The sequence below is a fragment of the Pseudorasbora parva genome, chromosome 15 (assembly GCF_024679245.1).
Source record: "Pseudorasbora parva isolate DD20220531a chromosome 15, ASM2467924v1, whole genome shotgun sequence".
Lineage (NCBI taxonomy): Eukaryota > Metazoa > Chordata > Actinopteri > Cypriniformes > Gobionidae > Pseudorasbora > Pseudorasbora parva.
The window spans coordinates 33539882-33774058 of record NC_090186.1 but is presented as its reverse complement, the minus strand read 5'-3'; the positions used below and the strand labels follow the sequence as shown (position 1 = coordinate 33774058).

Below are 234177 nucleotides of genomic sequence, written 5' to 3'. Positions count from 1 at the left end.
ACAATCCGAGACCCACGGGTTCATAAAATATGAGTTATTTCAAAGTGCTAAATATATTTAATGTGTCCACTTGTGACCTTTTGTGGTACGTATTGCCAGCAGTAAATCTTTATAAGCAGCTTATACAACATAAAAGGTAATGTCAGTGTTTCGTCTAATTAAATTAGTACATACCTAAACAGTAAATTACAATAACCAGACTACCTAATATTTCGTAACTAATGATTTAAGGTCAGTTTTTAAGTAATCTAGGAGGCTTAGTTCATTGTTGTCTGTTTAGTATCTCTGTTCAATGTGAGCTCTTGAAGAAATGAAAAAAGAAAAACGATGTCATCCGCAACTCAAAGCAGTAAATCCTATCTATGGACAAAATTAGCTCAGAGTTAATGCATTTAGTCAGATACATTTATGAGCCCAAATATGTGCCATTACAAAACAAAATAGGGACGTGCAATGGTATTAAAGTAGTAGTAAACGTAGTCTACTGCATTTGATTCCTTAGGATTGTCTCAGAGACACAAACTAAGTGAGATATTTATTCTAAATAGGCTAGCTGTGTAAAGTATACATTTTCAAAAGGGCACTAAGATGAGCAACATCTGCTTTACCACATGGGAAATTACGGTTAAGATACTAGGGGCCAGATTTACTAAACGGTGGGAAAAAAGCGCAGATGGGAGTGGAAATTTCTTTGCGTGATCTACTGATGACAAGGAAATTAAAAAACAGACGCAGTCGACTAACTCAATCTACCAACCGCAGTGCAAATTAGGGTCTGCTTTTTTATGGACGTTAAAGGTGCAGTGTGTAATATTTAGGATAATCTATTAACAGAAATCCAATCTAATAAACATAACTATGTTTTCAGTGGTGTATAAAGATTTTACATAATGAAACGTTTTAAAAAAAAAAATATTTTAGAATGAGCCATTTCTAGCTGCATAGTCGCCATTTTGCACCACCACTAAACAGACAAACTGCTCTACAGAGCTCTAACTCTGCTGTCTCAGACGATTACATCTCTGTAGCTTCTCTATGCATTTTGGAAGTAAGGGGTGAGGGGTAAAATATATATACAGAACTGTTAAATAATGGTAGCCTAGAAATCTAGACGCACCCTAGCGGCAGCAAATTTAATCTGCCCGCGAGTGTCGTCTAGCAACTCTTAATACCCTTCTAAGCTGTATTCGCCTAACTCTTGCCGGGCCAATCACATCGTGTACAGAGTCGGTTGGCGGGGCCATAATGACGACGGCCGAGTTGCGTTTGCGTGAGAGTCTTTCGAATCAGCTTTGACCGCGACTCTGGAAGACTTGGAATTAAGCTTTTCTCTGAGAAAGTCATTCTTAAAAAGGGAAGATGTGTTTGGAGTTTTGCTGACCGGATACGGCGAATGTTTAATCTATCAATAAGCTCTGTTTCACCTTTGTTGCTCTGGTTGGTGGTAGCGCTATCCTATCGCGTGCAGAGGGAGTTTGAAAGACAACCGTTTATCCCGCCCCTCGGATTGAGCCCTGTCTATGGTGAGTTTCCAGACCAAATATCTTGATGTGGGTCTGGCTTGTCAGGCTAAAATAATGGCGCAAATACCAGTAAATTGCAAAAAGTCCACTAGAGGGCGTCTATTCAAAACAAAGGCATAGTTTGATGACGCCAAGGTTGAGCGTAGAATCTTGGGACATGTGGTCTTCACCTGACAGCCGGTGGGAAAGAATCGGGATTGGACTCGGGCAGAAATCATGTTCATGGATGCGATTATTAACGTTACTGTAGTATGAAGCAGAGCAGGAGCGATTGCTAATGAGATGAATGCAACACGCACCTCGTGAGCAGTGGAACTTTTATTATGCCACAGTCGCCGTTTCCACCTTTCCGTTCGTGAATATGAATTTTGACAGTTCTCTGTATATAACGCAATTGACAGGCGAATCACTCACATGTCCCGGTTCATTGGTTAAAATCAAGCGGCAACCTCCCGCGGTCTCTCTTGAAGCCAATACGAAAGTAATTAAAACTGCAATTCCTCGACTGGCCATTAGGGACAGGCTCCAGAAGGGAGCAGAATCTCATTTAGCCCCATGTTAAAATTCCCAACTTTACAGCAGAAAAAAAACAAACATGTTTACAGCCTGGTACAAATTGTGGTTTTGGTCTATACGGCTAATTTTGCCCTTCATAACAACTGTGAGGGTGGTGAATTTATTTATAACTCATTCGTTTACGTTATATAAAGCCTTAAAGTTTCACATAATTAAGGGAGTGGTTACTTTGAGTGGCAGGTGGATAGCCATTTATCCGCCGTCTATAGTCATTGCGTCACCTAAGCTCCGCCCACATCCCGCCTCTTTGCCCATTTTCTGTTATCCAGGCGTGATGCACGATTACGCACTGCCAAGATGGCAACAGTCAGCTCGACCCTACTTTACGCTTCAGAACGGCTTATCGGAATCCTAGTGGGGACGTCACGGACACTACGTCCATATTTTTTTACAGTCTATGGTTAAAACTGCAAATTTCTCATGATTTACAAATAGTTGGAAACATCTGGGATATTGTAAGTACTCAACTGTACACAATATATAATAACACTGGCCTAGTGGTTTTTGGATATTTTACTGAAAAAATGTTACATAGTGCACCTTTAAATACTCTCCTCCCATAAATTTCGCATCTAAAAGAAAAACTCCAACAAATGCAATAAGGTCAGCAGTGAAAATAACTACCCATGCCTTGTCAGCGCTAATGTTTTACTGCTTGTCTTTAGTAAATCCTGACAGTAGTTTTAAAGCCAAAAGAGGGTTTGCGGAGGCACAAGCTGTTAGTAAATCTGGCCCTGTGCAAAGATGCTTTCTATGTCTTTTTTATTAACACATTAGTTCTAAAGCATGAAGGTTTAGTTCCTATGCTTGTGTATAACACTGTGATGCTCATATAAAGTTTACTTTTGTGAATATGCTTGCATTGCAACTGGAGTGAAGCCATTGGTGTAATGTAAACGGGACGGTTTGATTCTGAACCCGATGATAGTGACAACCCCATTTCTTGAGAACAACACATCAGTAATGAAACTGTGATGCTTACAATGGCTTAAGGCAAGACAATGTCATGGTTGTGTGGCCTAAAACCCCTGTTATGTAATTTCTAGTCTGTGTTTACTTGTGTGAATCTAAATTTGCGTTCATTTTGCCCCATTTTCTCCTTTCTTATTTCTCGCTGCTTTGCTCTCAGCAGCTCCAGTGCTTAATTCAATGAACTGCCGCACACACACACAACCTATCTGCAGTGATTCTGTATTCTTTCTTACTTGATTACTTCTGTGCTTTGTTCAAAGAGTGTGAAAAGCCCTGAAAACAGGCCCAAAGCATAAGTCTCTAATGTAAGAGTGCAGATCAAATGTTTAATCTTTTCAAACGGGCGAAAGAAAGAAAGAACAATGAGCGAAACGCAAGATTGATGTCACATACAAGTCTGTTCGTGCTGTTGTACACTTGTTGGGTGTCTTGAAATGTTTTGAGTTCACTGTGAAGTGGATATGTCAGACTTAAAAACATGACGTTTTAGATTTCTGATGCAATGACTTTGTTTTATTGCGTTTCAGAGCACACAATGATAGTGGAAGTGAGCATAGCATTAAATGAATAAGTCTTCCATTAACACGGTGTTCAGTTTGTGACATGCACCAAAACACTTTCATTTGAGTTTCGTCACAATTTAAAGTAGCGAGTAACATGAAGTGAACCGATCAGCCAAAAACAGAAACCATAGTAAAGCGATCATTTAAAGGAATGTCTTTAAGTCTGAATTTATAAGAGGTATGCATTTGAATGCTCTGAATATTTTCATTGTAAATTATTTTTTACTGCCTGCTATGTTGAAGCTATAAATATTATGCTGATGTACATTTTTATATGGAAACTGATAATGGAAATATGGATTTTTTCATTAAAGCCTTTGTCTATGAAACTCCATGGCATTATGACTGGGAACCTAATGTTTATTGGGTGGGTGGATCGGATGTCTTTCTCTCTAGCACAATATTAGCATCTTTCTTCTCTGGTGACACAGAATGATGAATGAGAATCCTAGCATTTACCATTAGTGTGAATCAAACTAATTTCGTTAGTGTCATCCATAATGTAACAGTTTCTGTCTTTATAGATTCTAATAATTATTAAGACATGTCCTCTAATAAGATTAATATTAATAGAGATAGATGCTACCCTGTCCATTTGCATGCATCTCACCTACGGTATTTTACAAAAGGAGGTTAGCAGTCCGATTCATCTCATTTGCTCAGCTTTAAAGGTGGGCTAGGTAGGACTGATCTAAAACACTTTTGTCCAAATTTGTTTAAACTTTCTTTACATCTCAATACATAATTAAAATGTAAGTACTCTGAAAAGGAGAGTATACAAATCGAGTGACTCTAGACTTTTTAATCTGCAATAAACACCGCTCATTATTTTCGTTCGGGACGAAACAAATGATTGGCTTGGGCGGCTGTCACTCTCTCTCGCTACCATGGCGACCAGCTTTCGCTACAGGATCTGCCCACATGCGCGCGCTCGTTTGATTTGAGCAGTTCAAGGGGCAAGAAACCTAGGCAAAATAATGGCAGAGAAAGAGCATTCAAAATTCACAGTGCAGGGTTTTGCAGTCAGCGAAGGCAAACAATGCAAAAAAGGAAGACAGTACGAGAAAAGGCAATGCACAGAAAGTCTTTGGATAAACAAAGAAATCAAACGTGAGTAAATATCTGCGTGGCTGAGAACTGAGGGACCTGAAAAACGACTCATTGCTGGCTGAATTTCTGCTGGACAGGTAATCTTTCATTTTGATTATACATTTTTTTGGTTTATGTTTTCATGAAGCATGTATCACTAGCACATGAAGCTGCCTAATATAGCTAACATAACATTACTTAGCATAACGTTACAATGTTATACACTAAGCCATTAGTAGAGATGATAAATACTCAATATGCTTAGTTCAAATTGATCGCTGTCGTGTTGAATTTCGCAAACTTTAGATAACAAAATGCATGTGTAAAAGCTAGTACACCAAATCCAGGAACTTTTTATAGGACTAAGTTAGCTTTAGCTATACTACTAATCAACAGTGCTTTCATCATGGAAACTCTTACATGCAAAACACAGCATATGTTATGAATCTTACACGAAATTCATCTTCATTACAGTATATCTGATGTTATTGGAAAAACATGATGCTACCCGTTTTCTTTGCCTTATAATTATAACTAGCTCGGTACCAAATCAAACAAAAATATATTATAAACTTTACCAGTATCGGTATTCTAGCTTGATAGTGAGTACTAAAAGACATCTTATTTATTTATATTCATACTGATAAAGTTTGATGTTTTATTACATGTGATTCTGACATGATGTCACTGCATGCACACCGCTCCTCTCGGGTAAATAATGCGTCTTCCAGCAGAGGGGTCGGTGTAGCGCGTTCATGTATTTTGGGGGCGTGTGGCTTTGGAAATAGCCCAGAAGGGAGAAGGAGTGAATGGAAATAATGAGCTGTCTTTAAAACAGTCGTGAGAGGTCTACAGACACTCAATTTTTATACTTTCTTTTTCAGAGTACTTACATTTTAATTATGTATTGATATATAAAGAAAGTTTAAACAAATCTGGAAAAAAAAAAGTTTTTTAACCAATTCCTACCTACATTACCTTTAAGGACATGATGTAAAATTCATTTTAAAACTTTTTGAGCCTATCATTTTCTGGAGGATTTTTAAAGGATCATGTGACACTGGAGACTAGGGTAATTTACATCACAGACACACACAACATTTTAAAATATATTTAAAAAGAAAAACATTTATTTTATATGGTAATATTTCACATTATTACTGTTTATGTATAGCCTAATTTTTATGTATTTTTGACTAAACAAATGTGAGCATAAGCTTTACAAAAAAATCGTACTGTCCACAAACTTTTCAAAAGGCCTACAATACATATACAGAAATAATTAAATAAAACAGTCAGGCACAGGTAAAATAATAATAATGCTGCTTGCACATATAGTTCATCATTAAACATGGGTTTTGACCAGCTGTAAGAAAGATTTTTGGGCACTTATACAGGCCTCTACCAGCAGGTAGGCGGCTACTACCTGGTACATGCTAACTAACCAAACTTTAAACCCTTGATTTTAACACTAAATACCAAAAACGCCCACAAACGTGGACACATTACACTTCATCTTTAAGTATTCAATGTTGATTTACATTTTGACTATCTGCATTGCATTTGACATATGCTGATAAGGATATGATTACTAGAAGTCAGGTCTGTAGAAAACATCATTATCCTGGGTCCCATCAGAGCTTCTTTTTTCTTCCGCTTCCCTGTATGATGTGGGTAAATCCAGGGATAAAGTATAACACCTGCTAAGAGACATGAAAGTGCAGACAGACAGGTTGATCTTTTCTCGCCATCCCTGAGGGACTTGTCCACAGAAACGTCTCCAAACCTATGTTCATACAAGCCTCGCCTAAGGAAGGTGTATTTAGCGTTTATGTCTAAACTGGGATTTGGAAAGTTAAAAATACACCAATCAATTTTGTTTTGGGCAAGCTACTCAAAACAAGCTAGCGAAGCTACAAGCTAATATATATTTTTTAGAATGGTAAAATGTATTTGATCAAATGCATTTTTTTAAAATCCAACAGAACAGAATTACACACACACACGTCTCCATTTGCAGTGCAAGTGTCTTTGTTGAGGTACTAAATAATGTCACATTACCTCAAATAAAAATAAGTCTTTGGAGGAACCTTCCAAACGATTCATTTGAGTGAGTCATTTACGTTGGAACCGCTCCGATCGATTCAGATGTACACTGGTGATTCCGTTTGAAAATAACTGATTCAAATGAGTCATATTCAGCTACAGCCGGGTAAGTTAAACACTTATCTTTAATGCTGAAAAATTGTCTACCCCGCTAATAACCTAGGCTATACCATTTTGTTTCACAGCAACATTATTTATAAAACGGCAAAGAAGCTACCGTTGAGATTCAGCCTATGTTTCACTATACCTTTTTGGAATCCATTATTGCATTGCACAAAAGCTGTTATGCAGAAAGTTGAATATCTTTATTATGTATTAGGCTAAAATGCCGTTATGCTAAACTTGAATAACTGCAACTGTAAAAAGGAGTGTTATGCTAATTATGATTCCCATCAGGTCGTGAGAACGGTCCATTTGATTGTCGCAGGGAGGTGGGAGTGTGCTGGCGCGTGGGTACGCCGCTGTGATCTCATCAGCTCAGCACGTCTGTTGTGTTGAGCTCAATCTCCCGGTTCTCAGCCCATTTTCTGACCGCTCTGGAAACAAAAAATCACCGTGTGTGTGGAGTTTATCTCACGCACATCATATTGCGGTCACCCGCTGAGATCATACTGTTTATTTCAAGAGCAGGGTCCTACCAAGGGCAGACTTCACAGTCAAAGAATTGTATGACGAATGTATTGTACACTCAGCTGAAAACATCAGTGCCCTAAAATGTAGCCTATGTAGGCTGTAACATTAAGCCTATAAAGCTACAAGCTTCTTGAGTTGCCTTTACCTACAAAGTGAATTTCTATTTCGATTTAAAATTTAAATGAACCAATTAGTTTATTTAAAAAAAATGTCTATTTTATATTAGGCTATCTAAGACTTTCTGAGTTCTTCTTAACGTTGCTCGATAAACTGACATGATGTCAGTAATTTCTGCACTGTTCTTAAATGTGTTGTTTGTCCCAGAAGGACTTGTTGTTCTCCATTCATGGCTTAGAGGGAATTTAAAAAAATACCTTCCCATAACTTAATTGAATTGTTTTGACACAGTTGGTTTGCTGATTTTTGGCATTTTACATTTGTCAACACAACTGTCAACCAGCCTAACTTCTGAGCAGCGTAACTTGGGAAGGTTACTATTTAAAAAGTAATAAGTAGTGTTACTATTTAAATTATTTTATTAATGTAACTGATTACATTGGATTACGCTTTGATTAGATTTCTCATTTCCAGAAGTGCATTATTATCACTCGCCATGGTGGCAACTCTTTTAGACAGATGTGGATCAGCAAACAAATTAATATTATTCAACATTCTAACAGAAATGATTCAGATGTAACTCCCTTTGCAATCGTTAAAAGTAACTCATTTAATTACAAATTTTTTTCGCAGTAACTGTAACTGATTATATCATGTATATTAAAATTAAATTATGTAATTCCAGTACATGTAGGCTACTTACTGCCCAGGACTGCTTCTGAGCAATTGACTGGAAATACTGACAATTCAGTTTTCAGTCACATGACTGGCGTGGAGACCAGAGGGCAAAACATTCAAACAACTGCAGCAGACCTGTCAATTTGCCATGCGTTTCAAGCCCTGAATATTTAGACACCTCTTAGAAGAAAAACAAAAATATTTGAACAAAATGCAAGTTGAGCACTTGTAAACCATATACAGCACCTGTTGCAGTATTTTAGAATCCAGGCTCAGTCGGGAGTTGGGACAGTTCTCTCATGGCCAATAAACAAAACCGGTATGATTATGATACACTTTTAGATTTAGATTAAGAAGCACTCACTCTGCCCCACTCTGCCCACTCACTCAGCATGTATCTGTTTCCTCTGCAGGACAGTGTAGGTCTTTGTCAAGCACCACCACAAAAAACTGTGTGTGGAAATTGACGACCATCTCAAAATGAGGAGCTACAACCATCAAGCTCCTCAGAAAACCACATCTGAAGCAGATAACTCAAGGTAGCCTTCAGCCCAGGACCCAACTCACCTGGAAGAGCATTGGTGAGACTCTCCTATCTCTCAGTTTTACTTAGATTTAGAAAGTAAACATTTAAATATTTTAATCTGGGACAATAATCAAATCCTTTTCCTTTTTTACAGACCCCTCATACTTAAATGGTAGAAGCAATTTGTCTTTAGATTCACTTTAAGAATCACTCATTATCAGGTCAACGTTACATGATTGTGTGTGTTCCTTAAAGAGGACAAATGCAGATGTGGACCAGTCACCCCCACAATTATAGCTGCATAATTTACCCAACTGGCATAATATGTAGAAGCAGAAAACTGGAATAAATTGAGTATTTGCTTTATAGGCCAAACCTGGGAAATAGGCACCATCTGGTAAAAAATAGTACAATTTTACGTTTTGAAACCTTGCCAACATAATTAAAGCCTATTAACAAAAATCACATAATTTTTATAGTTAAATGGCCCTGAGATTAAAAATGAGTTTCAATGGTGACTTAAGGTCTTGAGTGAACTATGTTGTATACCTAGTGCAAAATAGATTTATTGAAGGAAATGGGGATGAAATAGTAAAATTACAATCAAAATACACACAAGTGTCCAAATGTATGCAGTTCACATTACCTCAGGCAAAATGATCAAAAGACAAAAATGCCCATAAGGTCATGCAAGGGTTAAAGGGTTAGTTCACCCAAAAATGAAATTTCTTTCATTAATGACTCACCCCAATGTCATTCCACACCCGTAAGACCTCAGTTCATCCTCGGAACACAGTTTAAGAGATTTAGTCCTTAGTCTTTCTGTCCTTTGAATGTAAGTGTATGCCCACTTGCTGTCCACGTCCAGAAGGCAATGAAAACATCATCAAAAATGTACATATGTGACATCAGTTGGTTAGTTAGACTCTTTTGAAGCGTCGACAATACAAATACGACTTTATTCAGCATTGTCTTTTCTTCCATGTTCCCGAAATAAAGAATCAAACGGTCATGAATCATGATTCGGATCACGTGTCAAACTGGCAAACTGCTGAAATCACGTGACATTGGCGATATGAATCACGAATCAATCTGCTGATTCACGACCGTTTGATTCTTTATTTGAGGTTTGAAAACAAACGCGAGGTCAGAGTGTTACAATTGGTGGGGTGTTTGGGGGCAATTGTAAAAACTGAAAAATAAGTAATATATTCTCAAATAAACTGTATATAAAATAAAAGCCTACCTCAAAGTAATCACTTTACTGCTGTAGATTGTTTTGTATATGATTGAAATTTTGAAAATCTTTTGATGTCAGGCATCACATGCATCCAAAAAGCAATAATTCTCTTTTTGCAGAAGACTAGGCAACTATTTTAGTGACTAGATTTTAATTATTTAAATATATATAATCACTCAAATCCATTAGTCAGCTGATGAGTCAAGAAAAGTCTTTAAACAAACTTTAATAAAATGGTACTTGATAGACATGCTAACAGAAAAACTTAAAATAATAAGATATTCGTTGTATTTTTTTAAAAGCGACACATTCTTTAATGTGTAACACTAATAATTCACAAGTTCATGTGTCCAAATAATCTTACCGTAAGTGGTAAATGGCTTTTTGCTGTCTGCTATAGAGAGGATATTCTACTTGAGCTCCAATTGACCCCTATAACAAAGGCAAAATTGTACAAAAGGGAGGAAAGGGGAGGAGAAGGGGATGCCGTAAAACAGGAAGTGGTAAGAGGCTGGTTATTTATTGAAAGATTAGATGGCCGTACTTAATATTAATGATTCATTTTTCCATTTAAATTTAGTGAAATATGTTTATTTTCTAACAGAAAGTATTTCAACACAGACAAACAAGGTGCTTTATTGAGCCATGTGTGGCTCAGGGGCAATTGTAACACAATGTTGGATGATCTGCTGCATCTGAAAGATCTTCGCCCTCACAAGCTTTCGATTTTGGCCACTTCATTAGCTGGTCAGGCTGGGAGACAGCTGAACACCATATTAAACCTGTCAGGGTTCTGTCTCTTCGGGCTAGCTTACTCTTGGTTTTGTGACAGCCCTGACACTCCTGTATTGTTTGTCTTGTGTGAGCGCGCAGCTTTGGGCATGCTCGAGCTGCATGCTCTTGTGAGTTTATGTGCGGAGCCTGGTGTTCAGATCCCTACACTTCGGTCTAGTTCTTGTGCACCTCTGTCTTGTCGTGTGAGAATACGCTCTTCTATCCATGTGTGTTGTGTTCTGTGTAGCACGTGGTTCGTGTTTACATCGTGTTCATGTTATGTTATTGTTTGTGTAGCGCGCAGCTGGTGTTTTTCACCGGCTGAGTGCATTCATGTTGTCATGTTTTGTGTGAACACGCGGCTTATTAGTGTTCCCATTGGCTGCGTGTTCATGTCATGTTTTGTTTGGGCACATGGCTTGTGATTTATGTTTGCTGGCCATGTGATTATGTGTTTGTCACATTTGGTGTGAGCACATGGCTTGGGATGTGTTTCCTTGTGCCATGTGCTCTCTATTGTCTTGACCCCGCCATCTTGTTATCTGATTATTGGTTGATATGCCTCACTTGTCCTTCCAAAGCCTGTTACACGTGTTAAAAACTGAAGCCAAAGCGTCTTGGTCACCCCCAGGGGGTTGGTCACAACCACTTATTTAAGTGTTCGGTTTTTATATTAGTTAAGTTTTTAGTTAGTTATATTATGCTATAAAAACAGGGGGTGTGAAGTCATGACAGCTGAGATTGACGGCTTCTTTTTAATTCACACCGACATAATGAATTGTTCTGCATCTGCTAGTGTGGGCGGGCTTTTGATATCGCAGCTCTACTTCCTGCACTCTACTGTGTAGACTCCAATCCTGAGGTCACTACTGTGCAGACTCTGTCTCAAATTTGCGCAAGATGTCAGCGCCATATTTGGACCTCCAACGGCTTCACCTTTCTTCAGCGGAAGAGAATGAAGTCGCGTCGTCCATCATTTTTTGCGGTCTATGGTTACCCTCTTTTGTTTGGCCAATATTTGTTCTGCTTTTGTTTGCAGTCCTGTGCTGGATCATTGTGTTACCTCATGGTGTTTTCCTGTCTAGTACAAGTCAAGTCTGTGATGCTTTCTCCCTAGGGGTCGTTTTGTTTGCCCATTTAAAGCCCATTTATCTGCATCAATGAGTCATCCCTTAACTCAACCCAGACAAAACTGGAAGGCAATAAAAGGAAAGACTCCATTGCTTTTGTCCTGCAGGTGGGTGTTTCTATAAGGGTGTGACATCACTTTAAAACTGAATAACTAACATCTGAGTTCACCAGAATTAGTATGTAGAAGACCGTCTTTTTCACTGTTTGCATGTAACAACTTTATTCAGTATTTTTTCATCATGGCATATTGACATTCAATTGTTTTTTTTACACGGATACAGAGAATACACAAATGAATTAATACAGTAAATGCAGCCAAAAACAGTTTTTTATGGCAATTTTGAACTTAAAGGATGGCAAGAAAATTGAAATTCTGTCAACATTTAACCACCCTCATACCGTTCCAAATATATATGATTTTCTGTCTTGAGGTTTAAAATGGCATGGAGGTACATCAGAGAATATCTGGTGAGCACGAGATGGAAATATGTAACTAATATAATTTGGTAACATGTAATGATCAATTAGGTTTACAGTAAAATATGACATCAACGTAGTAACAGAGAAAAATTCCAACCTGTGGAAATGAAATGTTAAAACCCTGTTTACCATATTGCTAATGATCTTAAGAGTAAAAATTATATTCTGATGAGGTTAAAATAATATAGAAGAGAACAAAATGAATGCAAATAATTAATCAGCATGTATTCTGTACTAGTATAAAAGTTATTAATTGTATTGTAAATAGTTGTATTTTCTTACTTTCTTATATATATTTGGTTGTTTTACATAATAAAGATGCAGTATGTAACTTAAGTCGTGTATACATGTATTGTATCAGCTAACTAATGCAATGGAATTTTGAAGCTGAATGCATTAGAAAAATGATAATGAAGCCCTAAAAATAATATATGCATATTGTGTCCCACATTTGTTACATTTGTTTGTCTTTGGTAAGTATTCCTCAGTCTGCCAGCTTTATTTGCCTCTCAGATCACCATTTGGACTTAGAACACTTTAGCCACCCTAATTTACATCAGTTCACATGGCAAGGCATTTCCTGGTTGCTTCTAAGTGCTTTCTGGGACCATTAGTGTAAACCATTTTCTTAGGCTTGATAAGTAAAGCAAAATGTTATTTATAGTAGAATAGTATATCCCTTGGCTTAATGGCGATTTCAAGAATTCCTGTTTCTTTAAAAGCTTTTTTGTTGGGTTTCATCAATCCTATTTATTGATGAGCATGTCAGATCTGATGAAGAACGATCGCGTACCCATTCTGGCTAAACAAAACATGATTGGTTTACCTTTGGCTTCATTACTTTTCACTTCAGGTTCAATGTGCTAATCGTTCATACCATATTCTGTACAGTACATTATTGCATCATTCATCAAGCATGTGAAGCATATATGAAAAGGCATTCAGTTCAAGTCTAAAATTAGTTCGAAAAACAAATGATTTAATCAGTTCGTGAGAGGTGTGCTTTTAAAACGGTCGTTGGAAAATGAAGGGTCTTTTAGCGTATTGTCTGGCGAGAGACAAGGCTGTTATTCTGACTCCTGCGTGCTGTAAACTGCAGTATGACAAGGACAACGCAAGGCAAGCAGTGAGGCATTCAGTGCATTCTCCACTTCCTGCAACTGTGGCATTGATTTGCAGGGGACGTCACCTCTCTGTCACGACGGCATGAAAGCATCAGATAAAAGACGTGGGCATTATATCAAACTGCTGAAAAGCGGGATAAACTGCTGAGGGAAGTCCAACGCCATGAGGATTAGCTACCAACAGACCGCAAGGATTTTAAGTGCCTTTGGACCAGTTGTCAGAGGCTCAGATCATGAAAATGGGGAATCTCTAGCCATTCATCCGAAACCTAACCCTGAACACAAGGAGATGCATTTGCAACTGTATTAGCTTTTGTTGATGGGATCTAGCACAACACAATACCATCCATTCACTCTACAGCATGATATGGCTGAGCTATATAGTGCAATAAAGGGAATATCATTCGAAATATCTTTGTTAGGCTACTCACCCAATTATGGTTGTTTTTTTCTTTGAATATGGCAATGTCTTTGTTCTTGCCACACCGAGTACCCAGAGCCCGAGGCAGGGGTGGAGGCCCTTAGAAGTCAGTTTTCTATACATACATATACATGCACTAACATTGGTATAGAATTTATGTACAAATGGCTTATTTTGTTTACATTTTAAGTGTTTTTATGATAAAAATGCAATACCCCACCCATTGGTATAACTATGGTATTTGGTACGTGGGCCCAGCAAGATGGTTTGTACCCAAGGCCCAAAATGTTGTGCTACACCGCTGCCTACACCTTAGATGTTGATTTCCGATGCTTTCTGAAAGCACTGAAGACAGCTACAGCAAACACTCGTATTTGAATGTTGAGGTGCAGCTCATTGGCCGCTGATGCAACAGCAATCAATCAGCTGCGCTATGTAGATGACAATGCAACCACTACCATATTCAGTTAAGAGTCCTATTATGCTTTCTCTTCTTGTCTTCTCTGCCAATCTGACTCTACAAGACGATTTCACCTTTTCACCTCCAATCTTGGGAGTATCCTTTGATGACCAGCTGTCCTCCAAAGACCACATTTCAAAGACAGCTCAGTCATGCAGGTTTGCGCTTTACAACGTCAGGAAGATCAGACCATTCCCAAAAGAGCATGTAACAGCTTCTCGCCCAGGCCCTGGTCATCTCTAGGCTTGACTACTGCAATGTGCTTGTGGCTGTACTTCCATCGTGTGCAATCAAAACACTTCAGAACGCAGCGGCACAGCACGAACCCAAAAGGGCCATGTCACATCTCTTCATCTCTCTGCACTGGCGACCACTCGCTGCTCGCATCAAGTTCAAGGTGCTGGCGCTTGCCTACAGATCCACTACAGGCTCAGCACCTGCATACTTCCACTCGCGAGTCTACATCCCCACCAGAAGCCTTCCCTCGGCAAAAGAATGACGTCTTGTGGTACCACTAGAGAGGAATGAAATCCCTTTCCAGAACATTTTCGTTCACTGTTCCTTGCTGGTAGAACGATCTCCCCATCTCCATCTGGAAAGTAGAAACGCTGACAACGTTCAAAAAACTCATCTCTTTGGCGAGCCCTTAACCTCATCTTAATTTTAAAAAAATAAAACACCCCTCCATTCCTCTCTATTCCCTTTCTATTCTAGTTTATGCCACTCTAGGCAATGTCCAAAACGTTGTGATTTTTAGCCTTTTCATGATGGAATGCTTCCTGTATTCCTCTCGCTTTGGATAAGTGTCTGCTAAATTAATAAATGCAAGCCGTTTTCACTTTTTTAACTTTAGTTAGTGTGTAATGTTGCCGTTTGAACATAAAAAGTCCTGCAAGGTTATAAAGCTCAAAGACCACTCCAAAGGAAGTTATTTTATTTAACAGAATCTACGTTTCAAGAACTACAAGAAATGGCTTGTTTGAACAGCTCCCTAAGCCTGACGAACTTAGAGGGGTTAAATTTATTCTAAACAATGTTCCTGAACATTATAACCCCAATGTTTATGTGTGTGCTGCACATTTGACTGAAAACAGCTTCCAGAACCTATAGAGTACAATGCAGGCTATGCACAAACGCATCTCCTGAAATGGAGCAGTTCCTACTTTTTTGTGGATCACAACTTGTAAGTATGTCTTATTATTTCAGGATGCATTTTCTATTAGCAGTTCAAATTTCTACATTTTATGTTGTTGCTATGATGTAAACAAAGGGTAAAGCTGTTTGGCTCACCTGCTAGCCAACTTTAATGTTGATGTAGTGTTTACTGTAGCGTTTGTAAGCTCTTGCTTTTGTGAACAATTGGGGTTTGTATTACCATATATTTCTGCCAAGTATCATGATTAAATGATGTATAACCTTTTATCTAAAATGTATCAGAAAAAAACAAAACACACATACCACTCAGAAAACGTCATTTAAAATCCATGCTTACAAGGTCCATGCATGAAATCCATTCTGCATGATCCTCTCTTTTGTTAACATTCCTAAGTCTTAATCTAAATCCAATTGGTTTAAAAATTGATGCCATCCTTAATATTTACACCTAAGCAGTAGAGCTCACGTTTGTGGTAGGTGTGACATTTCCTGAACACAGTACCAATCACAACGCATTGGACCAGCTAACCAATCACAGCACATTTCGTATTTTGGCTCATCGAAACAGGAAATAAATGGCATGTTTGGGCTATAATGGGGAGAGAGGTGCCGTAATAATGTTAAATATATATAAATAAATGGAAATATTTATTTATATCTAGTACACCCTAAAAAACAAAAGGGCATAACAGGACCCCTTTAAGGACCTTAGTCTGCACCATGCCAGAACTAGGTATTTTTTATTACTGTAGTGATAATATGTCTATTGTATAGTATAACCAAACATCCACAACAATCTTACTGGTTGCCATTCAGGTAAAACTGAAATCATCAAAATAAGTGTAAAATATTTAATATACTTAATAAGGTTAGCTTTTATTGTGCTAGCATTATGTTTTGAGTAACAAGCTTTTTATGGAAAATCTTTCTAGTATTGTACAGTGTATTTTCATTCTCGGTCATCGGAGAGCTCATCTTTTGACATACTGTAAGCTAGTAGTCTCAGTTATTTCAAATGAAACGTCTAACATTTCATAAACCCAGCTTGCTTTAGCACCATCCGTTAGAACTTCCAATACTGTCCAATTTCCACAAAACATCTGTAATATTTTTGGAAAGCTTTTGTGCACACTATAATTATCGTTACCAACTGTGTGTACTTTCTTTTTTAACCTTTAAGAGTACATCTGTCTGCAGACTGATAACATGCAATACCATTTTAAATACATAGTTTAAATTACATTAGATGTCAAAGTTGTACAAATAATAATAATTCTCAAGATTCTGAAACTTTGGGAGAAACCTTCAATGTTATGTCTATAATCATTGCGCATGGCCCAAAACAGTCATGCTATGTAGTAATGCAAAAGAAATTACTGCATCAGTGTCCACGTTGTGTGTGCATCAATGTTTATCTGTGACTGTGATGATGCTGCTGTATATATGTGTGTGTGTGACTAGTTTCAATTAGATATGTTTACTTGCTGTACAAGAACTAAATTATTAGATTGAACACAGATTACTATGAAAAGTGATGTCATATTATACTTAAAAACAAGCAGGTTGTTTTAAACTGGTTGGTACTGTGAATGCTGGAATATAAAACAAACAAATAACCAAAATATATATATATATATAAAAATACGTCATATTTACCACTTAATTATTTTATACACAGAAAGATCAAATTAAAAGGTGCTTTGTTTGTAGGGTTTGTGAAGTTGACGGCAGTAGTATACAACAGTAAAGTTAGGTTGGTGTGAATTGTTGATATCTAAATTGCACAATAACAAATTGCCCAGTGTCCTATACGTGGGCCCATTGTGAGTTCCTGTCATTTGCTCATATCTCAATTGGAACTTCTTTGGCTGGTCTCTTTTTCAGGGAGGCAGAGATGGAGTAGAACCTGGAAAAAAACAAGAAAGCTGCATTTAATAGTCTTCATTCAATCAGTTGTTTTTTGTTACGTTCAACTTAATCAAGTCATGCCTGGGTTTTGTTTCAACCATTTTTCCAATAAATGTTTTTTTTTTAAAAGAGAGAGAGAAAAATTGGCATGAATGATGCGGAATCACATTCTTGCAGCACACTGACAACTCTATAAGGACAAATGTTTGGTAACTCTTTAGAATACTTTTCCTTCATTAATGAATAACTACACAGGAACAAAGGAGTAACGCAATATTAACATTCAAGTAACTACTATTAACTAAAAAGAAACTCTGAATAACAAATTTGTAAGTACCGGTTACAGTGCTCAGTTGAATGTGGTAGTTCACTATTAGCTAATCAATAACGTATAATAATTTTTTTCATACCTCCCAGAGGACTACAAAGAACTATTATATACAGGTTCATAATTAACATGAATAATGCATAATATATAATGAATTCTAAAGTGCAGTAATGATAATTCATAAATGACTCGTGTTACTACATCCTTCTAAAGGAATTACTAATTATTTGGATCAGTATTCTAGAATTAAAAACAATAACTCTGTAGTAATTACTGTAAGCATTGTAGGCTTCTTGTAAGGTTTTGGATAGTAACACTTAAGTAATTATTTGCGGGTTATGATGATCTATCCAGTCACTACACTACTACAGTACACTACTATTTTAAGGTATCCAAAACTTTAAAGTTTTAAACGTCAAAAGTTTACAATGACTTCATTCGTTACTAGAGAGTTAATACTGTGTTACTCATTTGTTCCCGTGTAGTTATTTGTTAATGATGGATCAATATTCTAAAGTGTTAGCAAATATTTTTATGTGCAGCAAATTGTCATGCTTTTAAGAGCTCTGGGAAACCACATTTGTTGAACTACTATTATACTATAATAAAATGTAAGCATTGTGCTAACAGGAAAAGAAAAAAAACTAAGAATTTTGAACGGTGTAGATGGAAAATAATGGCATTTTCCTGCAGAGAAGGCAAACCAAATAAACCTCGACCCCTTTGAACAGAGCAAAACGCATGCGTTTCGACAGGCTTTTAAAACTTTAAAATCTTAAAGAGTGTAAATTCTAATGGAACAGGAGAGGCAGTGAGATGCGGCACAGCAGCAGCAGCAGAAAAAAAAAAAAAAAAACATCCACCCACAGTGGGACATGCATTTGCATACTGCATTTGATTCATAATATGACGATATACAGAGGAAGAATTTATGAGCATTTATAGACAATGTACCCAAGTATATCATAAACTGAACACAATGAAAAAAGGTTTAAGCCAGTTATTTATATATTTTGCTATAGCACGTTGGCAGAAAATAAAAGAAATTTTGCATTTCCAAAAAATCTACTTTGCCATTAATTGTAATAATCCAGTGAGATTTTTGCACGCACAAGGAGTCTGACAACAGCTGGTATGATCTAGCCTGATGTGGTCATACTCAATTCTAGTCAGAATATGAGTCTGAAACTGCTCCATTGGGCTGTGATTATGGGGCGTGTTTCAACCGAACCAGGAAAGACCTCAATTGGATAGACCTACAACCAATCAGAGCAACGAAGGGACGCATTGTCAAATGTCAACAGAGCTCAACTGCACTGTGTTGCCAAGTCTGCGTTTTTTTTCCCGCGGGTTGTTTTCTTTGTCCGCGGGTTGAAGCGACTATTATGTGATATATAGACCCATCAGTGCGAATTTTAGCAGGCAACCTTGCCTAAATAACACACATTTTACCCCCCAAACGCTATTGTTCCCTCGGAGAACCCCCCGAGAAGCTATTGTTTAGGGCTAGTAGTTGGCGGTTTTGTTGTAAAAACTTGGCAACCCTGTCTGCACACGCACTGGAATCAGGCTGGAAAACACGATCTTTGCCGGTGTTGTAAAAAAAAAATCATGATCATCATTTCTGAGAGAAATTGTGAAGGTGAATGCATAACAAACAAGCTCTGCGTTTAGGATTCGAAAAAATATAATCCAAGCCCCTTTGATGACGTGCATGATTACGTTACTGTTGATCATCTGTCCATCATGGTCTAAAGCCTGCCCTGATGATTTCATTGGTGTGAACTGTTTCTGTTCTGGGATAATTACTCCTCTATGGAGCAAGGCCGACCTAAAAATTGTGTGGGCGGGGCTAAGTTCGGCTGGCATCCAGGCTAGGTATGATCCACACGTAGATCTGATCTCAGCATCATCGAGTGTATCCGGGATTACATGAAACAGAGAAAATAGAGGACGCCTGAAGAAACCGACCTGCGAAGCTCCAGTACTTCGAAAAATTTTAAGCACTTGCTGTAACGTAATGCTTTCAGAAATAATGTCATAAATTGATTTTATTTATCAATTAACTACATCAAATAAATATTTGGTGTGACCACCCTTTGCCATTAAAACTGCTTTTGTCCAGGGACACTTGCGCATAGTTCTTTGCAGGTACTGTAGGTTTCTTCAAATGCCTTTGACACTGCCGCAGTTCTTCTGGATTTAGTCTTTTTCTTCATGTTATCCCAGATGGACTCGATGATGGTGAGATTAGATCTCCATGTGGGTATTACCAGCTGTTGTCAGACAAAAATTTCACTGGAATATTACAATTAATGGCAAAAGGAATGTATGGAAATGTAAACTAATATGTCCTACTGACACTGCAGCGAAAGATATAAATAACTATCTTAACCCCATTTTTGTGTGAAAATACTAAGGTGCCTAAGACTTTTGCACATTATTGTGTGTATATATATTTATTTACATACCTTGAAGTCTTGTAATGTTTCTTTTTACTCAGAGCTTGAAAGCAGGACAGTTTGGCACAGTTCTTCTTACAGTCAATGACTTGATATATGATTGGATTGTACATGGCAGAGGACTTGGCCAGCAAAGTTGGCACAACAGAGACTGGGATAGGCACTGAATCAGGCTCTCCAAAAGCAGACACCACTGATACCACAGCATAAGGGATCCAAGCTATTAAAAACCCTGCACAGATCAACATCGCCACCTGGAGAATGCAAGCAGAACCACATGAAATATGACAAGGCATTTTCACATAGCATTCTTAAATAATAAAACACACAAACCTTAGTCAACTTCATCTCCACGTTGTGCTTGTTCTTATTCTGAGTGTCGAAATTAGAGACTTCTTTGGCTGAGGATTTCACCTTGAAGATGATCATGACATAGGAGAAGACGATGATGCCAGTGGGGAGGATGAGGCAGAAGATGAGCATGCACATGACAAAGCTCTGTCCAGACACAGAGGCCTGGGCCAGCCACCAGTCCAGTGTGCAGGAGGTGCCAAATGGCTCAGGGGCGTAGTTTCCCCAGCCCACCACTGGCATAGTGGCCCAGAAGGCGGCGTAGAACCACGTGAAAACCACAGAGAGAAAAGCGTGATGCCGTTTGAACCATGTACCTGATGGCCAAGTAAATACCTGTTAGTCTGACAGAACAATAGTTAGAACGACAGACAGACAGACAGACAGACAGACAGACAGATAGATAGATAGATAGATAGATAGATAGATAGATAGATAGATAGATAGATAGATAGATAGATAGATAGATAGATAGATAGATAGATAGATAGATAGATAGATAGATAGATAGATAGATAGATAGATAGATAGATAGATAGATAGATAGATAGATAGATAGATTTTTAATTACCATAACTTAAATGACAGATTTTCAAGTAGCGGTCTAAGCTGACAATCGTCATGGTAATGAGACTTCCGCATCCGAAGAAAAAGCCGGCCCAACCGTAGTAGCGGCAGCCCTGCCAGCCAAACAGCCAGCGATGGGAGAAACTAGACACTATGAAGAATGGCTTTCCAGTGACTGACGAAATAAATAAAAAGTATCGTGTGTCAAACAAGAGAACAGAAATGTTCTTACCCAGTTAATGGGCAACATGATTTATTTTTTTATAGTATGAAACAAATAACACTATGGAAGTCATTGGGGTCCATAATCTGTTTGATTACCCATATTTTTCAAAATATCTTTTATGTTCAGAAAGGGAAAAAAAAGATATATAATTAGGTTAGGAAAAACTTGAGGGTGAATAAATGATGCCAATTTAAGTGGAATACGGAAGGCGGTCTGGTGGAAGCTAGATATTTTACATTAAATACAAATATTTATGTTAAATGTCAATATGTTTCTTACAAAAATGCATTGATTTTCTTCAGAAGGCCTTCATTAACCCCTTGGAGCCATTTGGATTACTTTTTTTAATGGATGGAGGCAATTTTTTGGTCCTCAAATTTTGTCTGGCAATTCATTGCCATTATAAAGCTAGCTCTTATTAAGAACCAGACACTTAAATATAGCTCGATTGTATTTGTCTGAAAGAAGAAAGTCATATACACCTAGGATGGCTTGAGGGTGAATAAATCATGGGATCATTTTCATTTTTGGGTGAAATATCACTTTAACTCGTGTTCCTGCTCAAAAAAAGAGAAATAAGAGGATGAGGATGGCAGACACTCAAAAATCCCCACATTCCCAGAAAAAAACCACATCCTAGATTTAGACAGAGCTGAACACGCAGTACTAATTAGCCATGTATATTCATTCATGTTCATATGTAATTAGCATGATCCAAATAAAATACAACCTCATTAATGGCCTTAACATTATCAGCATGACAAACTGCATGCAAGTCATGTTCTTTTCACTGTAAAAAAAAAAAAAAAAACACCTAAAAAAACATGCTACCATAAAATCAACCTTAAATTACATTAAACTAACTTAAAATTCAGTCGAATCTTGTAAAACGTAAAACAAAAATTACGTTTATTTCTTTCTTTTGAAGAGTTAAAGTAAAGTAAAAACATGATGTCATGACTTATTGATAATTTTACAGTGTTCAAATCTCGATAATACTTTACAATAAGCTTTCATTTTTTAACATTAGTTACTAACATTAACAAAAATGAGAAAAATTCAGTAACAAATGTGTTGCTCATTATTAGTTTAAGTTAGGATAAAAATACAGCTGTTCATTTTTTGTTTGTTACCTCAGTGCATTAACTAATGTTAACAAATACAACTTCTATTTTTTATAAATTATTAGTAAATTATAAAATTAACATTAACAAAGATTAATAAATTCTGTAGAAGTGCAATTTATCATTATTTTATGTTAACTAATGTAATTAGCTAATGTTAACTAATGAAACCTTATTGTAAGGTGTTACCGAAAACTTTTAATAACTCCAAAAAAGGCTTTATTTCCTTAGCATTACTTTTATTATTATTATTTTTATTAATGAATTAATTAATAGACAACTTGATAACTAAAATAAACATGCAGATTCTTATTAAGACTCTCAGTAGGCCTATATGTGATCGTGTTGGAGCAACACAGAGGAAGAGAAGCCAGAGGTGGAAAGCATACCCTGACCCTCAGATTTGTGTAAATGTGACGCACTAAAGCAATCTGCCATGGGCATGACTCCTGCGAAACAAAAGCCTCATTATTCTCAAATACAGCGACGCCATCCTGGCTGATAGGCAACAAGACAGGCATTTTGGAAGGAATTAAATCAATTTGAATTACTGATGGTACACTGAAAACAAAATATAATTGGTATCCAAAAAGCTATGGATACCAATGCTGAACTGATAAGGGTGATTCTCCAGCATTTCAAATGATAAATCATATTTGAGTGTTCCAATGCTGTGATTTTGGGGCAGGACCAATCCTAGACAGAGAGAAACTTGTTTGAAAACAGTCGTTGTTTCTAGCCGTAGCTCAGAAATCACACACTCCTCCTTTAAATAACTGGGATGAACTTTGTGAGCTACATAAGAGGACATTTGTTCTGTAAATCTTAGAAAGTGAACTCTTTATTTAAGGGTGATTCTATAACTGATGGTACATTTAATGTCCAGAGTACCTTTTCTTCAAATGGTTATATTTTTAATTATTTTAAGAATGAAATATTTATTGTCATGGGTCACAAGATGTTGCAGGCCATAACAATGTGTCTTATATAGCTGAAAATCATGATTTATTATTGTCTGAATTAGTCAGTGCATTTCCTCCATCATGTTGTTGTGTAATCTAAAAATCTTATTTTACTTTTGGTAATATTTCATTTATTTTATTCATAAAAGCCCTAAATAGTAATTTTCCTAATTCTTGTTTAAAAATAACTTTATCTTGTGATAAACTTGTATAATGTGTGTCCATAGATTGTGCATCAATTCTGTTACTGTACCATCATTTGCCTTTAAATTGGTGGAATTACCTCCCACAACTACCTACGATACAGGAAATGATGTCACTTTACATCGCTGATAAGATCTGAAGCACTGAAAGATATGTGCTCACTCTGAGAAAATATTTTAATCTAAAAAATTCTTATTTTGTAAAACGCAAAATTTGTTACCACAATGTCCAAAGGAAAACAGAATTGATCACTGATCACACAGTGGATTGTTCAAAAGTCTTTTAATCCTGATTTCATAAGTGCCATGTGCTCTTAGCATTTACGCTAGCAAGTTGAGTTTTTGGCTTAAAAGTTTAAAATGGCCAATCCTGTTGCCAATGTTATTTCTACACAATGTCTAGATTGTCTGTAGTAGAGCTGAAAAAAAAAGCTTTTTTTTATAGTAATTTTTTTCGTTAAAAGTAAAAAAACAAAAACAAAAAGCAAGCATTGACTTATTACATTTTATAGGTTTTCAATATGATACAGGACAGAATTATAAACAGTAAACTGTTTTCTCCCTTAAATTTTTGAAACGCAAAATGTATCTCCAATTATAGAATCACTCGTATAATTATAAGGATGATGACTACACAGATTAAATAAAATCTAATGCTTATCACTGCTCCTCTGAGATAGCCATACTACACATCCACTAGGTGGGACTAGAGTACAAGTGTAATAATACTGATTTGTTGAAGGAGAGAACATCTTTGGTGGAAATCTCAGGGATGTCCCTATTTATTTATTTTTAGAGCCCCAGTGAAATACCGCTATGCTATGGTAAAATATTCCATATCTTTCTGATAAATCTTTGTCTAGGGATGGGAACTGGCATATACAGACATGAGAATATTTTCCCTGACAATATTTCAGCAGTCATGTCGTGTTTTCTATTAGCTGTAAAATCAAAACTAGCGATACAAAATTAGCGAATGAATCATTCCTAGGGTTTTCTTTTAATCAAAATTAGCATACAACTTTTTCTTATTATATAATGGTCATATCAAACTGTGAAATGCAATTATCATTTTGTTCTTTTAAAAAAATGTCTTTTATGTTTAAATATTTGTTTTAATTATATTGTTTAAAACTATGATCTAACCAGACAATCAACAAACAAAATCATAATTGATTTACTGTAGATATTTATTGTGTGAAAACGATGATATTTTACACTGATTGTAATCCATGTACTTAATGGAACATGCACAGTTGAACTTAATGGAAAAACAAATAAAGTGTGAAACATGCTTTTTGTCTACTAGTACTTGAACATAAAAGGGCGTATAGTTCTAATATAGAATAAAGATCTATATAGTATATAGCAGGCTACTTTACTTTAGTGACTTAACTTCAAAGGAAGTTGATGGAAAATAGTGTTTACAGGAGTTGATCATGTTAATGATCTGATCGATTTTTCCCTTTTTTATCATCCCGGCTTAAAATCCTGTGTATGGTTTATACAAGTGCATTTCAATAAAGGCATATCGACTCCAAACACAATGCCATACAAACATGAAATCTGCATATTTTCAAAACATAACCAAAAGAAATTGTTTAAACAATAGAAAGATCCTTTCTGATATTATACATCATTTAATTTATAACTATGGATTTTTGAAAAAAAGCACATCTGACAAAGGAAGACAACATTAGCAGCTTGATATCATTTAAACTCACCTGATATGCCAAAGTCGAATACAGCTAGATTCAGTGTCATGAATTCTGGCGGCTTTAACTTGGTCTTGCGTTTGATGGTCATGTATATGACATAACCATTTCCGGTGGCTGACAAGATACCTGTAAAAACATGAGGCAAACTGTTTGATCAGACACGGTTTTTAAAATTTCTTACACTTTACATTGAGTCCTTTGCATCTCTTTGTTAGCCTAGAAATCTAGATTCTAGACACACCCTAGCGGCAGCAAATCTAATCTGCCGCGAGTATCGTCAAGCAACTCTAAATACAGTTCTGAGCTGTAAAAACCAAACTCTGGTCAGGCCAATCACATAGTGTATAAAGTTGTTGGGCGGGGCTTAACAAAATGACGGCCGACAATCAGCTTTGACCGGGACTCTGGAAGACTTGAGGCCTGTTGCATGAACCTAGCTGAACAAACTCTGAGTTTTAGAGTAGGTTAAGGGTTGACAAATCCAGATAAATCCAACCTGGTTCAGATCAAGTTCAACCATTTCTGAAAGCTCGGTATAAACTTTCTCTGTCAGATCAGGTTTAATCCAGAGTTAGCGATTAACTCTGAAGCGCGTGCACCTGAAGGTGTGACACGTGCCGCAAACAGCCAATCACAGCTTCCGTTTGATTCACTTCTCTTCTGAAGATTGAGAGATCGTTTTGAGAATTATCATGAAATTAAATGCGTTTACAAAGCAAGAATAAAAGAAAGATGAGAAGGCAGCTTAAAGAATATCTGACTATATCAACGCATGATGTAAATCAAAGAATATGCCTAATGATTATAGGTTCGCAAAGAGCTCAAATGAATACACGTTGTTTAAAATAATTATGAATGCTTGTTTAATGCATCCATGATAATTATATGAATATATTATATTAATTAAAAGTAATTCATATAATAAAAATATAATAAATAATTTGCACCAAAGGATGAGCAATTTTGATGAGGTTTTTTTCACTATAAACTACAAATTTGGAATGAGAGATACAGGGGGTGTGGCTTTATTGCGTCTTCACTTGCAGCTGATTGGTCCAGTTTGGTAGCCTAGAAATCTAGACGCACCCTAGCGGCAGCAAATTTAATTTGCCCGCAAGTGTGGTCTAGCAACTCTCAATTCCTATCTGAGCTGCATTCCTCAGAATCTGGACGGCCAAATCACATCGTGTATAGAGTCGGCGGGCGGGGCCATAATGACGACGGCCGAGTTGCGTTTGCGTGCTTCTAGTAACACAGTCTTCTAGTAAACACAGAAACTGGCAAACGGCAGCGGTCTTTCGAATCAGCTCTGCCCGCGCCTCCGGAAGACTTGGAGTTAAGCTTTCCTCTGAGAAAAGAAAAAAGAGTGACTTCAGTGCCGTTCTTAAAAAGGGAAGATGTGTTCGGAGTTTAGCCGACCGGATACGGTGAATGTTTAATCAGTCAGCGAGCTCCCCTTCACCGTCGTTGCTCCGGTTGGTGTAGCGCTATCCTATCGCGTGCAGCGGGAGTTTGAAAGACAACCGTTTATCCCGCCCCTCGGATTGAGCCCTGTCTATGGTGAGTTTCCAGACCAAACATCTTGATGTGGGTCTGGCTTGTCAGGCTACCAGTTTGGGTTTGCGATCTCTAACCCAGAATAAAACCTGCCCCAGAGCAGGTTAGCAGTGTAGTGTAAGTTACTATGGTGATGAACACTCATAAAAAACAATCCACCTTCTTCAGCCCGAAAAACCAGAGTTTGCTCAAACTAATCTTGAACTTGCCTGGGTAGCAACTGAAACCAGCTTTGTGCAACAGGCCATTGGAGTTAAGCTTTTCTCTGAGAAAAGAACGGCACTGAAGTCATTCTTAAAAAGGGAAGATGTGTTCTGAGTTTTGCTGACCGGATTCGGCGAATGTTTAATCTATCAACGAGCTCCGTTTCACCTTCGTTGCTCTGGTTGGTTGTAGCGCTATCCTATCGCGTGCAGAGGGAGCTTGAAAGACAACCGTTTATCCCGCCCCTCAGATTGAACCCTGTCAATTGTGAGTTTCCAGACCAAACATCTTGATGTGGGTCTGGCTTGTCAGGCTACCAGTTTGGGTTTGCGATCTCTAACCCAGAATAAAACCTGCCCCAGAGCAGGTTAGCAGTGTAGTGTAAGTTACTATGGTGATGAACACTCATAAAAAACAATCCACCTTCTTCAGCCCGAAAAACCAGAGTTTGCTCAAACTAATCTTGAACTTGCCTGGGTAGCAACTGAAACCAGCTTTGTGCAACAGGCCATTGGAGTTAAGCTTTTCTCTGAGAAAAGAACGGCACTGAAGTCATTCTTAAAAAGGGAAGATGTGTTCTGAGTTTTGCTGACCGGATTCGGCGAATGTTTAATCTATCAACGAGCTCCGTTTCACCTTCGTTGCTCTGGTTGGTTGTAGCGCTATCCTATCGCGTGCAGAGGGAGCTTGAAAGACAACCGTTTATCCCGCCCCTCAGATTGAACCCTGTCAATTGTGAGTTTCCAGACCAAACATCTTGATGTGGGTCTGGCTTGTCAGGCTATCTCTTTGTATCCACCCTGGTGTTTGAGGGTTGTGTATTTGTTGAAATACAATGACGGCACCTGTTGTAACATTTCTGTTTTTTTAAAGAACTAATAGGAGTCACAGGTTACTGGTTATCCCATTTCTCAGTGAAAGAGTAAAAAAATAAGGTCACCATAATGAAAGAGCAGTATGACAATTAATCTTTCCTGGCAGCAGCCACATGCATGCAAATGACACAATGACTCATGTTATTAATTTTCCCTTTCATTATGACCAAGATTATATACTGCAAATATTAGCCTTTATATTTATTAAGCCTAAAAAGGCTTTGAAAGTGTCATACAATTGTGTCCAATTCATCATGTCCACAAACACCAGATTTCTAATGCAGAGATCGTCGTGTGCTCCACATAATTTCACATCTTGGCCTGTGGTGTCAGTTGACTGACGCACCATTTTAGAGAAGACACTATTTCATGTGACTCTTCAATGAAGTCTTTCACTTTCCTCATATGATCATGAATCAATGTGAATGGATCACGCACATTAATATTACGGACACACTGTTTCTACAGTTTTTTGTTCTTAAAGAGGCAGTCCATCCATAAAGGAAAGCACTGTTGTCAACCAAAAGTTACCTACCAAGTGTGAACTAAAAACCGAACATACAGTGTTGATTTGTATGTGTTTGAAACAAAATGTCTATGAAACACCTTCTGACAGTTCTCTTAACATGTGTGCAGACTTGTGAAATATGGTGAGGAAGAACTATTGATTTAGCCTTTTTGATTAGAAACACGCAGCTTTCTGAAAGAGGGAGCATCCTTTTGAGCATCTCCGTGATACTATGGTTACTGAAGGACAACGGTGGAATAATGTGCTGAACAAAAAATGTTCTCTTTATATTTTTCCAAAGCGCATTGCACAAAAGACAGACATGCACATAGCAAAACATCTGGGGCCATATTCACAAAACATCTTAAAGTATGTTATGAGTATGAGGTATGAGGCAGCTTAAAGTCTAAAAGGCTAAAAGTAGCTCCTAAAATTGCCAATTGAGAAACTCTTAAAAATAATGGGCATGTCAGTCCTAATTTTAGCACTCTTTTATTTTTACTCTTAGTAAGAGTATTTCATAAAGCATTTTAGCACTAAAACTATAGCTCTTAAATCCACAAAATGCTAGGAGTAGTCTAGAGGACTCCTAAGTCACTAAGAGCAAATCACAAACAATCCTAATGGATGTTGCTGAAATCCGCCCAAAGACACTATACAACATTGAGGCAATAGTGATAAATTATCTTTAATAAAATAATAATAATGTCAGATTACCTGTGGTAGTTGTTTTTACGAGTTCACACTTACAAATGATTGAATAAAGTAAAACAATATAAGCGTATTTGACGTGCTGTCCGAAGTGATCAAGGGCTCCAAGCTCTGAATTTAGCCCAAACCCAGAGTTCTGCCCCGTATCGCAGACCGAGAGTGAAGAACGGGGTGGCGGAGGGATGCAGAAAACTGTGGAGGTAACTAAAGTTAGGCGAATCGGCTCTCGGCTGTGTATATACCACCTCTCGCTCTGATTAGATAAAGAGTTGTAAAACGTGCTCCTCACAAACTTTTTTATAAAACAATTTCCACCTGAATTCTGCAATCTCTCAAGATGCAGACATATTAGAGTCTGATAATTAGCTGAACATATAACAGTTCAGTTAGTGACACTTACCCTAATGAAAATCTTCATTTGAATATGGCAACATAAAACCTCGTTCAACTAAATATTTCTATATTTCATAGAAATTTCTATATTCAACTCCCTATAAGCCAATCACTGTGGTCATAGTTAGTAAGCGTGATGACATCATCCATAGCAACAAGGTCGACCCCGCTTTTACCCTCAGCTTAAAGGGTTAGTTCACCCAAAAATGAAATTGATGTCATTAATGACTCACCCTAATGTCGTTCCACACCCGTAAGACCTCTGTTCATCTTCAGAACACAGGTTAAAATATTTTATATTTAGTCTTCTCGTCCAGGTTTGTTTTCAATCCTCAAATAAAGATTCAAATGGCTATTAATCAGCGGAATCATGAATCAATACGCTGATTCATGACCATTCGAATCTTTGTTTGAGGATTGAAAACAAATCCGGCAGAGAAGACAATGCTGAATAAATGCTGAATTTTGTGATTTTTTTTTGGACCAAAATGTATTTTCGATGCTTCAAGAGATTCTAACTAACACACAGATATCACATATGGACTACTTTGATGATTTTTTTTATTACCTTTCTGATCCTTTTGAAAAGGGTCAGTATACTGTGCATACGTTTTCTATGGAGAAACAGAATCTATCAGACGAAATCTAAAATATCTTAAACTCTGTTCCGAAGATGAACGGAGGTCTTACAGGTGTGGAACGACATTAATTACATACATTTCATTTTTGGGTGAACTAGCCCTTTAAGCCTTTTCTCTACTGCTTTGTAAAAGTTGCTCTCAGCAGCTTTGTGACTAGATTTTGAGCAAAAACTTGTAACTAAGAACTTTAGGAGATCTCTTAGAGTAAAGAGAAAATGTTTTGTGAATACGGCCCCTGGAGTATTTCTAGAAATGCTATATTCTAGCATTCACGGAGGGGTCATGTCGGTATTATAAACACTTAAAAACCTGCCTTTTTAATTTTTTATGTTCATCCTGGTTTAGAGAGAAATTTGTGAAAAGAGTTCAATATTATAAAGTCCTATGCATTTGCAATTCATAAGGAGCCTATAACAATGAGCCTGCTTAGATGTCAAAATGCGCTGAATAAACTAAAACTATTTTTCTGCTGCAATAGTAGTGTAAATATTCAATAGCTTCTAGTGGTAACCAATACTTATAGATGTGCCTAAAGGGAAACTAGCCTGACAAATGTTCAGAGGGGCCACAGTATTCCCAATATGTAGTATATTAGCTCTAAAATGCACTAGATGACAGCGCTCAACACATACTCCTCTATATGACAGAGGATGACATCTCAGTGACAGCATGAGTGGATTGAACATGTCATCCTCAGTGACAACAGCATGGCAATACCGTATCTGTCAGGTTTTAGCACATCAAGAGGAAAGCAGGTTTTTGATTCTTGCTTATAAATTCAACATGTTGTTTGGCCTTCTGCATCATTAATATTTCATTTAGAAGGAATCAAATGCATGAAGGCAAATGCTCAAAAACTAGGACTGTCGCTAGAAAGGAGATCAGGGGTGACCCTGCTCCTGGAGGGCTACCATCCTGCAGATTTCAGTTCCAACCCTGCTCCAACACACCTGTCTGTAATTATCAAGCAGCCCTGAACACCGGGGTGCTGTCCCAAATGGCACACTTCATGTGCACTTTCGGTCTTGTGGACTCACAATGGCCATTGTGTGTGTGTGTCCGTTAAGTCCACAAGACCGTAGGGTGTCCCATTCATCATTTAAGCTTAAAGAAGGGTGCTCATGAGCACCCCCTTTGTGGCTGCTTTGGGCCCTCGATGCGCACTTCAGCTGAGAACGCAAGTTTGCAAGCTATGCAGAACCCGGCAGTCAAAGTGGCATTACGTCGTGAAAGTGCGGACTCGGAGGAAGCCTGTCAGGGTTTAGGGTGCCATTTGGGACAGGGCCCATGATTAGCTGGTTTAGGTGTGTTTGATTCAGGTTTAAGCTAAAATATGCCGGGTGGTAGCCAGGACCAGGGTTCGGACACCCCTGCTCAAAACACTTTCCAAATCCGATTACTTGTTTACACGATTGGAATCTGATCTAAATTATTGACTGTCCACATTGGCTACGTTCTGACTTTCAGCCCAAATCAGATTTGTTTGTGTGCATAAATATCACATTGAAATCTGATCAGATTTAGCAAGTGTGAACTGCAAAAAATAAATAAATAAATAAAATCACACGAAATGCAATTATTTTATTAATCCGTTTCGAGCTACATTCATATGTGGTTTAAAATCCTATAAAATCTTGGCTTTCTTACACCATGTAAAACGTAAACTTCAGACATTGTTACAGGAAAATGAAACACTGCAGAAAGGTTGTGTTGCGAAGTGCTGGATGAGCTAAAAATTACAAAAATGACAAAAAGAGACAACAGCCCGGAATAAATCCGCTCATAGAAGACGCAGTAGTCCAGCTTGACGGCTACACATTGTCATGTTGTAAATAAGACAACATGTACTGTACTGTACATGTATTGCACTGTAAATCCCTCCATGTTGAGGTTGTTGTTGTTTTGGCATATGCCTACCAATGCAAAGTCATTAATAGAAACCAATGCAGATATTCTGGGAAACGAAAGAGCGGCATGAACACACAAATCATATCTGAACAGTTGCGAAATACAACATGAACAGTCAATAATTTAGATCAGATTCCAATCGGATACACAAATGATCCGATTTGGACTGACAGTGTGAATGTTATTCATAACCTCAGAGCACATTAACACACCACAAACAAGACAAATGGGCTAGAAATAGTACTATATTGAGCTTTAAATAAAGAAATGTTTTTAAAATGCATCATATCATTAGTGAAAGAAATATGCAAGTGAGGCACGCATTCTTACGATACACTGGACTTGCCAGGCAATAATAAATATTTGAGAAGGTACTAAACTTACAAGGTCCTCATTAAAATACACACTAATGAGAAAAAAAAGGGTTTCTCTGTGAATGGTCCAATAAACGTGGCAATGTTGCACACATATTTATTAAAACAGGCTCATTAAAGGGTTAGTTCACCCAAAAATGAAAATTCTCTCATTAATTACTTGTCCTAATGTCGTTCGACACCCGTAAGACCTCCATTCATCTTCGGGACGCAAATGAAGATATATTTGTTGAAATCCGATGGCTCAGAAAGGCCTTCATTGACACCAATGTCATTTCCTCTCTCAAGACCCATAAAGGCACTAAAGACGTCGTTACAAAGCCCATCTCACTACAATCAGGTTTGGACCCATTGCTTTAAAGATAAATAAGTCAGTGTGTCTACTACCAAGACTGTTCATTAGCAATTTGTAGGCCTTGCTGACCAATGCAACGTTAAAATTGGTTCTTATTATGTTATATGTTTAGGCAAGATTACCTGATCACAAAACCTCATTCTCAGACATCACTGAGAGTCAGTACTCTACATATTTGTCATTGTTTGGTAACTAAAATATCATTATATCACCATATCATGTTGTTTGAAGAGATTTTACAAGAGAAAAAGAGAAATTTCTTCATATCAACAAGAAATAAGTAGTCATATCCTTTAAAAGGTCCAGTCATTCTGCAGTAACCTAATCCAAACATTTGAATTCAAATTCCTCACCGATCTTATCAATGACGATTCACATCAGGGACGTGCACAGGGGGGTTGCTCAGCTTGCCCGGGCAACTGTCCGTATGCCCTTCTCGACTTACGTTGCCCCTCCGAGGTAGAAAAAAAATAAAATAAAAAAAATTGTACAATGGATGCAGAATTTCACATAGGCCTAGATTAAAAAAAAAAAAAAAAATTGCGAAGCCTCATTCACTTCCATATTCGGGTACCCGTCCAAAAGTGAAAGTCAAGCATTTGCTTGGGGCCCCGATCTGGCCTGGGGCCTCAAGACAACGACAGGTTAAGAATAAAATGCAACGACAAACTGCTTGAGCGCCCCTTTGATAGTCATTGCAGTAAAGTGCAATGACACTGTTATCGGAATCCCCCTCAAGGGGGCCCTCTCAGTCGTCGCTGACAGCAGCCTGACCAACCACGCGATCTCTGCTGCCGGCAAAATACAAAACCTCCTCGGCAATCATAAAGCGGAATTATGCTTTAGAAAGCCAGAAAAGAAAAAAGAGAAAAAACAAGATAGTGATAAGGGATAAATTACACTATATAAAATAGCTCTATTGTACAAAAATGGTGTAATTTTGCAGCAGGTAGGCTAGCAAAAATATGTTTATGTTAGCTAGCGTTACCTGCCTGACGGCAAATGCTGCTTGTAACAAACAGTTAGTGCAACTTTTTTCCGAACGGACGGAATATGGTTACATACTGTACTATGTTTTTTTTAACGGGATAAGGAAGACGCAGATCTGTTCCAGAATAACTGTTTGTCGTATTTAATGACTTAAAATTGCTATAGCTTTGTAATAGGTTTTGATGAAAGTGGCATAGCATGCTATACTAACTATTTTTATGCTATGTAAGGGATAATGTACATTATCCCGCTTATTACACGGCTACAAGTCTCAAATAAATAATTATTAGACACAAAATATTGTCTTGAGATTAAATATTTTATTAGCTCTTACGCAAAGCTTCCGCGAAGAAAAACAGTGCTTTAAGCCTTTATCTATTGCTGAAGATTTGCCATATGCCCTTGCTAAATGTTGAAAATGAATGCTGAAAGGGTTAGTTCACCCAAAAATGAAACCAAGCCTATGATTTACTCACCCTCAAGTTTATAGGTGTATATCATATGACATTCTTCTTTCAGACAAATACAATCGGAGTTATATTTAAAAAGTCCAGGCTAACGTTAATCCAAGCAGTAGGCTAGTTGTAGTTGTGTTTGAAGTCCAAAAAAAAATGCAGCTGTCCGTCAAATAACATACTCCACACAACTCCGATGGGTTAATAGAGCCTTCTGATTCGAATCGATGCGTTTGTGTAAAAAAAATATACATATTAAAAACATTATAAAGGAAACCTGCCTTGAAGTCTTCCATTGTAACCCACGGCTGTTTAAGCCACAAGATGGCGCCAGCGTTAAGCATAGAAGTAGTACCGGTCAAGATAACTCAGTACCCGTATGAGCGGGTGTTATCTGGAAATAACATACCGCTGGAATGCGCGATTGACCATTCAGAATCAAGTATTTCACAGAGCCGTGTAATAAGCATAGATAACCTGGAATAGTTAATATAGCATGCTATATTAACTATTATTATAAACATTATTTAACCAGAACGAGGCAGAGGTACATGATTTTTTTTTTTCATAGCTTATCTTAATGTGCTAGTGTCGGGATATATTGTAGTAACAGTTTATGCAAATATGACATTATTTTTATAAGTTAAGTTACCATCTTGAACAGTTACTTTATTCTGTCTGGCAATTTTTACACTGTTGCATTTTGAAGGACAGTATCAGGACAACCCACGTTTTACTGTTTATTAACTATTTAACAAGATTTTATAGTCATCTGTTGCAACTTTATAATAACCATCCAGATAATGTTTATAGACAGTTTACAAACCAACTAGTAACCCTTAACAAAGTGTTAGGAATATTTGGTCTCTCTATCTATGTAATGTTTATAGATGTTTTAAAAATGGTTTCTTAAAGTTTTACAAACATTTTTTAATCATTACCCGTTTATCTGTAGAAGGTTAGCCATGTCTATTTTGCTTGGGGCCCCCAAATTCCTTCTAACCGCCCTGGCTGAGCCTGCATGAGCGGCACTAGAAGGAGATTGTCGCAGTTGTCGGGTGAGACTTAACGTTGTCGGAAAGGTATAACAAAAGGACGATCATCATCATCAAGTTTTATGAAATGAATTAAAATCTTCATGAATCCACTTTTTTTATCTGGACACAGAGCATAATAAACATGCAACTTGTTCATTATCATTACCTGTGAAACTGTTGATGGCAGTTAAATTAATATTGTCTGTTTTTATAAGACTATTGATATTGACTGGTTTGAGTTCTTTTATTGGTATAGGCAAGGGAAATGGCCTCAAACGCACCATAATGCAGGAAATCGCATCTACGAAATAAAACAAATTCTTGGGGGAGAAATCCCCAGACCCCCCCACAACAAAATAGCCCCACCTATAATATTTTTCCTGAGCAGAACATAAATACCACTAGGGGGCATTAAAATAATAATGATAATGGCAATAACAATAATATGTAATTGGACAGATGACAAGGTTTTTTTTGTCGGAGCAACTGCCCCTCAAAAATCCTGTGCACGTCCCTGATTCACATGATGCTTGCAAATGAACGTCCACACTGTACACTTACCGATGATAAGGATGTAGAAAGCCGCCACTATGTCTGCCTCCTTGGACAGCTTGGAGGCGAAGGGATCCCCTCGAAGAAGGTAATGTGGGACGTAGCCCGAGTGGATGGAGGTGTCATTTTCCATTAGGGCCTTACTGAGGAGTGTGATTACTTTCCTGCATAAAAAATAAAAATAAAAAATAATAATAATAATTGTCAAAGCTTAAACAGAAAGGTCTTTGAAAGGTTTGAAACACAGGCTTGAGGGCAACCATATCCCATATCCGACAGCTTTATGGGTTCAAAAACCTCCTGCCAATACTCTGATGCTCCAGATTAAGTTCTACAAACCCGGTCATCTCTTATTGGCTTTTGAATATGAAGACACTCCCTTTATATCAGTAATCAAAACATGTTTTGTGCAACCCCTAGCTAAATATTCTTGTGCAAGGAAAAGAATGAAAGAAACAGCAGTTTTGAAACATGGCAGCTGGTTTGAGCTGGTCTTTAGCTGGTCATGAGCTGGTTTAAGATGGTTCTTAGCTGGTCATGAGCTGGTTTAAGATGGTCTTTAACTGGTCATGAGCTGGTTTAAGACAGTCTTTAGCTGGTCATGAGCTGGTTTAAGACAGTCTTTAGCTGGTCATGAGCTGGTTTAAGATGGTCTTTAGCTGGTCATGAGCTGGTTTAAGACAGTCTTTAGCTGGTCATGAGCTGGTTTAAGACAGTCTTTAGCTGGTCATGAGCTGGTTTAAGATGGTCTTTAGCTGGTCATGAGCTGGTTTAAGACAGTCTTTAGCTGGTCATGAGCTGGTTTAAGATAGTCTTTAGCTGGTCATGAGCTGGTTTAAGACAGTCTTTAGCTGGTCATGAGCTGGTTTAAGACAGTCTTTAGCTGGTCATGAGCTGGTTTAAGATGGTCTTTAGCTGGTCATGAGCTGGTTTAAGACGGTCTTTAGCTGGTCATGAGCTGGTTTAAGACAGTCTTTAGCTGGTCATGAGCTGGTTTAAGATAGTCTTTAGCTGGTCATGAGCTGGTTTAAGACAGTCTTTAGCTGGTCATGAGCTGGTTTAAGATGGTCTTTAGCTGGTCATGAGCTGGTTTAAGATGGTCTTTAGCTGGTCATGAGCTGGTTTAAGACAGTCTTTAGCTGGTCATGAGCTGGTTTAAGACAGTCTTTAGCTGGTCATGAGCTGGTTTAAGATGGTCTTTAGCTGGTCATGAGCTGGTTTAAGACAGTCTTTAGCTGGTCATGAGCTGGTTTAAGATAGTCTTTAGCTGGTCATGAGCTGGTTTAAGACAGTCTTTAGCTGGTCATGAGCTGGTTTAAGACAGTCTTTAGCTGGTCATGAGCTGGTTTAAGATAGTCTTTAGCTGGTCATGAGCTGGTTTAAGACAGTCTTTAGCTGGTCATGAGCTGGTTTAAAATAGTCTTTAGCTGGTCATGAGCTGGTTTAAGACAGTCTTTAGCTGGTCATGAACTGGTTTAAAATAGTCTTTAGCTGGTCATGAGCTGGTTTAAGACAGTCTTTAGCTGGTCATGAACTGGTTTAAGATGGTCTTTAGCTGGTCATGAGCTGGTTTAAGATAGTCTTTAGCTGGTCATGAGCTGGTTTAAAATAGTCTTTAGCTGGTCATGAGCTGGTTTAAGGTGGTCAAGACCTTTGGACCAGCACTTGACCAACTCATGACCAGCTAAGGACCAGCTGAAACCAGCTGCCATGCTTCAAAACATACCTACCCAGCAAATACTTCACAAACCAGATGCCTTAGCTTAGAGACAGCTAAGAAATAATGGCATAGATACGAGTCAGACCTGCTAGCATGTCATTTTCAGCAGGAACTAGACCAATTTCCAAGGGTTAACAACATGTGCTCTATCGTTATGTTCAATTTAGCGCCACATCTCATACCATAGAGGAGTCTACATACATTTACAGAGATATTATTTGGCTTTAATTGATGCTTGCCAAAATGATCACCTTTGATGACCTATGATTAACGCTTTAGCAAAAGCTTCTCTTTCAGTTTGATTAGTCTTTTAAAGTCATTTCAATATCGTTCTGGAATAAATAAGTGATTTTGTGTTTGTGAATGTGATATTTGCACCTACATTTATCTGTCCTGATGCTTACACATTTTCAATAAGTTTGTTGTCACAGTAAATCACACCAGAATGCTAATTACTGTAATAGCAGGGGTTTTCTTTACAGACATATATTTGTCAGTTCTAATGATAATTGTAAAACATCATGTTGATGGATTAAATTAAATTATAAGAATGAATCAAATCACAGAACAGAAAAGTAATATTGCAGAAAATCAGATAAAACCACTGATCAAAAGTTGCTATTTTACAGATTAATATTTGGTTTGGTATTTTAAAGTTATATTATATTTATTCACGCTACTAAATTGCCTATAAACTGCTTAAGGGCTGTCCGTGACTTTAACATGTTACAGTCGTACTTAAATCTTTAAACACCCCTTGTAGAATCTGCAAAATGTTATTATTATTATTGTTTATTTTTATTTTATTTTATAAAAGGGATCATACAAATCACATGTTTTTATTTTTATTTAGTATTGTCCCGAATGAGATATTTCTCCTAAAAGATTTTTACATATATCCACAAGACAAAAACAAAATGCTGAATTTATAAAAATCACCCCGTTTAAAACTTTACGTGCCCTTGATTCTTAATGCTGTTTGTGATTCACAATTTTCTTCAGAAAATTCAAACTTTTGCATATTTGCACCCTTTCCAGCAGTGACTATATGATTTTGAGATCCATCTTTTTAAACTGAGGATGATTGAGGGACTCATGCACAAGTATTAAAAAAAGGTTCAAACATTCACTGATACTCCAGAAGGAAACACAATGCATTAAGGCCTATAAATGTTAAAGAACATTTCTGGACAGGATGAAGATTTCTCTCATTTTGTTTAAATATCTTCTTTTTTTCCCATTTAATACTGCCCTTCAGAAGCAACAGAAGATAAATAAATGTGTCCTGGAAGACAAATTAAGTACAATTTGCATTGATCTTCAAATTCCACAAGTTTTCACCCCCTAGCTCCTAATGCATCATTTTTCCTTCTGGAAAGGGTGAAATATGCACAAGATGCTAGAAAATGGAAGATTTTGCAGAAAATGGAAGATTTTGCAGGACCTGAAGGATTTTTCTGAAGAATTTTGTGAATCATAAACAGCTGTGGATCATCCAGGTAATGACACAGCATTAAGATTCAAAGGCAGGCTATGCAAACTTTTGAATGGGTCATTTTGATAATGTTTTTGTCTTATGGACTATGTGCAAACATCTTTTATGTAAAATATCTTATTCAGGACAGTAGTAAATAAAAAAATAAAAATAAAAACATGTATTTTGTTAAAATTAACATTTGTATGGTCTTTTGGAGTCGTGCTCCAACAATATAAAAATATTTATTTTGGGAATAAACAGATTCAAGACAATTGACAATACATTTTCATTTTTTTTAGAAGGGAGTTCTGATGAAGTAAAGTAATTACATTTGGGAACACAGAAAAACATCTCTGCTTGCTGGCGTAACCTCAGTTCCCTTTTAGAAAAGAAAAACTGATTTCAAGATTTATGCAATCACTTTTGTAAATAATAAATATATTTCCCACCAGCCATTTTAAGAGAAACTAGATTACTATTACAAGAGACATACTTCACAATAACAGCTTGCCATGCAGTGCAGTAAAGGTAAACTTGATTTTGTAGCCATGTCACATTTTTTTTTTGAGTCTGTACTTGCCACCAATATAGGCCATCGATTGTTTTTCCAAAAGGGTAGTCACATCAAAAGAATGCTATTACTTGGCAGAGTGGCAAAGCATACATGTGAAAGCCTTCGAAACAAACCTTTATACAGCTGAAGACAATGAACCATTCATTTAAAACACATTGAGAATGAGCTTTCCTATAAACACACTGTTAGTCACTTTAACACTTCTAGTAGATTTATGGATTACAAACAGTATAGGCATAACTTAATGAGCATTGAACACACTCTCTGGTGACCCACAGCTTTTGAAATCATCTCCCAGGAGAACAGAGATGATGCTGCATCCTGCTACTTCATAATCGAATTGTGAAAATGTGCGAGGTTACTAAACCATGAATCTCCTCCCCAGTTTTCTAAATAATGCCATTTCTTAAAAGACTTCTTAAAGTTCTAAGAGATGAACACTTGATGCATGCATTGATCTTTTCAAAACTGTCTTTGAGATCCACTCATAAAAATAATAATAAATGTTAAATGCCCTAACAAGAGAAGTGTGATTTAATAGCTAGTCTGTCAGAATGCCAAATGTTTGACAAAGCTGAAATAGAGAATATTTCAAGGGGATTGATTAATACACTGTTATCAGATGACGTTCATTCATTTAATGCCAATGTCTTTCTCCTAAATCTTTTACAAACTAACTGTAATGCAACGCATTGTGCTGAGCATCTTACAACACGGTGTCTGAGGATCCATCCGTTACCAAACCAAAGCTGTCAGTCATCCAATCAGTTTTGTGTAAGTCTCCTTCATTGATAAACATGCACTATTCATTGGCCAATTCAGATGGAATAACAACGAAGAGCTTAATATTTAACATGTATAGCTAATTGATGGGGGTGACACTTAATTCTCACAACAGACACACCCCTTAAAACAGAGCGTTTCATAATTATTTATTAAAATATATATTTTTAATATTCAAATTTAAACAACAACGCTAAGGATTCATTTGCAACTTTTTTAGCCATTTTGTGTCATAATATTATTTAATCCTCACACATACACGATTGTAGCTAATAAAATAACTGAAACATGTGCATGCACGCGACACAATAAACGCACGCAAGCATGTTTACAGAAAAACAAACGCTTACCTTGCTATGACTATTCATCCATCCCACGGAATTTGACCACTTTTCTCCCGTTTCTTAAAATTGAGTTGGTAACTTCACCATAATCCACCTCCGTCGGTTATTAAACGCTTCAGATGGGGAACTGTCGGTCTGGCTTCTCTCTCTCTCTCTCTCTCTCTCTCTCTCTCTCTCTCTCTCTCTCTCTCTCTCTCTCTCTCTCTCTCTCTCCGATGATGATGTTTGTTTGTTTTTCAACACTGTCCTCCAGCTAAACTTAACTGGGAAAAGCTTTATAAGTATACCGCTCAGTTTATTATGATGGAGAGTGGTCGCTTTAGCCTACGTGTCGGCTCATAAATCCATACGACACTGACGGTTCTATTAGTTAAAGCTCCGCCCCTTTATGTGACAGATCTGTCAATCAAGCAAACACGTGGAAACAACACACGTAGATAAATCATGCTATGAATGGGCAGAAATATATAATACTAGTTTCATATACTTAATTACAATAACAACGTATAAACAATTAGCTGATAACCATAAAATAATTGCATATTAAGTAGTTGTTTTTTGAGACTATTTTGATCTTATATCGCTTAGTAAAAATGTAAAAAAAAAAGTGTACTAATAACTAGCATAATAAAAGTATTTGTGTAGTTTTTTTAATCAAATAAGTTAAAATAAATAAATAAATACACGTTTATTAAATACAATTTTCACATATCATTGTAAATAAATTGTACTTGCAACAGTTTTTTTATTGAAATTATTATTTTATTTTAAGCAAAACAAAACTGTGATTTTGTCAAATATGTGAGTACACACAAAAAAAACTGAATTTCTTGCAGTTAGCTGCTAGAAACCACCCAAACCAGCTTGCTAAATACACTTTTCACACATATGTTTAAACAAAAAAAACAACTTTTTGTAGTGTATAATATAAACATTGTTCATTGACAGCAATATACAGGCCTTTACCATAATGGTAACCTGCAAACTCCAATAAAGAAACTAAACACAAAAGACTAATAAACCCTAACAGGTCTCCTAACCTTTCCACTTTTCTCAGATAAAAAAATTCTGACATTTACTCTCCCGGTTCAGTCTCATGCAAATCATGTAGGAAATCCCCAGCCCATGTTTACTGTAAGTCTAAACAGAAATGAAATAGATTTTTTTTTTATGTAAATGTAATTTTAATGTAAATTTAAAAAAATATATAGAATTTGGAAGTCATGATAAACTCATATCACCCTTTTTGGGTGAACTAAAAAAAAAGAAAACAAATCTGTAGACTATTCTGGTCACAGTTACAGTAACTCAAAACACTAAAGAGACCTTTCTACTCACTCTGAGAAAACCCTAACCCTAACCCGAAATAAAGTCAAAATTGCGAGATTTAAAGTCAGAATTGCGAGATATAAAGTCAGAATTGCGAGATATAAAGTGAAAATTGCTAGATATAAAGTCAGAATTGCGAGATATAAAGTCAGAATTGTGAGATATAAAGTCAGAATTGCGAGATTTAAAGTCAGAATTGTGAGATATAAAGTCAGAATTGCGAGATTTAAAGTCAGAATTGTGAGATATAAAGTCAGAATTGTGAGATATAAAGTCAGAATGTGAGATATAAAGTCAGAATGTGAGATATAAAGTCAGAATTGAGATATAAAGTCAGAATTGTGAGATATAAAGTGAAAATTGCAAGATATAAAGTCAGAATTGAGATATAAAGTCAGAATTGCGAGATATAAAGTGAAAATTGCTAGATAAAGTCAGAATTGCGAGATATAAAGTCAGATTTGCAAGATTTAAAGTCAGAATTGCAAGATTTAAAGTCAGAATTGTGAGATATAAAGTCAGAATTGCGAGATATAAAGTCAGAATTGAGATATAAAGTCAGAATTGAGAAATAAAGTCAGAATTGCGAGATATAAAGTCAGAATTGAGATATAAAGTCAGAATTGAGATATAAAGTCAGAATTGTGAGATATAAAGTGAAAATTGCAAGATATAAAGTCAGAATTGAGATATAAAGTCAGAATTGCGAGACATAAAGTCAGAATTGTGAGATATAAAGTGAAAATTGCTAGATATAAAGTCAGAATTGCGAGATATAAAGTGAAAATTGCAAGATATAAAATCAGAATTGCAAGATATAAAGTCAGAATTGTGAGATATAAAGTCAGAATTGTGAGATATAAAGTCAGAATTGTGAGATATAAAGACAGAATTGAGATATAGTCAGAATTGTGAGATATAAAGTCAGAATTGTGAGATATAAAGTGAGAATTGTGAGATATAAAGTGAAAATTGCTAGATATAAAGTCAGAATTGCGAGATTTAAAGTCAGAATTGCAAGATTTAAAGTGAGAATTGTGAGATATAAAGTGAAAATTGCAAGATATAAAGTCAGAATTGAGATATTAAGTCAGAGTTGCGCGATATAAAGTGAAAATTGCTAGATATTAAGTCAGAATTGCGAGATTTAAAGTCAGAATTGTGAGATATAACGTGAAAATTGCTAGATATAAAGTCAGAATTGCAAGATTTAAAGTGAGAATTGTGAGATATAAAGTGAGAATTGTGAGATATAAAGTCAGAATTGCAAGATATAAAGTCAGAATTGAGATATAAAGTCAGAATTGCGAGATATAAAGTGAGAATTGTGAGATATAAAGTCAGAATTGCAAGATATAAAGTCAGAATTGAGATATAAAGTCAGAATTGAGATATAAAGTCAGAATTGTGAGATATAAAGTCAGAATTGCAAGATATAAAGTCAGAATTGAGATATAAAGTCAGAATTGCGAGATATAAAGTCAGAATTGTGAGATATAAAGTCAGAATTGTGAGATATAAAGTCAGAATTGTGAGATATAAAGTGAAAATTGCTAGATATAAAGTTAGAATTGCGAGATATAAAGTCAGAATTGAGATATAAAGTCAGAATTGTGAGATATAAAGTCAGAATTGAGATATAAAGTCAGAATTGAGATATAAAGTCAGAATTGAGATATAAAGTCAGAATTGTGAGATATAAAGTGAAAATTGCAAGATATAAAGTCAGAATTGAGATATAAAGTCAGAATTGTGAGATATAAAGTGAAAATTGCTAGATATAAAGTCAGAATTGTGAGATATAAAGTCAGAATTGTGAGATATAAAGTGAAAATTGCAAGATATAAAGTCAGAATTGAGATATAAAGTCAGAATTGTGATATAAAGTCAGAATTGTGAGATATAAAGTCAGAATTGAGATATAAAGTCAGAATTGCTAGATATAAAGTCAGAATTGAGATATAAAGTCAGAATTGTGATATAAAGTCAGAATTGTGAGATATAAAGTCAGAATTGCAAGATATAAAGTCAGAATTGCGAGATATAAAGTCAGAATTGAGATATAAAGTCAGAATTGAGATATAAAGTCAGAATTGCGAGATATAAAGTCAGAATTGAGATATAAAGTCAGAATTGAGATATAAAGTCAGAATTGTGATATAAAGTCAGAATTGTGAGATATAAAGTCAGAATTGCAAGATATAAAGTCAGAATTGCGAGATATAAAGTCAGAATTGCAAGATATAAAGTCAGAATTGCGAGATATAAAGTCAGAATTGCGAGATATAAAGTCAGAATTGCGAGATATAAAGTGAGAATTGTGAGATATAAAGTGAGAATTGTGAGATATAAAGTCAGAATTGCAAGATATAAAGTCAGAATTGTGAGATATAAAGTCAGAATTGCAAGATATAAAGTCAGAATTGAGATATAAAGTCAGAATTGCAAGATATAAAGTCAGAATTGCGAGATATAAAGTCAGAATTGCGAGATATAAAGTGAGAATTGTGAGATATAAAGTCAGAATTGCAAGATTTAAAGTCAGAATTGAGATATAAAGTCAGAATTGCTAGATATAAAGTCAGAATTGAGATATAAAGTCAGAATTGTGATATAAAGTCAGAATTGTGAGATATAAAGTCAGAATTGCAAGATATAAAGTCAGAATTGCGAGATATAAAGTCAGAATTGCAAGATATAAAGTCAGAATTGCAAGATATAAAGTCAGAATTGAGATATAAAGTCAGAATTGAGATATAAAGTCAGAATTGCGAGATATAAAGTCAGAATTGAGATATTAAGTCAGAATTGCTAGATATAAAGTCAGAATTGAGATATAAAGTCAGAATTGTGAGATATAAAGTCAGAATTGCAAGATATAAAGTCAGAATTGCGAGATATACAGTCAGAATTGTGAGATATTAAGTCAGAATTGCAAGATATAAAGTCAGAATTGCGAGATATAAAGTCAGAATTGTGAGATATAAAGTGAGAATTGTGAGATATAAAGTGAGAATTGTGAGATATAAAGTCAGAATTGCAAGATTTAAAGTCAGAATTGCAAGATATAAAGTCAGAATTGCAAGATATAAAGTCAGAATTGAGATATAAAGTCAGAATTGCAAGATATAAAGTCAGAATTGCGAGATATAAAGTCAGAATTGCGAGATATAAAGTGAGAATTGTGAGATATAAAGTCAGAATTGCAAGATTTAAAGTCAGAATTGTTAGATATAAAGTCAGAATTGCGAGATATTAAGTCAGAATTGCGAGATATAAAGTCAGAATTGCGAGATATAAAGTCAGAATTGCAAGATTTAAAGTCAGAATTGTTAGATATAAAGTCAGAATTGCGAGATATAAAGTCAGAATTGTTAGATATAAAGTCAGAATTGCGAGATATTAAGTCAGAATTGCGAGATATAAAGTCAGAATTGTGAGATATTAAGTCAGAATTGCGAGATTTAAAGTCAGAATTGTGAGATATAAAGTCAGAATTGCAAGATTTAAAGTCAGAATTGTGAGATAAAAAGTGGAAATTGCAAGATATAAAGTCAGAATTGTGAGATATAAAGTCAGAATTGTGAGATATAAAGTGGAAATTGCAAGATATAAAGTCAGAATTGCGAGATTTAAAGTCAGAATTGTGAGATATAAAGTCAGAATTGCAAGATTTAAAGTCAGAATTGTGAGATAAAAAGTGGAAATTGCAAGATATAAAGTCAGAATTGCAAGATTTAAAGTCAGAATTGTGAGATAAAAAGTGGAAATTGCAAGATATAAAGTCAGAATTGCGAGATATTAAGTCAGAATTGCGAGATATAAAGTCAGAATTGCGAGATATAAAGTCAGAATTGCAAGATATAAAGTCAGAATTGCAAGATATAAAGTCAGAATTGCGAGATATTAAGTCAGAATTGTGAGATATAAAGTCAGAATTGCAAGATATAAAGTCAGAATTGAGATATAAAGTCAGAATTGTGAGATATAAAGTCAGAATTGTGAGATATAAAGTCAGAATTGCGAGATATTAAGTCAGAATTGTGAGATATAAAGTCAGAATTGCGAGATATTAAGTCAGAATTGCGAGATATAAAGTCAGAATTGCGAGATATAAAGTCAGAATTGCAAGATATAAAGTCAGAATTGCAAGATATAAAGTCAGAATTGCGAGATATAAAGTCAGAATTGCAAGATATAAAGTCAGAATTGCAAGATATAAAGTCAGAATTGCGAGATATAAAGTCAGAATTGTGAGATATAAAGTCAGAATTGCAAGATTTAAAGTCAGAATTGTGAGATAAAAAGTGGAAATTGCAAGATATAAAGTCAGAATTGCAAGATTTAAAGTCAGAATTGTGAGATAAAAAGTGGAAATTGCAAGATATAAAGTCAGAATTGCGAGATATTAAGTCAGAATTGCGAGATATAAAGTCAGAATTGCGAGATATAAAGTCAGAATTGCAAGATATAAAGTCAGAATTGCAAGATATAAAGTCAGAATTGCGAGATATTAAGTCAGAATTGTGAGATATAAAGTCAGAATTGCAAGATATAAAGTCAGAATTGAGATATAAAGTCAGAATTGTGAGATATAAAGTCAGAATTGTGAGATATAAAGTCAGAATTGCGAGATATTAAGTCAGAATTGCGAGATATAAAGTCAGAATTGCGAGATATAAAGTCAGAATTGCAAGATATAAAGTCAGAATTGCAAGATATAAAGTCAGAATTGCGAGATATAAAGTCAGAATTGCAAGATATAAAGTCAGAATTGCAAGATATAAAGTCAGAATTGCGAGATATTAAGTCAGAATTGCAAGATATAAAGTCAGAATTGCGAGATATTAAGTCAGAATTGTGAGATATAAAGTCAGAATTGTGAGATATAAAGTCAGAATTGCAAGATATAAAGTCAGAATTGTGAGATATAAAGTCAGAATTGCGAGATATACAGTCAGAATTGTGAGATATAAAGTCAGAATTGCAAGATATAAAGTCAGAATTGTGAGATATAAAGTCAGAATTGCGAGATATACAGTCAGAATTGTGAGATATAAAGTCAGAATTGCAAGATATAAAGTCAGAATTGCAAGATATAAAGTCAGAATTGTGAGATATAAAGTCAGAATTGTGAGATATAAAGTCAGAATTGTGAGATATAAAGTCAGAATTGTGAGATATAATCAAAGTAACAGTACACAGAAAAGATGAATAAACAATAAGCAGAAAAGAAAAAAAATATAAAAGAGTAAAATAATGTGAAATCAAAACAAATGATCAATTAAAAGCTACCCTAATAAATAGTTTTACGGCAAAATTTAAAAATGTAAAGAGACTGATCTTGTCTTATCTCAGTCGATAAAGAATTCCATAATTTTGGAGCTAATGAGGAAAAAGCCCTATCACCCATCAATCTTAAACGATTTCGGATACACTATAAGACAGTTGCAGATGAACAAAGATTAGCTGTCTGAGCAGAGGGAATTACAAGCTCAGACGAATATTGCTGTGCCAACCCATGTAAAGCCTTGTATCAAGATTTAAAAAAAATCAACCCTAAACTTAACCGGGAGCCAATGCAAAGACTCCAAAATAGGAGTGATATGATCTCTCATCCTAGTTCTTGTAAGGATTCTAGTAGCCGAATTTTGAACTATAGCTGCAGTTTATTTAGGGTAGCTTTTGACACCCCAGCCAACAAGGCATTACAATAATCGATACGGGTAAAGATCAAAAGTGTTAATCAACCTCTCAGAAACAGAAAAGAAAGCATTGGATGTAATCTGGAAATATTTCTAAAAATATATCTATATTTTTAGCTCAAGTGTTAGATTTGAATCAAAGATCACCTCCAAATTCTTAAATTTAAAGTGTGTCTTTTTAAAATTGAAGGCAGAATAACACTGTAAAATGACCTGGTTGCCTTAAAATGTTGAGTTTTCATGTAAACTAAAAATTTGAGTAGGTGCAAAGAAAGTGATTAGTTTATTCAATAGAAATTCAAAATATTATGTCCATCCAGCTGCTGAAGAAACGGAAACAACACTTGGCTGCACACTGTGAAATGATGCATATTTCTGCACATGCTCATGGGATGCAGGTCACAGATGCGGTATCCTGTCACTTACACAAGCACTGGTCAGTTGCCGTCTTTCCTATTTTAGATAGACTTACAAATTCACACAACCTTTGCTCCTTTTCCTTGTTCAGCCAGAAATGATCTTTGAGACAATGTTTTTCTCTCTGTGGCCTCCAATGACATTTAAAGTTTCTGGTCCACGCACAATACTTCATTTTCAATTGTTATCAAAAGACTGAAATGTTTTATTTAAGGAGTGCTTGTGCTAAAATGCACATTTTATAATAAAAAATTATATACACATTTAGATAAAAGCCTCGTATATCTTGTTATATCTCAGAGGGGAATTAACTCGAATATCCAACCTATTCACCCCTCTCATTCACTTCTATAATCTTTAAAGCACACATCGTGGCATGAGCCCAAAAAGGAAGGTTTATCGAATTTAAATTTATATTTTATAAATGTGTAAAATATAAATAAGCTATAAAATGTATATTATTTATAGTAGCGTTTTTTATTTGCTTCCTGGCAGCCATAAACCCTTGAAATAAATGTAAGATTAGAGGAAAGCATATATATATATATATATATATATATATATATATATATATATATATATATATATATATATATATATATATATATATATATATATATATATATTTTAAATATGCAATGTGTTTTCAAATAGGATTACAGTAAGGTAATAATGGCCTCAAATCCAGTTATGTAAGTGCAGTCAGCTAAACAGGCTGAGGATTTGGTAAACATCTCTAGCACTTTGTGTCAGTGTCTCACTTATAGATAAATAAAAGCAATGTATGGCAGTATATATATATATGTTCATTTGCATTATAATTGACTGACGGTTTTGTAAGGAAGGCAGCATTACATGAGCAGCAACGAAAAAGGATAAAAACAGGCAGAAGATAATAAAGACAGGATTCATGCATGCATGATCTGAGATAGGTGTTGATATTCCCCACTTCAGAGGTCTGATGATTGGATGACCGGCTGTTTTGATGATCTGGATGAAAATTCCATGTCGCAGCTGGAATTCAAAAATACATTTAACACTCTTTTCCCTTGTTGGTGGGGCCAAAATTCAACTTCAGAGAAACAACCTTCAGCTGTCTGCATGCACAACCATGTAAAGCCACAATGCTATAGTTTAAAGGAAGAGGATGAGTAGATTAACTAGATCTAACTAGAGGCAAATTTTAAACTAGAGGTAACTGAGGAGTAACACACTGTACTGCACTCCGATCAGGCATAACATTATGTCCACTAAAAGGTGAAGTGAATAACATCTCTTCATCCTGGCACCTGTTAGTGGGTGGGATATATTAGCCATCAAGTGAACATTTTGTCCTCAAAGTTGATGTGTTTGAAGCAGGAAAAATGGAGAAGCGTAAGGATTTAAGCGAATTTGACAAGGGCCAAATTGTGATGTTAGATGACTGGGTCAGAGCATCTCCAGAACTGCAGCTCTTGTGGGGTTATCTCGGTCTGCAGAAGTCCGTGGTGAGCCGTGGTGAAACAGTGGTGAGCCGGTGGCAGGGTCATGGACTCATTTATGCATGTGGGGAGCGAAGGCTGGCCCATTTGGTCCAATCAAACAGACTGCTTTAACTCAAATTGCTCAAGAAGTTAAAGCTGTTTCTGATAGAAAGGTGTCAGAATACACAGTGCATCGCAGTTTGTTGTGTATATGGCTGAATTGCAGCAGACCAGTCAGGGTGCCCATGCTGACCCCTGTCTCTCGCCAAAAGCGACAAAAGTGTGCACGTGAGCATCAGATCATTGAGCAAAAAAAGAAGGTGGCCTGGTCTGATGAATCACGTTAACTTTTACATCACGTGGACAGCCGGGTATATATGCGTCTTTCCTGGGGAACACATGGCATCAGGATGCACAATTTGAAGTATAGCAAGCCAGCAGAGGCAGTGTGATGCTTTGGGCAATGTTCTGATGGGAAACCTTGGGTCCTGCCATCCATGTAGATGTTACTTTTACATGTAACACCTACCTAAGGATTATTACAGACCATGTCCACCGTTTCATGGAAACAATATTCCCTGGTGGCTGTGGCCTCTTTCAGCAGGATAATGCGCCCTCCCACAAAGCAAAAATGGTTCAGGAATGTTTGAGGAGCCCAACAACGAGTTTGATGTATTGACATGTCCTCCGATTTCACAGATCTCAATCCATTTGACCATCTGTGGGATGTGAAGAACAAACAAGTCCATGGAGGCCCCACCTCGTAACTTACAGGACTTAAATGATCTGCTGCGAACATCTTGGTGCCAGATACCACAGCACACAGGGCCTGAGTTACACACTTTCAATAATGAATTTATATATGAAAAAAAGGGAAAAAAAGTGCCTACTTTTTTGGGGGTTATTAGACAACATACTTAAATGTTTATAACTTTTAACAGTGTTTAGTGTAACTTCAAAGTTATTTGTGAAGGTGGGAAGTGGACGTTTAACTGGTCCACGGACGGGGGTTGGTCATCAAGTTAGCCCTTGGTTGCCCACTGTGTGTGTCCGTACGGGCACTATTCGGGGGAATCAAAGCAGCGGTCAGCGGAAGAGAGGTAATTACGAAAGGTCAGATGGCAAATTATATAACTGAGAAAAGTGATCCGCTTCTGCCCTACGGTCCTTTCGGGTAATTAGTCGCCCTTTGGACAATTAAGCGCATGTTTTTTTTCCCCCCTCAAACCCACTATATTTGCTTTCTCCGGGTTTCCTCTAAAATGACACCAACATTTTGAACTTAGACCACTGTAGCTGTGTATGGAAAGCTTTTCAATTTTGGTAGGCCAAATCCAGGTGGAAATCCCAAAAATGGTCCTGGTGTTTAAGAGGTTAATTTAACTTCTTGGGTTTGTTTGATTTTTAGTTAGGAGTCATGTTTAGAATACTATATGAAATAAAATTATTGACTTGAAAAGTTTTTCATGCTCAGATTTAATCCTGTATATTTATTGAAGAGAATTTATAGATATGATCAACTGATTTTTTTCTGTTTCTCTTCCTTTTACCCTGTCCTTCATACAAATACATCAACTCAGACCTAGTCATCAAGTCAATCTTAGACGCTTGATATCTCACCTTTAAAATGTGTGAATTTACACAAACTCTACTTCCTGCTAGCCACATCTGACGCATTAAATTGAAAAGCTGAGATGATGAAACACAAACACATCTACATCTGATACCTGAACATCTGATATCAGCATTTATCTATATCAATAAATTCAAATGTATTTTTTGTAGTATCAAACATCAACGCATTAAAGGGATACCTTACCGCTTTTTCAAATTAAACTGTTATTCCCTTAACTAAAGCAAGTTGACTCATCTGAGTGCGTGCACTTAATCTCTCTGACGCGGTGATGATCTGATACAGTGGCGTAACTTACTAATGATGGGCCCCAGTGCAGGCTATGCAGTAGGCCCCCCCTAACCTAGCATGTAACACTTTAGGTTTAGGTTTCATTTCTATATCAGGATATCGGTTGTTTATTATTATTTACAAATCAAATATTAATGGCTTATTCTGTGTCACCGTGATGTAGGGTCTACATCCCTTAATCGTAAAAAAGACACTGTTTTATAATCACGAAGGTTCCAAATGTGAGTTATTTAGGGGGGTTGGGGGGCATGCTCCCCCGAGAAAATTTAGCTTTCTAGGATCTACATATGTGCATTTTAAGATGTTCTGAAGGCCAAAAAAGTAGATAACAATATTACTAGAGACTCATCAAGATGGACATGTTGACATAGGCTACTTTTTTGTGAGTTTGTCCGTTCAAACGCAAGACTTGTAAGAGAAATCTATATGCGCGCGATGTGAGACTGCGCGCTTTCAGATGAGTGCACAGAGACAGATGTTCCCGTTCCCGTCTTCTGGCACTACACGCGGGTGATGATGGTGGAAATGACTGTCCATATTCCAACCTAAGGCAGCACTCGCATGCATTGAACAAAGTTTATAAAGAGAGACCGTTTTGCCCACATTTTTCTTTTATAATCGCTGGTGTTAGTGTACCACTGAGGAGCCCTTGCGTGTATCAATCAAGAGAAACATAAACAAAGTATTATTTTCAAGTTACAACCCATAGATGTGTCATCAGATGTGAGATGAACCACATCTTTAGACCAGCACGCAGGTCGCAGTTTCTGTTTCCGTCATCACATTTCGGACTGAGAATATTTGATGCATCCCTAAAATAATTAATAATAATAATAATAATAATAATAAATTATATTATGGGGTATTATTTAAACATAAATATGAAACTAAATATGCTACGGTTTCTTTAACCCTCTGGCTGAAGAACGCACCGGCTGTTTTTTCCCCCTCACGAGTCATGACGGGGGATAGCCTATAACTCGAAATACTCCGTAATTTTTGGCCATACAGATAAATGTGAGACATAATTATAAACTATAAATTGTCTACTTTTATTTGTGTACACTCACATAACAACAAAACTTTGTGCTTTAGTAAAATAAATAAAAAAGGTACACTTTCTATCTGCTAGAATCTGAAACTCAGTGAATACATGACATAAACATGAACGTCTAATGAAAGCTTGAAATCGCTAGATTTAAATCAAATAATTCACATTTTATAGTGAATTGTGGAGCTCGCTGGCATAGAGCAGAATATCTAGCGGAGCGTCACGCAACTGTGCTCCGCTCACATGCTGAAAAAGGTGGTCAGTAGCCTATCCTAAGCGTGACGGTAGAGCGCGACAGCCGTGTGAAATCTGAAACAAGTGCTTTTCATTTGAAATGTGAGTGTCACAATATTCTGTGGAGTCACTTGGTCGCCAGGGGCACGTTTGCAATGTGGGCATGGGTCCGTGTGCGCTGCGGGCCCCCCTGCCGCACGGGCCCCAGTGCGACTGCACTGCCTGCACTGTCTATAGTTACGCCCCTGATCTGATAGCATTTAGCTTAGCCCACTAAACCCAGTTTATTCACTATGGCACCAAACTGTATTTAAATACAGTTAAACGAATAGCTGAACAATCAAGTATGGGGACATAAAATAAAACATGGTGCTTTTCTAAGCGGATTAAAAAGGAGAACTATAATGTATGGCGGAATAGCACTTCTGAGAGTGCTTTGACTCGGCGGAGTAGAAAGTCACGCCTGAAAAATCCTCCCTCACTCACATCTCCCCCTCCCTCTCTCATTTCTGTCAATAGGGGGGATTTTTCAGTTGGGAATTTTTACTGTGATAAAGTATTTTCAATAATGTAATGATAAAAATCAAACTTTCATATATTTTAGATTCATTGCACACCAACTGAAATATTTCAGTAGCCTAGAAATCTAGACGCACCCTAGCGGCAGCAAATTTAATCTGCCCGCGAGTGTCGTCTAGCAACTCTCAATACAGTTCTGAGCTGTATTCCCCTCACTCTGGACGGGCCAACCACATCGTGTATAGAGTCGGCGGGCGGGGCCATAATGACGACGGCCGAGTTGCGTTTGCGTGCTTCTAGTAAACACAGAAACTGGCGAACGGCGGCGGTCGAATCAGCTTTGACTGCAATTCTGGGAGACTTGGAGTTAAGCTTTTCTCTGAGAAAAGAACAGCACTGAGGTCATTCTTAAAAAGGGAAGATGTGTTCTGAGTTTAGCCGACCGGATACGGCGAATGTTTAATCTATCAACAAGCTCTGTTTCACCTTCGTTGCTCTGGTTGGTGTAGCGCTATCCTATCGCGTGTAGAGGGAGTTTGAAAGACAACCTTTTATCCCGCCCCTCGGATTGAGCCCTGTCAATGGTGAATTTCCAGACCAAACATCTTGATGTGGGTCTGGCTTGTCAGGCTAATATTTCAGGTCTTTTATTGTTTTAATACTGATGATTTTGGGAAAACGAGGAGGTGTTTGGTCTCTTCTAACTTGATCTCTGTTTGGTACCATAGTGAATGAACTGGGCTCAGTGGGCTAAGCTAAATGCTATCAGATCGTCACCGCGTGTCAGAGAGATTAAGTGCACACACTCAGACGAGAGAGGTATGCATCAACTCGTTTTAGTTAAGGGAATAACAGAGTTTAATATGAAAAAGCGGTGAAGTATCCCTTTAAATCTACACTGGGAACTGGAGTAAAACATGTGACAACTAGCAATTCATGTTCATTTATCCAACCACATTGTGTAAGTGAAATGCAATTTAAAGTTTACTGCAACTGATTTAAAAATGTCAGAGCCGGAGGACAGAGTGCTTTATGTGGAACAAGGTCATTGCACCTTTAACAGTAGCTTGTGTAGAAAAAACTGTTGGCAGCACATCAGAGAAATGCATTAGCAGATTCACACATATTACAGAATTTGGAAGCATTTGGCTGTCATATCATGACACATGAAAAGGAGGAATAAAAACAATTGTGCGTGCAGGCTAAATTTATAGGAACGGTAGCATTTCTCCAAAAAATGAGGAATAATTATCTAAATGGGGATAATGGAGATTACTCTGCTTTGTTGAACCTGACTTTCTTCAAACCACCGTTGTTTAGAATGATCTGCAATGACATCCAAAAGTCTGAGATTAGCCTGAAATCTGGGATCTTTTCCCTCCCATTTAAACCTGGAAATGAATAGAAATCAAAAAACATTTTTTTTTCAAAGTAAAGTTATGATGTAGCATGGAGGGGAAAGAAATGTGACAAAATGTGAATTATTTTCTTCTTCCATTAAAAAACTAATTATGTTATGCTGATAAATATAATATGTATTTTAGAAAATGCATTAATTTATAAAAGTCTAGTAGTCTCAGACTTTTGACTGTGTTAAATAATCGTTTATCTACCAATTTAAAATGTATTTAATAAGGAATCCTCACCAAAATAATTAACTGATAAGGATGAAAAAGCCCATGAAACCCAAGTTGCATAAATGAAACGCAAGACATAAGAAACCAGCCAAAGAATGGGGGGAAATACGGCATTTAACATATTGTACTTACCTGGCATTTTGTTATAAAATTTAAAATGCAATCAGTTGCCTCAAATTTTTAAGTTAAGAAATTTTTAATTCAATTAGGGAAAATTTGCAGGTTTTAATTGATCTGAACTTTAAATATTTGAGTAAGCTAATTCATACATTTCATTTAAAAAATATCATGCTATCTCAAATTTTTAGTAGTGAAAACTAGACTAACTTCAACTAGCTAATTCAATAAATGCATCCCTGCTAATTGTTGGTTACACAATGCTTTGGTAGCATTAGCCAAGCATTTGCTGTATGAGGACAGCAATATATAATACATTTAACATATATCTCATGCTCCACTTGTACATGATGGTAAACAAAAAAAATCAACAACAATAGAAACCCTTCTAAAGTAGCATAACAAAAAGCATACTGTACCTTTTGAAAGTCATGGCAAAGAATGCTGGGGAAAAGAAATACCAGTTTTAGTTCAATTTAAGTAAGTCTAAAGTAAAAAAAAAAAAAAAAAACTCAAACCAATGAAACAAATCAAAGAAAATTTCATTTATCAGAACTCAAAAGAAAAATAAAGTTCTAAATACACATAAAAGTTCATTTGTTTGCACTAATTTGTTTAATTGAGTTGCCTCTTCTGAAACCAATTTATTATTTTGAGCATTATGGGTTTACAGTACAGCATTAAATCATCTTGGAAATCAGCAATAGTTCAGTATAAGTTGATGCTTTGATTATATTGCATCTGCACTTGCTTTAAAGGTATAGTGTTTTCAACTATCTACAAACAGTGAATAGAATTGAAGAAAATGCAGGACAATAATTTTCAAGGTCAGTGCTGTCCATCTGGCTAAACATTTGAGAGTCTGTGGATAAAAAACTTTTACTTGATATTAATGTTTAACCCCAGTGTGAGAAATTAAAAGCATGACCTAGAGCAGTGGTTTTCAAACCTGTCCTGGAGGCACCCCAGCCCTGCACATTTTGTATGTCTCCCTTGTCAGACACACCAATTTAATTCTTGCAGTCTCTACTAACGAGCTGAAGAGTTGAATCAGGTGTGATAAATGAGGGAGACACACAAAATGTACAGGGCTGGGGTGCCTCCAGGACAGGTTTGAAAACCACTGACCTAGAGTATATATAAGCTACCTCAAGGTTCCTCAAACTCTGTCCTGGAGGGCCACTGTCCTGCAGAGTACAGCTCCAACCCTAATCAAACACACCTTCCTGTGATTTTCTAGTGATCCCGAATACCTTGCTCAGGTGTGTTTGATCAGGGTTGGAGCTAAAACTCTGCAGGACAGTGATACTCCAGGACCGAGTTTGAGGAACCCTGGGCTACCTCATGAAAAGAAACAGGTGTGAGGCTCTGTTGTTTTAAACAGAGACGCAGTCACCTTTCAGGTAGAGATGAAGAATTTCTTTCAAGCGTTCAGTTTTCAGCAGACAATTAAACCGCAAGTGTGCACATTGGATTTCATGATGAGATTACCTATAAAACTTATTCAGAGCAGCAGCGTATTTTCAATAACATCCACTGTTAAAAGCTTCTAGATCACTTATATTTTTTACAGCTCATTTTTTAATTCTTGGAAAAATGTTTCATCAACAAAACAATCCAAATCCAACCTCTTAATGCTCCATCGTATTGCCAGATAGAGAAGCGTGTTGTGTTTCATTACTCCAGAGAACACGTCTTCCAGTGTCGTGTGCTTTTATACCACTGTATCCAACCATTGCATTGTACTTAGTTATGTAAGGCTTGGATGCAGCTGCTCCACCATGGAAACCCATTCCATGAAGCTCTCTATGCACTGTTGTTGAGCTAATCTGAAGGCCACATGAAGTCTGGAGGTCTGTAGTTATTGACTCCGCAGAAAGTTGGTGACTCCTGCCCAGTGTGCGCCTTAGCATGCGCTGACCCAACACATTCTCACACCCAACTCGTCACATATGGACGCTTGACCAGGACCCCTTGTCGTCACTTTTCAACGAAATGGGCGTACCTTTATCGTCAATTTTCGACGCGCTGGGTGCTCCATTCATTTCAATGAGAAACCTTTGGCGTCATACACTCACGCACTGGGAATGGGAATATTATCGTCATGGTGAAATTTATTAATCAGCAAGCATAATTTCATTTACATTTATTTTATTTATGCTATTTAGACACATTTTAACATGATTTAATTTACATTTATTTTATTTACGCTATTTAGACACACTTTAACATGATTTCATTAACATTTATTTTATTTACGCTATTTAGACACATTTTAACATGTAACCTAACACCAACCTAACCCTTAATCTACCCATTTGTGTGAACATGATATAAAACACAGGATATAACATACGACTGCATCCACGAGTTATTCAAAAAAGTTAAATAATCCAAGTTTTCCGAGGCCAAACGATTGATTTGCATGAAGAAAATCCCCAAAAGCGATCAGCATCTCCATCCGCCGAAGATCATCAACAAACACATCAAATTTCAAATATTGCCCCCCGTACTTCAGATTTCATAGTGAAATTGCATTGGCTCTCATATGTCTTGTGACCAATTGCGTCATTACGTCAGCATTGATTGTAAAATGTCATTGGCTCTCCTGTGTCTTGTGACCGATCACGTCATGTTTAAGAGTCTTTTGAATTATTTGAATGAGAAAAGTGAAAAGATGAAAAGTGACGACAAGGGGTCCGGGTCAAGCGTCCATATGTGACGAGTTGGGTGTGAGAATGTGTTGCTGACCCCGCTCTGTGATTTTACGTGGCCTACCACTTCGTGGCTGAGTTGCTGTTTTCCCAATTGCTTTCACTTTGTTATAATATACCATTAACAGTTGAGCTTGGAATCTTTAGTATTGAGGAAATTTCATAGTTGACTTGTTGCACAAGTGGCAACCTATCACGGTACCACGCTTCAGTTCTCTGAGCTCCTGAGAGCAACACATTCTTTCACAAATGTTTGTTGAAGTCTGTATGCCTAGGTGCTTGATTTTATACATCCGTGGCCATGGAAGTGATTGGAACACCTGAATTCAATTATTTAGTGAGTCCCCCTATACTATTTGGCAATTTATTGTATTTCAAACATCCTTGGTATATACAGACCCGAAGGTTGCCGGGTAAATTCTCAATACCAACAGGAAAAATGTAGGTGGGGTAGTAAATGAGCAGCACTGTTTTTGCTGCCCACTGCTCTGGGTGTACTAACTTGGATGAGTTAAATGCAGAGGACAAATTATGAGTACAGGTTACCAATGTAGCAAGATACACTCCTGAACAAAATCTTAAGACCAGGGGATGCATTGCAATTTATTGAAAACTGCATTTAAACTCAAACAGGCCGTTCATCAGCTGATCAAAAGACCATATAGCCATAAAAAGGTCAAATCTGCACAAAAATATGGCTTTCATGTCATTGTCCCTCAAGCAGTCATACTGTCAAGATCTCCTGATGGCAAAGGCAAAAAGGCTTTCTCTCTTTGAACGTGGCAGGATTGTTGAGCTGCACAAGCAAGGCCTTTCGCAATGCACCATCGCTACTGCTGAAGTTGGACGCAGTAAGACAGTCATTTTACATTTCTTAAAAAATCCTGAGAGTTATGGGACAAAAAAGTCAAGTGGTAGACCCAAAAAGATTTCACCTGCACTGAGCCGCAGGATCCGACGGGTTGTCCGTGAAGACACAGGTCGATCCTCAACCCAAATTAAGGCCCTTACTGATGCTGACTGCAGCCCAATAACCATAAGACGTCATCTGCTAGAGAAGGGCTTCAAGAACAAAAAACGTCTTCAAAGGCCACGTCTCCTCCCACGACACAAACTTGCCCGTTTAGAATTTGCAAGGGAGCACCAAATATGGAACATTGAAAAGTGGAAGAAAGTTTTATTCTCTGACAATTTTTTTTTTAACCTGGACGGTCCTGATGGCTTCCAACGTTACTGGCATGACAAGGAGATCCCACCTGAGATGTTTTCTGCGCGGCACAGTGGAGGAGGCTCCATCATGATCTGGGGGTGCTTTTTCCTTCAATGGGAAAATGGAGCTTCAGGTTGTGCAGGGGCGTCAAACGGCGACTGTGGATGTGTTGCAGCGGGCATCCCTCTTGACCGAGGGCCCCCGTCTGTGCGGTAATGACTGGGTCTTTCAACAGGACAACGCTGCAATTCATAAAGCCCGCCTGACGAAGGACTTCTTCCAGGAGAATAACGTTGCTCTTTTGGACCATCCTGCATGTTCCCCTGATCTAAATCCCATTGAGAACTTTTGGGGATGGATGGCAAGGGAAGTTTACAAAAATGGACGTCAGTTCCAGACCGTGGATGCCCTTCGTGAAGCCATCTTCACCACATGGAGCAACGTTCCCCCCAGCCTCCTGGAAACAGTCACATCAAGCATGCCGAAACGAGTTTTTGAAGTGATCCACAAGAACGTTGGGGCTACTCACTTCTGAGTCCTTTTTTGACACTTTTAGTACTGTTGTGCGTTTATTTTTGGGCTATGGTCTTAAACTTTTGATCAGCTGATGAACGGCCTGTTTGAGTTTAAATGCAGTTTTCAATAAATTGCCTACACTCTATTTTTTGTCTCTTGCTCCTGTTTCTTCTTTTAGCATTTTGAAGCAGCACTTACAACCCGGTTATGATCCACTAGAGCGAAATGTGTAAAACTTGCAATGGATCCCCTGGTCTTAAGATTTTGTTCAGGAGTGTATTTAGGTAATTAAATTGGCTATTATTAAATTGTGATTATCAGGCCATTAAAAAATCTTAAAAAATCATATTTAAAAACTATTATGTAACTATTCTAATAAAATATGGAATAGTTTAGTTCAGTTCTGCTCAGCTCTAAAATATTTTATCAGCATATTGCACTCTTTGTTGTATAGTAGTCTCATGTTTGTCCTGAGCAGTCATGCCCACTTCAGAAAAATGCTCCAGGTCCAGCACATTCTTTGGGTTTCCAACCGTCTTCTGTATATTTTTACCCTTTTCAGCATTGTATGATTTTTGAGATCCATATTTTCACACTGATGATAACTGAGGGACTCATACACAACAATTACAGTTGAAATTATTCACTGATGCTCCAGAAGGAAACGCAATGCATTCAAATTCTTGGGGGAATAAACATTTGCAATGGATGATATGGGGGAAATTGTTCTTATTTTGTCTTCTGGAAAATATGTATTTTATGCAGCTTCTGCAGGGCAATTTCAAGTTAACCCGTTCAATGTTTTACACTTACTCTTAATGTGTTGTGTTGCCTTGATCATCAGTGAATGTTTGCAGCTTTTGATCATCTAAGTAACAACACACACTATTAAGAATTAAGAATCAAGTGTAAACTTTTGAAACGGGATCTTTTTGTGTAAATTCAGTTAGTATTATGTCTTGTGGTCTATAAACAAACATCATGCGACTTGAACTATAGTTAAAGTTCCTCTAAATATACTTTTGGTGCAGTGAACAATCCTAAGTAAGTACATTTTTCTTGCAGGACAAAAAAAAAAATGTTAAAGCATTTAGGCCCAATACAAGAGCTTTTTTTGTAGCAAAAACCCATGAATCATAAATCGAATCACGTGTGATCAACCAACACTACAAAATAATGTTACCCTGTCAAGTTTTGGAAATCCCTTAGTCATGCAATCCTATAGAACCTGAATCATATGCTCCTGTTTCTGAGAAATTTTAATTCTGTCTGGTTTATGTTACAAGCACGCCAGGATCCACCCTTTCCCAGACACAACGATAACAATCCCCAGAATACTGATTTCACACACCTGCACTTCATCTCACTGCAGTCACCTCCTTCACTTAAACCCAACGCATTCACTCAGTCACTGTCCGGTCGCGTTTGCACACGCTCACGCTACTGCTTGCTTCTACGGACTCACCTGCATACTTACCTGTTCTCCTTGTCTCCCGAGCTCCTTCTTGTCTTGTCTCCTGGCTCCCTGTCTCCATCGCTTCAGTGTCCCAATCTCCTGAACTCCTGCAAACAAAGACATACAGTTTTACCATTGTGTCCTTCCCCTTGGATTCAACCTGCCATCTCTCAACTCTTCTGCTCATATCCTGGTTCTGTTTAATAAACTCTGTTTACCACTGTCTCCAGTTCTCCGTGTCACCTCTGTTTGTAACAGTTCAAGGGTGCCAAAAACAAAACAAAAAAACACATGAATCCATCACTACGGATGTGGCCACGACCATAGAATTAAAAAACATTTCACATTACAAGACAAGTTGCACATTACCAGACAAATTAATGGACACCATTGATTGTCACGAGTTTGAAGAAGGCTTTCTAGGAAAGAGCACAAAACAACTCTCTGAGAATGCCTCAAGTTCATGAGCTGTCAGCTGACTGACTAAATAAAGCTACCCTTTTTTTGAATGTTGTGAGCGCATCATTGTGGCGAATTCATTCCTTTACATCATTCTCAAAAAAAAAAAAAAAAAAAAAAAAAAAAAAACGATTAACAATAAACGGCTTATAGCATGCAGAAACGCCTTCTAATGATGGTCACTATGCCCATGAAGACACATCTTTATTCTATGACATGCAGTGACATTTCTGAACACTGAGAACATGAAAGAAGATATTTACATACACTACCATTCAAAAGATTGGCATTGGTTCGATTTTTAAAAATGTTTTAAAAACATTACAATTTTAAATTTTGTTACAATAACTTAAAAAACTATTTTATTTTATTTTTTGTATTTATAATAATAAAATGTTATTTATTAATGTGAGTAAAGTGACCCGATTTTGGGAGAGTCTATATTAATTAATTTATATTAATATTAATTAATATGTTCCTTCGTTAATATAAATTAATACATTCATTTTAATTATTCATTAAAATTATTAATCTTAATTAATTGCCATTAAAAACACTTTTTTATTTTTAAATATTACCTCCAAATTAATGTAGAAACAACATAAATATTTGTTTAATGGAACCTTTTTATCTTTTTAGGCCAGTATCACTGATAATACAGCTTCTGATGGCTCTATGAAATAGTATTTAATTCACACTTAAATAAAATAACACATTGACATTTATTAAGCTTTAAAAAAAAAACGTTTTACTTAAGTGAATTTAAAACAATCCTTACATACACCCATGATAAGTTACATTTCTGTGCTCAAGAACTTAACAAGTAGGAAATATACATAAATTGTTACTGACACTTTAAAAGATCTTCCGCTGTCGGCTGTCGCAAATGATGCGTACACGTCTCATTTTCTCACACCTCTTTAAACTAATTTAAGACGTTATTTAACTTTTTTAAGGCTGTTTTTATGAAGGGCGTTGTGTGAGTTTTTCATACAGCACGTTCTCTTTGTCTTGTCGCTCTTAAGTGGTTTAAAAGCATTTGCACGAATAAACTCGTAATCATATAATGTAACACTAGTCAGGGCAGGGGATTAGAGAAAATAAATATTTACCAGCTGAGTCTTCTCCCGTTTCTACCATGGTTTCTACTAATGAGGTTGACACAACTTCCCGCGCCCTGCGCAGATATCAACCAAGCGGCAACCTCCCGCGATCTCTCTTGAAGCCAATACGGAAGTAATGTAAACTGCAATTCCTCAACTGGCCACTAGGGACAGGCTCCAGCAGGGAGCAGAATCTCATTGAGCCCCATGTTAAAATTCTCAACTTTAAAGCAGAAAAAAACATGTTTACAGCCTGGTACAAATTGTGGTTTTGGCTTATAAATAAATATAAATATTGGCTTATAATTGGCTTATATAAAGCCTTAAAGTTCTGCATAATTAAGGGCGTGGTTACAGGTGGATAGCCATTTATCTGCCGTCTAAAGTTATTGCGTCACCTCCGCTCCGCGCACATCCCGCCTTTTTGCCCATTTTCTGTTATCCGGGAGTGACATGCGATGACTCGCTCACAAGATGGCAACGCCCAGCTCGCCCCTACTTTAAGCTTCAGAACGGCTTATCGGAATCCTATGGGTGACGTCACGGACACTACGTCCATATTTTTTACAGTCTATGATATCAACAGCGAAACCAGGTTGCCAGGTCGAGGCAAGCCTGCAGTCTCCCTCTCATTTACTGAAGCTTTCGCGCCTCGATCGCCCCCGGTGACCGGCCCCAGTATAGCCGCCCCTCTGTGTTTTCTAATGGACGCGAGGCAAACTAAACAATAAAATTACACTTCGACTTAGAGAAGCAATGAAGAATTCCAGATGTGTTTACATTATTTATGGCCTACGCATATGCGGTTCAGAAATCATACATCTGTAATATATCTGTTATGAATAACAAATAAAACCAAATTATAAAGACACATTTTGGGTAATATGTTTATTTTCATTAAGGTTTACTATCACCTTCACCTGTTGTTTCCAAGCTGGTAAACTGAAAAATTGCGCGTCATTTGAGGGGTTTTTCCCCCACGCAGTTCGCGAGAGCGGTTATAGCTGTCCATAACACAGCAAGCGTACACCATTAGAATGTGTTTTTAACTATCTAACACAAGTTTTTACGTCTACCTACACTACTACACATTCGCTGATCCACTAAGTCCACGAATGAGATCCAATGTGCTGTTTCCAGGAGGGAAAGCTAAACAATCACACTCAATTTATGATTAGGTTTCCACTCCGGTCGTGAGTGCGATTATGGCAGTTAATGACACAACACACGTTCACCATTGTAACTTTTTTAACTAGATCTACTTTTAGAACTAAAAGCGTCAATTTCCTATACAACACCGACAGCGGCCTCCGTGACCTAAAGTCCCAAAATGCATTTCGTTGTTTACGTCACGATCCCAGACTCTTTATGGTTTGAAATTTGTGTGATGTGTCGATTGTAATGATTCGGCGTTTCATACAAGATCTGACAACTGAACAACCTTGGAATAACATATTTGTGATTATTCAAAGAACGAATTACGGGAGATTTCCGGGAGAAATTACAAAACGGGAGGGGGCGGGGGATGGGTGTGAAATACGGGAGACTCCCGGCAAAAACGGGTATTGACAGGTATGCTGACAAGCCAGACCCACATCAAGAAGTTTGGTCTGGAAACTCACCATTGACAGGGCTCAATCCGAGGGGCGGGATAAACGGTTGTCTTTCAAACTCCTCTGCACGCGATAGGATAGAGCTACCAGTGCTACAACCATTCAGAGCAACGAAGGTGAAGCAGAGCTTGTTGATAGATTAAACATTTGCAACAGGGTGCTAACTATGGGGGAGCTAGGGGGAGCTCGGATCCCCTAAATAAGACATGGGGCTCCCCTGAAAACGTGATTTGTGAAATTTTCATAGACAGTAAAAGAAATGGACAGAGCTATCCCATTGACATCAACGGCGGAATGTGATGTCAGTATAGGAGCACTCACTTCCTGATGGCTGAGCGAACTGTGCAGGCTCAGACTGAGCTTGACGACGTAGATGTGACGTGAGCCTCCTGTCTGACAGCTGTAGGTCTTCTAGTAGTTGTGGAAAGTGAAAGCTGAATCACGTTGTTTAAATATTTTCTCCCGTTGCTTTTGGCTCACTATGGGCTTCTCCCCATTCTTCTCCCTTGACTTTATCAGACTTTATGTCTCCACGTCTCCCCGACTGTCTCATAGACAGTAAAAGATTGCCTGCGAGCATCTCCTCAGGTCTATACGGTAATTTCTCAACTGTGCCACAGAGTCGCGTTGGTTATGACGCAATAGTTAGCCTATTTTTACAAAAACAGCTTCTGCGGGGCGATAGTGTAAGATACAAGGTAACAGAGCCTTTTATGCATTGTTGTGTTTCTTTAGAAATAAACAATAGACAAATCGAGTCTTTAAACGCCTCTGATGTAAAGTTATTCACTGTCAAAGTGACTCAAAAATGAATGGGAGTCAATGGGATGCTAACAGCAGGTGATGGCTTGGTTAGCAATGGCAGCCCCTATGGGTGGAACGCTTTCCGAGTGCTAGATTACCCCCTTGGAAATTTTAGGGGTCTCAAAAAATATTGACTCTGTGTTATTTTGAGGTGCAATTTCAGTTTTGTGTAATGTAATCATCGTGGATTATTATATGTCAAATTGCTAAAAATATATAAATTAATTCATGCATGACGACGATTTAAATCTAATTCACTTCAATAAAGATAACTATGCTGTTCTTGTCATGATCATCAAGGTGTGGTGGCGCTGCGGTTCAAATTCCACTCATGTTTGTTTTTTTCTACGAATCTTTGCGTTGACATGTACCGAACAGTACATGTCAACGCAAAGATTTGTAGAAAAAAAACATAAACGAATATCCATAAACTTCTTGATCTTGGATTTCTGGATGAACAGCAAAGGAAGCTGACCCCAGGCCTCTGTGGTCAATTCTGTGTTAAGGCATGTTATTGTGGCTGGGTTGATATGGGAATGTGTGACTATCGATGTTCTAAGCCTAGGAATTATGGTATTCTTCTGTAGCCTGACGAGTAACTTTAACTGTTGTTCATGTGAACTCAAAGACAGCCGGATGCTTTGTGTATAGACTATTTGTGGGTGGCTTTTTTACCTATCAATTCGTGTTTTCCCCTTTATTAAAATCAAAGATGTTCTTCAATGATTGTATATTAAAAGCAGGGACACGTTTGTGTGCATTTTGTTTTGTGATTTCACCGGAAAGAATAGTCTCTCTCCGCAATGGCATTAAGCGATATATTGACACGCTCGTATGTGTGTGAAGGAATATACAAGTCCTCTTTTGAGGCACACAGAACCTTTTATACGCCCTTTTTAAGAATAACTTCAGTGCCGTTCTTTGTTCTTTTCTCAGAGAAAAGCTTAACTCCAAGTCTTCAAGAGTCGTGGTCAAAGCTGATACGAAAGACCACCGTTCGCTTGTTTCTGTTTACTAGAAGCACGCAAACGCAACTCGGCCGTCGTCATTATGGCCCCGCCCACCGACTCTATACATGATGTGATTGGCCCAGCAAGAGTTTGGCGATTACAGCTCAGAAGAAAGTTGCTAGCTAGACGACACTCGCGGTGCGTCTAGATTTCTAGGCTAGCAGACTTCAGTATCACAGGATCATTCTGATCAGGTCTTCTTATTGTTGTCAATTTTGTATCCTTATGACTTTTTTCTTCTTCTGGAAACTGTAATACATTATAAAAGAACAGCATGTATTTGCTGGTATATATATAAAAGTTTCTTTATTTTCCATAATGTAATGATACAAATTAAACTTTCATATATTTTAGATTCATTGCACACCAACTGAAATATTTCAGGTCTTTTATTGTTTTAATACTGATGATTTTGGCATACAGCTCATGAAAACCCAAAATTCCTATCTCAAAAAATTAGCATATTTCATTCGCCCAATAAAAGAAAAGTGTTTTTAATACAAAAAAAGTCAACCTTCAAATAATTATGTTCAGTTATGCACTCAATACTTGGTCGGGAATCCTTTTGCAGAAATGACTGCTTCAATGCGGCGTGGCATGGAGGCGATCAGCCTGTGGCACTGCTGAGGTGTTATGGAGGCCCAGGATGCTTCGATAACGGCCATAAGCTCATCCAGAGTGTTGGGTCTTGCGTCTCTCAACTTTCTCTTCACAATATCCCACAGATTCTCTATGGGGTTCAGGTCAGGAGAGTTGGCAGGCCAAATGAGCACAGTAATACCATGGTCAGTAAACCATTTACCAGTGGTTTTGGCACTGTGAGCAGGTGCCAGGTCGTGCTGAAAAATCGAATCTTCATCTCCATAAAGCTTTTCAGCAGATGGAAGCATGAAGTGCCCCAAAATCTCCTGATAGCTAACTGCATTGACCCTGCCCTTGATAAAACACAGTGGACCAACACCAGCAGCTGACATGGCACCCCAGACCATCACTGACTGTGGGTACTTGACACTGGACTTCAGGCATTTTGGCATTTCCTTCTCCCCAGTCTTCCTCCAGACTCTGGCACCTTGATCTCCGAATGATATGCAAAATTTGTTTTCATCCGAAAAAAGTACTTTGGACCACTGAGCAACAATCCAGTGCTGCTTCTCTGTAGCCCAAAAGTGGCTTGACCAGGTGAATGCGGCACCTGTAGCCCATTTCCTGCACACGCCTGTGCACGGTGGCTCTGGATGTTTCTACTCCAGACTCAGTCCACTGCTTCCGCAGGTCCCTCAAGGTCTGGAATCGGTCCTTCTCCACAATCTTCCTCAGGGTCCGGTCACCTCTTCTCGTTGTGCTGCGTTTTTGCCACACTTTTTCCTTCCCACAGACTTCCCAATGAGGTGCCTTGATACAGCACTCTGGGAACAACCTAATCGTTCAGAAATTTCTTTCTGTGTCTTCTGCCCTCTCGCTTGAGGGTGTCAATGATGGCCTTCTGGACAGGGTCGGGTCGGCAGTCTTACCCATGATTGCGGTTTTGAGTAATGAACCAGGCTGGGAGTTTTTAAAAGCCTCAGGAATCTTTTGCAGGTGTTTAGTGTTAATTAGTTGATTCAGATGATTAGGTTAATAGCTCGTTTAGAGAACCTTTGCATGATATGCTAATTTTTTGAGATTGAGGAATTTGGGGTTTTCATGAGCTGTATGCCAAAATCATCAGTATTAAAACAATAAAAGACCTGAAATATTTCAGTTGGTGTGCAATGAATCTAAAATATATGAAAGTTTAATTTTTATCATTACATTATGGAAAATAATGAACTTTATCACATTTTTTGAGACGGACCTGTATACCAGCAAATACTTTGTTGCAGGGCGCATTATCCTGCTGAAAGAGGCCACAGCCACCAGGGAATATCGTTTCCATGAAATGGTGTAAATGGTCTGCAACAATGCTTAGGTAGGTGTAACGTACCTTGAATGGAATGGAACTTGAACTGGTGTCAGAATTTAAATATCTTGGGGTAGTCCTTGATCGAACATTTTGCTTCAAAAGTCATGTAAAAAAAGTAGCACAAGTTGTCAAATTCAATCTTCAAAATTTTAGACATATTCACAATAATTTAACCGTGGGTGTGGCTAAAACATATTTTTTTTACAATGATTATTTCTCATTTTGACTATTGCTTGACTACCTGGTCTCTTGCATGCCCAGCAACACTCCAAACCGTAGCAAGTCTCTACAAAAAGGCATTAAAATATTTGATAAAAAATCAGTATCACATCACTACTGTCATGTTTTGAAAAAACATATTGGGTTTTCAGAATATGATCAATTTGAAAATGGCCTGTCAGATTTACAAGGTTTTACATTCCCTCGCTCCTTCACCTCTGAAGGATTTTATCAAAACTAAAGATTCTTCACAAAGGACCACGCGAGCCTCCACCAGAGGAGACTTGATAATACCCCACAGGTATACCACCTTTGGACAGACAGTCCTGTCTGTCCGAGGTGGGAACATGTGGAATAGTCTTCCTCTAACACTGAGAGAATGCTCTACATATAGTTTGTTCAAAGTCCAATTAAAGAAATAGTTATGGCCAAACCAAAGTTGCACACATTAGTGAGTATGTTGCGTCTTATTTTAACTTTTGTATTTTGTCACGTGCATATGGATGTATTTCTGATGACAAATTAATCTTTGATCCTTATGTAAATATAGTTTATAGGACATTTTGTGAGCTATGTGACCTTAGCTCGTGGGACTACGAATGGAAAATAGCCCTAGGCTACAATCCGGCATGTTTACATGCATGCATTCCATGTTGTGTTCATTAACATGCACTGTCCCAATTAAATAAATAAATAAATAAAATAAAAAACGTGTCAAAGTAACATTCACATGGATGGAAGGACCCAAGGTTTAACAGCAGAACATTGCCCAAAGGATCACTGGTGTTGCTTTCGGCGGTGGACAGGGGTCAACATGGGCACCCTGACTGGTCTGCAGTAATTCAGCCCCATACGCAACAGACTGCAATGCACTGTGTATTCTGAGACCTTTCTATCAGAACCAGCAATGACTTCTTCAGCAACCTAAAGTCAAAATTAAATTTAAATTTAACCTAAAGTTGCTCCACTGTTTGATCGGACCACACAGGCCAGCCTCCACTCCCCACGTGCATCAATGAGCCTTGGCCATCCATGGCCCTGTTCACCACTGTTTCTTTCTTAGACCACTGGATACTGACCACTGCATGCAGACCGTGAGCACCCCACAAGAGCTGCAGTTTTGGAGATGCTCTGACCTCATCTAGCATCACAATTTGACCCTGTCAAACTCGCTCAAATCCTTATACTTACCCATTTTTCCTGCTTCAGACTCATCAACTTTGAGGATCCCATCCAATAGGTGCCATAATGAACAGATAATCAGTATCTGTGTGTAATGTTAATTTATACATAGACTAATATATTTTAATACGCAAGTTGTATAAATTAAGTTCATTTCCCTATCAAATTGCAGCAACTTCACTGATCCAATGTCAGGAGCCGACCCTGCATTATTCAAAAAGTTTCTTCTTTATGGCAATACGATTATAGTTGTTAAAGGCACAGCGTATGAGGTACTCACAGGCACATTTCAATTATGTGCATTATTGAGGTGACAGTGTCATCAATTTTTTGAAAGAGTAAGTGCAGCTTAAAGTGTCATATTAGTGCTATTGCAGGGGTCTGAATGGCTGCAGCTGACTTTTGAAGGGGGTATATTGTACAAAGACGTGATCTTGACAACTGACTGGCTTTGTTACATACGATTAGTGATGGATTAGATGGATCTGTGGTGAAACAGACATAGCATCTCATGTATACAGGCATTGCTCTGTCAAGCTGCTGCAGAGATGTAAGCCGGCTCTGACCAGCTCAACGGATGCTCTGATGATTGGAGAGTTTCCAGGAATTTCATGCCTTGGAATAATTATTAAAACCTCACAAAATACCCATGCTCCCTTATCGAATTAACATGTGTCAACAATAGAGCTAAAAGGCTGAATAAATATGACCTCCAGACATTAAGAATTGATTTGGAACATCTTTCTTTTAGTCACATTTAAAAGTAAAACATTTACATTCCTCAAGTGAAATCTCATCTAATTTGCATGTCCTCATTTACCACCATTACAGTCAATGAGGGCTATATAGAACTAATTCAAACAAAATTGGACTTTTATTGATGGAAATTAAAATATACTTTCATTTCTGTGTTGTGAAAACTACACTGAAAACATTTCTACTATTTTATGCATTTTTAACAAGATTAGACAAAGGAGACTTTTTAATATTTAATGCTCTGTATTGTTGGCATTTAAAAAGTTTGTGTTATGTTATTGTTTTTGGGGTGTGCTTGGCATAAGGACCTGCTAATAACAATTAAAGCTGATTTAATAATAATAAACAACTACTTTGGGTATGCAATGGATATAACCATCAAATAAAATATATAAAAATGGATATAAAACCATCTTTTGGCTAGCCAATACGATTTTGTAAAAGGTTTTCTTGTGAGATAACGTTTGTAAATTAAATTGTAATTAAACTGGATTACTTGTGATGGTTTTTGTTTAATATTCATTTTTAGAATAACTGAATTTAGTTCTGGACAAAATTAAGAATGATAACCTGATTCAACTAAATGGCATTGAATTAACCTTATATAAAAACCGTAAGTTTACTGAAATAAACAATGTTAATTAAATTCAACATAAACCAGTCACGTGGAACCTGTTGAAACAACAACAAAAAAAAGTAAATCCTACATATCATTTGTTTTTTTTTGAGTGCATATGAGACTCAAAATCATTAAAAAAAAAGTCTTACTAAACCTTAAAAGAAATCCATTTCAGGTTATTCAGGGGAAAAAAAGCCAAACATAAAATATACAAATCTTGAACACCTTAATAACCACAACAATCTCTGTAAATAAACATGATATTTATTTAGTTTGAAAAAAAAAAAAAAAAAATCTCAGCTCATGCAATTCAGGATTTAAATCATGTAAACAAGATCTTTTTGATAGATGTTGTGAGTGCACAACAGATCTTAAGAAATATAATAATAAAATGGAATGTGTTCTACCCAATTTCAGACAACATAGATGACTCCTTTCCCATGTACTTTCATAAGAGATCCTGTGAAGTCGCTGCATCAGAACAGGAATATATGAATTTGACATGAAGAAATGGAAACCAAAAAGATTGGTCAGTTTATTGCTTTAGGGATCAACCTGTCATCCTACTGCATCAACTCCCACACACTCACACACAGAGACAAACAAAGAATCCCTGCACAGGAATGCTTTTAAAAATGGATTTCCAGCTTAAGGGTTAAAAGGGCCTGAGGAATGGGCACACTTCAGTGTTCATGAGAGTGTATCATTTACTCCTAGTTTCTATGGTCAGAACCAATTGACTAAAAGATCCATTTTGTTCAACAGTGCTTCTAAAGCGCAGCTGTTAATAACAATGCGGTGAGAAGAATAGTAAAAATAATCTTCATAGAGCAATTACTTCCCCCTGTACAAACCACCATTATATAACCGGAGGCGTTCATTGCTCAACAGCTACATTTCATCATGCCAGATGCTTTAACTAGTTAACAAATGTAGAAGCCGCAGGAGAGGTTAATGCCAAAAAAGCCAAATGGACCTTTTTTAATTTCAGGGGGCGTACCTGCAGAACAAAAGCACCGGTACTCCCCGCCATTAAACCTGAGCCAAATTTGCCAAATGGATTTCTTACATTTGTATGATGAAACGGCGCTGCTTGTTGAAGCCAATTTCTCTTTTCTAGGGGGTCGTAAAAGTTTTAAACCAAAACATAGGTACACAATCCCAATACATTTTCTTAATGATGTCACAATCAGTAGACCATAAAAATATATCATGCTGTAGATCTAAGTATACACATATATATTTATATATATATATTTATATAGTATGAGAGCTCCCGTATTAACACTTGTAAAAATCTTAACAGGCACAATAGTGTTACCCTGGATAGGAATGTTAGAGAAAAAGAAATGTTCTCCCTTTTAAAACAACAGAAATACATCATTACTAAGGAAACATAAGTATGCCATACATTTGATAATCACCTAATGAGGCTAGTATAGACAGAATATTGCTGAGATCATAATAGTTTTCTTTAAAAACTAACCCATGTCATAAAAAAACAAGGAAACGACATAATCCCCCAACATTTATACACTCAGTAGTATTCAATGCATAATCTGCTGCACTTCTTAAGTTCACAGAATGCATATCCAGCACAGTAGTAAAGTAAGGCCTCAATCATTTTTTGTTGGCAAAAAAAAAAAAAAGAGAAGAGAACAAACATATACATCTGTCATAATTACACTTTTCTAAACCTAGAAAACAAATCCTCATGTGCAAATATGTGAATCTTACAATTTGTGGAGTAAGTCAGTGAGTGTAATGATGACGCGAATGATATCCGTCCCTCCATCTGGAGGTCGCTTTCCACTCCAGGCGCGACAGCTGAGCCACCAGTCCAGATCACGGTGCCAGATTTCATGTTGATTGTACAATCTTCTTCAGTTTATCTATCTCCATCTGGAAATGAGCACACAGACACTCTAAACATACTTTTAACATGATAGTTAGCACTATAAAACTGCCAGCATGTTTTAAGTTTGCCAGCCAGCAGCACTTTTGATCATTTTCACAAAACTTTGATGTACCCAGAATATATTGTTGTATTCAATATCTGAACATACAGTAGATCAAAAGAAAAACAAAGCATCTCTGTTTATTATTCTACCTTGAATCTAAGATAGCATTTTTTTTTTGCCATCATACATTTTTAAAGGGGGGGTGAAATGCTGTTTCATGCATACTGAGCTTTTTACACTGTTAAAGACTTGGATTCCCATCCTAAACATAGACAAAGTTTCAAAAACTAATGTTGGACGTTTGATGGAGTATTTCTTTGTCAAGAATACTCCTTCCGGTTTCTCACAAGTTTCGGAGAGTTTTTTTCGAGTATGGGTGCGGCTTGACGTTAATAGAGCGGAAGGTCCTTGTATGGGCCGTACGGGCTCTTCTCCCGGTAGGGTGCGCGCGCGTGACTAGAGCGAGAGAGGAAATGCACGCCCATAAACACTCTCAACTGCAGATCCAGTCGTCCGTGAACACTAATGTCGCACACCGCGCTCCACTTTATTCCTATGGGTGACGTCGAGCGACTTCAACGTTTCAGCACAGCATTCCAGGAAGGCAGCGTTGCATTTGAACCGATTTGAACGCAGAAATGACGGGAAGCTTCACAACATCGCTTCAGTCGCGTCGCAAAGTGGATTTCCACAGTCACTGCTGTCACAGGACTTTACCAAATCATACCAAAGAAGTGTGTTTTTGACGGAGCGGTCCCAGCGATAAAGGTTCGGTCCTGCTTTGGAAGCAGTCAGTGGGTAAAACTGCTTCAAATGTCTGTGCTGTTGGCTATCGTCGCGTGAGTAAACATCAGTAAACGACACGATCGCGTGCTTCGTCATTCAAATGCGCTAAAGGTTACTCCATTGTTGTTCTCTGTATAACGTTACACTAGTCTGACGTGCAAAACCGTTTTGCTTGCTACTGCTAAGGTTTAACACAAAAAAGAGTGATTATCAGCCGTATACACTGAGGTATAGAAATTCTATATTGAATTTAAAAACTGCATTGGTATCGGCATCACTGCATGTCTAGTTTAAAATTGCTTCTTGAAAAAACTTATTTTGATGAGTTAAAGCGATGTAAAAACATGTTGTCATAACTTATTATTCATAACTCTAAACGAGCTATTAACCTAATCATCTGAATCAACTAATTAACTGTAAACACCTGCAAAAGATTCATGAGGCTTTTAAAAACTCCCAGCCTGGTTCATTACTCAAAACCGCAATCATGGGTAAGACTGCCGACCCGACCCTGTCCAGAAGGCCATCATTGACACCCTCAAGCGAGAGGGTAAGACACAGAAAGAAATTTCTGAACGAATAGGCTGTTCCCAGAGTGCTGTATCAAGGCACCTCAGTGGGAAGTCTGTGGGAAGGAAAAAGTGTGGCAAAAAACGCTGCACAACGAGAAGAGGTGACCGGACCCTGAGGAAGATTGTGGAGAAGGACAGATTCCAGACCTTGGGGGACCTGCGGAAGCAGTGGACTGAGTCTGGAGTAGAAACATCCAGAGTCATCCAAACATCCAATGGGCTACAGGTGCCGCATTCCCCAGGTCAAGCCACTTTTGAACCAGAAACAGCGGCAGAAGCGCCTGACCTGGGCTACAGAGAAGCAGCACTGGACTGTTGCTCAAATTGTGCATGTCATTCGGAGATCAAGGTGCCAGAGTCTGGAGGAAGACTGTGGAGAAGGAAATTCCAAAATGCCTGAAGTCCAGCATCAAGTACCCACAGTCAGTGATGGTCTGGGGTGCCATGTCAGCTGCTGGTGTTGGTCCACTGTGTTTTATCAAGGGCAGGGTCAATGCAGTTAGCTATCAGGAGATTTTGGAGCACTTCATGCTTCCATCTGCTGAAAAGCTTTATGGAGATGAAGATTTCGTTTTTCAGCATGACCTGGCACCGGCTCACAGTGCCAAAACCACTGGTAAATGGTTTACTGACCATGGTATTACTGTGCTCAATTGGCCTGCCAACTCTCCTGACCTGAACCCCATAGAGAATCTGTGGGATATTGTGAAGAGAAAGTTGAGAGACATAAGGCCCAACACTCTGGATGAGCTTATGGCCGTTATCGAAGCATCCTGGGCCTCCATAACACCTCAGCAGTGCCACAGGCTGATCGCCTCCATACCACGCCGCATTGAAGCAGTCATTTCTGCAAAAGGATTCCCGACCAAGTATTGCGTGCATAACTGAACATAATTATTTGAAGGTTGACTTTTTTTGTATTAAAAACACTTTTCTTTTATTGGTCGGATGAAATATGCTAATTTTTTGACATTTTGGGTTTTCATGAGCTGTATGCCAAAATCATCAGTATTAAAACAATAAAAGACCTGAAATATTTCAGTTGGTGTGCAACGAATCTAAAATATATGAAAGTTTAATTTTTATAATTACATTATGGAAAATGATGAACTTTATCACAATATGCACATTTTTTGAGAAGGACCTGTATATCCAAAATTCTCTGACATTTCCTGCTCAAAAACCTTGCAAATTCATTTGGAGCTTGATTTTAGTAATATGTTTATAACGAACGACATAGGTAAGTGTCTAACTATATATATAAAGCCACAATATCAACCTTGACAACTTTCCATTTTTTGAAAAGTAGCATTTTTGGAGATACAAGGTTTCCGCCTGACAACGGCGAAGAGGTATAAAACATTTTAAATCAACTCAATCACCATTGTGACAGTTTATGCCTTGTCCTAATCTGATGCTGTACCACTGTGTGGCTTGTAGAGGTGGAATTTTGATACAGTTTTGTCAGTTTTGTGGTCAGTAAGTGGGAGAAACACTCAGCATGAGATTCAGAGCTGAGTCAGACCGTTTGCAGTCACCCTGCTGAGTGTAGAAGCAAACTCGAGGTATCCCGCCTGCATTTCCCTGCCCTCAGAAACAGCACTCTGACATCCGCTCACGTAAAACTAACAGATTCTGACAAGCCGCAAAGAGAAATTCTGATTTAAAAATCGATTTACCTGCAGCGCCACCCGCTTGAGTCGCTCATCGTCCAGATCTTTTCGGAGATCGTTGAGCTCTCTCCTGCAAAGTTATGAAAAAGGTTACAGGGTTAGAAAAGACAACAGAGGTTCTAAACATTAAGGTCACGGGACTTCTTTGTACTTTTCTTGTACACAGATGAAATGATTTTCCTAATCTCTGACAATATTCAGATGAAAACTCTCATCTCTTCTATGAGCACTTATCTTTTTCTCAGTTTTCACCATTTCTTATATCCCTCCCGGTTCCAACTTGTACTGTTTTGGACAATGTTTAATACTTTTATACCTAGCATTTCTAGAGTTATTGCCTCCTTAAGATGAATCACTTTTTGTATTCCTCTTTTGAATGTTGCTTTGGATAAAAGCATCTGCTAAATAAATACATGTAAACACAGATTAAATTTTAAATGTGAATGAACAGTTTTTGTGCATTATAGACATACACTATTACTGCCAAACGTTTTGGGGGACCTGCCTTTACATGCACATAAACTTTATTCCCCAAACTGTTCCCACAAAGTTGGGAGCATGAAATTGTCCAAAATGTCTTGGCAAGCTGAAGCATTAAGAGTTCCTTTCACTGGAACTAAGGGGCCAACCCCAACCCCTGAAGAACAACCCCACACCATTACCCCCCCCCCCCCCCCCCCCTCCACCAAACTTTACACTTGGCACAATGCAGTCAAGCAACTGTACTGTTTTCCTGGAACCCACAAAACTCAGACTCGTCGATCGGATTACCAGCCAGATAATAGGGATTCGTCACTCCAGAGAACACGTCTCCAGTGCACTAGAGTCCAGTGGTGATGTGCTTTACACCACTGCATCTGACGCTTTGCATTGCACTTGGCTTGGATGCAGCTGCTCGGTCATAGAAAACCATTCCATGAAGCTCTCTATGCACTGTTTTTGAGCTAATCTGAGGACCACACAAAGTTTGGAGGTCTGTTGACTGCAGAAAGTTGGTAACTTCTGTGCACAGCATGGGCTGACCCTGCGCTCTGATTTTACGTGGCTGAGTTGCTGTTGTTCCCAATTGCTTCCATTAACAGTTGACCCTGGAATATTTAGTAGTGAGGAAATTTCACAAGTGGACTTATTGGACAGGTAGCAATCCATCACAATACCATGCCTTAATTCACTGAGCTCCTAAGAGGAACATATTATTTCATAAATGTTTGTAGATGCAGTCTGCATGCCAATGTGCTTGATTTTAAACACATTTGGCCAGTGGCGTAACTTACTAATGATGCCCCGAGAAAATTTAGATTTCTAGGATCTACATATGTGCATTTTAAGATGTTCTGAAGGCCAAAAAAGTAGATAACAATATTACTAAAGACTCATCAAGATGGACATGTTGACATAGGCTACTTTTTGTGTGAGTTTGTCCGTTCAAACGCAAGACTTGAAAGAGAACTCAATATTTGTGCACTGTGAGACTGCGCGCTTTCGGATGAGTGCACAGAAACAGATGTTCTCATTCGCGTCTTCTGGCACTACACGCGGGTGATGATCGTGAAAATGACTGTCTATATTCGAACCTAAGGCAGCGCTCGCATGCATTGAACAAAGTTTATAAAGAGAGACCGTTTTGCCCACGTTTTTATTTTATAATCGCTGATGTTAGTGTATCACTGAGGAGCCAGTGCGTGTATCCATCAAGAGAAACATAAACAAAGTATTATTTTCAAGTTACAACCCATAGATGCGTCATCAGATGTGAGATGAACCACATCTTTAGACCAGCACGCAGGTCACGGTTTCTGTTTGCGTCATCACATTTTGGACGTATTGTTTCGGTGATGAAAGTCTTTCGGCCAAGAATGCACTGAGAATGCACATGGTCCATTTTCGGCCGAATATTTGATGCATCCCTAATTAAAATAATGAATAATAATAATAATAATAAAAAATTATAGTATGGGCTATTATTTAAACATAAATATGAAACTAAATAGTCTACGGTTTCTTTAACCCTCTGGCTGAAGAACGCGCCACCGGCTGTTTTTTTCCCATCACGAGTCATGACGGGGGATAGCCTATAACTCGCAATACTCTGTAATTTTTGGCCATACAGATAAATGTGAGACATAATTATAAACTATAAATTGTACACAAATAAAAGTAGACACTCACATAACAACACAACTTTGTGCTTTATTAAAATAAATAAAAAAGGTGCGCTTTCTATCAGCGAGAATCTGAAACTCAGTGAACACATGACATGAAACATACGTCTAAAGAAAGCTTGAAATCGCTAGATTTAAATCAAATAATTCACATTTTATAGTGAATTGTGGAGCTCACTGGCATAGAGCGGAATATCTAGCGGACCGTCACACAACTGTGCTCCGCTCACATGCTCTGATGAAAAAGGTGGTCAGTAGCCTATTCTAAGCGTGACGGTAGAGCGCAACAGCCGTGTGAAATCTGAAACCAGTGCTTTTCATTTGAAATGTGAGTGTCAGAATATTCTGCGGAGTCACTTTGTCGCCAGGGGCCCGTTTGCAATGTGGGCATGGGCCCGTGTGCGCTGCGGGCCCCCCTGCCGCACGGGCCCCCGTGCGGCTGCACTGCCTGCACTGTCTGTAGTTACGCCCCTGCATTTGGCCATTAAAGCGACTGGAAAAGTGAATTCAAAGATTTGGAGGGGTGTCCCAATACTTTTGAGAATATAGTGTAACTCGACCAGTAGAGAATGAGACTACAAGCAGAATGAAACAAAACTAATATGCAGCATTGCTACTTACGTCTGTTGCGTCTTTAGTAACTCTACAGATAGCACTAGCTCCTTCATCTGAGCCTTAAGGTCCTCCAGTTCAGATCCTTTCTCCTCTTCCTTGTCAGGTTTTGGTTTAGGCTCAGGCGTGATATGGGTGGCTGGAATTGCTTTAGGTGCTGTAGATGGTAAGGGTGATGAGACGGACGCCTGCAACAAAAAGAGTATCAATAATAGTATGTAGTAGCAAAACAATATTTTTTTTAATGAATGCTTATGTATGTTTAGTGCTGTTCACATTTCCTTTTCAAACTATAAAACTATACTACATCTTTATATTGAAACCCTTATCTTTTAATTGTTAACATTCCTGAACTAGTTCCCTGATGAACAATGATGAGAACTTTACACAACGGTAGGTGACCTTGAACCAACAAGCTGAGGTGTTTCCAGCTGAGAGGCTGAAGTCATATCCGTAAATGCTAGAAACCCCTGCTTAGGAGGAACATTAATTACTACTACACTTTAAACGTAATTAAATACATTGTTAAAAAAATGATATTAAACCACAAAAAAAGGTCACAAACTTAGAAGGTGGTCCAAGTTCATTTGTCCAAAGTTTGATTCGCTAATAATGTGCATCCTGAATATGTTCACATTCCCATTAACCAAAACATTTACATTTTGTGAATATATTTATAGTGTTGTCAATTAATTAATAAATAATAATAATAATAAAACCTTTTCTGTAATTAATCTAAAGTAGGGCTGTCAAAATTTAAGCGTTAAAAACACACTAAAGCAAATGTAGTTAAACATCACTAATTTTAGCGCACATTTTTTGTTTGATCCGTAGCCTAGCCTGTAGTTGAAGAAATTGAGATAAGCCATAGCTGTAAAGGATGTAGCAGCAAACAGGGAAAGAAAGGGGTTAACAATAACATTACTATTCTGAAACAAGTGCATTTATAGCCTACATAAGCTTATTTTCTGTTTAACTTTTACTCCAGGTCGAAAGAAAAGTGCGTTTTTACACTGAGCACATTCTCTGCAGTCTGAGTGCGATGCGCAAATACAAGGCGAACTCACTCTCGCTCATGTCCGAGGTAAATCATTAACATCATAACCACTTACAGTACATGGGCTTTATTGGACTATACATTACAATCAGCTAAAACGAATGCGCAGGTTACTTTTCTGAACAAGAGCGCTCCCGAGACTCCAGAGTATTTCTTACACTGTTCATGTGAATCGCAGCACAGTTGGCGCGCACGCGCAGACACGCGCGCACACGCGCGCACACACACACACACACACACACACACACACACACACACACACACACACACACACACACACAAGATAGGGGCCACACTCTATTCCTATTCGTTACAACCTCCTCCAGGTATGGTGTGGTATTGGTGCACTCTCAGGCCCGCATTACAGCTTTCACATTACCAATTTTTCATACGAACTGTGCCCAGTTCTGAACTAAACTGCAAGTAAAAACTCCCTTTATTTATATTCTTAAAATGAGAGAAATCACTTATTATGAATTGTTAAGTTTAGGCTTAAGAGACATGAACAAGTTGTGAACAAATCTATGACCTTTGATACATGTCTAGTCTTCATGCTTTGTTGAGTATGGTTTCAATAATAATAAATGTACATTTGCATAAAGCATGCATATTTGCAGTGGTGGAAAGAGAACTGAAAAAGTATACTCAAGTTGGAGTCCTGTTACTTGTCAAAAAATGTAGTTCAAGTAGAGTAAAAGTACCTGTCCTAAATACTACTCGAAGTAGGAGTAAAAAGTAGCCCTTTTAAAAGTACTTAAGAGTTGTGAGTTTTATGCTATGAATGTTTTTCCCCTTATACCCTGAAAATTAAAAATGTAGCTTACTCTTTTATGGATGATTCTAAGTAAGAAAAAAAACAAAACATGAGATCAACAGTATTTCAATATTTCTTTGACTATTTATTTTTATTTTTGACTGCTAGCACTAAAAACACAGTCATGTAATATTTGAGAAAGCGAACAATAATCTGGTAACATTTATGACAACAATTACAAAGATGTTTTCCTGCGGTTAGTTAAAAAACGTTGCAAAACGTTGTACATAAACAATTTTACATAAAAAAAGCAGACTTCTTTCTTTTCAAGGCACATTCATTTTACTGCTTTAATTTGAATGGATGTTTTCTCTGTAAAAAGAATACACTTAAGAAATCAAAATTAAGTAACTTACAAGTTTCACCACTATTATTATTTTTGCTTGCAATTAAAAAAATTAACCTGATATTTATAAATACAAATATAAATCTGATGTTTTATGAAAGTTATTTGCTATATACATGGACTACAATTTTAAATCGCCATGTAAGAGCACATTACAATAAAATATGCCCTTCAATAAGCTGACAGAAAGCAGGTTTAATGCATTTACATGTTAAATGAAATCGATGTAAGGAACACAAATCTAGCCATGCCGATCGGTTAATGCCTGATGCCCTTTGATGCCTGGTAAACAATCAAACTAAATGAAGGGTTTCCAGCAGAGGGCACCACATGCTTGTGCTGCGCTAACAGAATACGTACCATTTGTGAAAATGTAATATTCTGTGGTCAATTTTTAGTAATTGTTTAAGGCAATTTCATGATTTCATTCATCATACAGTCACCAACACTAACCCTCTTTCATAAAGCACGCGTGCCTCACTCTGGACTGGTCGCTATGGTTGATTTGACGGGAGTCACACACGTGACACATGACTGATGATTCGTCTTAGCCAATCACGTTGATAGGAAAAATAAACATAATGTAGCGACGGTAGATTTAGGGAAAATAGTGTAGTAAAAGTACCGATACAGCACTTAAAATGTACAAGTAAAAAAGTACAAAAAAACAACAACAACAATAACAAGAACCGTACAGAACCGAAAACAGTGACCCTTAAAACCGCGATATAAACCGTACCATGGGATTTGTGAACCGTGCCACCCGTAAAACACAATCATCCGTTGCAGTTTTTATCCATTTTATTAATTGTTTTTGGTATTTATTCAAGTGCATTTTTTGTAAACAGACTTTGCTCTTATTGTTTTTATTGCTTTTATTGAGTCCATTTCTTTTATTGTTTTTGGTTGTTTTGTTCATTCATTGTGGACATTTAAAATGTTTCCTGTTTTCAGTGTTAAATAGTCTTTAGAAATAAAAGTTTATTGATATTTGTAAAGGTGTACCTGCATTATTATGCCATTATCATTATTTTAGATTAAAATGGTCTCAGAATGACAATGTTGTTTATCGCAATAATTTCTTGGCCAATTTATCGTCCAGCAAAATGTGTTACCGTGACAGGCCTAATAACAACAAAACATATCTCTAATCAAAGTACAACCACATTATTTGTCCAAATTAATTTCAATATAATGTTTCACTCCAAAAACTACCAGACACCCAATCAGTGATGCTATACAATAAATAGTTCTCTTTTTTGTTGTAAAAAGAGAGATTTTGACCGAGTCCAAATATGAGAACCACCTGTGTGAAACCGGACAGAGTGTTTCAGTCCACTTTACATAAGCTTAATGTAAAGAACCCCTCATACTAAAGGACTAAATCCAGAGGGCTGAGACCTCATTGAAAAAGAACAGCCAGACATTCAGTCGAGATCGTATCAGAGCTGTTGTTTGCTCACAAACCCTTGAGATTTCATGGGATGTTTTATTCTCAAGGAGACAGAGATAATCAGGCCAGATCTTTTGGAATTATTCGATTCAGATATTACAGAAAAGCACATAAGATTCTTGCATTAAAAGGATAGTTCACTCAAAAATCATTATTTATTTGCCCTCATGTATATAATTTAGAGGATCTTCTTTTTGCGTGCACTATATATTCAAGGTAAAAACCTCATTTACCTTGAACGAATTCTGTGCGGAAGGCACAGGGTCAACTTCATCCACTTCCTCGATATTCTCAGCTTTCTCGCAGATCTCCTTGCTTGGCTGTAAGAGGTTAAAGATTATGTTAGAAAAACATGTGAAGAGAAAAGTGCAAACGGCGTTATACTTGACACCTATCCCATCTGGGGTTTCCTTGGTAAAGCCCTTTTTGATCGAGACTGGAGAACTGCATAATCCCTCCACTATGCCGCCCTTCACATCACAAAAACTGTGGTTTGAGTCTCACTCAAAATAGATGTATAAATCTAAAAACAAATGTTAGTGCTTATGGTAGTATAAAGCGATTTAGCAGATACTGGTTTGCTCAATCGGTCTACAGTCTGCGATTTTACCCATGACACAAACTAGCACAACAATTCTTTGAACTAAGAACTGAAACTTAAAAAAACTGTTATGGTTTATGATTGGTTGATATGTGATATATGATTGTGTTTTTCTTCCATTAACAACGGCAATTCATTAACTATCTTAATGAAATAAAACACATCACACCATAACATTTCCATTAAACTGTTATCTCCAAGTGGGAGCATGGCCCTTAATGAATGTGCCAAATAAAATATTATCTTAATGAAATTATGTAATTAAAAAGTTTAGCAAAAACAAAACAAATGATGTCCTTTTCTATGACATCTGCATTAGTATATTTGCATTATTTTGAGAGACAAAAGCGCATGTTCTACTCACTGACTGGCCTCTGTGACCAGGCGGTCTTTTCCCAGGCATCTTTGGTCGCTGTGCGGTAGGGTGGGTTAACTTCTCCGAGGTAGAGGAGACATCGTCAAAACTCATGAGATTAACTGTAACAGAATAAAAGATTTAGTTTGAACGTGAGAACAGTCTTCATTCCCAAAGCCAAACACGATCCATCATAAATAAATTATAATTTAGAAGTTTAAATAATTTTAGAGCTAATATGAAAGTCATATGAAGTAATAAAGTAAGTTACACCCTGACTAGATCAAAACTCAACAGCGAAGGACATTACAATCATGACTCAGTGATGGGTATAGAAAGACTGTCAATGCTTGAAAAATGTCCAATCAATCATCTTGGTACAGCTGTCAGTTTGACATCTTAAAATCTGGCACTTAAAAATCATCTGATGGATTTTAACATGCCCACTATTACCTACCTAACAATTTTGTCCCATTAGCCAGTCTCTGAATGGACACATTGCACACACAACGATTTTCTCTTGCTGAAAGTGGCTGAAAAAACCCCCAGACCCCTTCTGCATGACCTTGCTCATGACCTTTCGTGATGATGCGATTATACCACCTTTGGTACAACTTTGGTCAACTTCTCAGAATGAAGCAGCTTTTGTCCAAAACCTTTTTTTTTTGTCAATCTGCCCAAACGCCATTTCTTTTCACAGGAATCATCATGGTGTCTTTTTTTTATCAATCGCCCACTTTGAAGTAGTTTTTACACATTTCCAAGCAAAATATGGTGCCTTAAAGTTAAGTTCAATAAATCAATAAAGTTAAAGTTTTTTTTTTGTCACAGTATTAAAAAGCAATGCAAAATAACTAATTTAATACAGACAGCTGGACTTAATTGAAACTTATTATCAGAATAAACTTGGTTCGAGAGGTTAGCTACACTAATCAGCAATTTAATGATATCAATAGGGCTGTGCAATATATCGAAATATCGCAAATGTACATATCGCAACGGCACGCAATATCTGAATGATTTTAATAGGCTACTACAACATTGTGTACATTTTAGGTTGATGCATGCACGATAGAATAGACTGGGCACGCAACTACACACACACACACACACTCTCACACTCTCACACACTCACACACTCACACACTCACACACACACACACACACACACACACACATACACACACACACACACACACACACACACTCTCACACACTCTCACACACTCTCACACACTCTCACACACTCTCACACACACAGAGTTCACTATCTTTGTGGGGACTCTCCATAGACGTAATGGTTTTTATACCATACAAACCGTATTTTCTATCCCCCTATACTGCCCCTGCCCCTAAACCTACCTATCACAGGAAACAATTTTCACTTTCTCAAACTCATCCTGTATGATATATTAGCCTTTTGAAAAGTGGGGACCTTCAATATTGCACAGCCCTAGATATCAAATGGACTGAAGTTGGGCATGGAATCATGGAGCTGACTGAGGCTTTAGAACCTGACAGAAAGGCTCTTCCCGTGCTCCTCTGAGGCTGAGCCACCTGCTCTACAGATCTGGAACATCACTGAGGAGGAGGAACAATCCTGTTCCCAGCACGGGACCCGTGGTGCTTAACCACAAATAGAGCTCTGATTCACCCACACCGCAGCAACAACACACTGAGCTGTGAAAAATTGGGTCTAAAAATTGTGTCTAAAAATCAAAAGCACCAAAATGGTTCCAAACACTAACATCTTCAAAGTTACATAAGCAGAATAAACGACAATCTCATCTGATACGTTGTTGCATGTGTAAGTGTGATGCGAGCCTATTTTTGCTGCTAAACCTACTTTGTTATAGTTTTTTGCCATGTTATCATCGATAAAAACCAAAACTAGCAAAGAACAACTTACCCGTTTCTGAATTCTTTTCGCCGCTGTCCAGAACAGTTTGTGGAGTTTTTGGCTTGATGGAAACCGGTTCGGTCTCTGGCTTTGTTCGTAATATGGGAACTTCTCCATTGTGCCTGTGGGATTTATGAGACATCACAGTCACACTCTAAATGCAAAAACTGTTCTAGACAATAGACAGAAAAATGATGTTGCCTTATAGACCTTATGCGCCAGAAAAACAAACGTGCAGCCATCTGGAGAATTTTGTGTTTGCACTTCTGTATTTGCAGTAGCTCTGTATATTTCTATGGCATATTGATATATTTCTAGAGCCCCGGCTGATGTGTTGCATGTTCTCCCAGTGTCGGCATGGGTTTCCTCCAGGTGCTTCGGTTTCCCCCCAAAAAGACATGCAGATTAGGTGGATTGGACACGCCAAATTGTCTGATAAAGTGTGTGTGTGTGTGTGTCCCAGCAGTCCCTGCAAATAAGTGTGACTAATTCTAGGAAACTAAATATACATGTAATGTTTGAAGCGGATGTCATAACAAATTTCAGTAGACCAGGAAGGTTTTTAAAACGAGCGGTTCATTTATAAATCCGAAAGATCTTACCTTCATACTGTGGGAATACAAAACGGAAAGCAGTAAACAATGAGTGCAGTGCTGAAAAGGGGCGGGGCTACATAAGGTCTATAAGAAACATGTCCTTTCAATCAGGACAAATACTGTATCTTTGGCAGAACCTCGCATTGCAACAAGCTCAGAGTAACATATTTCCTCTAATAATGCAAAGAGAGCAACATATACTGAAAAATAAAAATTCTTAAATCTTTATATATATATATAACCCTAACCCACACACAGACACGGTCAAAAGTTTTACAACTGTAAGATTTTTTTAAAAAGTTTTTTTAAAAGTCTCTTCTTCTAATTTATCAAGCCTCAAGGCTATATTTATGTTATTAGAAATACAAAACAAAAAGCTGTAATATTGTGAAATTTTTAATTATAAATGTCTATACTGCTAAATGAGGATAAATGCTACATAAATGTATTAATTTCTTTAAGTTCTTTCCCAAAAAATGTTTAATACAATTATTACCGACCCAAAACATTTAAATGTTAGTAAAATGTTACAACTTTTGAATTTAATTTTTTTTAAATTTAAGATAGATACTGTTTTTTTAACTTTCTATTCATCAAATAATCCTACAAAACATTTTTTACACAACTGTTTCAATATTGATAATAATCATAAATGTTTCTTGAGCAGTAAATCATCATATTAGAATGATTTCTGAAGGGCCATGTGACACTGAAGACTGTAGTAATGATGCTCAAAATTCAGCTTTGCATCACAGGGATATATTACATTTTAAAATATATTCAAATAAAAAACAGTTATTTTATATTGTAATAATATTTCACAATATTAAAGCTTTTTTGTTTTTCTAATAACATAAATCCAGCCTTGGTGAGCAGAAGACACTTCTTTAAAAACATTTTAAAAATCTTAACATCTTACCAGTGTTTATATTAATTTCAACCTTTACTAATACAGTATGTCAAATGTTTTATTTCTTAACATTAGCTAATGCACTGTAAACATGAACAAACAATGAGCTGGATTTGTATTAACTAACATTAACAAAGATTAATAAAGACAGTAACAAATGTATTGCTACTTGTTAGTTCATGTTAGTTAATACATAAACTAATGTTAAAAAAATGAAAAAGTAAATGGTAAAGTGTTACCAAAACGTTTTATACGTAATACTGAATAAAAAAAAAAATCAAACATTTGAATGTTACCACAAATTGATTGTGTTTCAGAAATCTAAAAATGCATCAAGATAAAGCTTGAGACACCAACACTTGCTTGGCAGCTGGTGATGGAGTGAGAGGCAAGTCGGGTCGCTTTGTGTGGATGGAAGGACGCAGCAGTCCCTTGCTTGGAGGCACAGGTTTTTTCGGGGGCACGGTGGGGCCAACAGGTTTGGCGGGTTTCTCTGGCAAGGGCTTGACAACTTTAAAGAGACAAAAATATATATGTTTTCAGACAATTATTGTATGTCTCTTATAAGGTTCTGATAGCTAGAGTTAATTAGGTTAATACAGCAATATTATTAGTCCCCCAGCTGGTTTTAGAGTTTCATAAAACTCTCAATTGTTTGAAACATGGCAGTTGTATCTCTACTGAAAGAACAGAAGGCAATTATTGAAGTAGTAGTAATGCATGTAATGTAACGAACTTGTCCTAATGACACGAGGAACTTTCACGAGCGCTTACATATTTCTCAAAGTAGGTCAGGGGAGATTTTGGCAGGATGTTTTCACCGCATCGATCAGCTTCTGTCTTCTCAAAAAGATGCAGTTTTACCATGTAAATTACACTTTCTGACATTCACACTACAAGTCAGGTACATTATCATTCAATTTGAGTGTTATCGGATATACGTTCCATTCATCTATGGTCAGAGTGGATCAGTTTTCCTACAAAGTCAACACAACCCAAATGAAGATTTTTAACTTCAACCATTGCTCGTTTAATGCATGTCAATGGGGTCTATTAGACAATATTGACATGCATTATATGAGTTGGAGTTAAAAATGTTCATTTGGGTTCTACTGAAGAAACAAACAAACCTACATCTTGGATGCCCCGGGGGTAAGCAGATAAACATCACATTTTTTATTTTTGGGTGAGCTATCACTTTAACTGTATTCAGAGTGCACAACCTAGATGACTTTGATGATGGTGACCTATTTTAAGCTATATTATCAAGTTCGTAAATAGGAGTGCTACCGATATAGATTTCCTGCTTCAAATTTATCACACTTCAAAAGCTCTCCATTTAATTTCTATTATTCATTTTTAATATCTCTTTGTGAGTATATATCATTTTAGTGATATTATTATTTGTAACTGTACTGTTTTAAGCGTTATTAGTCATTAAATTGTTTGTTAGTGTATTGTGGAAACAATGCCATTTTCATCTTGGCTCAAACAACGACGACAAAAATGAAGCATCTCTTTTATGACAAGAAATCTTGACAATTTGTGAATAGATCATCTTACAATTCAATTTTGATTTGTGATGTAGTTTTGTAGTCTGTTTTAAAAACCCTTTCTTTGAGGATCGTGCTCAATCCTCATACGCGTGCGTCTGTGATGTGGTGATGTAGTTATGATATTAGGGAAGGCAAATTATTTGTAGGCCCTATTGTTAATTTAATAATAAAACTAGCCTTATAATAATAATAATTTAATACATTAATGAAAAAACAAGCCAATTATCATCCTGATAATATCTGGACTGTCGTCAACGATATTAATGCATGTAGGCACAACCCTAATGATGTCTACTTAGTAGGGCTGTCGATTTAACGTGTTAATAAGATTAAATAGTTACAGCAAAACACACACACACACACACACACACACACACACACACACACACACACACACACACACACACACACACACACAAAAACACATTTAATGCACTTACCCTGCCCCAGACCTATTTCATACAGTGTTATGAAGAATATGATGCAGGGCAACATCTCACTGACTTGGGACTATATTATGGGGAAGCACAGGCGAAGCACTGCTACATGGGCGCAGAGATATCACGGCTCTCATCCTCACGTCCTCTGGCTGTTGAGCGATCGCAATGTGTTGTGTGATATCTCTGCGCCCAAGTAGCAGTGCTTCGCCTGTGCTTCCCCATAATATAGTCCCAAGTCAATATCTGCCTAGAAAATCACCTAGTCTTAATTTGCAACGCTATTTGTACTAGTTATAAATATGCAGGCCACAAGAAGTAATGAGATGGGTGTTTTTTTTTGTTGATCACTTTTACTCTGGACATGCTAGCTGGCAACATAGGATTCCATTCATTATGCTAAGCTAAGCTAGCGGAGCCCCTGCCAAAGTAAAACAACGCATGCACTGAGACAAAAATACATTTGCCCATATATCTAAATGTAGGAAAGAAGTTGAATAAGCCCTATTTCTAAAAACAATGGAGTGTTCCTTTAAATATAAAAGAGGAGCAAAAACACATCTTTAACAATAACCGCACAAATAAATGATATCATTGGAATCACTTTTAGAATGATTTTGTGCTGCTGATAAAGTCTCATACGATAAATACTCTTAACAGTTAGTTTTCGTTATTATGGATGCTAATAAATATATCGTTATAGTTATTGTTCTAGGTGTGAAAAGGCCTTTATGCTCACCCAGACTGATAAATAGAAAGTTTGAAAAGGTGTCATTTTTGGGAGAAGTAACCGTTTAAGATTATAGGGTTAGGATTAGGGTTTGGTTGAGGGTTAGATGCATGAAATCATGCATAATTTATAATTATTATTACTATAGCTTGTAATAGCGTATAGCTTATTATAACTGCATGTAACATATGTAACAATGACACTGTAAAATAAAGTGTTACTGAAATGTCTTTACTGGCAATGGTAATGTTTAAAATAATAAACCAATTAATTAATTTATTAAAAAATAATTATCAAAATCAACAAAGATGTCTACATTGTAAGTGGTAAGTGTCGTGATATTAGGTTCATGCAATGCACATAGACAGCAAAAAAACAAGAAAGACTAAGTACACAGACTCTTAAAAGGTGCTCAGTAAATAAATAAATGATTAAAAATACAATGAAGAAATCAGGGCCTTTTGATTTTGGGGAACATTTCAAAGAAAAAGAATGGTTTGTTAATAGCTATTCCTTCTTTTATAATAACCAATACAAATGCTCTTACATAGCAGGTTCATTCTTCAAGGCGCGTGTCAAGGTCAATTTCAATTTGTGGTATAAAAGTAACTGTGCGGGCAGCGAACCTTCTCTTACCTTTATCTTCAGGCCGTGTCTGCGGTTGCTTCCTGTCCACACTGGGGGCCTCGGGTTTCAGGGCTGAGAAACGAAACATAATGTCCGAGTTAATTTGTTTTAGGTACAAAACTGCAAATAGAGTGGCTCTAGATACGCCAGATAAAAGAACAAAAAACGACTTCTGTGACAGATGCTTGAACAGAATAGGAAACGTACAGTCGATGACTTGCATTTCCTGTGTGGGTTGGAAAGACAGACCAAATCTTTGCAACCCTTTGCAAGCTTTCTAAAAAAGCTATTGGGATGATGCGGTCTCCTTTGATGCGCAACAACATCCGCTTTTTTTGTTTGCATGTGTTTTGCAGACAAAAGCTGTAAGAGACTGACTGATTGTTACAACTGTAGTAATCAGACTTTACATCTGCATTGCCAGATCATATGATTTTGTCCCCATCAGTCTAATACAATAGCCCAAACAACATCGTTTCAACAAAAAAACTGAAAACTTAAGCAGTTCGAGTTATAAATTATAAAGAAATGAAACGCTTTTTTCTAGAAAATGCCATGAAGTTAAATTAAAGCTGCATTATACATTTTATTGTTTTAATTAATTAAATTACATCATATTGAATGTAATAAATAAAAAAATTGTGAATTATATATATATATATATATATATATATATATATATATATATATATATATATATATATATATATATATATATATATATATATATCAAAAAAGTAATGCAGCCGCTTTAGGAAATGGTCACAAAGGAATCCTCCATAAAACACAAGCAATATAAAATAATGAAAATCTATCCTTACCGCAAATTAAAGGGATAGTTCACCCCAAAAATGACAATTCTGTCATTTATTACTCACCCTCATGTCATTCCAAACCTGTAAGACTTTCATCAACTTGACACAAATGAAGACACACTTTAATAATGTCTTTACTACCTTTCTGGGTTTGAAAGTGGTAGTTGCGTAGGCATCAGGTGAAGGGACAAAAAGCTCTCAGATTTCATTAAAGGGGGGGTGAAACACTCAGTTTCAGTTAATCTCATGTCAATCTTGAGTACCTATAGAGTAGTTTTGCATCCTTCATATCTCCGAAAAGTCTTTAGTTTTATTATATTTATAAAAGAAATATAGGCTGTACCGAGTCTTTCCGGAAAAAAAACGAGCGCCTGGAGGCGTATCGTGTGGGCGGAGCTAAAGAATGACGAGCGCAAAGCGGTGACGTCCTCAAGCGTGGAGAAACTCATGGCTATCGATCTCAGCTAATAGATATATGATCCAGAATCACATTCAGAGGCTGAAATAAATTGAACAGGAGAAACGGCAACAGCAGGACGTCCGTCTCTGTGGTATGTACCTGTCAATATGTGTGTGTGTTTACTCACAGTTTATGAGGACATGATTCGGTTAATGGACTATTGTATGCAACTAAACCTTAGTAGTAGCAAGCAAAACTGTTTTGCACGTCAGTCTAGTGTAACTTTATACATAGAACAACAATGGAGTAACCGTTAGCGCCTTTGAATGACGAAGCACGCGATCGTGTCGTTAACTGATGTTTAGTCACGCGACGATAGCCAAGAGCACAGACATTTGAAGCAGTTTTACCCACCGACTGCTTCCAAAGCAGGACCGAACCTTTATCGCTGGGACCGCTCCGTCAAAAACACACTTCTTTGATATGATTTGGTGAAGTCCTGACAGCAGTGACTGTGGAAATCCACTTTTGCGACGCGACTGAAGCGATGTTGTGAAGCTTCCCGTCATTTCTGCGTTCAAATCGGTTCAAATGCAGCGCTGCCTTCCCGGAATGCTGTGCTGAAGCGTTGAAGTCGCTCGACGTCGCCCATAGGAATAAAGTGGAGCGCGACATAAGTGTTCAGGGACGACTGGATCTGCAGTTGAGAGTGTTTACGGGCGTGCATTTCCTCTCTCCCTCTTGTCACGCGTGCGCACCCTACCGGGAGAACAGCCCGTACGGCCCATACAAGGACCTTCCACTCTATTAACGTCAAATCGAGCCATACTCGAAAAAAACTCTCCGAAACTTGTGAGAAACCGGAAGGATTATTTTTAACACAGAAATACTCCATCCAACGTCCAACATTAGTTTTTGAAACTTTGTCTATGTTTAGGATGGGAATCCAAGTCTTTAACAGTGGAAAAAACTCAGTATGCATGAAACAGCATTTCACCCACCCTTTAAAAGATCTTCATTTGTGTTCTGAAGATGAACGAATCTTACAGGTCTGGAATGACATAAGGGTGATTAATTAATGACAGAATTTTCATTATTAGATTAAATAACCCTTTAAGGTAAAAAATTATGATTTTCACTAAGTGGCCGTGAGTTTGTGGGCACCACTGATCTATATAAATGAATTGCTCATCCAGTCTAAACTGCCATCAGGCAATGAAGCCACTGTTTTCCACCGTTTTGTACTGTGTTCAAGCGGCCATCTTACCATCCTACCGACAGAGAGCATCATTGACGTACAGCCAAAAGATTGACCAAAAACAAAACATTTCAGCGATTTGCAGCATGTCAGTCTAACAGGATTCGTTTTACAATATATGCATGCAAATGAATAGTTACTTCAGATGTTATCTGTAATGTTTATGGTCTTTTCAAAGAGGATTATGAAATTGAAATTGTTGATGTGGGTGTGTCTACTGCACACTGCCGACACAGGTAATGTAACTGAACTAACACAAAAATATTTTTCATTTATTTATGTAATTATGGAGAAAATATATAAAAATGAACATATATCTGTGTTTAGCGGCAGAAATTGATCCGCATAGCTTATACAATGAATACAAAACTTACGTTAGCGTTATCTGCCTGAAAAAGATTGAGCTTGAGCACATGTATGGCGTTTACAGCTTTCATATGAGTAAAGTGTTATGTATGCCATGTTGTTGAATTATTTATTAAAGCTACACTATGTAGTTTTTCCATCCGCTAGAGGGCGCCTATTCAAAACAAAGTTGTAGTTTAATGACGCCAAGTTTGAGCGCAGAATCTTGGGACGTGGTTTTCACCTCACAGCTGGTGGAAAAGAATCGGGACAGGAAAATAGGAAAAGCTCTGGCAGAAATCATGTTCATGGATGTGATTATTAACGTTACTGTAGTATGAAGCAGGGCAGATTGCTGTGGAGCTGAGCAAGGCCTCTGGAGCGATTGTTGCGCAACACACAACTCGCAAGCAATGGGACTTAATATGACGGGACCCAGTTATCGGTGCCATTTCTGCTTTTCCATTCATGAGTATGAGGTAACGCTGCTCTTTTTATCATATTACATACATTTAAGTGTGTTTAAAATTATGTTATGATGGTACTTTGCGCCTTCACTCGGCGGCTGCTGTGACACTTGTTGCACACTGCTGAAGTAAAGTAGCCTAGAAATCTGGACGCACCCTAGCGGCAGCAAATCTATTTTTCCGCAAGTGTAGTCTTGCAACTCTCAACAGACTTCTGAGCTGGAAAAAAAACAAACTCTGGTCAGGTCAATCAAATAGTGGTCAGAGTCGTAGGCTTAACATAATGACGGTAGAGTTGCTTGCTACTTGTAAACATAGAAGCTGGCGAACGGCGCTCTTTCGAAAGGGCTTTTCTTTGAGAAAAAAAACGAAGAACGCCACTGAAATCATTCTTAAGAAGTGATCGGAGTTTTGCCGCCTGGATATAGCGAAAGTTTAAACTTTAAACTCAACTTGCTCAGCTTCACATTGCTCTGGTTGGTTGTAGCGCTATCCAATTGCATGCAGAGAAAATTTGAAAGACAACCGGTTATCCCGCCTCTCGGACTGAGCCCTGTCAATGGTGAGTTTCCAGACCCAACATCTTAATGTGAGTCTCGCTTGTCAGGCTAAAAGTAAAGCGTTTCTGCCAAATAAAACCGGAAACCGAGGGTAACGCAGATATGACAATTGACAGTCAACTCCCTCAGACGTCCCGGGTCCTTGGTTAAAATAGCAATTTTCTCACAATGTACAAATAGTTGGAAACAATTGGAATATTGTAAGAACTCAACTGAACAAAATATATAACATTTTACCGCAAAAATACTACATAGTGCACCTTTAATTTAACTTTTTTTTAAATAATTAACTGCTTCAAAATGCATGCTGTTAAAAAAATCATTGTTGAAACATTTCAGTTAGTCTATTGTATAAATAAAAACAACACTACAACGCAACATAATACATAAACACAACAGTACAAGGCAATTGCAGGTTACAAGGCATTCATCTTTATTCCGATTTCAGAATGCGTGCTTTGACATTTGTAAAACACAAGCTGAAGTGTCTCGTCCGCACGTCGGGCTCATGTTCATCACTACAATGAATACGAACAACATTTTAATAAGCAGGGGGAATTCCTGACTTTAAACAAATAAACATTTATACATGCTTTGGAGGTTTGTGTTGTAAGATTGTACAGGGAGACTTCAGATATAAAAACAGTGTCTCCTTAGGCAATGTTTTCTCAGTAAAACCATTTAATAACCTATTCATTCAATAGAGCGCACAAGCTTACTAGGGAATACCAATATGGCGGCGCGGCGGCTTCACGTTTTGTGACGTCATGAGCAATCCAGTTCTCTATATAGATCAGTGGTGGGCACGCATGGTCTCTGTGTTCAATGCCATAATTAAATATGCCAAATTATCTTGAATCACCTCTAATCTTCTCAGTATACACCAGCATACCTCTCTGAAAGCCACAGAGGAAGCAGCTCAAATCAATATGCCATCTTGTAGCACTCATTCACATACAAATCAGACATATTGGCATGTTCCCATCAAGACCCAACTGTCAAAGCCCATTAAATCATGTCAGCTGCCTGCAGCTAATAATTGAATATCAGCTAGCATCTTTTAAATCTTAAAGGTCACTGACAGGCAAAAACAAGAAAAAGATGTTTGATGACAATGAGCTTTAAACTGATCGCAGGGCTTCTTATCATATATGATTGCAGGAGAGTCATTGAGCATTATCTCAACAACCAGATTGCGCATGATGACACTTTAAGCTCATTTTATACCTCAACGGTCTCACAGCAGCTTGAAATGAAAAGAGAAGAGTGAAGTGATGTAATAAAATTCATGAAATCAGTGAGATGTGAAGTGGTATGCTGTAGATGTGATATACCTGTGGTTTTGGATGGTGGTGGAGGCTTCTTTGGCTTCTGTGGAGAAACAACAAAATACGAGAATGCGTTGAAAATCTGGGATTGAAAATCTAATTTCAGCCTGGAAGTAAACTTTTAGGACTGCGAAAAAGGAAAACGTGTGACTTTGATAATGAGAACTGACAGACCGTCAGAAGATTTTGCTTCCATTGAAGCATGAGATGCTTGTTGGATCATTCTCAGATTATGCTGGAGAATGTGGTTTTACACGGAGTGCTGCAGTCATAAAGTCAGCATGAAATTAAAATACTAAAACTTTTTCTAAATGGATGTAACAGACCTTCTTGTGACCTTATCCATGCATGCATATTGGCATGTTCCCTTCAAGTACCACTGTTAAAGCCCGTCACATCATGTCAGCTGCATGCAGCTAATAATCGAACACCTAGCAACAACATATTTTGAAGGTCACTGACAAAAAAAATGAATAAAACTGAAAGTAGTTACAAAAGAGAACTCAAGCACAGAAAACTGTGTCCAGCACAGAAAACTGCATGCGAGTGCGAAAAAAAGTTTTATTTCTGCATCTTCTTGCACTTGAAAACCACATTAAAAACACAAACACAGGAGTCAAACGGAATTTAAATAAGTATCCGATTCCGGGCCATAATCCAATTCCAGAAATGTATTAATTTTCAATTCCCAACCCGTCCCCACAGGTCAGGCTAACATTAGATTAGATTCTGCATAACTAAAACAAGATCCTGAAAAGCTTAACAAAAATCAGCAGGAACCGAAACATATGAAATGGCTGAGGCTGGAAATCCCTAACCTCCTCTTTGATGGAGGATTTGATGACTCTTGCAACATATCAGCGCCAATGAATGGGCTTCACTGATTACCTAAATCGTCTCTCTTAGCATTTGTATCTCAGCATGAGTGAGAGTTCAATCAACAACAGAGGCATAGATCAACATTTGCAACTGACAGATATGTATCATTTATGAGTAGGTCAGCATGCATGTGCATGACCTCTTTTATGTACATGATTCTGGCATGCATCACTAATCATTGCTGATTAAGATGATCATATAAGGGTTCTCTGCCACACTCTAAAGAATCATACAAGCAAGTTCATAATTTAAACCCTTAATCAACATACCATCTTAAAGATATTTCAATAATAAAATCAAATTTAAATAATGACTGGCAATTTTCCATTAATATATATATATAAAAAAAACAGGACTACAACAGCACCAGGGTTGTATTTGAATCCAAGACCGTCCATGTGTGCTTCTTAAGTCAGCAGTAGATCACTGCATTAACTGCTGGTAATGATTTTAGAAAGTCTTTATGAAGTTAACATTTTGATGAAAGATTATGAATACATTTTTTTTTGCATTGGAATAATGTGCAGTTGTTCACAATAAGCCAGGACCATGTAATCACTAAGTAAACTTTTTATTTCATTTTGACAATATGTTAACATTTTGGTTCATAAGTTCAGTTTTTCATATGGCATGTGTCACAAAAGTCTACAAACAAAGAAACACAGCTGCACATATAGGGTCAATTCAGGGTGATTGGAACACTTTTTGCCATTGAGATGAATTGGATGTCCCAATTACCCTAAATTCACCCTAAATTTTTAGCACTCTGGCAAACAGATGCTTAAGCCACTATGTTTTGGATAATCATCCTGAGAGAAATATGAATTCACGAGTTTGTGTGCCCATTTAATCTTAGTGAAAGTGGTAAACAGATTTGGCTTGCTGTCTGCTATAGAGGGGCTCGGAGAGGATATTCTACCCGAGCTCCGATTGCCCCCTATAACAGGCAAATTGAATGAATAAAATAATGAATGAATGAGTCATTTATATAGCGCTTTTATATGTACTACTGTACACCCAAAGCGCTTTACACTCGTGTCAGGGATCTCTCCTCAACCAACACCAGTGTGGTGTACAAAATTGTACAAAAGGAGGAGCAGGGGAGGAGGAGGGATGCTTCAGGAACTAAAAAGGGGAAGAGGTAAGCTGCTGGTTTTATACCTTGGTATTAATTGAAAGATTAGATGGGCGTACTCCTCCCAAAATTACGTTTATTAACTTCACTAGATATCTGGTTTAATAAGCATAAAGGGGGATTAAAAAACAACAACTAATTCCAATCATTTTACATTCAGAGAGAACATTAACAAGAGCGCTCCACTTACTGTTGTTAAAGTGCTCCTATTATTCAATTTTAAAGGTTACTTAGAAAGTGTCCATTCATCCAAGGTTAAAAAAATAAATAATACAATAAAAAAATAAATCACTGTAATTTTTGCAAAACTTACAAATTTCACATCAAAATTTCTAAAAAATAAAATAAAATCCCCTCTCCGAGAGCCTACTCTGCTCTGATTGGTCAGACAGCACATTCTGTTGTGATTGGTCTACTACTTACAGCATGTCAAAAACAAAACGTTCCATACCACATCTGAATTTCAGGTCTAAATGATTCCTCCTGTTATGAACAGTAATGATTCCGTTATTTTGTTCCCATACCATTTGCAATGCCAGCCCTCGTGCTTCAGAAGTTCATGCAAAATGAATTTGTAAAGTGTCAACAACACAAACTCTTTCAGGCCTTTACAACTCGACAATTACGGTGGGTTAAAGTAGATGTTGTTCGTGGGCAGAAAATGAAGACCATAAGCTGGCATTATGCAAATGTGTTACATTGTTATGTAACAGGGTATGTTCGTGGTGTCACCGTCGACCTGAGTGACTACGGTTTACGCTCATTGAGTGGCTAAAACACTGAGGGGAGCAGCATTGATTTTCAGCATGAATGCCGCAAAAAACACACAAAACCAGGCCTGGCGCCGGGGTGTCTCCCGGAGAGAGACAGACTTGATAATAGCGTGTCATTTTTTCACTCAAACCACAGCTACTTGCTGCTTCTGCTACTGATTGCTTTTAGAGGGAAAAGTTGCCATAACAGCTGATCTAGGATCTGTTTTCTCCATAATAATATATTATTAGAAAAAAAGAAAACAGTTGGCCAAAGACCCAGTGTGTATCTATACTTGCGATGGTTAGAGTTATAGCTCTGGTGAGTAATGTAGCCAACCACAGACATGTTTGTTGATTTCTTGAACGCAATGGCCAATCACAGGTGTTGAAGTTACAGTCCACGCACTGCTTGAGTTATTGTCCAATGCCGAGATCTGCATGCGCGCAAATCCTCTCTAACAAAGCGTAAACATTATGTAAATAATAGATTCATTGTGTCGTCAGCTTCACTGATTAATATAACGGAACTCTGTTAGATTGCATTCATTGAATGAGTGACAGCTTTTAGTGGTTATAGGGGTGTGCTCTTTGCACGCTGTCTAGGCATATACCCAAAGTATTAAAAGGCCTATAATACATTCAGAATGCTTTCTAATCTTGACAAGCAGCCACATACACTTCAATACACATAGGCCCATCCATAATAATAACATATAAATGCTGGATTCACTCTCAAAATTGTGCATTTCAAGGAATGAAAAAAAAGTAGTAAAAAGAATTCTACCTGTGCTAGAAATAGCAAAGCAGGAATGATTACTATAATGGCAACTCTCTGTGAATCAGATACAGCTTAAATCTCTACTACAGGAATAACACTGAAATGAGATCTTACAGTAAATACGTTTGGTTCAATTACTGTCACAGGCAGTTCAAGCAATCTCAACAGCTCACAATTTAGATGACATTAGACCATCTCTAACCAACCATATCTATGAAGAAATCTGTTTGGGGCCAAAGAGAGGCAAAACAATTTCCTCTTCCTCAACATCAGAGACATACCTGGAAATCAAGGGCCAAGGGGTTAAATGTTAAAATGCTCATGATGTCAAAAATGTCAAAAAAGCAGTAATATCCTGCAGATTGAAATTCAAATGTAAAATTGAGAACTTAAAATGCGAAGTTGGAATTCAAAAGTAACAACCCAAAAAAAAACTATATATTTCCAATGTGTGTAAACCAGTCAATTTACTGAAACTCTAGGGCTGTGTTCGAAATCGTCCCCTATACCCTTAAATAGGGCACTATTTGAGGGGACAGTCATTTGTAGGGGTGTCAGAAACCACTTGGACGTTTTTGAGTGCGCTAATTCAATCCCACAATGCACCGCAATAATGAGTGTACAGCCGATGTAGTACGAGCAATGGAGGAAGAGGCTTGTTCGATGTACCAGCGCTGCGCAGACTGATCGGCTCATAAATACCGCGAGAGCGTTTCAAGAGCAAACGACTCCTTACGCCGCATTCACACGGGGCGTAAGCGTTAACACTTGACGGAGGGCGTGGCTGAAGCTGGGTGCTGACGCGATCGTCAAAGTGACAACAGCCAATCACATTAACTTGCCGCTTAGACCAAAACACAAAACAAAAAAGCGCCTTTTTTGGTTGTATGTGCGAGTGCGATTGCCCGTGTAGTTGTTGTCAGCGCACTGCACAGGTGCACGAAGCTGTTAAGTACATTAAATCCTGAAAAAGCGCAGACAGCGGGAAGAATATCACGTAGTGGTCCAGGAGCTGCGTCTGGATTTTTAACGGTCTGTGGTCTGGATGGTTCACGGAGCAGTAATGAACGCAATTGGCTTGCGTCTGCTGTAGGATATTTGCATACGGCGATCTGATTGGATGACGCCTGCGCTGGCGCTTGAAAAGTTGAGAATTCTTCAACTTCTGCCGGTTGCAACGCGAGTGAAGCGCCGCGACGGAACCCACAATTCAGTTCGGCAACGGATGATGTCACCCATTCAAAGTAAATGGGAAGCGTTAACGCCTACGCCCCGTGTGAATGCGGCGTTATGCTTTTGAATCATTCTCACTCTCAACGCACTGTGAGAGTCGCGCGCTGAATGAATTACCGCTGTCCGATTCGCCCTGTATACCCTCATTCATTCCCCATTACTCCACTAGTTCACTTAAAGGAGTGAATGAAAACAAGTGAGCGAATTCTGACACTGAAGGCGCTGGAGATAATGATCTCTGTTTAGTTTAAAATTTGCTTGTTTGTTTGTTAAAATAAAATGTATGCTTACAGTGTGGTGATTGCTTTGTGTCACACGTAGACATGCTTATACCTGCAGAAGTATTTCCGCAAGATTTTTCCTCCGAGAACAGCTGCTGCGTCATGTCGTGCTTTTACGAAATATTATTTTAAATTGTTTTTCAAATTATAGAATTGAGAGAACAGCAAAATTAAGAGCTTTTCATACAACAACTGAAACGTCCTATTCTCTTATGCAATGGTCATGCAGCTTGTAATTCATAAGCTCCTATTGTTAACCCTATATAGTGCTCTTGTGTGGCACTAACTTACTGGGAAAGGGTTATGTAAGGAATAATAATAGAAAAATGTTATAAAATATAAAAAATTATATATATATAGTAGTATAGCCTATATTGAATCTATATTACAGAATCTTCGCGGGTGTTATGAAACGAGGATCATACCATTTTGGCAATATGGGGGTGTTTAATATTAGTGTTATAAAGACGTGTCGCGGCGCTGAGCGATCGCCCCTTTAAGGCCACTGAGCTTCGCACCGGACACGCAGCACCTTTAAAATTCGAACACATACACCGACGGCGGCATTCGATGCCTGTCCGTTGCGATTAAATGCATATTTCCCTCAAATCGTGAATGTATATACGGATTTCACCCTGTGCTACAAGATACACTCATCGTGCAGCTCTTCTGTACGAAATCGATTCCAAATTGAGCAAAATCAGCGCACTATCATGCATACAGGTTTAATTCATTTTTTATTGATTATTAAATTGTTTGATTATAGTTTATACATGCTAGTTTCCACGGCAGAGTTCAAGATAAATCTTTTCATCATTACTGGAGCTGCCAGTTTGTTTCAAATAAACAGCAAGCAGAAACTGCAAAAGCGGCAGCCCTTCCGGCTCAGTCAGTGTCCGAATTCACTCACTTGTTTTCCTTCACTCCCTCAAGTGGACTATATTAGTGGACTAATGTAGGGAATAGTGAATGAGGGTTTAGGGGGCGATTTCGAACACAGCCTAGATGGTGCAGGCTGATGGGTCCTTAACACAACCTGGTGACAATTACATTGTTAACTACACCGTTTGGTTGAACTGATTGGACAAACCGTCAAAATAAAAGGCCCTAAATTAAAAGGTCTCTGTGAAGTTTAATTGTAAAACAAAATAAAATTGCACTATGTACTTTTTCCGGCTGCTAGAGGGCGCCTATTCAAATCAAAGGTTACGGTTATTAATGTTACTGTAGTATGAAGCAGAGCAGGACGGAGTGTTGTGGAGCTGAGCAAGGTCGCTAGAGTGATTGAGCAAGGCTCACGGACCTTTTCCTGGACCATTCCCACCTGGTGGAATGACCTGCCAATCTCAATTTGTGCAGCCGAGTCTATAGCCATTTTCAAAAAACATCTTAAGACACATCTTTTCCAATTGCACCTGACCAATAAAGACTAGCACTTAACTATCCAATTTAATTTTCATTTTTTTTGTCTTAAAAATAAATAAATAAAAAAGTTTGTGTAATGTGCTCGATTAACTGAGAATTCTTACAGCTCTTGGAGGTTGTAGCCCTTGTTTGTTTCATTGCTTCTATTGCTCTCCCCTTTTTGTAAATCGCTTTGGATAAAAGCGCCTGCTAAATGATTAAATGTAAATGTGGTGTTATGCAAACACGCTCCACGAGCATCGGGACTTTTATTATGAAGAGACACAGTCGCAGGCGCCATTTCAGTTTTTCCGGTCATGAGTATGAGGTAACGCAGCTCTGTTTATCATAGCAGATACATTTAAGTGTGTTTAAAATGATGTTATGACATTACTCTGTGCGTTCGCTCTGCGGCTGCTGTGACACTTGTTCACACTGCTAAGAGTAAAGCGTTTCTGCCAAACAAAACCGGAAACCGAGGGTAACGCAGATATGATGCAATTGACAGGCGAATAGTTGGAAACATTTGGGGTATTGTAAGAACTCATCTGAACAAAATATATAACACTAGCCTGGTGGTTTTTGGATATTTTACTGCAAAAATACTACATAGTGCACCTTTAACATGTTTACATTAATTCTCAAGGTCTAACAGATGTGGAAAACGTTTCCTTCCATATTAAGGTTAAATAAATAATTAACAATATCATATGGAAAAAAATATTGTGATATATATTATGTTAAATATTGTATATATTATATTATATTAAAATATTGTGGGTCAAGGTTTTCGGTTCTGTACGGTTCTTGTTGTTTTTTTCTTTTAACACTCCAGAAATGTACTTCAGCATATATGGTTTAATTGTCCACAATTTAGGATAAAGTATTTAAAAACATTTATATTATGTAGAAGTTGTTTCCTAACTGTCTCCTGCTTAAGCTGTCCAACACATTGGCGTAACACTTTTAATGTATTCAATTTTTATCAGAACAATGCACTGTGCACTTCAAAAAATGCTTTTCTTACTTAGTATTTTTGTCTTATTTCTAGTCAAAATTTCAAAAAATTCTTACATTAAGAAACCTTTACTAGACAAGCAAAAATTATTGTCTTGTTTTGGTAAAAAAATAACTCAAAATTAAGAGAGTTTTTGCTTAAAATAAGGAAAATAATCTGACATTGGGGTAATGAAAAATAATATTGTTTTAAGATTATTTTGCTTACCCCACTGGCAGATTATTTTGCTTATTTTAAAGCTGCTGTCCGTACTTTTTTTGTGTTCAAGATTTACAAATATTATACAAAGACAATGTACAACATGAATCAATTTTCTAAACCATGTTTTTGTCTTACCCTGAATCATATAATAAGTGTTTATATTGGGACTATTTCAGACCAGACTGGTAGGTACCGCTGCGGAGGAGCACAGTCCCTGTGTGACTCGCCATAGACATAAACAGAGAGAGGTAGGTGGGTAATGTCCTCATATTTCACCCTCTCTTTAATAGCTATGTCATAATAGTTTAATAGCTGTGTCCTGATATTTCACAAAAACATGCCCCACCCCCACACATACACACGCACACGCACACGCACGCGCACGCGCACGCGCACGCACACGCACACGCACACGCACACACACGCAGACCTTATTTTGCGCGAAAAGGATACCCACTGTCTGAGGTAGCATACGCGCACGAGGCTACATTTTGAACAGTTCAAGTAACCTGCCACCCCTAATTTTTAACCATATTATCACCAGTAATATACAACTTCAGGAGCGTAGCAACTCTTCCGACAACACCAAATACAATTTCATATCCATTACCATGCTAAACTAATTGTTGTCAAGACAAAAATGTAGCCTACATATAAGGGAATGCAGACAACTGCTACTTAATCATAAAGTATATAAATAATTAAAACAAATTATAAATGCATTATTAACAGATAATAATAATAATTATTATTATAATTATAATAATAATAATCATAATCATAATAATACTTAAAAATGGCCAATATTGTGGTCTTACCACATCTTGTGTACTGTTTATTTGAATGCACTAATATCAACAACAATTTCAAGAAATTGCCTTCGAGGAAATGCCATCTGTCCCTTTATTTCCTGATGCAGAGATCACAGTCTTATCATCTGACAGGATGCTTAAAGGATAAAGGATTGATCATGGGGACCCTAGAGTCCGTTGGAGAAATGAACTCTTTTACATCTTCATGAACTGCTCGCTGACCCTCCACAACCCATCACATGAGCTTCAGCTCATCACATTCTTACTGCAGCAGCACAAAGACAATCATTCAGGCCAATCAGGTTGAAAAGGAAAATGTTTTTTTTTTTTTTAAGAAAGAAAACACGTATGCCGGGAGCAGATCAACCCATGACCCCAGTCAGTGGAGGGACATGAGGCTTCACAGAATTTCTCCAGAAAATGGATGTGGCAGAGCATAACTTTTGCAGTTTTGCGCTCACAAACCCTATGTTTGTTCGCTAGTGATGGTAGCTGGTGCTTTGAACAAATAATGTTCTTTTCACCATAAAAAGGGGTCTGTTGTTCCACAGTTTGCCAAAATGTGGTTAAACACGCACCCTCAGGGCAAGATCTCAAAAGATAGAATGAAGCTGTGTTTTTGAAACACATGGTGGAGATAAGTGGCTGCAATTGATTTAAATGCTTATTTCAAGCTCAAATGCCCAACAGTGAATCACCGAAAGTCAAGTGTAAATTTAAAGTCCCCTGATATCATTTGAACTGCTGTTTGGTTTTTAAAGTCTTTGATTAAAATGTTTAATACAGGCAATTCATCGAAGAGCAGGGCTAGATTTAGCAATTTAAAAATAAATAAAACCTCACTATTTTTGATGACACCAAATATACACTACAAGTTAAAGGTTAGTTCACCCAAAAAGGAAAATTCTGTCATTAATTACTTACCCTCATGCCGTTCGACACCCGCAAGACCTTTGTTCATCTTCGGAACACAAACTAAGATATTTGTGTTAAAAACCGATGGCTCAGACAGGCCTTTATTGACACCAATGTCATTTCCTCTCTCAAGACCCATAAAAAGAAACTAAAGACATTTTTACAAAGTCCACCTCACGAGAATAGTTTGTGCGCGCCCCCCAAAAAAACTAAATAAAAGACTTGTATATTAATGGGCCGATTTCAAAACAAAGCTTAGAACCGTCATGAATCAGTATATCGATTCATGTTTTGGATTACATGTCAAACCGCCAAACTGCTGAAATCACATGATATTCACGTGACATTTTCCGAATCATGAATCGATACGCTGATTCATAATGGTTCGAAGCTTTGTTTTGAAATCGCCCCATCACTATACAAGTCGTTATTTAGATTTTTTGTGCACAAAAACTATTCTTGTCGCTTCATAAAATGATTGTAGAGCCACTGTAGTGAGATGGGCCTTGTCACGACGTCTTTAGTGCCTTTATGGGTCTTGAGAGAGGTCATTGGTGTCAATGAAGGCCTTTCTGAGCCATCGGATTTCAACACAAATATCTTCATTTGTGTTCGGAAGATGAACGTCTTATGGGTGTCTTTACGGGTGTAGCGACATGAGGGTACATAAGTAATTAATGACAGAATTTTTATTTTTGGGTGAACTAATCCTTTAAGACACAATTGACCTCATTCATGTAGCTCATCATCTAACAACATTTTAATCTATCCTAAAATACTTGGAATAAGTTTTGTAAAATATTGCGCCATATAAATTTCTTAACAAAAATATAGCTGGCTCCTTTGGAATAAGTAAATAATTGGTTGCTAAATGATTCCCATACTGCCAGTTCTGTTATAGATTTTAATGACTTTATTATTAGAAATATAAAGAATGAGAATGTGCGTCCAAAAATGGTAATGTATATCTTGAAATGTATGCATTTATCTACAACAAAACAACATAATTTGTCTTAATGCTCTTGAACAAATTGATGCATGAAAGGATTGCAAAACTGATGCATTGAAGTGTATTCCAATTAGGCATGTGCTGATATCAATTTTTCATGTTGCAATTAATTGCTGAAGTTTTATCACGATATGCGATATTATCACGATATTGAAAAAAAGTGTTGCCATAGCATAACAGCTTTAAGAACATTTTTTTAAAATAACAAAAATAACTGAATGTTAAAATACAATAATGCACCAAAAATATATACAGCTCTGGAAAAAAAATTGAGAGACCACTTAACATTGAGAAATCAATGAGAAATCAATGTTAAGTGCTCTCTTGATTTTTTTCAGAGCTGTAAAAGTACAATTTTTAAACAGATTAAACTGCAAAAGAATTAGGCTACAAAGAACAACAGGTAGGCTAACAAATTACAATAAGGTCTCATTATTTGCATTAACTAAGATTGAGCAATAGCTAGATTTGGTACAGAAAGTATAATGTTTTTGGTAATGTTAGTTAAGAAATACTGATCATTGTTAGTTTTATCTTAGGTCCATTAACAAAGTTATTTTGATTTTAAAGCTACACTGTGTAACTTTTTTAGTTTATTCTTAGCTAAAATCACTTAGTTCTTTCAAAAATATATGTGCTCATTAATGTATATTTACTTCTTTCAAGTAATAATGCACTCTCATAATTTTATAATATACCATTGAAAATACATAAGTGTTGAGGGTTCGGATGGCGGTCGCCATGTTGCTCCTCCATCTTGAAAGTACATTTGCCAAAGAGGGACATACCCGTAAATTCAAGCTTCGCTTTTCGCGTTTTAACACTCGATGGCACTGTGTCGAATGTGAAGAGGGGGATTGCTTGAGGCTGCTTTATGATGATGGAGGATCATCACTCTTAAGCCCCTTTCACACTGCACGTCGGACCCGCAATATTCCCGGAACATTGCCGGGTCGCCTTCTGTGTAAAAGCAACCACGTCCCGGAATTGATTACCGAATTCGACCCCGGTCGGGGACCTAGTAGCATTGCGGGATATGTATCAGAGTCGCCAAGGAAGCGGAAAAGAGAATTAAGACGGCAACGCGACAGGCAAATCAACAAGACAAAAAAGTAAATACTGGAGTGGCCTTTCCAAGATGGAAAGAGCTCATGAGGAGCAACGATTTTAAAAAGAACGCCGACCTTGCCTGCTTTCTTCTCGACAGGTAACATTAATTCAGCCTATTTGTGTATATTGGAAGTTTTATTGTTGCTTGGCTAATAATATCATGGTATGCTGTGCATAACACTAGAACGACGTCTAGGATAGTTTTCCTCGCGGCAATGATGAAAAAGTATTGTTTACCTTGTAACATAAATCCGTGTTCTATGACGGATAACATGAGATTAATATTTTAATTGCATTATAATTTGTTTGCCTTACGCTAGTGGTGTTGTACAATATACAGAATAATGATAGCACTGATAAAAGTTACTTTACTAAGAGCTTGCATTCGTCTGGGAACCTGATAGCTGATGTTAGCAATGAACTGGTTATTATTCAGCTCTATTATTCATTTTACATAGATTAACTTGATCATAGATCATTTGGTAAATTAAATAACTGCAAATTATAATAGTTTTCAAAAATTACCTCATCACTTGAGTTGACGCAACATTCACCGAAGAGGTCGAATTGAAAGCCATGACTAAATCGGCCACCGTAGGAGTTGAAACGAAATCGAAATTGAGAGGAGCAGAAACAATTATTCACTGGATGGTAATATACCTTTACACCGCTAGATGGGAGAAAATATCACACAGTGTAGCTTTAATGTTATAAAATAGTAGCTAAGAAATTAACATAGAATGATTAATTCTTTATAGGTATATTTCATTGTCAGTTTGGTAATAATGAATGAACATGTTAACTAATGAAGTCGTATGTCTCAAAGTTTTAATGAACAATAACAAATAATTAGAACAGTTCTAATCATTAGAGCATGTTGTAGTCCATATTAAAACATAAAAATGTTTAAGTTTGAAAATAAATTGCCTGTTAAGTCTGTAAGTATTAAGTATTTGTTGCTCTGATGAACAACATTGAGATTACAAAAAACGAATGGCTGTTTTAAAAACTACACGCGTTTTGTTTGTTTGCGGGGTTTCCGGAGAAAGCGCTGCATTCTGCAGTTCATCAGCGCCCTCTGCTGTCACTGAGCGGCACTTCAGCAGCGCGTCTCCTTCACTCGTTCATGCGCTTCTCATATTACACCTGAACGCGCGTCCCTTTGACGCAGAATACAGCTGTTGAGCATTTATACGGTTGATGGGCAAAGTATTCTTAGGTGCATTATAAAAAAATTATTAATTGTTAATAAATTATTATTTACAATATTTTAAAGTTCCCACGATAACAATATCGTGCATATTCATTATCGTGATAAATCGCATTATCGAAAATCGGCACATGCCTAATTCCAATGAGCAATTTTCCGACAAAATATATACAATTCTTACCTCCTCTGGTTCCTGTTTAGAAGATACTTTAATGGAGCCTTTGGATGTTAGTGTCTGTATAGAAAAGATAAGAAAAACTTTTGATTACAGATAATTTTAAAAGATTTTACTTGTCGTAACTGTAAACTGGTAGTTTTGAGGTAAAAACTTTCCTTTCTGCATTCTCTAAATTGCACGTCTGCATTGGGTTGTTCAATTTCCTTTCCAGAAAATGAAGACTCCTAAGGTAGACATAAATAACAGCATTAATGACTGTAAATTTACCTCTTTGTCTGTCTCAGGAAGCAGAGCTACAAAGTTGTCTGGGAAAACTCCCTCTTTGCCGTTGATCTCTCCTCTCCACCAGCCCGGCTCTCCTGTGTCCTAAAACATCCAAAACCGTTCAACCACTCTAAATATAAATGGCTTATTAAATGAAATACTACACAATAGTTTCTGAATAATATGTCTTAAAAGCTTAAATACAAAGCATTATGAATGGGAAATGTAGATATATCCCTTGCCACTAGATGGTGGTCATGTATTAAACAAGCTTTGATCAGCTTCCTGCTCAAGGCCTTTGACAGACAATAGGTGACTGTGTGAAACGATCCCAGTGTGTCTTAACTTAAATAAAGCAAACAAATCCTCAGGTTTATAACAAAACAGAAGTCATTAGTATGATATACAACAGCTAAAGTCTCAAAATGTTCAGAATGTCTGCAGATAGCATCAAACACGTGCACTAGGCTATGCACTAACAAGACACTTTGTCTCCGATCAGTGTAGAATTAATGGTTTCACATCAGAATCCCCATCTGAGAGCTCTGTCTGTAATAGCAAAGAATTGCGTTACAGTACATACCGGTTTACACTATTTTCATCTTTGTTTGAAGAGCGATTTCCATGCATAAGATATTAATATTCTTCATTTCAATGTATAATATGCAATTCTAGCATTGAATCTACCTCTCTGACATGCACTATATTGCCAGAAGTATTAGGAAACCCCTCAAAATCATTGAATTGAGGTGTTCCAATCACTTCCATGGCCACAGGAGTCATGCAGACTGCTTCTGCAAACATTTGTGAAAGAATGGGTAACTCTCAGGAGCTCAGTGAATTCAAGCGTGGTACCATGATAGGTTCCACTTGTGAAATGTTCTCACTACTAAACATTCCACATTCAACTGTTAGTGGTATCATAACAAATTGGAAGCAATTGGAAACAACAGCAACTCAGCCACAAAGTGGTAGGCCATATTAAATCACAGATTGGGGTCAGCCCATGCTGAGGTGCATAGTGCGCAGAAGTCACCAACTTTCTGCAGTCAATAGCTACAGACCTCCAAACTTCGTGTGGCCTTCAGATTAGCTTAAGAACAGTGTAGAGAGCTTCATGGAATGGGTTTCTGTGGCTGAGCAGCTGCATCCAAGCCTTATATCAAGCGCAATGCAGAGCATTGGAATCAATGGTGTAAAGCACGCCACCACTGGACTCAAGAGCCGTGGATATGTGTTCTCTTGATGAATCCTGTTTCTCTGTTTGGATAACCAATGGAAGAGTCTGAGTTTGGCGGTTCCCAGGGGAACTTTACTTGCCTGACTGCATTGTGCCAATTGTAAAGTTGGGTTGAGGGGGGATTATGGTGTATGATTGTTTTTCAGGGGTTGTGCTTGGCCCCTTAATCCAGTGTAATTCCAGTGTAAGGAACTCTTAATGCTTCAGCATTGACAATTTCATGCTCCCAACTTTGTGGGAACAATTTGGGGATGGCCCCTTCCTGTTCCAACATGACATAAAGACATGGTTCAATGAGTCTGGTGTAGAGGAACTTGACCGGCCTGCAGAGTCCTGACCTCATCCCGATAGAACACCTTTGGGACCTCACAAATGCACTTCTAGAAGAATTATCAAAAATTCCCCAAATTCCTAAACCTTGTGGAAAGCCTACGCAGAAGAGTTGAAGCTGTTATAGCTGCAAAGGGTGGGTCAACTACATATTAAACCCTACAGATTAAAAATGGGATGCCATTAAATTTCATGTGCATGTAAAGGCAGACGTCCCAACATTTTTGTCAATATATTATAGATGGAAAAATTGAATAATAATTATAATAATAATGTTTTATTTATATAGGTGCCTTTCCAGTGCTCAAGGATGCTTTACAATGTACATGCAACAACTAAAGGACAACACCAATAGAGTAGACAATGATGAAAAACAATGATAAGTAGGTTAGAGTAACACAGCTAACATCACTCCCTTTCGTCTTCACACACCAGACAAAAATGCAGTACATGATATAGTATAACTGGTCTAAATAAAGCAATCAGAATTAACTGGTTTGAACATTTTTGCAAAAGGTGGAGCCCGTGTGACCAAACTGGTTTACACTGCATGACTAAACACTAAAGCTAGTCTTATTCCTTTTTTATTGACCAATGTTCCTAATGTGGACACTTTGCCTTAAAATACTCTTTGAATAGTGTTGCTTATTTGTGGTTGAGAAGACATTTCTCCGCCCATTACATACCTTACTAAGTACATGGATGACGTCACCCTCCTTTAAATCCAGCTCATCTTGGTTAGTTGCTTCATAGGCGAATGTAGCCTTGCAGTATTCCTTTACTGCAGAGAGAAAAGAAAAAAATAATATACCCATGACATGGGTTACGAAGATTTGTCTTATGTACCTACAGCAGACTCTTTACCAAAAACGTGTGCTGTAAAAAGCTGTAGGGTGCCTGAAGTGCCACATTGCCAAGTTATTTGTTCCATAAGGGTTGTGCAGACATAATTTCACGTTTAAAGTCATGGCAGCGCATATAGAAACTTCACCCAAAGGTGTCTATAATAGCTGGTGAAAGCTATCTTCAAGCCTTCCTACTTTCTCTTGAGATTTGATGTTGTTTGCATAAGAAAATGCACTTCACAATTCATCATATATTTGTAAACAGGGTTTCTGCAGGCTTTATGAAGGTAAATTTAAGCCCTTTTCAAGGTGAATAAAAAAAAAATTAAGGAATAAATTGATGGAAACAATACGTCAATGTGTTCTTTAACTGTAGATGTCTAGGAAGAACTCAATGAGTTGTATTAGAAGCACTTCAAAGTTTGAAAATACAATTTACAACAGATCTCCATTACTTTTTAATTCAATTTACAAAAAAACAAACAAAAAAAACAACAACGTATAAATGTATATAGCTCTGTTCTCAAATATCGCAAATATTCCTAAATCAACATACATTTAATTGAGAAGCAAAATTACATAAGATCTTGTGAAAGTGATTTTATGATTAAAACAAGAACAAATATCTGCCAATGAGTTAGAAAAAAATTCAGTGGGTATACAGAAAAAAATCAGCCTAAATGAAATGGAAAAAGTAATTTTCATACCATTGACATACTTGTTCTTGTTTTAAGCATCCCCCCCCCCATTTTTTCTCCAATTTCTCATAAAACAAAACTAATTACATTTCTTAACTTTTCATCCCAAGTAAATATATCTTGATTTAAGGATGTTTAGACTTTTTTTTTCTTTCTTTCCTTCTTTTTAAAATTTAATTAAAAAATAATAATTTTTGCAGTACATTCAATTTAATTTTGGAATTTAATTTAGAACCCTATTTATTCATTTTTTGCTTTCCATTTTAAATTGTATTAGTCAAAAAGGATGTCAACAAAAAAAAACTTTTTTAGGGCCCTATGCAATTAGTTATTTTTTTTTCTTCTCAAATTCCTTTTTTTTTATTAACCATATTCTGGTTTTCCATTTTTGGGCGAATATTTCTTTAAGTGTACTGACCTGTCCTACTTTTAATTTATTCATCTAAAAGTTGAGAAATTCCATGACATTTCATTATTATACAGTCAATTCCATTTTTATGAAAGGATTCTGTGATTCCGTACTCGCTTTCTGGATTGTGGAAATCATAGGGCGCTAATCTAATGCCATGATATTAAATTGAAGACTTTCTGCTCCCATTTAAGACATTTATAAGGTAAAATTAAGAGAGTTTAAGACCAGCAGAAACCCTGGTAAAGCACACGCACTTTCAAAAACAGATAGGTATGCTAATCTATAATTTGGGCTTCTGATTCCCAAAAGGAGGAAAACTCATGTCAAGTCAGTCATATAATCACTGCAGTCAGATTCAGACAATCATGTCTGCTCCATTTCCATATATCTCCTATCATTATTTTGGTTAAAACATACAGCTTTATGTCACTCTTCCCATGAACTCACCTTTTCCTTTGCTTTCTGCTTCTTTTTCTCCTTTAGGGGGTTCAGGAGTGCTCAAAGGGGTGGGTTTTGTGGCAGATGGTAATGATGGAATTGGCTAAAATGAAGCAGAACCACAAATGGATTTACTGACACGGCAGCCACACAAACACATGCGGTTGCACACTGGAAGGTACAGACTGAGACAGATCAGCCATGCCTGGATGAAAGGAATGCTGGGTAAACAACAACCACTGCTGCCTGTTAGATATGTACAAATTAAATGGGAAAGCGTGCCAAATTTAGTCTCGAATTTTGCAGTGCACCTGCGCAAGGACACAAAATCCAATGTTTGTTTTTAGTGAGTAAGCAAATATTGAGTAAGAACCCTACATCTTATATATGACCTCTGAGCTCTTGATAAGAGACGTAGTAGACGATTCAATTCATCTGAATGACATAATGGGATGCAAAATGTGATAAAAAGGGAGAGAGGAAGCATTGGTTAAAAGCATTAATACTGTAAACAGACCTAATTGACTTAAAAATAATGTGGAGGGTAATTTGTGGTGCATTTAACAACTTTAATATGATGTGCACTACCGTTTAATCAGTACAATACACAAAAAAGAAATTGTATTCAACAATGGTGCAATAAATTGACCAAAAGAGACAGGAATCTTTTGTAACACTATAAATGTCTTACTATTTCAAATAATATGCATTACAACTGTTTTCAACATTGATGATAAAAATAAATGTTTTTTAAGTACCAAATCATCAAATTAGAATGATTTCTGAAGGAACACATGACATCGAGGACTGGAGTAATGATGCTGAAAATTCAACTTTGCCAAAACAGGAATAAATTACATTTTAAAATAATTTTACATTGCAATATTTCACAATATTGCAATTCTATAATTGTATAATAACATTGCATGTTTACTAACAAGCCTTAAAAACAGACAGTGTCAAGAATGAGGGTAGAAAAGCATTTATCCACATATGTAGATGTTTTGTTTTTTTTGTGCCTCAAGAAACATATTAAAATAAAACTAATTTATATCATGACCCCTTTAAGCATGAAACAGAAGTTGCTTCTATAAATGTAGGGCTAGTTGTACCAAAAAAAAGAATGAAATCATAATTAAATTTTTGAATGCACTATGCTGTTCCTTTTTTTATTAATGAAAATCTTGACTCTGGCCATCGGTCTTCTGTGCATGGTTTTGCAACATACGCATTTGTGAGACTTGCCCAGAAAAAGCACATAAGTTGTGAGCAATCAAGACTAAGAAGAACACTACATGGAATACATGGACTTTACATGTGCTCGTCATAACAAGAAGTTATCGCATTTACATCGTCAACTGTCATCCCCACTGTCATTCATTCAACATGTCAGCACGGATGTTTTTTGGGGATTTTTAGGCACATGTTGCGCTTTTATTAATCTGGATTTTTCAAAACTTGTGTGCTTTTTCTGGGCGAGCCAGAGTGAGCTGTGGCGCTAATAGTCTCACGAACGCACGCGCTCCATAGCTGTGCACTAAAGACTAAAGGCCAAGGATTTTGGTTAAATAATACATTCAATTGAGTTTTTTTCTTTTATTTAAGCAACCCCTATTGTATACCCCCTGAATATACAACATGTCCCATGGGACCATTCTGTGATACTTTTGCATCTTAAAAAAAAAAAAAAAAAACGTATGTTGGTCGGTGTTCACTGCTATTATATGGACCAGTGCGTCTTTTCTCCTCTTCTGGTCAGAAAAAGAAAGGACATACACTATTACAACACCACCATGGTGAGTAAATTCTGACTATATTTTAATTTTAGGGTGAACCATTGCTTAGACAAAATGTACTTTTCACTTCTAGAAATTAAAATGTGTGTTGCAGCTGTCTGCGGATGTAACAAAAGGCCAGACAGGGATATTCTGCTCTCAGTTTGAGCTGTGCAAAGCACAAACGATAATAAGAGAACTAGTGCATGCCAGAATGCTTCACAAATCAGCCACCCTAAATAATGAAGTCCAAAAATAGTGGCATACTGCCTAAAAAGGAAGGCCTCACCATGAGACTGTCTGTCTATATGTAAGGTCTTAAGCAATCATTGGCAAAACTTGTAGAGCCGTTAGACATGCAATTACTCTTCAACGCTCCATTGCTTATGGTTATGGGAATGGACAGAACAGATTTTCATACATGCCAAGACAATGATATAATTTTATATGGCAATATTTGGTGGAAATTAAGCAGTCAGTAACATTATTTAGTATATTGATTTCCACTCTAATCAAAAACTATATAACAAACAAGATAAAATATAACCATTGAAAAAAATATATACACTTTTTATTATAGTTTCAGTAGAAAAGACGCCACCATCTTGCAGTACTACAACCTGTGACTTCACAGGGTTGGTTGTCTTGCCTGAGTTAACAAATACAACAGTGGAGAGACAGTTAAAGACATACAGTGAGGGAAAGATAGTGAAAGATAAAGTCACAATCAGTGAAAGACAAGAAATTGGAAAACCGCAGGGTATCAGAAGGAAAAAGGGAGGCCACGATTGCATTGCGATTGCATAAAAATTTGTTTTACAATATACCCCAAAACATTTTTTGAGACATGCACAGAAATTTAGAGGCTGCACATCGCTGAAAATACTAAAAGCGCTCGTACATTTGACCAATAAGTGGAAATTGGTTATTTGTGCATTTTCCAGAGCAATTTTGTTCTTCCGGGTTGAAAAGCAAAGTCGAAGCAACGTAACGGAATGTGAGGTCATTAATTACTTACCCTAATGTCGGTCGACACCCGTAAGACCTCCGTTCATCTTTGGAACACAAATGAAAATATTTGTGTTGAAATCCGATGGCTCAGAAAGGCCTTCATTGACACCAATGTCATTTCCTCTCTCAAGACCCATAAAGGCACTAAAGACGTCGTTACAAAGCCCATCTCAAACAGTGGCTCTACAATCATTTTATGAAGCGTCGAGAATTGTTTTTGTACGCAAAAAAAACCTAAATAACGACTTGTATAGTGATGGGCCGAATTCAAAACAATGTTTCGAACGGTTATGAATCATCATATTGATTCATGATTCGGATCGCCAATGTCATGTGATTTCAGCAGTTTGACACAAAAACCGAATCATGAATCGATACACTGATTCATAACATTTCGAATCTGTGTTTTGAGATCGGCCCATCACTATATAAGTCATTATTTATTTATTTTTTTGCGTTTTTGTGTCGAACGACATTAGGGTAACATAAGTAATTAATGACACAATTTTCATTTTTGGGTGAACTAACCCTTTAATTTATAGAGTGAAATATAAGCAGTTTTTTTTTAAATATATATTTTCACTATTTAATTTCTTTCTTGACTTGCTAAAAACCTCTAAAAAAATCTATACTGTAATTATAAAGGTACATTTAAAAAATATTAAATCACTCGTATCATGTAATAAGATTTTGATCATCCCAACCTGTCCACTGAATCTAAACATTTTGTATTTAAAGGAACACTCCACTGTTTTTAGAAACAGGGCTTATTTAACTTCTTTCCTACATTTAGATATGTGGGCAAATGTATTTTTGACTCAGTGCATGCGTTGTTTTAGTTTGGCAGGGTCGCCGCTAGCTTAGCTTAGCATAATGAATGGAATCATAGGTTGCCAGCTAGCATGTCCCGAGTAAAAGTGATCAACAAAAAAAAAACACCTCATTACTTCTTGTGGCCTGTGTATTCACAATGAGTACAAATAGCGATGCACATTAAGACTAGGTGATTTCCTAGGCAGATATTGACTATATTATGGGGAAGCACAGGCGAAGCACTGCTACTTGGGCGCAGATATCACACAACACATTGTGATCGCTCAACAGCCAGAGGACGTGAGGATGAGAGCCGTGATATATCTGCGCTCAAGTAACAGTGCTTAGCCTGTGCTTCCCCATAATATAGTCCCAAGTCAATATCTGCCAATATCCGCATTCCCCCCTGGTTTTAGCAGTTTGCAGTTATATAGGGTTAGATTTGTATACATCATGGTGCCCTTAACTCAACTTTTTTTTCTCTCTCTGTGGTCATATTTTAATATTCATGTCTGTATAATGAGTGTGTTGAGGTCTGTGTTTTATTGGTTGTTGTCTCTCCTCACTATTCCACAGCTTTACACACCCATTTTCAGAGACTTTTTGCAACTCTGAGGTGTGAACGTCATATCATATCATATGTCTGAGGTCATATCACTTTAAAGCAAAGAATAAGTTTAACTGGTGCCGTAAAAGAGAACAGTACTGCTTCGCTTCCTGATACACATTCAGACACAGAGTCCTACAGCCAAGCTTTCCATAGTTCTGCTTGGATATACAATATGTTGCCAGAAATTAAAACAAACCACAACCATTATAAACACCCGTTTGTCATTCTACAACATACAGAGATCAAAACTAATGCAAAATCTATTCTTTAAATCTGTCGTCATCATTGCCTTCATTTTTTTTTTATCCATTTGCATTCCGTGCAATAAAGATTTGAACCAACTTTTCCTTCACAACAGGAGTCCTGACTTGTTTTTGTTTGTCTATTTTTATCAGAATTTTCTTGCAAATAGTACTGGAGCCCTCTATTGGTCTACTTAGTGACCGATATGATGAGATTTTCAATTACTAGCAACAAATGCAGCAGACAAGCAGAAAAATCAAAGACCAGAATCAAATCTATAATCATTTTCATAAATCCAAGGGAGCCAACCAATCACATGATGACACAGGCTATAGTACTGCAAGATGGAAGCGCCCTTGCTACAAAAGCAATGGCAAAACATTCGTTACATTCATCATCTTTGCTATATACGTTTTGATTATAGTGGAAATCCATGAACTAAATCATGTCAACTTGACTGCTTTATTTGTGACATCGCAATAGTAAAAGTTTTCTTTGCTGCAATTACTGGGATCGGGCCTGGTCCTGCAGTTTACAGGAAGGAAACACATTGTCAGGCGCAGAACAACACTTACTTTTTCTTTCTTTTCCTCGTTTCCAGTCGGTCCTCTTGGGGAGACTCTCAGTTTTACAGAGCCCTCTTTGAATATGTCGCCAAAGCCGATTCCAATAATCTTCTTCGGCTGGGCCATGACCCCATTGCCTGGGTGAGGGGATGTGGGGCTAGACACTCCATCTGGGGTTTCTGTGAACACACACCTCTGTATGAGTACTGCCACAACATGTTTGACAAAGTTCTGAAGAAAAAAAAGCCATTAAAAAGTAAACTGTCATTTCTGCCCTAGCTACATATTCTGTGATCATGAGAATTCATGCTAGAAGTAGTGATGCCCCATTTATGAATGAATCCTTCTTATGAGTCTGTTTTTTTTTTTTTATTAAACTAAACTATCTGATTGAAGATTGTAAAATTAACCCAAATCATTTGTTCAGTCGGACTGTTTGGACTGTTACTCGTACAAAGCTTTTGTATTAAATCAGAAAACTTGTAATACAATCAGCAAGTCATAGGGACTATGATTTTTATGATGTTTCTGAAAACTTTAAAAACCTCATCCATTCTTTGTAATTGTGCAGTAAAGAACAACCCATAGAGGTAGAATTTCTTGGGTTGCACAGAAGAAAGAAAATCATACAGATTTTTGGACGAGCTGTTTCTTCAAAGATGCACTAAGATATGGCATATGTTGAGATCAAAAGGACCAGTCAAATAACCAGTTTATATCTGTAATTATGTTCTGTAATTTAAAAAAATAAAACTAATAATTTTTGTTTGTTTGTTGAAGTGTTATGCTGTTCAAGGGTGAAGTTGTTTGATTAAACATGCAGTAAAAATGTATATGGTAAAATATTATACCAATTCAAAAATAATACAATTTTAATATATTGATAAATATATAAAGCTCAAAAGAACAACATTTGTTTGAAATGTATATATTTTTTTACCATTATTAATATCTAAATTAAGTATAAACTGTCACTTTTGATCTATTTATTGCATCCTTGCTGAAAAGTATTACTTTCTTTCAAAAAATAAATAAATAAATCTCACTAACCCCAAACTTTTGAACAGTTTCATTATAACTTTCAGATGGCTTTAGTTGGCCTACTGCCACACAAAAGAATAAAAAAACATGAACAAAAAGTTCTGCCGACTGCAGATACCTTGAATAGGTCTAACACCTCCAAAGCACAGCACACACACCCTTAAATGTACAAAAAAAAACAACAACAAAGGTTTCCGTTGTGTGTTTTCTTGTAAGGACATGCCCACATCACAGGATTAGCTGAGCGGTACCTGGCTCTTCTGTAACGTCGCTGGTCTCCGTTTCTTCAGTTGATTCAATTTCTTTGACAAAATTGGAAGGAAAAAGTCCAGACTTCCCATTCATGCTTCCGCTCCACCAGCCCTCCTCAACCTAAAAATCACTCACAGTCAGCACTAATGCAGGAACTTTCAAATGCTCAATTTCAAAGTGAATTTTCAACATTGAAAATCAAGTGACATACCAACACAGCGACAAAAGAGTTTAATGCATAAATTCATTATCATCACCCTGTAAAGTCCCCAAAATTTAAAAGATGATTCCAAAATCTCGAGCTATGATGGTTTCATACTCAGCAGCCAATAATAGCCACACACAAAAAAAACAATCCTTGCTGTAAATAGGCCCACATTAAATGCAGTCAAGTTTAAAGGAAACTGTAAAACATGTTTCTGAAAGTTGGAAATAAATATATAATATAAACCTGTTGTCCATCAAAAGACAATATTTAATAATAACTTGTTTTCACTTCCTAAAAAGCTTGAACTCAAATACACCATATACCGCGGCAGTCGTTTTTTTCCGCGTTTCAAATGATTGCTCGATTTTTAATCATAATAATATAATATTTTATAACTAATAGAGCTTTAATGATTTATATTCATAGTCTACCCTGTAGTTTTTCATAAAATACATTTTCTGTAAATTAAAAATATATTTTTTTAGTTACAGAAACAACCTCTGATGCAAGACCTTGGACACATCATCAGGGTACTCTATTTTTTTTTTTCATTTTTGATAATGATAATTACTATTACAATAGTAATATTTCTTATTTAGTTTAATCATTTTATTTAGCAATAATAACCATAATATTAATCATTAGTCATAATAATATACAAGCTCAAAACTGTGGGCCAAATTGTCCAACCCTACAATCAAGCACATTTTTCTTTTCTTTTAAAACATAAAAAAAACAAATATTATATATATATATATATATATATATATATATATATATATATATATATATATATATATATATATATATATATATATATATATATATATATATATATAAAGTACTCAGATGTCCCCCCCCAAAGTGAAGCGTTTTGCTTATGTAAGCATATTTATTTGATTAATTTACTAACTATGCACAATGATATGGTTACTTACATTGTTTTGTTTGCATTTGATATTTACCCTAGCCATCTGCAAGCCTATTAGAATAGATCTTTGACTTTTTCACAACCCACTGCTTGAGATTCACTGATATGAATGAATAAAAGAATGATTGGGAAGAAACTTTTATTAAAACTATATAAATATGATACATTTGTCATTAGCCCATGATAAATAGCTGACCAAATGGGAGGTTACAGGCAAATGATGCCCATTTTGCGAGAAACTAAAATGAAGGAACATTTTCACTATCATCACATCTCACACCGCATGTGCTGTGAGAGAAAATTTCGGTAAATTGAGAATATATTCAACACAATTGTCAAAACACTGTCATGAGATTAAATACAAAAGACAGAAGCTGCTGACCTCCTCAGTGATTTCAATGATATCTCCAAGCTTCAGTTCCAGCTCGTCTTCATTCTGAGGCACATATTCAAACAGGACTTTGCACTGACGCTTCTTGGGCTCTGTAATGAAAACACAAGTCACTCTGGAGAGCCAATAACAGCAGCATGCAAGCGATACATTTCTCCTAGCTACCTGAAGAGGGCTCAATAAGTGACGACGTACTCAATCAGGAAGAGTCTTTTTTTCTTTTCTTTTTTTTTTTTACGTGAATGCAGTACACACATACACTCTCACACACAAACACCACACCCTCTCCTTGAGATGATTCATGTGCCCTTTAAAGAGAAAAGCTATAAGGGGGAGAAGTAGTGTTCTCAGTGTACTGTACTGTTGTTTAACAACATACCGATTGTTCAGCTGAGGAAACCTTTCAAAAAACAATATTCAACAGACCAAAACAGTTTTAAGTTGTGAAAATTACAAGATCTAAGAACTTTAGTGCTTGCCACTGTAAAGACTGTAATTCTATCCCTCGCAGCTCTGTTTTCATCCACGTTAAATTCAATATGGTGTCTAACCTGAATAAGGTCTATTGGTGTTCCATATTACATGCCAATTTAAGAAACATTAACTGTCACTAGCTGTGAGAAAGGTGCAATTATTCAACAATTACACTACCATTTAAAACGTTTTGAAGATTTTCTTTTAAAGGAAATTAATACATTTATTTAGAAAGGATATAAAGACAGTAAAAACATTTGTAATATATATTTTTTAAACGTTTTTTTTATTTTTTTATTTTTTTTACTTCTATTCATTTCAAAGAAGCTTGAAAAAAATGATCAGTTTCCAGAAAATGATTAGGCACTACAATTGTTTTCAACATTGATGATAATAAGAAATGTTTTTTAAACAGCAAATCATCATATTAGAATGATTTCTGAAGGATCATGTTATACTGAAGACTGGAGTAATGATGCTGAAATTCAGCTTTTTGCCAAAACAGGAATAAATAACATTTAAGAATATATTAAAAAACATTTGCAATATTACTGTTTTTACTGTATTTTTGATAAAAGAAAAGCAACCTTGCTGAGCATAAAATACTTATTTTAAAAACATTTGAAAAATCGTCTTGACCCCAAACGTTTGAACAGTGGTGTAATGTTGCTAGCTATTAAGACTTACAGATTTTTTTTATGCTTGTTCAAATTGCTTAATTAAATTGAGCTAAATCAACACAATTGCTATAGATTTTGTTTAATAACTTAATTTTATTGTGTTCAATCAACTTAAATATAAGTCAAATTGAAGTTTACTTAATCTGTTTTTGTTGATATTACATGATTTGGTGTTGCTTTAACTGAAACCGGCTGGGGCTTGTTAGTTCCCAGCATGCTTTGCATATGGCTAAATCAAAAGAGTAAAATGTTGTTATTTTATATGTAAAAGTGTTATCTTATGTATTGTGGAGCAAGATGAGAATGGGGGAGACTTGACTGTGTTTAATATTTAATTATGTTGGAATTATTAGAACAATTTAAATTACCATTGTGAAGAAGTGTGGAGCATGTGCTTAGGCTAAAATAACTAATGTCATAATGGCTTTGCTGAAGGAGCTATTAATGAATAGCATTTAAGATGCTAATGCTAGCTAAAAGTTTGTCAGCTAGCTCGTGCAGTATGATAATTCAGTTGTGTAACATTAAAATATATGAAATTGTGGATGAATATGTGAAAATGAATGCCTGAATCATGTCAGGGAGCCAGATAAAATTCACTTTGAGACTACTTAATCAGGCCCCTTAAAATGTATTAATTCCATGATGCTGAAGTTACATGAACAAATTATGTTTGTTTAACTTAACTGATTCATGTGGGACCGATGTACACAAATAAATTATGTAAATCCAACACACTTTTTTCAGTGTCGTAAAACTACATTATTTTTTTTTAAACTGACCTTTTAAAAGTTCATGGAATGCCTGAATGACAATGTGCCAAATTAGTCTTAAGTGATATATTTGATGAATAGAAAGTTATTGGAAATACATATTTAAAAATCTTTTTTTTTTTTTTTTTTTTTTGTGACTTTATGTTCACTTTTGATAAATGCTTGCAGAATAAAAGTATTCATTTCTTTAAAAATGTCTTACTGACAAACTTTTGAACAGTAGAGTACTTAGGAATATTATAGCATGTGAACTGAACATAGTCCTCTTTTAGTATCATGTCAAATACTATCTATTTATCACGCTTGCACCACAATACAGTTTCATCTCTATGGTTAGCTTCAAATGAAAGTTGCATTGGGCAGAAACTAAACTGAAATATCCTATAAATCGTCAAAGGTACAATCCGATATGACTGCACAGAGGAAGGGAGTAAACGCAACCACATTCCACTGTTATCATGGGTTTAGATTATTTGTTCAGCAGAAACCTTGAATGTAGGATGGCATCACAATCGCTATGTTTTCTGATAATATTCCTACGCAGCTGGAGAGGATCAAGTGGACTTCCTCTAAAAATCTGAGACAGCCGTACACTCAAGACTCAGACAGAGGAAATGAAAACAGGTTTATGAGCCAAAAGCAAAGCTATTGCTGCCCACTACAGGCCAAAGCTGTCATCTGCTAAAATCTGTTTCCAGCTAAACAAACCAAAAACATATTATAATGAAAGAAATTACCATACGCTATATAAATACGCTTACCATACACTAGATGAAAAACAGGTCCATTGAGAAATAATAAATAAAAAAGCTATAAAACAATGACACAACAATAACTAAGTTGTAAGCCATGACCCATGAGACAAAATTCAGCTAGACTGAATTAGACCACCCCAATACATTAACCCTTCAATTAAGTCCTTCCTCCATAGACATGTCAGTCAACCCAACATCAGCAAACTCAAATATGTGCAAAATGATTTACAGTTAGTTTCTAGCTACTTCCTACAAAGCATAGGCCATTGCTCTTTACATAGTCTAGAGCAGTAACAGAGGCCGACAGTATGAACAGTTTATGAGTAGTACTCAGGACAAAATAGCTTGAAATTTGAAATAAAAAGAGAAACACACTCTTTTTTGAGGCACGGGGTTGAGAATGGGGTTGTAAGCCGAGTCCTCCGGTCGGAAGGCCGTAGGTACTGATCCTCTGCACCAGACTTGCTACATTCTTTGATGTTCGCCGCTGTAACGGAGTCTCATCCTTTACCTCCTTCACTTCTTTAGCCTCCTTTGGCTCCTCTTTTGCCTTTGGCTCATCTTTTTTCACCTCCTTGATTTAAAAAAAAGAAAAAAAATATATAATATTTTTGTATATATAAATGGGTTGTTAACGTGACATGACATTTTCACTGTCACACAAGATAAACATGTATATAATTAGTATCGTCATCATTTAATATGCAAATGTTTAGACATTTCTTTGTCTCACATGGACCTGTTGATATAAAAACTGCTTTGTCTTTAGATATTTTTTTTTTCTGAGCCAAATTTCAAAATTGTCTTGTGCTGCCTGAATTGTACTGCCTCAAGCATAGTTCAATAAATTACAACTTTTAAATTAAAAATAAAAGCATACAAAATGGTAATAAATACCTCAGGCATAATTTTAGAAGTGTCTATTTTTGTAACTGACAATCATTTTTTTCATCCATATATTTCTAAAAACGTTGGGACATGATTGTGTCACTGAAAAACATGTCCTCCAGTGTGACCATCCTGATTTTACAATCATTTTTTTCTTCAAAAGTGGTGTTTTTTTTTACTGCTTATTTGTCAACTACCCGAAAATACACTGTAAAAAATAAAAACGGAAAATGTTCCAGTAATTTTCTGCCAGTACATTATCTAGTAATTTTGCGGAAATTTCTGTTAAGCCTTAAAACAAAAACTAAAGCAATGTGTAATTCAAAATACAGGTAAAAAATCTGCAAAAAACAATACGAAAAATCCCTTCATATTTATACAGTACATTGTGCCCTATTTTTAAGGACTACAATGTAGGTATGACCAAAATCTTGTATCATGATAGGAGTGATTATATTCTACAATCACAATATATCATGCCAGTTATTTTTCCTGGAAATTCAATGAAAATGCTTTATATATTAAATAATCATATGAAGGCCTTTTTTATAATCAGTGAATGAAACGCTGCATAAAGGAAAAGGTAATACATAATCTCTGATTATTTTCTGTTTATTTGGAGCCCAATGAACATTGTACCCTTAACAAGTCATTTCTCATATTGGGCTGGTGTACACCACTTCATGCGTTTCTACTGATCAGATAGCTATCTGATTTGTTAAAACAATTCTAGCTGAACATGGCTACATAAGAGTCTCCGCAAAATGAACATAAATCTGATCTTCAATTCACATGCCATAAGCAAATTTCACGTCAATGAATGCAACAGATATGAGCAGCATTTTATATATCATCAGCTAATTTCAAAATCAAATACCGCAATAAAGAGAGAGAGAGAGGCATCAGCAGTGGTAAGATCATTTAGTCTCGCTTCTTTTAATGAAGGTGATTGTGTTGAACGTCTACAACATTTTCATTTGTGCCAGTTTGTGCATCGGCTTCCTGAAGAGATACTTCTATCATAGATAAAAAGTCAAGTATGTCATATCTGGCTAGAACCTGTTATATAGCCAATAACATGCTCACACATTTAGTTTTTTACATTTTGGGATGAGTAAAATTTACAAATGTGGTTTCAACAGCCAGATGCTACACTTGCCTGGTTTCATGTGGAATGCGTCTCAAGCCACCTCCTGAAGTGGTTCAAGTTATCGGGTTACACCACAAAAGCGTTTCAGAGGGTATTTACACCTGTGGCCTGTTGCACAAAGCTCGTTTTTAGTTGCTAGCTATCCAGGTAAGAGATTAGTTTAAGCAAACTCTGGTATTTCAGGCTAAAGAAGGTGGGTAGGTTTTTAGAGTAGCGTTCCTTGCCATGTTAACTTACACTACACGGCTAACCTGCTCCGGAGCAGGTTTTATTCTGGGTTAGAGATCGCAAACCCAAACTGAACCAATCAGCTATGAGTAAAGTGGCATATCTGATGCAATAAAGCCATCATTCATGAATGAATGAACGAATGAATGAAAGAAAGCAGCACCTATAGGTGCCTTCACTTAATTTGACTATGAATCCATGGATTCTTTGTTAACAAAAGTCACACCCGCTTCATTTAAAACTTAACAGAAACCACTAACTAGAACACACTTTTTCAAACACATGTTAATTCAGCAACAGCACAGCCTCCCTCACACAATCAGAAAAAAGGTGGGGAGAGAGAAACAAAAGAGCGATAAGATCTCCAGCAATCACAGACAGACATGTTCTCATCCTAAGTTTTCAGCTCATCTAGTTGAAACTTGCTCTAGGATTTTCCCCTCTCAAAGAATCGTATTTCTGCAAGATTGTTCTAAAAACATTCATGGATATAACGGGATCTAAAGTATAACACTTAAAACTATAGAACAAAAATTCCTGACCTGGTAGAACCAGTGTCTTATGCCTATTTATGATTCAGTTCAGCACTGAATTAAGAAAGTTCTGAATTGAGAAAGACATTTTTTATTAAGGCAGCTAGCAACCTAAATGTAAAATGTAATTAAATAGAATTCAAATTCTAGATGTACCGATCAAGTTGGTTTATGCCTGTTATGATCTGATACGAGTCACTGAATGTTGAATATTTACATACTCGGGCCTGGTACTGATCCTTGAAAATTATTATATTATTATTATATATATAATTTTTTTAGGGCTGTCAATCGATTAAAATATTTAATCGCGATTAATCGAACAACTGTCACGAGTTAACTTGCGATTAATCACAATTTAATCACACACTTTAATCAGTTGTAAATGTATCTTAAATTACGTTTTTAATACTCTAATCAACATGGGTATGGACAAATATGCATGCTTTATGCAAATGTATGTTTATTATTATTATTGAAACTTATACTTATTCAATAATAATCAATAATACAGCATAACGACTAGACATGTATCAAAGGTCACAGATGTTTTTCAAAGAACTTGTTCATGTCTCTTAAGACATAAGATTCAGAATAAGCAGTGATTTCTCTCATTTTAAGAATATAAATTTTTACACTGGCAGTTTATTTCAGAACTGGGCACAGTTTGTATGAAAAATTGGTGAAAGCGGCCATGCGGCCCTGGGAGCACACCAGTACCACACCATACCTGGAGGAGGTCCATATTCCACGAGTAGAAATATAGTGTGGCCCCTTTAAGAGATGCGCATTTTCTATTTGAAATGCCGGTATTTTGTGTGTGTGCCTAACTGTGCCGCGATTCATACGAACTTGGGAGCGAGTTTGTTCAGAAAATTAAAGGGTTACTTCAGCGATTAGCATATGGCTTTGTATCAGTAGAAACCCTAGCCTAGAAATCTAGACGCACCATAGCGGCAGCAAATTTAATTTGCCCGCAAGTGTCGTCTAGGAACTCTCAATACCCATCTGAGCTGTATTCCTCAGAATCTGGACGGCCCAATCACATCGTGTATAGAGTCGGCGGGCGGGGCCATAATGACGACGGCCGAGTTGCGCTTGCGTGCTTCTACTAACATAGAAACTGGCAAACGGCGGTCTTTCGAATCAGCTCTGACCGCGACTCTGGAAGACTTGGAGTTCAGCTTTTCTCTGAGAAAAGAACAAAGAGCGGCACTGAAGTCATTCTTAAAAAGGGAAGATGTGTTCGGAGTTTAGCCGACCGGATACGGCAAATGTTTAATCAGTCAGTGAGCTCTGTTTCACCTTCGTTGCTCTGGTTGGTGGTAGTGCTATCCTATCGCGTGCAGAGGGAGTTTGAAAGACAACCGTGTATCCCGCCCCTCAGATTGAGCCCCGTCTATGGTGAGTTTCCAGACCAAAAATCTTGATGTAGGTCTGGCTTGTCAGGCTATAGAAACCCTGGAGTATATTCGAATGATTGTGCCCCCACCCCCACCCCATCCCTCCTTTGGGAGTGGCCTCACAGGGTAGCGAAGCATTCTGGGAATTGTAGTCTTTCATCCCCATTAAACAAAAATACATTTTCTGTCTTTTCTCAGTCTAGAAAGCACCAAATTCAAAAATAATTTCACATTTCTACTACATTAATGACCCAGTTTAAATACAGATTCATCTTCCCAGCGCTGAAGTACCCCTTTAACCTGAGCATTCGTTTTAGCCGATTGTAATGTATTTAGTTCAATAAAACACCTGTAGTGTAAGTGGTGAGTGTGTTAATGATTTACCTCGGACATGAGCGAGAGCAGGTTGCAGTGCATCGCGCTCGGACTGCAGAGAATATGCTCGGTGTAAAAACGCACTTTTCTTTCGAACTAGAGTCTAATAAAAGTTAAGCAGAAAATATGGTCGCTTGTAGGCAATAACTGCACTTTTGGTTTAGAATTGTAATATTAATGTTAACCCTTTTCTTTCCCTATAATGCCCTTTAGGTCTATGGCTTATCTCAATTTCTCCAACTACGGGCTACGCCACGGATCAAACAGAAAATGCGCGCTGTGTTAATACATTTAGTGCCATTAAAATGAATTTGCGTTAATGCGTTTTGGACTCTGGGTAATGACATGAAATTATTTGAAGTACCCTTAAGTACTATTTAATACTATGCTAATCATTCAGCACTACATAATATATAAGTACTACAGCATTATCATAGTACTGTCACCGTAGTATCACTGAAACTCTCCAGTGGCCTTTACAGCTGGGTTCAGATTCATGGATTCAGACACGGTTTGGGTTCGAGAGACAGGCGTGTGTGGAGCAGCGCTGTTTCCCGGAGGCTCCGGTGCAGAATGGAGAACGCCGCAGGCTGCATCCGCTCCAAACTTCCTGTCTGAGATGCTGACAAAGAAATTCCTTTTTCTAACTCCCCTCTCAACTAACTTGAGGTCAGCTTTCCCAACCTTTCTAAAGCTCTTTATATTCCTATAATTAAAAATAAATATTATTTTACTTATTTATATTAAAAAAATAAGCATTATTTAATAGGTAGATTATTTTACCGATGTCCGGTTTATTTCAATGGAATTTATGATGCATGCCATCTATAGCACATGATCTATACTCACATGCAGACAAGACGATCCTATCCTTGATATAAAACTACTGTATATCAATCATGTTGCTAACTGAATACAATTTAAATAAATATAAATATTAAAACAACTCAAAATACATGTTCTACAGTAAATGAAAAATACCAGCAAATTAACTTTTAGAACAACATAAAATACAAAACAACTGGGTTATGTTATTCCTTTAAGTTCCCTTTAAATCCTGTGCTATCTGTGATCTGTCTGGTGATTCAGTGAAACGAGCAATCCAATCAAGTGCCACGTTATGAGAAATTTAAAGAACTGAAAACCACCTTAAGACAAAACATGACCAGTAACACGTCTTCCAGACACAACGAACCAAAGATCTTATTTAGATACGATCTGACAGATTATAAAATGAGCTCCTACCTGCTCGCTTTCCATGGTCCTTTTTTCTGGAACCACCTGAATGCCGACTATCAAATCTTCCGGGATCAAAGTTCAGTTAAGGGAGTGAAAGATTACCTCACACCCTCCTAAGGGATCTCCGCAAGGAAACGAAAGCAATAATTTCCTGCCTTTGACAAGATTTGCCATTACATCCGACTTTAATGTGGGTTTCTTTAAAGCAGCCGTAGAAACAGCTCAAAACACTAATTAAGAGGTACACAAATTGAAGATGAGATTGTAATTGCAAATGACACATGGAAAGATTTAAAAACGGAATAAAAAACCGTGTCATGTCATGCCTAAAGATAAACATGTCCTACCTATTCATTTTTATTTTTGGCCTAACCACAAAGCTTTTTAACCTCCATTTTTTAATTACCTTCACAAAGTTGTCTGGGAAAAGACCTCGTTTCCCGTTCAGGTCTCCTTCCATCCATCCGTCCTCATCGATTCGTCGCACATTTCTGATCACGTCTCCAAGCTTGAGGGTCAACTCATCTTCGTGGAGGGCGTCATAGTCATACTCCACCACCACCTCAACTGCAAAGAAAGGGTCACACTTCAATCAGCGAGAAACTCTGATAGCTGATAAACGTTATCTGTGCCATGTGGCAGAGAAGCACAGATATATGAAGGCACTTGAAAAGTGTACAGAACAACACAAAGGCCTTTTGTCAAAAACGTCAAATACAAACTGTTCAAGCAAAATGAATGTGACCGAAATGAGTCGGAACTAGGGCTGTAGCTATCGATTCTTTTAGTAATCGAGCATTCTACCGATTATTCCAGCGATTAATCGAGTAATCGGATAATACTTACTTTTTTCTTTATCAAAGAGCAATACTAATATATAAGATGTCATTAAAGATTTCACACACATCACAATGACGGTGAGCCATGTGCAAAGCTGCAAACTCCATCGCGTTCATGTGTTTGGAGTTTCTCGTATCTCCTCAGCTGACGCACGAACTGCCGCAAATTAAACTTAAATGTTCAGCGTCGCATCCTGAAGCTCAACACACAGTTGTCTTCATTTAAAAATTAGCGAGACTAAATAATATTACCGGTGCTGATGCCGCTCTCTTGCATTGTGGCCTTTGATCTCGACATGAGGTGAAAACCAAGCGGCAACCTCCCGTCATCTCTCTTGAAGCCAATGCGGAAGTAATGTACACTGCAATTTAGGGGTGGGCGATATCTCGATATTTAAAATATATCGAGATATTTTTTCAACTCGATATGGATTTGGACATATCGTATATATCGATATATTGTTTATATTAAATTCTGATTCCGCCACTTTGCTTCCCTGTGCTGTGCTCGGCTGCTCGCTCCCGCTCGCGCGCCTCCCGCCTCATTGCTTTTGTTCCCCCTCCCCTCGCGTGTCGTCTCAGTGCACACGGCGGCGTCCGCAACCAGGTGAGGATTAGTTATCATGTTGACAAGCGCGCGCGTTGTTCAGGACTCAGTTAAGAGATCACGTTTTCCTTCTAACACAACTGCTTGCTTAAATTTATAAAGAAATATTAATGTTCATCATAGTTCAAATCGCACGTTTCACCCACAGTCAGGTGATTGACACTATTGGTGCGAGACGCACTCTCAGTCACAATCATGCCAGTTTATGATTTGTGTCTAACTGATCGCATGGTTTTCGGTTAAAATGTCAAAATGATCGCATATCATTTGAAAACATTTTAAAAGTATTGCAATATCATTACTATGATTATTTTGTCAGCTTTATCACGGGATTATGATGAACAAGTCTATTCACGTTTTAACCAAGAGGGAAAAACGCTTCATCCCGGGTGTCCTGAGACACGCGGTGCTCTTCTGTCAGTTGTACTGTATCATATTATCATATAGCCTACCTTCTGACATTCATATTTCGTTCTGTAACTGGAAAATAAGTGAAGTTCAGCTCATGTGTAGCCTACATGATCCGCATGATGATTTTGAATTTGGTCAAACTCATGACAAACATCACTGTTTGAATTTTGATAAAAATTAACAGGAAATGGTGTTATGACAAAATCAGTTTATTTATATCTCAGTCATGCCCCCATCTTTCTGCAAAATGCTTACTGTTTTACTGTTAAGTGTAAAAAAGGGAGTCTTTGATTCATCTTTTGAAAGCATGAAATAAATGAAAAGAAGGCAATATTATTTATTTTCTTTTACAGTTAAATTATTATTATTTATGTAATCAGGGAGTTTTTTTTTTTTTTTAAATGTCGCAAAAGCACTTTGTTCCTACAAGAACTGACTACTTCTTTGCACTTCAATAAAAAAAGAAAAGAATTTGTGGTATTTGGCATATTTGTTTTTGCTGTAGTTTTTAGGGGGTTATTTTTCCTGTAAAGATATCGAGATATATATCGTATATCGAGATATAGCAAAATATAGAGATATATTTTTTGCTCCATATCGCCCAGCCCTACTGCAATTCCTCAACTGGCTCCAGAAGGGAGCAGAATCTCATTGAGCCCCATGTTAAAATGCCCAACTTTACAGCATAAAAAAACATGTTTACAGCCTGGTGCAAATTGTGGTTTGGGTCTATACGGCTAATTTTCACTTCATGACAACTGTGAGGGGGGTGAATTTTTTTATAACTCATTCGTTTACGTTATATAAAGCCTTAAAGTTCTGCATAATTAAGGCCGTGGTTACAGGTGGATAGCCATTTATCCGCCGTCTATAGTCATTGCGTCACCTAAGCTCCGCCCACATCCCACCTTTTTGCCCATTTTCTGTTATCCGGGAGTGACACGCGATGACTCGCTCACAAGATGGCAACGCCCAGCTCATCCCTACTTTAAGCTTCAGAACGGCTTATCAGAATCCTATGGGTGACGTCACGGATACTACGTCCATATTTTTTTACAGTCTATGGTGAAAACGAAAGTTAAAGAACGACACGCATTCATTGCATTTTACTGTGAAATGAGTTCCGCGTCTTTATTAAAATAAACACATTAATGATTTCTTTCATCCACCCACAATTTTTGGGATGTTTGAGATACTCCGAGTCCTTACACAAAATGTTTTATTTCTGCAACATCAGTGTCTAGTTAAATGGACTAAATGAAGCGTTGAGGCAGATGATTTTGCTCCTCCCCTTTTTTGAAAGAGCCAATAGCATGTCGTTAATATACAGTTTGACTAGAGCGGACCTTTCTGTTTGGTAAAGCTGGTTTCCTTTAGCTGTTTATCATAATCTCCTCCATACCGCTTTGAAATGCCGCATTCTGTGCAGAATTCAAATGGGTCCGATATGTTTTGTCTGCGCATATGATCAGCGCTGCGCTCTCGTGAAGTCTTAATTTAGACCAGAGTTGTTGGCGCTGCTGCGGTGCGTGAAACTAATGTGAAAACAGACTTCATTCACCTTAAATGAAAGCATATTTACACTGACTGAATCATTTCCTATCACATAGTGTGCTATGTGCCTTTCAACGGATATTTGATATCTGTTTGGGATTAGATTTTTCTAAAAAAAAGACAGCCCTAGTTGGCTCTACAGCTCAAACATTATTTATTTAGCATTAGGGTTTAAAGTAGGGCTGAACGATTAATTGCATTTGCGATATCGCAATATGATAAAACACAATTTTGTAACTGCAAAGGCTGTAATTTCAGTCACGCGATTTGAGCAGTCAGCAGAAGCAGCATCAACTTGGCACTTGTTTTTTTGTGTTTAGTCAATCTATCTTGGTCATACTATACAATAGGGGAGGGATACAAGATTATCCAATGATTCTGGACCAATTCTGAGTTTAGATTTTAACTACAGGGGCACAATGGAGCTCTGTGTGTGTTTCAGAAACACCTGTATTCTGCTTGCTTTCACGTGCTCTCTCTCTCTCTCTCTCTCTCTCTCTCTCTCTCTCTCTCTCAAAATGCTTTTATGACGCAAAATCAGAGTAAACACAGTCAGTAATGTGTTATGGGATTAAACAGACAAGACAAACCATCTTATATTACAAAATAGATATGTGCATTAGTGTGAATGCATCCCACTGTCTATGATGACATCCTTAAATATCAAGCAATAGTAAAGATGAGAAAGAGAAAAATCACTTACAGTGCATATACTCTTACAATGATACTTTGTTCATTGCTTGTAATGTTTTTTTGTTTTGTTTTTTTAAATAAAAAAACGTTCAATTTAATTAATACGATTCATTAATAAGAAAAAAGTTCAAGAATAGTTTCCAATCTGTTCATGAGATGCCCACCATTTTACCCGCTGCGAACTCATGAAGAGCTCATAAAATGTTAAAAACATTCAAAACAGCAGCAGTATTTCCTCCGTTGTGCAGAAAAGAGACGGGTGTCTCTTATGCAAAAGAGACGGCCGTTCTCTCGTCTGTACCTGCTAATAATGGGCAACACAGTCCTTTGATGACAAGAACCAGGTATGCTTTTTGTGCGTTTTATAGCATTTTCGAAACATGCTCGTCGGACCAAGTATTGATGAGGCACTTCCTCGTTGCTCCACGTTTGCCCTCTAACGTTAAAGTTATTCATTTTGGATACACCGATCTTTCAACGTCGTCAAATCAGCTGACTATGCGTCACATCTTGTGACATTACGTCCGGTTTTTGGTCCGTTTACATGTCTTTGGTCCGTGTTGTGTTCATAAATCAATCGAACCGCACCAGAGTTCGTTTGGAAGCGGACCGAGACCCATCTTTTTAGCGGTCTCGGTCCGCTTGTTTGGTGCGCACCAGGGTTCAGATGGCAGCGTTCACATATGTTCAAATGAACCACGCTAAACAAGCAATCGCACCAGGGTGAACACACCCTTAATATACTGTATATGCAGTCTGTTTCATTAATGTTAATCAAACAATTGTGGTATCATGGGGGATATATTTTTCCTATATACATAAAGATTAGACTTGGTGTGTTCAACATGGACTTAATTAGTTCAATATTTAAAGTGTGTCCTAATATAGCTGGTTCTGACCTTTAAAGAGTAAAAAAACACATTCTGCAGCAAGACCAGCAAAGAACTGTGTGGAAATCTAGACCTTTACAGCCACCATTGTTTGACCTCTTTTTGAAGCAAAACTTCAACACGACTGGGCGAATGGCCAGCAGAGCACAACCTATAAGCAATGTTTTGCTCAAATAGGTGTTTTCATGGGGACAATGGAACAACAATTTAACAGCAGGAATGAGTGTATCCAAGCAAAGTGGTGTCCCATCAAATTCCGGGACAAACAAAATGACAATGTCAGATAAATGTGCTTTTCTCCGCTACCTAATCATTACCACGGACACCCAGACACAAACATCTCCCAGCCATTTCCAGAGCCTTTGGAAAGTGGACAGAGTTAGATGCTAGAGTTAAAATGGCTAAATCTGACTGTGAGAGCTGCATGAGTCTGAATGAAGAATGTGATCAGCAGCATTCGCACACAGTACCTCTGTTGACAGAGGTTATTTACACAGCGATGCCAGAGATAGCAGAGACTTCTCATGGAAAACACAGGGAAGGGGTCAGCGTGTCAGACAGGAGCTCATCCCTAACTCAGTTGGTTATGTCTATGCACAGTATTTCTACAAATAAGTATGTTACGGTTGTAATTGTCAAATGAAATTCCCTGTACAGCCCACATATTCGGAGGAATTCTTTTGGCATCTGTTGAGAGAGGCAAAATAAACCGGTTCAGGCAAACATGATGATGAAGAATCTGTGAAATATGATTTTATCGGAGTAATGTTGCTCACTAGTATAGCTGCTGGATGTTAGCCTGACAAGCCAGACCCCCCGAGGGGCGGGATAAACAGTTGACTTTCAAACTCCCTCTGCACGCGATAGGATAGTGCTAAAACCAACTAGGGCTGTTTCGAATGCCATTTTTTGAGCTTCGAAGCTTAGGTGGCAATCAATATCGAATATTCGAAGCTTCGGTGGGTGGGGCTAAATATATAATAATAGTGTCGGTTTGCATTTGTATCATCTTTCACGACTTCACGTTTCACTCTTCGGCATCGTAAATGTGTTGCGGCAGACCCAGTGGAGTGCAGTGTTGCATTTGGTGCAATATGATCAGGTGGCACACATTCTTTAAATATTAATAAACATTTAATAATCTTTTAAATAGAACAGTTTCCGGTACGCATTACACGGGGCAGGTTTATGCTCCGAAAACAGTGCACAAGTGATACAAAACACAAAGTCTTTTGAGAGCAAGAACTTTAATATGGTATTAATAACGAACCTTTCTTTAAAACAAATGAATCCCAAAACAGAAATTAAATTAGTAACACACAGTGATTTCGATGAACTGTAATAAATAAAGAACACGGTAGCATGCTTATAAACAGTTGAATAAGAATAAACTAATTGTTTTTAAAATGACAAAATGTAATATCTATTACAATTAGTTGTATTCTATATAAGGGATTTATTTTGTCTTATTCTGACTTTTTGTTAATTTAAATCTTTAAAATGCGCGATGCTTTTATTGAAAGCATGTTGCAGTGTTTTTTTTTAATTTATTATTATGATTTCAAGCATGAGTGAGAATGAGTCCGCGACGGAAGTCACGTGTTGAAAAAAAAACAAAAACGAATATTCGAATCTCAAAACTGAAAATCGAATGCCACCTCACCGAACGAATATTCGAATATTCGATTATTCTAGTACAGCCCTACAACCAACCAGAGCAACGAAGGTGAAACAGAGCTTGTTGATAGATTAAACATTCGCTGTATCCGGTCAGCAAAACTCCGAACACATCTTCCCTTTTTAAGAATGACTTCAGTGCTGTTCTTTGTTCTTTTCTCAGAGAAAAGCTTAACTCCAAGTCCTCCAGAGTCGTGGTCAAAGCTGATTCGAAAGACCGCCGTTCGCCAGTTTCTGTGTTTACGTCATTATGGCCCCGCCCACCGACTCTATACACTATGTGATTGGCCCGGCAAGAGTTAGGGGAATACAGCTCAGAACTGTATTGAGAGTTGCTAGACGACACTCGCGGGCAGATTAGATTTGCTGCCGCTAGGGTGCGTCTAGATTTCTAGGCTAGCTGGATGTCCTATAGTCATCGCTGGGCTGTGTAACTGGCCATAGTTTTTGAAAACCTGATCGCAAATACGATACAATGTTGTTAAAGTCACAATATGTAATTTTTCACAGCTAGAGGTTTGATGACGCCTTGATTTTGCGGAGCTTTTTTTATGGCGCAAACGACCGCTTGGTCATGCTTATGTGGAGTAACGCAGCGCTGTTTTATCATATTAGATACATTATTTGAGTGTGTTGAAAGATATATTATAATGCTAATCTGCTCAGCAGCTACTATGGGACACTTGTTGCATACCGAAGTAAACTAGATCGATATTTGGCATGGTAAAACATGGTACTAGCGGTAACAAGGATTTGTTTTCTGTCAAAGAATGCATGCAAGTTGCTCAGTTACCTAATAAAACACACAATATATTAAAGCGTCTTTGGTGTGTTCATGGTTTCTATAAAATAAAAGGGAAATCGAGGGTAACTCGGGTATGATGTCATTGATAGGCGATGCACAGACATGCTCTTACTTCTCTTGATTTAAAAATTCTTAGAAACATCCGGGGTAATGTACACAAGTCAACAAAATATATAAGGTTGTTTAGTTGTTTTTGGATATTTTAATCCAAAAATCTTACATATTGTGCCTTTAAAAAATAATATTAAAAATAAGTTCTGGTTTTGATTTAGATTTTGACCAAGGATGCTGGTTTCTTGCTATTAAAAACATGAAAAATGGCAAGTATTTGCAACAGTCAATAATACATTAAGGCAGTCACAATATCATATTTTGACTACACAATTATTGTGGCCAGAATAACTCAAAGATATATCATCACAATGTCTAGAAATGTAATAATAATAATAATAAATATGGCTACTAGTCAATTTAATTAGCTTTTTTTTTTCATTTTATGATGGGTGCAACCAGTCACTGGTGCTTGATTATGTGATATTGTGTCAATACCTGTGTACTGTGACACCTTTACATCAAATAGTTTTTATGAATTTTGTAGAATCATAAGAAATTTTACACTCCCGTTTTTGCCTACTGATTCAGGTCCTGGTTTCATTTCCATTAAAATGATTAAATAACTCATAAAATAGTAGCAAGAAAAAAATCTCCTTAGCATGATTGCCTTTAACTAGCTCGAAAGTGAGGCCTTTGTATCGTAGACAACCTTAAACAATATTTTTTGTGTTTATCACTTAATGTCAAATGAATTTAACAGACTTGTAATGTCAGCAAATTCACAGCATATTATTTAGCAATTTTTCCGAAGGAAATTCAACCTCTCCTTGCTTGTTGTATCTCTAGCAGTGGAAAATACCTTTTTAGAAGAAGACCTTCTCAGGTTAGAAAATGCTTGAAATCAAGAAAGATCCAGACAGGAGGTACAGAACTCGCTCTCTGAGTGTTGGAAAAATGACGTAAACCTTTAACAATAAATCTGGTAACAGTCCTGTGGCCCTCATCTCTTCTTTCTCTATGTGGTCATTTTCCCTTTACTCGCTAAAGTAAACAGAGTAACAGTCCGTAAAGTTTAAGGTTTAATCCTGAAATGTTTCATATATATAATATATACTATACAGATATATATAAGTCTCTTTATAGTTTATTACCATTACCCTTTACCCTTGTATGAATTCCTGGTTGTCAATGGGGACATGCACAGTGCAGTAGTCCTCCTTTGAACGTTTTGAGATTTATTCTGTTTTGTAGCAAATGTTTAGTCATATTGCTTGCACAGCCTCTTTTGCATGTTATTAACTTGTCACATATGCACTATATTTTACTACATTTAAAGCTACACTATGTAACTTTTCCGTCCGCTAGAGGGCACCTTTTTTAAAACAAAGGCGTAGTTTGATGACGTCAAGTTTGAGCGCAGAATCCTGGGACATGTGGTTTTCACATCACAGCCAGTGGAAAAGAATCGGAATAGGACTCTGGCAGAAATCAAGTTCACGGATGCGATTTTTAACGTTACCATTTGTGCTTTTCTGGTCAGGGGTATGAGGTAACACAGCTCTGTTTATCATATAAGATACATTTAAGTGTGTTTAAAATGATGCTATGACGTTACTCTGTACGTTCGCTCAGCGGCTGCGGTGACACTTGTTCACACTATTAAGAGTAAAGCATTTCTGCAAAATAAAACCGGTAACCGAGGATAACACAGATATGACGAAATTGACAGGCGACTCCCTCAGACGTCCCGGCTCCTTGGTTAAAATAGCAATTTTCTCACAATTTACAAAAAGTTGGAAACATTTGGGATATTGTTAGAACTTATCTGAACAAAATATATAACACCGGCCTGGTGGTGTATTGATATTTTACTGCAAAAATACTACATATTGCACCTTTAATCATCATTACTTTCAAAATGAATCCACACTTTTGCCTATCTCTCCACCATATTATTTAATGACAATGCGAAAATATTTGGAGCAAAGCGTATACGGATAGCATGAGGGCTTTTCAATGCTGAACTGCATTAATAGGTTGCAAGATGCGTATCAGAATACAGGGGTTACAGGCGATATTTTGCGAGATTTATAGCTTGATATTAACTTATATGCCCAGCTGCCACTGTGGCAAGTTGTTTTCCAAAGTTACTAGCCACTCAGTTTTTTCACCTGTCAAAATTTAGTTTTTGTTGCTGGCTATATGTAAATGACCACTGTACACACCCAAATCAAGTCTACATGAAATGTATAACATGACAGGTCATCAAATATAGGCCTATTTAGCTCTGATAAGGTTATGTAAAGCTGCTTAATATAGTAATCGAGAAAAACTAACAGATATGGTCTGAAAAAAAAAAGTTTTTTTTTGGTGTAAACAATTTATTCTCAAGCAATATTCTCAGTGTTCTGTCAGCTATGAAATATTTAAATCCCACATAAATTGTGTGTGAGCCCATACAGTACCTGGTGAAAAACATATCCATAATATTTTCATGTAATTTGACAGTTTATTTTATTATTATTTATTATTAACAACACTATCTGTTTTTTGGACTTTATTAAGGTCGGCTGCCTCACAGTCACTGTCTCTTCTTCCTCTTCATGTTGATGTATTTATGTTACGTATAATGTCAAACCACCATAAATTGTGGCTAGGTGGTTTTGCTTCTAATTTAGTCTTGAGCCTGTTTCCCAAAAAAAAAGAAGAACTTCCAAAATAACTCACTCCAACAGATTTGTTAGTGTGTCACTAGGTACACAGAAAATGCATCCTTTATTTCGTATGCTGTGTTTTTATCTCAAGGAACACAGGTACAACAAATACAACAGAAATGCGGAGGCTAACTGAGGTCAACAGAAAGTGTCTAGTAAAAGCATGGCTTTGTTTTAGTAGCTCATGTATCCTATGTTATAAGGACAGCTTGCTGACTTAGCCTATTTGTTTTCGCCTGCCGAAGCACCCTGATCTAGAGCAGAGCTTTGCAGAAACTGTCATAACGACAATGTTGGCCGACTTGGAGCAGGAGCAAGGCGCAAATCCAGAGCACACGACTCTGCTTTCATTCGCTCTTATTCCCTCTGCGGCCATTCAGAAAGGAAAACAGATTAGGTCATTTACTTCTCTGCGTTCTTTTTGCCAAAATGTTTTAAAGCTGTACTCAAAACGCTATTCACAGTTGCCAGTTCGTGAAAAACTGCATGAATAAGACGGGTCAGTGAAATTATACAAAAAATAGCGTAGGCCTCGAGTCCAAGAAACGAGGCCTTAATAATAACTTATGTTTGATCCAAGTAATGCAATCTTTAAAATTCTCTCTTAAACTAATTTCCATAAGTGGAGCTCAAGTAAGCGGACCCTTGTTTAGTCTAAGCTTTGGGAACAGTTACAGATCAGAGATGGATCAAAGAGCTGAGAAACACACTAGCACTATAATGTGTTCACTGTAGAGTTCTCGCTATTTTAAAGCAACAGTTCACCAATTAAATGGACATTTGTAAAATCTGATAAAGAATCTTTACGTATTTGAGATCCAAGAAAAACAACTGCATAGAGGTTTGGAATGAGTAAATAATGCCAAAAATTGTATATCTGGGTGAACACTTTGTTTAAATTAGTAAGATGTGTAAAATGCTAATTATGATGACTATATGCAAAATCTAATAGCAGCATAGAGTAGTGGGGTAGTTTGTGACTCGTTCTCACTCGGTCATCATTTTCTACAGAAGAAAGACAGACGATCTTATCTTGCTTTTGATTTTATTTCAACAAAGCATAGGAAGACATGATTTAAACCGATGCAAAACAGTCAACAGAAAGTTAGCTCCCGCTATGTGCCCCTTCCAAAACTCAAGCAATCCGCCGAAGGAAATAATAAAGAAAACCGAAGTGATCACCTGTGCCCATGTGACAGTGAATAACCGGAAAAAAAAATAACAAAGAAGTAATGCTCTTACAATGACTTTTCCATAAAAATAAAACAAATCTTCAGGTAAGGAGTAGGTACACCACGGTACATCTAAAGGTACACCACGTTTAAACGTTTTTGGTCAGTAAGGATGCTATAGCGTAAAAATCTAGATGCACACAGGGTCATCAAGCAACTCTCTCCGTTGGCTTGGAGTAGGGCTGCACGATAAATCACAATAAAATCGCAAGTGATTTGGCAGAGGCTGCGATAATTGCACGCGCAGCTTCTCAGAGCAGCACGGCTGTAATCAGTAGTAAACGCTGCTCCGCAAGCCAGAGGGCGCTCTCGCGCAGGGAACTCCAAGTATATCCCACAGAAGTAGGATAGCTCACGTCATTCACGGAAATCGCTATAGCTATGAACATCATACTATCGGTGAGTTGAATAAACAGATTAAAACACTTTGATTAAACATGACTGCTTCTCATGTTTGGAACGATGTTTGACGCGTGTTGCTTTTTAAAATGGATGTTATAAGCAACTCAAACTTGCAGTGCTTTTAGAAGGAACAGCATTCACTACTGATCACAGAGCCGTCCTACACTGACAAACTGCGCATAAAAGATCATCGCAGCCTTTGCGATTTGATAATCGCGATAAGCATGTTTTCATGTAAAATGCGATATATCGTGCAGCCCTAGCTTAGAGCATGAAAAACCAAACTCTAGTCAGGCCAATCGCATCGTGAATAGAGTGGTGGGCGGGCTTAACATAATGACGGCACAGTTGCGATGGTTCTGTGTGTGAATTTTTCTGTTACTTCCTACTAACAAAGAACGGCAATGAAGTCATTTTAAAAAAAGATGTTTTATGAGTTTTGACGACTGAAATAGGGATACACCGATACCATTTTTTCAGAATCGGTCCGATTTTAAAAATTATGAGTATCGGTCGATACCGATACAGTTTTGTTTAAAAATCCCATGTAGAATTTCTATACCTCAGTGTGTTGAGCTGATAATCACTCTTTTTTGTGTTAAACACAATCTACTAAATACAGACAGCTGCATTATAAAGAAAAATGTACAAAAAAAATATCACAATCTATGACAAAAATACTACTATAAACTAGACAACGAATAAACTAGATTAGTGGATAATTCAGCAGCAAAAGCTACTCATGAGTGCACAATAATTGTATAAAATCTAAACATTTAGCTAGAGGGGAAAAATAAAGAAAACAATAAAAGTGAATAAGTGTAGCACAAAATCAAAGTTACACATGCATTCATGAAAAACAAGTAAATATATTTTTTTAAATAGGGCCTGTATACTAAGAAATTACATTTATTTTAAATGTATAGCGCAGCTTAATTAATGATGCTGGCAGAACAAAAAAGGCTATTATTAATAATCTTTCATTGCACAAAAATATTATAATACAAACGGCTCCAATACAGAGCGGCACAAAGCACATATGCGCATTCCCATGTGCAGAATGCAGTTTAGCAATTTTGTTGATAGATTTAGCAACTTTTCAGACTAGCAACTCTTTATAAAAAAAAAAAAAAAAAAAAAAAAAGCACCTAGCAACAAATTTAGCTATTTTTAAAATTGATCTGGCAACTTTTAGCAACTTTTGAAAAGTGCCTCAAACTATAAAAGGGCACATATTTTCATCTAAATTACACAAAATGAGGAAACCTTAGAACAGCTAGCCAGCCAATTAGCACATTAGCCTGGAGAGAGCTGAAGTAAGTGTGACATTTTAAATGCAACATTGTTTCCAAATTTAAATTGGCTATACTTAATATTGGATGTATCCACAACTTTCCCGAACTCTGACCTTTCCCATGATCGCTATGGCAACGTAGAACAAGCCGGTAACAAACTTCCGGTTTACGTTAGTCTGCACTGTTATCAGCTAAACGCTTGGTTGTATTATCAGGATTCAGGAGTAGACTTTTACAACAATGCTTCAGGCAAAATGATCACATCTCCCAGATGGTTGCATGGATCTAACTATCTTACAAGAACTTACTAATATCTGTAGCACTAAGCGATTCACCTGAGTTATGCGGCGCAGACATTTTACCTTCCGTCCATGCGCCTGTAAATCGGTTTTATTTTATTATAAAGGTTTAGTTGTTTCTAACCAATTATTTTATTTTGTTATATATTTCCACTTTGCGGGAGTCCCGCAAAATAATTGTATTTTCCCGCAACTCGCACACAATAATATCTTGCCGCCCGCATCCACATTCACCCATCAAATATGATCCCGTGCCACACTCGGTTGTGCTGGGTCCCGCGGGAGTGCAGGTCTCTATTTGGATAGTAATGTTAGGCTGTTAGAGCGGTCTTGCTTACACATTAAATCTGTAAATTATTGAAAACAATAAACATACCCTTGCAAAATATTATACAGTTTTACTGCAGTATTTTAAATAGTTTAAACTAATATAAAAACTCAATAATTACATTTACAGCAATGAAATGTTAATTTTTATTACAATGCACTTAAATTCATTGAAGTTCATGCGTCTATTTTCATGTTGATTCAAAAAAAGTCTACTCACAATGTCTGACATGAACAACATTTCAACAATTACAAATATTAAAATACAAATATTACTTCTACATCACGTCTTAAATTTATTTGAAGCTCGTTGGGCATTGAATGGAGTGCGTAGGGTGCTAGGCAACATGTCAAACGGGTCCGTTTATGTTGCATGGTTTATGGAAGCAAGGTTTTGGAGGTGCGAGACCCAGGCGCTCAGCGCTCATTAACCCCGGCGAGAGCAGCCTTAACTCGGCTAGTCCTTCTGATAACTGCCGCTGCCTGGCATAAGCCCCTCCCATGACGCAAATTCACGTCTGTTGTGTTGTGAATGTCACACGTGAATGAAGCGAATGGACTCAAAATGTTCACGCGTCCAACTTCGCGCGAAAAGCTTTTTATTTGCGTTACTCGCGTCTGGTATGAACGCTGCATAACTGTTATGTGTGCTAAACCGGAACTGAGATACCTACAACCGGAAGTATCGAGCAGAGGTGGGACAAAGTCATTGTTATGCAAGTCACAAGTAAGTCTCAAGTCTTTGCCCTCGAGTCCCGAGTCAAGTCGAGTCAAAGATGAGTCAAGTCTCGAGTCGAGTCAGAAGTCAAAGCCAACAAGTCTCAAGTCGAGTCCAAAGTCCTACCATTTTAGTTTCGAGTCACTTCAAGTCATCTTACCACAAAAATAAAAATTATACAAATTATGTATGTCTGTAAGATTTGTATTTATTTAAACCTCTTTTTATACAATGACATTAAGCAAATACAGTAAAAAAACAGAAAATGTAAATTTTCACAGAAAATGCTTGTATTTCAGCAGCATATTGCACTAGAACAATGCACAGCAGCTTCAGTCCTGTATTGTGTTGACCTTATTGCAAAACAGTTCAACTTTCAAATAGATATGGGTCCTTTTAGCCTAAACTTAGGGCCATTATGGGAATATTGATTAGCTTATTTTTGGTTTAATTTGGTTTACTTTAATAATTTAATTTATTCAATTATTTTGTTTTGCTATACTTTTTATGCCAGCTTGCCATGGCAAAGCATATGACTTCAGTTTCTGGAGGGAAAGGGCTTTCTTATGACTTTTGAAGCAGTGAAAATATTCTTAATATTGCATACACTGAAACTGAAATATTATTGTATACCGTAGTGTACAATAGACAATGAATATTGACACAACAGCATTGATATGAGTAAAGAGTTCAAATACAACATGTGAGGCTATAGATTTTCTGACATCTGTTTCATATTCTTCTCAGGTATGAAGAATACCTAGAGGGGTGGGGGGCCCAAAACAAGCCCAATATTATTATATTATTTATTATCATCAGTATAATTTATGATTAATAATGTATCAATAAATGTGCCTGCAACATATTCAATTGAAATCTCATGGAGTTTAAAAAGCAAATACAGATGGGATTTTACAAAATTCTTTAAGTTGCAATAAAGACTGTGAACAGAAGAGGTTTGGAGATGGAAAAAGAGAAAAAGTGACGTGAAGGATTATGGTAACAGTGTGCAGTGGTGAACATGCACACTATAAACCGTAAAAAGGATAAGCCCTGCATCTCAATGTGCAATCTGCCCTAAAGAGTGTTGAAAATTACTAATTTCACATAGCTACTATTTAGGATTAATATGCACTTTTTTTTACAGTCTATGATTGGGAGTTGGTGCCCTGGAAAACACTGAGAGCGCTGCAATATAGAGACATGTTTATAATAATATACATTCGAACCATACCTACTGTTATTATTAGTAGCCTATACTTTTTTTATTATTTATTTTTATAATAGCCAAATAATAATAGTCATAATAAATAGCCTACATTATAAAAAAATATTTTTAAAATTAAATTAGGTGGCTTACCTCCTGTTTCCTCTCCATCTCTGTATATCTCTGCTGGTTGCATTGTTTGTAAAAAATAATAATAAAATGTATTCGTCTATTTACGTCTACGAACTCTCTTTACATTTATAACATCACATCACATGCCTGCACGTTGAACGCAATTTTTCTTCAAAGAGGGGAAGGAGGCGAGATGTATGAGGACGAATGAATACAGCACTTGTATCGTTGCACTATGGCTATTAGCTGTGAGAAGACAGTGTCAGGCAATGTATTTGGACAAAACAGCGACCATAAATGTAAAGAAACGAAGTTGCTTGTCATATTTTCCTAACAAGCAACCACATTTTTTTAAATAAGCCCAAAAAACCGCGACCCGCAACTCGAGATTTTTTACCGCGACTTGCCAAAAAAAGAAGCCCAAATAAGTCACGTGTTATACGCGGACTTGGTAGCTATGGATACTGTCGAATCAAACCAACGTGGGACTACAGTGATTGGATGTCGTGACTCGTGCTGGCAGCGCGCGTGCTCTCTGCATGCATACAGGTGCAGCTTTTTTTCACTGAGAGCAGCGCGGCCGTGTGAAAGAAAAATTGCCAAAAAGTAGCAAGTCTTCTCGAGTCATAAGGCTCAAGTCCAAGTGAAGTCACGAGTCATTGATGTTAAAGTCCAAGTCGAGTTGCAAGTCTTTGTACATTTTGTCGAGTCGAGTCCAAAGTCATCAAATTCATGACTCGAGTCTGACTCGAGTCCAAGTCACATGACTCGAGTCCACACCTCTGGTATCGAGTGTCATGGCGACGCCCACTAAGACTGGCAGGAAAGTTGTGGATAAACCTGAAAAAGAATATGTTCAATTAAAAATTATTTGTATAAGCAACTTTCACAATAAATATATGTAAGCATTTAAGAATGCTGCTTTAGAAACCCAGTGAGCATGATAAAGGGGACTATAGTGAGAAAAACTCACTAGCACGATACAAAGCAAACATATACAATTCTGAAAAGTATGTATATGGCAAACAAGGAGAGAAACATTTAGAAATTAAACAGTTATATTGTTTGGTAGACTTTTACTTTGTCTTTGATCTTTTATCTGACATTTTTTCTGGGGACCCCTTAGAACCTTCTGGAGGAAGGTTCCCCGGAACCCAGTTTAAAAACCCCTGATCTAACAGACATTGGGTAGAAAGTAACACGATTTACAGCAATAAATTCCAGTAAGATAAAGTCATTTTTATGCGAAACCATAGACCCTTTTTTTATATCAAGCATAATAACAGGAACATTAAATCATCTTGGAGAGTTTCATCGTGTTGACTGTCGTAACCAAATGCGACACACAGTTTTAAAGCTGAATGGAGAATGACTGACAGCCATAGCGGAGAGAGGGAAGCGTTCAAGTGAACTTGAATTTAATGACGTAAATATTCACCTGTACCTCACATTACACTATGGAATGACTTCAGAACACTTAATTTAGTGCACGAAGAGTTGATGGTGCTTTATAATGTTTTTGTACATTTTGTGGGGCATTGGTGCTTAACAATAACACACAATATTACACGCAAAGTATCGGATTTTTAGGCGACAGAAACGGAAAGAGGTAAGAAGAAAATGTTTTTATTTTAATACTCTTTCTTTATTTACTTGACTTGAAAACCCTTACTTAACTTTACTTTAAAAAAAAAACCTTGTACACATTCCTAGTGTATTGTATAATATAAAATAAATATATATAAAGATTTACAGTGGCAGCTCAGAGATGTACAGTAGCATTTAAGTATGAAATTGAATGAATAAATGTAGGCTAATATTAAAACTACAGTCTTCAATATGCAATATACATTGATTGACAGCTACTGTATATACTTTATTCAAGAGCAGTGAGTGATTTTTCTCTTTGTTTTTAGTTGTTATTTACATCATTTTAGAGTTGAGCTGTCCCTTTAAGGACAAGTGTTCACAATCACTAGGCTGCACTGTTAAGACCTGTTTCCATCTCATATATACACACGCACGATTTTACTTTCACTTTAGACACAACCGACTGTGTTTATATATGTTAACCTTGTGTTTATTTGACAGTATTAGCTTAGTAAGACAACTTAGTCCAGTAATCAGGTGTGTTCAACAGGCGCGCGCACTCAAACACAGCTAAACACCCACTAACTTTAGTGCATGTGATTGGATATTTGCTCATATCATCGCGTAGACTCACAGGCACACTCATAAAGAGCCTAAATAAACTGAGAGAAATATTTAAAACGAAGAGAAATATAAATCATTAATTGAATGCAAAAACTGGAGAGCTGGAGATTTTTTTTTTAATCAAACGATATTGCCAAAAATGCTGTGTTTTTGAGTTTAACAAATTTTTTCAACAATGTCTGTACAGCCTGACCTATGTAAAATATATAAATAAAACAAAACTTGGGTTGGTTACTTAACATTAACATCAGTACAAATAAGTGTCTCTTGGACCAGATGTTCCACCTATAGTCAAAAATCTGATTATGCGAGACTAATTGGAGATAGAACAATGACTTCCCAGCTCTAAATGTAAATTCCTACTGAGAACATCCTTGACACTGAACATAAATGAAATATAAAAATATGCATAAAGCGGTTCTATTTTTAAAAACCATGTGCTGACAACTTCAAACATCCACAGACAACATTTTTTAGAGCATATGTTAACTCTCGAAGTGTAAGCCAGGCGAGTTGTGTGTGTCGTGAACCAGAGTGAGAGGTCAGGCGTTAAATGGGTCAGTGGTTTAATAAAATGAAATGAGCACACTAAAGAAAAACACACACGCACAATCAATATGTGACTGTAGATTGGGGGAAAAAAAATAGAGCACCTAATATGGGACACCTCATTTCAATTCAACCTCATAGTGCCCTCAAGTAGTTTAGACTGAGCTAATCAAGACCCTGGCTGACACTGAGAGACACACACACACACACACACACACACACACACACACACACACACACACACACACACACACACACACACACACACACACACACACACACACACACACACACACACACACACACACACACACACACACAACTAGTTAGATTTTAAATTTACATGTGAAGCAGAATTTAGTCCAACCAAGGGAACTTCCCACAGCACTTCAAGAAAGAGTTTTTTTCCCCCAACATGCAAACATGAAAACGTTTGAAAGGTCAAGTTATAAAGACCTTTTGACTAGCGTGAACTATGGTGACAAACACAACCATCAAGACTTTAAACAACCTTGTTATGCTTTTTTTGTTGAAAGGCCAATTATTTCAGCTCCATTTGCATGCTAGCCTGCTACTCCTCAAAGTCATGAAGCTGCTTTCCTTTTTGACTTCTCCAAGCAAAAAACTTAGTTTGGTTCAGGTAAAAATACATGTGGGCCAAAGTCTGAGATTCTTAAAGGAACAATATGTAAGAAATATATTTCAAATGAATCATAAAATGGCCCTGATATGTCACTAGACATTAATAAATCATGTTAATTTCAAATATCTATATCACTGACAACAGTAGTCCGGCCAGGATATTGTCATTTAAAAGTTGTTGTTGCAGCCCTCATCTGATGTTGATGTTGACATGTTGTGTTTTGGCCTGAAGCTCCGCCCTCCACCTATCGACCAATCACGAATTCAGTACTGTTTCTGCATCCGGGTTGCCAGCTCTGCTCTAGTTACCACAACTGCAGCTACAAACGTTCCTGCTGATCCTGCAGCCTATCTGGCAACCTCGAGTCAGAGGGAGGGGGAGAGGGGATACACCTGCAGTACCAGTTTTGGCCACAATCTTCCATACACTTCCTTTAAGCATGCCAATCAAACAAAACAAAAAAAATCAAACCTTAGATTATTATGCATACTTCAGATGTCAGAGTCCTTTCTTCAAAATCTCTTGGCACAGTAACTAGTAGTGCAGTAGTCAGCATGTAGGGAGAGGCTGCTGAGATTCTTCACATATTTTCAGCTTTGGAGTTTTGCTTGATGTCAAAAGCAGTGATTCTCATGCAAGTAAAACTGGTTCTATGTTGTTTTATAAAAATATTGTAAATGATTTTCAAGCATTAACAGTTCTTCACCATCTGCATTCTTCCACTGATATGGAAAGAACATCGTTGCTGGTAGTGTTTCCTTTACCGCTACTGAACACAAACATTTTATGTGATGTTATCGGTTCGAATCAGACTAAATATTCACCCAGTCGCTGAATCGATCATTACGGTTCTTTACTTTTTGTTACGAAATGAATACTTCACTCCAAAAAAAAAAAAAAAGAAACTTTCACTGTTGTTAGTCCAAACCGCAAAACACTCATTACTAAAAAAACACATAAGATAATTCAATAAAGTAAATTAAATCAATAAATGTCTTCACCTTACATAATAAACTTAATATAAATTAAACTTAATAAAATAAATATTATGTTCAGTGACAAATTTAAATGACTTGTATTCAAAATGTTGTCAGCTTTACTTGAATTTATTTTGTTCAAACACAAATTGCATGATTTGATTCAATATTGATTATTGTGGATATGTCAGGTACTGTACATGACACATTTTCTTGAGAAAAAAAAACTAATGTTGTAAACTATACGGGAGTCAGTTGGTAATATTTAAGGTTAAAATTAATTTTTTTTTTAATAAAAAAGTAATAATACTAGGGGTGTAATGGTACACAAAACTGATGGTTTGGTACGTACCTCGGTACAGCTTCAGTACAGCAGTTTTACAAATTTCTTTTTGTTTATTACACATTTTGTCTTCCCTTAAATTAATTCAACTAAGTTTCATAAAGATAATGCTGTAATATGGAGCACTTACTTGGACACTATTGTAATATTAAAGGTTAACAACAGAGCCCAAACTATTAGCCTAAATTCAATGGCTATTCATTTTTAGATAACATAAATCACAAGCTTTTTTTTTTTTGCAATTTTGCTGACCATTATGTGTGCAGTTACTTTTCATACACGAGAAGCGCACGTTCATCCCGAACACGCAAGTAGTTGTTGTGGTAATGAACAACAATGCCTCAACGTTCTGGAATATATGGACTAACTTTTATTTGAGGAAATCTGTTTATAATATAGGCTATTAGGTTTAACTAATTGGTCCTCCTGCGCTGTTTATTGACAATGATCATAATGCAAGGCAAGCATCCACGTGACTTATTTTTAGCGGAATTCAGTATGGGTTTGACTATTCATAGTTTAAGTGATCTTTCTTTCAAAAGTAAAAGAAAGATCACTTAACTTTTCAAATGGATCGCACATCCTTACCAAACAGACTTCCACTTTCAACACTACTTACTACCGATCTGTGTGACGAGAGGTTAAGCTCTATACTCGCCGCATCCGCAGCACTTGTGAGAAGGTGCACGCCCGCGCGGCACAAATGAAGTCATCACAGTTGTGCGCATTGAGAGAGCGAGACCGCTTTAACTTTAAGGGGGGGGGGGGGGGGGGGGCACTCAGTTTCAGTCAATCTCATGTCAATCTTGAGTACCTATAGAGTAGTTTTGCATCCTTCATATCTCCGAAAAGTTTTTAGTTTTATTATATTTATAAAAGAAATATGGGCTGTACAGAGTCTTTCCGGAAAAAAAAAATGAGCGGCTGGAGGCGTATCGTGTGGGCGGAGCTAAAGAATAAAGATCACGCACAAAGCGGTGACGTCCTCAAGCGTGGAGAAGAAAACACTACCCTAAATAAAGCATAGCTATCAATCAGATTCAGCTAATACATATATGATCCGGAATCAGATCCAGGCTGAAATAAATTGAACAGAATAAAACAGCAACAGCAGGACGTCCGTCTCTGTGGTATGTAGTGGCTTGTCAACATTTGTGTGTGTTTACTCGCAGTTTATGAGGATATGATTCGGTTTATGGACTATTGTATGCGACTAAACCTTAGCAGTAGCAAGCAAAACGGTTTTGCACGTCAGACTAGTGTAACGTTATACAGAGAACAACAATGGAGTAACCGTTAGCGGATTTGAATGACGAAGCACGCTTTGTGAGAACCTCCCCTAGGTTTATGTTTGGGTGGTTTCCAATAAACAAACTGACACCTATATTGGTCAGCTAAACAAATGTATTTAAACACACACCATAGATCGCATGCTCCATTGATAAATTAACTAACTTTATACACGATCGTGTTGTTTACTGATGTTTACTCACGCGACAATAGCCAACAGCATAGACATTTGAAGCAGTTTTACTGACCGCCTGCTTCCAAAGCAGGACCGAACCTTTATCGTCACCGCTCCATCAAAACACACTTCTTTGGTAATGTCCTGTGACAGCAGTGACCGTGGAGATCCACTTTTGCGACGCGACTGAAACGATGTTGTGAAGCTTCCCGTCATTTCTGCGTTCAAATCAGATCAAATGCAGCGCTGCCTTCCCGGAATGCTGTGCTGAAGCGTTGAAGTCGCTTGACATCACCCATAGGAATAAAGTGAAGCGAGGTGGGACAGAAGTGTTGCACGGACGACTGGATCTACACCTAGAGCAATGTTTATGGGTGTGCATTTCCTCTCTCGCTCTAGTCTTTCCGGGGAGAAGTGAGAAGTACCTATCTAGTCACAAGAGCAGGACCTTCCGCTCTATCGACGTCAAGCGGACCCATACTCGAAAAAAACTCTCCGAAACCGAAAGGAGTATTTTTGACACATAAATACTCCATTAAACGTCCAACATTAGTTTTTGAAACTTTGTCTATGTTAAGGATGGGAATCCAAGTCTTTAACAGTGTAAAAAGCTCAGTATGCATGAAACAGTATTCTATCAACCTCCCCCCCCTCCTTAACTTTTCCACGCGGCTCTGCATGCATTGCCATAAAGTGGTATCAGGTGCTGTTGTATCGGAGTAATTTTACGAGCACAAGTACTTGAGTATCGGACCGACACCCGAGTACTAGTATCAGTATCGGTGCATCCCTAGTTTTTACATAATCATTTATACACAGTGGCTGTCATTTTCATGACTGATTTATCTAAACAAGGGTTCATTAAAATAATCAAGACTAAAAATAATTAGGCTAATATAATGCATATCTTTAGCTAAATAGTTCATCTTTCTAGTGAACTAACCAGCTGTGGACACTGAATGACTCTGAGGTAATTGTGATGCTACGCGACATTGTTTACAAGCTGTTCTATTGACGTCTTTCCAACGTTGACACACTGGTTGAGTGATTACACTACATATGACATTTCAATAAGATGCAAAGTATCATAAACATACCTTCAGATGTTAATTCATGTGTATTCTTTAGGAAGAGATGATTGCGTTCACTCCCGCACAGCGCTTCGATTTAAACTGATGCGCCTACATAGTGATCAGTCACGTCACATTAAAGTGCGTCATTTGTCATTTAAATTTTGTGATAAAATGGGCAGAATACTTAATATGTTTGTGTTAGAACTTTAGAAAATTAAAGTATGTTATGTTAACAGTTAAAGACCGCATTCGGAAGCCCTGTGCCGAAACGGTTCGGGGTGAATACATGTACCATTACACCCCAAAATAATACTAACTTTACAATTACAATTACATATATTTCTACTTCAATTTGTTTTTTGAAATACAAACATTTAAATGGTGGCTGTCATAACTTTTTTACTGATTAATTCAAACATTCATTAATATTGAAGAACATTCAAAATCGTAATGTGGTGAATATATTTATCAAAATTCTCATTTTAATTTTTCTTGCTGACTAATGGGTTTATGGACACTGAATGTTTTTTTCTAAGGAAAATGTGACGTGACATTGTTCATAAGCTGTTTTAATGACATTTTTCTGTGGGTAAAACCCAGATTGAGTGATTAAATGAGTCATGATATTGATTTTGGTAAGTTGTAATTCATTCATGTTTATTTTGCACTGTAACTGGTATTAAATAGCATACAGTCGTTTTCTGGGCCTGGTGTCTAAAGCTTTTCTTTGACTAAGTTTTCAGCTTCTTTCAAAGAGGCGTCTTCCAAAAACATAATAAGAAATATTACCAAAACACACATTTAAACAGTAGTGCAGTTAGGACCAGTTATTCTTCGTACTAAACAAATAATTGATTTGTTATTCAAATCAATATTGAATTGTTAAGTTTAAGTAATTAAAACTGAATCTGGACAAGAATGGCTAAATTCTATACTATACACATTGTGAACATGAGTGTACAGCTGGCAAAAAAAATATGTAGTTGATCTATCAATTAAAATCATTGCATTAGGATTAGCATGTCATAAATGTCTTCTCTTTTGCTGTATCAAAATCTCACATTATGGAATATGCAAACTACATAGACTATGAACTGCACTTCCAATCAACTAAAAATTATTAGGCCCCGCTTTAGTCCACGAAATTCCCACACAAGAGCAAATGTAAGATCCCATTTGAAACCAGATATCAGTAAGAAACATTCACCCATTTTCACTTTTAAGACCTGACATGACCATGTGATGTCCACTGGCACCTATGTAAAGTAGACTTATTAGTCTAACACACTTCCATGCTTCCATCCTGATAGGCTCAGTTTCCAATCCTGTGCTTACATAACTTTCTGACAACATGATAAACTACTGACGAGACAACCCGCCTGCCAGACAGATGAACCTGACAGCAACCCACGCCACACATTTACTCTAACCTACAGCTGGGAAAACAAATTACCAATATGCCACTGTGACATCTAAAACCAAAACCATTTCCATAGAACTTTTTCCTTTAAACTTCAATGCTTCTGTACACACTAAACATTAACAGAAAACGTAAAAGGGACATGTTCAAACACCTCTTCCACCACAGCATGCTTCTCACTCTCAAGTAGGTTATGTTTGAGATCAAAAACTCTGCCCTAGAGTGTTATACCAGGAGCTGACTTCTCTTAAAACCCATAATTAAGACTATAGCCTAACATGGCTATACCAGTCATCAAAAAAATTACTTTTGATTGTGCTAGTCACTTCTGGCTACAATACAAGCATGAGCCAAAGGCTTGGTCAATAGACCAAGAACAATAAAACAAACACACCACTGACTCCCTTCACTAAATCTAGTAGTACAACAAAAGTGACTGCTAATGGAAATGCTGTAAACGTTCAAATGGTGTCAACAACCTGAAATCGAGAGGAGTAAACATGGAAATGAACCAAACTCAAAAGAGGATTTGTAGACAACATTTGCACTTTATTCAAACCAGCAGTTGTGCAAAAGAGCATGACAGTGCACGGTACAAACCTAACGTTTTCCACTGTAACATTTGTTTACCCAATACCTAACTTCTAGGGATGTGCTTCTTGTTAAAGCCACGGGTTTAGTCAACAGGACTATAGTTGATTCTTATTAATCATAAGTGGTTTTGAACTTGAAAATGACATTAGTTATTGCTGTTGTTGTTAATAATAATAGCAGCAACTCAATTTATGGCACAGGGAGGTCATGTGACGTAAACATGACGGCGCCCTTAAGGGGGCGACCCGCTTCGTATGAAATAAAATAGCTTTTCCTCGAAAACTGACATGGCCTGGATTTTTCATCCTGTGAGTGTACATGATTGTAATAAATCTGTCAAAAGTGCAGTTTATTTATTTAAACGTACATTTTATTCATCAATTTAAAAAATAAGTAGGCTACACCTTTAAGGGGGCTTCTTTGGAACCGAGCCATAGGCAAGGCAACTAGTAGAAACTGCTTTAAAACCAATCAAACTAAGTCAATGCCACTTACATACGAAAGGTAAACAATAATACTGTAGTGGAAGCTCGGGCAGGGAGTCATTAATCTTGACGCAAAACGAATGGAATTTACTGGTTTGGACAAGCCTAGCCAGTTTGCGACAGTGGCGCCTAGTCAAATTTACATTTGATCACAAGTTTTTTCTTTTCTTTTCCCTTTATCAACTTGGATAACCTTTCATCTTTTTAAATGACGCTTAAGTGATTCGCTCGCGCTGTTTCCTTGGAAGCTGAAACGCGAAGTGACACTGTAACTGATTCATAATAAGAAGCCAGTTGAACTCACCCATACTGTCCTTCGATACGAGACCGTCTTGATCTGATGTGTACAATCTGCCGTCCTGGTAGCTGATGTTAGCTAGCAGGCTGAATGCTAGCAGTAAATCCTACTTGTGCGTGGAATCGTGTAGGTGAAGTGCTTGTTTGCGAGTTTATTTGCACTATTAATCCATTCGACTTGGTTTAAATGTCGGCCTGGTGTTAAACTATGAGGTATGATTCTTAAGAGTACTGTGCAGGAAGTTATCCCGAAGTCTCCACCTTTCTTAGATTTGCCTCCGCGATATTTCATCGGGAGGATCCCGCGAGAAGTCAGAGTTCCTCGCTGGAATACAATAGGCTAAAGTGTGATATTTTAGTGTAAATTGAGTATTCAAGCATAGCCTACATGTTCATATCCACGCAAATCTCGCAGTGATTTTATTTATATATATATATATATATATATATATATATATATATATATATATATATATATATATATATATATATATATATATATATATATATATATATATATATATATATATATCTTATATTTTGTACTAAATCTTATATTTTGTACTATATATATATATATATATATATATATATATATATATATAGATAGATATATATATATATATATATATATATATATATATAGATAGATAGATAGATAGATAGATAGATAGTACAAAATATAAGATTTAGTACAAAATATAAGATTTAGTACAAAAAGCATGATGTTAAATTTACATTGCTGGTGGGGAATATCAGTCATTTGCAGTCACTTATTATGATATTTTTGTCAACAGAGTGTGTAGGCGGTGACGTGGCTGTGAAATCTCGTTTTCGCTCAGCTTAATGTCTCTCTCTGTGGCTGAATTATTTGCATTCAATTTGGCTATTAAGCTGTTAACTCTACACTGAAATTGCCTCAATCAAAGCTAATTTCCATAAGCATTTATTTCCTAGTTTTTATGGCTGATTTTTTATATCTTCTCTGTCCATGACTACAGAACAACCACACACAATTCAATTTACCGTGAAAGATCAGTTGCATCAAAATAAGGGGGTAAAGAACCATGGTAGCCTAATGTGCGCGATGGAACTGTTAGCACTAAATGTATTGTCGTTATTGAAGTAAAAACGGAAATATAATAAATATCATCTTGCTCAGATTATGTCATCGGATTAGATATTTATGAGAAAACTAATCAAAAACCTCTGAGAAAAACACTCCATCCATTTGTGTTGGGCTTTAAGAAGCTTCCCTTTTGCAATCTGTCATCAAGAACTTTCTGTAAATAAAATAAAATAAAATAAATCTGTAAGCTGTATTATTCTGCTGATTGCTTCTCACAAAATTTTGGTTAACGACCAGAAAAGCACACAAATGCCATTTATACAGATAATAAAAATAATAATAATATAAGAGTTATGAAACAATATCTTGCGCACTTAAAAACAACTTTGTTTAGAAAAAGCCAGGGGATTGCGTCATCCCACAATTTATATCCATCTACATAATGAACATCTATCTAGGGTCATAAGGCCCAATGGTTTCCACTAGAAATGGAGCTCCAGAGTGAAGTCATGCTTTCCATGTCTTCCCTAATCCCTAGACATAAACATCATTGAAACTTAATGGGATGTTCCAAAGCACAAATTGTAGATTTATAAATGTCTATTTTATCCTCTCATAAACACAGTTCAGAACTACTATAAGCATTCCAATACTGTTTTAGAGCAAATGGCCTTAATAACCTTATATTTCTGTTATTTTGCTATTTTACTTTCTTTATATAGACCAGTGAAGTACAGCTAGCATTTCTTTGAATATATTCTTGTGGCTTTGTCTCTCCCTGCTGGGCACTCTAAGCAATTGTGTAGAGTTGCACAAACAGAAACTGCATTTATTTTGCCAGCAGAGGGCAGAATATGAACAATCTTCAAAAACAAGAGGCGGTGGAATGACTTTGTGTTTTCTTTAAAAGAATTTTCTTAAATGTATTTTTCTTTTCCCCATATGGGTTTTTAAATGTCTTTTTTGTTCACATGAAATCAAATAATGTTATGTGTAAAAATATAAAGCAAACTCTTTATTGATCTTCAATGATTGCTGAATGTACATGCGGATACAACATTGATTTGTACACCAGGCAGGTCTTCGTTGTTATATAATTTTCATGAGGCCTCAAATTGACTCAAATGGATTTTTGTTTATGCTAAAAACTTTGCATATGATGGGAAAAGGGCTTATCAGTAACACGAGACCCTTTTCATGCAACTTAACTGAACACATTTTTGTATTCTGCTTGTTTATAAACCATAAAAATTGGAAGAATCAAATCGATTAATCACAATTAATCACATCCAAAATAAAAGTTTCTGTTTACATAATATATGTGTACTGTGTTTAATTATTATGCATATATAAATACAAACACATGCATGTATATTTTTAATAAAGATTTTATTTATAATATTTATATACACATGCAAATATTTCTTAAATATATACATGAATGAGTGAGTATGTATACATATACATAATAATTATACACAGTACACATATATAGGTAAACACAAATTTTTATTTTGGATATTTAATCCTGATAATGATAATATTTAATCCTGATAATGATTAGTCGATTTGCCAGCACATATTATTTACATATACTAGGCTATTTTGAGTATTGCAGTTCTAATTATTAATGACTGACGTGTACAGATTTGGTTGCTTCATATATATGCGTGAACTCTTGAACTGCAGATGCTCTCTTTACATCCATTCTGCAACGTATGCTGAGTAACAATCTAGTAAGATTTGAGACAAGAAATGCTGGTGAGATATTGTGGCACAAATAGCCATATTGTTGTACATTTCAGCATGGATGCACTAATGTTAGTCAGACCGAGGCTTTTCTCTTACCCTATCATCAGAGTCAACCCACTTAGAGTGATTTCCCGGGGCAGAAACTGTGTGGCACGTGAGAGCATTTCCCCGTTTCACCCTTTTAGCTCTCAGTTGCACGTGTAGGCCTGTGCCAGATGGTGAGCTCTTCATCTGCCAGTGGCCTCTGAGCTCTGCCTGTCTGAGACACACTGGAAATGATCTCCTTTCCTTGTGCCAGTGACACAGAAGAGCATTCTGTTTGCGTATGTCTAAGGCATGACAATAACTGTTTGGATGCGGCACTTTCTTTCAAATAATAATGCATATGAGACAGGACAGTGTAGCCCTAGGCATACATACAAACATTCCACATGGACATAGGTTATATTTTGACCTGTAGTTTCTTATAACTATTTTATCGATTTTCTAAATTAATATTAGTAATAGTAATTGTAGATGCTTTTAAAATGTGTGTATATGTGTAAACGTGTACACACACACACACACACACACACACACACACACACACACACACACACACACACACACACACACACACACACACACACACACACACACACACACACACACACACACACACACACACACACACACACACACACACACAGATATTATGCTGTACAAACTGTACATTCTATCCCCCTAAACTGCCCCTGCCCCTAAACCTACCCATCACAGGAAACATTCTGCATTTTCACATTTTCAAAAAACATAATTCAGTATGTTTATAAATCCATTTACATTGTGGGGACCGCTGGCTGGTCCCCACAATGTAGGTGATCTCAGGTTTATATTACATTGTGGGGGCATTTGGTCCCCACAATGTAGGCTAATACAAACAAGCCCCCCCCCCCCCCCCCCCCATATGGTGCTCGATAAACATTTCTTATTAACAGTGTTTTTATTTATAAACAGTTATTTATTTATTTTAAAGAAATTAATACTTTTATTTACAAGTAGGCTACCTTATACATTGATCAAAGTGACAGTTGAAACATTTATAATGTTACAAAAGATTTATATTTCAAATAAATGCTGTTCTCTTGAACTTTCTATTAATCAAAGAATTGTATCACAGCAGTTTCCACAAAAATATTGAGCAGTTTTCAAACGATATTAGAATCAATAAAGAAAGTGGCTGTAGAAAATGCAGCATTGCGTCACATGAATAAAATACATTTTAAAATATAATAATAATAATAATAATAATAATAATAATAATAATAATAATAATAATAATAATAATAGGCTAATAATAATAATAATAATAATAATAATAATAATTCACAATATAACTGCAGCTTTAATTGGTGAGCACAATCGACTTACAAAAACATAAAAATAAAAACATTATTTCAAACTTTTTACCGGTAGTAAGCTATATAAGGTTAAGTTTTAAAGTCACATTGTCCAGTTTACTGTCATGATTTGCCACAACAATGTGCCAAAATGATAATAATTAATTTAGTAGGCCGACACCTGTGCAGCAACTTTAGTCATACCTACAATTTTTTTTTTAATCTAACGCCCTGTAGGGTAGGCTACACTACTGTACACTTTACACTACAACACCTCCAGTATCTTCCCGGAAACCGTCTCGGATCAGGCCTGTGATACGGCGTGCGTCGCCGCCGAGCAGCCAGTGGCGAGTTTCGGTTGTGACGTGGGTCGCCAGTACCCGCCCATCCTCCGCAGCCCGTCTTTGCGGCACAGGGAATCTGTAACCTGGACAAACAGCAGCCAGACTTCAGTCCACAGATCCATCCATCATCGCGATGGGAATTATAGCGTTCTTCTTCCAAAACCAAGCGCTTATCCCCTACTACTTGAAACCCGTGCACTCCGGGCAACAGACTATAAAAAGGCGTCAGTGGACGAAATTTGTGCACTGAGGGTATAACCCAGCAAAGGGACAATAACCTCACAACAATGTGGGTGTCCTGTTGATGCGGAGATGCTGATGCTCCACCTATGAAGCCGAAAAGTAACAGATGTGGACCTGGGCATATTTAAACAAGAGCGATTCCATTGGGACAATGCCTGGGAAAATGTCTATGACTTGGTCGCTGGTGGTAAGTCAAGGATACATTTGTTTTCGCTTTATGCTTTTCTTGTCCTCTCGAATATTCTGGCTTTTGTCCGATTTAAAGGGACAGTAGATGTAACATTACCTCATGTCGCACTTAATGTATAGCCTACTACAGGAGTGAGGATGGAGCTCAAAACAAAAGATGGAGACAGAATAATAAATCATTCATTTTTATTTTAGAAACGTTACTACTTAATAGCCTACTGTGGCGCACCTAGGTTTAAGACACAGCGTAAGATAGATAAAGTAGCCTATGGATGGCAAAAATTGCCATTGTAGTCTATTGTCTATTTTTTATCCTACATAATTAGTCAATAGTTAAAAAAATAAAACAACGAAATACAAATTCTTTAAAATGCGGAATTGTTAAAAGTTAAACTAGGGACACAGCTTGACCTATTTTATGAGATATTAAATGTATGCATTTCGTGCTTGAGTAGGCCTATATATCATTTTGTTATTATAATTTAATATTCCTATAAATCTTTTGACAGACATTTGCTTACTTGATATCATTTCAAATGCAGCCACTTAATATCTCTGCTGTTTTGTTGATTGTCTCTAATGTTATTCATTAGCCTATAGGGATCTACACAACTTAACATCACTATAGTAATCATTTTGATGTAATTTCTTTAATAGTGTATATTTTATGTGTACCAGTTATCATTTTAAAGACATTTGTATGACTTATGTCATTGTTGCCTAGACAATGGATATTGTTTTTTTAAGATACTCCAACATGACTTAATATGCTTAATGTATAGTAAACATTTGCATGACTTATTATACACAGTATGAAGTCAGTTAAGGTTAATTTGGTATATCACAATCAGACATCATCCATTAGCAAGTATTTATCAGGGGACCATTAAATCCCTTAATGCAGCTCAGTTTTCAAAAATTGGATTTCATTGTTTGATACCAATGCAGGCCGATATACATTATTAGCCTCACAACGCCAGAAGGATTTTCTCTGTCAGTTTGAATCATCCATGCACCCTTGAAAATGTTTTTATTTGCATTGACGCAAATGATGCAATGTGTTTGGCAGGTGGCCTGACATTTGCAGGAATATTCCTCGCTCATTCATGCCGCCTGCAGACTCACTGACTGTTGTTGATTATAAAATGGGCATGAATGGCTCTAGACAGGGAGTGTTTGTTCTTGCTCTGCAGTCTTCAGTTATGATGTCTTGGAGGTGTAACAGGTGCTCTGTTTGTCTAGTGGAGTCTGGCACATGGAGTCGCTATAATATCACATCTGTCCCTGTTCTTGTAGATTTACACCATGTGTTGTCTTGTAAATCAACAAGCGTTCAAAAACACAATCCTGAAGTCCGTCCATAGAGCTAAAATCACAGAAGAAACACGGTCTTTAGGGGATTCATTTATCTTTTTTTTACGGCACTTTAACATTTGGTCTGCCCACATATCTTGAGGATTTAGTTTATCATTGGTTACTCAGTAATTCTAAATAATTGTAAAGTTATGTAAAGTCTACACAGATTGCAAGCTCATGTGATCAGTGAAATGCCAAGTCCATTTACTCACGGGTTACTCAGGAAACCCCATGAGTCATTTAGAACCATCATAGATAGCTCATAGAGACAACAATCAAACATTGCTAGCTGTAAATTACTGCTTTAAATAACCATGTAAAGCTGAACATATGAAATAAATATTAAAAATCACATTGATTTTTAAATGGAATAATTAATAATTAAATAAAAGTTTTAGATAAAATCTAAAAAGTAAAATATTTGTAAATATTTTGTACTATAATTAATATATCAGGATTTTTATGCCTCATATGGAATGATATAATGAGAATTTGGAGTCTCGCTTGAGGAGAAAAAACCCTAAATATTATTCAGGGACCCAAGCTAAACCAACTTATATTTATATGGCAAAAAGTGAGATGAAATTCTGTTAGCTTGTAATGTAAGCTAACAAGCTTTTTTTTTTTTTTTAAATAACCTTATAACAGCCTACTTACATAACATGCATTTCAATATCACTTGTCATTCTATCTCTCCCAATAATTATGTCTTATGAAGATGATATTTAAGTGCTTATAGTTTTATGATTAGAGCTCTGAAGTTTTTATTGTGAGGGCAAAATCTATAATGCAGAAAATCAAAAAGACACGTGTATTATGACAATTATGATTAAAAGTCCTTTTACTTACTAAAAAAGTATGAACTAATAATCACAAGGCATACAAAGGGGTGGTTCCGTGTTTTTTTTCTTCTAGGCTTGGTTGTGTTTATGGGGCGCAGTATAACATGTCTTAATACTTAATACTAAAATTTTGTATATTTTCTAAACTCCTATAATTTTAAAAGACAATATCTCTGTTTCCATTAAACTTTCAAGCAGCAACATTACACACTAACTAAAGTTAAAAAAGTGAAATCACGCAACCACCCCTTTAAGCTATTTTTATTAATCTGAATAAATCGGAGGCCTTAGAATTTTTTTTAGGCTTTATGGTTAATATCTTTTTTCTGATAAGCTGAAGAGGAGAGCAAGGATGCATCCAAAATCACATACTTCCCTACTGTATAGGCGAAAGACAGCGTAACAAAAAAATATGTCTGAATTGACAGTACTCATAAAAGTGTAGGCACAAAGTACCCAAGTGGTCTACTTTCGGCGATATTCTGAAGTGTGCATACCATGGACTATTTACTATCCCATGAGGAGAGGATTGAGTGGCAGTGAAGCAAGGTTATTATAGTTTTGCTTTTTGAAATTAGTTTTTATTTTAGTATCGTTTTCAATTTTGCTACAAATTTCAGTTTAGTTTTAGTTAGTTTTACAAATGGTTTTGCTAGTTTTAGTTTAGTTTTTATTTTGCAAATACATTTCTATTTAGTTTTTATTTATTTAGTTTCAGTTTTAGTTTTAGTAATTATAGTTTAGCAGAGTTACCATAATGAAGTGTAGAGACCAAATCAAGGTTTTTAATTTCAGCAAAGTTTAATGTTTGCACAGATTAGAGTTTAATCTTACTAAACATCCTTAAGTGAAATCACTTGATAAACGAGCATTATTGTTTAAACCCAGGACGGTCTTACAAAACATGCGTAAAGTTGGGTCTTCACCTTTGAGCAAAAAAGCTTGAGTCAAACTATGACCTATACAAACAACGATCTGGAGATTAAAAATGAAATAAATTATATTTTGATATTAAAAAATTATATTTGATATTTTTGACATAGATCCTCTGAGTATTAGCCTATCTTAAAGAACAAAATAAATGCAACGTAAAATATAAAAGTAAAAATTATAAATTCCAGACAAACTCATTCATAACAAAGATGAAATATTGTTAAACAATTAAAAGCTTATTTTAATTTCTTCAGTAGTACAATGTAGGCTAGCAGTGTAAGACCACAGCTAAAGTCATCTGAATACACCCAACACACACTGTTGTGCTGTGTGTGTGTGTGTGTGTGTGTGTGTGTGTGTGTTGTGCTATAATTGTAAAGGGGACCAATGTCTTCACTTATCTAGTAAAATATTATGATAACTGACTAGTGAGGACATTTGACTGGTCCTCACTAGTTAAAAAGGCTTATAAATCGGCCAAAACATGTTTTTATTTAAATCTATTGTTTTGCACGTTCTTGGGATGGAGAGGTTTAAGGATAGGGATTGGGTTAGGGGATATAAAATATCATTAACCTGATATAAAATCAATGGAAGTCCACGCAATGTCCTCACTTATATAGTGAAACAAACGTGTGTGTATGTGTCCTGGTATTCCCTACTTTGTAGGGAAATGTCTCCACACAGATAATAATATAATATAATGTAAATGATTATGATAACACCTTTGAGCCTGTCAATATTATGCAAACATGAAATCTCAAACGCACAGTAGGCTAGTACTTTCTACTAGTTGCTGACTTTTGCGCCTGCGTCTCTCGTCGCGTAAGAAACGGCATTCTAAAACAGTGAGCTTAAGTTAAAAGAAGTTCAACGTGCATCTCATTACCTTGTGTTATTTCCCATTTCACTGCCACGGACGCATTGATTCTTTGTGAACTGCCGTTTAGGACTAGCGATGTGTTGCCTGTCTGCACGCGTCCGTCACAGGACAGCGGTTAATCTCCTCCTCAGATCACTTCACGCGCAGTAGCGCAATATACAGACACTCGCTCAACCGCCACAGTCAGATGTCAGATTTTCCACCACATTAAATAGGGCTTATTAATAACGAAAACGAATATTTATTTTTGCTAATTATTATTTTATTTCAGTTAGTTTTTTAGTAAGAGTAGTTAGTTTCGTTTAGTTTTAGTTTTTTATTTATTCAGATTTTTTAATTTTATTTCAGTTTACGAAAATGTTTTTTGACCAATAGTTTTAGTCTTAGTTTCAGTTTTCGTTTACGAAAATAACCTTGCAGTGAAGTGACGCAACTGATTCTGGTAGGTCACATGATAATGACAACATGGCGAATGTAGTACGCCTGGATTACATTCATACTATGCACATTCATACTATATAGAATTTTTTAACAGCCATAAAGTAATTACTTATACAAAATAAGTACTTACTCAATAGTCACCCAAAAATTAATTTTACCCATAATACTCACCCTCAAGCCATCCTAGATGCATGACATTCTTCTTTCAGACAATTACAATCACAGTTATTAAAATATGTCCTGGCTCTTCCAAGCATTATAATTGCAGCCCAAAATTTGAAGACCAAAAAAGTGTATCCATTCATTATAAAAGCTACCCATACGGCTCTGGTTAATAAAGGCCTTCTGATGTGAATCAATGGCTTTTTCTAAAAAAAAAAATCCATATAACACATTATAAAGTGAAATATCGAGTTTCCGGTGGACTGCCGTTAGTATTCAACTTACAGAAAAAGCGTAACGGGTGTGACGGGGCATGCCATAAGCTTTATTGCTTGGAAGTTCGATCCGGTTTATCTACATGTAGGCCTATGTTATTTATCTATAACGTCATGTCATCACATGTGCGAGTCGGTGGGCGGGGCTACAGAAGGCATTGAGAGAAGACACTCTTACGTCACGGGGACGCACATTCGCAGATCGATCGTTTGCTGAGCCAGCTGTCAATAAAAGCTTTTCTTTGACTATCAAGTTTTCAGCTTTTATATATCAAAAGCTAAAGGGAACATTGATTTCTCAATTCATGAACCCTTTAATATATAATACAGATTGTATTTGTCTGAAAGAAGAATGTCATATACACCTAGGATGGCTTGAGGGTGAGTAAATAATGGGATAATTTTCATTTTTTGGGTAAAATATCCTTTTAAGTGTGTTTTAAGAAGCCTTTTTTGCTGTTTGCTGTTTCTCGTGGCATTATGGTTAATAATAATATGTATGCTTTAGGGCTTTTTTTTTTTTGTAAATGAGTGCATGAAGATATATTCTGGTTTCTTTAAAAGTGACACTTTGAAAGTCGCAGTTATAAAAGGATTCGTTTTGAATCGGTGCCAGTACTCCACATTTTTCCAATGTCGAGACCCGGGACATTACACAGACGTGAACAGTCGAGAATGTGAATGCACTCTCACATAATAAGCCTATATAAGCTTTCATAAAAATGCCCAAGACTGTATATTAGGTTTCAGTGTTAGAAGTGTCCTTTTAACCCAGACACTGTTTTTGGGTAGGATGAGAAGGTGGATTTGTAACATGTCTTACTGTTTCGTACATCATGTCTATCGAAAGCAAGAGTGCATGAACAAGTGTTCCTCTTATCTTAGGTTGGAAGTTCCTCTTTCCAGAGCCGGTTGAAAGAAAATGTGAACTTGTGTGGCAACAGTGTACTCATTCTTTGCTTTAGTAGCACGCTTAGCGAACAGACATTGTCCTGTCATCAGTAAAGTTGTCCCCCTCACTGGCCTACTTGAAACCCTCGTCTGTTAGCTCCCTGCTGGCCCTCTTCTAGAGCTAAGGCCGCTGGGAAAGCACAGCTTTGTCTAATCGCTATTCATGTTCAGTCTGTCCTCCTGAAACAATCCCCATCACCTCACGAAGAGCAACACGTGTATCCGAGCCCAATCGGTCTGGCATCGTCCTGCGGTTCCCAGTGATGTCAGTATGCGTTGGCTGGAAGAATATTAATGTCATGTTTGTTTTGATTCAGCCCTTCCCGTATTAGCAAGGAAATTAGTCTTCTGCGCTTTTTATACTTCTTCTGTGCGGTCTGTTGTTGAGGAACTGTAATAAAACTCCAGGGGATTCATGATCAGCAGTTAATAGAACTTTGTGTTTAGAAACTGATGATGCAGCGAGGCCCTTGTGCGCTGGATATTCACGCTTTCCAGCATCATATTTTTTGGTGACGACTTTTGTACTAAGCCCAAGATGCCTGTCGTGGCCAAAGGCCAAAATCATAAAGAATATTAGGTGCAGTTCACATGTTGCACAGTCAGCTTTCTGGATGTGATAGAGGAAACGGGGACTGTTATGTTTGGAATTTGGCTTCAAAGAGGCATGTTCAAGCTCAAGTAACTTAAGATTGGCTGTGTTTACAGGCTTCTTGTCATTAAAAGTTATTTTGAAGGTCACCGGGCTGTTAGAGTGCTGTCAACACATTCCAGAGTTCAATGTTGTTGAAATGTTTTTGCATGCAGACTGTAAATGTTAGGCAGACTTTTATTGTCATAGTTTTTTACAGAGGAAATATGACTTGCTTACATTTCTGCTCACATAGCAGACTGAGGAAAAAATGCATGGTTATCCAATCCCACTGCGTTTTGATGTCACAATATCAAGTTCTTGAGGTCATCTGGACATTATATTATGAATATATTCAAAATTCTCATTATTACCTAAAAGGTATAAGCCCCGTTTCCACCAAAATTACCCAGAACAATTTGTACCAGGAACTTTTTTACAGGAACTTTTATTCCCCCAGACCTGCTACTGTCTGCGTTTCCACCGCGATCTGAAGAGTTGCTATGGCTACAGTTAACACGTTCCAGCTGCTGGAGAAAACTGCGTTGACATTTTTGATGCGGCAGACAAACTGCATGTCACAAAATGATTGCGATTGAAAGTCATCACATGTAAACCCCAGATCGGTTTAGATAATGTATCATGTAAACAGTCCACTAAATCTTTCAATCGGTACACACAAAAATGGTTACTGTCCGTCACTGACTTGGAGGAGCAGTCGCGCGCAGTCCTACATCACCGGACTAATTTGCCTAATCTTCTCGGAACTTTAGATTGCGGTCGAAACGCAGACAGTTGCAGGTCTGGGGGGGAGAAAAGTTCCTGTAAAAAAGTTCCTGGTACAAATTGTTCCGGGTAATTTTGGTGGAAACGGGGCTAAATATGAGGCAATTGACATGCGACTCCCTCAGACGTCCCGGCTCCTTGGTTAAAATAGTAATTTTCCCACAATTTACAAATAGTTGGCAACATTTGGGGTATTGTAATAACTCAACTCAACAAAATATATAACACTGGCTTGGTGGTTTTTGGTTATTTTACTGCAAAAATTCTACATAGTGCACCTTTTAAATGTTATGGTGATTTTGCCTTTTTATACGTCCAATGGACAATTGTTTTTGTACAGCATACACTTGTTTTATGAATATTTTTTTTTGTTAACAGTAAATACACACATTAAAACAATTGTACAGTGCACATTAGTGTTTTCATTGCATGGAGTGGCTTAAAGCAGGTAACTTTTCAACCATCATAATATATTTTCAAGACTCTTGTGATGATAAATCGACTTACAATAGGTTGAATGACATGTCTGCCATAGCCTGACGGGGTCTGTATCGTTTTTAATCGTACTTTTAAACTTCGGGTTTTGGGTAGTAACCTGAGAACAAAAAGAACTACAAAATTCGACTGCTTTACGGCATATACGTCACTTACACCACCACCCACACTTCCTTAAATTCGGACGTGCGAGCCCAACTATCGTTTGTTTGCCTGATGGCTGAAGCAGCACAGAAAAATAGGAAAGCAACAGTTTTATCGGAGGAAAGCAAAAAGAGGAAGCAAGAAAGTGATCGGAGGAGGAGGGGTACCCGACCGATGCTGTCTTGCCTCAAGCTATAATGCAAATCGATTTTTTAAATGTGCAGATTCATCTATGGTAGCTTGTTATTATAATATTGACGATATATGTTTATTACTTACCACTCAAACATAGAATTGAAGTGTCATAGATTCTGTAAAACAGTAACCAATAGACCAGGCTACTATAATGACGCAAGCAGAACACCTGCATGTGAACTCCTCCTGCAGTGTTCAGGGCTATCATGGCTGTCATGTCAACAAATCCACCTGCGCATCCCCTGATGTAGGATGACAGAGTTTACGACAGTAGTAAATTCAAACCCTTTTAATGAAGAAGTTTGAAAGTCTTCCCATATCACAAGTTAATTAAAAGTTTATCATTGGTCCAAAGATAAATGCATTAAGCCCAAAGTATACTTTGGCAGTCCACCTTTCGCACTGTCCGTGTGACGTAATTTTCGCCATAAACTTGAGCATTTGAAAATGAAGGCTAAGACGAACACGTCTTTCAGCCCTCACGGCCAAAGGAATATACTTTGAAAGGCTTGTGCACTCAACTGTGTGCGAGACGGAGCAAAATGCTTCAATAAAGTATACCCAGGCCATTAGTCCTTAAAGGGACAGGTCACCCAAAAAATTGAATTATCCCATAATTTACTCACCTTCAAGCCATTCTAGATGTATATTACTTTCTTCTCTCAGCCAAACACAATCAAATGTACATTAAAAATAACATGGCTCTTCCAAGCTTTATAATGGGTGCGAGTAAAGTTTTTGAAGCTCCAAAAAGTGCATCCATCCATCCATAAAAGTTATCCATAAGGCTCCTGAAGTGAATAAAGGCCTTCTGAAGTGAAACTATATAATATCCTATGCATGACATAGGATGTAGGAGTAGCGTAAGCTTAGGTGAGAGTAGAGACCTCTTGCGGTTCAAACAAATAAGGCTGAGCAACAAACTAAAGCCCCTCCGACATTTCTACTTAAAAATTCCCATTTGCTCTATCTTCTGCGCTTCCGTGTTCATCAATAAACCATGTGCTGGGTCCAAGGTCACTCTTCCGCCGGAACTAGACTCGCATACGGCTGTTACCGGAAGTCATAAACTTGATCTATTTTTGAAATATGCTGGACTTCTTCAGTCATTTTATCCATACAAACCCTGCCCCTTTCTTACATCCGACTGCAAGCTCGCAATCAGGTCTGCTTCAATCCCGATGGACAGAGTCAAGTTTTTCATCTGTTTTTTTTTTCCGGATAATCCGATAATAATGTCGCTATTTCTGCTTCTGTTTCATCACAGCTTTAAATAACTGTTCATTTTCTTAAATGAGTGACTTCCGCTGGTGATTTTGACATAAGAAATGTCAAATTTGTCTTGTAGTTGTTAAAAGACAACTATCAGAGAAAAATAATAATAACTTGGTTTCTTTTCCATTACTAGTGGTCACTTTATTGTATTTACTATATTGTTGACTCTTCTTACAATACAAACCGATGACACATTGGTCATGCATGCTAAATAGACAATATTGTGTGTTTTTTTTATTGTCATTCCATAACAGTCTTCTTCTTGTTCTTTCATTGTTGTTAGCTTCTGCTGGTTGGTGACGTCTTAACCCACACACTGACCCCCAGCACGACCACAGAGAAGCCCTTGTCTCCTCGACACTACCAACACATCGACCCCATCACTGGTAACAAGCTGGTGTGCGACAAGTGTCCGGCGGGCACCTACGTGTCTTCCCACTGCACAGACGCCAGCATACGGGAATGCAGCCCCTGCCCGGACAGCACCTTCACCCGGGGTGAGAACGGTGTTCAGCAGTGTCACCGCTGTCAGAGAAGCTGCCAAGCCCCTTTTGTCGAGAAAACCCCCTGCACACCCACCACTGATCGGTTGTGCATGTGTCCGCCAGGTAGCTTCTCCCAGGGTGGAAAGTGTCAGCGCCACTCATTATGTCCGCCGGGGTGGGGCGTCCGAAAGCGAGGAAGTGAAACAGAGGATGTGCGCTGCCGGCCATGTCAGCGTGGCACCTTCTCCGACGTGGCATCAGATGCTCTGAAGTGCCGAGCTCACACAGATTGTCTGTCTTTGGGCTTAACGCTGCTGATTAAAGGCACCAACAAGACAGATAGTGTGTGTGGCCCAACTCCAATGAGTTCAGTCTATGTCCTACTTGGAGAGGCCTCTGTTTCCACGGTTTCCAGCACTGAGTCAGCATATAGAGGTGAGAATGTAGAGCTATTCCTTACTGATTAGTGTGTCTAGTGACAGACAGACAGACAGACAGACAGACAGACAGACAGACAGACAGATAGATAGACAGATAGACAGACAGACAGACAGATAGATAGATAGATAGATAGATAGATAGATAGATAGATAGATAGATAGATAGATAGATAGATAGATAGATAGATAGATAGATAGATAGATAGATAGATAGATAGATAGTAGGGATGCCACAATACTCAATATAATATTGAACCGTTCGGTACGGCATTCACGGTTCAATACGCTGGTGAATTGCGTTTTTTTCCGGTTTTGCATATTAATTATTTTCATTTTTCTCCGTTTGAAATATTTCTCAGTTTATTTCGCCTCTTTTTCAGTGTGCCTGTGAGTCTACCCGCTGATATGAACAAATATCCAATCATATGCACTAAAGTTAAGGGGTGTTTAGCCGCGTTTTAAAGCCTTGACGGTCAACATATCATTTGCGTTTTACGTGCGCTGAGCGCGCGCATCTGTCAAACGCACGTGATTACTGGACTAAATCGGCTTACTGCTAATACTGTCATATACACACAAGTTTAAAATATATATACACAGTCGGATATGTCTAAAGTGAAAGTAAAGTCTGTATATGAGATGCGAGCAGGTCTTAGCAGCGCAGTGATTGTGAACACTCGTCCTTAAAGGGACAGCTCACCTCTAAAATTATGTTAATTAAACAACAAAAGACAAAGAGAAATCACTCACTGCTCTTGAATAAAGTAATAATTCAGTAGCTTTTAATCAATGTTCAGTATATTGTATATATGTAGTTTTAATTTTAGTGTACATTTATTCATTCAATTTTATACTTAAACACTACTGTACAGCTCTGAGCTGCCACTGTAAATCTTTAGATATATTTATTTTATATTATACAATAGGAATGTGTACAAGGGTTTTTAAGTAAAGTTGTTCAAGTCTTTTAAGTAAAATAAAGAAAGATTACTACTAACTTATGTTCCTGTCGCCTAAGAATAGAATAAAAAAAGAAGCAATAAACTGAATGTTTATGTATTGAACCGTGGACTAACTGTATTGTTGCATCCCTAATATACAGACAGTGTTTGTTTTACTAGTGCTTTCATCCACGGGTTCGTTGTTACTAACAGCTCCCTCTGTTCAACATGATTGCTCAACCCCCTTCATCAACTTCCCTAGATAGATAGACAGAAAGACAGTGTTTGTTTTACTAGTGCTTTCATCCACGGGTTCGTTGTTACTAACAGCTCACTCTGTTCAACATGATTGCTCAACCCCTTCATCAACTTCCCTAAAATTGATGTTTAAATACAGCAGTGGTTGTATGTGATGTGAATATATGGTGTCCACCCCAGCAGGGTTTCTTTAGAAGACTCGTTTTAGACCTGTATGGATGTATACGGTGGTTAAAGTGGGATTTGGCAGGTGGGAGAACCCTCAAATTTTGTATAGGTGCAAAAGGGAAACATTACTCTGTGTGGGGCAATATATTAAGTATTGTGGTATAGCAATATTTGTGTTGCCATGGCAACACATTATCACAATACTTATTTACTTGATATTTGAATGGTTTTATTCCGTTCCATCTACATTTACAGTTATAGGATGACAATGCTATTTTAAAATAGCTGAGTACCACAATATGGAACACAACCTTGTTTTTCACAATGTAAATTCAAGCATAAAAATGGGAAGTTCAAAACTGCTTCAAATGTAACACACCAAAATGGCTGAAGACGCAACTACAGCAGAAATAAATCACAACCTAGATAGACCTATCGCCAATCGATGTGAAAACGCAGATTTAAAAGTATCATAAAACAGAAGACACAACAAAACAAAAATGTATGATGGTCCAAATATTGTGGCTATACTCACATCCAGTCAAAATTGCTCCCATATTGACTGGTACTGTGAAGTTAATACGTTCAATAAATTAATTCACAATATGTACACACACATTTGTTATCTTATGCCTAATCTGATTAAATTATTTTACAACATTTCATTTATTATATACACCTCTGAAAAATACAGAGGTTTGGACCACGGCGATCTCATAGTTGCCTACGACTCTGATTATACTCGTGTAGGCAGCCTATAGTTTACCTTAACCTCCGTTCGCATGGTCGGAACTAGAGGTCTGGTTCAGCTGGTTTCGCCACAGAGCCTTTACTATACATGATGTTGCCCTTGTATCAAATTCAAATGGATAAAGCGACTGTCTGATTCTCATTATCACTTCAATAAGGTGGCGAAATCGCCGAACGAGTTTGTCAGCGCTGTGCATGAGGCGGTCCAGCTGCTCCCGCACTGCGACTGCTGGATCTATTTATTAATTTATCTGGGCCCACTTTAACCCCTAGATATATCCATTTATGAGATACAGCTTTTAAAATGCTTATAACCACTGTGTCTGCTAGGCATTTTCTGTAGACTACTGTCTGAATATGTTTATTAAAATAAAATACAAATTAATTATTACAATTAGTTTACACATACACTACTGTTCAATAGTTTTAGGGTTTATATGATGTTTCATATTTTTGAAAAAGGTCTCTTTATTCTTACCATGGCTGCATTTATTTGGGAAAAAGGCAGTAAAACAGCATTATCATTGATTAAAACAGTTTAAAATATCAGTTTTCTTTTGGGATAATTTATTCTTGTGATCAAAGCTGAATTTTCAGCATCATTAATCCAGTCTTCAGTGTCACTTGATCCTTCAGAAATCATTCTAAAATGCTGATTTGGTGCTCAAGAAACATTTCTTAGTATTATCAATGTTCAATATTTTTGAACAGACCAAAATGCTTTTTTTTTCATGATCCTTTGATAAATAGAATGCTCAGAAGAGCAGTTTATTTGACATAGAAATATTTTGCAACATCATGTCTTTACTGTCACTTCTGACCATTTTAGTGCATTCCTGATTAATAAAAGCATTCATTTCTTAAAAATAAAAAAAACGTACTTACCCCAAACCTTTTGAATGGTAGCGTATAGGACAAAATATGTGAAAACAATGTTTCACTGAAACCTTGCTCATAAAAAAAACAACTAAAACCACAGTGGTAAAATTTACAGTAGTATGAATGCCCATTTTATCTTATAATTCCATAAGAGAACAATTTCTGATTCTGTAGTTTGCATCGACTTTAGATTTTGGGTCAGATCTGAGCAGTTAAGATGAGAAATCCATGTGAGATTATGTTGGCTGAGCACATCTACACATGCCAGCTTAATGCTAGATTAAAGATTTAGGTACTCTCCCTTCTGTTTTGTTGTCTAGGTTAAGCTCATCTTTAGGTCTGTATTTATTTTTCTCTCTGTGTCTCTCTGTTTTTGTCTGCTATTAAATGATCCACTCTGCACACAGCAAGCACTGCAGTTTTACCAGCTACGGAGAGTCAGGATGTAGCTGAGCCGGTCCTCAGTAGCACAGACGCGGCCCCCGGCTCTGAAGACATTCCCACAACCACAGCTTCCTCCGAGGCTGGTGATGAAGATGGAGGACTGTTAATTGCTGAAACTCAGGACCTTCCTAAATCGCAAAACAAACTGTCCTTATCGCGAGAGCCACCGCTTGCCAACCAACAGGCTGTGGAGACTCTGTCTGAGGGAAAGGCCCAAGGTTCGGGTTACCGGCCTATCCGCAGGGGATCACCGAGGCCTAGCACGCACAAGCACTTTGACATCAATGAGCACCTGCCATGGATGATAGTCCTGCTGCTTCTGCTGGTGCTGGTAGTGATCGTGGTATGCAGCGTAAAGCGCAGTTCGCGGGTGCTAAAGAAGGGTCCAAGGCAGGATCCCAGCAGCATTATGGAGAAAGCCATCCACAAGAAGCCCAGCTCTCCAGCGCAAACCAAGGAGAGGTGGATCTACTACTCAAATGGACAGGGTGAGTTAAAACCACACGGTGTCTGTTCACGGCAAGTTTGGTGTGACTAACGATGCATTCACACGGAGCGTCCGCGTCAACGCTTGATAAAGGGCATGTCTGAAGCTTGGTGCTGATGCGACCACCATACTGACAACAGCCAATCACATTACTTTTTTTGGTGTTGAATGAATGCACTCGGCTAGCTTTTGCGCTTGGGTATCTGATTGGCTGATGCCTGCATTGGCGCTTGAAAAGTTTAACATTTTTCAACTTCTGCCGCAAGCAACGCCAGTGATATGATGCAGCGGAACCCACAATTCAGTTCCGCATGACTTCATCCATTCAAAGTAAATGAGAAGCGTTAACGTTGACGCCCCGTGTGAATGCATCAACAGGAAAGCATAAAGTTACAGAGCCCTAAAGGGACATGGTGATGGTAGAAAAAAATGAGACGGGAGAAATTATACGTGTTAGCTTGCAAAACGTTTGTGATGGAAATAATTTGAGGTGGGAGAAAAAACTATATGTCTGTGGGCGAATGCAGATATTTTGCTAAAGAATGCAAAAGAATGAAAATATTAGTTCCTCCTATCTCTTTTTTCCATCACCATTTTATCTGTATAAAATAGTCGGATACATCTAATTTTCTTTTATTTATTTATTTATTTATTTATTTATTTATTTATTTATTTATTTATTTATTTATTTATTTATTTATTTATTGATTTATTGATTTATTGATTTATTGATTTTTTACTATTTAAAAATAATTTCTCACCATTTGTGGTCAAAATGCTTAATAAAAAAAATTCATAAAATTCCAGTCCAAAGTAACAATTGAAATAAATCAACTTCTACTCTATTTGATAAAATAATAATAATAATAATAATAATAATAATAATAATAATAATAATAATAATAATAATAATAATAATAATAATAATAATGATGATGATGTAAAGAAGTTATCTGAAAATATAATTTCTTAATCCAAATTCAACTTTAAACTAGTTATTTAAGCAAATTACTTAAAGGTGAAGTGTGTGTTTTTTCTATGTTAAAATACTTTCTCCTATCACAGGTTCTCTATAAGTAAATCATTCATAAGTTGATTTTCTCAGAAAAAGTGTAACACTGGTGATTTCAAAACATTGCTCTGTTTGTTTGAGAATCCCGACCAGCCCATCATAGCAACAACGTTTCAACCAATGGCATGATTTTTGGCTTAACCAATGGCAGGCAGCAGGAATGTCCTCAAACTTGTGCAGGATCTACACACTTCACCATTAACTAGAACTAGATTGTTGAATGCCATATATAGATTTCTGAAATAGTGTTAACAGTTACACAAGGCCACTCTCAAGATCACCTCTCTCATTTTCTGTCAGTCACATGATCATATAGAACCTGATCCCCTTCTGTTTCTCGTTCTGCTCCTTGGTTAGCCTTTGCTGTACTTCTCTGGGGTTTCTCTTTTATTATTTATTTCACACTCTGTGCCCCATAACCAGGTTGTTAATCTCTATCGGAGGCTGCTAGGTTAGCTGGGACTGTGGCGATAGGCACACCGGTTTATATCGACCTCAAATATCCGCCTCTTTGTATGACTGTGCTTCAACTGTGAGCAGTTGGAACCAGATTATTCCAGTTCTTTGTGGTTTAGCGGTAGATGAGTTTATCAGTGGTCATGCCCTTGTGGGAGATGAGAAGAGGGACTGAATTATGTCATGGGAGGTGTCTGAATTTAGGGCATATTCTGCTGGGGACTCATGCTTGAGAAAACTATTGAGTATGTAACTCTTACTGTATGTAACTTGTTCCACACATTTGTCCTGCAGATATGACTGGTATCTTAAAGGGATAGTTCACCCCAAATTTTTAATTTTGTCATCACTTTCATCACTTTCTCAGTTTCTTTCTTCTGACGAACACACACAAAAAACATATTTTAAAGAATGTTGTGAAATAGACCGTTGACAGTAGCCATTTACTTACATAGTAGTAAAAAATAAATACAAAAACACCATGGAAGTCTGTCAACGGTTTGTTTCACAACATTCTTTAAAATATATAATTGTGTGTGTTCAACAGAAGAAATAAACTCATACAGGAACAACATGAGGGTGAGTAAATAATGACAATTATTCTCCCTTTAAATTGTGTGTTTTGATGAGGAGAGGTTTGCTATTTTTCACAGAAAGCATTCACAAATTTATGATAAGGTAAAAAAAAATACAATGAGTATAGCATTTTAGACTCACATTAAAAAATCTAGGGAATGGAATATCGTATAAAGACTTCTAGCTGGGCTTTTTATTAAAAATCTAGGCCAGTAAGAAACCATGTAGCAATAATTCATAGCAAAAATGTCCCTTGTCTCTCATGAATAGTGACTTGACCAACTAAACCTAATGCAAAATGTGCGTGGGGAAATTGTTCACCCTTGTGCAAAATCCTGATCACATGGATTCCCATTGAAATGTCTGGATTTTGCCCATAAAAAAAATGGCCAAACGATGATACATATGTGTCCAAACCTAAACAATTACTGTTATTTAGACAATACTGTTATTTATTAGAATTGATATAAGCAAAATACAACACTATTTTCGTTTAAATGGATTAAGAATAATTTTATGACATTCAGAAAGTTAATTACCCTTGAAAAATAGTGGAATATCAAGGAAAGGATAAAAGGAGCATAAAAAAATGTTAAACACTTCCACCAGGTATTAAAAAAACGCTATTTTTACGGTGGTGTTTTTCTCCCTTGCACTCCTAAACATGAACAATTTCCTTGTTTATTGACTTCTGCGAGCAAATAATTTATTACACCCTAAACTGATAGTAGAGCCTTCTCGAATCATGTAAGAAAGCGCAGGTAACCTTTACACAGCCGGTTGCCTCCACAAACACAACACAAAACATTCCCCTAATGCATTCAAGGTGTGTAATTGGGCGGCCTGAAGTGCATGTGTGTCCGTTTACTACATTAGTGAAATAATGGCCATAAAGGGCCGCATGGGAAACGTATATAAAGATGAAGGAGTGATCGTCCAAATAATGAATTCTTTCATTGGAGGTATAACAAAGCACGCATAGCGGAGATCAAAGACGTAGAACCACCCGCATGTACGCCCCATATAACAACCTCTGCAATAGGTGTTATCTATAAAAGCCCACTGCCCAGAATCAGGGTGGGCTGGGGCTTTTATAAGAGATGATTAGGAACTTCATGGGTGAGCTCAACTCTGCCAGCATTTTGTGTAAGAGTCAGGGAAACTCGGGGGAAGCTTGTAGGATCCCCTTGCTAGTGAGCCTCCCCTGGTCTTCATCATTTTTGTGATGGGGAAGTGGTAATTACTGCGGCTGGTATCGCGTATGAGGTGTCAGGGATTTATGGGATGCCTGCGTTGCTGTGAGACATTCCGGTAAAGCCACCACGGCGACTCACTAAAAGGGGGGAAGTCCTGACTCCCTTAGAGGATTCCTTTGTTGCCCAGCCAACCTAGACCTGTTGCAGCCGGTTTGCCACCTCATTTGATTTCTCATATGAAAACGTTAAGGCTTTGTTCTGTTGTAAACGGCTGTAGCTCATAAGCTGTTGTCTTTGTACAGGCAAATGATCCATAATGGGTTTCCCCACTTTCACACAATGCCTTTTGTTTTTACAGCTGTTGTTACGATACGCTTAAGATCACAGGGGGTCAGCCGTTTACACCTGGTAGTGACACGTGCCTCAAATAAGCCTCCTGTTAACACAAAAGGGTGATTTCGTGACTACATGCATCACTCACTATTAGTTAAACCAGGTATTAAGATGTGTTTCAGTCGATCAGATCACAAGTGGACAATGCTAAACTGGGTCTAAAACATTTTGAGCTTGTCCACTTTCGACTAATTCCAGAGGTAGTCGAAAACACATTCAACTGGATTGCTTTTGTAGCAGAGCATGTGAACGGAGTGGTAATATTTGCTCCAAAGCGGAGAGCTCCTTTCTGAAGATCCCGCTCCTCTCGCTCGTTCCTTCACCGCCGCTCGCTCAACATTTACATTTACATTTTACGTTATTGTCAGTTCTTGCTCTCCCTGGGAATCGAACCCATGACCATGGCGTTGCTAGAGCCACACTCTACTGTTTGAGCTATAGGAAAGCTCAACCCGGAATTCCCTTTGTGATATGCTGGATCAAAAACATGTGAAATTAGTAGAACTGCCCTTCACTGAAGTTTTTTTCTACTGGACTAGTAGTTATTCATTTAAGCCTATAGTTGACAAAGTACACATTTATATTAGGCTAATTTAATTACTTAAATCTATACTGGGAAGCATTCTAAAAAAAGCATCATACATTAGCCTATTCTGCAATCAAGCACTCGCATAAAGCTTGCACAAAGAACAGCAAAAGTAATAATTATGAATGTCAAAAATAGCAAGGAGACATTAATTGTTTATTGAAGGGATACTTCACCGCTTTTTCATATTAAACTCTGTTATTCCCTCAAAATGCATCTTTAAGGACAACTCCGGTGAGAAATGACCCTAGGTGTAATTAATAGATGGTTACAGAGTAGATCGTTCTCTGAGATGCGTTTTCATGGAAATCGAATGTAAAGAGTTTCATCTCTAAAAACAGATTAGCTTATAACACTAGTCTATGGGGCACAGGGTATTGAAATTAAATCGCTAGTTAATACCACTAACAAGGCTCAAAATAGCCTCACACTAACACAGTAGCATAATGAGGGTCCCTACATGCAAACCGAAGGTTTGAGAACTTTGTAAGTGTACAAACAGTTTAATAAGAAAATACTTTATAAACACAGTGCACTATGTGTTCATGGACAGGTGCCATCTTGGAAAACAGTCTCGACTCATCGAGCGACGAGAGCTCTGCTAAGTGATGAACTGTGACTTGTAATCTCATATGGTCCGTTGTTTCCGGAAGAAAACACTGAACACAACAGAGAAAATAAATAAATAAAAATAAAAATGTCCATGTTATTACATTTCACAAACATAATTCCTATCGACCAGCTCACTTAGAACAGCGCTCGTGGATCGATTCGTCGAGACTGTTTTCCAAGATGGCGCCTGACCGTGAACGTGTAATGCACTGTGTTTATAAAGTATCTTCTTATTAAACTGTGTGTACACTTACAAAGTTCTCAATGCTTCGGTTTGCATGTAGGGACCCTCATTATGCTACCGTGTTAGTGTGAGGCAATTTTGAGCCTTGTTAGTGGCATTAACTAGCGATTTAATTTCACCTGTGTCTAACCTGTGCCCCATAGACAAGCGCTATAAGCTAATCTGTAGTTAGAGATGAAACTCTTTACATTCGATTTTCATGAAAACGCATCCCAGAGAATGATCTACCATCTGTTAATTACCCCTAGTTAATTTTTAAAACCTGTTAATTTTTAAAACCAGATGTAAACAGGGCCTATAATGCACATAGGGTGATCGTTCACAAGTGATTATCCATTTACACCTGGTAGTGTCTCAATTACATCTTCCATATGTAACAAGGGTGATTTTGTGACTACATGCATCACTCACTATGTCAGTATATATGTATATATATATTGCAAGCAGATAGACAAGTAAGAAGGAGAATGACTAAAATATTATTTATTTATTTACTTAGAAAAAACAATTGTTTACAGTTATTTATATACAGGAGATCATGTAAACGGGTATAAGGGAGATCATACAAAATGCATGTTATTTTTTAGATATTATACATAAAACAAATTAACATATTGTCCTCAAGACAAAAAAAAAAAATAGCTGCATTTATTAAAATGACCCCATTCAAAAGGTTATTAACCATTGATTTTCAGTATTGTGTGTCCTTCCCTTGATGGTCCAAGGCTGTTTTTTGTTTTCTGGTTGTTGTTTTGAGTCCCTTGTTTGTCCTGAGCAGTTAAACTGCCCAATGTTCTTCTGAAAAGTCCTCCAGGTTCTGCACATTCTTCAGTTTTCCAGAATCGTTTGGATATTTGAACCCTTTCCAACAATGACGGTATGATTTTGAGATCCATCTTTTTGCCCTGAGGATGATTGAGGGACTCAAACACAACTATGAAAAAACAGCTTCAAACATTCACTGATGCTCTAGAAGGAAACACAAAGCATGAAGAGCCAGGGGGTGAAAACTTATTGAATTTGAAGATCAGGGTAAATTGTACTTAATTTGTCCTTTGGGAAACATGTACGTATCTTCTGTTGCTTCTGAAGGGCAGTACTAAAGTAATACATTTTATATTTATACAAAATAAGAACAAATTGGACATCTTCAACATGTTAAAAAGTTTTCACCCCCAGGCTCTTAAAGCATCAGTGACCATTTGAAGGAATTTAGTTTTTTTTTTTTATAGTTGTGTTTGAGTCCCTCAATCGTCATCAGTGTGAAAGGAAGGATCTCAAAATCATACAGTTACTGCTGGAAAGGGTTAAATTATACAAAAGATGCTGGAAAACTGAAGAATTTGTAGGACCTGAAGGATTTTTCTGAAGAACATTGGATAGTTGAACTGCTCAAGACAAACAAGGGATTCATGAACAACCATCACAAGACACAAAACAGCCATCGGTCATCCAGGGAACGACACACAGTATTAAGAATCAGTGGTTCATAGACTTTTGAAAGGGTAATTTTAATCAATTCAGCCATTTTCAGCCATTTTCTTTTGTCTTGCGGGCTATTAAAACAAATTTTATGTAAAAATCTTATTCAGGACAGCGCTAAATGAAAAAATAACACATTTTATATGATCTCTTTTAATTTAGTTAAAATTGTTCACATTTTCATAGATTCTGCATGCGGTTGACATACTTTCTCTTGCAACTGCAGATAGATAGTCACACAGAGTTTAAGAAGAACATTGTACTGACTGACTGAAGCACAAACAAGTTTTGAAATATTTGTAAACGCACTTTACATTCGGATACTGGCAGCACATGTTTTCCCAGCATTCTATAAAAGTTGCCTTTGGGACTAGGGCAACTAAATCCATCACAAAGTACAGTCTCAGACAAGGGAACGCATCACGCAACCTATCGACTTTGGCCTAGATCACTCAGACAGTGCTCTCTGTCATGCCGTAGCGACCTCTGGAAACGACAGGCGAGAGGATGGGCAGCCCGCAGGCCCTGGCCTTTTTAGATCCGCAGTACAGTCAGTGGCACGCTAACCCCCAGAGAGCTTCAGTGAATTTGCTACAGATGGATCCCAAATAAGTCAGATCCAGCTTACAGATAGATGCGTTAATACCTTCCAGCAGCAGTTGTCCCCCACAGTCATCCTGTTACGCACAACTCGGTCATGTTTATCTTCATTAGAGACAAATTCAACACGGATTGCATTGATCTGTGCTGTTTTATGTTGGGTTCATGGAAGTTTCATGGATGTTTACAGGATATATATTTCGTTATTTCACAATAGACTCTTAGAAAACCACAGCTTTTCAGAAACTATAGAATAGTTGATGATATTAAAGTAGTATTTTAATACAATTTTCTCTCACTATTCTCGAATATATCTGCTGATAGAAGGTGTGTATCTTTTTAAACACTTTGTGAAGAGCGTCAAAGATGTCTATTTACAAAATAGTTTGAATCATTGATCATTGTAGCCAATCGCAGACATATATGTTGAGTGTGTGAACACGATGGCCAATCAGAGGTGTTTCCGTCTCCTCTCTCCAGCATGATTACTCCTATCCTTCAAATATTCATATTCTTGTGTAATCGTTTCTCCCAAGGTTTATTTTTCTCCATTTTGGTTCCTTGCCACTGTCGACTTCGGCTTGGTTTGCTTTGTTGGGGACACTAAAATTTCAATGCAAGTTATTCAAATAAATATCCAAATAAAATGTATTTATTAGGCTTTAATTAATTGTATAAACTATAATACTGATCTGCCAACATTGTGCCTATATGATAAATTAACATAAGCCGATAACATCACTGTTTTCTCCAGAACAACTGTACAGCCAAATAAAATGTTGTTGCAATATTGTCCTGTTTAACACTGTGAAGCTGCTTTGAAACAATCGTCATTGTAAACGCGCTATATAAATAATGTTGACCTGACCTGACTATGAATCTGTTCAACAGAGCTCAAAATGCTAGAGGGAAACGCTGGTATTGTCACAATCTTAAGATTTCCGTACCAAACTCTTGACTAATCAAAAAAAAAAGATTTGATTGACCAAAAAGCATCTTAATACCAGGACGTCGCTTAGGGTGGTCGCTGACAAATGGATTACAGTATTTTTTTTATAGTTGTTGAATATGGCTCATGTTCCTTCTTCATTGTGAATCTATGGGATTTTTCCACTAAATTTGAGTGACAATTTTTTTAGACTTTTTGACGCATCAAATATTTGATCACCTAAAAGAATGCTATAAATATGTTCATGATTTATCATTCATCCCTGTAGCAATGCAATGGAGCTGGATGAGTTACAGTATATGCTGAAGTTTAATACTGTGGGGAACATTCAGATCCCCAAGTATGAGCAATAGCAAACATAGAAAATAGAAAAATATTTAACATAAGTTAAAAAAATTATATTGCTCTGGGGTTCACTCTTAGAAAGATTCCCTTAAAGGCAACTGTTTGTCACGCTACACCAAATATATAAACGCAGGCATAAATCTAGGTCGTTCCTATGACCTTATCCTCGGGACACCATGTCCCACAGAAGCCGCTGGCATACTGTAACCCAAGAGTGCTGCCCTTTTACACTTTACGATGCCATTCACTAACTGTCTGTCTACACTGTACTGCGCTGACAGCACGTCATGCTAACTGCGTTACATTTCCAAGACACATTAATGATTTTACATCTAGTAGATGCCGTACAGAAGCTTGGGCTTGGTTTTTGGTTGATTTTTCCAAGGCTGGATTTATTTGGTTAAAAGTACAGTAATATTTTGAAATATTATTACAATTTAAAATAAATAATAATTTGTTTCCTATTTTAATATATTTTAAAAGCAGTTTATTCCTGTGATGGCAAATCAGAATTTTCTGATTTATATATAATTTTTTCAAAACCTTACGCGATAAGTACTTCCAAAAATCATAGTGACGGATGTTGCTAGGTTTACGTTTATAACAGTCACCACACTAGCCATTATTTTTAATTAAAGGAGGAGACATAGATGTGTTATCCAAGCATTAATAAAAGGAAAGCCTGTTATATTTGGGAGCTGCCACGTACACGGTTTTTCTGGGAGGTTATAGTATGTGATTTCACAGAGGAACTTTGGATTCGGAATGATCTTGTGACTTTCACATACGGCAGGTGACCTGTAAATGCGGAAATACATTTTCCATTGCAGTTTTATGAATGTAAAAAAAAAAAAAAAAATGTTTCCGAATTACCAGTAGAAAACACGTAATGCGAACATAAACACTTTGGCATATGCATGGCATTTCTATTGGGCCTATTTTAAATTTCAGTTTGAAGGGTAATGGAAACGGCTATTGTTACATATGTTACATGCAGTTTCTATAGTAATAACTATAAAGTATGCATAATTGCATCCAACTAATCCTAAACCAAACCAAACCCTATTCCTAATCCTATATGAAGTAAAGTTACTTATTACCCAGTGATTAAAGGGGTTGTTCCGTGGTTTTTTTCTAGGCTTGGTTGTGTTTATGGGGCGCAGTATAACATGTCTTGATACTTCTTTTGTTATTGTTTTTGAAAACGCCATATTTTTCTTATATTTTACCTTTTTTCCACACCGCTGTCTCCACTGTCCTTTGCTTCCTGCTTCTATGAAGCCCATCCCTCCGAAAAACTCAATTGTCTTAGATTGGTTAGATGGCCAAATGTAGTTTCATGTATTTTTATTGGCTGAAGTGCCAAGCACAGGTTGTCCGGAAACACCACGCCCCTTACCATTACGGTCAGAAGTCTACAGTGACTAGCAAGGGTTTATGATGTCACCAACCCAGGAAGAAGCTTGTTGTAGTCCAAACCAGCCATTTTTGTAGGCAATAAACTGCCATAACTATAAAAGACAATATCTCTGTTTACATTGAACTTTCAGCGCTGTAAATTTGCAGACACTGTTTATGCTCAAGCAGCAACATTACACACTAACTAAACTATAAAAAGTGAAATCGCATGCAACCATCCCTTTAAAAATAGAATTACAGTGTATGTTTATTTAATGCAACCTTGCTGAACGAAAGTATGAGTTTCTTATTGCATACATATTGCTCACATACTTAATTAGAACTATAATGTATATCAATATATGACATGCTGCACTGTAATATATCAGTACAACTTGTCAGGTAATACATTGATAATGTTGCCCTGTAAGTCTATATGAAGTGCAAACTACAGTATACGTAGATAAACATAGGATTGCCCTTTCCTCTTATTCTTTAGGTGTTGACATCTTGAGGCTGGTTGCAGCACAGATTGGCAGTCAGTGGGTTGACATGTACAAGTCTCTGGCCAGTGCCACCGAGCGCGAGGTGGCCGCCTTTTCCAACGGCTACTCGGCAGATCACGAGAGGGCATACGCTGCTCTGCAGCACTGGACCATTCGTGACAGCGACGCCAACCTGGCTAAGCTAATCAATGCCCTTCACCGCCAACGCCGAATTGACGTGGTGGACAAGATACGCAGTGTCATGGAAGACAATCCTCAGGTGAGCATCTCTAGGTTTTCGGTTGACAACGAGCGTCGCAGACATCATTGTAGACATTGGATGAAGGTAGCCGTTTTCACCTGGGGCCCGTTCTACGTACCTCGCTTAATACATCCGAGATGATTTAACTGATCCCAGATCTTTTAATCCTGATAACTGATCTCTGGCTAATTTGGTTCTTGGATTGGATTAAAATATCTGGATTATATTATCTGAGATCACTGCGTGTGCCTGTGTTCCCTATAGAGGGCAAATGCATTGATACTCGAAACCATGATCACCAATGCAGCGATTGGCTGGCGTCAAGACAACGTAATGAAATCATATAATTAAAAAAGCCGCCTGGCAAAAAACTTGTCAAAGAAAAAAATATAAATAAGGAAACAGACAAACAACCAAACCAACATAAAAGTTAGATAAATTAAATGTGCACTGTTTTGATGAACATAATTCCCAATTATTTATATTCACGATTTTAAAATATTTGTACACACTTTACATTTTTATTTTAATGTTGTAATTTCATTTTTAATTCAATTTGAAGCAGATTTGTTATGTGACAATATTAATTAAAGTTTCTTAACAGTCAAGAAGAAATTATCTGCATCTCTTGCGCTGCATTAAGCCATCCCATAATATCCGTCATCACTCAAATTAATGCACAACAAAGATTAACTGCACAATGTGTGTAAACCTCCAATACAACTATAAAGTAATCATTCCATCCCAATTCACAAATACATCTATCAATCAAGTGACTGTGTCTAAAGTATTATACACAAATTTTATACAACATTAAAATATTATTTTCAAATAAACTTTTATATTTATTATTATTTTGAGTTATTATTGCCCCTGGTTCAGTAATGAAGTCTTGTAATAAAGTAGCAGTGGCTGGGACAGATTTTAAATCTCACTTTAAGATGCGATCTAATCCTGTTTACATGAAATAAGCCTGCTCCCGAGCAGGTTTAAGCTAACGGACATGTTGCTATGACAGCAAGTCCAGGATGAGCTTCGAAGAACCAAACAATCCGAGATCAAGCCAAATCGTCAACAATCACATGAGTTAGCGACGTACGAAACAGGCCCCTGGTCATGTGATCTCAACTTAGCGGCATCCACGGGCCAACATGCTTCATGCTGAATAAAACAGGCTACTGATACAACTGGACTCATTTTCTCATGTAATATAAGAAAATGACTATTATTTTATTAGTTATTTTCATTATTCATTTAATATATTTTTTAAATTTATATTTTATTCATATAATAAATAGGAATTTTTATTTTTACATTTTAAAGTAGAAATGTTTGAATGCTAGAAAACATCAGACCTGTTCTGTCGTGGTCAAGCCACAAGCCGCTGTATTAGTCAGGCCACAATAATTGATCTAGTTGTCATGCGTAGATAGTCTTATATAACACACACACCCCAGGACTAATAACAATCTATTTGGATAATAGTGTGCAGATGGGTAAACAAACTGTGAGTGCCTCATGACTCCTGGCTGCATCCAATTGAGCTGCATTACTAATGACATAGGCCTGACAGGCTACCGGAGATGGAGGATCAGTCATCAACTTTCATTTTAGAGTTTCAAGCCTTTCCTGTGCGCAGATAAAAGCCACTTTATTTACTCTGTCCTTGTCTCAAGGTCACTGTAGATGGTGTAGTTAAGGCTTTTGGATGAATTTTGATGACACTGATATAACCAAGATAAACCTAGATAAAACTCTCAGACTTATTCATATGGTCACCTGTCAACGCCACCTCATAATAACCTAATTGCCAGTGCGGGTGTTGACTTTCACTGAACTTGTGTCTGTAAAGGAAAAGCAAAGTCATCTCTCTGCAGAGCACATCTTGTTCATGGTTTTAAAGCAGTTCTCCATTAATTCACATCACTCGTCCTCGTGGTTTTTATGAGTTTAAAGGAGTAGCTCACCCTTAAATTAGCATTTAAAAAATACTTTTGAATCACTGAATATTATAAAACTATGAAAAGTAATATTTTTGAATCAACACGAGATATAAGTTTATCAAGTACTAGCCAACATTTGGTCCCAAACTGGCTTTATATTTTGTTTTATTTAGCCCAATTTGCAACCTTGTTATTTGGGTCACTGACATTTAATTTTATATTATAATTTTTTATTTATTAGTATTTATTTTATTTTATTCAATATGTTTTTTCATTAAACTTTGTCTATTTAATTAGTTCATTTCTAGAGAATTTGAGAATCATTGAAAATTATAAAAAGGGCTTTCAAGCAATTACAATTTTTAATCTAATTAAATATATGATGTGCCAGTTAAATAATATAATCGCAAATGAATTGTGCATTTAATTTATTTTAAAAATTAGCTCCAAAATACAATTTAAAATTATTATTGAGTTAAATGAGAAAAAAAAAAACATGTAATAGACATTACAATAAGTATACTGTATTTAGATTTTTGATTCAACATAATTTATTACACATAAACTTTTTGGCTACAACTTCTTTTTTTTCTTTCTTTTTTTGAAGCTGTATTTGAATAGGTATTTAAATATATTTCCATAGTGTTTACTCAAGAGTGTCATTAATCCATTTACACTGCAATTACAATTGCATAAAGAAGAGTTTTTTTTATGGCTTTTAAAGGGATAGTTCACCCACAAATTTTAATCATGTCATGATTTACTCTCACTCATGTTGTTTTAAACCTTTATGACATTATTTCCTCTGTGGAAAATAAAATAATATAATTAGAGAAATGTCATTGAGAAGTGTCTTTTTTTTATACAATAAACGTCAATGTTAACAAAACATGAGGGTGAATAAATGTTTATAGGGCTTTTATTTTGGTGGTGAACTGTCTCTTTAACTGATGTGAACTACAGAACATGAGAATTACATGGGCCTGGTGAGGGCCTTTTCTGTTTCTCTGAGCAAAAACATGATGCTTATGAGATCTGATATTGAATTAGCAATGCTGAATGTTAATGGTAAAGCAATGGGGGTGAAACATCATTATTAGAAGAAAGAGCTACAATAATCAGAGCCACATGTTTCCAGATCGAATGACTTGTGTCCTGTGCCACAGCACGCATAACCTCCCATCAGGTGAATGAATTGCACATGGTTAGAAAGAGGCAGCAGACGTTACTATCAGATTAAATGCGTTAAGGACATCTTGATTGAGGTATGTTCGTCTTTGGTCACTTTGATGACCAGAAATGTCTTGAAAGGAATATGCAAAATGTAATCAAGTGTTTAGTCTCTTGTACTTTTTAATCTCATATTCATGATGTTCTCTGGGATTCTTGTGTTAATAGTTCTTTACTGCCAAGAAACTGAGCGAGATCCATTTTTATGAGTTACAAAGGATACAAAGTCATACCACTTGGACTCAGCTTGCAAGTAAACCTCAGATAAGGACCCTCAGAGGATAAACACACCCAGTGCTCCACTTGTCATGGACGCCAGCCAAACAGCCCCAGAACTTTTAGACGCCGGCTGAAAGCCGTCACCAGCACTCTGTCAGTCTGTCCTGTGCTGCTATTTATATGCAATGTTTTGACAGGTTTTCCAAGCTTAAAAGAAGGAACAAAGAAGTGGTGTTTATCTCGAAATTATTTTCTAAATGTATAATGTTAAAAGTTGCACTTCCACGCTTTCTATAGTCAGATGTGGACCATGCGCTGTGTGCTGTAGGTGGTCTTGTTGAGTCTGGAGCAGTGTTAACTGCGGCTAATAAGATCAGTGTGGGAGTGACACACTTTCCACATCTGTGTCTTGTGTCCTAGTGTGTGATGGCACAGCGTTCTTGGCGGCCCCCATGTTGTGTTTTCAGACATTTGCCAACAGCTTTTCTGCTGGATGTGAATAGAGAAGATTTTTGGGTATACGCCCATCCTTCTTCCTGCGACATGCAACGTGTTTGAACAGCGGTCTGCGTGCTTGGAATAATGTGTCTGTTGGTTTGGTAGACAATGGAAAACTGGGATGATTCTAGTCAGTTGAAAAAACACTGGAAAAAAAAACAATATGGGTTCTGCAATAAGATAATGCTAATATTTGTGTGTATATTTTGTGTGTGTGTGTGTGTGTGTGTGTGTGTGTGTGTGTGTGTGTGTGTGTGTGTGTGTGTGTGTGTAAATCAATTATATCTTTCAATTATATATATATATATAAAATTAACATCAAATTATGTTTCTACAAAATAATTTTAGAAAGAAATTATTTTAGTTTAATATATATATATATATATATATTAACTTTTTCCCCGCCATTGATGGAACTTTTTTGGCTTTCTGTGTTTTCGCTGTTACACGCTAGAGGGCACTATGACACATCTTCTGAAAGAGTACAGGATCTCCTGATTAAAGCGCAGGCGAAAAAGAAGCAGAAACAAACAATATCTTATGCAAGCAGATACATAGTAACATAACCAGATCATCAATGTTAAGAATATAAATCGAAATTGCAGTTTTTTTTTTTAAACAGAGGGTTTAAACAGTACAATTGTCTTTATTTTGGCATTGCTTGTTCCGATATTCATACAATAAAATAATCTGGGGCCCAGCAACTGGCTGGCAACTTTTTTTCTCAAAAACAGAGATAAAAGAATTACATTTACAAGTATATCATTGCAGTGCTTGTTGACTTTTGCATTACAGTAATGAAAATTTTGTGGGGAAACATTTAATTGGCATGAAAATAATGTCATATTGAAATAAAAAAAATGCAGCATTCTGTGGCACTTTAATGGGGGAATGAAACTGTTGCCGTTAGATGGGTAAACATTTGCCAGCAGTGCACACCAGATAGATGCATCTGTAATTGCTACAGTAATTCTGGTTTCTCTTGTAAAAGTGGCTATTTTTGTATCTTGCATGTGCTGCGGCACACTTACTTCCTTCCTTTCAACATGAATACATGACTTCAGGGAGAGGGTGGAGCAGTCTTATCTGTCTGCTTAGTTCTTACTGTTTCAAGGAATATTTCACCCAATTTGTAAAGTCAGCCACTTCTTTGTTCACCATCAAGTTGTTCCAAAATATATATTTTTGGAATAATAAAGTATCATAAATGTGGTCAACACAACTTGTGTGAAATAATACAAGATTTCTCATAGAAAACCGTTGAAGCCATCACTTTGAGTCATCACATTAAACTCACTCACCAGAAAAACTCAACTATTTGATGTACTTTAGCAATAGCACGAAAAACATCAGACAGGGACATATCAATGGTCTGTAATGCTGCATTACTAATATATTTACTTGAATTAGCTTGACCTCTTTTGTTACCGTTTTGCTGTTTCATAGGTGGTGTCTTTGAGTTCAGAGCTGTTTTTCCTCTATGTGGAGTGACTAATGAATGACTAAATGGGATCTCTCAGCGTGCCACTCAGAGTAATGGCCTGCTTTTCTACGTGCCATTGATTATTCACTGCTGATTCCAAGGGAAACTTTCCCGGAACTGGAGCGGTTTCCATCTTTCCTATAATTTGAAACTGCCACTTCTAAAGTTTGAATACCTGCCCATGCTATTAAATGCTTCCCTTAATAGCTTATGTCAGGATTTCTAGACCTGGAAATCACCACAGATTTCTTAGGGATCACCATGGCTATTGTATTATGATTTTTAATTGCTACAATACATTCAAATGATCTTCAGATATCCCTGTTATAAATATTCTCCCTTGTTTTGAAACTAAACACGATCAAATGGTATAAAAATAAACAAGTATTGGGCACTCAACAATTACACACATTTATATAAAGATGAAGCTTATTTAAAGTAATTTTTTAATGGAAATTTCAGATTTTTTTTAAATACCGGTAATAAAGAAATATGTTACATATTTTTAGTAATGTTATAGTAATGCTGTGAATTTATTATATTAATTATATTATGTATTTATTTATTTTTACCATGAATATAGCCTTTTATGCTTAGATAAGCAATAGAATAGAATAGAATAAGCATAGAAACATATAGATACATACACATACATGCACTATGTTACCAAAAGTTTTGGGATTTCTGCCTTTACATGCATATGAACTTTAATGACATCCCATTCTTAATCTGTAGGGTTTAATATGGAGTTTGCCCAGCCTTTGCAGCTATAACAACTTCAACTCCTCTGCGAATGCTTTCCACAAGGTTTAGGAGTGTGTTTATAGGAATTTTTGACCATTCTTCTAGAAACGCATTTGTGAGGTCAGACACTGGTGTTGGATGAGGGAGGCCTGGCTAACAGTCTCCGCTCTAATTCATCACCAAGGTGTTCTATCGGGTTGAGGTCAGGACTCACATGCCAGTCAAGTTCCTCCACACCAAACTCACTCATCCATGTCTTTATGGACCTTGCTTTGTGCACCAGTGCACAGTTATGCTGGAACAGGATGGGGCCATCCCCAAACTGTTCCCACAAAATTTGGAGCATGAAATTGTCCAAAATGTTTTGGTATGCTGAAGCATTAAGAGTGCCTTTCACTAGAACTAAGGGGCCAAGCCCAACCCCTGTATAAACAACCCCGCACTATAATTCCATTTGGCACAATGCAGTCAGGCAAGTAGCGTTCTCCTGGCAACGTCCAAACCCTGGCTCATCCATCAGATTGCCTGACAGAGTGAAAGACTGCTTTACACCTCTGCATCCGATGCTTTGCATTGCACTTGGTGATGTAAGGCTTGGATGCAGCTGCTTGGCAGTAGGGGGATTGACCATAGAATATTTAGAAGTGAGGAAATTTTACAAATTGACTTATTGCACAGATGGCAACCTATCACCCATTCTTTCACAAATGTTTGTAGAAGCAGTCTGCATTACTAGGTGTTTTTTATACACCTTTGGGCATGGAAGTGATTGGATCACCTGATATCAATTATTTGGATGGGCGTCCCAATACTTTTGGCAATATAGCGTTCATAGAAACATACATGCATAGAAAAATAGGTTGATAGATTAATAGATAGAACAATATTCATTGTTGGTTAAAACGGTGGCCACTTCAGCCTGTACTATCTAATATAGACTAAAGAACAGTACTAGACTGTGGTTATAAAATCCAGATTTTACCGACTTGCTCTAAATTCATTCTTAGAAATGCATCCAACACATTGACATAACAAGTATGATTTGTGTACGGGGGTTTTGTGAATGTAACACAGGCCATGTGCTCTGTGGGCAGTAATTTCTGGATGTACTGAAATCTTTTTCATCTGTCCTCCACTGACGCAAAAGGCAGCAGGGACGGGCCTCATGTGGGTGGTCCAGGTCTGCGAAGGCCAAACCCTTTGTGCTGACCCGGCCATGGGCACATAGTGATACACTTGTAGTGCCCACGCATTAATACAGTCATCGCTGTCTGTCAGCAAAGACCCTCATTCTTCCAAATCCAGTAGTCACATAATAGTTGTTCCAAGAAATCTTTGTTTGTCCTGACAGGATACACTTGTGAGATCAGAACAGCATGAAAACGAATCTCTAAACAAATAGATGTGCCAAAAATGTTCTCATCACTGTCATTAACATGTACTCTGACACTTCTTTTGTCGTAGGTTGACCTGAACAAGCTAATGACGGCTGTGAATGTAAGCCATTGTCTGAGCCCCAGCCATAAGCCTTTAGAGTCGCCCGGTGTGGTGGTGGAGCAGTCCCCCATGGAGCGCACCAAGGGGTTCTTTACCGACGAATCCGAGCCTCTGCTGCGCTGTGACTCCACTTCCAGCAAGGACTCTGCCCTCAGCCGGACAGGCTCTTTTATAACCAAAGGTAAATGCATGTAGATAAACAGGAACACAGTTAGAAAAACACATCAATAAAAGTTGATAGTAATAAAATCTATAGCAGGGGTGTCCAATCCTGCTTCTGTACGTAGAATACTAGGAACTTCCAGACAGTTTGTTGACTGAGGCAAGTTGGAGCTAAACTATGCTGGACATGTTGGACTCATCTATAATAATATATAAAAATCTATATTAATTCTATGCTTTATTATTATTAATATTTAGGTTTGTTTTTCATAATTTAACAATGTTAATTTAAATATAATAATATTTTAAATTAAAATATAATACAATTTAAATAAAAAGTAACCATTTAATTGCACCAAATTCCTCCAAAAAAGCATTTTCTTTATTTAACTCCGTGTTTGATGATCTTTATTGTGAAGTTTGCATATATGGCCTCCTTGTGGAAGCTTTATGTTCCTGCATCGTATGGTCAACCATTTCAAATATGCAAAACAACTTATTTTGCTGCCAAAACAGCCCTGAATCGTAGAGGTATGGACTCCACTAGACCCCTGAATGGGTGTGGTATCTGGCACCAACATGTTAGCAGCAGATCTTTTAAATCCTGTAAGTTGCGAGGTGAGGCCTCCATGGATCAGACTTTTTTTGTTCAGCACATCCAACAGTTGCTTGATTGGATTAAGATCTGTAGAATTTGGGGGCCAAGTTGACGCCTCAAACTTGTGCTCCTCAAACCATTCCTGAACCACTTTTGCTTTGTAGCAGGGCGCATTATCCTGCTGAAAGAGGCCACCGCCACCAGGGAATACCATATGAAAGGGTGTAAATGGTCTGCAGCAATGCTTAAGTAGGTGGTATGTGTCAAAGTAACATCCAGATGAATGTTAGAACCCAAGGTTTCTGAGCAAAACATTGACCAAAGTATCGCAATGCCTCTGTTGGCTTGCCTTCTTCCCATAGTGCATCCTGTTGCCATGTGTTCCCCAGGTAAGCAATACACATCCACCTGGCCATCCACATGGTGTAAAAGAAAACGTGATTCATTAGACCAGGCCATATTCTTCCGTTGCTCTGTGGTCCAGTTCTGATGCTCACATGTCCCCTGTTGGCACTTTCTGCAGTGGACGGGGGTCAGCATGGGCACACTGACTGGTCTGCAGCCCCATACGCAACATACTGCGATGCATTGTGTATTCTGACACCTTTTTTCATCTAACCCAGCATTAACTTCTTGAGCAATTTGAGCTACAGTAGCTCAACAGTTTGTTCGGACCACATGAGCCAGCATTCACTCCCCACGTGCATTAATGAGCCTTGACCGCCCATGACCCGGTCGCCGGTTCACCACAGTTCCTTTCCTTGGACCGCTTTTGAGAGATACTGACCACTGCAGACCGAGAACACCCCACAAGAGTTGCAATTTTGGAGATGCTCTGAGCCTGTCATCTAGCCATCACAATTTGTCCCTTGTCAAACTCAACATTTAAACTCGGCATTTAAATTGGTTTAATTAAATTAAAAGTTAAATAATTTAAGTGTCCAAAATTGTTCCGAAAACGGTTTAAACCCAAACATGCTTTCGACTCTAATGTGGTGAAAAGTATTGTAGTAATTTCTTATGGATGCTTTGTGTTTAACCATATATTGTATTAAATAATTAGCACATTTCTTTTAGTAATGGGTCATAAAGAGTATAATAAATAAGTCCTAAACTATTCTTTTGTCCTTCAGAGAAAAAGGACACTGTGCTGCGGCAGGTACGTCTGGACCCCTGTGACCTTCAGCCCATCTTCGATGATATGCTGCACATTCTCAACCCTGAGGAGCTCCATGTCATTGAGGAGATCCCGATGGCGGAGGACAAGCTGGACCGCTTGTTCGAGATCGCAGGGGTGAAGAGCCAAGAAGCAAGCCAGACGCTACTTGACTCGGTCTATAGTCACTTGCCTGACCTCCTTTAGACATGTACGACATCTCACTGTCAGCTACAGAGAAGCAAAGTGACGGACACACAAATGTGCACTCACTCTGTTCCATTGTGTCCTTCAGTCATGTGCACGTAATTTAAAAACCTCTGGAATGCTCAGACGGGAGTTCATCTGCACATCAAAAGCTGCTCCTTGCGCTAGCATTCATATAGCGTTGGTGAAGCGTTCTCTGGATACAGCTGGTGTCAATGCTATAACCTCTCTAACATGCAGCATATTCTTGCACACACCTCAGCATGATGTCTAACTCAAAAGCTATATGATGTAAATTATAAACCGGTTTTGTAAATTGTTAAATCAACCATTTAGTCCTTTGACATAATTTTTTATTTTATTGCTACTTTTAAAACTAACACATCCTAATCTGCAAAGTATTTTGGTTCCCCTTTTCTTTTTTTATGTTCACAAGTATTACTACTGTAGCTTGTTTAGATCATTTGTTGTAACTTTGTTTTTTTTTATGTGATTTCAAGGGCATTGAAAATCATTCCTACTTTATGATACAGATCCTGACTTGGGATAATGTGCATTCACTACACAACTCTTAAAATAATCTCCCTTCCCATGTGCTTTTCCAATAAAAGAAGACAAAAGACAAGTATGATTGCTAGGTAATTTCACACAGGCTAGAGTACCACCAAAAAATCAATTTCACAACATTTAGATGTAGCATTTCAGTACTGCAGATGATGCTATGTGGAACAGAGAGAATGTCTCTGTTAAGCTCTGTTAAATCAAGTCGCTCTGGTGCTAGATGTTAAACTATGGGATAGAAGTTTATTTTATCCTAATAACAGGGTGTTTATGGTCATTTGGCCGCTGTACTTAAAAAATGTAGGTCAAGACGAGATATCAGCTGGTAACTCAGAAGGACTGTAGGATGAGCTGTTTGGAAACAAACAAGGACAAAATCACGGAGCGGAAAGCTAGTATGTATTCTGATGGCTGTTTTAAAGTGTAACACATGTAACCAAGACATTTATTATTATTGTTAATTATCATGTAACCTGAGAAATCAACAGATTAAAGTTTTTGTCATAAGTTGTGGTTGTTTTCATGTGGGTTTTTTATGAATAGTAATGATTTTTCCTTGTCCATGAGCTGCACAATGCTTAAGTGACATGAAACTGGCAGTATATCCGCTCATTACTTATAAAGATATAATCTCTAAATGGAGATACCTCAGAGCAATTTACAGGTTTTTGTAGGGACATCCCCAAATCAAATTGAAAGGCGAAATCTGTAAGGTTTATTACTAGCCTATGACTGACAGGAATGCAACCCATTTTGCTTTTATATGGGGTATGTTCAAAATGTTAACGCAGAAATGCCTTTTCAAATGCCTTTTTAAATGCAGTAATCGACCTGAAGGATGCATACTTTCATGTATCAATTCTCTCTTGACACAAACCGTTGCTTTGTGTTCAGGAGATGCAAGGTCTACACATTTGGGCTGTCCCTGTCGCCCTACATTTTTACAAAGGTTAGAGGCCACCTTTACCTTGTTGCAGGAAGAGGATGTTCGCATCCTCAACCATCTTGACGACTGGCTCATCCTGGCCCACTTGCGAGATCAGCGAACACCAGGACCTGGTGCTCAGACACCTCAGCCATCTGTGGCTTTATGTCAACTGGGTCAAAAGAGCCAACTCTCCCTTGTGGAGATGATTTCTTTGTATTGTGTTGTCCCCTAGAACAAGTGTCCAGTCATGTTGTCCAGTCAACAGATGCCTTCTACCAGGGTGCCGTGTCCAACAGGCATGCTGCTTCTGGACAGGACCTAGACTGCAGTGGCATAGCAATTGTCTCAAATTGCTAGCAGTATTCCTTACCTCCACCAGGCTGCGGGACAAGCCTATACTGGTCCAGACCAGTACACCTTGACCATTGCATACATCAACCATCAAGGTGGTCTCTGCTCTGCTTTTTAGTGACCTAACCCCTGTGGTAGTAGACACTATCACTTCAGCTAGAGACCTCTGTACAAGGCGCGCTTAAACTAGGAAGTGGAACCTGATCAGAGTCCGGTTCTGACAAGGTCCTTTCCTTTCTGCAAGATGGGTTGGAACAAAGGCTGTCTCCCTCCACCCTAAAGTGTATGTTGCTGTTATCGTCACACATTACAACACAGTAGAAGAAAAGTCTGTGGGAAAGCAGAGCCTGGTCATCAGGTGCAAGGTGGCTGAACCCTTCTCAACCTCACCCCATTCCCTCTTGGGACTTCTTTCTTATCTTAACACCCCTTCCGAGTTTGGGCCGGCCTACTCTCATGTGATCCTGAGACCCTGGCCTGTGCCCAAAGTTCCCACCACTCCTTTCAGGGACCAGGTGGTGAACTTGCAAGTACTGCCCCTGGAGGAGACAGACCCATCCCAATGTAGACCGCACAATGCGTTTCAGGACCTCAGGTCAGTATTTGTCTATTATGTAGTCCAGCAGAAAGGAAAGGCTGTCTCTAACCAGAGGTTGTCCCACTGGATAGAGGATGCCGTCATCTTGGTGTATCAGTCCCAAGGCAAGCTATGCCCCCTTGGGGTGAAGGCTCACTCCACTCAGAGTGTTGCCTCCTTCTGGACGTTGGCGCAAGGTGCCTCGCTGGCAGACATCTGCAGAGCTGCAAGTTCGGCGACACCCAACACATTTGGGAGATTCTATGATCTCCCTCTTTCTTCCCATGTTGTCTACGAACAGGTGATGTATTGGAGAGTTGGCTCAGTTTCCTGCTTCCAGCGCCAATAGTGCATGCTTGCAGTGCAGCGGATCAGAATGGGTAGGATATCAATATGGTTTACACATTTAATAAGGTTTTTAGAAATTTAAATTATATCTAATCTAGAGTCTCGAGAAAAATAAAAGCATAGATTATCTTTTTCCAGGTCCTTCTGTGACACAAAGGACTTGATTTTAGCGATCAGTCTAAAAAAAAGAAACTAGTTTTAATGACTTTGTTTATCTGTTTTTAAAATTTTAGAGCACTATCACAAATTATACCAAAAGTTTTTACCTGATGCATCCGAAAAGGTGAAAATGCACTCAAGTCAATTTTGGATGTATCGAAGGACTCGGAAGGGCCGAATAAAACCAATTCTGTTTTTGTTTCATTTAAACATAAAAAAATTAGTGGACATCCACAGCTTAATCTCGTCAAACATTTAACTAGTCTTTCTACAGCCAAAGAGACAGTAGGCATTAATGGAAGGTACAGCTGGGTGTTTTCTGCATAACAATGAAAATAATACAGTATTTCCTCATGATTTGAACTAACAGAAGCATACAGTGAAAAAAAAATACTGGTGCTAAAATGGATCCTTGTGAAATACCACATGATACCAACGCTGAAGTACACTGAAAAAAATGATTTTGTGGTATGGTAAAATCTATTACATTAATTCATGTAATTATTACATTGTAAAATCAAGTTTAAGTTGGAACTATATATCTTAAGTAAAATGTACACAGTCTATTCATGTAATAAATTAACTGAGAAAAAAAGAGCAAATTTTATCATATATTTACAAATAATATTTAATGTTTTATAGTCAGCACATTCACCTAAAATATTAAGTCAATTATAATCTGAAAAGCAAAGTACTTTTGAAAATGCGCACAGATTTTTCGCAAAGATCCCACTTGTTCAGTGGTGGCAGAGACGGTCATTTTGGGATGTTGCTTTTATGTGGCTGACTTATTCTCAATAAGTTTTGACTTTTAACTGAACGCGAGTTTTAATCACAATAACGGTAGCTAAAGCTACATAAGCTCTTATTGAGAATTAATAGAGATTTTTTATGTCACCATTATGGCGATTAGTGTTTTCTTTAGTTGAGCAGTTTGGCGACTTTTTAATGTTAGTGTTTCTCTCACTGCTCTGACTGAGTTTGCTATGGCAAGAGAAGCAGAAAAAACATGATCAGATGCTTTTGGCTGCTTAATGATCAGAATAAGATCATTGTGTAGTGGCTTATTTCACCAATCTTATACCTGAGTATGAGCAATATACTATTAACCTTGTTTTATTCTAGAAAAGATCCAGCACAGTTTTAACCAGACAAGTTGAATACATTTTATAACAGACTGTACACTAAGCACTTTGAACTCCTGCAAGCTTTTCTCACACACAGATATCAAGATTCAGCCTAAGAATCTCAACAATGGTGACATGCTTCATGCCACAATGCATTCTGGGTGCATCATGCAAAACTCAGAAATATCAGCCATGTTCACATGGGTTTTGTAATTGGATGCAATGGTAATCTGAGTGAAAGTTACAATCTATAGATGAGTATTGCCAGTGCAATTTACTTGTGTATTTTACATAAAAAATAAGTGGTTCTAGTAAGTAAATATTACTTAGAATAGCCTGTGTAAAGATTACACCAACCCGATCACACATAAATGCGTATAAATAGTACGAGTGTGCAATGTCGTGGAATGTATACGCCAAAACTCATTTTGGCGTGCATATGATACGCTGTTTTTTGTGTGCATATGATACGCTCTTTATGGCGTATATATGACACGCGCTTGGGTAGGTTTAGGGTGGTGGGGCGTATTGCACACTCGTACTATTTATACGCATTTTTGTGAGAATACCCTGATTACACGCACTTTCTGTGTGGAAAAAGTTGCCTAGCTTTTTTTAAGTAAATGTCACTCCAAATTTTTTTTCAGTGTAGATGTAAATTCCCCCATCTAAACAGAAACATTTCTGTTTCCAAAATAAGACCTGATCCATTTCAGGCAATTTCCTCAAATCTCTACATAATTTTCTAGGCGTGAGAGCAGAATGTTGTGGTCAATAGTATCAAACGCTGCTGACAGATCCAATAGTAAAAGTACAGACACATTACCCTGATCAGTAGCAATAAAAAGTCATTCAGTACTTTCAATAGTGCAGATTCTGTGCTATGGTGTTGTTTTTTAAACCCTGACTGAAAATTTTCAGTGGAAGGATTCAAGCTGATTAAAGACTGTTTTCTCTAAAATCTTTGCTAAAAAAGGAAGCTTTGAAAGAGGTCTATAATTGCACAGCACACTCATGTCTAGGTTTGTTTTGTTCAACAAGGGTGTACTATAGTATGTTTAGAATAAGTAGGAACAATTCCAGACTTAAGACTCTTAATAATTATAGTTAATACAAATGGACCAATCAACTCAATGACTTTCTTAAATAGGGTTGTGGGAACAATATCTTGAGGGGAAGATGTTGGCTTAAGCTATACAATATCTAAAAGCATAGCTAGGGAGATCAGACAAAATCAGTCAACACAGCATGAATTAGAACTGTATCTATAGGCATACACGCACCTAAAGGATTATTAGGAACACCATGCTAATACTGATTCTGACCCCCTTTCGCCTTCAGAACTGCCTTAATTCTAAGTGGCATATATTCAACAAGGTGCTGAAAGCATTCTTTAGAAATGTTGGCCCATATTGACAGGATAGCATCTTGCAGTTGATGGAGATTTGTGGGATGCACATCCAGGTCATGAAGCTCCTGTTCCACCACATCCCAAAGATGCTCTATTGGGTTGAGATCTGGTGACTGTGGGGGCCATTTTAGTAGAGTGAACTCATTGTCATGTTCAAGAAACCAATTTGAAATGATTCAATCTTTGTGACATTGTGCATTATCAGAGGATGGGTACATAAAGGGATGAACATGGTCAGAAACAATGCTCAGGTAGGTTGTGGCATTTAAGGGATGTCCAGTTGGCACTAAGGGGCCTAAAGTGTGCCCAGAAAACACCCCACACCATTACACCACCACCGCCAGCCTGCACAATGCATTATAAAGCCATGTTCTCATTCTGTTTACGCCAAATTCAGACTCCATCTCAATGTCTCAACAGCAATCGAGACTCATCAGACCAGACAACATTTTTCCAGTCTTCAACTGTCCAATTTTGGTGAGCTTGTGCAAATTGTAGCCTCTTTTTCCTATTTGTCGTGGAGATGAGTGGTACCCGGTGGGGTCTTCTGCTGCTGTAGCCCATCCGCCTCAAGGTTGTGCTTCACAAATGCTTTGCTGCATACCTCGGTTGTAACGAGTGGTTATTTCAGTCAAAGTTGCTCTTCTATCAGCTTGAATCAGCCGGCCCATTCTCATCTGACCTCTAACATCAACAAGGGATTTTCGCCCACAGGACTGCCGCATACTGGATGTTTTTTTCCCCTTTTTACACCATTCTTTGTAAATCCTAGAAAAGGTTGTGCGTGAAAATCCCAGTAACTGAGCAGATTGTGAAATATTCAGACCAGCCCGTCTAGCACTAATAACCATGCCACACTGAAAATAGCTTAAATCACCTTTCTTTCCTATTCTGACATTCAGTTTGGAGTTCAGGAGATTGTCTTGACCAGGACCACACCCCTAAATGCATTGAAGCAACTGCCATGTGATTGGTTGATTAGATAATTGCATTAATGAGAAATTAAACAGGTGTTCCTAATAATCCTTAATGTGAGTGTATGAACACTGTTGTATATTCTTTCTTATCTCAGAAATACACCCAACAAACAATTCTAAAAGGCCTTCACATAGCTCTATGGATGTATCTCCAGGCACCTCTAATGTCGGCAGTTTTTTACAGCCCGCTGGAATTTACCTAAGGAGTCTCTTAACCTTTTATAAGAAATGTGTTATTTATCTCTCTTTCATTTGCGTTCATATCTTCTACACTGTCTTCGTAACAATTTCACCTCTTCATTGTACCATGGAGCAGACTAACTTTTTCTACATACCTGTCTCAAAGGAGCAACACAGTCTAATGTTTCTTTGCATACAACATTAAAAGTATTAACAGCTTCTTCTACATCAAGATGTGGAGATACAAGATCCACTTGAACAAACTGTAACTTCTCCATGAAAGAAACATTGAAATCCAAATATGAATTGGGCATTAGTGGACGAAGCCATTTTTTAACTGGACAAATTTCTTTCAGTTGGCAAGGAAGAGAGACGGAACTTAAGACTGGATTGTGGTCAGATAACAAAAGTCATGAATGAAAATGTCCTTGATATCTAAGCCAAAGGACAGAATCAAGTCCAGCGTGTCCCCGGTTATGCGTAGGCCCCTTCATCATTTGCTGAAGTCAATTCAATTTAAGTATTTTGCTAGGTGGTTTGTTGGACAGCACACACGTTATCATATTTTAAAATAATATCTGCAAAGAGAGTAGCCAGTTCTGAAATACAGTACTTATTTGCTCCTGGTGTTCGATAGATAACAGCACAGAGGATAGGTGTTGTTGATTGGATTTCAAAAGTTTCCAGTTCAAAGCTTACAAACTGCTGAAACTTAATCAAAGTACAATTAAAAATGTTTTTTCAAAATAGAAACCAGTCCTTCTCCCTTTCCTATTAGTCAAGGAGAATTAAAGACTGAAAAATGGACTACATTTAAATAGCGCTTTTATCCAAAGCGCTTTACATGTTTGCCTCACATTCACCCATTCATACACCGACGGCGATGTCAGCCACCATCCAGCTCGTCGGGAGCAGCTGGGGTTAGGTGTCTTGCTCATGGACACTTCGACACTTGGTCAAGTGGAACCGGGGATTGAACCACCAACCTTCTGGTTTGTAGACAACCTACATGAACCACTGAGCCACTGCCGCCACTATGCCGAAAAAATATTCAGAACACCCTCCTTCACACACACGCACTGAGCTGTCCTAAACTAAACACATTGGAGACACATCCCACAACACTACCCCCACCATGGACTGGCAATTAACACTAATTCCATTTCATTTAAATGTACTACAACACACTCTTAATATCTGTAGGCCTAAAATGTGAAGTGTCCCAAATACAGGGGCGTAGCTAAGGGGTGGCCATGGGTAGCCAGTGCCACATCTGTTTGAAGCCTGGCAACCCTTTTGGCCACCCCTGTTGTGCAAGCTGAAAAGCACTTGAGTATGACAAAGAGTTGACGTTGAAATCGCCGCTCTCACACAAAGTCTGCGCAAAGTTCGCTATTCTGAACAGCTTCCCCCCGAAACCAGTTCGACAGGACCTTCGCCCTGCAGCGGATTCTTACGATTTAATTCGTCACGTCAATCACAGTAAGTTTTCAGAAAGAAGACGCATATCTGTGTAGTAGGTCTTAAAGGGGCAGTAGCCTTTACTGCTGTCTGTTTAATTTAAAATAAATAAATAAGGATATCACACTTTTGAATGTTATATAAGGATTCATTTTTAATTTAAACAGTTAAATATGCATTTATTTTACATTTGATTACTTTATTCCATTTCTCTACCTAAAATCTAATGTTAGACCTACATGAAAAACTTGAAAAGCATTGTTTTTTTTTATTCTTATCTTTGCTCAATGGTATTTATTTGTGCTGCTGCTTGTATTTAAGTTATTTGTTCTTATTTTCTTTACTTTTATTTGACAGTAGTTCTTTCCCCCCTGAACATAGCAAACCGAACTGTTCTAAAAACGTGAACCTAACCGTGATACAAAGCGAACCGTGAGCAATCTGTACTGTTACATCCCTAGCGTAACTTATGCGAGGAGGTGCCATGACTGAAAAAAGGTTGGGAAACACTTGAATAGACAACAGCTTCACTATACAGGTATTTGCAGCCATTTTTGGTAAACAGTACAGCATAGTGTGCATTGATTATTACATCAACTGCATTTGGAGAGTGACAGAGATGCAACATTGTAATGTTATGCTCTTGTATTTAGCCCTGAGATATTCCTTACTATCATAGTCAAATGTGACCGTACACCATTTTTTCAATTAAATAAAAAATAAACTATATTTTAGTTTAGTAATATTTATTGAATATTTTGAGGAGATCTTTTGGTAATAAATACTATTTGTGCAATAATTATGGTCTAGTAATGACCACTTATGTTCTTCTAATATTTATATTATTTAAATTACAATTAGTGTAGTAATTAAGGTTAAACTAGAGAAATTCAATGCAAAGAGGCCAATTAGAATCATTTTGTGGCCGGCCTTATTCAAATTTATTTTGAATTAATTTTGAGGGTCCCCTCAAGGAGAGGGTGGAGGTGAGCCTGATTTCGATACATAAATATTGTCATGAATGGAAAATAAAAGTTTTATTCAAATACTGAATATATCATAGGCCTATTAATATTGTCTTATATCGCCTAGATAGTGTGCAAAGAGCATTCCCTAATCACTAAAAGCTGTCAGTCATTCAGTGAACGTGATCTCAAGTGCTGTTATATTAACCAATCAATTTCTTACATGTCTACACTTGGAGTATAGACCTTATTCAGAGCAGCACCATGACAGGTTTGATCATCTGGAAAAATGGAAAATTTCCAGGTTTGAAAGTGAGGCTATGAGGGTAAGACTTACCATTTCAATGGCATCCGCTGTAAAAGGCTGTATAAAGCTCCTAAATCACTTATCATTTTCCACAGCTTTTTTGTCTACTGAAACATCTTTGAAATATATTTTTGCAGTGTTTCATAAGCAGAACAATCCAAAAATACATTAAATAACAGTACAACCACACTGAAGAGATGTCTATCCCTGCAGCCTCACTTTCATACTAATTTCTTTCATAAAGAAGGCGCTGCTGTGAATAAGGTCTATTAGGTCTATTAGTGCATGTACAGGCCTCGTCGTTGGACAAAAACTCAGGTGGTGAGTGGATTCTAACTTCAACACCTGTGATTGGCCATTGCATTTTAGAAGTCAACAAACATGTCTGTGACTGTGATTGGTTTCATTACTCACCAAAGTGAATACCATATGCGCATACTCTCTATTAATCATATAAATTAGCTAATGTTAGCTAAAGTTACTGCAAATGTTAGCAAGTGAATTAAAAAAAGGTACCACAAACATTACATATACACTTACATTATGACTATGTCACTGCTGTGTAAGTATGTTTAAATGAATAATAATACAATTGTTTCTTTGTCTGTTTGTCTGAACTGGAAAGCAAAGGAAGATAGTTGGATACATTTCTTTTTTTACAAAAAGGACTAGTACCATTAGAACTGAAAATGACAAAGAGGCAGGGAGAAAACCTGATACAGAGAGGACAGTAGCAGTGGAAATGTCTGGTGCTAAAAGAGGCGATGAGGAAGCAGAGTTTCAGGCAGAGACGGAGCATGTGGAGAGCTCTACAAAGACAGCTCAGATCAGACCAGAATCAGAGATGAGCCAAAACACTCATGAAGTTAGTCACTGCCCACCAGGTATGTCTCTATAGGTGTCACATGTCTGTCTGTCTGTTGCCACCGTCATCCCTCACTAGTTTAGTTTAGCCCTGTTATGTTGATTAGTCATCATCTATATCACCTGTCCCCCTCATTATGTTCTCATCAATGTGTGTATTTAGTTCCTCTGTGTTCACTCTGTCTTTGTCTGTCATCGTCAGTAGACCTGTCTCTATACCTGTCCTGATTTACGTCTATGTTAACCAGTGGTGAAGTATCCGTTAAAGTGTTGTTTACTGAAGTCATCTTCCTCGTCCTTCTTCATTATCATCATCACTGGGGCGTGACAATAGGCTGCATAAGTTGTATCTGCAAACATAAAAAAAAAATCTTTACAAGGAGACATTGGATTTAAATAATAGTTTAATTAATTAATTTACTTTATTTAATAATTAATTTAGCATTTGTTCATAGAAAAATGCAAAAGTTTCTTTTGTACAAACTTCTATGTTGTTTCAATTTTGTAACTTTTCTCTTTTTGTAATGGTTCTTTATCTGTTTTCTTCAGGCAACATTTTGCTTAGCAAAGGACAAAGCAGTAAGTATAAAAAGTTCGAGAATTTTGTTCATGTGTGAACGACTTGTTCATTTTGTTTAGGATTTTTTTTCTGACTTAAAGTTTTTTGTCTCTTTCCCTAAAATGATCAACATACAGTACACATTTTTGTTCGTTTGTGATCTATATTTTTCGTAGAATTTGCTTTGTTACAGCATGTCATAGTAGTATTTATTTGGCGACCCCAATAAAATCCCTGGGTCTTACCTGGCCACCCCTGAAAAAATGTTCTGGCTACGCCCCTGCTATTAATAACATAAATCTTTTGTTCTTATCAGTTTATAAAGTCTATTCTGACACAGAGTAAGAGTGGGATTCGGCTCGCTTGTGATAAAAGTAATCTAGGCATTTAACCTTTAAGCAACAGTAATTAATTTCATAAAAAAAACAAAAAAAAAAAACAGCAACAACCAGTCAAGTATGAATCAGGAAAAATGTAAGCTTTGAAAAAGTACCTAAGTACCGGATTCTCTCAAATTGAACTTATAACCTTAGGAACTTTTCTAGAAAAAAGAAGAAAGAATGTAACAAAAAAGAATGCAGTCAGTGCAGGAACTGAATCACTTGTTCCCTTCTTGTACTACATTTGCAGTCATCCACTTTACAATGAAGTCTCATTTGTTGACATTAGTTAATACATTAACATGAACTAACAATGAGCAATATATTTTTACAGTATTTATTAAACTTTATTAATGCTAGTGTTACTTCACGGTGCATTAACTAATGATAACAAATACAACATTTATAAATGTTAAGATTAGCATTATCTAATATTAATAAATGCTGTAGAAGTGTTATTCATTGTTGGCTTGGTTTCACATAAAGGGCTTAGATTAAGCCAGATTTAGCGTAGCATAACTTTTATAAATGTGTCTTAGAAAATAAACATTACTAATGCATACTAGTGCTACTACTAATAGTACTGATCCTGGGATGTAGTTAAAGGGTTAGTTCACCCAAAAATGAAATTGATGTCATTAATGACTCAATTGAATGAATGTCGTTCCTCACCCGTACGACCTCTGTTCATCATCGGAACACAGTTTAAGATATTTTATATTTTAGTCCCAGAGCATATGCAGTTAATGCCCACTTTACTGTCCATGTCCAGAAATGGAATAAAAACATCATCAAAGTGGTCCATATGTGACATCAGTTGGTTGATCAGAGTCTCTTGAAGCATCGAAAATACATTTTGGTCCAAAAATATCAAAAACTATGAATTTATTCAGCATTGTCCTCTCTTCCCGTGTTTCTCCAAAAAGATTCAAACGGTGTGAATCGATCAATGATTCGGGTCGCCAATGTTACGTGATTTCAGCAGTTTGGTGGTTTGATGCGATCTGAACTGCTGAAATCACGTGACATTGCCGACCCGAATCATTGATGAACAAAGGTCTTACGGTGTGGAACGACATTAGGGTGAGTCATTAATGACATCAATTTCATTTTTGGGTGAACTAACCCTTTAAAGAATGGAACTTTATTGTAGAGAGTTAACAGTTTTTTTTACTTGGGTATTAAGCAGTAAGAAATGTAAATGTAGCAGATAGATTAATCATAAGTGTATAATTCCATTATTATTAAAACTCAAAAATATACTTTGTCTATCATATGCAGATTTAAGCTCTACTCAACTTATAGTGACTCAACTCAGTCTTTATTATTTTGATGAGTTTTGAAAAGGTGTACTCATTAAGAAATTTCAAACTGTAAGGTGGAATGTTGTGTAGGTGGATCAATATCACAAGGAAACAAAAACTCAGATCTTCAGACAGATAACTTCAGTTCAGCTATCATATCCTCGTTATTTATCGCTTCAAGAGGCAAGGTAAGAATACTTAAATATGTTTCTTCTTTAAAATATAAAAAATATATCTGCTGTCCTCAGCAAATAACATATGAACAAATAATATGCAGTATATAATATGAAAGCATAATTGATTTTAGCCCATAAGTCTACTTTCCCTTTATTTTTCTTGTAGTGAACGTTTCTTCAAAATTAATTTACATTAGCATCTTTAGATTTAAAAATCAATGCAAAAAATCAAAATATTATATAATTTGTATATACATTTGTACTTACTTGTGTTCATGATCAGGTCATTTCTGTAACATCAGAATTCATTATGCCTGTTGTTTTTATGACACTTATGACTATTAGACTCTGATATGTCATGTAGGACATAATTTTCAGTTTTACAGAAAAATCCAGGATCTTTGGATGAAGAAATATGCTGGAGTGATTGTAGTTTATCTTGAGTGTGAAACATGGCCATTAAAGGTACAATACAATTACACATACTTTTGTTCGAAATCCTGCAGTATATTTTAAGCATAATCAATGTAATAAGAGATTTGATATTATGTTTTACATATTTAATTGGCAATTTATAACAATTAAAAGAAGCCAATGTTTCGCTCTGATTAATTTAGCCAACTATACACACATATATATATATATATATATATATATATATATATATATATATATATATATATATATATATATATATATATATATATATATATATATATATATATATATATATATATATATATATATATATATATATATAGATAGATAGATAGATATGGGGGTGCCCTTAGAAGTCAGTTTTCTATACATGCACTAACATTTGTATAGTTTATGTACAAATGGCTTATTTTGTTTACATTTTAAGTATTTTTATGATAAAAATGCAATACCCCACCAATTGGTATAACTATGGTATTTGGTACGGGGGCCCAGCAATACCCGGGGCCCAAAATTTGGTGCTATACCGCTTTATGTATGTGTGTGTGTATATATATATATATATATATATATATATATATATATATATATATATATATATATATATATATATATATATATATATATATATATGAAAATGATATCCCGTTAAAATAAACAAATTGATCTGTTTCATATTTAACATGATCAGCACTAATGACTAACAGGGTACAATGGGACTAAAATTTACTAATAAACTTTACTATTCAATAGATGCTGTTGTTAAAATATGTTCATTTTAAAAACAGAAACATTTAATTTAAACAATAAAGATTCTACCGTAAAACACAAAAAAGTATAATCTCTAAAGCTAGAAAATTAAAAAGACATTTAGTTAAAGGCTAGACTTTTAGGCTGATCAGGTTGAAGCTATATGAATTATGGCTCGTCATTACAGCTGCTCAAGTCTGCCACCTAGAGGCAGTACAGTCTGAACCATTTTGGAGGGTTTTACTGTCTATGTTTTTTTGTTTTTTTGTTTTGTTTTTTTGAGAGGCTGCTGCCTGCTCACTATAGAGCCAATGGGTGGTTTCCCCTCGCTGGGCGTCATGGTTACTGCTAGATGGTCCAATCACACCTTAACAACCCTACCCATAACCCTATCGCTAATCATAACTCCACTTTTTAGTTCCATGGGCTCTGCAAATGACTTTTTTGGCTTTGGGCTTTTGGCTTTTTTCTTATAATTTTTATGGATACAATTATTTTAAAATAAAAAATAAAAAATCAGGAATACGTATAAAAAATTATTAAACTAGACTGAGTACAATTTAAGAAAATGTATTATTTCTTATTTTCTCAGAGACACAGAAATTATTTACATATCTATTAGGAGTCATTATGGCTATCCTGCTGACCGTGGAAACTCAAGATTTTTCAGGAGTAAGTATGGATTTACAGGTAGAAATTTTATACATTTCAGTAAATTATAAAATAGGATGATATAAAATAATTTTCTTTTTCAGTAATATGTGATCAAGATTATTTTTAAGATTTTTTTTACAAGATGCAACATTGCCACCAAAACTCTGTTGGGTTATTATGACTAAATAAATAAATAAATAATGTTTTTCTCTCTGTATGAGATAACTTTTTTTTTTCTTTGTAAATCATTCCAGTTTACCGACACAGATGAGCCAGTGCATCATATAAGAAGAAGAAGTGCAGGTCTGGTTCACAGTTTTGTCCTCTATACTCAAAAACAATCTCATAATATTAGTTTGATGTTTTTTGTATAAAAATAAAAATAAAGATAAATTATTTTCCTAAATAGGCCTTTTGTTTTGGGAGAAAGGCCTAATTTGACACATGGCTATTAAAATCACATTATATAGATCTGAAGAAAGATCTAGTTTCCATATAGATCCAGTTGAATACATTATGGTTGCAGAAATGAATGTTTTCGAAACAGTTGCAATCAACAAAATCAGATCTTTTGTGACAGATGTTAATCTTCCATTTCAAGTGAACAACAGTAGACCTACTGAAATTACAGCTGTGAACATTACAACAGGTGAGCCTGTTAAAAATCCTTCTGATATCTAAAAAGTTTAAGTTAAATGAACCTACAATTAGCGTTACCACTAAGGTAATGTAATGAACTTACATGTGTAAATGTGAGGGTCTGTTTGTTTGGCCAAATGACACGTGTCACGTGTGATGTCATCACTGATGGTTCATGTACATGTATCAATGCCCTTCCAGTCGATGGACAGTTCTGTCAAGGTGAGATACTGCCATCAATCTACAACAACATCAGTTTTTTCTCCTTAATTAATTTATCCATTTTTGTTTGTGTGTTTGCTTTGATTTTACTGCGTTACTTACTGATTTTACTGAATTGACAGACTGATTATGTCCTTGTTTTTGTTATTGGCCCCACTTTATATTAGGTGGCTGTAAGTACTGTACTTACATCATAAAATAAGTACAATGTACTTACTGTGTTCAAATTGTACTGCCAAACACCTATGCTGCTATTGAGGTGAGATACAGGTTGAGTTAGGGTCAGGTGTGGTGTTATGGGTCAGTTTAAGGGTAGGGTTAGGTGTAAGGGAAGTGTCAACTGTGTAATTATAAATGTAACTACAGAAATGAATTACAGATGTAATTACATGCAGGTCATTTTGAAAATGTAAGTACAATGTAAAAACATGTATGTAGACAAAAAGTGCATTGTATCAAATGATTAATTACAATGTTAGTACATAGTAGTTAAGGCCACTTAATATAAAGTGGGTCCTTGTTATTTTTTAGTTTCATATAAATAACTGCAAGACAAATTGTCTATTATACGGAGTTTTGCCATAAATATTAACATTGCAGTACACAACATATGTACTGTATATATATGTAGATTTTTATTATTATTATTTTTTAATAATTAACAGCTGAATTTCTGAACCACCAGTTTCCATTTGTCCTACATGATTCAAAGCTTGCATGGTTGATGGATGATAGACAAATTGTCTATAAATGGAGTTTTGCCATAAATATTAACATTGCAGTACACAACATATGTACTGTAGGCTAGGCCTATATATGTAGATATGTAGAAACTTTTTTTATAATTAACAGCTGAAGTTCTAAACCATCAGTTTCTATTTGTCCTACATGATTCAAATGGCATGTTTGATGGATGATATTAGAATGGACATTATAATCATCTCAGCTGACATGTTTTAATCTCTTTGTTGTTGTTGTTGTTGTTGTTGTTGTTGTTGTTGTTGTTGTTATCAATGAATGTTTCATGTGATCTCATTTTCTGTGTGTGTGTGGGCCAAATGCTAATTGTTATAATTATAATGGAAACTATTCATGCTCTTGTTGGGAAGGATATAATGCAACACATATGAATGAAACTCTCAATGGCAGTAACCCATGCAAATGTTTGATTCATTTATTTGCTTCATCAGGTTTTTAGATGTTGTTAAATCATCTTTTTTTCTAATAACTTTTTTTTTCAATTAGAAAAATAATTTAAATATTGAGATATTGTTCTGAAATGTTTTTATACATTTTTAAATTTATTCCAGATATAGACAAATGTCTGGTCAGTCCGTTTGCATGTGGTCCAAATTCCAACTGCACAAATGAAATAGGAAGTTACAATTGCTCATGTTTGGATGGATTCACTGCAACAAACTCAAGTCTCATCATCAGCATCAATAACACATGTAGAGGTATATTCTATAATCATATATTTGTATAACCTTTAGAGTTGTGCTCATGCCTGTTACTATAAATTCAAGCACAGACGCATTAGGTTAATTTTATTATGACACTGACAATCACAGATTTACACAAACTATTTTTCATATCTTCCTGTAATATAGATGTGAATGAATGTCTGAAGACATCAGAGTTCTGTGGTCCAAACTCTTGTTGCACCAACTCAATTGGGAGTTACAACTGTTCCTGCTTGAGTGGGTTTACTGTAACAAATATTAATCAACCAGTCAGCACCAGTAACCCATGCAATGGTGAGCATGAAGAAAATGTATAACATAACACAAGCGGATTCCAGCTTGACACATGCATATATGTACATTTATTCTTACTTTATTTATTTATTTATTTTTATAATTAACAGGTGAATTTCTGAACCGTCAGTTCCCTTTCGTTCAGTCACTCCGACGTAACGTCAGTGACTGACGAATGGGGGTTTCGCTTAGAAGCCTATCATCTCCGAGACTAGAAAGCGCCCAATGGCAGTGCCAATGCCATGGGCATGCGAGATTTGCATGCGTAACTCCGCCTACCCACGTGGGTATATAAGGAAGTAGCTGGCATAATCGCATTATGTTTTAATGCTTCGGAGCCAAAGGTTACTCACCTTTCACTCCTACAAGCCTTCTGAGTTAAGTCAGTTCTTCGAGACGAAGGATCTTCCAGTCGGTATTGGTGTTGGGTGCGTTTCAGCGGTCACATACTTCCTGCCTGCTGGTCAGACGATTGGTTCCAGTTGGTGTGTGGTCCCCTGGCCGCTTCGGCATCGACTGCGAGGTTAAATCCTCTCACAAAAAGAGCTCACACGTGGCGCGTCCTTTTCAGGATGTCTCGCCCGTGTGCTTCTGGGTGTGGCCGGTCTCTACACTCTTCCGATGGGCACTCGCACTGTCTGGCATGCTTGGGCTTCCAGCATGCTCAGTCGGCGCTTGTGGATGAGTCATGTTCCCACTGCGGGAACATGGCCATCTCCGTGTTGCGGTCGAGACTCAATGATCTCCGTGCGGCTGCCGGAGTGAGAGTCCCCTCCGTCACCCCCCGATCTGACGTGGCAGCGGCCTCGGTATCTCCGGTGCGCGGGGCGTCTCTTCGGCTGGTGGCCAGGGTGACCTGAGGGTGATGGTGTGGAACACAGCTCCGACGCTCATGCTTCGGCCCACACCCCCTCTCTGTTGCACCGGAACCCGTGAGCGTTGTGATGGAGCCCGCGGCCTCGGTTTCGACCGGTCCGCGGGTTTCGTTCGGCGCTCCGGAGGAGGACGAGATGTCGGTGACCGCATCACAAGGTGGGCTAGAGTCCTCCGAGGATGATGATTTGGCCAGCCGTCCTGCCGTGCCCCCAATTCCTTTCTTCCCGGAGGTGCATGAGGAGGTTGCGCGCTCGCGGAGGGCCCCCGTGTCTTCCCGCGAGCATTTGGCAGCCTCTTCCGCCTTCTCCGCCCTCGATGGGGCGGCGGCTAGAGGGTACACTGGGGTCCCCCCGGTGGAGCGTTCTGTGGCAATGCAACTGTGTCCCCATAGCGCCTCCTCCTGGCGTGGCGATCCTAAGGACCCCTCCAAGGCCTGTAGATTCACATCTTCCATGGTGTCAAAGACCTACAGAGCTGCGGGGCAGGCCGCCGCTTCTTTGCATGCCATGGCAACTCTTCAGGCCTACCAGGCCAAGTTGCTGTGTGACATGCACGAGGGTGGTGCCGAACCAGGGCTCAGAGATGTTTCCTCGGCCGCAGTTCTCGGCCGCCCAGAAGCAGACTGAGGCTATCAAACATATACTGCCCCGGTGGCCCGCTGCTGCACCCAAAGCGCCGCCGGCACAGTCGCCTCAGCTGCCTCGCCGCAGAGGGCGGCCTCCTGCGGTCCCCCCCATTCCTGCGCGGCCACAGCAGCAGCCTTCACCCGGGCCGCGCCGCGGAATGCGCCGCAAGAAGCCGCCCCAGTCCGCAGCAGCCCCGCAGCCCGCTAAACGCCAGGCTAAGCGGCGCTCCTGATGCGGACAGCTCAGAGATGGGCAGTTCTTTCCAGGAGATGGCAGCAGGGCCGCTCCTTCCCCCAATGGAGGGCCGGGGGAGAATCTTTCGTTCCGCTGCCGCCCCCCGGGGTGGCAGCACCCTATTATGGTTAAAGAAAGAACTGACATACCCATCTCTGAGCACCCAGAGACCGGTGACGGCAGTGTACGCCGCCCCCGGGCCACGCCGCTCTCGTCCCTCTCTGTCGCCAGCCCCCTCTCAGAGCAGACCCCAGTGGAACGCGAGTCCTTCCCTGGTCTCCTCTGTCAGGGCGCAGCCGTTACCGCCGCCCCGACACTGGGCCGCTATGCCACCCGAGTCCGGGCCGGTAACGCTGCCTCGCTGCCCCACCGAGGGTACGCCGGTGCTCCGTATGACCCCGTTGGTACACTCCCTGGGAGCGTGGCTACAGCTGCCAGGACTGTCCCGCTGGGTCGCACGGACCATCCGGCTCGGCTATGCGATTCAGTTCGCGCGAGCTCCTCCCCGCTTCCGGGGTGTCCGATACACCATGGTGGGGTCCAATGCCCCAGTCATGCGTGCGGAGATCGCGACCCTACTGGCGAAGGGCATGGTCGAGCTCGTCCCTCCAGCCGAGATGAAGTCCGGCTTTTACAGTCCTTACTTCATTGTACCGAAGAAATCCGGTGGGTTACGACCGATCCTGGACCTTCGCGTCCTGAACCGATCCCTGTACAGGCTTCCGTTCAGGATGTTGACTGCGAAACGCCTTTTCGAATGCGTTCGTCCATGCGATTGGTTTGCAGCGATCGACCTGAAGGACGCGTACTTCCATGTGTCCATCCTTCCGCGACACAGACCGTTCCTACGGTTTGCGTTCGAAGGGTGGGCATATCAGTATGCCGTACTACCATTCGGGCTAGCTCTGTCCCCTCGCGTCTTCACGAAGATTGTCGAGGCAGCCCTTGCGCCACTTAGGCAGCAAGGGGTTCGCATCCTGAACTATCTCGACGACTGGCTCATACTGGGCCACTCTCGGGACCGGGTGTGCGAACACAGAGACCTGGTTCTCCACCACTTAGCTCGTCTGGGCCTTCGGGTCAACTGGGAGAAGAGCAAACTCTGCCCAGTGCAGAGGATCTCTTTTCTCGGTATGGAGATCGACTCGGTCGCCATGTGTGCGCAGCTTACCGGCGTGCGCGCCGTCACTGCTGACTTGCCTCAGGCAGATAGAGAGCAAGAGTGCGGTTCCACTGAAACTGTTTCAGAGGCTCCTGGGGCATATGTCATCTGCAGCCGCGGTGACGCAGCTCGGATTGCTTCATATGAGACCGCTTCAGCACTGGCTTCGCGATTGAGTCCCGAGATGGGCATGGCAGTCTGGCACGCTCCGGGTCCCAGTGACTCGGGCCTGCAGACAGACACTCACCCAGTGGTCGAACCTCAGCTTTCTACGGGCAGGTGTGCCCTTAGAACGAGTTTCCCGGCATGTTGTTGTGTCAACAGATGCGTCCACCACGGGCTGGGGTGCCATGTGCAATGGACATGCAGCCGCCGGCTCTTGGTCAGAGAGCCAGAGCCGCCTGCATATCAATTGCCTCGAGTTGCTGGCAGTACGGTTGGCCCTGCACCGCTTCCTAGCGTTGTTGAAGGGTCAACACATTCTAGTCAGATCGGACAACACGGCCGTAGTAGCGTACATCAACCACCAGGGCGGTCTACGCTCCCGCCGCATGTCTCAACTCGCCCGCCATCTCGTTCTATGGAGTCAGAAGCGCCTGAGGTCCCTTCGTGCTGTCCATATCCCGGGGATCCTGAACCGTGCAGCCGACGAGCTCTCACGGTTTCAGCCAATCCCTGGGGAGTGGAGACTCCATCCCCAGTCGGTCCAGCTGTCTCCATCCACCCTGAAGGTTTATGTGGCCGCTATCGCCGCTTATCATGACCTCTTGGACGGTAAAACGGTAAGTAAGCACGACCTGGTCATCAGGTTCCTGAGGGGTGCGAGGAGACTACATCCTCCTCGTGCTCCTCTTGTACCCTCTTGGGACCTCTCAGTAGTTCTAAGTGCTCTGCAGAGGGCCCCATTTGAGCCTTTGCGGTCAGTAGATGTTAAGTTCTTGTCTATGAAGACAGTGCTCCTGACCGCACTGGCCTCCATCAAGAGGGTAGGGGACCTGCAGGCATTTTCGGTTGACGAAGCGTGCCTGGAATTCGGGCCGGCTGACTCTCACGTGATCCTGAGACCCCGGCCTGGATATGTGCCCAAGGTTCCCACCACTCCGTTCAGAGACCAGGTGGTGAACCTGCAAGCGCTGCCCTTGGAGGAGGCAGACCCAGCCTTGGGCTTTAGCACATGGCGCTCCGCTGACAGACATCTGCAGAGCTGCCGGCTGGGCGACACCAAACACATTCGCCAGGTTTTACAAATTTTTTTATAAATAATTTTTTTTTTTCCTTCAATTTATTAGCAAATAACTTATCACTACTTCGGAGGTATTCGTAATGGCTACATTCATTGTAAAGTTTAGACTCTAAGCTTTCAAATGACACCTATTTTATGTTGATCAATGCAAGATTTTTGAACAATATGAAAAACAAAAATTTCTCGGCTAGGTGGCACCCAGATAAAGTAATACAGTGTGATGTCTAACGAGCAGTGAATGTTGAACAATAGTAATCTGAAGCCGTATACGATCTTTGAAAGGCATGGGGTTAAAACATATTTTCTTTCTTTTTTTATTTAGAAAGTTATTTTTATAAAGAGTTATTGTTCTTAAAAATATATATTTTCAGATATAGATGAATGTCGGTTCAGTCCATCTGTATGTGGTCCAGATTCCAACTGCACAAATGAAATAGGAAGTTACAATTGCTCATGTTTGGATGGATTCACTGCAACAAACTCAAATCTCACCATCAGCATCAATAACACATGTACAGGTATATTCTTTAATCATTTATTTGTATAACTTTTAGAGTTGTGCTCATGCCTGTTACTGTAAATTCAAGCACACACGCATTAGGAAATAACACATGTAGAGGAACATTTTATATTCAGATTTTTGTATAACAATAAGAATTTTTCTCATGTATGTTATTCTAAATTCAGACACACAAGCATTGGCAAATAATTTTTTTCTTGGCTAGGTGGCGCCCGCGGGCGGTACACTCCGATTTAGAGGAATAACTCAGCACTCATTAAGAGATTCATTGGAAAGCTGGGAGTCTAAGCTTTAAAATGATATATATTATGTGTTATTTCATTTCCGGGGTTGCTTAGTAATTTGATTATGATTTGTTTTTTGCGGGGGGCTTAAGGGGTTAATGTCACTGCAACCCAGTTTTATCATAAACAGTGTTGAAATATCGAAGCTGGAGTCTTGAATCTTTCTGATGATACTGAGTTTGTCCAGATAAAGTAATATAGTGTGATGTCTGAGCAGTGAATGTTGAACAATAGTAATCTGAGGCTGTATACGATCTTTGAAAGGCAAAGGCATGGGGTTAAAACATATTTTCTTTCTTTTTTAAATTTAGAAAGTTATTTTTATAAAGAGTTATTGTTCTTAAAAATATATCTTTTCAGATATAGATCAATGTGTGTTCAATCCATCTGTATGTGGTCCAAATTCCAAATGCACAAAAGAAATAGATGGTTACAATTGCTCATGTTTGGATGGATTCACTTTAACAAATTCAAGTCACGACAGCATCATCCTCATCAGTATCACATGCAGAGGTACATTTTATTTTCAGATTTTTGTATAACCTTAACAATTTTGCTCATGTTTGCTATTCTAAATTCAGACACACAAGCATTGGCATTTTTTTGATGACACTGACTAACAATTTTTCATATGCAAACTATTTTTCATATCTTCCTGTAATAAAGATGTGAATGAATGTCTGAAGACATCAGAGTTCTGTGGTCCAAACTCTCGTTGCACCAACTCATTTGGGAGTTACAACTGTTCCTGCTTGAGTGGGTTTACTGTAACAAATATTAATCAACCAGTCAGCACCAGTAACCCATGCAATGGTGAGCATGTAGAAAATGTATAACATAACACATTTAGAAGTGGGTTCTAGCTTGGCATGTGTACTGTATATATGTAGATTTAATTTGACTTTTTTTTTTTTTTTTAAATGACTACTGAATTTCTGTCAGTTTCTTTTTGTTCTACATGTTTCAAAGTTGACGTTTTGATGGATGATATCAGGCTGGACATTTAATCTTGTCAGCTGCCATGTTTTTATAATTTATTTTATTTTATTTTTACTCATGCCTATTATTGTAAATTCAGGCACACTGCAGTAGGATAGTTCCCTTTCAGTCGGTCACGTTCGACGTATGTCAGAACTGAACCGACGAATGGGATCTTACTTTAGAGACCAATCCTACTTCGAGCATCTAACAACGAGCCAATGAAATTTGGCATGCGATCACGCATTCCACGCTCCGCCCCGCAGCACGGGTATAAAACAGGAAGTGGAATGATAGATCAGCGCTTTCTACTTCGGAGCCGAGCAGTGCTTACTGTTTCCTACGAAGAGTGTCTGACTACGAGTCAAAGAGTGTTGAGTGAGAGAGCCTGTCTGTCGGGCTGGCCTCCTCGGCGGCACCATCGAGAACTTGCCCAGCAGTTCTTGGTGGCCCAAGAGCAGACGGAGGCGTTGCACCAGGGTGCCGACGACCAGCTGCTCGGTCGTCGGTCGCAGCGCCTCTGCCGGCTCGTCGCCGAGGGCATCCCCTCCTGCGTCCGCCTCCACCCTGCTGAGGCGCTGCGACCGACGACCAGCTGCTCGGTCGTCGGTCGCAGCGCCTCTGCCGGCTCGTCGCCGAGGGCATCCCCTCCTGCGTCCGCCTCCACCCTGCTAGAGCCGAGCAGCAGCCTCCACTGGAGGAGCAGGGTGCCGGACGCGAGGGACGCCCAACCCGTCCAGGGCCCGCTAACCGGCAGGCAAGCGCAAGGGGACGCGGCCCTGAGACGGGCCGGCTAGGGAGAACAGGAGCTGCTCGGGGGAGACGATGTTCGCATCCCTCCCCCACCCCCCCCGGAGGAGGACCGGGGGGCCCTGACTGGTTTCGGTTCTGCCACTGGCTCTCCGGAGTCCAGCGGTACCCACATTTTAAGAGCAGTTTCCTCTCTCTCTGGGCCCCAAGAGGGTCAGGTTGGCAGTGTGCGACGCCCACGGGCCTTGTCACTCCTTTCCTACCCTCCCGTCGCCAGGGGGCAGTTGTGTGGGCCTCGAGGACGCCCCCGGGCCTTCTCACCCACACACTTCCTCTCTCGTGAGCACTCAGTCAACACTCCGGGCCGCCCACGGGCCTCCCGGGTCGGGGCTGAGTGCTTCACTTCCCTGCCTCCGGGCAGTGGGCAGCAGAGTGGGCTCCGAGGACGCCTCCGGGCCTTCTCACCCACTCTCTGTCCAAACCAGGAGTGCTCAGGCAACACTTCGGGCCGCCTCCGGGCCTCCTGAGTCGGGCCAGAGTACTCCGCTGCGCTGCCCCACCCCGGGCACGTCTGTGGTGCGGTTGGTCCCGCTTGCACGGTCTCTGGGGGCCTGGCTAGGTCTCCCCGGGCCGTCTCGCTGGCTCATCCGTACCATCAGACTCGGCTACACGATTCAGTTCGCGCCCCGGCCGCCCAAGTACAGGGGCATCCTCTTCACCTCTGTGCGAAGCAGCGATGCTCAGGTCTTGAGGTCAGAGATCGAGGTCCTACTGGCGAAGGACGCGATCGAGCCGGTTCCTCCAGCCGATATGAAGACGGGGTTCTACAGCCCCTACTTCATTGTGCCCAAGAAGGGGGTGGGTTACGACCATTCCTGGACCTGCGAGTTCTGAATCGGGCCCTGCACAAGCTCCCGTTCAGGATGTTGACGCAGAAACGCATTTTCCAATGCATCCGTCCCCAGGATTGGTTTGCAGCAATCGACCTGAAGGATGCGTACTTCCGTGTGTCTTTCTCCCTCAACACAGACCGTTCCTACGTTTGGCGTTCGAGGGGAAAGCATATCAGTACAAGGTCCTGCCCTTCGGGCTGTCCCTGTCGCCCCGCGTCTTTACGAAGGTCGCGGAGGCAGCCATTGTTCCGCTCTGAGAACGCGGCGTTCGGATTCTCAACTACCTCGACGATTGGCTGATCCTAGCACAGTCGAAGGACCAGTTGTGCGAACACAGGGACTTGGTGCTCAGTCACCTCAGCCAGTTGGGCCTTCGGGTCAACCGAGAGAAGAGCAAACTCTGTCCTACACAGAGGATCTCTTATCTCGGTATGGAGCTGGACTCGGTCAACCGGACTGCGCGCCTCTCTGAGGAGCAAGTCCAGTCGGTGTTGAACTGCTTGAATATGTTCAAGAGCAGGACAGCGGTCCCACTGAAATTCTTTCAGAGGCTCCTGGGGCATATGGCATCTGCAGCCACGGTCACGCCGCTCGGATTGCTTCATATGAGACCGCTTCAACACTGGCTCAATGGCCGAGTCCCGAGGTGGGCGTGGCAGAGCGGTCAGTACCGGGTCCCAGTGACTCCTTACTACCGCCAAACCTTCAGCCCGTGGTCCAACACTTCGTTTCTCCGGGCCGGGGTGCCCCTAGAACAAGTGTCCAGGCATGCTGTGCTATTCACGGATGCCTCCGCCACCGGCTGGGGGGCCACGTACAACGGGCATGCAGTTGCTGGTCTGTGGACGGGGCCGCAATTGCATTGGCATATCAATTGCCTCGAGTTATGGCAGTACACTTGGCACTCCGCCGCCTCAAGGGGCCGCTGCGTGGCAAGCATGTACTGGTCCGTACGGACAGCACCACGGCCGTTGCGTACATTAACCGTCAGGGTGGTCTACGCTCCCGTCGTTTGCTCCAACTCGCCCGCCACCTCCTCCTGTGGAGTCAGAAGCAGCTGAGGTCGCTTCGGGCCATTCATGTCCCTGGTGTGCTGAACCAGACAGCCGACGAGCTCTCTCGTCAGCCGACACCTCCGGGAGAGTGGCGACTCCACCCCCAGGCGGTCCAGCTGATATGGGACCGGTTCGGAGCCGCACAGGTCGACCTGTTTGCCTCTCCGGACTCGACCCATTGCCAGTGGTACTATTCCCTGACCGGGGGTACCCTCGGCACAGATGCACTGGCGCACAGCTGGCCCCGGGACCTACGCAAGTATGCGTTTCCCCCAGTGAGCCTTCTTGCACAGACTCTGTGCAAGGTCAGGGAGGACGAGGAGCAGGTCTTGTTAGTTGCGCCGTATTGGCCCAACCGGACCTGGTTCCCGGAACTCACACTCCTCGCGACAGCCCCTCCTTGGCCGATTCCCCTGAGGAAGGACCTTCTTCCTCAGGGACGGGGCACGCTATGGCACCCGCGTCCAGACCTCTGGAATCTTCATGTCTGGTCCCTGGACGGGACGCGGAGGTTCTAGATGGACTCTACGAGGCGCCTCTATGCTCTGAAGTGGAACCTGTTCGTTGAGTGGTGCGCTTCCCGCCGGGAAGACCCCCGAAGGTGTTCGATCAGTGTCGTGCTTTCCTTCCTGCAAGATGGGTTGGAGAGAAGGCTGTCTCCCTCCACCCTCAAGGTATATGCTGCAGCAATAGCAGCGTACCATGATGTAGTAGAAGGTAAGTCCGTGGGGAAGCACGACCTAATCGTCAGGTTCCTCAGAGGTGCGAGGAGACTAAATCCTCCTCGTCCATCCTCGATACTCTCTTGGGACTTAGCTCTAGTGCTCAGAGCACTTCAGAGCCCTCCCTTCGAGCCTTTGGCGTCTTGTGAGCTTAAGATCTTGTCAATGAAGACAGTGCTCCTGACGGCATTGGCCTCGATCAAGAGGGTAGGGGACCTGCATGCACTTTCGGTCAACGAATCGTGCCTAGAGTTCAGGCCAGGTAACTCTCACGTTGTCCTGAGACCCCGGCCCGGATATGTGCCCAAGGTTCCTACCACTCCCTTCCGGGATCAGGTGGTGAACCTGCAAGCGCTGCCTTCGGGGGAGGCAGACCCAGCCCTGGCTTTGCTGTGTCCGGTCCGCGCCTTCGCGCTTACGTTGACCGGACCCAAAGCCTTCGGACCTCAGAGCAACTCTTCGTCTGTTACGGAGGCCAGCAGAAGGGAAAGGCTGTCTCCAAGCAGAGGTTAGCCCACTGGATAGTGGATGCTATAGTCTTGGCCTACCAGTCCCAAGACGTGCCTTGCCCGTTCGGTGTAAGAGCTCACTCCACTCGGAGTGTTGCTTCTTCCTGGGCGCTGGCTCAAGGCGCCTCGCTGACAGACATATGTAGAGCTGCGGGCTGGGCGACACCTAACACGTTTGCTAGATTCTATAGCTTACGTGTAGAGCCGGTATCTTCCCGCATCCTCCCCCCCATTGGCCAGGAGCGTTAAGTGCCCGTTCTAAGTGTCGGCTTGCGAAACGCCACTCCCGCCCTCTGGGCCGGATACGTGCGTCTATTGTCTCCAGTCGTGTTCCCCTGGAAACCGGCTAACCCTGTCGAGCTCCTCCGTCACCCCTCCGGTGTCAGACGTTGCGGACCGTCTGACGCCAGGCCTGCACCCGTATGCTTGTGAAACGTGGCTGTAGGCTGGGTTCCATATGTAGCGGTTCCCTCACGGCAACCCCATATGTGTATTCTTCCACGATACCAGCTACCCTTCGGGCTAGCCCCGTGTCTTTCCCTCGACAGAGCCCGCTCTGTCGTCTCTGGGCGTGTTCTTTCCCCCCTTCAATCAGGCTGGAACCACCCCAGAGACTGCCATATGTTGCACTACCCTGCCAGGTTAGTCCTTATGTGTATTCTGCCACCTCTCCTTCCCTGAAGGACGTGGCCCCGCAGCGTACCCTCTCTCTCAAGAACGAGGTAGGCACGCTTTCCCAGCGTTATCCAATAGTCATTCTGAGTGGGTCTTGCAGAAACAGCAGTGACTGTACTCCCTGCTTGGAGCCCTGACTTCCGTACCATACTAGACGGTGCAGTGCGCTCAAGCAGGACGCTGGAAGGGCCAGCATCCTGGCGTTTTCCATAGGGATCCCATTCGTCGGTTCAGTTCTGACGTACGTCGAACGTGACCGACTGAAAGGGAACGTCTCGGTTACGTATGTAACCCTCGTTCCCTGAAGGAGGGAACGGAGACGTACGTCCCGTCGCCAGATGCTGTGCTTCCGCTGGGAGTCCGGTCACCTTTCGGCTCCTCAGCAGGAAAAGCGCTGATCTATCATTCCACTTCCTGTTTTATACCCGCGCTGCGGGGCGGAGCGTGGAATGCGTGATCGCATGCCAAATTTCATTGGCTCGTTGTTAGATGCTCGAAGTAGGATTGGTCTCTAAAGTAAGATCCCATTCGTCGGTTCAGTTCTGACGTACGTCTCCGTTCCCTCCTTCAGGGAACGAGGGTTACATACGTAACCGAGACGTTTTTATTACATTAGCATCATATTGTTATGCACATTTTTTTCCATATCTTCCTGTAATATAGATGTGAATGAATGTCTGAAGACATCAGAGTTCTGTGGTCCAAACTCTCGTTGCACCAACTCATTTGGGAGTTACAACTGTTCCTGCTTGAGTGGGTTTACTGTAACAAATAGAAATCAACCAGTCAGCACCAGTAACCCATGCAATGGTGAGCATGTAGAAAAAGTATAACATAACACATTTAGAAGTGGGTTCTAGCTTGGCATGTGTACTGTATATATGTAGATTTAATTTGACTTCTTTTTTTTAAAATTACTACTGAATTTCTGTCAGTTTCTTTTTGTTCTACATGTTTCAAAGTTGACGTTTTGATGGATGATATCAGGCTGGACATTTAATCCTGTCAGCTTTATAATTTATTTTAGTTTAGTTTTACTCATGCCTGTTATTGTAATATCAGGCACACTGCAGTAGGATAGTTTTTATGACATTCGCATCATATTGTTATGCACATTTTTTTTTCATATCTTCCTGTAATATAGATGTGAATGAATGTCTGAAGATATCAGAGTTCTGTGGTCCAAACTCTCGTTGCACCAACTCATTTGGGAGTTACAAATGTTCCTGCTTGAGTGGGTTTACTGTAACAAATATTAATCAACCAGTCAGCACCAGTAACCCATGCAATGGTGAGCATGAAGAACATATATAATACATATACATTTATACAGTAAGTGAGTGTCACATGTAAGTTCTGTTTTCATTCAGTTTTTAGTGTTGTGTTTCAGTTTAGCTTCTCATATTGTTTAATTAGTTCAGTCATCTTTCTTATTATTATTCTTCTTAGAATTTTTTTTTTTTTTTTTTTTTTACGCTGGTCACAAACTATTTTAGTGCATTGACTCCACCCTCAGTTTATGTATAAGCTCTAATGGTTTACATGCTATGTCATTATATGATGGAGACTAGGCACACTTAGGATGTGAGCACCCTGGTGTCCAGAGTTGCAGAGTATAGAATCTTATGAAGGTGTGAGGGGTGGCCCACCCAGCCGCTTCGCATGAAGCGGGACTCCAAAAAGGTGGGCCACAAAGGGCACCATGCCTCTGGTGGAATAGACCCTCGCGGCTATAGGTAAAGGCAAATTGCGCACCTGATAAGCCACAGCTTACCAGTGAGGTGGAGAATGGAATGCCTGAAGAACCACTGACCATGCCACACTGGATGGTACCTTGAGCACATAGATCAGCTTTGGATGTAAGATGGCCTTAACTCTGCCAGTAGCAAACTCTAGGCAAGTTGGCCTGAAGGTCTCCCACTCTCCTCGGAGAAGTAATAACAAGGAGAAAGGCTCTCTTAAGTGTCAGACTTAACTCGAGCAGTTCGAAGGGAGCCATAGACAGTCCTTCGAGAACCACTGCCTTTGGAACTCTGGAGTGAGTCGCAGGCCTTATCCTCCAAGCACCACGGAGGAAACGTACAACCAGATGTTGCTTCCCCAGAGGCCCATCACTCACAGGAGCGGGGAAAGCTGCAATGGACAGTGGGACCAGAACGACATCCCAGTGCTGAAATGTCGTCTATGTAATTCAGTATACGGATGCCCTGGAGTCTGACGCCCGTTTCACACATACTCCGTCTGCAGTGCGTGTGCGTTGCGTATTTTTTTCCGTACCCATGTTAACGGATGACAGCGTTCACACTGCACGCGGATGCAGTCCGTCAGTCCGTTCCAGGTGCGTTGCGTCTGCAGCAGTGCACGGATCGTTTTCGTACCGAGTCTATTTTTTGCTGCGCTGCGCTGCGTTGCGTTGCTGCATTAAAGTGATAGAACATTTTTCGCATTAAAATAAACATGTACTGACGCGAAAATCTAGAAATTTCAACACGGATGCATATCATTTAAAATATACTCTTGTTTCAAAGTCAACACATGGCTTTTTTTCTCAAGTAAAGCAACAAAACGACACCTTACCTGGCATTGAGGTAAAAAAAATGTGCCATAATGGAGAGCACTCGTACTTTCTTGGAGGTGAAATGCAAAGTTATTTTTGACCTGCAGGATTTATTTTAAAAGGGTGTAAAAACGAAAGAAAAGACGAGAGTCGGCTGTTTTTGAATAGACTATTCTAAGTTTCTAATTTAAAATGTTTATGATTTTAGGCTATAACCTATGTTTAAATGTTTTGCCTTTTGTGTGAGCTAAATCTAAAGTATATTTATATATAAATATGAATTAATGAATTGAAAAAATGTTGTTTAAATGTAGGCTTGTAGCCTACGTTATCCTGTCTACTCAGAAAGATTAAACAAAGAGAATTGCAATTCTGATGAGCCATGATCAGTAACAACTTCTGGATTTTAAATAAAAAATCATTAATAAATGCTGTGTTTGTGGTATGTAAAAGCGGATCAGTTGCGGCCTGCAAACGCAGCATATGTGAAAGGACTACAGGGTGTGGGGCTCCTGCAACGCACACGCAACGCAACACGCACCGCACACGCACTGCAGACGGAGTATGTGTGAAACGGGCGTGAGAGGAGCCAGAGCTGCATCCATACACTTGGTGAAGGTGAGATGGGAAAGAGCTAGGCTGAACGGAAGAAACGTCTTTCAGATCTACCGTGATGAACAAGTCCTCAGACTGGATCTGACTCACGATGGTTAGAATTGTGAGCATCTTGAACATTAATCTCCTTAGAGAATGATTCAAGTGCCTATAATTGGATGCAACCCCCCCCCCCATTGAACAATTAAGGCAGACACACTAGCCTGCAGTGTTTAGTTATGATACAACTACATTCAACATGGCATATAAAGATGCCAATCAGAAGTATTTATGTGGTGAAGCATCAAGTGCATCTCCGCCCCAGGTGCAACCCTGCGCCATTCTGAAGGCTGCAACCAGGTGTACTTACATATACATGCTGCTTAACCAAGTTTTCAGATTGTGTTCAAGGGTTGCCATCTTGGAATTAAGTTTACGACATGGCTTAAATGAGGCATAAGCTTAATGTTGGTTCAGGAGTAACTGTAAAAGTGGTTCAGTGCTCTGTGACTATCTGTCTACAACTCTGCAAAGTATTGCAGAAAGCATTTATGATGTGTGATGTCTGTGCGAGCAGGGTGTGTAACAAATACATGTTGCAGTTGGACATCCTAATCCTCATATAAATCACAACTGTATGTAATGAATACAAAGATTAATTAAGTATTGAGAAATATTGCTGAAACCTGTTTATTCAATGCAGAATTTTTCAAGTATGGATAACTGCAGTTCCCTTTAAGTCGGTGACATCCGACGTACATCTCTATTCCCTCCTTCAGGGAATGAGGGTTACCATACATAACCGGGATACTTTGAGTAATGGGTGTGCCAAGCGGTAGGGACGTGCCGAACGGTTTCTCATTGTTGACGAAAGCTGCCTGTTCCTGTTGATATACTCTTAATCGCTATCAGCGCTATTGGAAGCAATACATTAAGCATAATTCTATTATACCAAATAAAATTATTTGAACACAAAAACAACGTTAATGATATTAAGAACAATCAATAAAAAAATAAAATAAAAAAAAATACTAAAAACTTTCAAAAGTACCTCTTCATGGCGTGGATTACTGACGTCATCATTATATTGTTGAAAAAATAAATAAATAAATGAAAACAAATAAAATAAAAAAGATAATTGTTTAGTAACCTCTGTTGAGTGGCATTAACCAATTTAGCAAACAAACCACTCTTTATCCACTAAAACATTTATTCAGTTTTCAATTTAATTTGTCAAGGGCTTGGGTTCACAAGTCAACAAAAAAAGAAAGTAAAAAAGAAAGAGAAGATTAAGTAATTACTAAAGCTGTAAGATATAACTGCAAAGGAAATACATTTATTTTAACAAGCTATTATAATAGAAACCGTTTAGCACTCCCTATCATTTGGCCCGCCCATTTCTCCAAGCTGCAGCTACCCCTGTCTCGAATTTGAACATATATTAAGTCAGTGACCATATTTTGACACCAAGTCATTTCAGTTTATTTTACATTTATGGCTTCTTGAAGTTATATATTCAACACATAAACACATAAATGTATTGCTTTGCATGTTTAGGAAAACAAATATATTATCTGTTTGGTATTCATATTTTTGCTAATCTATTTTTTATTCAGCAGTGTCACCAACAGAGCAGCAGACAGGTACTGTGAATCTAAATATTGTGTATTATCTAATTATTAGTATATTAATATTGTTTTAAGGATTGAGGAATGTTATTTAAGCCTGTTGATACAATGCACATAAAAATACATTTGTTTTACAGTTATTGGAATGTCACTGACAATAGATCAGACTTTTGACATCACTCTTATTGACCCTAATAGTGAGAGTTACCAATATTTATATGGAAAAATTGCACCAGTAGTGAGTATTCTGTTTCATAATTAATTAAATGTATATTTTTGATGATTTTTGTACAATACAACTTTGAATACAGCTTGAATATAATTTTGAAGACGTTTTAACATTTTATTATTTTAAATGAATTATATTTAATTCTATTTATTTATTTATTCCCTGACATCCATTTAACCATCCAAATAACCTTATCTTTCAATAACAAACACTTTGCAAAACTTTGTAAGAGAGAGACTTGCACAACATAGTGATGCCATATTAATAGACACAATAACTTTAATTTTTTATAATTGTAACATATGTTCAAGCATACATTTGTTATTTTTGCTTTTTACAGATTGAGTTCACTTATCGTAGTTTGCTACCTGGCTACATTTATGGTTCTGCAAAAGCCACTGGCATCAGGTATAGTCCACCAGGACCCACTTTATATAAGGTGGCCTTAACTGCTATGTACTAACATTGAAATTAATAATTTGATACAATGCACTTATAGTGTACATGCTTTTTACTCAGTGCTTACATTTTTAAAATGACCTGAATGTATTGCATCTGTAATCAATTTCAGTAGTTACATTTGTAATTACACTGTTGACACTTTCCTTAAACCAAACCCTAGCCTTAACGTTACCCATTCCACCACACATGTCCCTAACTTTACCCGTATCTCACCTCAATAGCAGCAAAAGTGTTTTGCAATACAGTATGAACACAATAGTACTTGAAAAAAATAAAAAATAAAATAAAAAACACTTGTTTAATCTAAGTAGTAGTTAAGGCCACCTGATATAAACTGGGGCCAGCACCATTTTCACATCATTCCTATTTAAAGCTTTTACTCAAATCCATTTTCAATAAAGTATGTTTACATTGGGTGGGTTGTGTTTCACTCCACAGGCCTGGTAGTATTATAGCAGACTACACAATAAGTGCAACATCTGCCAACCTTGATTTTAGAGCAGCACATGCAAGTATCTCTGATTCTCTAAGTGCAGAAGGAATCATTTTAGCTGAAGATGCTTTTGCTCAAAGTGGTAAGGGTAGTCAGTGCCTGATCTAAAACCCACATTTCATAGTTCCATCAAATGTATAATTGTTGTTTGTTTTTGTTAATTATTGGGTGATATGAGCTGTATGGTTTTTACTTTCAGAACAAAAGAATTTCAGAACAGATGACTTGTATCCTCTGCAAAAGATGGACCTGATCTGCACACAGCCAGTCTTTGCAAATGGAACAATAAAATGGAAAGTGAATAACAAAGATCCTGCACTAGACAACACAAGATACATCATTTCAAACAACAACAGCACTCTCACTGTGAAAAACATTAGTGAAAGTGACAGTGGTGAGTGATGCAAGGTTTATCTTTGTCCTCTCAATATTACATGGCATGATGGCAAATACTTGATTGATTTTAGAGTCCTGTTTTAAAAAGCAGACTACTGTAAAACTTTACCTTAATTTAATTTAGCTTTGATATACTATAGCATATGATTATACTACATGGTGATATATATACTATATTCCCAAAAGTATTGGGAAACCCCTCCAAATCATTGAATTCAGGTGTTGCAATCACTTCCATGACCAAAGGTTTAATTAAGTGCATACAGACTGCTTCTACAAGTCCATTTTTGAAATTTCCTCACTACTAAATATTCTGCGGTCAACTGTTAGTGGTATTATAACAAAGTGGAAGCAATTGTGAACAACAGCAACTCAGCCACAAAGCCACGTAAAATTACAGAGCGGGGCCAGCGCATGCTGAGGTGCACATGTATGCAGAAGTCACTAACTTTCTGCAGAGTCATTAGGTACAGACCTCCAAACTTTGTGTGTGGCCTTCAGATTAGCTCAAGAACAGTGTATAGAGAGCATTAATGGAATGGGTTCCCATGGCCGAACAGCTGCATCCAAGCCTTATTTCACCAAGTGCAATGAAAAGCATCGAAAGCAGGGGTGTAAAACACACCACCACAGGACTCAGAGAGAGCAGTGGAGAGGTGTTGTATGGAGTGACAAATCCCCTTTCTCTGTCTCGCAATCCGATGGAAGAGTCTGAGTTTGGTGGTTGATGGGAAAACAGTGCTTGCCTGACTGTGTTGTGCTAAGTGTAAAGCTTGAAGGAGGGGAGATTATGGTGTGGTAAGTTTTTTTTTAGGGGTTGGGCTTGGCCACTTACTTCCAGTGAAAGGAATAATGATTTAGTATATCAAGACATTTGAAACAATTTCATGATCCCAACTTTGTGGGAACAGTTTGGGGATGGCCTCTTCCTTTTCCGACATTACTGCGCAACCAGTGCACAAAACAAGGTCCATGAACACATGGATGAGCGAGTATGGTGTGGAGGAACTTGACTGGCCTGCACAGAGTCCTCAACCCAGGACACTTTGGGATGAATTAGAGTGGAGACTGCAAGCCAGGCCTTCTCGTCCAACATCAGTGCCTGACCTCACAAATGCGCTTAGAGAAGAATGGTCAAAAATTAAATAAATAAATAAACACACTCCTAAACCTTGTGGAAAGCCTTCCCAGAAGAGTTGAAGTTGTTATAGCTGCAAAGGGTGGGCAAACTCCATACCAAACTCCATACCAAACAATTAAGATTGGAATGTCATGTGTTGGAGTCTTAAGTTGAAGTTGAAGTTCATGTGCATGTAAAGGTATAAGTCCCAAAACTTTTGGCAATATAGTGCATGTCATAGAAGATGCTGATATAACAACATTGTTTAATTATGAAACCAATCAACCAATTAAAATTAAGCTACAATTATAGGATGTTTATATTATGAACATGCTCTCATTTACAAAAATTATATTAATGATAATTTTGTATACATTTGTTTTTCTTCCTAAATGCAGGTCGATACTCATGCATCATACAACTGAGTACAATACCATACATTCAGTGGCAAAACATTGTTATTAAACAACGCCCCACTATCATTGTGGGTAATAATTACCGGGTTTTCCCATGCAATGACAGCACTGTCCAACTGAGATGTTCTGTTGATGCTGGCTACAATGTTGAGTGGGTCCTGAATGAAGCAGTACAAACTTCAGGTTTTACATACAAATCGGTTGTACATTTTTATAAAAGTTATGGAGTAGTTGTTATTTTATATGTTTTTAATATTAATATGTTCTCTAGTACCTGCATCAGGATCGGATATCATATTATACTATCCTACTAAAAGTGGGAATTGTAAGGAGGAAACCTTTACATGCCGTCTCAAGGGTCTGCCACAACTACTTGAGTACAGTTACAGCTGGAGCAGTGTCACAGTAAAGACAAGCCCAGAACGTGAGCCTTCAGTTTCTTATTCTATCAGCATCATGTTGCTTTTTCTGTGATGATTTTATTGATCTAGAATGATCTTTGGATCACACCTGATCTTTTGTTGTTGACTGTTTGAGTCCTATTATTTACTGTATTTTACCCTGGCTTCTGATGCTATTGCATAGTGTGCGAGCACCTTTTACATCAAATCTGTTTCCTTTTGACTTTCAATCAAATACTTCTCCAGTTTATGACTGTATAAATGAAGAACTTGGACTTGGACAAACAAATGATGAAAAGAAAGGAATCTGTGGAAGTGGCTTTAAAGGCACCAAAACATACAGATGTGAATCATCTGCGTGGAAACAAATACAGGAAAACTGTGTACTTGAAGTTATCTACAACCTTAAAAACAGAGTTGGGGTAATCTATTGGCCGTGTATCTCCATCTATAATCATCTGGCCATTTTGAATGCTCCTAATATTTATATTTTTCCTTCTTTGCAATTTAGACCTTGCTTGTGGAGGAGATTCCAGATTTTATGGCTGCCCTCAGCAATGCCACATCACAGAATAATGTTAATATAACACAGTCTCCTGCTACTGTCCAAGCAATTGTGGATATACTCTTTAAAATTGCTGATTTGTCACAAGCTACTTTGATCAATAGCATTGTGATGGAGGTATTTATATTCACATTTAAGCATTCATGTCAAATATAATGTGTACGCTTATTGTATAGAATAGAATTGAACAAGATAATAAACATTTTTAATTTGCAACAAAAAAGACAAAGTAAAAGATAAAATATCTTTAATTCAATGTAATTGTCATTCTCTCTATTATAAATTAAACTGGTTCATTATTATATTATATTATATTATATTATATTATATTATATTATATTATATTATATTATATTATATTACTTATATAATTTTATTAAAATTTGGCACATCATATTTTTGTATCAGGGTATAATATATTATATCTTGTGTTGTGTCTTATTCGATTATCAATATATTATATATCAAATAATTTTAATATTTTTTTATAATTAAACTTCATCATATTAAATATAATTTATATTTGATTTCCAGAATTACCTGAAAACTGTGAACATTATTGTATCAGATAATGTAAGGGATACGTGGAACACACTAAACAAAGGAAACACCACAGGAGACACCAGCATTCGACTTCTGGGCGGTATTGAGAAGATAAGCGATCGTCTCAAAGATGAGTTTGCGATTAATGAAACATCCATTCAGCTGAACAGAACTACAGTTAAAAACTCATTCAGTATAACATCAACACTGCCAAATTCAACCACAGAGATTGTAATACCGCAGGTTCCTAATGTGACTACCATAACCATCATAATCTTCACAACTCTTGACAATGTCTTACCTACTCGTAATACTAGTAATAATAATGACACTAATAATTCAGATGTGCGCATCAATGGAGATGTGGTTGTTGTTAAGGTTGAACCAACACTTAATAACATTTCTTTTGCCTTTGACATTACTGATCAGTCTTTGAAAAATCCTCAGTGTGTCTTTTGGAACTTCAGTCTTGATGCATGGGATTCCACTGGATGTGAAGTAAAGCTCTCAATGAATACAGCAGTTACGTGTGAATGCAACCACACAACCTCTTTTTCAATCCTAATGTCACCATTTTCCCTTGATGATAACAAAGCCTTAGCCTATATAACTTACATTGGTGTTTCTATTTCATTGGCCAGCTTAATTTTGTGCCTCATTATTGAGACTATCGTATGGAAGTCAATAACTAGAAATGACACATCCTACATACGACATGTCTCCATTGTCAACATTGCCGTGTCCCTGCTGATCGCAAACATCTGTTTTATCATTGGAGCCGCAGTCGCAGAACAAGAGCAGCCAACATCCGTGGGTCGCTGCACTCCAGCGGTTTTCTTCATGCACTTTTTTTACCTGGCTCTTTTCTTCTGGATGTTAATTTCAGCGCTGTTGCTCTTTTACCGGACAGTCATGGTCTTGTCCCAAATGTCAAGGGCCAGAATGATGGCCATCGCCTTCATAGTCGGTTATGGTGCGCCTTTGCTCATAGCGGTCGTTACTGTTGCGTCAACAGCTGGACCACAAAATTATATCACAAAACAATATGCATGCTGGCTGAACTGGAATGAATCTAAGGCCCTGCTGGCATTTGTGATTCCAGCTCTCACTATTGTAGCCATAAACCTTGTGGTTTTGATTGTGGTTCTGTATAAGATGTTGTGGAGAGGAGTTGGTGCTGCAACTCAACCAGATGAGAAACATGCCCTGGTGGTCATTGCCCGATGTGTGGCCATATTGACTCCTATCTTTGGACTAACATGGGGATTTGGAATTGGAACCATGGTGTCCCGTGAATTAGGCATTCATGTTGTGTTTGCACTCCTCAATTCACTGCAGGTATTTAAATGCAAACTTTAAAGCAATAATTGCAATGCAAATAAATAATGCAATAACGATTATAATATTCTACCAATCCATTATAAAGCATCATAACAACCAATTATAATGCAAAATTAGTTATTTACAATGTTATGAAATTGAGATTATTGAAATTATTTACTCATAACATTTTCCTCATATATTTGTAACACTTCTGCAGGGATTTTTTATTTTGGTGTTTGGAACGCTTTTAGACAGCAAGGTATGAATTAAATGTGTATTACTTTCAATTTGACAAACCATTTGAATTTTTTTGTTAAAATGATCTTAGAGGCATTCAGTTTTACTGCAGTGCTTTAACTCATTTTGTCACATGTGGTTGCAGATCCGTGAGGCACTGGCAGAAAGCCTGTCACTTAGGAACCTTACCAGCCTTGAAGCCTTAAGAAACCTTACCAGCTCTAACCGTACCAGGGTAAATGACAACAAAACAATGTGTCTGATCCATGAGTTCTCCTAATGGTAGATGTACTAGGTTTACAGCTGATATCGTAAATCTTTACATTACAGAGTGCTAGTGCAGGACCATCATCTTCAAGCAGACTGGGTTTGTTTAGATGGAAACCCAGGCCAAGTAAGTCATACTGTTTATATTGTGTATATATTAAGGATACAACAATATAGTTAGCCCATGGTTCAATACCTCCGTTTTTTAACCACGGCTTTCGGTTCAGTTCAGATGGCTTAAAAATGTTTTTTTTTTAAAGATTTACACAATTTAAGTAATTCCATAAATTTAATTGAATAGTAATATAAGAATTGAACAATCCTTAATAATTATTCAATACATTTCTTTGAGTGTACAAAAGATAGAATGTGTACTTCAGCTTAATAATAAGATATTTACTCAAAAGCAGATTGTGGAGACATTTGAATCAAATTTTATATACATTTTATGCAATTATATATAGAAAGGAACATGATGCTTCCACCTTCACTGTGCTCGATGGGGGCATGGCTAGAGGGTACACTGGGGTTGCAACTGTGTCCGCAGAGCGCCTTCGCGTGGCGTAACGACACAAAGCACCCGTCCAAAGCCTATAGGTTCTCGTCCACACTGGTGGGCAAGGCCTATAGAGCTGCGGGCCAGGCCGTGTCCGCTTTGCATGCTATGGCCATCCTTCAAGTCCATCAGGTGAAGGTGCTCAGAGACATGCACTAGAGTAGTGCTGACCCTGCTCTCATGCAGGAGCTGCGGGCAGCTACTGACCTCGCCCTACGCTTGTGCTGTTGATCAGGTGATGTCCACTTGTGCGGTCCAGGAGCGCCATCTATGGCTCAACCTGGCCGAGATGCGTGAGGCTGACAGAACACGGTTCCAGAACGCCCCCATCTCCCAGGCTGGGCTGTTCGATGGGGCGGTCGAGGACTTTGCCCAACATTCTTCGGCTGCGCAGACAAACTGAGGCTATTAAACACATCCAGCTCCGGCGGCCTGCTGCTCCGCCCGCTCAGCTGCCGGCCCAGGTGCCTCAGCCTGCTCCCCGCCAAGGCCGCTCTCCTGTGGCACCCGCCCCTCCCGCTCGGTCACAGCAGCAGCCTTCACCCAGGCTGAAGTGTGGAGGTGCCCACAGGAAGGCCACTCA

At 37.9% G+C, this 234177-nt stretch overlaps 4 protein-coding genes and 1 long non-coding RNA gene across 8 annotated transcripts; 3 read left to right on the top strand and 2 right to left on the bottom strand.

Moving 5' to 3' along the window:
* Nucleotides 1-14056: 14056 nt before the first annotated feature.
* Nucleotides 14057-41071, bottom strand: opn5 (opsin 5). Its single transcript, XM_067418642.1, has 7 exons — nt 40882-41071; nt 35987-36141; nt 25424-25543; nt 21189-21359; nt 20600-20934; nt 20276-20520; nt 14057-17474 (listed from the first exon to the last, which is right to left on the bottom strand). The coding sequence occupies exons 2-7, from the start codon at nt 36108-36110 to the stop codon at nt 17411-17413; spliced, it is 1059 nt and encodes a 352-aa protein (XP_067274743.1). The 5' UTR covers nt 36111-36141; nt 40882-41071; the 3' UTR covers nt 14057-17410.
* Nucleotides 41072-71174: 30103 nt separating this feature from the next.
* On the bottom strand, nt 71175-154870 carry cd2ap (CD2-associated protein). 2 transcript variants are annotated; one of them, XM_067417834.1, is made up of 19 exons: nt 154603-154870; nt 129086-129246; nt 123239-123437; nt 120173-120273; nt 118651-118771; nt 117368-117537; nt 112350-112443; nt 110634-110728; nt 108381-108479; nt 108117-108170; nt 95202-95238; nt 90032-90094; nt 87030-87183; nt 85176-85288; nt 83276-83388; nt 82544-82630; nt 78650-78828; nt 75873-75936; nt 71175-72776 (listed from the first exon to the last, which is right to left on the bottom strand). In XM_067417834.1, exons 1-19 carry the CDS (start codon nt 154604-154606, stop codon nt 72735-72737), a joined length of 1950 nt encoding a protein of 649 aa, XP_067273935.1. In that variant the 5' UTR covers nt 154607-154870; the 3' UTR covers nt 71175-72734. The 2 variants fall into 2 exon arrangements, with proteins under 2 accessions (XP_067273935.1, XP_067273937.1); XM_067417836.1 differs by lacking the exon at nt 108381-108479 and adding an exon at nt 108271-108337 and having other exon boundaries at nt 108117-108172.
* A 4254-nt stretch (nt 154871-159124) lies between these two features.
* On the top strand, nt 159125-195256 carry tnfrsf21 (tumor necrosis factor receptor superfamily, member 21). 3 transcript variants are annotated; one of them, XM_067417832.1, is made up of 7 exons: nt 159126-159569; nt 169224-169437; nt 169549-169860; nt 173269-173793; nt 184201-184466; nt 192030-192243; nt 193956-195256. In XM_067417832.1, exons 1-7 carry the CDS (start codon nt 159489-159491, stop codon nt 194183-194185), a joined length of 1842 nt encoding a protein of 613 aa, XP_067273933.1. In that variant the 5' UTR covers nt 159126-159488; the 3' UTR covers nt 194186-195256. The 3 variants fall into 3 exon arrangements, with proteins under 3 accessions (XP_067273934.1, XP_067273933.1, XP_067273932.1); XM_067417833.1 differs by lacking the exon at nt 169549-169860 and having other exon boundaries at nt 159125-159569; XM_067417831.1 differs by having other exon boundaries at nt 159128-159569; nt 169224-169860.
* A 31320-nt stretch (nt 195257-226576) lies between these two features.
* Nucleotides 226577-227224, top strand: LOC137041484 (uncharacterized). The gene is made up of 3 exons (XR_010898108.1): nt 226577-226601; nt 226724-226824; nt 227156-227224. It is a non-coding gene; the product is annotated as an uncharacterized lncRNA (long non-coding RNA).
* Nucleotides 227225-227769: 545 nt separating this feature from the next.
* On the top strand, nt 227770-233753 carry LOC137041053 (adhesion G protein-coupled receptor F4-like). Its single transcript, XM_067416978.1, has 11 exons — nt 227770-227852; nt 227970-228164; nt 229685-229885; nt 229974-230126; nt 230350-230525; nt 230615-230785; nt 231203-232549; nt 232752-232793; nt 232917-233006; nt 233102-233165; nt 233503-233753. Exons 2-11 carry the CDS (start codon nt 228014-228016, stop codon nt 233751-233753), a joined length of 2646 nt encoding a protein of 881 aa, XP_067273079.1. The 5' UTR covers nt 227770-227852; nt 227970-228013.
* Nucleotides 233754-234177: the final 424 nt, after the last annotated feature.

Coding starts and splice junctions, on each gene's coding strand:
- cd2ap (XM_067417834.1), bottom strand. Junction 112,444..117,367: donor ACGAGGAAAAGAAAGAAAAA/GTAAGTGTTGTT, acceptor GCTTCATTTTAG/CCAATTCCATCATTACCATC. Junction 75,937..78,649: donor TTACTAAAGACGCAACAGAC/GTAAGTAGCAAT, acceptor ATAACTTTGCAG/GAGAGAGCTCAACGATCTCC.
- tnfrsf21 (XM_067417831.1), top strand. CDS start 159,489: ATGTGGACCTGGGCATATTTAAACAAGAGCGATTCCATTGGGACAATG. Junction 159,570..169,223: donor CTATGACTTGGTCGCTGGTG/GTAAGTCAAGGA, acceptor CATTGTTGTTAG/CTTCTGCTGGTTGGTGACGT. Junction 169,861..173,268: donor CACTGAGTCAGCATATAGAG/GTGAGAATGTAG, acceptor CTCTGCACACAG/CAAGCACTGCAGTTTTACCA.
- LOC137041053 (XM_067416978.1), top strand. CDS start 228,014: ATGGACCTGATCTGCACACAGCCAGTCTTTGCAAATGGAACAATAAAA. Junction 232,550..232,751: donor CACTCCTCAATTCACTGCAG/GTATTTAAATGC, acceptor ACACTTCTGCAG/GGATTTTTTATTTTGGTGTT. Junction 233,166..233,502: donor TAGATGGAAACCCAGGCCAA/GTAAGTCATACT, acceptor AATTATATATAG/AAAGGAACATGATGCTTCCA.
- opn5 (XM_067418642.1), bottom strand. CDS start 36,110: ATGGAAAATGACACCTCCATCCACTCGGGCTACGTCCCACATTACCTT. Junction 25,544..35,986: donor TTTCTACATCCTTATCATCG/GTAAGTGTACAG, acceptor ATGTTTTTACAG/GTATCTTGTCAGCCACCGGA. Junction 17,475..20,275: donor AAACATTACAAGACTTCAAG/GTATGTAAATAA, acceptor GTTTTTTTCCAG/GTTCTACTCCATCTCTGCCT.